Source organism: Phaenicophaeus curvirostris, chromosome 6 (genome assembly GCF_032191515.1).
Source record: "Phaenicophaeus curvirostris isolate KB17595 chromosome 6, BPBGC_Pcur_1.0, whole genome shotgun sequence".
Lineage (NCBI taxonomy): Eukaryota > Metazoa > Chordata > Aves > Cuculiformes > Cuculidae > Phaenicophaeus > Phaenicophaeus curvirostris.
Window position 1 is genome coordinate 3,781,470 of NC_091397.1, and position 288,358 is coordinate 4,069,827.

The following is a 288,358-nucleotide window of genomic DNA, read 5'->3' on the forward strand; positions in this document are numbered from 1 at the left end:
GAGGAGGCTCAGGGGAGACCTCATTGCTCTCTACAACTACCTGAAAGGAGGTTGTAGAGAGGAGGGAGCTGGCCTCTTCTCCCAAGTGACAGGGGACAAGACAAGAGGGAATGGCCTCAAGCTCCACCAGGGGAGATTTAGGCTGGACATTAGGAAAAAATTCTTTACAGAAAGGGTCATTGGGCACTGGAACAGGCTGCCCAGGGAGGTGGTTGAGTCACCTTCCCTGGAGGTGTTTAAGGCACGGGTGGACGAGGTGCTGAGGGACATGGTTTAGTGTTTGATAGGAATGGTTGGACTCGATGATCCCGTGGGTCTCTTCCAACCTACTTATTCTATGATTCTATGATTCTATGATTCTGTGAAATAAACCCTAAAAGACCATACGGGGCTCCAGCTCGCTGCAGTTTTCCAGGTGGGTGACCAGAGGACATGGATCCAAAATCCCAGGAGGATGCAGGATGCTGGATCCTTTCCTCAACTACAAGCCTGGTCCTGCGGGGTGCGGGGGTGCTGGGCTCCCCCAGGAGGGACCTGGGGGTTCGGGAAAGGAGGTGCGAGGCTCTCCGGGGCGGGTCTTGGGTAGGTGGGGGCGGGCTGAGCTCCGGCTTTTGGCAGCTTCACAACAGGCAGAGGGAGCGGGGAGGACCCGGCGGCTGCTGCAGAGGATGCTAAGTTTGTGCTGGCTGCTGCTCCCGCTGGTGAGTGCCCAGGGGTGATGCCTTTGGGTTCTGGAGGGGTTTGGGGCGAGGAGGTCGGGGGTGGGATGGGGCACGGCACATCTGGTTCCTGAGCCTGTTAGCCGCAGCTGGATGCTGCTGCCTCGCAGGGTGCAGAGTGGGGCTCTTCGCAGAGTAACTTTTCTCAGAAGAGGGAGCAGGTAGAAAGAAAGAAAAATAAGGAAATAATTTAATTTTTTTTTAAAAAAAAGAGAGGAATGGGGATGTGGGAGAATGATGAAAAATATATTCCCAAATTAAAGGTTTGACCCAGCTCTTTTCTTTGAAATTTTCTGGCTCTAAGATGCTATTAATACATGTCTTTTCTTTTTCGTTTGCTAGAACTGTAGTTTCCTAAGGGCAGAGAATAATCCCTATGTCAGAGTAGCTGTAGAATGGTTTTAGAGGGACAGAAGAGGAGGGCTTACTGTCTCAGTTGTCCTGAGAAAGGTAACTTTGCTGAGAAGAAGGATAACTAAAAAGGAATAGTTCATTCTCAAGAATTTGATACATTTACTCCTTTGAAAGGGCACTGATGTTTGTACTTATAATATCACAAAGCAGGTGCATGAGCTACTTATGTCTGCTATGCACTGGAGGCAGCAGGTGAGATTATAACATTAAACATCAGGGAAGATGTATTAGCACGGAGACACAATTCGAGCACATTTATCCCTCCCTAAGCTTCATGCTCTGCTGCTGGCATTGCCTAGGCTGGTTAGCAAAGGCTACTCTAAGTACAAGTACAGTCGTATCTCCTCTTTCTCCTCAGCCTCAGATAAATACTTGGAAACCTTCCTAGGAGTATGATTCCCAGGGACTTATTCGTTCCAACTTTAGCCATTTTGCAGTTAAATTTTTAGTGTAGGCTGCGATTCAGACTCCTGCTGCAGTCAAGGGGGAAACAGTCATCTTGCTGGGAGATGTTTCATCTTGTCCTGAGGAAGACAGATGGGGTGAATGTTCCTCTAGGGCTCGTTTTCTTCCACTCATAATAGTGAGAGCCTAGATGGTTAAAGATGAGTCTTAACCCTTCAGGTTTAAAAGGTTAAAGATGGGATGTAGATTTTCAAATCTTCACATTGCATCCTTTGGAACTCATTTTTCCCTCTGCATTGACACAGATTTATTGACAATTGATAAGATATAGGTCCTTGATGGGTAAACCTTGTCACATGTAGTTATTATCAAGTGTAATGCCCTTCTTTCAGAGAAAACTAGTCAGTGTACAGTGTTACACTGCTACAGGTAGAGTAACTTTGGCATCTGGACTAGCCTTTTTATACATAATAGATGCACAACTTATTCTTGCAGCTGTCAGCAGAGTGAAGCTAACATGAAGTGATGTATAATGCACATCTGTGGGCTGCCACACATCATTTTAATGTTTTAGCATATTGCATCAGACTGTGCCCATAACAAAAGAAATTCTACAGTCTGTATGATCTATTAGATCTATTGCTCATATGTGAACTCTAACTATGGGTCTGTTAAAAGTCAGCATTCTAAATATCAATGGTTTTCATGTCTCAAACTAGGTCTTGTAAGTCAGAAAGCCAAGGAAAGCCAGAAACCCACAGGATGTATTGAGTAAGCAGTCCTTCCATATTTCAAAAAATCATCTCAGAGCAAAAAAATAATCCTAGTGTGGATTCTGCAAAGAAATGACAAATAAACTGGAAAGGTACTCCTGAAAACTTCCTCTGTGGAACTGTGTACTTTTACCTCCTATCAGCTCCACAGGGAGCTGTATTTTGCAGGATATACTTTGTGCCTTGCAGAATAGAGTCCTTGACATTAAAAATTACCATTTGCTTGTAGGTGACAAGGAACAGAGAATGCTGAAATGCATAAAAATTACTTTTCCTGTCTTAAAAGCATTCAGAGTCTCAGGAAACAGAGGTGGGGAACAGAAAAGACTGCATTCATTGTCCTTCCTGCTGAGCTAAACTTCTTTCTTCTTCAGGCACATAACAGCTTTTCATATTTCTGGGAAAGGGGTTCAGTTTGATCTAATGAATGGAGGTGAGAATGGAAATGTAGATAGGTTATCATTTGCTTTAACACAGCATTTCGTATAGTAACAGGCTTATGGATCCAGATCCATGGCAAGATGCTAAGCTTCCAACACAATGGAACTGAATGCCTAAATTTCTATTATAGCTACTCTTGGCTAATTTGTATTGGAAATGTACATTGCATCTCAAATACTGTGTTTAGTTCTGGGTCCCTCACTACAAGAAGGATGTTGAGGCTCTGGAGCGAGTCCAGAGAAGAGCAACAAAGCTGGTGAAGGGGCTGGAGAACAAGTCTTACGAGGAGCGTCTGATTGAACTGGAGTTGTTTAGCCTAGAGAAGAGGAGGCTGAGGGGAGACCTTATTGCTCTCTACAACTACCTGAAAGGAGGTTGTGGAGAGGAGGGAGCTGGCCTTTTCTCCCAAGTGACAGGGGACAGGACAAGAGGGAATGGCCTCAAGCTGCACCAGGGAAGGTTCAGGCTGGACATCAGAAAAAAATTTTTCACAGAAAGGGTCATTGGGCACTGGAACAGGCTGCACAGGGAGGTAGTAGGGTTGCCATCCCTGGAGGTGTTTAAAAGATGAGTAGATGAGGTGCTCAGGGACATGGTTTAGTGGCTGGTAGAAATGATTGGATTGATGATCCAGTGGGTCTTTTCCAACCTAGTGATTTTGTGAGTCTATGATTCTTCTTTTAGGGATCTGGTCCCTGCAGACCTTAAATTCCCCTCCATAGCCAACCAGAGGTGTGGAAAAATCAGTCTGTTTAGGCGTTTCATTAGCATGGAGGGGGTTTAATGGAGGGAGACAGCCTCCTGTACAGTGAGTCACTGTCCTCAATTAGGTGTGTGAGAGAGGTAGGAGGAATCCTTCCTTCAAACTGCTTGTCTGCCTTCATTGATCATTAAGGGAGGCTTGATGGGGGAATTTAGATTAATCATCTAAAATTATCTATCTAAAATAAGGAATCTTGTCTAAATCTGCTCATTTAGCCTTCTTCAAAACTACTGGGAAGAGGTGGAAACATTCCAAGAACAGTGGTTATGGTTTTGGTTGAGTGAACTTGCAGATGGACTTTGAGATGTAGGTTTCAGTTCTTTGGGATTAGGTGACATGAATCCCACTGTCACGCAATCACGCTACACATGAAGAAAGGGATAAATTGCTCTTTAATTTTGAGGAATACTTGCAAGATTCAAACAATGAGGATCTTCTGTTATTACTTTTCTGTTATTCTGTGTTAGTGATAATTAACTGCTCTACAAATTTAGTGTAGAGCTAATAAATATGTCTTGGTTTTTCTCAAGATAATAGTAATTACATAGGGTTTATAAATAAAATAAAGAAGTATGGCTGTATGTTCACATACAGAATACCTATGAGTAAATATATATCTTGATATGCATGGACATGTATATTCAGCAAGTACTGTTCTGTGTCAGCCTGTGCAGTTAAATTTAGTCAGGTAAACACAATCCAATACACAGAGGAGCATTCAAGCATTACACCAATGTCTTAAAACCAATCTTGAAAATACATTCTTCTAAATGACTATGAGGCAATCCGTGTCTCAGCTTCTCTTGTTCCATAGGTAATCAGGTTAGAAAGAGAAAACAAGCACTGAAAATATCCTCTAGGCAGTCATTTTTAGCCAAAAAGACTCCTGAAATAATTGATTTAACTGGCTGACGAGAAAAATTGGAAATAGGTCTTTATCTTTGAGGCTGAAAGATTCTGCGATCAAGACCGTGCCAGAGATTGCTTGCTGAGGGTAGGACTTTCTATGATAACTGAACACATTGCTGGTGACAGGAGTCATGTCCCTCCTGTGGTTTTCACATGTTTTATGGTCGGTCATAATCAAGATTGGTAAACATGACTAAGATATGGTAGCGATAAAATGGATACTCATCTCTATATACAAGCACATTCGAGAGTCAGACATTTCGCTGCACAAAAAAAAATCAATCTTTGGGGTTTTTTAAAGGTTTCTTGCAGTTTTCTGACAGGACGTGATACAACATATAAGGTATTATAAATATCCCAGAATTGCTAATGAGGCACAGTGGATAGGAAGATCCTTACTGTGGTGATTGTGAATGTAGTTGTACTAAAATGGATAAGAGCTTATTGAGCTCATGGTTGGTCCCAGCTCCCTTCAAAGGACATGTGAAAATTGATCCTGCCTTCAGTGACCCGTGCTTCCCAGTCTCAAAGCTTTCTAATTAGCACTTGGCTTTTTGAGAGAGGAGCTAAGCAGATGGAAAGAGACAAACCTTTCAGAGGATTTTGATGACATAGGTTAAACAGCCTAAGAAATTATGAAGAAGTCTGATGATTTCTTTGTGTTCTTAAGTTATTTGACCTGTGTTCAACATTTTTCATGACTCTAATTCCATCCTGTAAGCCTTTCCTGTTCATCAAAATTTCAGTTCACAAAAAAAAAAAAAAGCATGTATTTCAGAGCATAGCCTGGTTCTCCAGACTGTATTTGGCATCACTGTCCAACTTCCACGACTGACTGAATACTTCATTCCAGTTAAAAATAGGCAGGGGATGCAGGATTTTTAATGTCTTTGCAATGTTCTTCTGTACCCTAAAATACCAGGTGAGTTTTTATCCTCCAAGCGGGGAGTCAGCGTGTGATGAGAATGGCAGGCAACTCTGGTTTTGTATAAGGGAGAGCTAAAATATTCAGCCGTCACAGTCATAACAGAAAAAGCAAATGGGAAGCTCAGGAAGGGAGAACAGGGAGTACAGAGATGATTTCAGCAAAGATCTGAGATGAGATCTGAGACATGAATGCAAGCTGTAGAGACCGAGGCAAAAAGAACAGTGATGAATATTCTTAGTAAATGATTTATGCACTTGACGCAAAACCTGTTCATGAGGTTTTAGGATTGCACACCATTGGAAACTAAACCGGATCACTGGAAAGACCCTTCAAGTTCTTGAAACCTTGCCATCTTGCCAATTAATTCAGACACTTCTTCTATTTTTTATTAATTTTCACAAAGACTAAGTGTTACCAATTTATTTCTGGCTCTTTGATCCCTTTGAATTGCTTTTTCAAATGTGACTAATATATTCTTTGTCCAGCTTTGAAGCACTTCCCTTGTTTTCAGAGAGCATAGAGAATGTCCCTATTTTTCCTCAAGTGTGGTAATGGACTTCTTAATGAGTGAAGATCTGTCTTTTATGTGACATGTAAGTTACAGCTTTTCTACCACCACAACAGCCTAGGGGCACCATCTCTGAATGAGTTCTTAGGGAAGACTGCTTTTAACTGAGTTGTATAAAGTATGGCATGAGGTTGTTGCTAGAAAAACTCTTCCTGGTGTTTGCTAAGTCTGGTGTTACCAAACACAGAGATGAAAGCCTAAAATGCAATTAACTTTTTTTTTTTTCCTCATAAGAATTATGCAAATAAATAAATTATCATGTAACACAGTAAATACAAAATAACATTATATCTTTACTATCAGTGAGTATATCACAAGTTTCAATGCAATAACCTTACAGAAGTCCAGAAAATGAAGTCCAAAAATAAGTGCAAGCCCAAAATCTGGATCTCTAAACTCTGTCAGGTATTTAGCATGCCCATGCCTGTCATAGGTAATTTTTTAATGTTCACTATGTGATTGCTTTCTTCCAGGCAAGATTGTTTCTGTGGCTAGGACACCCCTGTGAATTTTGACTAGTCACTGACGTTCTTTGTGTTGCAACGCTCATCAACGCAAAGTTCCATTCCTTAAATGCTATCTACAACTCTGCATGAAACCTCTAAGTTTTCTGTATAATCCTTGAGGTGAAGATATTCCACTGTGATTTTCAGTAATGTTCATGCCAGATTACTGCCTGGCTGCTAGGGAAAGTTGATTCAAGAAGCAGCATTTTCAATCAGCCTCTTATAATTACCATAGCAGGGATGACTATGTGGGATTGGACATCTCTGCCTCAGAAATCTCAGCTTTGCTTTCATTCATAAATTATTATTCTTGAAGGTGAACAAAGCTACTCTTTTCCTACAAGAACTCAGTCACTAAAGCAAATGCATCCCAAATCGCAGTATTACATCCCTTCAACAAATGTAGAGCCCTTGGTTTCTAGAGAGCCCCATCACCTAACCATTGTAGGCAGATTAGAACAACAACAACGTGCACTTTTGTCTCAAGGCACTTTGAGATTAATAGCAAAGAATAAGTAAGCTGTATCCAACAAATCACAATGTATTCCCCAGAAGGCTTTTCTTTGACTGTAAAATGGTTTAATGTCTTTCTTTTTCTTAAAGCCTGAGGAAAATCCACAAACTGAAGCACCATCACTGTTCTCAATTTCTTGTACACATGTAATTTTTAATTTTTTTTACTTTTTTTAGTTTTTTCATCAGTGACATTACTTTCAGTAACGCTATAAGATTGAGTTAGCATTACCAACCTCAGTTTTGCTTCTTGTCAGATAATCTCTAGGTTACATCTCCGATCGCACGTGATGTTGCTTTTCAAACAATGAAATGTCAATAAAATTTAACCCATGCTTCAACAAAAACTCTGGGCTTTGATGGCTATAGCCATCTCCACAGCAAATCTAGTATCTGAAAATCAAAAAAATGCTGACTAAATGCTTAGCTATCAGAGGCAGTGGGACTGACTATGACAACATCATTGGTAAGTATCATCAGCAGTTGGTCAAGATTGCTAGAAGAAATGCTCAAAATCATGTTTTCTGGTGATTAATTAGTGCTTTCAGAGTCTGGACTATACATGCTAGGGATCTGGTTTGTCATGCCAATTCCTCTCTCACGTGTAAAACCAATGCACAACTTCCTTATGGGCAGGGTATGTGCTAGCCCAGCCATTGTAATTGAATAGCACTCCACTAATTTCAATACAGCTGTACTGAATTACAGTCACTGAGGGTCTGGTTCAACAGATGTAGGCTTACCAAAGGAGAGAGAAAAGGAGAAGAGACCTGCTTGGAGCAGCAAGCAGTTTGGCACACATATGCAGTGTTCAACGTATCATTTGAGAGAGCTCAGCTGCTTAGTCCCTGACTTATGTTCCACCTGCATCTGCTGCATGTGTTGCTTGCTTTGTCCCTTGAAGAAAGTTAACAGTTCCTCCTCTGAAACTTTTCGTAGTTAATATATATCTGTTCTCACTATTAGCAGCACCTCTGGCATGAGGAGGGAGTTAAGTTAATCCACATCTCCCAAGCACTTTTTTCTCAAAGGCATTTCAATTCTCCTTTCACGTTTTTTATTTCATTTTGGGTTATGATGAGCCATTGTTTTCAAGCATGTTCCCAGAGGACTCTATAGATGGTAACTTGTATGGCATCATGTCAAGTTGTCACTACTTTTAAGCATCAAGGCTAAGAATATTCCACATGCAAAGTTTCTAAGCAATAACCACGTCCAAAAATTCCAGAAAGTAGAGAAATTATTTCTTTCTTGTCCAACTGAATCCATCTTTATAAACTGAAATATTGAGAGATTTATGTAGCAATCATTTTTTTACTACTATTCAAAGAATTCATTATGTAGACCAAATGAAAAGTGAAATGCATTTTAAAAGATAAATAAATGAGAAGAGATCCTATTAATACCTGAAAAACTGCATTTCATAATTGTGATACTATAGTTGAATAGCAAGAAACACTATTTTAAAAGCCACTCACACTGACTTATAAAATGTATTTTGAATTACCCACTGGAGCAATATAAATAATGAAAAAAGTCGTGTCTTAATTCTCTTTTCCAACACTGTTCTTAATCCTTTTTCTGTTCTAATATTAGGTTGTATGAAGCATCTCTAGGGCTTCATAATTAAAAGCAGCCTGTCTACACTACTTTAAAACTCAAATGTAGGCAGAGTTTTTTAAGGTTTTTAAAGACAAAGTTATGTTCTATTTTTTTTCCCCTTAGGCTGATATTATTGCTAAGATGTAATAGTCTACATGACTTCCAGTAGAGTTTCTGTGGAGGCTAAAAGAAGTCCTAGTTGCACTTCTGAGGGCAAATAAATCAACTTCCTGAGACTGAGAAGGCAATATAGCTGTGATGTTTTCATCTCAACCATGTTTTCAATATCATTAGAGGTTTAGAATGACCTACAGTCTACCTCAGAAATGTCTCAGAAAGTCTTCAATCCATCATTTCAAATAAAATCACTGCCCCCTGAGCCCTTGGCTTTGCCTTGAAGAGTATAACTTAAAAGGAGAAATCCCACAGCTGTATTCCATGTAGGACTCCCTATGTCTTGAAGATCCCAATATCCCAAAGCAGATTTTGGTGCAGTATTGTCTCACATAAGGCTAATTCTTCCAATAAAGAAGACTTGTTTCTTGGGAGCTCCCAAGAATCAAAAGAATATTTTGCCAATAGATAGTTCTGAACACCCAAAATAATAACTAAAGAAAAGAAAACCCCAAATGTATATTTAAATTTTTTTTAATTGTTTGTTTTATAGGGAAGAAATAGGTGGATGGTCAGACTACATGTATGTTTGTGGGATTCAGTGTGAATATCTCCATAGCTGGTAGATTAATTCTGTTTTGGCCAGTTGGCAAAGAGGTTTATGTTTAGTAAAAATCATGGGCGTAAAGGAGAGGTGGTATAAATGTCAAGATTGCAGAGGTGATGCTACATGAGCTTTATTATCATACACTGAAGAATGCACATGAATATGCATATCCAGACATGTACACAAGTCGATAAAGCATCACAACTGCCTGCTGCAGTTTACATGCCCTATTTGCAGAAAGATCTTCAGCTGGAGTTTTCACATTCTTAGACCTCAAAGTATCAGCCACAGAGTACAAATTGGAAAGAAACTTACTCCTCTCATTCCAGTAATCAAAGAACTTTTTGGTTTGTTTTTTCTTTCTCTCACTGAGGCTGTGGGAATCCATCCAGAATGCAAGATATTCCAGCAGGTGGTCAAAGAAGAGGCACTCTGCTTAGAAAATAATGAAACTGTTTCACCTCATCTTAAAGGTAACAGTCCAGATTTCAAGCTTTGGTATGAATATCCTTTGTTTATAATTTCAGGGGCAGAATGTCAAGATACCTTTTGTTCTGCTGAGTCAAGATTCAATTCCTGTATTATTTGGTATCTTAACTGTTTGAAGTGCTTCTTCTATGGGCTAGATACTGCCTAATTTCATTATAGACATCTTTAAAAACTCAATGTCTGAGTCATAACTAGTCTTCTTAAATTCCCTTAAAGTAAATGGTGGAAGATGGGTGTCCCTAGTACATGTTTCATTGCCTCTGGTTTAGATAACTTTAGGATAGGATTAATCATTCTCTGGAGTAGGATTTCTCTTTACTTACTACAGATTAAGTCTAAGATGATTAGTTAAGACCCTGACAAGTTTAGATGTTTAATTAGGGCAGGAAAACCCGACCTGGAATTTTTTATATTGCAGAAGCATTTGGTGCATTCTTTACTTATATCTAAATCTCCAAAGAAACTTCTACAGAAGACACTGAATAGCATTGGTGAAATTATGTGATGTGGGGAATCATTCCAATCTGGTGAAAATGTACTGTGTGAAAAATGAAAGAAAAAATAATTCAAACTTCTTCAAAATATTTCTGTACTTTTGGAGGTTTATTATTTCTTTCTTAATTTGAAAAGCTTTATCATGGTGGTGTTTTGAGAGCTGTTACATGGTCAAATATGAATTTTGAAAATTAAAATAAACATTTCAGAGAGACTGTAAAATAGTTTTTAAATGCTGTGTAGGGGGTTCTCTTTGTTGGTGTTTTGGCCTCATGGAGACTTTTTTTAGTTGATTCAAAGTGAAATTTCAAAATGTTCAAAATCTTTCAACAGTTCAGTTCTATTTTTTCTGGCCAACTTTGCTTAGAAGGGTATGAATCTGACTCAGTGAGATTTTTCAGTAACATGAATATTAGAAGTTCATTTTCTACAGAGGAGTTATGAAACAAAGAGGCTTCATGCACTTGGAATGAACAGAAATATTGCAACCACCTGGAAGTTGGTATTTAGCAGCTTTACAAAATGTAAAGACTAACCCCCAGGTTATTTCTTTATCTTCATATTTATTTTCTGCAGACTTTCCAATCACTCTAATGCCTTCTTGCACTTGCCTACTCCATTTTAGTGGTATTTTGCTCCCCCTCTCCTCCTTAATCAAGTTCAGAATACCTCCTGGATGCATTTTGCTCTGGAAACACTGAGTAGCTCAATCAAAAAAGTTCTAGCAGTTTTGATAATGAATTATTACATACAATATGGTGTATTTTAAAACCAGACAAGGATTGGTAAAAGTCTCTATCTTGTGTTCCAGTTTTCAGGAACTAACAAACTGAAGGATCCCAATTTATACAGACTTACTTCTCAGTGTTCATAGAGAATCTGTGCTGGAATTAGTCTTTGTTGTGCTTTTCGATCTAAAGTAGTTCCACATTATTGTTGTAAAGATCAGTGTTTAATGTGTGTCATTAGTAGAGTCCAGGATGCAATTCTCACATCTTGGAGAAAAAAGTGCGCTTGTAGCCCAGAAGGCCAACTGTATCCTGGGCTGCATTGAAAGAAGCACGACTGGGAGGGTGAGGGAGGGGACGCTGCCTCTCTATTCCTTTCTTATGAGACCTCATTTGGAGTAGTCTGTCCAGTTCTGGAATCCTCAACATAAGAAGGATATGGAGCTGTTGAAACGGATCCAGAGAGGGGCTACAAAGGTGATCAGAGGGCTGGAGCAGTTGGGCTTGTTCAGCCTGGAGAAGAGAAGGCTCCAAGGAGACCTTATAGTGACCTTCCAGTACCTGAAAAGGGGCTACAAGAAAGCTTGGGAAGGACTTTTTACAAAGGCTTGTAGTGACAGGACTAAGGGCAATGGCTACAAACTAGAGAGGGGCAGATTTAGACTAGACATAAGGAGGAATTTGTTCATCATGAGGGTGATGAGGCACTGGAACAGGTTGCCCAGAGAATCTGTGGCTGCCCCATCCCTGGAGGTGTCCAAGGCCAGGTTGGATGGGGCTTGGGCAGCCTGATCTAGTGGGAGGTGTCCCTGCCCATGGCTGGGGGATTGGAACTGTATGATCTTTAAGGTCCCTTCCAATCTGAACTATTCTATGATTCTATGTGTAAAACAGGTCAGTTGAATCCAGCTCTAAAAATGCTTATTTTTCTCCATTTTCTAAAAAAACATGTAAGAGCTCTGGGTTACTGAAAAAGACTTAAATATCTGTGTTGTCAGCATTGCTTGATACCCTTTCTACTGCCATTGTCTTTGTAGAGTCTCAGGTGACTTGGACAATCCCTAGTGTCTTGAAAACCTTGGCATATAAAATGCTGTTTCTACCTCTACACTCAGTGATGTCACTTTGATGTCAGCTGTAAAAGTTGATGGAGCCACATCTAATATCTAAAACATACAGGATCCACTTCTACATAAGATCACCTAATTCTCGTTTTTAACCCCACATTGCCAAATACTATGGGCTTCTACACCCAGCTCCTCAAAGGTACTATAGTCCCTTTAAGAGGGAACATTTATGTCCCTACATCTAAGTGAGTGGGCCACTGCATGTCTAAGTGGGACTTATATTGCCTGACTTTATTAATTAGAAAATCAGCAGCCTAGTTTTGGCTGTAATCATCAGAGAGAACTAGGTATTTGTAGTGAGTGATTCATCCTGTCCTCAGTAAGAAGCGCCAATATGTAGGATGAATCACACGCTGGAAGTCACTTTCTCTTTTTATTGATTACAGAGGGAACATAGCTAAGATTAACTCACATATTTTGGATAATTAAAATTAGAGATAATGAATCGGGGCTTCTATTTTCCCATCTGGTAAATTGGGGATACCGGGGATTTCATCCTTCCTGTGAGGTTAATGCTATAGGAGATTCTCAGGACTATCCTTTCAGAAGCCAGGCAGTAACTTTGCTCAGCTACAGGCAAGTCATATTGCTTCCAAAATTCAGCTCTTGACCAATTGAGATTTGTCTTGTCATCAGTCACAGAGGAAACAGAAAAGAATCGGTGGAAGAAAACAATACCTCTCCAATGAAACTCATGCACTACTTTATATCACCTTTAAACTATCTAGATACAGTTTCAGTTACAGCATGGTGACTTTTTTATTCATTCAGGCGCCTTTATGTGCTGATAATTTTTCTTGCTGCACCCACACCTACTTGCTAACAAATGCTGTATGACTACAGCTTGAGTCTCAATGTAATGCGTTGTGACTGACTATAACATCTAAAAATCCTTTTTATCAGACTCATAGCTAGGACCATGCCTTGTGTCATCAGCTAGCAATCTCTGGTTTAGAGAATCTTGTGAATCCAAGCCAGTCAGATCTGCTCCTGATGATGGTTATTTTATATGATGCTGGAAGATGTTCTAATCTGGGACGAACCGAATTCCTGTTCAAGTCCCTTGTGATAATGCCATTGACTGACTTAAACTAGGGCTTCCCAATATTCCCTATTGTCTTAAACCCTTTTTTCCTTTAAGCCAGGTGAAGCTGGTAGATTTAAGCATGGAATTAAGAGAGTGAAGCTGAATTTTTGAGGCTGTTATTTTTCATTTAGACTCTGAAACCAGCGAGGAGGAATCTCAAGTGCTAATAATGATTCAATATTTTGATTTTGGTGACTTTCATTTTGACAATAGAAAGTGCCGCATTTGTTTTGATCTTCATATTGTATCTTGAATTTCAGGTACATTCTCTTATGAGTTAAGGTGGGGGAAGGTCAAGCTGGAATACCAAATGCATATGCGAGCATTCAGGAACAACAGAAAATTATACAATCCTTCATTTTCAGAGCTGCATGTCTTGTTGTGGCTCTTCTTGCATATGAATTAGTGGGAAAACCTCAGACAATCTCAGCTCTTTGATGTTCTCTCTGTGTGTGTTTATTTAGAGACACTTTTTTTTCAGGATGCACCAGAGATTGGGATGGTCTAACTTGCTGGCCTAGAGCCACTTTTGGAGAAGTGGTTAAAGTTCCCTGTCCAAGATTCTTTGAAGAAATCACCAATATCCATGGCAAGACTTGTTTCCTATTTCTTATCCCTACATATACTTTTAAAATAAAATATAATATTTAAAGATTCAATAACTTGGATATTTTCCTGATACACAATGCTACCTTATGTCAGTCAACATACAGTAATTATCCAGATACACATCTTGTCTTATTGTCAATATTTGGCATCTTTTATTTTATGTTACAGTCTTTGATGGTCTAAAAAATATGGATAATTGCACTATGTTACTGGTGTTATAAAGGAATATAAGTATGTCATAGAATCACTGATTTACAAAGTGTTGATAGAAAGGACCTCTTAAGGTCATCTATTCTAATCCTCCAGTCAGAGTACAACTAAGGTCAAAAATTGTATCTCACTTCAAAGCTGGATCAGCTGGCTCAGGGTTTTGTCCATAAGCACAAATTATGTTTTAAATGCAAGACAGAATGCATAGTTTGATTTCCTCTGTGTAAAGAATGAATTTGCAGCATTAATTTCTTATATGAAATGTAGAAATTCCACTGCATTTTGAGGTTATTTGAGATTCAAAGTCTCAACATTTTAACTGGTAGATGTCTAGAATATTGTGACTTTATAGGCAATCTTGCTGAACATGACTAGACCTCTAAGTACCTAACTTAAGAATTAAAGTAGGTATAAAACATTGTTGATTCTTGTCAGAACTTAAAGAACATCTTCCCCCCCAATTAATTTTCTGATATGTTTTGCTGTTAAAGGCTTCCTTCAGAGAAACTGCACACAGGAGGCATATTGGTCAGAACCATTCCCACCATACACCGTTGCCTGTGGATTTGATGAAGGTTCCAGTAAAGGGCCTGAGGATCAGGTGAGTTTTTTATTTCCTGCTTGTGGACCTCTGCAGAGCACCCTCTTCTGAGTATGTCGGAATGCTCCCACACATCTGAGACTTGTTGCAACCCTGTAATTACCGATCTTCAATGCTAAGCTCAAACCTTTTAGGTAAATTTAGAGCCTGTTTAGCAAATTAGATTTAATAAAAAGCAAGGGAGTAGCAGGCAGCACTTTCCATCTAGTTGTTTGGGTTTGGTGTTAATGAATAGACTCACGATTAGTTCACTTATTTTGACTGAAAATAAAGACTTTGGTTCTCTGGCAGAGGTGACTTGAATCCTCATCTTGTACCCATCTCCCAGGGAAGAAATCCTACTCGCTTATTTGCAAGAATATTTTTGGGGAAAATTCTTCTGGATCCCTGTTGCTGTTTTTTTCCTGATTTAACCTGAGTCAGAGGAAAAGAAATATAACATTATAGCATGTTTGTCAATGCACATCTTTTGGAGAGAACTCTAGGATGTTTATTTTGCTTTAGGCTTTCAGTGGGGTAGGAAGTGAACCTTTATTTTTCTTATATGATGATCATCGTTGGTACTCAATTAGGCTCTAGCAGCACTTCTTCTTCATCCACATCTTCAAATGTTTTAAATTACCATGTTTCTAATCATCATGCTTGGCCCTAGGATAGGAATGCCTCACACTTCAGCGGTAGTGTAGGTGCCCCAGTGGTGAAGGTTGTTGATTAACAAAGATGTGCTTGTTGACTCTGCCTTTGAGTTCTGACCTGTGCAAAATGGGACAGTCCTAGCAAGAGAGAATAGGGTTGTCTCCATCTCCTCATCTCCAATCAGTATCGGACAAAGTTCAAACATCTTGCACAAATGCAAGATGGATTGCATCGCTGCCTCCTCCTCCTATAGTGATATTTTTGATAGAAGCAATGAGCTCCTTCCAATTTATAAAAGAAAAGTCTAACTCAGCTCATTTAAAGTGTGCAGTCATGACTCAACTGTAGAAAAATGTCATTTGTCACAGACCAAAACAAGACACAGAAAGATGAAGAGGGTTATCATCACTGTCACTCTGGGTATTCTCTAGAGTAAACCATTTGGTTGTCCAGGTATGAAAGTTCAAGCACAGAAGTATTAGTTCAGGTATTTGTATCTTTAGGAAGCATAGACACAATTGGCTCCATGAACGTAGAAACTCCAGCACAGCTGTAACAGGCAGGATAGATATCTGGAACTTAATTTCCCACCTCTAAATTAAGAATAATTGTACTTTACACTACGGGGAAGTGAGAATGACAAAAGTGGGCAAGCTAGAATGATCAATGCTTAAAAAAGGTCTGGAAAAATGCCTAAAACCATGCAAAGAGTTCAAAAGGAATATAAAACTCATGTATAGCATGTATTCTGGGGCACAGCTCTCCAGCTGCCATGGCATGGCTCTCACCTACAGTGCTAAACTATTACTCTCCAGGGTGGTTTTCAAAAAACAGTCCCTGGCTTGTGCTAAGCCAGGCATAGTTTGTAGCTGGCCTGAGCTGAAATCAAGCAAAAGACTATATTACATTTTAACATCATAGAAGATTTCAGGTTAAAGCGCTGTGTGCACATGTATGCACTGTGGCTGTGTTTCATTTATTATCCCATTCAAACCCACAAACTCTGTAAAAACAAAGATAAGATCAGTAAGTTCTACTGCATTATAAACATAGGGAAGTAAGAAAGATAAGTCCCACTTATATTCCAAGAGAGCCACTTGTTTTTTTGGTTTGTATCTGTAATGAGGACTTATGATGTTTTCTGCATAGAGGGTTGGTGTTTTCCTACCCTACAAAACCGGATAAATGCATTTAAATACTTCTTTATTCAGCTGAATATCCTATTTTCTAATTTTCACCTCTGTTTTGAAAATATGGTATAAAATATTAGGGCTATTTTAGAAACACCAGAATGATTCCTAGGTTGTCAGAGTGGCATGATTTATTTATGGGTATTCTTAAAATTGCTAATTGGTTGTCTCAAACTAGAATTGTTGCCTTTTGGATAAACAGAGTTTGGATCAATTAGAGAACAGTGTCCATTGCATTTGCAAGGAAGAAATTTTCCTGGTTTCGGAGTATTTAGTTTCTTGGGATTTTAAATTATTAGGTGATCTTGTAGTTAATCAGAATAAAATTTGCATAGCTAAAGCAATATAAAAATCCTTCATTTTTGTTAGGATTTATATTTGAATGCAAAAGAAATAAAGAAAGGAGCTATAAAAAGTTTACAGTATTACAGTTGATAGCAACGGAATGAACTTTGTCCAAAGAATTAAAGACTCTGACTTTATTCTCCTAGCTTTAACTTTCTTATCTCCTCAATATGATGTAGCTGTTTCATAGTGTTTCAGTTTCCTCATCTGTAAAATGCAAGTTTATTCTCCTGTTAGCTAAGGCTGTTTCTGAAAATCAATACTTATCAGATCTGGCACAGGTCTAAAGTGACAAAATCACAAATCACCCAACAGCACGTTTCAGTGCCCTAGAGTCTTTATTATGTGCCTATAGAAGAAAATGTAATTACTTAACAACATAACAAAGTTAACATTTTCTTATTGAACACACTCAAAGGAGTCCCTGTTGCAGATGAGCCTGTGAGCTGTGAAACCTGTGTCACATGTAAGATTTCAAAAGAAAATATGTGTGTTAGCGATGGAGGAAAAAACCTGAAGCAAATCTCAAGCATGCAAAGCAGTGCATAGGTGATAGGAGTAAGTAAGGGAAAATGTAGCTTAGTGAAATAAGCACACCATTATGCATGCTGCATAACCACCAGCTTTGGTCTGTGTTCTCTTTTTCTCATAGAAATCATATTATTCTGCATTTTGGCGTGTCTACACTGCTGGCTATGCAGCATCAGTGACTTCACTCATTACAGCTCTAATTGTCTTTGCTGCTTTCAGGTAAAAAAGTGGTCTCTTTTTCATGATGTCTTCAGAAAGCTTCATCCTAATTCCTCTCAAACCCCTGCCTTTTTGTTTTGTGGGGATTTTTTAATATTATTTTCATACCCTTCGCAGACATAACATTGTTGATGGCAATTGGTCCTTCTCTATGTTGTAGCATTTCCCTGAAGATGTTAACACAGTAACACTGGCTGGGCAGATCATTAGTCTCTTTAATGACAGCATACAGTAGAAATACTCCAATCTGTTATCGCTATTAACATAACTATTCCTTCAGTGCATAGCAGGACATAACTCTGCAGAAACTGAGTGGTTTAGGCCCTTGAACCATCAGTAATTTTAAACTGTCCGTTCCCTCTGTGGAGGACAATAGCTTCCATAATTGAGAGCTATAGAAAGTGATGAAAAGAAATTTAAATATCATGTTTCCTGATGCTGGATATTAGGAAACAAATTCTGGTTTTGATTGGTTCCAATGCACTCGGACAAAAATCTTAACCTTGCCCTGCAGATAGAAGTGCAGAGCATGTAAGTGGCTTACAAATTGGAGTGAATTGGCAAACTCAGAGATCATGTCATTTATAGAGACATCCAGGACCAAGAGGCTAATATGTTGAATCTATGAAGGAGATTCCTTTAACTCAAGTTAAAACTGTGGACAGAGCAATCTAGGGAAACAGAATCACAGAATCACTTAGGATGGAAAAGACCTTTAAGATCATCAAGTCCAGCTGCTCTTCCAACCTGGTTATTCTGTGATTCTATGATTCTATAACACTGCCACTAAACCATGTCTTTAAGTGCCATGTCTACATATCTTTCCAATACCTCCAAGGCTGGTGGTCTCACCACTTCCTTGGGCAGTCTGTTTTGATGCTTGATAACCCTTTCTGTGAATAATTTTTTCCTAATATGCAATCTAAACCTCCCCTAACACAACATGAGGACATTCCTCTTGTCCTATCACTTGTTACTTGGGAGAAGAGACGAACACCCACCTCATGATAACATCCTTTCAGGTGGTTATAGAGAGTGATAAGGTCTCCTTTCAGCATCCTTTTCTGCAGACTAAACAGCCCCTGTTCCCTCAGTTGCTCCTCATAAGACTGATGCAGTCTAGACTAAGACAGCTACTTTTCTAGCAGCCATCCCACAACATTCAGCTGGCACCTGTTCAATATTCTCTTCACATCTGGCCAGAAAGCATCTGAAAAGCTTGATCAGAGCTTGTTCAAAAACCCCCATACTATTTAGAATAACTAAAAGGCCTTATTGTGATACAGCCCAAGAGTCCCAGAGTTACTCTCTGCCTCTGGCACTTCTGGCTTCTCCTTTAAGTGTGTGGTGATTCAAGGACAATTATACTAGCACTTCTATTAGCTAGAACAGATAATAACTGATCTGCTCCCTTATGGCTAGTGTTCTGTCAAATAGTGCTAGATCATTTATTAACTTTGGAAGGTGACTGCAGTCATCCTGTATTTGTGTTTGAGTATGGATGACACCATGAGAAATTTTTCTTGATCAATTTCTATTTTCTCTTTCCGATTTAGAAAATTCCACTGTACACGGAATTACATTCATATGCACCTGTTCGTCTCCTTTATCTTGAGAGCAATTGCTGTTTTCACCAAAGATGCTGTTTTGTTTGCAGATGAAACTATGGACCACTGCCTAATGTCAACGGTACTAAACTACCCCTTTCTCTTATCTTTGGTTTAACACTTAATTCTTTACCTGAAGAGAATATGGAGATTTCTTAATCCTGTTTCTCTTTGGTTTGCTGGAACTGAAATCTTAAGCCAAACAAGACTACACAAACCCAAAGACCAAGTGCTATGGCTACATTCAGCTTTAATATCATAGAATCATAGAATAGTTGGGGTTGGAAGGGACCTCAAAGACTAATTCCAACCCCCTGCCATGAGCAGGTAATATACAAGGTGCAGGTCTATCAACCCTCAGGAAGCTGTAAAAATTTCTATCAGTAAAGAATTTAATCTGTAAGAGAGAGACAATGTTTCCTTTTTTAAAAAAACAAACAAAATGATGTGAAGCCAAATGAAATGATAAAATCTCAAACCTACTGAAATATTTCATCATTTTGATGTGGTAATATTAGATCGTGCCTATACTTGTAGAGAAACCAAAAACCACAGAGAGTAGACCTAACAGTTTTTTTCTTCTTCTGCATTTCCAGGTTGCTTGTAAGGCTGCTGTGGCATTTTTCCAGTTCAGTATTTTAGCCAATTTCTTCTGGCTTCTTATAGAAGGGATATACCTGCAAACACTGCTTTTGCTTACATTTGTTTCAGACAAGCAGTATGTGTGGTGGTTCATATTTACTGGCTGGGGTTAGTACTCTTTTTCTTTTAGTGCTATTCAGTATTTCCTTTTACTTTCAGAAATAACTAAAATATTATGAGATAAAACGTGCCTATTGAAGGTGCCATCTTTCCAAAGAAAGTTGCCCATTCATCCAGCATTACTACATCAAACCCATAACATTATACTGTCTTCTTATCTTGTCAGATTCTTATACTGTTCAAAATATCAAAGGAGAGGATAGGATGGATTCCTAGAAACAGTATGATATGCCTACTTAGAAAACTGCAGTACTTGTTTTTATGATTGGAATTAATTGCTTGCAACTACAATAATCTAAAAGTTAGACCTTTAATCCCTACCATCACTCCATATTTCTTCTGCAGTCAGTAAAGTGAGATATGTGTGCCCTGGTGGTTATTAATCTAGTCCTCAAGCAGATTAGTAATGTGGCTGGATAACATCCTGGAAAAACGTTACTTTCCTCCACTGACTAAAGAAGTTTTTTGACTAACTTTATATTGACAATTCAAAACAATAATATTGTGTTCCATGCAAATATTCCCAGGAGCTCCCACTGCTGTGATGTTTGCTTGGGTCCTCACAAGAATCCATCAACAAAATACTGGGTAAGTCGGAGCTTGGGTAAGGAAATCAAAGAAGTCCTATTTTGTATTGTGTTTTAATTTGCTAACAGGGAAAAATATAGAAGTTAAGAACACATCAGAAAAAAAAAAATTGTTCCCAAGTTGTGCCTCTAACCTTTAAACTTCATACAGAAGTAAGAAAATAATTTTTAGTCTTCCAATTTTGATGGAGTAATAAAACCTGCAGATGTTATAAGTATTGAAATTTCAAGTTTCCTAATGCCTAGTCCTTGAAATAATTGTATTTCAAGAAGAACACTGTTTTTGTTTACTATCAGCCATACATGACTGACTCTTACCTTTTTGAACAAGAACTTAAACATATTGTTAAGTAATGATAAACATTTTCTTCCTTCACTTCCATTCAGTTCTTCGATTCTTCTATAATTTTTATCTTTTAATATGGGACCCAAGTAGATAATTGTTTACTAGGAACTGCCCTAAAGGTCTTCAGGTCATTTCACCTGGATAATAGTTATTATTTCACACTTACCTTGTTAGGACTCAGATTAATGATGTAGAAACAGTGAATTGTATGATCTACCACATTTGGCGCAACCTATTTTCCTTTCTTTTTCTTTCAGTTAGAGTATCATGATATAACCTATTATGTATGGTGCTTGACTGGAGGAAGCTAAAACTGGACTAGTTTTGATTTTAAATACATGCACAGCTTCAAAACAAGGACCAAAAGCCCACTCTCCTCCCTCCTTTCAGGGTACCTTTACTAGGGAGCTGGTTTTTTTTTCTGACTGCTTTCCTTATGATGCCAGAGGCCCTTAGATTCGTGGATGCGCTGTAGTTTAGTCTCTCATCTCTGCCCCGTAAACCAGTGATTTTTTCAACAGAAGAGCAGAAAATAAACCTGTAAAAATAAATGTGCATTTCTTGACTTCGCTTTGGTTTTTCAACCCTTACCTCTTACTGAATAAACTTCTTCTAGATTGAGCTGCACAGGAACATTTAGGGAGGTACCAGTACTAGCAGAGGACTTAAAATGCTGATTTAAAATTTGGTGTTCCTCACTCTCCTGTTCTAAAACAGAATTACTTTCATGTGCTGTGAAAAGCTCACATAGAATAGATAACATGACTGGTTTTGTTTGCTGTTTCAGATGTTGGGATGATGATGAAAATGGAATGGTGTTATGGATCATCAAAGGCCCCATTGTGCTAACTGTATTAGTATGTTTTTTCATTTTGTCTTGAGTATCTTTCAGAATCATAGAATAGTTTGGGTTGGAAGGGACCTTAAAGATCATCTAATTCCAAGTCCCTTGCTATGGGCAGGGATATCCCATTAGATCAGGATGGCCAAGACCCCATCCAACCTGGCCTTGAAAACCTCCAGCGATGTGAAAGTTAAGTTAGAGTCTCCTTTCAGTAAGGTGGAAGGAAAGCAATAGTAGATGTTACAATACTGAATTTCAAAAACCTGGAAATTACTGCACAACATGTGGTATTATTGTTGTAGGTTTTGTTTGTTTTGTTGGGTTTTTCCCTCCCAAAATACCCTAAATCACAACATAAATGCTAAAATCTATATTTTATAGAGTCATGCTAGGACATAATGGAATCACCTTGGCACCTCCATTTCACATACCACAATCCTGTCTATGTCACTGTAAGTGATTTCTGCAAAAAAAGCAATACATATTGGCAAGAATTTTAGAATATGAAGCTAGTTTAATTTGTGAAATACATATATGTAATTTTAGCTAGTTTATGTTTAAAATTAGTTCTTAGGATGTGAAGATAAGATAAAAAAATCTGCCTTATGCACACATTTATTCCACCTAAACTCAGGGAGGAGACAGTGTGCCATTTAAAGCTCTATCTGTTATACTCACTGTTTCTAGTCAATTTGTATCAACTGAAGATATGTCTTGATTTGTAGTGATTTTACAGATTTTCTCTTGTTTTTTTTCAGATTAACTTTATTATATTTATTAATGTAATAAGAATTCTAGTTCATAAATTGAAATCTCAAGAAGGAGGAGGGAGCCATTCAAGCCACTTTGTGTAAGTATTTCTGGGTCACTTGATATTGACTCTGTCTAGCTGCTTTAAGAGACATTTTATGGGCAGGACCATAAAATGTTCTACTCCTTACTAATAGAAAGAGAAATCCCCGGAAGAAGTAACAATGTAAACTTCCCTTTTCATCCCAAATATCACATCTCTATTTTTCTTCACAGGGAGGAGGGTAAGGTGGGCATATTGGGCACAATGAGAGAAGTAAAATATAAAGTATTACAACTCCAACAGGATCCAGCTTGAAAGTATAAACTCTAAATGTTAGATAATGCATCCATCTTGCTTCTATTTTTTTTTCCACACCAATAATCACATACAGAATGATGCAGATAATTTCCTTTAAATTCTTAGCAGTAATATGATGGTGATGTTCTGGTAACTGAACCTTGTCCTTCCTGTTTATGATCCCCTTCACAATCAATGGGGATCTCATCAATACAGTCAGGGGACTCTAGCGAGCTATTTGACTTATCTTAAGATATGTATGTATGGCTGTGAGCTATCACACGGGACCTAGTGTAAGCCTCCGCCCTTCTGGAGTGAGCTGAAGGTCAAATAAATAGCCTAGGGCACCATCAAAATTTATTCCAACATACAATTGCTATCTCTAATTCCGTATTTCTAATAGTGCATTGTTCTTTTAACTCTTGTTTTGCCAGGAGACTCGCTAAATCGACATTACTCTTGATCCCCCTCTTTGGAGTGCACTACATTGTATTTGCATTTTTCCCAGAAAGCACTGGTCTGGAAGCTCGCCTTTATATTGAGTTGGGATTGGGTTCTTTCCAGGTAAGCTGGACAAAATGTTTATCAGTTGTGAGAACTTTGAGCTGAAACACTGCACTCTCAGGAGTTCCTTTTTTAAGTTAGTTATTAAAGCAGGTGTTAATAATGTGTCTAAGTTCAACACATCCATTCCTTCTTACTCCTTTGCAAGCTCTTTCTCGTTGTTGTCTTATTATTTGAAACCACACACTAGTTTTAAGTTTTGACTCAGATCTCATATTAATCACAAAAAAACCCACATCTGCTTTTATTTAGCAGTGACTAAGTAACATGAAGACTAACCTATGGATTAAGGTGAACCGATTGAAACTATTTCCATGTATAATAAAGATGATGATAAGAGGTCTGAAAAAAATAAGGAGAACGTATAACAATCTGTTCTGCCTTTATCCTTTAGCAGTAATGAATATATCATGTTAATACTTCATCGTTGCCTATGTTTTGCTACACTACTGCTCAGAACAATATCTAGGATGTGAGATTGGTTATGGTAGACACTACAAATTGGTTATGGTAGACACTGTTGTAATCAGATGAGGTCTTTTTCCTTGCTCGTTGCCCTGTACCCCACAAGAGCTTGCCCACATTGGTATGTATTAAAATTATCCCTCTTCCATGCCTGCCTCTTAACCATGGCCAGACTATGTTTGGGAAAATACTTGCTGGCCCAAGCCAAAGCTGTGTCTTGAACCATGCTGACTTTTTGACTGCATAGGGAAGCAAAGGCCAATATTCAAGGCTGGCACTTGTTCAGTTTATTAACACAGATGTTGTCTGGCACTGTCCAGTGTTTGCCTGTGTTAGCACAGTCTGTGAAATGGCTTGGCCCCTGCCTGAATAACACTCCCCAAAATGATGCTTGACTGTAATTCTGGGTAAATATGAACCTAAGACATTTTCCAATAGGTTGTTTGAACACAGTCACTGTCTTGTGAATGAAAGAAGACAACTTAGCAGTAAAGATGTAAAACAAGAACACATTCTCACCCAGTTTATCCACTACAGTAAATATAGATTAGAACAAGACAGAGATCCCTACTACTCACTTGTTTGTAGCATACAGTAAAAGTAAATTAGTCCTTATTCTCTCCATACAAGGACAATAATACACATTTGCCCAGGGAGGTGGTTGATTCACCTTCCCTGGAGGTGTTTAAGGCATGGGTGGACGAGGTGCTAAGGGGGATGGTTTAGTGTTTGATAGGAATGGTTGGACTCGATGATCAGGTGGGTCTCTTCCAACCTGGTTATTCTATGATTCTATGATTCTAGTTTCAGATAATCTCTAAGCAGATGACAGATCTTGGATTGCTGTACAATCTATGACGTTCTGCTTTCCTTGAGCTTTTTTTTTTTTTGATTCTGTATCATGTCACCAGTCCATTGAGGGATTTAGTTCTGATATGAAAACCCTCAGTTTTCATAACAGTGTCTCATCACTGAAATTCCAATGGAACGATGCAATATGTATTTTTTTGCTGTCTTACACAAATTTTACATAAAACTTGATGTCTTTCTCTAATTCTATGCCTTAAATCCTGACAGCTGACTTTTTTCTCCCTACCCTCCCTGTCCTAGGGTTTTGTTGTTGCTCTTCTATATTGCTTCTCAAATGCAGAGGTGAGTAGCAAGTACATGAGATTGTCAAAACCGTCTAAACTCATGGGCATATTTTGTTTTTCTTTTTCTTTTTTTTCCATTTCCAGAACAGATCTGTGCTTTGATCTGCTCCTGAAGGCATGAAATACCCGTATCTTTTTTTGTCCCTTGGTACTTTTGTTGACTTTATTTATATTCATACAATTCTGACAGAAAGGCAAAAATAAGCTTTGAAGCAATGACCCTTCACAAATGGTTGATGACTTTGCTGTCAGGGGACTTTTTTTCTACTTATTGTCTGATAGTTACCATGATGATTTCTCAATAGAAAGCTTGTAACACTCCTTACTTTCTTCAGGTTTATTTTTTCCTAGTGAGTTTCTTCCCGCTTTCTTTGCTTTTCCCTTTAACTTTCTCACTCCTTTTCCCTTTCCCTTTCTCTCTTCCAGGGCATGCTGTGCATTGTCAGTAGTTTTTTTCAAGCCTTTTCTTTCTTTTCTTTTTTTTAACATTGTTAGAATTTGTATAAATTTCCTGTAGTATGCTTTAGAGAGCCTATAATCTTAAAAAAAATGACTATATTTACTTGTGCATTCCCCAAAAGAGCAGAATGAAACAAAAGCTGTGAGAAAATGTGCAATACATCTTATCATCAGCAACGTATACAGGTTAGATGAGAGTAATGACCCACTAATGGTACTTCAGCCTCCCAACCAGCTCAGACTAGGCACTTTTCATAGAGGTGCGTAAATGTAGGTGAAAGTAATCCCACCCAAGGATGAATTATGCCTAAAATACATTTGCTACTTAGGGAAACAAGTTATAATGGCCATTCTAGTGTTGTTATGAGAAAGAGCCTTCAGGACTAACTGTAAATACAGAATGTTCTGCTTTCCACCCACTCTATGCATAGACTCCTAGCCAACAACATTTAAATAACTTGCATATTGTATCTTCCGACACACAAATCTACTAGGTGCCAAAAAAAGGGACAGGTTTAGAGAGATCTCTGGCTCCTGGATTAGGTGGTATGGGTTGGCTTGCATCCGTGCTGCTTAGGGATAACTGCTTCTGGAGAAGATTGACCACTCATTACAAATTGACAGTGGATCCTTCCTACATCTGTTGTGGTTCCCTGCAGTCATAAAAAATAATGAATATTTCTGTCTGTGTATTTCTTCAATTTCAAGAATCTACAACGATGTGAGAGGCTGTGCAGCTACCAAGCAGGGTAGTATCTGTATGAGATGAAACTGAGGGCTGGTGTTGTTTGTTATGTGTTTTTGCGATAAGGTATGCAGGAGCGTTGAAGGCCCTTGAGCTGACTGGCATAGTACTGGGATCCTGGATTGGTGGAGAAATCTTCCTTTTGATTACTAGAGTCTTGACAGCTCCAGAGGGCATGTTCTCTCATATTTGAAGTTGCACAGAGGAGCTGGCATGTCTGTGTAGTTAACAGAGAGAATAAAGGCAGAAAATAGGCCACCTCAATGATAAATATTGCCAGTAACTTTCAGGGAGCTCTGATGTTACTACCTAAGATGTGCTTCTGCACAGCCTATCCGCCTTTCTGTACGTTGCTGTAGAGCCTGTACCTAGTAGAGGAATAGATAACAGAATTACTACATTAATTCCTAAGTTCGAAGTATTTAAATCATACATCCCCTGTAAGAATTAACAGTTTAACTTAATAGTTTATTTCTGCATTTATTTAGGAATGTGTTTGTGCTAATGGTGCTACAACTAAGACACTGTCATAAACATTTAGCACTAATGACAGTCATGGTAGACGGCAGCTATGTGGTTAGAAGCATTTGACATATCTTCTTGGTTTAGGATGGCATTCGTAAATTACTTTGTGGACATTCAGGAGAGCCACCCACCTTTCAGGAGAAGCAGATGGAAATGAAGCACATTGTAAACAGAGGTAACAGGGCACAATGAGCAATTAATCCACAGGAGCAGACATGTGAACAGCGGCATGGATGGAGTGTTCACTGCACCTACTTGTATTCCCTTTGCTACAGCTTTGAGAGTGAACTGGTTTATGTAGGGCAACAGAATCTGGATTCCCAGTGTACTCTCACACCAGTTCCAGTAGGGTCAATAGCAAGCCACGGATCTCTCACATAACTACTTCTTAGCTGTGTGTCAGATGGTAATGAAATCAGTTTTGCCTATTCAGATGCCTGAGACCTCTCTCAAATGTAATATGTATTCAAGTCGATTCAGTATCTTTCAGAGTCAGTAGGGATCTTTTGAGGGATTCGATCTAGATAAACTGAAAGTCTGGAGAAGGACCCTTAATGTACATAACAAGTCACAGCCAGAAGGCACAGAAAATTCAGTGTGAGATAAAATGGAAATTACACAAAACTAGAAATATTTATGTAGCAGACCTACAACAAGTCAATTGCAGTCCCAGTCATCCTCTGAATTTTGGAAATTAAGACTATTTCTTTTCAAAAATTAATCAAGACAGCGATTAAATTTTTCTAAAAATATGTTACGGCTTAATCCTTATTGACTGAGGTGCCTTTGTGCATCTGGGCTAAGTAGTCAAGCAGATATTTTGGCATATTTGACCTTCAATGCCCACTATGTCTTAATTTTCTAATTCCTTGGTTTTTAATTCCTTTTCTGTAGGTTCAAAGTGAACTGAAGAAGCAGCTCTGCAAATGGCAGTATCAAGAATACCTGAACTTCACACACAAGCACGGGACTTTGTCCAGAGAAAACAGTCCAGTCAACTACGTCACCCAGTTATCGTTGCTTGAAAAAATCAGTCCAAAGAGGAAAACATCTGTGTACCAGAATGGTGTAACTTCTGTCTAAGCTCTTCTAACAGGATGAGTTGCTGTGACACTGTAACATACTACCTAAGAGATCAGCTTGGATCCTTTATGGCTTTCCGTAGTGTCAAGAGCCTCCTGTGAATTCCTTTTCCTGAATGTGAGCTGCTTTTCTCACCTGATACAGATCAGTATCGCAATGCTGGTTCTCCCTCTCCTCAAGAATATAAAATACACTTATTTTGCTGTGAAAAGCCAGACCTTGAACTAGTATGAATCAATAGATTAGCACCTAAAAAAAGCCTTGAACTACATTTATTCCTCTCAGGCCCAGCATGTTTGTCATGTCTTTGTTAGTCTTTTCTGACATTTCCAGTTTTCAAGAGTTCTATTCCTAATCTTCCTATGAAACAATTATTTTGTGGCAGTGGTTTGCCATAATGTTTAGTAATGTTTTACAAGTTGACACACAGAAACATGCTAAGCACCTACCTACAGAGCAGCAACCTCCTTTAAAAAGAATCTTGAGATGTCTCAAGAGTGACACAAGAAAAAAAACAAGGTATATTATCTGCTTGGATTTTTTTAATTCCATTCCTGTTGAACAGAGATTAAATTAGGCCAGACGACCCCAAGCACTTTCTTGTCCATGGGAAAACATGGAGTAGCTGAACCTTAGGCAGATTATGAGTGTATGAAGATAAAACATAGAGCTAACTCAATGAAGTATGCCAGCAGGGCTACTTTGAGCTCAGAATAACTTACCCACCTAATCACAGTACCCAGATGCCAGTGTGTCTGAACAGTTACACTGAACAGATCTTCTTCTCCGATAACCTTGAAAGTCAGCTGGATCCATCAATGAAATACACAATTAAACAGTATCTTTATTCTTTTGGCAGGGGACCTCTTTTTGACGACTAATCTCCTTTGATTTCTATGATTACTTCAGTCCTGCCCATCATATCTCAACTCATTATCACTCCATTCAATGATGTTTCTGGAGTTAGAATTATCAACACTGCACTGTGGTCTAGTAAAGCAAAGTATGGTTTAGTAAAACAGAGACAACCAATGTTGTGCTTGCATCAGTTCTTTGGGTGGCCTTTTTACTTTAGGACTGAACTGGACTCTACCTCAAACTTTCCAAAAGAAAGGGCACACAAAGTACACTAGACACATCTATAGTTCCTCTCAGGATAGGAGCATTCCCAAAAGAGCCTGCAACCAGACTTGAAAGCACTGCTAGAGACTATGGCCAGTCAAGTACATATTTGGCTTTCTGCAATCTGCAGTTTAGCTTTTAAAAGTAGTGCTCTGGTCCCTCATTTTCTGTACTTTTGGTTATTTATTTAGGCCAGGAGACATTTGACTTCATGGAAACCTCTTAATTGATTTTAAGATTTTCTTCTCTCATTTCACACTACAGTAGAGATTAATTGTCCAGACTTCTATAAAAATAATTCAGATCAGTCCTTTGTTAACTAACCATTTAGTCTATCTATCCCAATGAAAGAGACATCCTCTATAAGTCATCATCTTGCTTATTCTGACTTCCTTGTCAGCTTTCCTTGTAAAAGTAATCCTTGCTCCTGTGTTGTTTGTTGACTAGCATAGTGATGTGAACACATTTGTGTGAAGTATAAAATTCAAGTGATAAATAGAGCTGTTCTGAGTTTGTAAATTTTAATTATCTTATGTCAGTTTTCATGTTTCATTTGAGACTTTTTTTAAAAAAGAACAGTCTTATAATTGTGTTTAATATGGAATAGTTTTGAAGACAATGAATATTTACAATTTTGACCTTTTCATCCAAAAAAGATTTACATTACATGATTCTGCAGCCTGAGTTATCACCCCACTCCCCTTCCAAGACACTGTTGCTAAGACACGGGTCTGTGGTACCCTGCTTCTAGTAATTTTTGAGAGAAGGCCATTAGTTCAGGTATCTAACTGTTTCTGAAAGATTTCTTGAGGAAATAACTGTATTAAACATTACTGGTTCTCTATATAAAAAAATTGGCCCATATCTCTTCATCTGTCTTTTGGAAGGAAATAAGTTGAAGGGAATCGTTCTGCTTTTGGCTCACCTGCCAATGTTTCTTCCAAAAAAACTGCCATGAGGACTTATGCTCAGGGATGTGCTTCAGTAATGGACAGGTTTGTTTGGACTGTACGATCTCAAAGGTCTTTTCCAACCATACTATTCTATGACTGTATGTTATGGTCACGTATTCTCCCAGTAAAATCTCCTCTTTAATACTCTCCCACATAACTTCATGTTTTTTTTTCAGCTCATCTATCACCCTTCTTGTGTCACACAGCAACTCCCTTTTCCCAGCTGGGCTTCCAAGATGGTCTGCATTTGACTTTAAGACCACCCATTTTACTATGTCTTCTTTCTTTATTACTGGGAAGATTCTTTACTGGAAGAAGGGTCTAGGAAAATGACAAATGATGGCAAGGAAAGGTGGTCAGTCCCAGTACACCAGGAAGGATCAGTTCATTAATCATTTTGTGTTCAGTTTCCTCAGAATAATTGAACAGCTCTACCAACCCCACCATTCCTGCCAGAACCAGCAACCTAGTTTGTACCCATATATCAACACCGTGCAAATTCAGCTTACATTATCTCCCCTGCTACGTCTTTTTACCCCAAGCTTTTTTGCGTCACCCTCACAACTCATCTAATAGAGATCCAATTCAATGAGTCAAATGTTGTCAAACAACCTCAGCAGTACCCCAGCCAAGCAATCTGCCTGTACTTTGTCTAGAAATTCCCTGCATCACTCTATGCTTTTGGTGTTACCATGTCGTTAATATCTTGGATCAGAATGTGTAAGGCATACGCTGGAATTGAGGACTATATGAGGATATTCTGCATATATACAAAACCATTATTTGCATAATTTATATGTATATGAAAGGCACAATTGGACCAACCTGGTGATGAGGTTAATAAACCTGGGGAGTGTAAAGCTTTCTGGGATAAAAGATTTGTTTGGGCAGTGAAAAGGTTGCTGATCACTTCTGATGGCCCATCTGAGAACGTGTTGGTGTATGTAGGAGTAGGGGACACTTCAAGGATATGTTGTTTCACAGCACAGCTGCGAAGGTAGCAAGAGAGATTGTCACAAATATTGTCTTGAAATGCTGTGCAGTCTGTGTGGAGGCACTGCCATCTTGTGGAGCATGGGCATGTGTACATGTCTTCTTATTCCCTCAGTCCTTCTTTATGAGTTAAACTCCACCTTGCATTTAAAGCATACTACAGAAGTATCGTATCTTGATTTCTTTGTATTCAGGCTACTTATGTGGTTGCATCACAAAGCACATTATGACTTCCTTCTCATCTACTAAACTGCTGTGCAAAAATGACTCATCTCCAGCAAACTCAGCCTCAAGTTGAGTTGAGTGGGTAAAATTGATTAGATCCACTTGCAAGATTAAAAACAAACTTAAGAGGAGCCTAACCCAACAATGGGTGAGAGACTAAAAGGAAACAAAAAGATGTGGCCAACTTTTTTTGAAATCTAGTGGTTAATGATTGCTCAAGAACTGGAATAGGCTACATAAACTGCCAAATACAGTTTGAGGGCTCTGCCCCACCAGGTAGACATTGCCAGAAATAGTCCTAGGGACATAATCTGTAAGTCTCGATGACATTAAAAGTGCTTTTTTTTTATTATCTGAGTAAGATTTTTTTTCCATTTCTGAAAACACAGCTGGATTCAAGGCAGTACTATCCTTGATATGTTGACAGACCTGGAAAATGAAGTTTTCCTTGTGTCTGCTTCTTGGAGTGAAAGTGCTATAGTGCGGCATTGTTTCTTTAAGATTGTGAACACTTACCACAGGACTTCTATAGCAGACTGAAATACTTTTGGATGTGCTTTTAGTTTCTCTGCTTCTTGACTATAAAAGGAGCTTAAAATATCTCTTAGATTAGATGTAGCGTTCAGACATAAGGCCTTTTCCAGATTTCCTGTTCCGCGTTGCTAATCTCCCTGTTTAGTGAGATAGTGACTCAAGCAACCTTTCTGCATGTGGTGGAAAGGGTAGACACGCCCTGTGCCACATCATCCAGCACTCAAAGACGGGGCTGAGTCTGCCTCAGATCACCTATTAAATCCATGTAAATGGCGTATCATAGCGTCTCTACAATGGTTTGAAGCGTAGCAAAGATGGAAATCCATACCTCTGTTCTGCCCCCTTCAACTCCTAACCTGCCCATGGGACCAGGATCCCATTTCAGACCAGTCTCTGTCTCAGCAATGATGCAGAATTCTGATCTCTCTGTCTTGCCACGGCCCTGCTCCACCAAGGGCTTCATTGATCTGGAATTTATCCACAGGCTTATAGGTTGGCCTGGCCTTGGACCTGCCTTGCCACCTTGAACTTGCCTGATGAGATGGACTTTCTGTTGAAGTCAGCCTCCATCTCCAGGCCTTCCTTCCTTCTTCACTGCTGCTGTTACTGGCCCTACTGCCCACGCAATGTTCCTTGTCTCCCAGCTCCCCCATGGCTGGACCTAGCTGCTCCCTGATGCATCTCTAAATTCAGTTTCAATAGATATATGCCCACTTCCCTGCCAAAGGATGAGACCTCAAAAGTCTGACTTTGGCTAAACACTGACAGAGAACAGCAATTGAAACAAGTAGCCTTTGTGGAGGATTCATAGATCCATGAGGGCCAGACAGAGATTTACAGTAGCTGAAGCAGAGGAAAAAGACGGGATAAAACTCAGAAATTGGTCATCTAGTCCCCGACTTCAGCACAGTGAATGTCCCTAGTCTTCTAAAAATGAACCTGATAAAACACTGGAGGCTGACTAGAGGAAATGGCCTCAAGTTGCACCAGAGGAGGTTTAGATTGGATATTAGGAAAATTTCTTCATGGAAAGGGTTGTCAAGCATTGGAACAGGCTGCTCAGGGAAGTGATGGAGTCACCATCTCTGGAGACATTTAAAAATGCATGTAGACATGGTGCTTAGGGTCATGGTTTAGAGGTGAGCTTGGCAATGTTAGGTTAATGGTTTGACTTGATCATCAAGGCCCTTTCCAATTTATTCTGGGATTATGAGATGCTGATGCAGTGTGCTAAACACATTCCTCACATAACTCCACTAAATGATAAATGTGTACATGGCCCACTAATGGCATTTCATGACTGGTAAAACCAGGACTGGCTTTGCCCAGCAGAATTCAGGAACTTCTTCCTATGAGGATGTGAGATAATCCTTTTAGCTCCAAAAAATTCCATCCTGCTGCTTCAGGAAGAAACATGCTACCCTGTAACTTCACAGACAAAAATTTCTCTTTGGTGCATTTTTATATCAGAACGGACTTATACAAAATGACAATACATTTATTGTGTCATCTACAGCAGTATACATGTTAAAAACAATTTCTCAAAACACAAAAAAGGTTAGAAAGCAGCAATTGATATCTGTGTTTTCACCTCATAACAAAGCTAAATAACCCCAGATCCCATTACCAATTAAACCAGATTTGACCAAAAAAGGTCAATATTAGACCCAACAGGCCATTAAGTTTGTACCTTGACACAGTCAAAAGCCAAAATACAGCTTTCCATCCAATACTTCTCAGAGCTATAGCATGTTGCATTGCCACTAAATTGACAAGAAGAAGGAAAAGAGAATGAACACACCAAGTATTTGTTTTCACAGATTGTACTAGTACACAAAGCCCTCTTGAGACTTGTCTGCAAACACATAATCATTTGGAAAAGACATATCCAGAAACCTAAGTTATTTAAGACACTGAAGGGTGCCTTATCACACAGTGTTGTATCACACAGCAATTCTTTACATGGATGAATTCCCCAAAAGAAAGCCAATGGGCAATTGCAATTTTAATCATAAGAATGTGAAAAAACACAAGATTTAAATCATTTTTTCAAGCTCTGCTGGTGTGTTTTCATACAGAAAGTACAATGTGTATTTAGCTGAACTTATCTCTTTAGTACAGGTATGCATGATGGTTAACATCAGAGTGTCATTAACTATTACTACGTACTTTGTATCTTCTTACTCTTAAATGCAATTCTGAACTGGTTGCATGTGCCTCACTGCTAAGAGCAGAGGGTAAAATCTGAACTTGCTTGCACTGCATGTTTACTTTATACCATTTTATGGACACAGAGGCACTGGTTGTATGGACACAATCTGACAGAGAGAATTAGACTTCCTGAAATCTACTTGTGGCAAGATTCACTAAGTCTTTATCACGCATGTACCTACCCTATATTCAATTGGTAATACCCAACAAAAGCAACTTCAAGCTTTTCAACACCATTTTTTCTTAATCTGCATGAAAGAGAACAGTGACTGTCCAAAGTTTCCAGGGAAAAGTCACCTACATGTGGACTTCCACAGTGCCAACGTTTGTTTCTGATCTGGTCAGCTAGACTTCCTGGTGAAAAGAAACAGATACTAGCAAAACGTGAATCATCTTACCCTTGAGGAGACATCAAAAATATATTTGATGCTTGCACTCACATTGCTCAATTCTCTTGTGCGACTACAAAGGCAAAGCAGAGAAACTAGATCAAAGGAAGATACCTTCACTGTTCATGGCTAAAGTTAAGTGATGTGGGTATCTCCTTAGCTGTCTTCTTAGTGACATAGAATCTTTTCCAGGACTTCGCCTATGAACCTATTTCCAGCCTAACGCTGAAAGCGTCTTATGTTGAAAGGGGCACATGTTTAATATAGCCCTTGATATTTACCTCTTTGAGAAAGAAAACCAGGTAAAGTCAGGCAATTGGTTGTATCTTTGCATTATGCACATTTCTACAGTTGAAGACTCAGGAGTCCAACAGACACTGCCTGCATAGATCAAAGTCTAGCTATCTCAGTTTGGAGCAGAATCCCTTCCAGTGAGTTTATTTCAGAGTCCTAGATATCCACATGGAGCTTATAATTATGAGATAGCAACTTTATGAGACACAAACTTGTCTGGCAGCTGGAGACCAAGCTTCCCATATATCTTGCTGCAGCTGTTCTTATTACCTTGTCTTGCATCCCTTTAGACTTTCCATGCTGCCGTAGCTCTGTTGACGTCATAATTATTGCTCTGCAGTGCTATATAGCAGATAATTTTAAGCATCCTACACTCCTCTGGCAGCCTTACCATAATAAGAAAATCTCAAAACAAAAAAAGAAGTCTTACTATCAGGAAATCCAACTAAGGAGGAAAAGATTAATTTGTTGAACTTTCTAGGTACATCCACTGAATGGGGAAAGAATGAGAAATAACTTTGGCATTCAGATCCTGTACTTTGTCATGCAGGAAGGCTTCATAGGGCTTCATGGCAGCTGTAAAATCACACCTTGCATGTTTCCGTAGCTGTTGAGGAGATAGGGAGGTAATTACAGTAGCTTCATCCAGGCTGCAGCACCTGTTCTACCTGTATCTTCTCAAACTGATTATTTATTGTGAAAAGGTGACAGAGACCTGGTTACATTTTTTTTTTTAAATACTGCTTTTTCATCTTGGTCTGTCCATAATACTGGGAAATACCTAATAGATAATGCTTGTGGTTTTAGGTGGCTAACTGTGGTCATGCTTTCCCCACCATCTCCTCTCATTATTTGTTTTTGTGGATTTTGGATGGAAGGCATTGAGAAATTCATAGAAAAGTGGATGATGCTATGTGCAGGATAAGGAAAAAAAACAGACAGCCATCTAGGTTATCCTGAGAAAACAGCTTGTAGTAACTCATACTCAGCTGTATTTTTCAATCTTTCTTTGATCGATGGGAACCTTCAAGGAATTACAGTAAGACAAAAGCCCTCCATCAACTTTACAAGAACATAGTCATAGAATCATAGAATGGTTTGGGTTTGAAGGGACATTAATGATCATTGAATTCCACCCACTCTGTGATGGCCAGGGACACCTCCCTCTAGATCAGGCTGCCCAAGGCTCTATCCAGCTTTGCCTTGAACACTTCCAGGCACGAGGGATCCACAACTTCCCTGGGAAGCCTGTTCCAGTGCCTCATCAACCTCATTGTGAAGACATTCCTCCTTGTGTCTAGTCTAAATCTGCCTCTTTCCAATTTATAACCATTCCCCCTAGTCCTATCACTACATACCTTTGTAAAAAGTCCCTCCCCAGCTTTCTCATAGGCCCTCTTCAAGTACTGGAAGTTTATATATCGTAATAATCATATTCCATGGACACTACGGAAACAATCTATGGGTTCTGAAGTTTCCACAGACCATAGGTTAAAGATCTCTGCCATAATAAATTTTCTCAGAAACAGTACTGAAAAACAATTTCAAACAACAAGGCAAATAAAGCCCATTAAATGAATGTAGTTTGCATTTGTTTTATTGCCATAATTTACTAAAGTCACTCTGGACAGAACCTTTTTTCTTTACCCACTGAAAAGTTCATGTCTAATTTCTAGTAGGGCTGAGCTGGAAAGATAATGTAAAGTTAGGTCTCTGCATGATCCACAGTCCAGATTTGGAACTGCGCAGTCGTGGTCGGGATTTAGTATCAGTGGTAGACACTTGAGCACTGAAATCTCACAAGCTGACATGTTTAATATAATTTTGTGCACTTGAATGCTGATTTCCTGCAGAGTCAGGACTGAATGAGTGCTCTCCCTTTGATTTGAAGAAACCAGGAAAGAAGACATAGATAGTTCCTGCCTTTAAATCTGATTGAATGTAAGCTGCTCAAAACCTGAATCTTGTTCATAGATTTTCCAGAACTGGGAATTTTTCTCTTAGTCTTTATAGTTACTTTTTTGTTCAAGATGCTTGGCTTGCTGCTTCTAGTTAATTTTCCTGCTGTTCTCAGTGGATTTGCATATGTCTGTATTTGCTTCTTTTCATTGTTTTTGCTGTCCAAATTCAAATTGGAGCTGAAATAAATACAGCTTAATAGCATGATTATTTTTAGTCATGTCTTTCAGCTGCATGATCAAAGACAAACTGCAGATTTTAGCTGAAATAAAGCTGTTCATGTTTCAGGAAGGGAGAAAGCAACTGTAGGCTAGATTAGTATGACCATGATCATAGAAGTTTTTTCATAAATCCCATGGACAAAAGAAATCAGTAACTAAAAGTATGCAAAGCCAAAATGGTAAAGAACAAAACATATTTAGCAGAGTTAGAGCTGTTGGTCTCTGATCGTCAGGTGTTTCACAGCAGCAGAGTGCCATAAAGATATTTAATCTCAAGCAAACTCAGTAATTGTCACTATTTTCACTCTCCCATCATCTCACTTTAACACCTGGTTTTGAAATTCAAGTATTTGAATGAGGCAGAGGAACTTGGGCTTTTCTTCTACCAGGTGCTCAGGTACATGGTTTAGCGGCAGATAAGAATGGTTGGACTCAATGATCTACGAGGTCTTTACCAACCTAGTCATTCTATGATTCCCTATGATATAAAATCTCCCTCAACTAAGCTTTTAAGCTTCATTACCTGGGCTCTTTGTTCCAGATATAATAAACGTAGGAAAAGGTAAAAGGAGATAAAGTCACCATGCAGCAATGAAAGAAGCCTTGTCCTTTGTAATATAGGTTGCCATTTTCATTTTGGCATGTTAACTGTCCTATTGTACCAGCACTCCATATCAAAAAGTCAATAATTATACAGTGGTTAGATACAGTAAATAGTCACAAAAGCTGGAGCACAGAAACCTTTTTGTACATTTACAAAAGCAAAGTAAGAAAATTAGACAAGAAATACATTATGGACATGGTAGAAAAAATGGCTCAAGGAGCACTGCACACTTGTTTTTCTTTGAATTACATATTGTTTTTAATAACATAGTCTTTCTATCTCCAAAATATATTTCACAGTGAAAAATAAAACAAAGCACTGTTACACTCAATTGATATTTACACATGCCTAGAAGCAAACCACCCGTTGGTTTCTTCCATCCTGAAGCAAATAGAAATGACAGCCCCTGTGAATGGTGGCCATACATGTCCAGCATCTCCAGCTTACATTCAACGCAAAGATTTCTTGAGAGCTAATTTGTGCGATGGTATAAGTCTGGTTTAGATAACTATATACACCTGAAGTATGATCTTTCTAGTAACAATGAGAAAGTTCAAGTGACTAAGGAAAGTCACATTTGCAAGTGCATCAACACTGTCAAAAAAAAAAAATCCTAATAGAAGGGTGTTGCATGTATAATATATTGTATATTAAATATGTTGAGAGATACCATTTGTTCTAGTAAATTCAGTGCTGGTGAAAGATACTGAAGACTTCAATTTGTCCACTGAACAAGAAACAGAGGGACTGCAACAGCAGAAATTTCCCCCCACTGCCCTACCAACTTGACTTGCTCCCAAGCATTGGCTTTAGGAATTTAAGGGGCAAGTACAAACTTCCATCACTTGTCAGTCCTTGGCCTCTCCTACTGACACCACTAAAAATAATAGTCATATTAATGTGTTAAGGCCAAATCCCAACCCAAAATGAAGTGGTTTTATTCTAACAATAGCTACAGTTTACTATGCTGATTTTAATCTAGCTGAGGACTTGGTCTCCAGTCTGCATGACTGGAGGGTGATTTTGGTGATGTGGACATCTGCCCACGAGGCACTGGACTGAGATCCACTGACTCAAATTGCAGAGCACTCTAGGACAGCCAGGGAAACAAAAGAATCTGAAAGAAAGCTCAGAAAAAGCCTTAACCATTACAACAAAAATTAAACAGAGAAGAAAAATAAAGATCCAAACACTAACTCGCTCCAGACTGAAACATGGCAAAAAGTCTCCAGCTAGAGGCAGTTATTCAACACCTATTTCTCAAAAGTTCTAATTTATTAATGTTTGAAAACTGGCTACTAGCCATACGTGCAAAATATACTTTTTGATTTTTTTAAATAATACTCTTATAGTATCATCAATACAATACCTTGTGAAAGCCTGTACTACATAATATACAAAACTAAATGTTATCTGTTCATCTAATATTAGATAGTCTCATTTAAAAAAAATTGTAAGTATGTATTTACCCAATAGATCTTTCTCCATCTCCCATATCTTACTGGACACAGTTCCTTGTGAAACTTTCTAAAATAACTTTTCGCAGCATCTTATGAGAGAGGAAGCTCCAGTCTATCGGTTAAAAATACTTCAGTGACTGTTGTAGAGAGTCTGGTATACGGGGACAAATTCTGCTCTCGGAGCAGCAAACCATTGCTGAAGACTTGGAAAAAAGGTGTCTGGATCATTTAACTCCTATTTAAGATGCTGGAGTATAATATAAGTGACTCAAACCTTTTTGTCAGTCCTCTGTGTAAGGGTAGATTTCACCTGAGAGGCATGTAAGCATCTCATAAGAACATGATCCTGTACAAATATGATGTTGATCTCAACATTCCTGTTTCATATTATTTTTACATTCATTTATACTGCTACAGCTGAGAGCAGATTGTGTCACTTAAAGCACTATGTAAGTGTTAGGTATTATAATTCATTTTTTTACACAACTTTCTGAGATCTTTTTTTCTCCTTTTAAAAATAAGGAAACTTGTATTATTTTTAAAAGCCTATGCTTAAAATGACATTAAAAATTTTTTTTTTTTTACCTACCCTAACAAAACCCAGTGAAATTAAAAGCTCAAACTCAGCAGATGCTAGTCTTTCACTTTTCTTTTTTAGTACATGATCATGTCAACTAACAGAAAAGAACAAGTCTGAATTCTGAATTTCTTGGTTACCATTAGTTCCAAGTTTAACCTTCACATTTAAAATATCATTTTCATTTTTTAATATATGCATACACATACACACACATATATATTTATATATATGTATATCAGTTCATAAATCCAAAATGAAGTAAGTGTAGGATGGTCCTCAAAGCCTTTATGCACTGTATAAAGACTTTTAAGAATTGACATCATCATCATTTAATTGAAGTAGACATGTAGCAGTCATGGCTTTAGCTACAAGGCAAAGGTCAAAAGAACATTTTAGTTTCTCTCAAAGAAAAGCAATAAGACCATTGGTGGTTAAACGAACAGAATATCCAAAGAGAAGAAAACCACCAGGTGTGGAAAGTCATCCAAAGTCTTTATCTCTTCTTCCATACCATCTTATTGTTCAGTTTAGTTGTTTACCAAATGCAGATGGTGTTTACCTTCCAAGATGAACATGCCAGATCCCTTTTGTGCCTCTTGCTCTGGCAGGGAAGAGTCAACACACAGAAGTCAACTCGGTTGCAAAGGCACCATATTCTGTGTGACAGTACTTCTCAACGCCATGCCATGTTTGGACACGGATGCAGAGGGTTCAAAGTTATCTGGAGGCAAAGGCCATCCTGGAACTGACTTTTGCTCTTAAGGTGAGAGGGAGGGGACAGTTATTTTATTGTTCAAAGAATCCATCCAATCAATCAATCAATCAATCAATCAATCTATCAATCAGTCAGTCAATTCCAAAATATAGATACTGAAATATCTCAACTGCATGCCCTTTTAGAAAATTTGCAGCTTAGCTAGAACATAAACATTCTCAGAAGTGCCCCCTGATGCAGAAAAAGGTGATCCCATCTCTCTTGCTGGAGCCCCACTTACTGATGGCAGCAATACAGCTTCATATTGGCACAGTAGTTTTGTTAAATCCAATGGGTACATCTGACTAAATCCAGTCATGGATTTTCTGAAGTTCTTCCTGATTCAGCTGGTTTGATTAATCTGAGCATGTTAGCATCATCCTGACTCAAAAGAGATACGCTGCAGAAATTCACGTGCCAAAAGACAGGGACAGACTAAGATATGTTTGACCAAGGGAAAAAAAAAGAAAGACAAATATGAACGAAAATGAAAACTAATTTGAAAAAAACAATGATCATGTCCATTCACAGATTAGTATCAGTTTGGCAACCAAGGATCACAGCTGCACAGCAATCACTTGTTACTTTTGACTGACAATAGATTACTTGCAGATGCTCTGAAATGGAAATCATTGAGCGGGGGGGCTTCGCTTGTTGTTTATCTGTTAAACATTTTTCCATTAATGGCCTTGAGTACAGTTGGGTATTTACAAGTGACTGTTAAAAATATATATATACACATTTCCTTTGCTTTTTCACGGAAAGGAAAGGAAAGGAAAGGAAAGGAAAGGAAAGGAAAGGAAAGGAAAGGAAAGGAAAGGAAAGGAAAGGAAAGGAAAGGAAAGGAAAGGAAAGGAAAGGAAAGGAAAGGAAAGGAAAGGAAAGGAAAGGAAAGGAAAGGAAAGGAAAGGAAAGGAAAGGAAAGGAAAGGAAAGGAAAGGAAAGGAAAGGAAAGGAAAGGAAAGGAAAGGAAAGGAAAGGAAAGGAAAGGAAAGGAAAGGAAAGGAAAGGAAAGGAAAGGAAAGGAAAGGAACATCACCACAAAAACTATCATTTATTGTTTCTTCTTCTTCTTAAAGGGATGGGTTTTGGTTTGCTTGTAGGTTGATTTGCTTTCCTTAGCTGCTCATGTCGCTAGATTCTCCGCATTTATGCTGGACATCCGAATCTGAGAGCTGCTCTTGCTCAGAATGGAGAGTTGTGTCCCCCCGTTCACTCCGCTGCTCGCTAGAGAAGGATGACGATGTTTGAAATCCACAGCAAAATACCGGTTGACTTTCCAGCTCCTCCATTTTCTCTTTATTTCTGATTGCACCTTTAGGGAGAAACTTCAAAAGGTCATTTTTTATGTACTTAGCCGCTCGTGGACATGCTGACAAATTATCAAGTTTAGAAAAAAACCTCCACAATTTGATAGAACAATTCTTGAAACTATTACTGAACTCCTCACTTCAGCAAAACCTGAAGTGACTTCTCAGTTTCTGAGAGAGGTCCAAGCATGTAGTGGGAACAACAGCCCAAGTCTCTGTCTCTGAATTTAGATAATTCAGGATCTGACCAGAGGTTCATAGAAGACCTATTCAACACTAACTCCAACGTGGTTCTTGAGATAGCTTCTGGGAAAGAATATCCTGTTTTCATCAATGGCCAATACCAAATAGTTTACAAGGAGCCAAAGACACCAGCAACTAAAACGTACTAGACAGTAATGAAATAGCCTGTCTGCAAAGGCAGCTTATCTGTCACCTGCCATTAATGGATGCATGTCTACCAAAAACTTTGCCTCCTATCGCCTACCTGATTGCCTTCTGCGATAAAATGACTCGGCTACTGGATGAGGGAAAGGCAGTGGATGTGGTCTTCCTGGACTTCAGTAAAGCCTTTGACACAGTTTCTCACAGCATTCTGCTTAGGAAACTGTCAGCCTCTGGCCTGGACAGGCGCACACTCTCCTGGGTGGAAAACTGGTTGGATGGATGGCCCAGAGAGTGGTGGGAAATGGTGTGAAATCCAGCTGGAGGCCAGTGACAAGTGGGGTTCCCCAGGGCTCAGTGCTGGGTCCAGCCCTGTTCAATGTCTTTATCAATGACCTGGATGAAGGCATCGAGTGCACCCTTAGCAAGTTTGCAGATGACACTAAGCTGGGTCGAAGTGTCGATCTGCTGGAGGGTAGGGAGGCTCTGCAAAGGGATCTGAACAGGCTGGACCTCTGGGCTGAGTCCAATGGCATGAGGTTTAACAAGGCCAAATGCCGGGTCCTGCACTTGGGGCACAACAACCCTGTGCAGTGCTACAGACTAGGAGAAGTCTGTCTAGAAAGCTGCCTGGAGGAGAGGGACCTGGGTGTGTTGGTTGACAGTGACTGAACATGAGCCAGCAGTGGCCCAGGTGGCCAAGAAGGTCAATGGCATCTTGGCTTGGATCAGAAACGGCATGACCAGCAGGTCCAGGGAGGTTCTTCTCCCTCTGTACTCGCACTGGTGAGACCGCTCCTCGAATCCTGTGTTCAGTTCTGGGCCCCTCACCACAAGAAGGATGTTGAGGCTCTGAAGCGAGTCCAGAGAAGAGCAACAAAGCTGGTGAAAGGGCTGGAGAACAGGCCTTATAAGGAACAGCTGAGAGAGCTGGAGTTGTTTAGCCTGGAGAAGAGGAGGCTGAGTGGAGACCTCATTGCTCTCTACAACTACCTGAAAGGACGTTGTGGAGAGGAGGGTGCTGGGCTCTTCTCCCAAGGGACAGGGGACAGGACAAGAGGGAATGGCCTCAAGCTCCGCCAGGGGAGGTTTAGGCTGGACATTAGTAAAAAAAATTTCACAGAAAGGGTCATTGGGCACTGGAACAGGCTGCCCAGGGAGGTGGTTGAGTCACCTTCCCTGGAGGTGTTTAAGGCACGGGTGGACGAGGTGCTAAGGGACATGGTTTAGTGTTTGATAGGAACGGTTGGATTCCATGATCCGGTGGGTCTCTTTCAACCTGGTTATTCTATGATTCTATGATTCTAGTTTCAGATAATCTCTAAGCAGATGACAGATCTTGGATTGCTGTACAATCTATGACGTTCTGCTTTCCTTGAGCTTTTTTTGTGGGCACACACAGTGAATCACCAACAGTAAAACAATCCATAGTCAGAAGCCCAATTAGAAAATAAGCAAATTTACAGTGTTTCTCCTTTTCATTCATAACTGATTACTTGTCAATCTTGGTGGGTGTATGCAGATGTGAGTACATTTTTGCTTGAGACAGTAAGGATTTAAAATAAAATACTGTCTTAGACCAACGTTTACTCGGTCTGTTACGAATTCCTGACCATAGTTTGTAGCATATTTCTGAATAAAAAGCATAAAACCAAGGAAATATATAAAGATATTTCCAAGTAGTCTTTTCCAGTCTCCAATAAGCTGCTATGTCAAAGATGCTCTTCTTGTCTTTAACAGTGGCTGCTAGAATTTCCTAGACTAATACACTTGTCAAGGTGGATCAGCATACACCAAAATACTAAATATGATTCAACAGTACAAACACTAACTACAGGGAGGAAAAATCCAACCGGTAAACTTACATTCTCCTACTAGTACCTCTAAATTTTTATTTGTTGAAGTATTGATAGATATATATTAGCTCGAGTATGCAGGTACATTAGCTCTGTAAAAGAAAATAGTGCTTGCATCTGAAATTGTGTAATATACCAAAGGTGAATCCTTTCTTACTCTAACAAATTTAGTGGGGACACAAGACATTCTGAAAGGTAAAATCCTGCCAGAATAACATGGTCATCTTCTCAATAAAATAATATTTTCTGTTGAAATGGGCAGCACGTTGGATATTGGACTTCAGCGAACCTTTTGATGCTGTTTCCCACAACCTTCTCCCAGGCAAACTGGCAAGATGTAGATTGTGTGGGTGGTTTGCCAGTCAAGTAGAAATTAGGAAATTGGACAAAAGGCCACATTCAGAGGGTGCTGAACAGTGTTTTTTGCTCCATCTGGCAGCCTGTCATTAGTGGAAGCCTCAAGGGGTCGATACTGGACCTCACACTGTTCAACAGCTTCATAAATAATCTGTATGATGGCATTCAAAGCACCCTCACCAAGTTTGCTGATGACACCAATCTGGGTGCTGAGGTAGACATGTCACAAGGGAGAGACACATTACAGAGAGGACTGAACAGGTTGGAAGAGTGGGCTAACAACAACTGTAGGAAGTTTAACAAAGATAAATGCAAAGTTCTGCACCTAGGATAACATATCTAGGGAGCCCAGTACAGTCCCTGCCTCTGTTAGGGAGCATTAGTCTAATCCATCATCATCTCTGGCAAGACCAAAGTTTTGGTTTAATAAAAACATCACATATCCTCTTTCTTTTGCTGAGACATTGTGAAATTCAGTCTAAGGTATTAGGAAATATGGTAAATGATGAGTTACACTGAAGGATTAGAACAGCAGCTACTCCTAGAAGTACATGGATGGGGGTGGTGGTTGACGAAGGTTAAATATTAAAATTCTTACCTCCCCATTCAAGAAACAGTAGAGAACAGCAACAACAAAACCCTAGGTAAATGGGAGAGAAAAAACCAAAAAAAGCAGTTCAGATCCTTCAGTGAATACTAGAAAATATCTGGAGTTAAAATACATAAACAAACAATCCTAGTATAGAAAACATTTACATAAATGAATATACACAGTCTGAGAACTGTGCATGCAAAGTACTTATAATGAATAGAGATTTTTGTTTAACAAAAGCAGAATTCACTGTATAATCACCTGAAAAGATCCCAGTCCCAATTCAAACACTAGTCTCTCCCGCTTACTGACATTTTCAGGAGAAAAAGCAAACACCGTGTAGTGAATTCCAAACAAGGGGATAAGCAGTAGTGTGGAGCGAGCCAGTCTCCTGTTATAATAGAGTGAAAGAACTTTAATGCAGCCTTGTAATAAACAACTTGTGCTTTAATTAAAGAAGAAAACACAGAAAATATTTTGTTGCCTGCCTTTTGGGAAATACATACACTGTACAATTATACAAACAAATATACAAGATTCCCCTTTGTGCCCAAACAGTGATTTCACACACACTGTAGTTTGCTCCCATTTCTTCATACTGCTACAATAATTGCATATTAGTAATTCTTAATACTCTGTATTGTTATTTTAATTTGCATCATTATAAGTAGGAATCTTTTTCACCATGCCAAATGTGTGGAGGGTAATCTTGCTAAGGGATTCAGACTGCTACCATAACACAATAATAAACCTCTCACCCAACTGCTAAATTCCAGTGGAGTGCTTAAAATCACTTTGTGTGTGTGTGTGTGTGAATTTATTTCTTCATAGCAAAACCTCCCAAACAGTCATACAAATAAAGCTAAACCTCTCCCTGTATGTTCTTATGATGGATATTTTTCAAGGTCTTTATTTTGGACTCTTTTATACAATTAGACACCTAAGTGTAATTCCATTGTGTAGCTCATTTCCGTTATACCAGAATAAAGAAGTTTTAGAGAAAAATAAAACTCAGTAGGTATAAACAAAAGGGCTGGAAACGAATGTGTGTTCCTGCAAGCATTTGACTAGGTACAGATGAAATTTCCCAAAAGCCTGGGTCTAGCAAGACTTATGCATGATTTAGTCACTGTCACTTGCTGATGGAGAAGTGAAAAAGACCCAAGAGAAAGGAATGTTGAACTGAAAATAAGGCAAGAACTTTATTATAAACAAAGTGTCCTAAAGTTACCTCCTGGACATTTTCAAAGCAGAAAAAATATTGATATCCTTCTAGAAAGCTAAGGAGGTAGATGGAGGATAAAGGAAGCCAAAAAGTTTTAAAGATTTTTAGAAGAGCTGCATGCTTTTTAAAATTCAAAAGTTCACTCTGTTTATATCTACAGTATATGGCAGTCGTGTTTGAATTATCTTATGCATGCTCAAAAATATACCAAAAATGATGTGCTTGGCTTACTGAAAGTGAAGACTTAGATAATACCACTCAAAGGATTCTGTGAACATAGGCCGTTATATCCAATACTAAACTGGAAATGGAACATCAGTTCATTGCTGGTGCCCCTCAGTCATAATTTGTGCAGCAATTATGATAAACACATTGCAATCCTTGCATTAAATTTGTACTAAAGCCACATGATTTATTAGTCTGATGCATACCAAATGTCAAGTATTGGTGAAAGACCCCATAAAGCAGAGAGCATGGTACTTGTAAACTATCAAGCATTGACCAGAAGCTTTTTAACAAGAGAGGTAAAACTCTGGAACAGGTTGATGAAGAGCATACAGTCTCCAGCTTTGGTGACCTCTAGAAAAATTAAGCAGCCTAGTATAATGGACTAAAAGACCTTTCCAGGTCCCTTGTAGTCCTTTTTGTCTATGAACATCCAATTAGATTAATGAAAAGGAATAGAAATGTTGTGAAAAAGCCTATAGAATAATATTATCACCATTAAAAACAAAACAAAACAGAACAAAGGAATGTAAAGAACATAATTGTTTTAAACCAGCTATGGAATTAAAAAAAAAATTAAACTAATATAATAAACTGGACAAAGAAGTATCACTTTTCAAAACTCATTACCCTCTATATCCTGACTTAATGACAACAATAACAAAATGATAAATGTTATTTTGATTTAAAGGTCAGAACACAATTGCCTATTCAAATACTGTTTCTCACCAAAATCATAGATTAATTTTGATTTTGGGAAGATGAGGAGGAAGACTTTTCTGTTGTCAGTTTTCTGGAATTAATTATATCTAATTAAACATACGTCAACTTATCTGAGATGCTGTCTTCGATACTGTCATAAAAGTCAAGCAGAAAATACATGAAATGTAAGAATTAACACATTCTGAAGTTAATAGATTATTAAGATCTGTGAAAAGGAAAATAAGATTTTAATTATAAGAAAAAGGAGAGATGCTAGTGACTGTGTGGAGTATGAAGAACTGTGGTTTTTTCAAGAGCATTAGGAAGAAACAAAGCTTATAGTAACACCTATGAGACAGTTAAGTTTACTTGCAATGGTGAAATGAAGATGGTAAAGGATATAGTGAAATTCTCAGGAGTGTAACAGCCAAACATATTCATCCTCTTTTCTTTCCACATTCTTCCAGACAAGCATGAGATTCTGGGCACAGACCCAAAAGTTTTGAGGACTATGATCACTCAGTTGGGCTTAAACTGGCTGTTCAGAAAAGAGATGTTCTCCAAAGGGTCTAGCAAAAGCCTTGTTAACATTCCAACAGGTAGAGGAATAGCTCTTAATTACTTCAAGAAAAATCGAGTTGTATTTAAATTTTTGATGAGGCTGTTATCCTACTTTTTGAAGCTGTTACTTCCTTTAAAAAGTTTAAACATAAGATTTTCTGGAACAGCATGGCTATGGATGTGGCCTTTCCACAAAGCATTACTATAAAACTTCGTACATATTGATGATCTCTATTTTTCCTCAGTCCTCTATTGAACTACAGAAAGACATCCATATAGCAAATGAAATACAAAGCTGCAAGGTTGTCTAGCTTCTTTGACCAGTATTTGAAGGAACCTTATTTTTCCATTGTACATCCACATTTATTAAGGAGACTGCTGAAGCGTCTGTGGATATTACATAGGACATGACTGGGAATGAACTAGAAATGAAAATGAACATTATATTGCATTCCCTAATAGGATTTCCAGTGATTTCTACTGAATATTCCAATAAATCAGGTGAAAAAGAAAAAAAATATGCATATATTGAGCAACTATTCTATAGGAGACAAGGACCAATGGGTACTAAATGGTCTAAGTAGGTTCTTCCAGCATCTGTGAATGGAATATAATAAAGATACATGTCTAGATTCTGAACCTGCAGGCACAACTGTAAGAACTGCTGAGCTAAACATGTTATGATGCCACTTGGAACGAATGAAGGTGACTGTCAGGAAACATGGGTCCTCTACAACAGGGGACCTGAAGCTTCAGAAGCAATCATGTATGGAAATTTATACTTCCTATTCATTTTGCTGCTCTAAGAGAGAGGTGAAAATCATAGCTTAGAGCTTACTCTTCTACCAGTTCCAATTACCGCCACTGCACTGAAGATGTGTCTTGTGCCATTTCTGTGAGGACTGTAGCTGCTTCTGTTGGACTAATTGCAAAGTTGTGTAGCTCAGAAAAGCCACTGTAACTTACATAAGATTTGACAGATGACACTGTGTGCTATTAACCTAAGGATAAAATAAATATAACTTTTCCTCTAGCAAAGAGTTTGTTGCCTTGGTCTTAGAGGTTCTCTTCATCCAACTTTTTTTGAGAAAAATATCACAGACTGTCGAAAGAACCAAAAGAGCTTTAGAAGAAAGGATATGGAGTATTAAGCCTGCTTCTTCAAAGGAAGAGAATCATTCAGTTTAAATGCTGAGTGTTCAGCGAAGTGAATTTGAACAAATAGAAACTTTTGCATTGAAGACATGAGGGTCTGTGGTAGTTATGTAGAACAACATTAATCTCTCCAAGGTCTGGACATACCTAAAGTAGATATTTGTACTGAAATTTTTAACATAATGTCTCTAAAGGCAATGCAGTGAAAAATATTCTTTCAAGGTATAGTTCTTGCCTGCTATAGATGCCTCTTTAAGAGATGACTTCTATTACAAACCCCATAGGTATGCACTGAATGCATCTATTGATGCATACTTGCACTAGCTTAAAGTAATGAGGCATCTGCAATGTTCACATCTATTTTTCTTTAAATTAACACCACTCCTATCTTCCCTTTATTGTCAATGAACTGTAACAGGCATTTATGGGCAAGGACAAATCATCTGTCCCTAAGGAAGGCCTTACTACATCCTAAGTCTCTCTGTTGACTACAAAGGGAATCTGGGATGAGTTTGTCATATGCTGCACTGTAGGCTTGTAAAGTTTAGGTTAGAGGAATCCCATCTGTTTGGCTGCAACCCAATGATTAACATGTACAAAAAAGAATCACGACAGTTTTTCAAATAGAGGGATAAAGAGCAAACCATAAAGATACAGTATGTCATTAGCAATTAAATGGTTAGTATAGCTAATGTTCAATAAACACAAGTATCTATTTTATTACACGATGCTAAACCTAGTTACCATGTGACTGTCAGGAACCTCAGTAATCCCCCTGACAGATCCACGTCTTAACCAAAAGGTTGTATGAGACCTGTAGGATCACTTTTAAAGACCTCAGGTAACTCCTAAACACAGTGATTGATTACAGCTTTTTAATTTTCATGTGCATAAACCACATCTTCACACTAAGGACTTGAAAAGAGATGGAATCTTACTAAGACTTTCATATTTTAGCACCAAAAAGTAAAGTTTAATTATGCTTATTAGGGTTTACAGAGTTATCCTGGGCTGCTGTTTAGGCTGATCTCTTCTTGCCACTAACTAGATAGATGATTTTACCTTAGAGAGTTGTCAGCCTGACATCTTTCTGAAACACTGCACTTCTTTAATGTGAAATTCGTCTCTCTGCGAATTCCCCGCATGGAGTCTAACAGCATCCAGTTGTAGACTAAGTGGAGCTTTGTATTTCAAACTATCTCCTCCTAAATGTAGATTTTACTTTTACCTAACTGTTCTAAGACTTCAAGATTCTCTCAGTTTAGAGTATGGACCAGCTGACTGTTCTTCTCTTCTCTAATTTTCTATCTGCTTTTGCATAATGTCTGTCTGTTGACTGAATGTTTTGAGCACAGTCATTGGTATTAAATACCTTGAGGGGAGGTAAAACCACAGAAAAAAAATATTTTCATGTTATACATGGTTTTTTTCAAGTTAACAAACATAAAATATGCAGCTATAAGTTATAAAACTTTTATTCCTTAGTGGTGTCAAAGATAGCTAGTAGATATTCTTCAGCAAATTGTTGGACTGTTGAATCTGTGTGGCAGGACATCTCTGAGAGTGCTGGATTTGCACTCAAAAGACTGCTGGGGAATTCACGGGGAAGTTCATCAGCAAACATGCTGCATAACAGATTTCTGGTCTCACGTAAACAAATCCTGCAAGCTTATTGTACAAATAACAGAGTGAGGAGCAGTGTAAGAAAGTGGTTATTTCATGTGTCTAAATTAAATGGTACTTATTCACTTTTCTAGACACTTTATTCTCCATAGGTAAATATTTGGGAAAGACTTCTGACTAGATGCATAATATTGGATAGACTTTAACCTTTCCTCACCCCTGTATACAAACACAACTTCACTCAGTTCAATGGACATAAGTTGTTTTACACCACCTGACCACTCAATCCCACCCTGCACCTGTTGTTCTAACAAACTTCCAGCTGAAACATTTAATCTCAGTATGACCAGTGCTCACCTCTTTACTATATAATAAAGAGTAACTTTTAACATTTTCTGCATGGACACTACTCAACCCCATAAATAATATCAGTGATAAGCACATCTGTTTTGTTTTTTTTTTAAAAAATAACCTTAAAATCTTTGATCATGGTGCATCAGCAAAAGCACAGAACAACAACAAAAAAATCTACATGCAACAAGAATTAAATGAATGCTTGCTCTCTGGTTACTATTCCTTTGGTAATTATCCATTCATTTACTTGCAACATGCGTCATACATACACAGTAATGTCACAGGATTGCGTACACTTACAGGGTAATGGTTGATAGTTCTGACATCTTGCAAGAGTGCTGGTTAGCCCTCTTAGGCTTACAGTAGCATTTCTGAACGCAGCTGCTAAATATGACAAGATTAGCATTTTTTTCAGCATATTCTGAACAGGCCAAGGTAGGTCACTTTCAACACATTTCATGAGACACATCACAAAAACGGAAAGCGGACATGACAGTATGAAATTATAGCACAAACCAGCTGCTTGACCGAAGCAAAGATAAACAAAAAAAAAATAAAACACTGGCTGTCGTAGGCATTTGTGATGTGTTGATTCACAAACAAAGCAAAGATTGAACAACCTGGAGGCAGGCGGGCAGCGTTATGCATCCAAAATACACATGACCTTTGCAGGCTGGTACTTTACAGAGGGTAACAGAGCAATATATTAAATGAAAGTTGACTGCACACTAGTGGAGAAAATTAAATCGTAACATAAATTTGTAGGATGGAGATTAATCTGAGATGAATTTGAATCAGGTGTTCCTCATTTCCATGTGTAACACAGGGTAGTGTGCATCCCTTCTTTTTAGGGAAGAGATAGCAAAGCACTTCTTTGCCCAGCTTCCTTGATGCATGGGGAGGGGAGTTCAGTATGAGAACTGCACCCTGGCTAGTTGTTGAGAGGTATTGCTTATCTTTTGTCACACACACTAAGAAAGGTGTGGTTGTAAAAGCACTAGGCACATATCCTATGTACCTGGACCATGGTTTCTACATGCTGTATTCTAGAAAGTGCTCATTTGGAGAACGGGATGTTTACATTTACAACTGGGTAGAGAGAGGCCAATTCAAACCAGCTGTCCAGAAGCATAATCTGAAACAACATGTGAAGGCATTTTGAGGGATCTGGGAGACAGGGATTTTGTATCTTCAACATAAGGCTGAAAAACATGAGAACTAAAGACAGTAATCTCTTGTCGACTTTTGAGGAGAAATTTTTTGTTTTGCTTTCATCACATGGTTGTTTTGGTGGGATCCACCTTAGGGAAGGTTGGATATTTATGGTATAGAAGTCTAAGAAAACTAGACATCCTTGGTCCCTTGAAAATCAACAAAGAGAATAAGTAGTCAAGTGAAAAATACGTACTTATTGGTCAGGGTATGTCTGACCTATTTGAGGTAGCCACTTTTAGATGGAATGAACAGCATAACAACCACCACTGACCACCCTGACCAAATCTCTGTGGACTATGAAGAATATGGTTATTTTTTTAAAGCAATTGCCTACAAGGCAAAAGTCTAACTTCACATAAATCGAACTCCATGTCTGTTGCTCTGCTAATATGCACAGTCTATGATTTATGTTCACCTAGCCATAGATGGAAGATGCAGTTAATACTCTGTAAAACAGAATAAATTGAGAACAGATTAAATTTCTCCCTGCTGTCAACTCCTTTAAGCCAAGTCCATTATCTAGAGGTTTATTTTGTTTTGTTTTGTTTCCTTTTAGGTAATCAAAATCTGATAGTTGTGTTGTTATTAAAGATCCTAGGATAAGAGCTGAAAAGAATGCAGTATTGCGGCATGTACACGACCAGCAAATAGAAATAGTAATCATGTTTTAACTTGCAAAATTAATAATTGGATTATGGTAAGGAAGTAAATATGAATGTCTGTTCCTTTTACTATTTCAGCTTTATGATAAATTTTTGCACTGCCAACGCTCTTTAACGTGGCCGAGTTTTGCATTAATTGGCAGCTAAGACTGATCAAAAACAAGGAGGGAAGTTTTAGAGACAGTTCATTTTTACTGTGGCTGAGACTTTCAGAAGTGATTATGGATTATAGCAGCCTTCTAGTTCTTAGAGAGGGCCTAAAGGAAAGCTGGGGAGGGGCTCTTTATCAGGCAGTACAGGGACAGGACAAGGGGTGGGTTTTTAAGCTGGAAGAGGGGAGATTTAGATTAGGTATTAGGAAGAATTTTTTTACTGTTAGTGTGGTGAGGCACTGGAAAAGGTTGCCCTGGGAAGTTGTGGATCCCCCATCCCTGGAGGTGTTCAAGAGCACATTGTATGAGGCTGTAGGCAACCTGATGAGTAGGAGGTGTCCCTGCCTATGGAAGGGGGGTTGGCACTGAATGATCTTTACAGTCCCTTCCAACCCAAACCATTCTGTGATTCTATTCTATGATTCTATGATTTTGAGCATTTCACTCATTTTTTTTTATCATCCAATCTGAGATGTGTTTTATCAGACAGGTTTCTACCACAAGAGGGCTGCTCAGCTTGTGTTGAAAGGGCATTGTGCTTATCAAGGCATCTTATCCTGCATCACGTGAAAATGAAACCTCTAAAAATCAATAACCACTTTGAAAACTTAGTCATGTGATGTTATGAGGAACTGTTTTTTCAATTACATGCTTAATGTTGCCATGGTAATCTGGAAAAAAAATCCCCATCCCTGTCTCCTTTATTGTTTATGCCCTGTTTTAGTTGGCAGGTATTGATTTTCACTACAGTTTTTTCTAGCAAGCTGAACTAACATGACAGCACTTGATATTTACTGGAATTATTAAAAAAGACAGATTCCATTTTGAAAATAGTATCTAAGACTTAAATACTGCTCCCCATCCAATGAGGGGACATTTACACATAACAATGTAAAGGATAATTTTGCTACCACTTCACAGCAAAATATTGTAGTGCTTTTAACATTTTTTTCCTGCCATCCTATCTAATTTAGGTAGAATTATATCTCTGATGTCACATATTGTAAAGTGACTCAAAATCACAGAATTAATAGTTTTCTTCCCTTTTATGTTTCCTACAAGTTTTTTAAACTTAGTTTCATTATTTATCTGTTTGTTTATTTATATATTTATCATAAAAATAGAAGCATTTTTGGAAGGAAAGGGAGAAAGAGAGAAGAAACAGAAGAGAAACCAGAAACAAATGGGAAGGAGGAAAGAATAGCTAAATAAGAGAAAAATAACATAAATAAATATAAAATCAACATGAATTAGGGCAAGATCCTCAGATGTCTGTAGGCACACACAAAATGGAATTGGTCACATCTAGCTATATGTATCTAAGACAAATGTAAATTGAACTACCACCTTTAACTCAGTCAATCATGGAAAGAAACAAGCACTTTCAGAGGCTGAGGTGACCTGTGTAACAGAGGTGTCTAAGACATACGGGATGCTTTGTCTTACGGAGGTGCCCTGGTCTCTCAGTTTGACCATAGACGATGACTAGACTGCTTAGATTAAATACGAGACTTTAGACAGCTAAAGGCAAACAAGCTGAGTCTCACCGCATGTGTCCTGTGCATGGACTGCAGCTGCATCTGGGAGGAAGAGGGAGGGTGCTAGGGTGGAAGGGGAAAGAAAAAGTTAAACATTCCCAGGATTAAATGAGTGATATATCACGTGGCTGAAGACCATCTTGTTAGATGGAACACCTTGACATCTGGCAAGTTAATGCAAATGAGAGAGTACACAAATCTGAGCCAAGGTAGCTACAGCTAAATCCTGAATACTTTGTGGTTTTCTTAGAGGTGCTTAAGGGAAATAAAACAAACGTGTTGTTTCAGGGGAATGAAGTTGTGCTCTCTTACCAAGGCCTTATTGATCCAAAATGAAAAAGATTAGGGTTCTGGGTTTAGGTCACTAACAGCACATAGAAATGACAGGGCTTGTGGATTATCTGAATATGCTGAAGGGGAATCCTTTGGGAAGCACGATAAAGGTAAACTTTCAGTCATAAAAATTAAAACTGTGCCTCATTAAGAATCTTTGTGCACCCTGCTCAAGTAACTCTATGTAACCTCACTACAAATAGCACTGGTAACCATGTAGAAGTTGGATAATTTAATGTAGAAACAAATCAATAAAATAAAGGACTGAAAATATAGTAAAAAATTAACCAAAGTGAAAGTAGAAAGATTGTATGAGAGAGAAAGAGGAAAAAAATTAAAAATTGTGTTATACCATCTAATATTTATGCTACATGCCTACTTACCTACAGTTGATATTATTATAGATTGGGGGACTTATTTTCCTTGCTAATCAGTAGTGAAGGATTTCCTGAAGCTAGATTTGTTTCCTGGACAAAACACCAACTACATTTACAAATCCCCTGGCCTTATAGATAAGATGCAAACAGTTTGGAAAACTGAGCTTGTTCTGTGAGCAGAAAACAGACTGATTGTACAATTCCATCCTGCTACAGTGACCGTGGGCCCTGATCCACAGTGTGCAAGTAGACGCACCCATCCCCCTCATCCAGACACAGAACAAGCATGAATGCTTCCCAGCAATGCTTTTACTTAGTTCCATTTCCTCTGATTTTCAAAGTTAACTGTACAGGTGCAGACCTTTTACCTTGCTGTCCCATGTTAGCCTTGCAGTCAGTGTTGAGAAACTGACCATAAGGTGAGATTTATCTGACTTATTTAAACACCCTGTATAGAATAAAGTGCATCAAGGATTTTTATTCTCAGGACTGGGTAGATCTCTACTGACTGTGGAAGGAGCCAAGCATGATTATCTTATCGAATCAGGTGAATCCCATGCGGTCTTGCTCAAAGTATAGCTATTGTCTTCTCTATTAAAGAAAAGGCAATTTTGTTTCCCTATTCTTCAACAGAAAACAATTCAAAAATCTTATTCTAGTTGCCTCTTGCCAAAGTCTTAGTCTTGTTACCTGTAGCTCTATTTTTCACTGCACACACCACCAAGCAAAAAAACCCTTTTCCCTGGCTCTTTAAGGGGTCTGAGGTATTCCAGGATCATCTTCTGACACCTGTGAATCATCTGAATACAAACTGGAAAAAGAGACAAAGCATGAGGCGAGTGCACCCTTGTGCAGAACCCATTAAATTTAGTTGACTTTAATAGCTGGTAATATTCTTTCATCTGACTTTTCTTGGTCTCTGCCTCATTTAGGGTTCCTGAATTGGTTCAATATGTGAGGAATGAGCTTTTTTTCTCGTCTTCGTTCTGAGTAGATGTGTCTTGCCCAGCTAAGGGGATTGCTTTTTTAAATTTTTTTTTAGTAGTAGTGATTTGGAGAAACATAAATATTTGCACTTCTAGTGTCTCTGTACTTGTAAAGTCAACTAATTTCAAGCTGCAAACTAGGATGTAGGTAAGAAACCTCCCAAAGGTCTTTATGGATTTCAAAGCTCCTACACTATAGAGAACTTTCAATGTCCCCTATACACTTGACATCGGCACACTTCTAATTCCAGTAAAGTTAGATTTTATATGTTGTAACTGAAAATTAGTGTGGTAATTACAACAATAATTTGACACAGAAACAGTATGTCTATGAGGAAACCACTATCATACCTCCAGAGGCTGAAGTTGAATTGTTTCTTGTAAATCAGAGCTGTGGCTGAAAATTAATCTTTAACAAATCTGAATCTGAATGAGAAATTTTTGCCAGTAATTCTGGCCTTCACACAGAAGTAAGGTAACAAAAAATAATGGTCAAAGAGAGCCAAAAAATCATCTCTACACTGTTCATTCTTGGCTCTTCTACCTTCTAACATACAAAGATGAAGAAAACCATCAGAGAATAATGAAGAGACAAAACTTAACGTTTAGCTGTGCTTTAGAGAAGAAAGCTGGTAATAGAAAGCAGAGTACTTCCATAAGAAACAGTCTTCAAATGAACCATAACTTCTAGATTACATATCTAGATCCTTCCTCTGTATTAACTCTGGACATCCTTTCTTAAGGCTATGGGCAACCTGATCTAGTGGAAGGTGTCCCTGCTCATGGCAAGGAGGTGGAACTGGATGATCTTTAAGGTCCTTTCCAACCCAAAGTATTCTATGCTTCTACAAATCTATCATTATTCTTACTACTTCCAAAGCATAGACTAATGTCATGCATTTTGGAATAATTCTGATGAAGGTGCAGCAATGTAACTGTAGTGTATAAGACAATAGTACATTTAGTGAGAAAAATGTACCACACCAAATGAGATTCTTAAATGTTTTTGAATACAGGTTTACTATTTGGAATGAAAATTATGTCCAAATCCAGACATAAAAATCTAAGAATGTGATTAGCTCAATGTCCTCAAAGCAAACAAACGAGTACTTATTGTCACAATCTGACACAAGAAGTGGATTTTTGAGCATTAGAAACAGGTCTTAGGACTGTCAGCCAGCAGAGCTCAGCATCAGTTTAGCTACATTGGGTTTAAACAATCTTCATTGAGACTTAATTCAATATTAAGCCATGGTAACCTGGTTGCCTTTGAGAGTGTACTTGTACTATCCAAGCAAGGAAGAATTTGTTCCTGGGTAATTAACCAATTACCCAGTTTGCAACACACAGTTCCTTCTATGCATATGGCTAGTTATGATAGTCTCATGAGAAGTGCACCTGCCCAGATTAAAAAACCTGCACTGTGACAGCACCATCTTTGTTGCTCCTTCCATACCTGCAGCTCTAAGTACATGCTTAAAATACATCTTAATAATTCTTCAGATGTAAAACTAAAACCACTTGAAGCATGTTAGTTGCTGATGTGCGACACAAGAAATCAATGGCAAGTAGAAGCAGAGACACTGAGGGGAAATTAAACTCTTTTCGTTCTGATGTGACAGGGGCAAAAACAAGAATGGAAGCAAAAAGTAAATGGACGACCATGGATGCTGGTGTGCATCAAGCTTTGATGTAAGTTGAAAGCACGTCCGAGATCAGAGATGTCAGAATTATTCCCCATTGTCTGCAGTCTTGCAACAACTGCTGCATGACCAGTTGCTTCAACTTCACGTTTATTTTACACTAAACAATCAATTAAAAAAAGCAAAAGTGCAAGCTAATTTGAGGAAATTTAAAATTCCAGACCTATCCTTTTCAATTTAACAATGCATTCAAAACAACAGACTTAGCTATGAGCAATGCTAGAAGAGATGGGAAAACAAGCAAGAATGGTCTAATTTGGATACTCCCACATTAACTCTTAATCTGAATTTTCTGAAAAATTATCTGAATCTCCAAAACCATTATCTTTCCCAGTAAGCAAGCTACTCTGATAAAGGATGCAACACTGCACTGAATTCCATGGTTAATTAGTAAGGATGTGTGGACACTAGATGTCCTCAGTCCTGCTGATCTCTATGACAAGAGTAGTTTATCAATGCTGATCAAAATTAAGTTACTCACTTTGATAGAATGTAGTGACTTCAGAAACACTTTGGAGGCCTGAACCCCATTTTCGTTAGGAAGGCTACCAAATGTTTGCTAATAAGGAAACTTGAATGTGTAGCAAAAGTAATAATATTACAGGGAATTTAGATAAGTGTAGTCACTTCCACAGTAAAGGAAAAAGGTTTATATTGTGCACATTGCTAAAGTATTTGTGGACATTTAAAAAGCAATGCTGGTATAACGTTACATATATATTGCATTTTACACAGTACAAGTATAGACAAGGATCTGTATTTACACAAGTTTGCAAGCACAGATGCAAACACTGGCTTGAGCCTTCAGGTGTTGTAAGTGCTGCTTCATATCAGACATAGCAATCAGGCCACTATGTTTTAAGTACTGGCTTTGAAAGACATTAAGGTCTGAAATATCCAGATAGACGCTACTAACTTTTCCATGGGAATTCATAAAACACTATTTAGCTGGTTTTTGTGCTTAAGATTCCACAGAAACAGGGCTGTAGGGTTAACAGAACTGCTGAGAGTGCATCAAGCTTTGTATTACTGTTTCTTCTTAAATAATTGAAAGGAACATTTTGATCAAGAGGACCACACTGCTGAGTATAACATGGCAGTATTCTCTCCCTCACTAACCTGCATACATCCTTGATCTTTCTTGAGAAGGATCATCTACTAGTGGCTTTTCTTTTAATGCACACACTTTTCCTCTTTATAACTTGTAACAGACTGGGAAAAAAAATCTGTGCTTTGGTAGTTTAGGACACAATCTTTTTCTCTAAGGCTGCCACGGTGCTTGGAGTCAAGTGGAAATTTCAAGTCACCATTAGAGAATTGTTAAGCATGAAACTTAGGCAGATTTCAAAGAAATCATCTAGTTTATCAGCCGCATAAATCAGTCTTGTACCCCTTCCTCTTTTCTATATCCATTGAAACCATAGATTTGCCCATAAAAAATACCTTACAGCAATGTGCACAAATAATGTTTAAACACAAAATTATCCTATTTTTAATTACTACTTCAAAATAGAAAGAAACAGGAACCAATCTCCATCATACAGATATCATCTGCGCAGGCAAAGGCTCAGTGGACTTCCACTAACCACCTTCTAAGGATTTCAAAATAACAGAAGCAGAGAACATTTTAGCACGTCATTAATCACACTTGATCTTGTAACCACAAGAAACAAGTTTTGTGATGAATCATTTGAAAATCAGAGCCTGTCAAATCTACAGTAAAGTGCTTGTATATCATTGGAAATCAATAGAAATTCCTTGGAAAATATTGGTTTTTCTCTTCTGGAATATCCCTTTGGCCAGTGGCCCAAGAAATAACAAAACCACTTTCAAGGTGGACATGGTTTTGGGTCTGATCTCATCATCATTGTAAGAATGTAAAAGACGCATACTAGATGAAATGCAGCATTCAGTTTAGGAAGCTAGATTTGACAACCACAGATGTATATTCATGTTCCCCTACCAGGCACAGGCACCGTGGGTAATTTTTAGTAGTCCCCTTTGTGCATCATACCCTCAGCTGTTCAACAGGGATAACAAGTCACAGGAACACTACAAACACAGTAAATATTCTGTGCTGTTTGATTTTATACTTGTTGAGATCACAGCAAATGTATAGATATATAATCAAAGCAGACTAGGGTTTTCAATAACTTTATCTGAAAATAAATAAATTCCTGTGTAATTATATTCTTACTAACTATGGTACATAGCCTACATTAAATTACATTCCTAAGGAGTATGCAATTTTTTTTCCAATCCCTACCTGAAAACATTTGGCACAAATTACCATCCCTGCTTCCCACACAAAACCCCAAATTAGAAACAAAAAAGCCCCTAAAACCAACACCCACAATAATAATTTGTCTTGGGAAATGTAAATGAAAAGTATAGTAGTTGTGAATGAAAATATTTTCATTAGAACATTAAATAAATCCATCAAGAATTATTTTCAATCAAAGCAGCAAACTCCTAATTTCCAACTACTTTTGACAAATGAGAACTAGATCCTTGCTGATCATGCACTGACACTAAATGGTCATTGTCTATGTCTTCCATTGTATTTTCTTGTGATAGAAAAGAATTTACCCAGGGACATGGGTTCCTTTCATTGCTGGGTTAGTGGGCATTCCAGCATTCAACTGATAGTACCTGGGGTTAAAAAATTAAAGTGCCATGCTAAAGAACCATAAATGAAAGAACCATTCATTAAACATCTGCCATTTGCTTCTCAAAAATGAGACTTTTGGCACAAAGACGCTGTTGATAATTATTAATGCTGGCATTTTGAGCACTTGCAGCAAGACAAAGCGGTAGCAGAATGAATCACTGAGTGCCCAATGACTTTGTAGGTGAACTGTAGAGGAGTGTTGCTTACCAAAACATTTGTGTTACAGCATTGCTTCTCCTGCCCTAACCCTCAAGGTTGCACCATATTTAAAATCATACCTACCTATGATATATGCCATGTTTCTCCTTTCTTTCCAGCAAGATGCTGAGGAATGACGTAGACCTGAATTAGCTAGATATTATGTGGGGTTTATTTTCTTTTCATTGAGTTCAACGTGTGATACAAAATTTATGAAGAATCTGTTAAAGCAAAAGCAGAAACAAGCTTCCCCCTCCCAAATTATACTATTAATGATAAACTGGAAATAAAAATAAAATTAAAAAAGAAGCTTTGTCAGTTATGTGTGTTTGATTTTTGAACATGAATGAATAATCGAAGACTTGATGGAAATGTGTGGGCCTTTTTAATCTTAAAGGTTAGTCCACCATGCATCTACATCATGCACACCTACTTAATTACTGTAGTAGTTTATAGTAGTGATACTGTTAGATGATCTTCTGTCTGTAATGACTCTTTCAGCAACACAACAATGCTCATGTAAATAACAGCATGAGTTTAGTTCTGTGTATGCATTTCTATTGGAATATGGGGTTTTTTTGGAGGGTGAATACACTCGATCACAACACCTTGATCAAAACTAGGTTGCCTCAAAGCAAATACTGACATACCATGTTACATACTATCAGTTGGGTTTCTCATGGGAAAAACAATAAGGCCTTCTCATATCCATTTGCCATCTGTTTGCTAAAATTCCATACAAGGGTCTGGTGTGTGAAAATCCATCCAAATAATGGTGTGACACACTGTGTGCTGAATCAGCCATATTAAGGTTAGCATATGGTGGAACAGCACCCTAAATAATCAACTGCCACTTTGAAATATTTACAAACTGTGTAATTAGCGATTGCTAAAAACCAGGCAGTGCTTTCAGTTTGGAAGCATGTTATGTAAAATCTAACTGGATTGAATATACAGGTATAAATACAAGACATTTTAATTTGTACTATAAATTTGAGTATGTCGTGTCCATGACCCTGGCACATTGCAATTGTTTATGCAATTCTTTCACCAGATAGAGCGAAAAAACTTGTCTGAACTACGCAGATAATTGCCTTAATTACTTTAAGACTGTAATTTATATTACTTTATGCTTCCTCAACACTTGAGAATCTCAGAACTTCTCACTTAGTTAACTATCTATTGCATTTACATTACTGGACTTGCTTTGGTTTGATGCTTAATTTTGTGGAATTATTCAGGACTGATACAGGTTAACTGAAACCAAACACAGCTAAAGAAACAAAGTTATGACTTTCTATGCCTTTGACAGTTGACTTGTCATATCAAAAAGTAAAGATTATGATGGCTACTGGGAGGAAGTTTAAAAACTGCCTAAAGCTGTCAAAAAATCAAACAAAAAGGAATAATATAATTAAAATCATTATTAAAGAAAGTGGCTTTAATTTCCTTTATAATTCCCACCTCAGCTGCTTAGATAATTTTGATGAACTTAAGTTTCCAATCACTTCAGCTATAAGGAGGAGTTTCTATCTAAAACATCAGTAAAAGAAGGATGGAGTTATTGTTCTCTCAGAATCTGACATGTTTTGAGCCGTTGAGTCTGAAATAGGTTCAGCAGCATGCAGGCAGCTTTGAGTAAATAAAAATCGATCAGGCAGGAGACTGGTAATGAATGACTGAATATACAAGTCAATAAAATGGAAGTTTACAATCATTAAAGCATTTATCTGCTGCAGAAAGTTCTTAGGAATTAGCTACAAGAGTCCAAGTTCCTGTGTGCCTAAAGGCAAGGGCTATTGCATATGACGATCATCAGGCTATTTAGAGAGAAAAATTGTATTTTTTAATGGGAATAAAGAATTTGTTATCATGCTGTAAATTACACAAATTATTGTTCGACTTTTTAAAAGCAAGTCTTACAATCTCTAGTGTTTGCACTAATTAAGCATTAGTTCCCCAGTAGTGCACTCTTCTGCTGTGTTCCTGTCATAGCTTGCAGTGGGGATTTTTAATAATGAGTGCACAGTGGTAATGATATATAATTAATCTTTGAATTCAAGCACATCCCTGAGGTTTTTAGGGCCAAACACAGGCTTCGATGATTTGTAGAACCATATAATAGTGTCTATGAAATAGAACTGGATGTAGATTTTCCTAAAATAAAATAACAATTGTAAGGGCCTGAAAATAAACACATAACATAGATACAAGAAATTAGTAAATCCTACACAAAATCAAGAAAAAATTTTGGGGGGACCTTTTCTTTCTTTTTTGGTGATGGAAGACTTAGCTTAAAGGCTTATTCCAAAGAGTGGAAGGTAGATATTAGAGCAAATCTCAATTACTGATGGAGATATTGTGTGATACTACCTTCAGAAACAGGATGAACATCCTTCCTCAACCACAGCTGACCTGTCTCATGTACTAAAGGCAAAGTACTTAAATATGATGTGTAATAAGGATCTGAATGGAGAATTTGGTCTGATGGAATGACATTTAATAGTTTGAAGCAGGGAAATATGACATGGAAAATGTTTAATACGGACCACAGACTAAATGTCACAGAGGTCTCAATATGGTGACATAACCATGGTATGATCTGTTGTTTTTCTTCATTATAACAGTTCTCTTTTTACAGGATCTGTGTGCACAGTATTGAATATGCTTGGTGTAAATCTGCATAGACTTATTCATTTCATTTCTTTTTACAATCTCTGTGTGACTTCTGTTGTTGAATCTGTTTGGATAAACAACACTCCACTTCATAACACATACATAAATGCAAGATCAATTTATACACAACCATTTATAAAGTTGCAAAAAAATATGAAAAATAATGGCAGCGAATGAAACAGAAAATATGATGTATTTTTCTTGGTTTTGGTGGGTAACTATACACATAGGAAAAAAATCAGTGAAACTCAGTCACCATATTGATAAAAAATGAGAAGGATGTTTTATAATCTATTTAAATCACTGGAGTCTATGGCATGCTTTGCTTCATATGTGAGAGATATGCACCAGACACCAAACATGCACATAGCAGGTCATAGTCACACCAGGTCTGCAGATCTTGGGTGCTAGTTACAATCTAATTTTCAGTAGACAATTTCCCATCATCACTTAGATGGAAAGTCTTCATGCAAGCTGTGGGACAAACCATGCATAAAGTTAACCTATTCACTACACTTTCCTGAATTTTAATTCTGAGATAATTCCACCTGCAGAATGAATTTAAAGCATTGTTTTTGTTTAGAGAAAGTTTCAAGGACACTGCTTTCAGTAAGTGGATGTCTGACTAGAGACATGAAAAAGTGATGCATAAATTATTAGCATTTCAGGTAAATGTAAACAAGACAAAGAAGAGAAGAAAAGCAGGCAGCTGCAGAACATATTTTTCCCCGAAAATTATCATTTAGTGAGATGACATCATTATACTATGAGTGTGGTTGCTTAGGGTGAAACTAATCACTGGATATTCTTTTTTTAAAGAACTAAAAATAAGGTTTTCCTACTTTATCCTGATATCTTTTTTAATCCAGTGCTAAATCTAATTATCTTACCTATGTTTATGAGTGCTTGAAATAACTGCAGCTCAGAAAAATATGTGAAGCAAATGTGCATGGTGTTTAGACTGAAAAGCCAAGAAAACACCAAATGTTATGCTGCATATAATACTTTCTCAAAATGGTTCTATAGTTGTTATATAGTAAATGACTGCATGCATTTAACATGGGAATGACAACTATCTCAAATGGTCAATCTCTGCTCTCTAACGAAGTGGAAACTAGCAAAAAAAATGATGCTGACTATAAAAAAATTGGAATCACAAGAAAATATTCAAAACTTCTAAGTTGTTTTGCAAGGAGGTGTTCAAGGCCAGGTTGGAGGGGGCTTTGGGCAGCCTGATCTAGTGGGACACATCCCTGCTCATTGCAGGGGGCTTGGAACTTGATGATCTTTAAGGTCCCTTGCAACCCAAGCTATTCGATGATTCTATAATTTTTAAGCAATTCTAACTGAGGGGGCAGAACTTGTTTAACTTAGGTTGAATTCATTCAAAGTTATCAGAAATATGAACACAGACAACTTTACGAGATCTTTCCTACATTAAGATTCAGTCTTAAGTTGATGAAAACTTCACCATATCTAACTGCTTTCAATGAAACTGGATCATGTTCTTGGAACTTATGAAGCACAGCAGACTGTCCCATGCATATAATAATATTTATGCTTGGTCAGTATGTTAATTTCCAGACATTGACCTGTAAATAAGTTTTAGAGGTTTTCAATCTTGTATTTATGCTTTTATTATTTAAAGAAAAATGAATGCTGGCATAAAATGAACTTTAGTGGCTTTTGGATTAAAAGAAAAGTCAAAATCAACCAAAGCACTTCAATAGGTCCTGTGACTATTTTTGAAAATGAGATTAATTCAGCTGAAGTACCTTTTTCACTTTGTCTTTTTTCCTATGTGTATATTAGAAATTTAAATTGATTTCTGCTTTATTTGTACTTACAAGTAAATGCTGGATTCATTGCCTCCAATATCAGGTGACTGGAGTTTCTGCACAAGTATCACAATTATGCCAATAAAAAGCACAAAGTTTATCTAGGCAAAAAAAAAAAGAAAGTAAAAAATAATTATAATGATATATTACCTAAAAGGAGAAGCACCCAGCCTGATGAAAATAGCTACAAGTAGATAGTTACCTCTGAGCTGTTTGTCTGAATTCCCACAAGAGTAATTGAAGACCTGGCCATGCTGTCAGTGGAGTATGGAGAACAGCTTAGCATGCCCAGAACTAGACACCTAAGTATGATAAGCCAACAGCTCTTTGTGTGCTGCTAACAATACTGTTTAGGGGCTCAATTTAATTTTGCTGCTGAAGAAGCCCAATACCATTTTAAAATTCCTGTATTCTTTTGGGGCACCTCTGGAGCCTGAACAGGGTACTTTAGAACTTCTCAGTCATCCATACACAGGTATGTAGCATCATCTGAGTCAAATCCAAGACCACTATCAACTAAACAGAGCTTTAAATACCTTGCTGATAATTGAACAACTTCCACAATGTCTACAATACTATTATAAATATAAAGGTAATATTAGACAGATAAATATTGATGTGAAAGGAATTCCATTAAAAAGACATAGTCTATGTTCCTAGTCACTGGCATCTAGTATTGTTTTATATGCCTTGGGCTGTCCCACTTGGCCTTCAGCTGCCACACCAAATGGCACAGGATTCCCATAAAACCTATGTCATATCTGCCAGCCCCAGGCAAATCTTCCATATCCTCTAGGGTATTAGTTTTGGCATTCAGTATCTATGTTTAAGCAAGGGAATAACTCCTTGTCTACATTGTATTTGCTTGCAGACAGAACACCAACTCTTAATTTGTACTAAACCTTTGTGATAACAATGGAATTACTTGGCAGTTGTGAATGGAGGACATTCAGACAAGCTGCCCAGTAGTCCCACAGCAATGTTTGTAAAGCCATTTGCAGCTACTTGTATCAGTTTGACCTCAGACTTGTTGAGGAAGAACCTCCTTCAACTGCTACTTACCATGATTGATCCAACTACCGGACCCTTGATCACCCACCACAAGGCAGTGTTGTCATTCATGTCCCAGCAGCTGCAGTTGTTAACAAAATAATGGGGTGGGAAAAGAGAAGGAAAGATAAAGACGTAACAAGGGAGTGAATAAACTTACAAAAGTTTTTAAGGAGGCAGAGAGTGGGAGATAGATCTTGAAGATCAATTATTTTATTTCGGTTCAAAGGAATTAGTTTTTTAGCCTGTTCCTGCTGTACCTTTCTTTCACAGCATTACCTGACTTATTTGACAGCAAAATAAGTATTTTTGTGGCCATTTTAGTCATACCTCTTACCTAACAGTTTAGCCTCTATGAATGTTTCTGTGTGTGCAGAAAGTACAACTGTAAAATTGTCCCTTTAAGCTAACAACTCTGTACAAGGAAAAGAAAGACAGGGACACCTGAAATTGTGAGAGATGGCTATTCCAAAATTTGATGTACTTTTTCACAGTAAAAAGATATGGATGCTAGTTCCTTACACTAATTTGAGAATTCTTATACATATCTAGTACACAAGGACATACTGGAGACTGGAGGTAGTAACAAAATGATTTTCCAGTCATTGAGTGGCAAGTCCTACCAAGGAACAAGGATTCATCTAAGAAGGTTCAAGTATTGAACAAGAGTTGGGGTCAGCTCCTTTTATTATGGTGTTGGGAGTGAGTGAGTATAAACAAAATAGCATTTTGACATCAGCATTTATAATCTTCCTCCAGATTCAGCAAAGGATTGTACAGAAATTTATTCTAAATAGATGCGTTTGGACATTCATTTGTAGAGAAAGCTAACTAAAGCATCCATAAACATTTGGGAATTTAAATTTAACATATATTTTTAAGGCTAGAAAGTCACTAATAATGAAAAAAATCTTATTTCCCCTGCCATACTACCCCTGCTACACTATTTTAAGCCATTAAGAATTTGATTATCTGTTAAATATGTCTTTTCCCTATGTCTGCTTTCTTTCCCTTGTACATCCCTTGGGAAAATATAAAATCACAAAAAAATGTCTATTTTGTACCTGCAGTTCTTAGAAGGAGGGTTTCCCTCCCACTGGGACAACAATCAAAAGTCCCAGCATTGGTTGTCATGGTTCTTTTATTTGTCAGATGCCCAGGAATGATTTGAAAGAGGATACAGGAATAAAACATCTCTGATCTTAGGAGAGCTTGATGCAAATTCTTTGTCACATAAATGGCTGCCTGGTAATATCTGGAGTAAAAGTGAAAATCTGTACTTTAAACAAAACTTTAAACATGTGTAAATGTGAAGATGCAGAGCTAAAATTCCATCATCAAAGTGCATGTCAGAGAAATCCCAAGTAGCTGAGTGATGCCTGGCTTAGAAATTATTTTGACTTACATATGCAATATTATACTCTATTCCCATAAATAAGACTAAGGATTTGTATCATAGAGCTGGTGAGAAGAGAGAAAATTTAGAGCTGGGCTGTCAAATTTGCACAAATTTACATCTTTTTCTTTCTGTCTGTGAATCCCCCGAATTCTATGGGACCTATGGCTTAGATTTTCAAATGCAAAGTAACATTTCTGAGTTACCCCAGTATGGATATTCAACTTAAAATATTCGAAAGAGGACAAATTTTTACAGGGAAGTCCTTCTCACCCACAGTCTGGAAATCAGGCTTTTATTCAGTTATCAACAATTGTATGCCACAAAACAAAAACATCTAAAATCAGCAATTATCTATCTGGAAGGGACCTTAAAGATCATCCAGCTCCAGCCCCCCTGTGGCAGGGCAACTTCCACTGAATCAGGTTGCTCAAAGCCTCATCCAGCCTGGCCTTCAAAACCTCCAGGGATGGGGCACCCATGACTTCTCTGGACAACCTGTTCCAGTGCTTCGCCACCCTCACAGCAAAAAATATCTTCGTAGTATCTAACCTAAATCTTTCACCTTGAAATCGTTCCCCTCAAAATCGACCTGTTCTAGTTCCAGTCATCTATGTTGAAGGCATCTACAGCCCAGTTAATTATCCTAAATTCCAATTGGGACAAATAGACACTTGGAGGTTGTTGATGGATTATTTTTTTTTTTGTATTAATGTATTTAAAATGGGTACTCTGGGGCAATAGATCATCCCCTACAAATGCGTATTCTTAGACCTATTCCTCTCCTTTTATAGGATGTATCCCCAACAAGATCAGTTGCCATTGTCTACCTTGGAGATACCAAAAATGAGTTAGATCAAGCTCACACAAAAGTTTTTTCAAGGACTTGTTTTGATCCAGCCCCTGTGACATCTATTGGATGGATGTGGTTGAAGAAACATAATCTTCTCACCAGACGAACATGACCAGAAAGAAAAATACGCAATACACAACAGAACACTCCGTGATAACAGCCAACAAGCTACATAAACAGGCTCCCTAAGTTCATTCAAATGCATTGCTACAGTGGAGGTCAGACATGCAGGAGTGTTTTTCAGGATGGATTAAGGAAGGGAGCCAGTGACATGGGGGAGGGATTGATTTCCATTTGAAGAGGTCTGATCTCTGTTACATCTCTGGTGTACATATGGTATAGCTCAATTTAATTCATATAGCTCAATTTAACTCATATAGCTTCATATAGCTCAATTTAATTAATTAATGGCACAGCTCTGGATAAACAGACAGTTGCATTTGTGCCCACAAACCTGTCACTTACAGTGATGTGAGTCAGGAGCTGAAGTCAAGGGAACTCTGCCAGTTTTATAAGGAGAAAGCTGGGGGAGAGGGAGACTCAGAGTCTGCATTCTAGTCCATGCCTTTGCAACTGTGGTTTCCCCAGTTCAGTAATTTCTGCAATGTTTTCAGGCTCATGTTGGCTTCTCCACCACCCCCAGAACAATGCTTGCTGATTTTTAAAAAGTAACCGCTGAGACACTCAGCTAGAATCTGTCTAAATGTGTTGCATGCTAAATAGCTTCTCTAATTAAAAGGAAGGAAAGAGGTTTTGGTTTTCTTTTTTCTTCTGTGAGACATTCCTCCTACCCACAAAAATGCAAAAATTGTTTGGACTCCTAAGAGAAATTCATACATTTAAGACCAGATTTGTAATCATAATAATGACATAACAGGGGTTTCTAGATTGTTTTGCATGGAAATAAACAATTTAATTGGTCTTAATTTTGAAATAGAACTTTGGATCAAAGCAGTGGCTACCCCAGTGGAGAAAGGACTTTATGTGCTTTCCAAAAAGAGCATGAAAGAACAAGGATGAAGAAAACCCAACAGAATAGTGAGTCTTGTGTGAAGTTTGTATCCAGGTATCCCTAGTATAATGCAAAATTAAAACAGAAGCCCAAGTCTCTTGGAAATAGGACTTGGGTACATAATGATGTCTTTCACCCACAACAATGTCTTCAAAGGACCATGGGTGGATTTTCCAACGAATAGAATAGAATAGAATAGAATAGAATAGAATAGAATAGAATAGAATAGAACAGAACAGAACTATTTCAGTTGGAAGGGACACGCAACAGTCATTTATTCCAACTTGAGTCTCCTTTGTTCCCAGCATTATCCCTAACATTTCACCAATGTCAATCATAGCTATTACTAAAAAGCACTGATAAATTCATATTTTCAAGGTGTACATTCCAGCCCATTCCCACCAGCTTTGTCTGCTGCTCTATCAGACCAATCGATCTACTGACTTCCAAGATGGGCAGGGCGATGTCTAGGAGCAATCTTTCCTTCTGGTCCTTCAGAAAAATTTACAGGATCTCTGCATTTATTTTTTCCTTCAGAGAGACCATTTGGGTTAGATCTACCCTCTTGAATTCTTTCTGAAGCTATTCCATTTCCTTATTTTATTTTTTCACACAGAAGACGGTATACGGATTTCTGCCCCACCTCTACTCATCTCCCCTATAGACTTATGGAAAAAAACTCTCCAAGGGGAAGCTAAACTCCTAATTGCCTCTGTAAATCAAATCTTAGCAATTTCTTTTTGCAGATTTCATTCATCACATCACCGATATCAGCAATAATTTCCATAGATGAGCTCATCACATTCATCTTCCTTCATAATGAGTTCGAGAGAAGACAATCACAGGTGTGATTCATCTGGCAGCTCTTTTAAAATGAGATAAACCATATCCTGGACTCCACTAAGTTAACTGAGCAGTGAATGGAGGGTCACTGTGTCAGCGGGAGGTTTACAAGGTACATGCTCACATCTTCTTCCATTAATTCATGAGTGCAACAGGGACATAAAGACTAAACTATGGCTATTTATGCAGCTGAATAGGAAAGCACTCTAGGTTGAACAGAGGATCTAAACAACTTGCATAAACAAATCAATGTTAGAAGTGAAAGGAGAAATTAGTCATGTCCTCTGATCACTACATATCAGTTTCATCCTTGCCATAGTGCTGAATACACGTGAAATGATTTCCCACACAGTGATACCTACCCAGTATCATCAAAGTGAAGTCTCAGCACTGCCCAGACAGTGACACATATCGTTGGGGTACCTGCAGAAGATACGATGGTGATATCATTAGCAGTTTAGACACATTTAGTACCCAACAATGAACACTTTTTGCAACTTCTTATTATAATAAACACTTATTATTTCATAATAGCACTCGTGCATGAAAAATTACAATTAATTATATTGATTTAGAGCTCTAGAAGCATCTGTTTCAGTCGGCAGATTGGTTAATCTGGGATTGCAGAAGCGAAATCGGTAACATGAAAGAATGATGCTCTTACAGGTCATTACGGCTCAAAGTTGTTTTACTGCACCATGTTGTGTGAATATTAAAACATAGTCTGTACGAAATAAAAGCAATGACATCAGCTTCCATGCCTAGAGCTACTCTAATTATGCAGTAATTGGAGAATGGCAGATGTTGAGCTGTAATTTCATTATTGTATTTTTGTATACATACGTGTTTTTCTTGCACATGATCTGCGTATATTGCGTTTTCTCTGTTATTGTGTAAATAACTTTTTGCTTTAGTTATTCAATCACAAGAAATCAGAGGAGCATAGTATTCCATTACTTGCAGGAATATTTCTTTTTTTAAATGAAAAAAACACCTCCCAAAACTTAACTCTTAAAAGATTCATTAGGAGAAAGAATTTATTTCCTTTTTCAGCCTTTATTTTTACCATTTAAAAGAAAAAATGCATGTGAAATACAAATTAATTCAAAACAGTAAGTAACCACTGAGGATTTATTTTCCTTTCTGAAAATCCTAAACGTGCATTTTTTCTTAGCAGGAATATTTGTAACTTTCAGCAAGTTCTACATTTTATGGCAAATAAAATCTTTGACTGGGAAACTGCCTAGGTCTATTTGGGCACCATTTTATCACTGTGGAGATAAAGTGCTAAAAAGCAACCAAAACAAAGACCATGATAACCGCAGCTTGGAGTGGTGAACGAGCCTGTCATAAGTTGACAGGAACAATTAAGTTTCATAAATTTCGCAAGGCTGTGTGGCATTAATTAGTCATTCAATCGAATCCACTTAAGTGAGTCTCTGTCAAAGCTCATTTTCCTGCTATCAGAATTAAAAATATTCCTGTTAGAACTAGATGACTGATAAAGCCCTCCTTTACAAAAGCACACAGAGAAATATTTTAAAGAAAAATGTTAAAAAATAAGTAAAATGACAGGGTTTGGGGAGAAGTAATCATGTATATTTAATTTAAATTGTAGTCTGCTTTTCTCACATGAGAATACCTAGAAAACATAAAGAAATGCACAATAATAAAAAATAATCTTTAAATATCAGTCCGGAATCTCATTTTCTTTGGTTGGAACACAGGAAAAAAACAAGTTTATGAACTTTGGAAGAAGGCGCAGGCAGCTCAGGAGGACTACAAGGATGTTGTGAGGCTATCTAAGGAGAAAATAAGAAGGGCCAAAGCCCAAGTACAACTTAATCTGTCTACTGCCATAAAAGACAATACAAAGTGCTTCTACAAATATATTAGCAGCAAAAGGAGAGCTAAGGAGAATCTCCATCCTTTATTAGATGTTTGCAGAAGACACCAGCTTACTTGGGATTGTTGATATGCTCGAGGGTAGGGTGCCTCTATAAAGGGCTCTGGACAGGCTGGAATGATGGGCCAAGTGCAGTGTTATGGGGTTCAAACTAAGTGCTAGGTCCTGCACTTGGGTTACAAGAACCCTTTGCTGCCTTCTGGAAAAGTACCTGGGGATATTGGTTGATGGCCAGATGAATATGAGCCAGCAGTGTGCCCCTGTGGCCAAGAAGACCAACAGCATCCTGGCTTGTATCAGAAACAATGCAGCCAGCAAGACTGGAGAAGTGATCATCCCCCTGTACTTGTCTCTGGTGAGACTACAGCTTGAATCCTATGTTCGATTATGGGCTCCTCACTACAAAAAGACATTGGTTGCTGGAGCATGTCCAGAGAAGGGCAATGAAGCTGGTGAAGAGTCTGGAACACGAGTCTTAGGAGGATTGGCTGAGGGAACTGGAGTTTCTTAGTCTGGAGAAAAGGAGGCTGGAGGGAGGCCTTATTGCTCTTTACAAACTGGCAGTGCCAGGTTTAGGATTGAACTTGATGGTTAAGAGTTGAACCACTCAGGGGGGTGGTTGAGTCACCTTCCCTGGAGGTGTTTAGGAGACGGGTGGATAAGGTGCTCAGGGACATGGTTTAGTGATTGATGGGAATGTTTGGACTCAATTATCCAGTGGGTCCTTTCCAACCTGGTGATTCTATGATTCTATTTTAAAGGTCTTTTCCAACAACCAATTTGTTTTCCAATTTAAACCATTATGATTCTATGATTCGACACATGTATCATTAAAATACAATTCAAAAAGCACATTTCAGCTCAGCTTGGAGTTTTGAACCATCTGCTTTATGAATATACATATACTCACACTACTTTTCTTTACATCAAAAGATATATATATGTCTTCATCACATTCTTTTCAGCTTTTGGGTAACATTAGAAAACAGACAAGCCTCAAAGGCAGAGAAAAGAGCTATTCTTGCTGACAATATTTTAGCAGGCATAAGGAGAGAGCTCACGAAGACAACAATCTATCCAGAGAACTTAGCAGGACATTGTATATTTAACTGGAAAAAAATATGTGAACCAACACAGCCGTACAAATCTCATTAATCAAATGAGGACACTGCTGTGCTCAGCACATTTTAAGAAACAGATAAACACCCAGATGCTACAAAATGCTGAGCTCTTGCTTCTTGCTGCTTTAGTGCAACTCCCTCTGAGCTGAGGGGCTGGTTTTGCCCTATGGGTCTTGCATTCAGAATCTGGAAGGGCTTCCATTCTTGTAGAGTGCCAGTTGCCCCTCTCAGGTCAGGGGAACTACTATTATGCATGAGTTGAGAAAATATTGTATTATAAAAACAAAACAAACCCATCCATATATGGAGATTGACCTAGAGTTATGACTGGACATTACTGAAACAGCTTTGAAAATGAAGTGATAAATATAATCTGCACAGCTAGATCTTAGATATGGCATTCAAATCAATACTAAACATTTTGAGGTTGCAGATTGAATCAGTTTGGGTAGTTATTTCATTACAATGACTTCTTTTTTAAAAAAGAAATATTCAGTTAATATACAACTTAAATAAAGGAACCTAAACTTTGATTTATGTTTAGATTTAAAAGATTTACACATTGGCCTATTTTTATAATTGTCACATTTTCATGTACATGACCCCCAAGTTCTCTTTGAAAATAATTTCATATCTCAGCTATAATGTGATTCTACATCTGTGAATAAGACAAAAGGAACTCTGAACATCCTTTTTCAACAGTTTCATTTCCAATAACTTCTTCCAATAGCCATCCTTTTCCATAAGCCTTTATATGCCATATGTTATTTCTGATCACTTGCTCTCTTCTTTCTTCTCTATAACTTTTTTCTTATTGTAAGGAGTCTTTGCCAAGAGATGGGAATTTTTGCATATACACAGCTACTTCAGGAGGGAAAAAACAAAACCAGGTGTGGATTAATTGAAAGTTGAGGTTACAGGAGGATGAGTTTTTTTCAGTGGAGATTTGTTTAAGGAATAAGGCTTTTATGCAGACTTTACACATAAAGATTATTTCCCCTTTGTTTCAGAAGATGTTTGTTTAAATATTGAAACTGAACTTAAACTTCTTAGGGTACATTTAAAATGGTTATATTCTTCCACATTTACCATCTGATTTCAGCACAAAAATGTCAGCAAAGAACTGTTTGAATTAACATGTTGCAGGAATCAATTTATCTCCAGAAGGCCAGCATGAAAAATAATTACACTTGTTACTGTTGTACAACTGGCCTTTCTGAAATAGATCTTGTTTCTTCCCATTCCAGTTTCCCACTCAAGTACAACGATCGTGTGTGGATACCCTATGGATATGTCTTCAATTTAGCTATTGACTGGAAGAAAGGCACAAATGAAATCTTAGAAAATGGACTAAATATAATATTACAGATTTGATTAAGCTGAAGAACTTGGCACCAAGACCATATCTTGTAGAAGGCAATTTTCAGTTTCAACCTACATTTCTGAAAGATATGCAGCATCCTTCAGATCCCAGTTCAAGTCTATACAGACAGAAAAGCAAAACACTGTTCGGTCTGCAGTGGTACTTTTGTCCAAAGATAAAACTATGCTTTGAAACTGTATGTGGAATTATTAGATGGTTCATAGAGTTGTCTTGCACCATGAAGCACATTTTAGACAAGAAAAGTCACATACCCCAACCGATAATAGTATACCAGTAGAAATATCTCCTCTCTGGGAAAAAGGTTTCTACCAATAAGGTGAAAAGGTACAATCCCTCAATGAACAGCCAGAAGTAGTTGGACATGACACAGTAGTGAAAAAACACCATCACAGCTTTGCATTCCACCTGCAGAGAATCAAGAAAAATAAATTTATTTCCATGCTGCATCTGTCAAAGAGATAGAGAAAATGCTTTCAAGCTCTCCAAATCTCTTAGTGAAAAGGAACACAGCTGGGACTAGTATTATATATTTTCAATCATAAATTTTTAAAAGCATGAGAAGAATGTGTGGTGCCACTTAAAAAGGAAAGCTCAAAAGGGCAGGTAGCTAATTTTACCAGTGGGAGGTGGTCAATGAGTGCCTGCAGACAGCTTGAGAATGCCTTGTATTAGTGGGAGTTCACATTGTCAATGGACACTAATTGCTAGATTTAAGCCCCCTTCCAAGAATTAAGTACAGAGAAGAAAAGACTCCAGTTGTGTATTGAGAACCCCAAGGAAAGATGTGAAACGGAAGGACAATTGCAGAAAATCCTGAAAGAGGGATCAGAAAGGCTGCACCCTCCTGTGTGCAGCTGAGAATTTTATTTCCTTGCTATTTGCAAGTGTTGTCACTCAGAGATAGAAAATGAAAGTAAACATAAGTGTAAATAAAACAGAGTGATTTGCTGTAAAAACAATAGAAGCTTTCTTTCATTTACTGGTGGAAAAACAGTGGACAAAAGAAAAAAAATATAAAGAGGTGGAGTTGTTTAGCCTGGAGAAAAGGAGGCTGAGGGGAGACCTCATCACTCTACAACTACGTGAGAGGAGGTTGTAGTGAGGCAGGTGCAGCTCTCTCTTCCAAACCATAAGTGATAGCATGAGAGGAAACATTCTCAAGTTGCACCAGGGGAGGTTTAAACTGGATATAAGGAAAAATTTCTTTACTGAAATGGTTATCAAGCATTGGAACAGGCTGCCCAGGGCAGTGGTTGAGTCATCATCCCTGGAGGTATTTAAAAGATGTGTAGATTTGGCTCTTAGGGACATGGTTTAGTAGTGGACTTGGCAGTGTTGGGTTTGCAGTTGGACTAAATGATCTTAAAGGTCTTTTCCAACCTAAATGATTCTATGATCCATTGATAAAAGCCTCAGGTGCAAACCAACCTCTACCCTGAAAGTAAGACATCCTGTCTTTCCAGCGTTACATCCCATTGAGGTATCATTAGTTCTACAAAAACAGTACTCTTCAACACATTAGAGCAGAATCAGTGTATAAACCCAAAGTTCCTGCCTGAAGCAGTGGGAGACTGACAATTTTGACTAGTTTCCACTTGAACTCCATCCTCTGGAACAAATCTAATATGTTTTAACCATCAGAACTTGAGATTCTTAATGGAAACTTTAATAGGGTTGCAGGTCTTGTCATGAGATGGCCGATTTTAACGTGCCTTATGCTTCAAGGATTTCAAAACAGACAGCTGCCACTATTAGAAGAGTGGTGTGAACAAACTACAGACCTAACATAACTTTATCATGGAGAAGAATTGAAAGCAAAAACTAGTTTCAATGATAAAGAAAAGGCTGACTCAGAAACTACACAGCTGCACTTTCTTCATGCAAGTGACTCATAGGGAATTTAGATCATAACTGGATGGATAAAGACAATCTCAGTCTGGGAATTCATTATAATTCCATCATAATTACAAGAAATAAATTGATTTATCACATCATATCCTAGCTTAAATATGAGAGGAATTAGGATTTACATGTAACAGCCAAACGCATCTGTGAAACAGACCGCTTTCCATGAAACCACACATTTCAGAGACAAACATATAACTAATAGTAATGATTGTTTGAGAGCATGGCTGTCAGGGTTATTTTCTGTCTGTCTGGTCACCCTCTCTACACAACTGCCTGGCATCCAGAATAAAAAAGTCCCTGGAGAAAAAAACAGACCTTTGGATGAAGGAAATTACTTATGTCTGCTCTCATACCCCCTATCACTATGCATATTTATTAAAGGAAGAAACAACTTCAATAGAATCAGAACCCAAAAGCTATAGATTTGTCCTGAAAGACAAACTTGGACATGGATGGCATCATGAGACAACAACACCCATAGTTTTTCTCTGAACCATGTGGTAAATTTGCCACCAATTACCTTCTCTCCCAGCAGATTCTCAGCCTATACTACTGAATAGACTGCTGTTTGCCTCATGGTATTTGAAAAAAATAAAGAGAAAGGCTTTGGTTTTACTTACTGTTGAGATAAAACAGTGGTTTCCATCCTGTTCAGCATAAAGAACACCATCTTTAATGAATACAGATATAGCACGTAGGATGAATGAAACAAAGAGGTTCATGTGGATAAAATTTCGAGTGCAGTGAAGCTTCCTAGAGAGGAAAGAGCAAGGGAAAGGAAAAGAAGAAAAAGAGAAAACAGACTTTTATTTTGTGGAAGTAGCGCACACTGACCTGTGGTCAGAGCTTCTAGCACCTTGGTGATAAGAACAGCAACATCTGAAAGTCAGGTGTGTGGATAATACTGGCTCTAAATTTGATCAAAAGGAGAACTTGGGGATTTTCCTGTAAAAACATGCAAGGGAGAATAAAATAGTCCCAGTCCCATGCAGCTTCTGCAGTTACAGAAAACAGATCCAGAGCTTCTGCAGTTGAATCTACAGCCTACCAAAATACGACTACTGGGGCGTGCCCAAGCTGGGCGAACAACTCTCTTAAAGAGTTGTCTCCCTCTTATTCTACATTTGATGAGATAAAAAAATAAACATTGTTCTGGGCCGATCAACTCCAGCTTCTTTCCTCCAGTGACTGAAAAGCTCACTGCTCATGTCCTGACTCACCTGAAACGGCAGAGGATAACCATGGCAGTGGTGAGGGAAACAAGAGAAGTGCTGTATCCCACTGTGTACAGAGCCTTCACAGACAGATAGTAGTAATCCTTGGAAGGCAAACAACACATGGTTAAATGGTTCATCTACGGTCACATCTTCTTTCTGTCAATGTGCAGGGGAAACCATAGACAGGATTTGTTTCTTGAACAGCCTGGTTGTTTTCTCCTTTTGGTCCCCCTGAGATATCACTGTGCATTAGAGCACTGCTCTGTATTTGACATACCCTTGGGTCTGCATATCATGAAGCTTATTTGTCAGTGAGCTAGCAAAGGCTGTCTACATTTCTTTAATCACTGTGCATATATATGTTGAAAAAAGGTGGCTGACTAAGGGATTATTAAATCAACAGGGGAAGAAGTGGGGTCTAACCCATGCTTCTAGAAGTTATAAGCTCTATCAATAGTAAACATTCCTATTTTGGAAAGATTCAATACCAATCTAGGAAGGATTTAAAACTTGCTTGTCACATTTTTATGCCTATAAATATCTGATTGTTTTATTCTAATCACCATCAAACCAGAACACACCCAGAAGACAAAATGCAACCTGCTGCTCCACCCCCCTTCATTTGTTTTTACTTAAAAGATTAATCCCCACCTGGTTATCGGATTCTGTTTCATTTTCATCAAAGCCACAGGCATCATAATAATGAGGAAAAGGTTCAGACCAGCCATCTTCAGTGCAATTTCTGCTGATGTCCCCTATGTCAAGTACAGTTGGGAATATGACATTGCTGAAGCAAACCCCAGGACATAACCCCCCTCCTCTTGATACGTGACAAAAGAAAACCCCACAGTATCACTGGAGGTACTATTAGTTTGGCTATCTGTAGACGACTTCAATGGCATCTTTAAAGTTTAATGACATCTTTAATGACCTAATCCTACACTAGGTGCCCATGGATGTCTACTATTACAGCTGGTCACCAGAGAGCAAAAAAGATTTAATCAGCATAGTCAGTGCCTCCAAGCCACAAAGTTCTCATTCCTAAGTGGATATTTAATCCAGAGGTCAGCTAAGTGTCTATTTCTCTCCTTTTACTCTGAGAGGCTTCTGAGGAATGCAACTTTCATGCAGACATCTACTTCAGATAGCTACAGGTTAAGTCCAGTGCTTAAATATAGGTATACGCTTAGCGCTATTTAAAGTGGTCTATATCTGAATCATATGCATAGGGCTTGTATAAATCCAAAAGGCTAACATGATTTTTTGGAGCAGCTGCTGGAAGCCAGGCATGACACTGTAAGACATCTAAAATAGCCGCTGCATGTCTTTGGTGATGCGGTAGGATCAGAGTCAGATAACATCCCAGCCATTTATCTATAAGCCTAGGCTCTGATCTGAGAGGGGCTTTGTGAGAAGGTTCTGTAGAAAAAAAAAGGAAAGGTAGAGTGGGAATCCCTTCTCTGTCTCCGTCCCTGTCTCTGTCTCTGTCTTCATGGCCATAGGTTCATTTATATCTCCACGTGCTCAGCAAGGCTTCAGTTGACAATTTCAAACCTGTTTGAGAGCTTGTCACATTCCTTTGTGTATTATTTGCTCCAATCCCAGTTTATAGCCTTATTCTAAAGCAAGAGTCTACAAGGAGGCTTAAAACTGGTTTAGAGAAAGTCTCATTCCCTTTTTCTCTTATTTTAACCTAACTGTTTGGCTAATCTTGTATCAGGACTAGCTCCAAGTGACTTTCACTAACACAGTCAAAAGCTTAAAACTCTACTGAGAAATAAGAAATAGGGGTAGAGGAAGTGTCTCTTGACACCCACTTTGTTACTGAGGCTGCCTAACGTGGATGGCCCCTGTGGTGCTCTTTTTAAGCACCATTACTCTTGCCAGAGCTTAGTGACCTGGTTGAAAAATTAAAGCTGAGCTGCTAGCTGCATTTATTCCTCACCAGTTTCCATTTATTGAACTATTGCAGGTTTCAGACATTGAACTGTACCTTGACCAAAATAAATGGAAATTTCCAAGGTACTTTTTTTATTGAGGTTGTGCTGCTTCGCATTCTTCAAGCAGTTTAGTCAAATAACTCATAACACTAACAGTGACCTTGTTATTAGAGAATCTGTTTGCCATCCATGCAGCAGAATATATCTATGTAATCACAGTGCTCACTTAAGATCACTGCATTACTTGCCAAATTTTAGTAAATTACTCTTGCACATTCATTCCTAGTTTTCTAAGGAAAAATAACCACTGAATCATGGTGTTGACTTTCCTTAACACCATCAAGTAATTATTGTTAAGCAAGTAGATATAAATTATAACAACATACTTGCTGGATTGCAATGCTTAATGGTGGAGGAATAAATTTTCATAATACTGCTAAAAGTAACACATTGGAAAATGTGTCACCGTAATTAGAACTGATTGGAAAATAATACCTAATTGTCAAGGGAAAAAGCTTGGAGCTTCCTTTTTAACACAGTTAAAATAAAAAGAGAAATATTCAGTGATTCTGCTTCTTACCTAGGGGAGACTGGGCTGTGCTTTCCAGCAGGTCATAATCACCTATAAAAGTGGAAATTTGGTATGAAATTGTTTTGATTTTGTTTTCTGTTAGGACCCAAATTGGTCTCTGTAGGTATCAGTCCATAGTATCAAGTTGATTTTAATTTGTTTGGATCAGTCCCAAAGGCAATAAATATTTGATTCAGTCTTTTCAGGAAGTAAATACAGGTTTACTTCTGGGTTTAAATCAAAGCTGAACCTATAAAATTGAAAAAATGCTACAACAAGCAGTGAGCTCGTAGTTAAAACCACATGCAACCAAACTAGGACTAATTTATCATAAAAATACACAAGTCAGATATTATATCTTTAAAAGTTTACATTTATAGTCTGTAGATATTTAAGTATGATCAGTTTCCACAGATAGCATTGCTATCCATCAATGACAAAAAGCAATAATTATTTGCTTTACAGCAAGATAGTTTAATTTTGTAGTTTTAGGTTAGGTCACACTGATTTCTGGAAACTTATCAGATTTTTACTTTCACTTTTTATCCGAGTGTTACAATGAGGTACATATCTTCATTATCACAACAGTTGATGCACGAACAACTTTTCAATAATCTGATATTATCATGTCATCTGCATTCTGAGAACAGAGGAACATAGGAGGTAGTGGACACAACTTGTTCTTACCTGCATGGGTTTGCCCCAAGTTATCTACTTCCCAACCTGAAAACAGAAGGATAATAATCATTAATTTGGTCTTCATAATAGTTTGTTTCCCATAAGAAGAATGGATGAAGCAGAGGCTAGAGAAGAACTGAGAGAAAATTTAAATCTTTATTTTTCAAGATCAGTACTGTGTATTTATTACAGTAAAGTGGGTTTCAGAAGATGGTACATTGTATCCTATTGTTGTCTCTGGTTATCATAGAGTTTCATCGAACTCCAGGAAGGATATGAAAAAGAAATTAGAGAGCTTTCTATGCCTTTTTTTAAATTTTTTTTTCTTTTTTAATAAAAGAGAAGGTTCTGAAATAATAAAGACTCACACATTTCCAAAGTACTGTGTTGAAATCCGTGCTGCTTTGTATAATTTCAAATCTTAAAATGAAAAATCAGAAAATTGTGGATTTTGGCTCAAGCTCAGTGTTCAGGATGAATAAAGAGGAGCTGTCTTAAGCCACCAAGTGGTGCTGCTGCATCACGCACAGGCACAGAAGAGCCTGATAAAGCTGTCTGCAACTAGACTATCAACTAGAGAAAAAACGTTTCCAACATTTTGTTGACTGCTACAGCAGGTTAAATGTTTAGATCAGCTTAGTTCTGTATCCTCTGATGTAACCACAGGGCTTCAGGTTGTTCTTTAACCCTGACCATATGGTCAAATCATAACATGGAATTTAAAAAGCCATTCACCAATTTGTGAGTATTGTTTGGAGTAAAATGCAAACAAAGATTGATTTTGATCCTAGGGGAAAGGAGAAAGTATCTAAGGAAATAAAATAATAAAAGAAGTCTTTTCAGTACAGCATAAATTGTATTCCATATTTCATATTTTTTTTTCAAATTCCTTACCATGTAATAATTTTAAATTCATTGATTTTTCTCTCTCCTCTAAAAAAAAAAATCAGATCTAATTTTTTCTCTTCTGAGATGGAAAACCGAGGATTTAATGTGAATATGGTGATGGGAGTCTAGAAAACTAAGCTGAAGCATCAGATAGGCTTCAAGTGCCTTTGAATGGATATATTCTACATCAAAACCTACACATTCAACCCACCAGTTACTTTGAATAGTTGACACTGAGAACCATGATGAGAACATCCTTGGTTTCCTGGCTTCTCTGTGCAACTCCAGCTGCTTTCATGACTTCACATATGAGACTTCTTGGTTGTTTATGAATATTAGGTAGGTAATAATTCTGAAGAGAAGTCACCAAAGCTTTTTCCAAAAGTTATCCCAGCAAAGATCATTCAACCTGCTGCATGAGACTAAACTACCAGATTCTGCAGAAGCGCTATGGCTGTGCTCCAGATTCTTGGCAGAATATTTGGGATGCCTCTGCAGAATATTTTGCATAGATCTTTTTCCCTCCTGAGCCTACCAAACCCTAGGTTTATGAAAAGTGATACAGCTCAGATATAAACCTAGGTTGCTAAATTCTGAATTCAGAATACCAACTTTAGGATATAGAATCATAGGATCATAGAATCGTTTGAGTTGGAAGGGACCGTAAAGATCCTCCAGTTCCAACCCCCCTGCCATAGGCAGGGAAACCTCCCACTGGATCATGTTGCTCAAAGCTTCATCCAGCTTTGTCTTGAACACCTCCAGGGATGGGGTAGCCATGACTTTGATGGGCAAACTGTGCCAGTGCCTCACCATCCCCATAAGAAAAAAAATTCTTCCTAATATCTCATTTAAATCTGCCCTCTTTCAGCTTATAACCATCCTATCCCTGCATTCCCTGACAAAGAGCCCCTCCCCAGCTTTCCTATAGTCCCTCTTTAATAATTTGAAGGCTGCTATAAGGTCTCCCTGAAGCCTTCCCTTCTCCAGGCTGAACAAATCAGCTTTCTCAGCTCCAGACCTCTGTGACTCTCCTCTGCACACACTTTAAAACTTCCATGTCCTTCTTCCTGTGAGAATTTTTACACCTGTACTTATTAGGCAGAAGAACAAAAAGCAAACTGCTGTACCTTGATCTCTCTCTTTCGTATTGTCTTTCATAGCCTGCTGCCACTCAAATCAGTGGCTCATAATGAAATTGGTTCCTAACATGGTGGCACCTAACTCAGTAGCCTGTGTCTGACAATGACCTTACAGGATAAGACAAAGCTGCAAAAAAACCTCCATAACTCTTTGACTCATAAAAATCCAGTTTCAGTTGTACATTGAGGCTTAAATCCTGAATTATGATGCAACAAACTTTCCAGAATTTATGTTGGAGAAAGACTAGGCCAATATTAAGAAGCTCGAAGCCTACTGATCCTGGTATCCTGGCATGTTACACTGACTGATGAGAAAAATTTAAATTTAAATTTAAATTAAAAAAAATTAAAATTTAAATATTTTAAATTTAGTTATTTTATTCCTATAATCTAAAAAGGAAGAAACAAAAATTACCACTATAAATATGATGTTAACACTGATGTTAAAATATCAGATTTTAGTTCACTTGGAATATCGTGACACCAGTAATAACAGTTAAAACATTTTATAAATGTACACTTATAAAATGAAGAGACTTTCTGCAGTACTGATTTTTTTATACCCAAATTATTATTGCATTTTAACTGTGTTTGGACATCACGAAGTGATTCACATTTTCAACAATGTTAACTTTCTAATTGCTGTAGGAGAAAACTTGTGTTTTATTAACATATCTTTCTACATCTGAGTCCTTCCTAATGTACTGAAGAAAACTCCAGTACAACCTTTCACTATAGAGGCTTTTAGGTTTGATCCATCAACCTAATTTTCACTAATAAGTTAAGCTACCAGAAAGTCAATTAGATTTACACTGAACATTATGCTCTGAATAACAATTAAAAGTCAATGTTCATCTAATGAGTGTTGGGATAACATACGCACATATACAATTATGTGCATATATATATAATAAAAAGCACAGAATGAAGGAACATACAGCCACCATCTGGCTTTAAATTCCTACGTGCTGCTGCTGCCCTTCTCTCTCAGACCATATGTTTATGTATCCTGCATTAGAATATGGATGTTTACACGACAGATAACTGTGCCAATAGCTACGTTTGCTCATATGTATGAGTGCGAAGATGGAGTTCATTCAGATTATTTCTGGCTTAACATTTAAGATATCTACACACATAGGGATAAGGCCTGAGCTTGCGTTTGAGGTGGGGTTGTAGGAGGTCCAGACATAGAGCAGACCCTCTCGTTTTTTCAGACAATTACCCTGAAAATGTTTTTCAGGGGTTTGGCTTTTTTTTTCTTCACATAACTGTCTTTCTTCTGAGACAACTCAGCAAAGTTACTCCGGTGTCAGTGATGTAACAGGCAAAACTGTTATCTTGCTGTGCTTTCACAAGAGTTCTTTTATTGTCTTGCTGTTGGGACATGAACAATGAGAAATTGGTGCATCAGAGTTCAATGATCATAGAATCATAGAATCACCAGGTTGGAAGAGACCCACCAGATCATCGAGTCCAACCATTCCTTTCAAACACTAAATCACGCCCCTTATCACCTCGTCCACCCGTGCTTTAAACACCTCCAGGGAAGGTGACTCAACCACCTCCCTGGGCAGCCTCTGCCAGTGCCCAATGACCCTTTCCATGAAAATTTTTTTCCTAATGTCCAGCCTAAACTTCCCCTGGTGGAGCTTGAGGCCATTCCCTCTCGTCCTGTCCCCCGTCACTTGGGAGAAGAGCCCAGCACCCTTCTCTCTACAACCTCCTTTCAGGTAGTTGTAGAAAGCAATGAGGTCTCCCCTCAGCCTCCTCTTCTCCAGGCTAAACAACCCCAGCTCTCTCAGCCGCTCCTCGTAAGACCTGCTCTCCATCCCCCTCACCAGCTTTGTTGCTCTTCTCAATGATGATGCAGAGAAAGCTCATCAAGGTGATTAAGCAACACGCTAGATGAACTACATTACTCTCCCAGAAATGAAGAATAAATAAAATATGCTCCTTATCTGCGTTTAGACTGGAAACACTTTTTTCAGGATTTTAATTCAAGGATTGCATTCATGACTTACATTGACACCTATGCTCCTCACATGCAGTTAAAAGACAGCACACTTTGAACTACAGAAAGATGGATCCAAGAGCAGCTATTTAAACAGTGTCTTAGAACACCATTTTTTAGATCAATAATTGCTCACATTAGTCAATAAACTCCTGAGGAAGCTAATGTTATCCTTGACAAACGACGGCTTATCCAGAATATTGACAGACAGTGCTATTCCCTATTTCACAAGACTGAGTAGGTAAGTGCCACTCCTTGGGAAGTAAAGGAAATCTTCCATTAGTGCTTTAACTGTCATTTTTAATTAGATGTTATTGCAGTACTATTTAGAGACCCCGGAGAAGATCCATCAGAATGCTGAATTGTGAGTTTCAAAGACCAAATGGAGAAAGCAAATATAGAAAATATTGCTTATTCCTAATTTTTACATGAAGAGGTGAGAGAGAAGAAAATAATAATCAAAGGACTTGCCAACAGCTTCCCATAGAGTTAGTGGCAGACACCCAGCTTTTTCTTGCACATTTATCAGACTTTCTTCTGTGGTTTTCATTTGCTGAGTCCCAGAAAACATGAATACTTCCTCACTATCCTCCAACGGATGAGAAATATGATGCAAGCAATTGTTGCTTCTGTTTCAAAGTGAACAGAACTGATAAAGCTAAAGCCAAGGAACAGCCTGTGTGTGATGAGACTCAGAGCTCAGTGCAGTCTTTCAGATGGCCTCCTTCTTGCCAAATTTGTGCTGGCTGCTTTCAGTGTCAGCTGGCACGGCAACTGCTTTATCTCCCATAGATTTGGTTATCCGAGCACAACTTGCATTTAACCCTTCTGTTCCAGTGTTTGTCCCTTATTCGTGGTGGTGAGTGGGAATAAAAGGCTTCCAAAACTATTCTGCCCTGAAATGGCTTTCCATACTTTTATTTTATTCCTGTGGTTCCTATCTTATTATTATGGGTTGGAGGACTGATCCACATGGGTAACCCTCCAGAAGGATTTCTGCTGATTTTGACAGCATTGAGATCAGTGTGCAATGCTTGCACTGGTCTGATTATGTGTTGATTCTGTCCCTTTAGAAACTGCAGAGACCGGGGCATAGAGAGGCTATGAAAACATCTACTATCCCTTGTTATCATCTTGTTTGGCCATGAGCTGGCTAGGCAGGAATCTGATTTTCCCGTTTTGTAAAGCACTGGTTAGAAGCTTAACATCTAATTTATAAATATGAAATAAATCAGTCAGCTCTCACAACCAACACCACAGAATCCACCACACTCTGCATTTTCACTCCCTTCCCTACTGCTGCACGCTGCTCTTAGGCACCAGCAATCTGTTCAGCCGGCTGGCAAAGCCACAGTCGGGAACAGCAGTCTACTTAGCAGCTTTTCTGGGGCTTTCTGAGCTCCCCCCACAGCTACCACTTGCACATTCTACCTGCTTCCTCTAATGCCTTCTCCCCAGTCCTGTATCAGGTCACACATGGACACCATCCAATAATCCTGGTCCCTTCATTGCAGCCCTTTTTTTTTTTTTTTTTATTGAACGGGAAGGAATTGATCCAGAATCAGCTGCTAGGTCTTTACAATATTATCAACAGAATCTGTAGAAAGTGACAACCAGGCAAGACTACAAAGTATGTGGCCTCACAGGTTCTCATATCTTTCCCTATGCTAAGTCCCTTGACTCCTTCCAGAGTTTTTGTCTCTCTAGCCTTATGCCTCACAGACAATGCTTTAAACTACAGATTGAAGGTCATTAGTCACTCAGCATCTGCTGTATATTGCTGTTTGACTGGCCAGAGGGATTTGTGAGTGTAATGCTCACACAGACACAATACAAGATTAAGTGGTATTGTTCACTCTATTTAGAAAACAGGAAAACTGGGGGAGAAGAAAATTAAGGGTAAGATTAGGAAGCTTGGTTCATATTTGAATGTGCAAGTAAAAACTGGTGCCTAAGGACATTTTGGGTGCTGGAAGATGTCCAGAGAACAACAAAGCTGATGAAGGGTCTAGAGCATAAGTCTTATGAGGAGCAGCTGAGGGAACTATGACTGCTTAAGCCTGGAGAAAAGGAGGCTTAAGGAGGGACCTTACCACTCTTTACAGCTACCTAAAAGGTTGTAATGAGGGATGTGCTGATCCCTTCTCCCAAGTAAGAAGTGATAGTACAAGAGGAAATGTATTCACATTGCACCAGGGAAGATTTAGCTGGATACTAGGAAGAATGTCTTCACTGGAAGGGTTGTCAAGAATTGGAACAGGGTGCTCAGGGAAGTGGTTCAGTCACTATTCCTGGAGGTATTTAAAAGACATGCAGATGTGGCCTGTAAGGACATGGTTTAGTGGTGGACTTGGCAGTGTTAGGTTAAGAGCTTGACTCAATGACTTTAAAGTTCTTTTCCAACCTAAGTGATTCTATCATATGATGTATGAGGAATAGAACCTATGAGGTAAATTAATTCTATCCAATTTACCCACATGAAAATAAGTTCATCTGGTCTTTACGTCTCCTCCCATAAATGGCAAAGAGACAGCCTGGAGGATGATTTGTTTTAGACACCTACTACAGAATGAGAGGAGCTGGCCTTGCAACTTCATTACCCAGTGATTTTTGCAAAACATTGCAGTTAAGGCAGTGACAGAACTGATATACAACTTCTTTCTTCTATACTAATTTCAGGGTGCATATATTCATTACGTATATTACATCACACCTCAAAATCATGGGAGAATACTGTTGAAGTCCTATAGAGAGAAGTTAAAGGCTGGCTGAGGCAGGACTGACCTACAGTTATGATCAATAAAATGAAAGGGATATTATGAATTTCTTCTTTTCTTCCTCTTATCAAAGGCTATGAAACTAGCAGTGAACTGAGGTCACCATAGCAACCACTAGACATCATCTAAACATTATGTGTATCCTTCCTATGAGGCTGGCTATCAGAGGAGCATCCATCAGAGTATAAGAGAAATGCAAACAAAACAGAAGAGTGTCCTAGTTCTAAAAAGGGCAGGGGTCATATTTCAAAGAAAAATGAAACATTTTCCAGTGGAGATTATCAGTTACGCAAATAGTTGCAGCAAAGAAAGCATATTAAATTACTTGCTTAAAGGCAAGAATAAATGTGTGCCCACCACAACTAAGATCTCGCAGTCAACTGAAACTCCTTTCTTGGTTGTTTGAGTGAAGAGGAGAAACAAGAATGGAGCAAAGACTGCTAGTAAAGGTTGAAGCATCTTCCCATGTTGCACCTATGCTGATCATAGAATCATAGAATCATAGAATCACCAGGTTGGAAGAGACCCACAGGATCATCGAGTCCAACCATTCCTATCAAACACTAATGTACTAATGATGTACTATCTTTTTCTGTGCAAGTGTCCTCCAAACTGCTCAGCAGCTCTCAGCATATTCCACTCTTGCATGCTTCCCAGATGAGAATGATTTTTTATTTTCCAAGGCCAAATTAGCTTTTGGATCATATTAGCAAAGGTCTTGATCTGCACTACAGCTTTCCCCGGCCACTGCAGAATGTCATCTTGCAAAGGACCAAGGACTTGATTTTTAGCTGAAATACTCTTGGTCACATTATATGTTTAAATATCAGAGGCACAGAGACTAATGGCCCCATAATTTGGTGGGAAAGGCCATAAAATGCCCTTTCCCTGTGAAAAGCATTTTTGAGGCCTTAACTGCTTCATTAGAAATTTAGATACAGTTACTATTCTTTGATGGCAACATTTTCCTCACATTTCCCTCTGCATTGCAGATAGACTTCGTGATGCTGTGACCAAGGAGGCATGTTAATTATAGTTGTTCTCCTTGCTTTGGAAGAAGCTGAAGTAATCCCCCCATGGCTTTACTGCCTGTGGAAAACCTAGGGATAAAAACCAATGGGAAAGGACTTGTTATCTAGTAAGCACTGTTATCTTGGTTATTGGCAAGGCTTATTATTTTTAACTTCAACATTTGGCAGGTCTCTTTTACTCATTCTTATGTCACAATTCTTTCTAGAACTTGCTGAACACTAAGCAACAATAACACATATGCAATCTGCAGACAGCTATGAAAGCTGTCCAAAGCTTTAGCTGAGATATAGATATATATATACACACACATACATATATATACACACACACATACGTATATATAAACCCAGATACCTTTGTGTTGAACTTGCTTCTAAATACTACATAGGATCTTATACACACTGAAGGATGAAACTAAGATATGTAGAGAATCTTGATAGCTTCAAAGACTGATTAAGCTCTGATAGCTCATTATTATTCCCATGTTGAAAATGCTAACGGAGTAGGGCATGTCTGTTTTGCAGAGAATACTCTCTGATTCCAGTGTTTTTCTTCCCTTGGTGTTCATGCAGGATGTTAGGATACACACACACCAGGGCTGAGATTTACTTGAATAGAAATCTAGACCTTTGCATTGATCTTTTGCCTTGTCTATTTGACAGGCAAACACAATTCCCAATTTCAGCCTGCTGCAATGCTGACCTTAATTTGACCAGTAGCAAAGAAAAATCTGTATTTTCTACTTCAGTAGAAATTAAGTTCACAATCTTCCAGGTTTTTGTTTGGTTTTTTTTCGTTTAGAAGGCCCCAATCTTTAATAGTCACCTTTTATTTCTGTCTATGTCAAAATCTATCAATACATAAACCAAACCAATTGAAACTAAAATCTGTAAATCAAAGCATTTAATGACTTTACCAGGACTGTTTTCCCAAAAATGACACAGAAGGGCTTTCCACATATGAACATGTAGCATCACTTTCCCTCTCATCAACGCATCTCTTGTCATCTTATTCTGTTTGATTTGAGATAACATCATAAACTCAGACAGGAGAGAACAGCCACAGATGGCTTTCCAAATCCAATTAACCCTGCGTTCATAAATCCCATTGTCCATGCATGATCTCTGCAGCACAGAATATATCGGGATTGGTGTTCTTACAACAAAGTACTTGAGTGTCTCCCACTGTTTTTAATGGCATCAGTAATAGACTGTTTTCAATTTCTTGCTCTCAAGGACAATAAAGCCTGTTGGCTGAGTGCTGAAGTCATCTAACTTCCAGAGTAGCAAGCCAAAAAATTTGGTTCAAAAATGTCAGAGTAGTATATAGTTCCATCTTAAACTCTATAATACCTGGATACATTCTTTATTCTACTGGATTTTAGTTAAGATTCCTTAATCCTGGGATCAACATAGGATGTGTTTTATGGTTTATTTTTTTGTAAAGATTATCTGCATTTTCTTTATCTAACACAGTAAATCATGCTTTGTAATAATGTTCGTTTGGGTGTAGCAGGTAGTATCCTAGACTGAGCACTAGATAAACATTCTGAATTGCTGGAAAACTCAGCAAGAGCTAATCACACTTATTATTTCGATTTGTGAATGAAAACATTTTCTAAATGTGGAACATATGGCAATGCTCACAATGTGCCTATTCGTGTTAGTTTTTACTGCAAATCAAAGAACTAAAAATATACTCCTTTCTGATCTGGCTATTGGGTTTCTTTCAATGGTCTGTTTTATTAATATCGCTTTATAGGCTCTAGAAGATCTCAGCTGTGCAGGGCAAAGAAAGAAAAGCATGGATTTGGCTTATGTAGTTTTCTACTGCCAGGCAATATCACCTTTGTCTGGAGGAAAAGTGAAAAAGTGAAAAAGAACAAAACAGAGAAAATTTTCCAGTTGAGAGTGCAGATCACAGTGTTGGGGCCCTCTCTAGGTCTTGCTATGTCATACTGAAATGCAGAAGCACAGCGTGACACAGTTTTCCTTTTTCTTCCCATGCAAAGATATGTTAGAATGCTTTAAATAAACTCAGTTTGAGAGTGGCTGTCTCTAGAGTTGGCACTGGGAAGCCACAATATACCTCAGAAATATTATGATAGTTAAAGCTCCAGATGAAAAAAAAAAAGTTAATTGGTGGATGTAAATCAAAGAAATCAATATTGTAAAGTTAAAAAAAAATAAAGAAGATTAATATCTAGGAATCCTCTAGAAGGAAAGTTATAGTAAAGTCTTAACCTACTAGATTAGAAAAGACTCCAGAGCTAATATGTTTTTTGAATGTGGAGTGATTTTGAGAACAATTTTTTTATTCACAGTCTGCAACTGAAAGGAAATGAAAAATTCTAGTGATTTTGGAGGAATGGAAACATGAAATGAAATTTTACAAGGAAGGGTCACCAACCACACAGCATGAGATTTAACATTAGGCTTTCTGAATGACACTGACAGCAGTTCAGATGTTACTTCTCAGTCCAATTAGAGAGAAGGTTAGAGCAGAGTATATTTTCAAATTAAAACCAGCAACAGCTTTAATTTTCAGCTAAATCCTTAGACAATTTTTTAACAAAGCACCTCTCTAAATGGCAATTTATTTTGCTGCCTCTTTTTTTCTTTCCCCATCTTACTGCATACAGAAAACAGCCACCCAAGCCGAGGCAGCCAAATTCCATTCTGATATTCCATGAACGAAAATAACAATCCCCTCCAGTTACTTCATTCACCTCAATATAAGCATTTGGGATAGGTTAAAGTACTCATTGTATTCCATTTACTGAATCAGAAATCATAGAATAGTAGAATCATGAAATTATTAAGGTTGGAAAAGACCTCTAAGATCATCCAGTCCAACCATTAACACAACAACACTGTGCCTACTAAATCTTGAACACCTTGAGGGATGGTGACTTCACCACTTCCCTGGGCAGTCTGTTCCAATGCTCCATCACTCTTTCAGTGAAGAAATTTTTCCTAATATCCAGTCTAAACCTCCCCTGGTGCAACTTGAGGCCATCTCCTCCTATCACTTGTTTCTTGGGAAAAGAGTCCAACACCCACCATACTACAACCTCCTTTCAGTTAGTTGAAGAGGACAATAAGGTCTCTCCTCAGCCTCCTTCAGACTAAACAGTGACAGTTCCCTCAGCTACTCCTCATAAGACTTGTTCTCCAGACCCTTCAGCAGCTCTGTTGCCCTTCTCCTGACACACTCCAGTACCTCAACATCCTTTGGCTACTGAGTGGTCCAAAACTGAACAAAGTATTCAAGGTGTGGCCTCACAAGCACTTCCCTACTCCTGCTGACCTCACAAATCCATGTGACCAGTCTGAACTTTGACATATAACTTTTAGATATCCAAAGCCAAGTGACATTTTAAGGTCAGTTGATAGCCTTGCTGAGAAGATGGCTTGACAAATATTATCCTGAATCCCAGGTGTACAAAATGGGCCAGTTGTTTTTATTCTGGCAAGAAGTGGAAGATTTATATTCCAAGCATTTCAAATTAGAAACTGTGTAACAAACCATTTTTTCATTATGAATTTAAAAACAAGGTATTGATGAAAGGATATCACTTGAATTCCTTCCTTTTCCAGGATTAACCTGCCTCCTCTGATAAGTTATGCAGATGGCATATTAGTTCTCTGTTGTTCCTTTGATAGGAATGGTTGGACTCGATGATCCAGTGGGTCTCTTCCAACCTGGTTATTCTATGATTCTATGATTCTATATCTCCCACCCCTTCATTAAGATTAACACATCATATTGTTTTCCTGTTGTCATGCAAACAGCTGTACTTACAGCTTCAGTGCTTCATAACACGAAATTTTTAAAATTATAATATAAATTTATTGCTATTGTTTGTAAAATCATTTATAAGAACATAAATAAATTTCTGTGTTAAGAATGAACATGCTATTAATAAATATTAATGTCAGTGCCTAGCTTAGTTAAATATTCTAGAAACACAGCAGTAGCCAGAAGACACTATAAGAATCTATAAAATGTGATTAGCCACATCTTAGAAACATTCTAATGTTAGAAATCTTAGAAACGTTACCTAATAATGCTTTATTTAAGGAACTGTCATAAGATTTGACTTCTTTCATTAAACCCTCATAGAAAAAAATATACTCAGATAATTAAAATCAGCAGCAATGATAGTGAAAACTTGTGCTGATTCACCCAGAAGAGTGATTATGGATGTAGATATTTCCACCTTGGGGTCACTAGTGCAAATCCAGCCAGATCTGTAGAGATTTCAAACTACTCCAGATTAAATGTTTATTTGTTTATCTAATGAATTATGAATCTTGGTTTTGTTCCTAGTGAACAGATGTCCAAAACCCCCTCAAACCCAGCACTACAAGAGGTAACAGCTGTCACTTTTATTACTGATGCTGTAAGGAGATAAAGAAAGCAAGACATATGTTTACAGTGGAGAGACTGCTCCTCCTTTAGGGTCATACTTATACCCCGCTACAGGTCAAATGTGAATTACAGTGTGTGAACAGGTCTGCAAAACCTGGGAAAATAAAAATATTATTTCATCCCTTTATTTTACATAGTTCTAGTTATGATGGAGCTTTTAATTTTCATATAACTATTTTGGGTTTTATTTCTATAAAAGTTATATTATTTTTTAGTTTAAAAAATCAAATAAATCTTTCCTATTAACAGGTCATAAGTTAGTTAAGCTCTGGGATAGATCATGTTGAGCTAACTTTGCCTTTGAGAAGGGAGATGGGTCAGATGACCTTGATGATGTCAACATTGGAGGCAGCCTGGGCTGCAGTGATCATGCATTGGCAGTGTTCACCTCCCTGAGGGACATGGGTCAGGCAAAGAATAAAGTCAGGACTCTGAATTTTAGGAAAGCAAAATTTCAGCTGGTAAAGGAGTTAGTCAATATCCCCTGGGAAACTGCCCTCAAGGGCAGGAGAGCACAACAGAGTTGGCAGGTCTTTAATGATGTTTTCTGTACAGCACAAGAGCTCTTGATCCCGAGCTGTAAAAAATCAGTAGAGGAAGCCAAGAGACTGGCATGGGTCAGTCAAGACCTGCTGGTCAAACTAAGCAGCAAGAAGGAAATGCACAGTAAGTGGAATATGGGGCAGGTATCCTGGGAAGTTTATATGGAAACTGCCCGGCTGTGTTGGAATGGGGTCAGGAAGGTCATGGCACAGCTGGAGCTGAACTTGGAGAGGGACAGAAAGAATAATAAGAAGGGCTTTTACAGGTATGTTAACCAGAAAAGGAAAGTCAAAGAAAATGTGACTCCCTGATGAGCAAGACTGGCAAACTTAGATGAGGACAAGGCTGAGGTACCTAACAACTTTTTTGCATCAATCTTCACTGTCAACCTCTCTTCCCATACTTCTTGAGTGGACAGACTGCAGGGCAAAGGGATCAAGTCTATCCTCAGCAAGTTTGCAGATTACACCAAACTGAGTGGTGCAGTTGACACACCTGAGAGACAGGATGCCATCCATCTGTCCTGAGAGACCAGAGGAACTGTCCAGAGGGACCTGGGCAAGCTCAAGAAGTCATCCCATATGAAATTCTTGAGGTTCAACAAGGCCAAGCACAAGACACTGCAAATGGGTTGGGGCAACCCCCAGTATTGATACAGGCTGGGAATGAAGAGATTGAGAACAACCCTGCTGAGAAGGACTTGGGTATACTGGTGGATGAAAAGCTGGACATGAGTTGACAATGTGCCCTTGGATCCCAGAAGAACAATCATATCCTGGGCTGAAAAAAAAGAAGCATGGCCAGCAGGTTGAGGGAGGTCATTCTGTCCCTCTATCCTGTTCTGGTGAGACCCTGCTTGGAGTATTACACCCAGCTCTGAAGCCCTCAGCAGAGGAAAGACATGGACCTGTTGGAGTGGGTCTAGAGGGAGGCCACAAAAAACCTTATCATGGCCTTTAAATACTTTAAAGGGTCTTATAAGAAAGATATGGGTAGATTTGAGAAGAGGAGGCTGAGGGGAGACCTTATTGCTCCCTATAACTACCTGAAAGGAGATTGTAGAGATGAGGAAGCTGGCCTCTTCTCCCAAGTGACAGGGGACAGGACAAGAGGGAATGGCCTCAAGCTCCGCCAGGGGCGTTTCAGGCTGGACATCAGAGAAAGGTTTTTCACAGAAAGGGTCAGCGGGCACTGGAATAAGCTTCCCAGGGAAGCTGTTGAGTCACCATCCCTGGAGGAATTTAAGAGATGGGTGAATGAGGTGCTCAGGGACATGGTTTAGTGGTTGATAGGAATCATTGGACTCAATGATCTGGGGGGTCTTTTCCAACCTAGTGATTCTGTGATTCTGTGATTTTTTTCAGCAGGGCCTGTTGTGATAGGACAAGGGGTAATGGTTTTCAATTAAAAGAGGGTATATTTAAACTAAATATAATGAAGAATTTTTTTACAATGAGGGTGTTGAAATGTTGGAATGGGTTGCCCAGAGAGGTGGTAGATGCTCCATCCCTGGGAACATTCAAGGTCAGATTCTGTCTAGTTGAAGATGCCCTTGTTCATTGCAGAGTGGGCAGACTTGATGACCTTTGAAGTTTACTTCCAACACAAACTGCTTTATGGTTCTTTGATTTCTCAAGAGGTCTTCCAGCCTTAATTACTTCAGAAATGGAAAAGAAATTTAGTCAGTAATGAAAATGTGAAAAGGTAACGTGTTTGCATGGGATATAAATAGATATAAATAGAAACATCAGAGACAGCCCTTGAGATGAGGAATACTATAAAAGCCCATGGCAGAGCTGTGTGGATAGATTGGCACTGGAGATTTCCTGTGCTGTAGGTGTACACAGCGCCACTCTCCACAGTATTAAACTAGCAATATCTCTGAGCCTTGCATGTAAAGCGGGCAGGGAAAAGTGTTATGTTATGTTACTATGTGTTAGCACAGTGTAGCCTGAGGGTATGCAGGAGGTATAGATTACAAACCACTGAAAGGGAAGCATCATAATGGAAATTTGGACAGGCACAGTCTTGAGCATCAGGCCTCCTGCAGTTATATCAAAAGATAATATATCAGCCATCTGCTGATGCGCAATGAACAACTTTTAAGTATTTTGCCTGCAGGCTTCAAGCATGACTGATAACTGGATAGTAAAAAGCTTCTGGTTGAGCGCATATCCTGCATTAAGATGACCAGAATTATTTTGACAATCAGACTAAAAGTCAAGTAGTCAACAAAATTTGATTACAAAGTCATGGAGAATTGGGGAAAAAACCCCCAAAAACACCAAAACCAACCACAAACCAAAACAGAGCCAACCAAAGAAAGCTGAAAGAGAGAATAGTATTTCCTTATCCTAGACACAAGGATGCTGGATGCTCACATGTTGGTTTTCTATTATCACTAAACATGGAAGGCTCAATAAGTGCCATTCTACCTGCTGAGTCAATACTGAACTGATTTTATCTAATTATACTGGCTATAATTAAAGCACATTGAATTACAGTAGTAATTATATTTTTATACCTGATAGTTTAAAGAGGGACTTATCTTCCCCTGTTCAAAAATCAGATGCCTGGTTCAACTGAATTGCCTTTAGTACTTTCTGGGTAAAGAGAAGTATCTCTGAGGTATGATTCATCTCATGTCTATTGGAGTAACACAAATTGCCTTCTGTGGGTCTCTCCACTGACTACAGGTGGAGTCTAGAGGACTCATAGAGGAAACAATTGACTTTCTTATGGGTAAATTTAGATGAGGTAATGATCACCCATAAATTCCTTTCTGTTTCACAAGAGCTCTGGCATCTGCTTCAGCATCAGAATGAGTTCAGACGGATGTATTTAAAGGTGAAGATTTCAGTCTTCCTGGAACTGTGTATGAAATACTTGCTGTCTCCCACAAATTGTGCTCTGTATGTGGCAATGCAGAGCAGGTGGATTTGGGACTCAAGACTGTAAATGAATAATTAATTGGTAAAATAATCTTTGGGAAAACGATCCTGGGGTACAAAGATGAATTTATTCCTCAGTGGACAGTGCTAATTAAGTTATCTACAGGATCCTAGATGGGTGCTGGTAGTAAATGGGCAAAACTGTATTTATTACCAAGGAAAATCTTGTTTTTAGGTAACATTATGGGAGGAGAAACTCTCTCTCAATTATTCAGTTGGCAAGTTAATTTCATAGAATCACACACACCACACAAAAAAGGGAATTTCAAGAGAACATCTAATCAATCTATACATCTTCTGATGAAGAAGAGTTATTTCGTCCGGTCCATACACTCTTATTTTTACCTAGCAAATTTTCATTGATTTTAAATTTAAAAAAAAAAATTGAGAAAGGAAAATGAGTTTTTGGTATCATGAAAACAGTAGCTTGTACAGAGATTCTTCTCATTGAAATGCGCTACGTAATATAAATAAGTAGATCTACTTGGACTTTTGGTCCAAGCTTAAAGTAGTGGCAGAAACAGAGAAAAGATAAAATGCACTAGACTAGCTAATCATCTGCAGTTTTGTTTATAAGGCAAGGAAAGACTATGATAGGCAGCAATGCATCCTGGAAAGAGAAACTGCCCAAATCTGCAATATTTCTTTTGCTTGCTTGGTTGCTGGTGACAGCTGCAAGTGGCAGGATGACATTGTCTCATTTCTACAGACCACAAAAAGTCATGATAGAGCTTCTGCATCTCTTTGTGAATCCTTAATTCCCTCTGACTCTTCCCTGGACTCACAATATGGGAGCTCTTCACACTGGTCATCTTGTGACTATGTACTCCTTAGACATGAGAAGAAGCCACTCTTGAGTTTTATTTATTTTCTAAAGTAGGTTTGAATTATGATGATTAATTATCCAAGACACAAACACAGTTTCAGGTCTCATTGATATCATGGGAGAATCATGGGCAGAACATTCTCTTTATTAATTAAAGCTCATGATATTTTCAAGTTGTATACTCTTTGAAGGCTTTTTTCATACATTCCCTCCCAACTCCGCATGGATACATTCACACCTACACACAAACATCCCGTTTGTCTATAGTATTTTTTTAAACTGAAACCCAGCTCTAGACCACTGTTGTGTTTTTGATTTCCCTTACTGACTATCTAAGTGAGGTTTTACACTCATGCTGGTCATGACCAGGCAGATACAAAGAAAAAAGAGGAAATACTTTACCATCTTCAGAGATGATAAATCTGAACAGCGCAGGACACTTGACAAAGACTATTTCACCCACACTTGCAGGTTTCCAGCATGTAATATTATCCCACATTCCTGGGCAACCTGTAGGAGAGAAGTAGGGATAAAATGCATTAGTGGTGGAAATCCCTTCACTCTGTTACGATGTTTTATAGTTGGTTCTTTCTTTATCCATATAAATGTGCTTGTTTAGAATAATAAACAGTATTACATTCTAATAAACTTTCCCTGGAATAAAATAACTGTCATTCATAGGAATAGTGTTAAATATGTTGCTGCATGGCACGATAATGGCCAGACTGTACCATTGCAGAAGATGACATTTTTTAGTCCTGGTTAAATCTCTCCAATATATATAAGAGACAATTTTTCCCATAAGCACAAAATCTGCTGCCATTTAGCTATATTTCAGTAGTGCCGGGTTAAGCATTTTATTTATGGATCATGTCTTTGATTTAATGTCTATACTTTTGTCTCTAATACTTGTCAAAGGTTGAGTAATGACACATTTTGAAATTTGACACATGGAGATGACTAGAAATTTAAAACCAGATTCTGCTTCATCCTATAGCCAGTTTTGTGGATATGTGTGGGAAGTTTACCTCTTTCTTGTTTATTTCCTTAAAAGAGTTGTTAATGGAAATTTCCTCCCTTAGTAAAGAGCTGTTGCAATATCATTCACTAACTTTAGTGCAGCCTTTGCACTAGAAAATACGAAGTCACAATGACAATGGGATGATTTTGAGCTCTAATGATTTTTTGCATGAGCTAAAGACAGAACCAGGCCTTTAAGAGCTGTTCAGAGATTAGGTTTTAGGTAACAAGCTTTGAAGTAAAGATCTGAGCAGTAAAGAACTAACCTCCTATAACATGCAAGCAAAAAGAGGAGCTGATGAGGTTGTGGATGGGAGTTGTCTTCTCTTAGGATGTAGGAAAAATTCAGGTCCTATGTGCTAATTTAAATATACTAAAGGAGCCCAGCTCCTGCTTCATTCTGATCATTCTGTCAGAGACATGAAAAACTACGGCTGGCTTTAAAGAAGCATAAGCCCTCCTGTGATTCTGTAAACTGCCATATTACTAGTTCACAAACCTAGAAGAATTATGCAGTGTGTGGAAAGACTCAGAGCAATCTCTCTCAAATTTCCTACTGTTTTAAAAAAAATCTTACTGAAGGAATCTCAAATGGCAATCACTTTTTACCTCAGCAGGAAAAGAAAAAAAAACCTTAAATCTAAATATCTCCACTACTCAGTTGCACTTGATGTTGAGATTAAGTACATAATCTTATCAACTGTTAAAAGCCACAAGCTCCATGATTTTGTAAGTGGTTTTCTGTTAATACACTCTCTCTTAGACTAAGTGCCAGAAAAAATAAGGTCTTCAGTCAAAGCAGATAATACTTCAAAGTGTCATATTTTCAGACTGGCACAGGTACAATTTAATGAGGTACGAATGATCAAATTGTAAAAACGGTGTGAGCTATATCAACTTTGGTGATAGCAGCACATTTCCATCAGTGGAGAAGGTGTGCTCACAGGACTGGAATAGGTGTATTATTTCCATGAGCTTCAGTGGTGGGGAATCACAGCCTGTGTTTTCTCACAAAAAAATATAAGCCAAATACTACCATGTGTGAAGGATAGGGCAGTTCTGAGTGATAGTGTTGGAAGAATTAGGTTAGTGTCAAACAACACTATTATGATATAACAATGATGGCATAGCCAAAGCAGTTGATAATCATTCTTTCAGATTAAAGGGTGCAGCAACAGATTATATCATATAAATTAATAACCATAAAAATCCAGATCCTATTAGATAAAACGTCCCTCATCTTTCCCAGACCCATCAAAACACAATATTACTGCAAAAAAAAATGCTCATTAAATCATTGCAGGAACTAGAAAAAAGGAATCCTTTACATTTTCCCTTCCTCCTCTCTTATCCCACTCTTATCCCACTCCTACCACATGTTGTTTCCTTTGCAAGATGAGGATCATGTTGTGTGAATATTTTGATTCATTAGAACATCTCCTAAAGGCTCAAAGACTGACATTTGAAAAGTTTTGTGATACAGTTAGAGCACTAAAGATGGAAATCAAGATCAGATTGAGTGCTATTCGATTTTTGTTGTCTTTGGTAGCTAATGCCTGTCCATGCAGTAGGAACTGTATTTACCGTGTAAATCTGAAGACATGTAGTAATAGGTTTATGGTTCACTGATATATGACACTCTGTACAAAAGGAAAGGATATGTAAATACTCATGGTAATGAGACATTCGCTTACAAGAAGTGGTAGAGACAATCAAAATGGCTAATGAGATCTCCTGAGAACCACCTGCTAGCATTGCATGCTTAAATTAAATGGGGTTTGACATGAATATGGAGAACTTCCTTATTTCTTGTTATTGCTTCAAGATCAGTTGTCTTCCAGACACTGGGATGGCAAGACACTTGCAAAGGAACGTAGAGAAATGCAAGGAAATCCTTGCACTGCAGAAAAGAAAGTGTTGACAAGGAATAAATATTTCATAGCACAGTGTATTAAATCCAGTTATATCAGGTGTCTGTTTTTGTGGCAATATCATGCAGGGTGAAAAAATTGACCCATATACAAAGACGCTACAAGTACACTGTTCTCAAAAGCACAAATGTGCTGACATTGGAAGAGAAGGATAGAGAAACAGAGAGTCAAGTAATTTGCCTTGGTTACTAAAATAGGTGAGTGATGGAGACTGAAAAGAATTAACTATCAATGAGAATATCGCCTGTTCCTGTCTGGAAAGTATATTTGAAACAAAGAATCTAGAAAAGCGAAGAAAAGAATGACAAAAAATTAAATGGAATAAAGGCCAGCGTGCACAATCCCCGTACATTTGTAAATAATGATACAGCCAGCAACTCCTGCTGGGTGAAATCTGGCCACGGAAATCAAAGTGACTTGAGTGTGAAACTGCACAGTAGGGTTCTCCTCTGGCACTGACGGCATGTCTCCATCGCTATGTGATGCAGGGATAACCAAGCTAGATCTGAAAGAGGTAGCTCAGACACTGCAAGTAGAAACATGAAGCTTCAAGTGGGTGAATTTTCCAGGTTCTCAGCATGTTAGAAATAAATGATAACAACAGATAGTTTTAAAGAATAAGATTTCATGTGGGCAAGAGAGAAAAGTGGTGGTCTTGCTAATGGATAATCTTGAAAACAAGGTGCCTTGCAGAAAGCACAAATTCTGCCTTCCCTTCCTATATCTGCTACCGTGCACTGCAACCTTCAGACATGAAAGTCATGTTTAATAAACTTTGTAGGATTTATCCTGGCTAACATAAGGTGCACAGCTAGACATCTTGTCTAGGGTAAGTACATACGCCCTTTACGTGGTATGGGCAAAAGAATGCTTCATCTCATTCAGCTAGTCACCTCCTCTTTAATGGGATGAATGATCCTTTGTGAAGCCCAACCCCTCATCACCAAATTCAGTCATTCAACTGGAAGATTAGTTGGGGTTCTTTTAAGTATAGATGGCTAAGACTTACCCTTTGGCCCTTATTTAAGCTAAACAAATTTTCCTCTGTAGTTCATGGAATGTGACTTTCCAGATAGGGAGGATCCCAATTTAAGGTGGCAGTGGTGGTGAACTACCTTGTAAGTGTATTTCTGTCTCTCCACTGACTGCGCCCAGCAGAAAGAGGCTAAGAACTAGCTTAGCCTAGAGAGATGCCTATTAAATTCCCCATAGAGTTTATATGGCTTTTTGCAGTAGCCATGAACCAATTCTGCCCTCCGGGCAGTGGGCTGACCAGTGGCCATGCAGTGTCCCTTAGCCACTTTCCCATCCTGAAGGAAGGGGTCCAGCTGAGGGTTGGGACATGTTATGCAGGCTGTGAACAGTGCCAGAACAGCTGTACAGCTCCTGAGCAATTCAAACCAGAGGCAAACCACAATGTTTGCGTATGTAAAAACACACGATCAATCTCTACATCTCTGTCTCAAGCTTCTTCTTTTAAAAGTAAGACAAAACTCACATTTAGACTGAAAGCTCCCTGTGGCTGCATCCTCCTTGTAGTGTTCTTGTGAGATGTACTTCCAAAAACAGAGTCCTGATTTCAGCTGAAGTACAATATTTATTTTATATGAATTTCACATGAAGCCCCTGACACCTAAGTCTAAATTCAGTGCTGTTGAAGCTTGTGGGGGCCAGGGGGGTGTGCTGCACATACCTAAGGATGGATCTGACTTGGCAGCCATGGAAAAGGAACAGCTTTTTCAGAGAAAAGTCAAATTTCATAACAAGGAGGAAACCATAGATATTTATCATTGCAGAATCTTCTGATGCAATTTTAAAATTATACCTAGCACTAAAACCATCCCAGTCATCATACCTCTGTAGAAGTTAACACAAGTCTTGTTCCTGTCCTTTGTTTCAAATTAAGGCTCTCAGAGCAAACATTTTCTCCCTAATCTGCTACTCCTAGGCGCTGAAAGGCTCTCTCGCCTGATGTGTCTGGGCAAGCACCAAGAAAGAAAGATTAAAAAAAAAAAACAAAGTAAGCCATGCTGGCAGAATAGCAGTGATAAAGAGGTCTTCTGAAATTGCTTACATTCCCTATCTTCTTTTTCTTTTCTGGCCAGGGCTGTCTGGAGAGTCCCAGTTTTGACAGTAGCTAGATATAAAGTCAGACTTTATGCAGCCTACAGCTGAAGTCCACTGAGTTCAAGGAATAGATCTCACTTTAAATTAACTGAGACTGGAGCCTGACATCTTCCACCAACACAGAGTCACTATGTCACCAGGACTATGTACAAATTGTTCTTTTCCTATAGATTTGTGCCCTGTTTTCTCATGGTGCCCTAATGCAATGCCCTCATTTACACTCTTTATATTTTAATCCTTTTTAATGTATTCACAACATCCCTCCATGTCCTTATACTGTCCTTAGGGCAATATGCCTCCTTCTCATCTCTGCAAACTTTTTGGCAAGAGAAGCCACAAAACCAAAGATGTGCCTGCTGGATAGCAAGACCCTGAGTATAAATTCAGTGCTCATTTATTCACTCTTCTTAACAAATTGAGTAAGTCCTATCTGTCCCCTTCTCTGTAAAAATAAATTATTTTGACATCTTTCTTGTGCTCAGCACATAATTTTCACAAAACAAATAGGAATTTGCAGCTTGGAGACTAGTACATCTAGATCAAAGGTTGCTGATTTTATTCAGTAGATTCAAAATTATTGGGTAAAGGAGGGCAGTGAAAGAAAAGAATGAGAGGGCAATGGGATTTATGAATTCATACACAGACAAACAGGAGTAGACAAGAATTTGCATAAAATTTAATTCCTTGGTAAATCACAAAAAAAATGTAAATACATAAATCTTACACTTCTGTTATTTTTTATGTATGGAAATAAAGGCTTGAGATTAAAATCCACCTTTTTGTCTTACAGCATTTAGTTTGATTTTCAGTTCCTCTCCTCATTTATTAGTTTAAAATATCACCTTCAAGGTCATATTGCCTTCGGGAGAGTAATATCAAAGGAAACATAATGTTACAAGCCAGCATATTAGACTGAATTATATGACACACAATAACTTTTAAAGGGCATACTGCATATAAAGCCTTTCAGAGAGAGGGGAATATGAGTGAGGTGTTCTCTGTTCTTTCATAAATCTAGGCAAATACCAAAACAAATAAAGGCTTAAGCAAGGCCTGGGTATGGAGCCTAGATTTTCAAAGGTAATTGACATTTCAAAGTAAAGGCATCTTACAGGAGCTCCTGTTGCAGAAATGATCATTATGTGTTTCAAGTTACGCAGCAAATTTATACCACTGTCAGATTCAACAGCCTCTTTTGAAAGTCCAGGATGTAAGAGAGTAGAAAAGAAAAATACCAATAGAAATTCCAAAGTTGTAGATGAGGAACTCAGGACTCCAGAAGAAAATACAAATAAGTACACAAGGCACTATTTGACCATGATCTGTCTCACAGGTGAAAAGAGAATGAAGATCCTCTCACTTGTGCAAAAATTCATCCATTAAAACTACTCTTCCCAAGAATGTGGAAGGTTCTTGTATACATCTGAGGTGAAACACATATGGCTCATATGGAAATACCAAATTACTATTTTTTTAACTTGAACATTTTATACATGGCGAAAACCACCTCTTAGATGACAGCAGCTGTTATCTATAATTAGAGAAGTATGAGCAGTTTTTATAGTTGTTTAAGTCTTTATAGTCATAGGATAGTTATTCTAAGCTCACACTTGTTCTTGCATTATTACCTGCCAAGAAAACCTCATCCAAGAATATCCTCAGAATCCTTTAAATGCTGCCAACCAATTGGCCTTAGGTGAGCTTTAAGAGGGTTTTAAAGGGAAGCTTCAATTTGGCAAAATCTTTGGAACATTTCTTTGTCTAATTATACAGATGAGTTAAAAGCCAATAATCTGGGAAATGGAGAGGTGTTTCTTCTTTTAAAAAAATCTTTAAATAAAATAAAAAAGTTTGTTTATTCATCTATGAGAAAGTCACTGCTTTGCTGCTCTGGAAGCAGAGATGGTGTGAAATTACTCAAAAAATTTGGGAGATATTATTCCAACACTGCTGGAGGACAGAATGATACTTACAAGCTGCCAGAACCTGAGCCAGGGGCAAGCTCACCAGCTGTGGATAATCTGGCATCACTTGGAAGACGGGTTATGTGAGAACATGTGGTACTGCTGGAGGCAGCCTTGCCTGGAAGCAGCTGGTGCCCTTTACTTCTTTTATTGCTGGTGGCAGTGGAAAAGACTGACATTGTCCTACCCCATGACCGTGCCATTCTGACTCACTTCCCTCTCTCTTTAGGATAAAAAGACAACATGCACTTTTCTTTATCCACTCTATCTTCTGTTAATTCTCCAAGATGAGGGAAAGAGGAAAAAGGAGGCTATTCCACCAGTGGCTAGAAGGCTTTTTAATCCTTAAATGACTAGGCTTAAAGTAATTTCTGGGAAGATTGTAGTAAAAATGTCAGCTGAAGTCTATAGAATTAAGAAAGAGTTTCAGAAGATAACAATGAGGTAAGAACCAGGAACATGTGTTCCTCTTCCACAAATCCTCACATTCTTCTGTTATATCCTACCCGAATCGATCCTGCTCTTCACAGGCACAATCTGCCCATAAAAAAGACAACAGGGTGCAACTCTAATCAGCTGTGTCCTACCTTTGTGAAGAGTTTCAATTAACACTATAAACTAAACATACAGCTGGTTGTGGTGATGGAGGAACAGGATAGAAGTATATAGTATACATTTATAAGCATAACATATAAAAATATTATATACAATGTGGTTTTTTGCCTACAAATGTTAATGTGCATCACAATGAACTCTGGCTTTCAACTAAGGCTGTAGGTAAGGAATCTTTCCAGGCTGTACAGCCAAGCAGTTCATTGCCATTTTGCTGCCCATGAAGGGTAGTGATATTTGGCCCATTATAAGACTTATGGGCCTGTGAAGAAGTTATTTGTAAAGATCACCAGGATAACTAGTTGTTATGGATACAGAAAATGTAGACATTTTTCTAGTTTGTCTTTTTGGTGTTTTGGAGTCTGTATTCCTTTGAAAATGGAGAGAGGATTTATCTACATTTGGTAGCACATCGCTTGAACATCTAGTCTTCCCAGTAATAAATTCAGGACTTCAAATCTGTTCAGTCACAGAAGAAAAAAATGCCAATGTATTCCTTTGATTTGTTAGTTTCTAACTAATCTCACAACAGCTTTGAAGTGGGACTAAACTGGGGCAAAAGTCTCAAACCAGCCTCCGGGTATGGGGTTATGCTTCAGTCTTTAAAAGTCCCAATGTAGGAGAACAGGATTTTCAATGGAACTTATTCCAGCAAAGCCTGAGATCAACAGTTACCAAGTCACTAACATTTGTCAGGAATTTGGATTTGTATCTTAAAGGATAAAGAGACCAAAAAACTCCACTGACATTAAACAGCTGAAAATAGCAGCTGACCTCAAGTTTACATGACTGATAATTTCAGAGCTTATATTCAAATCTGTTACACGTGTATTAATTTCCCTCAGAGGAATTTACAAATTACTGTTACTTAGGTTTATGGTAGCTCTGAGGGCGAGAAGATTCTCCTCCCTTTTTACAGCTGGAAAAACAAAAATAGAACAAAACAAAATAAGTGGTGACATTGAAAGCTAAACACTCTCCAGAGCAAGAGTTGTAACAAAGCTCAGAAGAAAGCTGCCCTTTTGTATTCAGACTCCTGTCCTCTTCACTTTCTTGTTTTTCTATTGATTATAAATAGAGTTATCTCAGTGGAAAAAGCATGTTTGTAGTAAGAGATAATTCATTAAAAATCTTGGGCCAAATTCATTCCTGATGTAACCGCAGTGACGCCAATGTGGATACTCTTGAGAGGCATTTATTCCTTGTTTACTCCTTCAAATCTTCTGAGAATGAGAAAAGACTGAATTAAATAACTTAATTTCTACCAATGTGCAAATTCTATAATCTCTCCTGGAAACTGTTCTAGTGGTGAGTCAAGCAATCCCTTGTTTGAGCCCATAGGACTTTATAATCTAGTGGAGGAAAAATATGGAATAAATAAATTATAAAAAGCTGTTTCATACTCCATTAAGAGGCATGTTAACACATTGCATTTCATACTTCTGAACAGGAAGACAGAAGTCACATTTTGTTTAAGTTACTTCTGAAGTAACTGAAAAAGAAATCTTGGAGCAAAGGTGTGATGCAATAACAAAGTCAGAGTTTAATAAAGTTTAAAAAAGCCTGTCTCCTGTTTCATACTGAACTTCTTTGACTCTGCATGCACTGTATTCAGAGAGTATAAAAAAACACCAAACACAGAAAAATAAATGCAAACCAGCCTTACAAGGGTTTGTGTACACCTGGGAAATTTCTGTCAGTATGAAAGAGACTAAAAGAAACTGTTCAGTAAGTTCCTAGCTACTAGTTGTGTTCCTGTCAACAGCAGATATAGAAAGACGTACACCTTGATCTGGGTAGGTTACAATCTGAAGTCAGTGAAAAGGAAATGTGAGTGATAGTAATAAATGAAACTGGAGGTAGAGTGCATGATGAAGAAGAACAAAGGAGATGTTAGTGAAGCATGGAGAACTATAATGACCACTGCCCTGGTAATGAACAGTGAATGCTTTCATCCTATTTGGTTTGGTTTGTTAAAGATCTAGTAGGAAGAGGAATTTTTCTGTTGTGATGCTCACAAATACATGTGGACAGGTAATTATACTCCCATTTGAATGAATAAATAATTAAGAAAAATTGCATATATTTAATCAATAGTGTTTTACTCTTGGTATTTATTGGAATGTGAAATATTTGTGGGAAAAGAGAAAATAAGACTAAAAGGACCTACGGAGGTCAAGAAGATTATTAATCACTTCCTGGAAAAAATTAAACATAACTAATATTTAAAGGAAAGATTGGGAGATTTCATTGCCTTTGACATTCTTATTATCTGGAAAAAGGATGAGGAAAGTACATTACAAGGCACATTTCTGCATACTTGAGTTATAGAGTAAAGATCCAGAAACTTCTTTATTTTTCAATCATTTGATTTTTTTTTTTTAATTACAGGGACCGTGATAGCATCAGTGTCATATAAAGATGATGATAGATTTCTTCATTATATTCTGAAAGTGAACAGATGTTTTATTCCTTAAGAGACAGAAAGTTACCCTTTGCTGTAAAACCCAGTTAGATATAGAAGTTATTTATAGGTATGTATACAGGTACAGTGTAAAGGAATATATTTACATATATCCTCAGACAGATTACTCAATTCATAGACTAACTGTAGAAGAAAAATTAGAAAGTGCACAAAAAATTCTCCATTTGTAACCCAAGTGAGAAATCTTGTTCCTGTGTACAGGAATGATCATCTGTTGTAATTATACCATTCAAAATTCCTTTATCAGTTCTCAGTCCAGGAAAAAAAAATGGGAAACAGGTCAGTTATTCAGGTATATCCTGTAGGAAGACAATTCTACCAACTAGGAGTACAGTATTTAAAACTGCTCTAGCTTATTCATTTCTGATACCAAGGTGTCCTGTTTATACTACTTTGCAAGTTAGCAGAGAAGTAGTAGAATTATATTAATCATTTGGCTGCAAGACCAAAAACCTGGAGCAGATTCAAGTACTTCACTGTCTTGGGAACAAAGATGAGGCATGTTCTCAAAATCTATACAACACTCTTCAGATCATTATTTCAGTTTGGCTTTGGTCTTGTCGTAGGGTTTGGGTCTACTCTTGTTACACACTCTAATAATTCTTTTTCTCATCTAAAGCATTTCATTGTGCATTGACCTCTATTTTTATTTTCCAAACAAGTCCTGGTTAATCTCTCAATTATGGGTTATTTTAATGTTGCCTTTTGTTTTGATTGTGATTTCTAGCTGTGGTGCTTCACTGTGCTTGCTTTGATTTGTTTTTTTCTGTAAAGAAAACAAACCAAACAGTCCTAGCAACCGTGTGAGCACAAAATATATGGTTTGATTGTGAAAAGTGCAAGCTGCAATGGAAAGGCATACAGGATATCTAAAATGGCTTTTAGGGTAATCAGAAAGGCAAGGAAAAAGGTCAATAAGAACAGCACCTCCAGGTGCCTATCCATAAGACTCAACTATGTGGTCTTGAAGGGTGAAAATTGCAACATCTAGCTTCAGATGTGTTTCTTACCTGCCCAAGCTAGTTAGGTAAAAAGAACAGGCATAAAGTAAAATAGCCTGTGTAAATTATGGAGAAAGAGGAAATCCAGGACTGAGAAGATAAATAGGCAGCTAAACTCTTTGAGATTGTGAATACATCTCGAGTGGGACCCAGCTAGCATATTAAGACAACTTAATTTACATGTCTGAATATGCAAACTGCATGTAAATCTCAGTATCTATCGACTGTACAAGGAGCCTTGGGAGACTAGCCAGCTAATTTAGCCAATAATTTGGATGTCTAACATCCAGTGATGCAATTGTTCCCCAAGGAGGACATTTTCCCCTAAATACAGAGCCCAATACAGTTCTCTTTACTGAAACATGAATTTAAAACATCTGTTGAATTCAGTGGGAGTTGACATTGCAGATCAACAGCAGCAGAATTTCATCTGGAGAAGAACAAGAGCTGTTCCTGGTGCTCACTTCAGAACCCTCTCACTGCCGTCTCGGTAGTTCTTGTGCTTATTTTAGTAAAAGCTGTCTTTAGAATAAGAATTATCAAAATCCTGAAAGTGTCATTTCTTAGTGATCTTTTCAGAAAACCAACTACTGGCAGTTGTATATATATTACTAGCTGGGAAAATATATTATTAGCCAAGAGGTCAGTCTGGATATTTCTGTATAGCTTGAGGCTCAAAACAATCCATGTAAAAGCAAAAGTGCTCTAAACTACATGCTTACATTATGGTGCAAGAGGTAGGTGTGTACTTTGATTCATCTGTAAATCTTTTATAAGACATGATGTATTTATCGAGCTGTCAGAATCATGTCTTCATAATCCAAAAATGAGAAAATGAAGAAAGAACTTTTATTTTAACAAAGATCTATCTGAAGTCTGGATGGCAAGCTTTCTAAATTCTATTCCTTTCCAGACATCTTGCAGGAATAATGAACATATTTGAAAAAATAAGCAAAACCAAAAGCTGGCCTAAAATTGGGCTCTAAGATTTAATGTTCCTGTAGTTATGAAATGAGGAAAAAACAGATCATACATCAATAGGAGAGAAAATATACTACCTTACTTCTGAAGTATCCAAAATTAACAACTTATCTTTAAATATATTTAAGATATAGTATGTCTGGATCAACTACTTTTTTTTTTTTTTTTACAAAAAAACCCAAAACATTCTGTTTTCAGCCAGCTAACATGAGATTAACTTCACCTTTAGACTTCAGCGTGACATTGCTAAAGTATTTCTGCACCACAGAATAACCTATTTCTGTGGTGGAATTCATAGTAGGAAATTAAATCTCAAGCTGGGACACAAAACAACAGCACAGACCAAGTTCATTTTTTTTCTAGTATACCATGTGAAATCCTTCTTTCTAGAATGATATATCTAAATACATAAACCTTTATGACTCCTAAAACAAAACACACAAGAAGAGTTCTTCTTTTCTTCATTTCTTTTACAAAAAGCTGGAAAACTGCATGAAACTGAACAGTCTTTCTAATCTTCCTTCCCTGTTCCTTCTATTTCATGGGATGAATTTAGGGAAGGAATTGCACATTTTCTTCTCTTCCCTTTTGCCAGGAGCAAATTACTATGTATGTTCTGAGTCAGCAGTGCTGGCTAGCAGCTCATGGGCAAAGCCAAGGATCTCCCTTGCCACCTGCCCCCATTCTGCCTTGACCAGAATCTAAAAAAAATACATTGAATATTGGTCATGCATTTTCTGCTGCCTTGCTTGTTCAGTGGTGAAAGAGGTTACGAAGTTCAGCAGATGTTGCAGGGTTGTCTCCACTTTCTACATCTCTTTAGCATCCCATAGAGGAAATAAAAATCTGATCCACTGTAACTTCCAGTTAAAGAAAGGACATAGCTCAAGTATTCAATGTAGTAGAAACAGGAAGAACTTGGTGAAAAAAGACAGGATTTAAATATGGTGTGATTAAGCATGAAAGTTACCTTGCGCTTCGACTTTTGAAGATAACAAAAACTTAATTATCCCATTTTTACTGTTGTGAGAGAAGCATGTACAGATATTTTTCTGCTGCTTAGCAGATGGAATACTTAATAACTTGTTAAAGTTCTGTAACTTTCTTATCTGATGATTTAACATGTTTCAGTTTTATTTTGCTGAGGAAAAATCAATATGCACGATCTGTCAGGAGTCCAACTTATTACACTTACTCAATTGCATGTATTATTGAGTAGGCAGTTTCTTGTAATGAAGTTCTTGGCTTAAGTTTGTAAGATATATTAAGAAGTAGTAGATGTAGCTTAAAATAAGGAGAAATGAGATATTAAATTGTACCATTGGGCAATTTTAGATTTCAGTCATTGGCCATCTATGTCAGAACAACAGTATTTGGTGAAGTCTCATCAGAAAAAAAACATTTTATGATAAACAACAGGCTAAGAAGACTTTCTTGAGTCTTGATCTAAATAACACTTGATTCATAACTAGAGCTTTCTAAGTTATTCTACAATAAACACAGATACCAAAAGGAGTGATTCTAAATGTATGTGATGTGTTATGTCAGAATGTTCCTCCAGAAGCCCATACACTTGTGAAAAGCAGATGATTCTTAGGAGTTTACAGAAAATCTTCCAACTGAAGTTATCAACAGAAAGCCAGTGGAATCAGTTCTATCCCCTTCCTTTTTCTATCACATTTACTCTTCTCCCACTAGCGGTGAAGGACATGCACTTATCCCCATTAACAAAGCAAGCAGTAACTTGCAAATATGCTGACCAGAGTGGAATTCAACTGACCAGTTGCCAGCATCGACATTTGAATAGACCTCAAAATTTTTGTAGTAATAGAAATAGGCAATCCTTCTATCTGAAAGCAGACGTTTCAAATAGGTCTGATGAGTCATTCCCTCAAAAAGACAACTTTTGTCCATTGATTGTGAAGGCAGCTTTGGAACAATACCTGAGATAAAAATACATATCGTATAGAAATCTCAGATTCCATGGGAAAAACTCCATGCTGTCTCTCTGTGACAAAAAAAACCAACCTGATACTGTTCTCATCTTCATACCAAGGTGCAAAAGAATAAGTAAGGAAGTTCAAATACCACCTTCACAGCAGGATCACGAAAGTCCCATTTTATCCCAGAAAATAAGGTCCAATGAATTCACTTCCTGTTAGATCGACTTGTAATGAAAGACTAAATGAAGGATTGAATATGTATAAGGCAGAAATGGAAGGACATTGCATGATGCTTGATGACTGTCATTGTCATCTTATGCAAATAATGGACTAAATGACCACAATCTCCATGTACAGGTAAAAGACAGAGTCTGATCATGTATTTCTGCAGCAAGTCACAGGCTGGAGCATTGTTTTCAGCTCATGCTTCTCTCAGAAAAGCTTTGTACGATCTAGAAGGTTGCAGCCCTCTTGGCTGATGAAAAACCAGTGACACACTGCTCTAGCATCTCTATTGCCTTTTGTGCTTCTTCCCAACACAAAGCCAAAAGAAAGAAAAAAGATCTAGAAGTCTAGATGCCCTGGTGTCCAGACGGATATCTGTGACAAGTCATGTCTCTTAGGGGTCTATGCTGGGACCAGTGCTGCTTCTTCATCAATGATCCAAACAGTGAGATCAAGTGCACCCTCAGCAAGTCTGCAGATAACACCAAGTTGAGCAGTACAGTTGTCACACCAGAAAGATGGGATGGCATCCAGAGGGACCTGTATGAGGTCCTGAGGAAGGATCTGAGCTGAGGAAGTGGGTTTGTACAAATCTCATGAGTTTCAACAAGACCAAGTGCAAGGTCCTACATCTGAGTCGAGGCAATCCGCGGTTTCAGCACAGGACAGGGGATGATGTGATTGAAAGCAGCCCCGTGAAGGAAGGACTTGGTGGTGCTGATTGATGAGAAGCTTGACATAAACCGACAATGTGTACTTACTGCCCAGAAGGCTAACGTATCCTGGGCTGCATCAAAAGAACCATGGCCAGCAGGTCAAGGGATGTGATTCTCCCCCTGTACTCCTCTCTTGTAAGACCCCAGCTGGAGTATTGTGTCCAATTCTGGAATCTCCAGCATAAGAAGGATATGGAACTTTTGGAAAGGGTCCAGAGGAGGGCTACAAAGATGATCTGAGGGCTGGAGCACCTCTGCTCTGAGGACAGGCTGGGAGAGTTCTGGTTGTTCAGCCTGGAGAAGGCTCCAGGAAGACCTTATAGTGGCCTTCCAGTGCCTGAAGTTGACCTACAAGAAAGCTGGGGAAGGACTTTGTAAAGTGCGTGTAGTGATGGGTTGAGGGAGAATGGCTTTGTATTGGAAGGGGAAAGATTTAGACTAGACATTAGGAATTAAGTTCTTCACAATGAGGGTAGTGAGGCATTGGAACAGGTTGCCCAGGGAAGTTGTGCATGTCCCCTCTCTGGAAGTGTTCAAGACCAACTTAGATGGGGCCTTGAGCACCCTGGTCTAGTGGGAGCCCTGTGTGACTCCCTCAGCCCTGTGTGGGAGTCTCAGACACCCAAAGCATTTCAAATGGTACTGGATGTCTGTCTCTATACAATAAAGCCTTTCCTCCCTGTCTCACTTTCCATTATAGTCCATGAAGACAATTACTCAAAGGAATTCCACTGATAAAATGGAGATGACTGGAGGTAATCATAGAATAGAATCATAGAATAGAATCATAGAATAACCAGGTTAGAAGATACCCACCGGATCATCAAGTCCAACCATTCCTATCAAACACTAAACCATGCCCCTTAGCACCTTGTCCACCCATCCCTTAAACCCCTCCAGGGAAGGTGACTCAACCCCCTCCCTGGGCAGCCTGTTCCAGTGCCCAATGACCCTTTCTGTGAAAAATTTTTTCCTAATGTCCAGCCTAAATGATCTGGACTAGGTCTTACGGTTTTCATCACTCATTAATGGGGAGCCTGGGTAGCTAACTTAGAGTGAACATGAAATTTTTAGGTAGCTGTATCAGGTATTTCCACTGTAAGGTTTTAATTTATTTTCACAAACATAGGGTTTTAGTGCAACCTGAGACGCTTCCGGGGAACAAGTTGCCAGGCCAGCCAGACACAGACTTTCTGTATGTCAGAGTGACTTGATACTCTAAAGAATCTAGAGAATTCTGCTGTTTATTTGCACTTGAGTCTGGTCCTAAAAATCTCTGAAGCAATTCCCTAACTCTCTTGCTTCAGGAACTTATTGAACACTAGAAAACAATTTACATGCAAAGCCTAGGATGCATTCAGGATTTCTCTGAAATGTAGTCACTGCCAGTGCAGAGAAATTCAAAATCAATCAGTGCTGTCTCAATCCATGTTCCACCACTAGAAATAAAGATCCTAGAAACCAGTCAACTGTGCCATTGATTTCGGCAAGGATGAAATACATATTCTCACTGCTGTGTTTTTCTCAGAGAGACTAACAATCTAGAGAAGCAATAAATACTCACTTTTGTTAGAAATTAGAGCAGCCAGCCACAGAATATGCCATGGGAGCAAGTCTTACGAGGAGCGGCTGAGAGAGCTGGGGTTGTTTAGCCTGGAGAAGAGGAGGCTGAGGGGAGACCTCATTGCTCTCTATACAACTACTTGAAGGGAGGTTGTGGAGAGGAGGATGCTGGCCTCTTCTCCCAAGTGACAGGGGACAGGACAAGAGGCAATGGCCTCAAGCTCCACCAGGGGAGGTTCATGCTCAACATAAGGAAAAGATTCTTCATTGAAAGGGTCATTAGGCAATGGAACGGTCTGCCCAGGGAGGTGGTTGACTCGCCTTCCCTGGAGGTGTTTAAGGTGCAGGTGGATGAGGTACTGAGGGGCATGGTTTAGAGATTGGTGGGAATGGTTGGACTCCATGATCCTGTGGGTCTCTTCCAACCTGGTGATTCTATGATTCTACGATAATTACACCTTAAAAGAATAGCCAATTGTCTGACATGTTACTCACTTATTTTTACAGGAATATCACATGGCTTTACAACCTTCATGATAATACCATTTGCATGCAAGGAAACACTTTAATTCAGCATTAAAATGTATCTGCTTCTGTAGAAGATTGCAACAGCTGTCTGATGGGATATAGCACAGCACACAGTTTAAGAGGAGCAGCAAAGATCTGATTAAAATCTTACTAAAATCATAGACAGCCACTCAGTTATAATTCAGACGATATTAATAAACTTTTTGAGATTTTTTTCTGCCACAGTACTATAGATATTAAAAAGCTAAATGATTGTAAATTGCCACAGCTTCTGTGACTCTGATACCACCCGATCATAGCTGCACAGGAAAGCCCAGCTCTCTTTTATTGCATAATTTTTACTGCTATTCATTGCTCATTTTTTAACTGCAGTGACTTAATATATCAGGCTTGCAATTACACAGAATGCTCACACTTGCAGCTTGGGGCAAGATGCATTGAAACAGCCTCCATGCCCCATGGGTAAATGCATCTACTACACTTTGTATTTAAAAATGATCATTTAAACAACAACAAAAAAAAGTGAAACTTAAACAAATTCCAAAGCAATGTATGGGGAGAACCCTCAAGGATGGCCTCTGCATACCCTATAAAGCTGTCCCTTCTTAGTCTAGATCAGCTTCTCATTGCACATGGCACATACCATGTAGCAGCAGGTAAGATTGAGGTTTTTGATATTATTTAACTCCAAACAAGGAAAAGAGTGCTAGTGGGATTTAATGAGCTAGCTGTCACCATGGAAATAAAGAGCTCATATTGGAACTATGCAAATAATTGATATATTGTTTTGATGATTAAACAGAAAAAAAACACCCAAACAACAAACTCTTACTCCCCATTCTGTTCACTTAAGTTATTTCCTTCTTTTTATCTGATAGGAAATATAAAGAGTTAGACAGGCTGACTGTAATTTTTCTTTTTACCTTTTCATTTTTAACATTTCTTTAATTTTTAACTCTGATTACATTTAATCAGCTATACTTCTGAAACAATGTTCTGTCATGAAATGTCAATACATTTTTATTTTCCATACTTGTTAATGGTTATTATATTTTGGCCTAAATTATTTAAAATTTTAACCTGAACTTGTATTTTTTTCACTGACTAGATTGCTTGCAGAAAAATACTTTTATCCAGTCCTGCTCTAAAAAAAAAAATCTTATCTGAGTCAGTATCTTACCCAGTTGCCTGGACAACTTCCATTCCTCCTTTTATTTTCTTTTAACTTATGTTCCTTTGTTATTAAAGAAGGACTTTCCAGCAATTCTGGAAATTACAAAAGTAATAGCTCTGAAAGAACCACTTAGGAATTATTACAATGAATATACTATAGGATGGGAATAGTATCACATACACATGCTTTGCAGTTACTGGTGTTTTCAGAGTTGTAGGCGTTAAATTCCAATACTTTTCCTTCCTTTCATTTCCCTTCTGAATGGCACTACAGCAAATGCTGAGGAGATGACTAAACTCAGATTTATCAGCACGAGCTTGCAAAAGAGGCAGTCCTCATTTAAACCATCAAAATGCTGCCGAATGTGCCGACAGAACATGCAAGGAGTTAATAGGAATTTCTGCTTCATTACAGCAATTTTTGCATCTTTTCTCTGAGTCATCTTAACTGACCGTTCCCAGGCTGGTGATCACCTCACCTAAGTTTTAACTATCAATATAGCTTATCTTGCTCTCCAGCTCCTCTTTTGAGTCAGTAGAGGGAAAAAGGGCATTCCAGAGAACAATTTATCCCACGAATGTCAAGAACTGACAACAGCTTGAACGGAATAGCTCTAAGGAAGGGCCCAGAGCTCTTCAGTGGCTACTTAGACAATTGATGTGTTAGTTTCTGAAATCAAGAGAGACAAATCACACCCTTAGAGGCAAAACAGTAAATAAGAACTAGTAGGATCTGGGGTTAAGACTCTTAAGACTGATACTAAACTAATGATACCTATCATAACTGTTGTAGAAAATCCATGGTAGAATAATGCTCTGGTGCTGCATGATGTACCTGTGGCCACACACACTCCATGACTCCAGATTTCCTTGACAGTGAGACACATAGGATTACCAAAGACTGTATAATCTCTGATGAAGAATGATACAGAGGTACCTGGTCTAATGGCAACTCAGCTACAAGTAGAAGCTGTAGGATCACACAATATTGCCCTGCAGCAAATTATTTCTGCTCCCAGGACCATGATCCCAGCTGAGGCTTACAATGCCAAATGAATAGTCCTGCTCAACTAGCATTAATATGTACATTAATATGTACATCTTCTTGACGGTCTACAGAAGGTTCTGAACAGGCTGGATCAATGGGCTGTAACCAATGGTACGAGGTTCAACAAGGCTTAGTGCCGAGTCGTGCACTTGGGACATAACAAACTTGTGCAGCACTATAGGCGTGTTGAAGAGTGGCAAGAGTTTGGAAAAGGGTCTGGGGTGCTGGAATATGAGCGGAATATGAGCCAGCAGTGTGCCCAATGGCATCTTGGCATGTATCAGAAACAGAGTAGCCTCCAGAAAGAGGGAAATGCCTGGCTATGCTGCTGACTTTCAACATTTTTCAGAGGAGGACACAGGAGGAGTGGGATAAGCTACCCAGAACTACAAGTTAAAGATTAATTTGATAGTGAGTCATGAACCACTGTTATAAACACCAATGAGTCCTCATCACTTCAATTTCTATACAAATTCTTGCACTGTGTTCACTATTAGCATACCTAGGCTCATTCCCGTTCAGTGCATTTTAGGCACTACAAGCATTAAATTAATAGCCCAAATCTGTTGATCACTCAAGGAACTCCTCCAACATTGAGCAGACAAGTCCAGAGTACAAACTTCCAACAGTGGAAAGCAAGACAGGTAATGTTGGGAAAAATCAGTCGTGCCGATCTACAGCTGGAGAAATGTTCTACACTTCATCATCAGGGTTCTTTCCATTATGGGATTTCTTTGAGCAGCATATTTCCTAGCTGTGACCCTGTGCCTCCATGTTCAGTATCAGATACAACTGGCCAGTAGATCTCAGCTCAAGTCAGACTAATGTGTAAAGCCCTTGCAGTTACACCTAGGTGAGATACAAGCCCATCAGGAAGCAGAAGACAGCTGGGAGATTCTCTCTGTCAGTGCACGCATGTGGCAAATGTGAATGTGCATGCTACTGAACACCTGCCTGTCTTGTGAGGTCACCACTCAAGGAAGTATTAACTACAAAACCCACTCACACAAGTCTAAATAGATCCACTGCAGTTAAATACATGGATGACATGAAGAAGATGACTACATATGAAAATATCTCACAGTAAAAATAAAAGTTTAGACTTTTTTTCAGATAACCAGACCTGTGGCATGACCTAGTCAGTATAACAAAGCCAGGTGCTAAATGTAGAATTTGTTTGAAAATCTAGATATCTGTAGCATGAATGCTTATAGCTGAGAAAATTACCCTTACTTCCATATATCTGTAGAGAAAAAAAAAAAAGACATCATCTAATCTACTTTGAGGCTTAAATTAATTATGTCTCAAGCTCTGCCTATCCAGAGCTACAAAATGAGCATGTTCCTAGTTAGATGCATTTGCAAGCATCAACATTTAATTAGATGAAACCCATGCTAAGTGTTCATGACCCAGGAAACTGTCATTAAGTGCCTAAGTAACTCCTGTGCCATTTTTTCCTAGCCCCAGGGTTGGGAACAGGTCAGCAGAGTCTGAATAGGAAAAAATAAAAGTGAAAGAAGGGTGCATATGGAAGAGGAGTGAGCTTTATCAATTCTTATCTGACAGAAAGTCCCTTGAGGACTGCTGACAGCTAGAAGAGGGTATAGCAGGACCTGGGGCAGCTCTACACTAAAACAGGAATGAAAACTGAAACAAGAAAGAGTGGAAACACAGATGTAAGAAATAACCTGGTCCCCTGCCTGGAAAAGTTGAGCATGAAGTCATCACTCCCCTCCCTCCTTTCTTTTCTGCATTTGGTTTTTATTATTTCCCTTTATCACTTTAATTCCCTATCCAGAACAAAGGAGTTAAATTCCAGGTCCTGATGAGATTTAATTTAATTCAAATTCTCCTTATTTTTCAAGCTGTGGGTGATGCTGAATCAGGATGGACACATAGGGTCGGTACATGCCCCTTATTTCTTTTCATATAAAGGCTCCTAAAGAATTTAAAGCATTTAAGAGGAAGGAGGCAACATAAAACTCACGGAAAAAAACCAAACAGAAAATCTCAAGGCAATCATTACCTCTGAAGCATTATAGGTATTAAACAGCAGCAGAAGGAGACAAAACATTGCAGTAAAGAATAAAAAAATAATGAGCATAACATCTGGGCATGAGAGGTAGAAGAGGACAGAAAGAGGGAAACATCAGAGCCCTGAAAAATCAGAGCTGGATGCTTTCCATAATTTAGTGGCAGCCTTGCTCTTCAAGACCGTGGTTGCTATTGCAGCATCAACATTGTGCTTGTGTTGGACCTCACGCAGAGGAGCTCTGGGCTACCATTTATTTTATGTCTGTGTTCACAGACGCTGAACACAGCAAGGGGGCCACGCGAAGGCAGGAGAGTTGAATTATTGCAAAATGTAGGAAGGAACCCATAAGATGTTCTTCCTCTTTTGATTTCAAAATGCATTACTTTCCATGCACCACTTTTATACAGGAGAAACATCAATGCAGAAGAGAAGGTCTCTAAAGAGAGGCAGAAAACCTAATATGAATATAATCTTTACTATTTTTTGCACCATGTGGGCACTTTGCAGTAGGATTCATGATCTGTAGCATTATTGTTCCAGATACTGTAGAAATATAGAACATAAAGACTTTTCATGTCCCAGATTCAATTTTTATGTGTGGTCACTTAACTTTGTGTCACCTGCAACCGAAGAATGTGGAAATACCTTATTTACAGAGGTTACTGTAGTTCAGCTTATTTAGTGGATCTTTTTTTATGGTGTGGTGACTTAAACATGTGTGCCCATCTCCACAGATTCTCTAAAAACTCACAATCTCATTTTATGTCCTGCAGCCCCTCTGACGAGGAACAAATCCTCAGAAAATTTATATATTGAATTGTTCTATGCAAATACGCATGCAGAAGTAGTCAAAGAGGGGAAAAGGCAGTTTTGTACTTCCCCTTGCTCTGAATAAACACAAATTTACTCACCAGCCAGGAGGGATTTCTTCCTTCTTTCAGGCGTTTCTGACAAGCAAGGCAGTTATTTCCTATGTTTCTGTTTCCCTCAAAGAAACAAGCTAATAACATATTTCTCTACTACCTGCCATCATTAGTAAGTTTTACTGCTGCAGGTGAGTAACAAAAAATGAAGGTTGAGCAATTTTCATTTATCCCAAGTGAAAAATGGGTTGTCTGCAGCCAGTGAAAATCCAGGTATCAATATATTGTACATATGACTGCCTAGTTTATGGGCAGTTACAACCTCTTCAGGAAGCTTCATAACTAAACTTCTCCAAACAACGCTTGATAACCTGGTGTGTGGAGAGATACAGTCCCAGAGGTGAAATGAAATATACTTAAAAACATGTCTACAGTAATTAAAAAAAAGGTAGAGAGGGCAACCAACGGGATTAATGGAATGAAATGGCTTTCAAAGAAAAAAATATACCACAACACTTGCCTGGAAATAGATGGTTTTGAGGGGATGTGGCTTCTTTACCCAAAGCCACATAAGCTGTGAAACTGGTGCCACAGGATGTGGTGAACAACTAAAAGATGCACAATGAGCCTGGGAAAATCTTCTTTATAGTCATTCAATCCAAAATTACTGGGAGAACAGAATAAAGAGCAGCTGGGTTCTGCTGCTGAGCTAGTGCTTGAGAGGATTCAGTGGCTTCCTGCCTAAGTGGGTGACACATTTTAGTCACATTGAGATGCAAAAACCTTTTGGATGGCTCTTGACCTCCTCTATCTCTGAACTGTGCTCTCTGAATTTGGAACAGGCTGGGGGAGGAGTTTGGCCTGAAAAGTCCCCCAGCTACCAGGGTTGTTTTGATTTGAATGATAAAGAACAAACCTAGTGAAATGATCTCTTCTGACCTGGGAAAACCTATGGATTCTTGAGACCAAATAATACTCATTGCATAATCATAAGAAGTAGAGCTCATTATCAGCTTCTGACATCATTCTGGGGAAAGGGGAGCAGAAATATTTATTTTCCCTTGTGTCCTTGTTTATGCCACTTCTGCACTGGGGAATAACTAGGAACTGCTTCTGTAATACACATAGAGGATCTCAAAAAACTACATAGCTGGGGCTGAAATGAACGGCCTGAAGTACATGCTTTTCTCAATTTCACTGAACCACACAGTTCGTTTGCCCAAAGCTGGGAAGCAGAATAAGAAATGTGCTTCTGTATTAGATGAATAGCAGGATTCTGATGGAATTACTCCTAGCAGCTAAAATGCAATAATATTTTGCTTCAGAGGATCCTCTCATAACAGGGAGATCTGCAACCTGCCCTCCTTTGCTCCTGGGCTAAAATACAAGGTGAGAAGTGGAAAGAAATCTCCCATTTTTTATCGTACACACAATGTGTTTTATCTACTTTTCTCTGCAGTTTTACCAATTCTAGTCACAGCAGAAGCAGTTTGGACAGGACTCAGAAAACAGACCCTGATTTCCAATTAGTCTCTTTGTCATTCTTTGCCCTTCTCTCTTTGGTGCTGGCCATAAGCAGCTCCCGCTGCAGACAGTGGGAAATGAGACAGGATATTAAACTATTAATTTCTTCTTTGCCAGCTACCTCAATTTCTTATCGCAGCAATAGAACAAGTATTCTTTATCAAGACCACAGTCATCACAATGTTAATCCCTGTAAAGATCATGTGAGAAAGAAACACAAATTATTACTGAACTGATGAGGGGGAACGAGCTGTTACAGAACAGACTAGTGATGCGCTTAGTCTTATATCCAATTCCCAATCAGTGTTGCCACCTGAACCAGCAGAAGACATAAACCCTCACAAGGCCATTCCAAGCACACTGTTTCTTTTTTCTTTCCTTTTTTGTTCTTTTTTTTCAGATTAGCTTTTTAGTTACATGTCACTTTACCACCTAAAGAACAGAAACAAATTCCTGACCTCTGTTGATAACAAGCAGTTGTTCTTATATATCCCCATTGATTGATTTTTTTTTGACCTTAGAATGGTTGTCTAAGCTCATTCAGCTGCAGTGGCTGCAACTCTTACAGTAGGATGTTTGCATTGACATTGCTGGAAATCCCTGCAGATGCGACAGGAAAGGTTTAGAAACCATCAGTTCAATGTACATTGAAACTCACCTGGAGAAGAGTCATTGAGAGAATTCAGGGCAGCTGCCCTTCGTATCTTCTCCAGACAAGTCTCTTGCTCCTTTTTAATGATGCAGTTGGAATGGGTTGCAGTGACCTGAAAGGTAGGAAAAAAAGTGGAGGAAGAGTAATTACAACTCCAAATAGCTAGTGAGTTTATGATGGGGTGTCAGCAAGTTTCGAGGTCTCATTTGATTAAAAAAAAAACCCCACATTCTTAGATGATGACAGAGAAACTGCAACAAACTTACTTTCTTTTTTCACCCTCAGAAGGCTGAAGGCCAAACTATGGAATTATGTTGCTAATAAATTATTTGGGGTTTTTATGTTCTTGTCCCTGTCAAATTGTAACATCTAATGTAATGTGTTTGCTGTATTTTCTTGTATTCCTTCTACATGTAAGGCTGAAGCAAAGCTACCTTTGCTTCATTTAAAGTGGAATCAGAAATCAATTAAGGCTCAGTTCGATCCTCCAAAACTTCCTTATGAGTCTAGCACAATTCATTAACCTTACTTAATACTCAAAACCAAATTAAAAGCTTTCTCTGTCTTTCACCCTGTCCATTCCTTAATGTTTCCTTCTTCCTTTATTTCCAGTGAATACAAGGCAACTTTCTTGCCAAAAAAGAATGCAATACCAGTTAAACTGAGATTACTTGATCCAAATATTTTCTTTCTTTTTTTTTATTTTTTTCCCTGTCTTTAAGGCTCCTAGGCAGCCCACGACAAGGAAAAGAAGTGTATTAAAAAGAAAGAAAGAAAAAAAAAAGATAAATGGATCTATAACAGGAAGAGAATGCAGGTAATCCCAAAGCACCAACAAAGTAAAAATGAGACACATTCCCAGAAATCAATACAAGATTTCATTCCTCTGGCAGTGTCCAGGGAATATCAATTCAAGGGAAATACAATCTCAGGTTTTATTAGATCATTTTATAGGGGCACTGCTAAGTTTCAAAATATACTCAGTGGAAAGCACCGTGCAAATCTGTTCACTGGCTGAAGATGGAATAGGACACCCTGGTTCTCTGCAAGCAGTTTTGCTTTTTTGTATTTCTTGTCCCATTTCCTTAATTCTTGATGATGGAGAATTACAGGGGAAATAGTGCTTTACAAAAGCACTCTGTTTTCCCTTAACTGCTTAGTAGGAAAAAGCAAATGGAGAAAGCATTCAATACCTTATTTTGAAGCCTTATCTGCACAGTTCAACTTTACTTCCCTCACACTCTAGCAGAGGGAATGAAGTGAACGGTTTGGGTCACTAACGCACTTAACTGTCACCACACATCAGATACACACTTACAGTAAATCCCCAAGCACGTGTAATCCTAGTTTGGTGGTGGTTGTGTTGTGCTTTCATGTGTGCTTGGAGGCAGAGAGCCATCTGAACACTTTTGACATTGTAAAAGGTACGAGCCACACATTCAAAGACAGAGAGGGTTTCCTAATGAACCTCTACTTTTTAGCTGTACTTGCCATTTGTACACGATAATGCTGAAGTTTCACATCAGCAATTTTCCCCACGGGATATAGCAGGCATAACCATATTAGATTTGTTTATCTTCAAAAAAAAAACCACTGTTCTGGCCTGGAAAATATATATTGTTATCAGTCTCTGGGATCTCCCAAGATCATAAGGGATTTTGCTACATCAACCCTTAAGCCTCACCAAAGATTGGGAAAATTGCATTGGCTGACATTCAAGTTCTTAAAATATCTTTTAAAAAGATAAAATAGAAAGAGCAAGTAAATCGGGCTTTTGGTGCCAGTACTGGTTCAGTCTCCCCAGCTGCCCAGGTCTGAAAGTGATGCCCAGGGCTTGTTTCAATATATATTTATGGCAGTTCCTATACTGTTCAGTATGTGTAGATTCAAAAAGTTATCATTTAATAATAATCATAATTAATTACATAAGTATGTTATGAATAAATGAAAAGTTTTATACACTTATTTTTAATATACAGCTAGATACTGTGGATGTTAAATGATATAAGACTTGAAAACATGTGTGTATGCATGCATGCATGTATACCAAGTCCATCAGACTGTACTAAATCCTAAGAAACCCATCATGCCCAACTTCTGATATCCAATGGAGTAACCCTAGACCTTTGAGAAGAAGGTTTAGATTCAATCTATAGAAAAAGGATGAAAAAGGGTGATTTATCCTTACTATTTCTGTTGCCTTCTTTAGTAAGAGGTAAATCAAAGGCAAGACTTGATTGATTTTAAGGAAAGTCTAAGGTTAAAAGCTCAGGTTTTATTGTTTTCCTTTCAGACAGGCACACCTAGTAAGATGTTTCTGACTGAATTGACAAAAATTAGTCAATTTTTTCTGAGTAAGTCTGGATCAGGAGGTATTTGAAATGCAGACTGCTGGGCACAGACAGCACTAAAACGATGAGCTTCACTCAACCCTGCAGTCTTAAGCTTTCACTCGTGGCAGGATATTTTGATGTGACTTCCTTTAACCATCTCTGTGGCATCAGCAGACTTAAAAAAAAAAAAAAATACTGGGGAATATGGAAACAGAGAAAGAAAACGATGAAGAGGAAGAAATGGTAACCTCAGCACCAGAAGAGAGAATAGAGCTGCCTGTCATCTCCATTACCTAGTAATGACTTATCTGAGAAAAAAAAACAACCCAGGTTTGGATTATTTACAGAAGGTTTCTCTGTTGAATGCAGATATGCATTAACATTACCATGTTTTCCTGAAAAGTTCCACACATTTCGTGCTTCTCTATTAACTACATGCTGGTAGAGCCTTTAATCCGTCGAGCTGGTCTTCAACAACTGAATGGCAGAGCACAATCTAAATAGAAGCATAAACTTGAACTTCATTGCCTCCTGATTTAATTTCTTTTGCCTCAAGGCCATTTGCAATTTCCTGAGTTCAGTAGAGACTGTCTGGTTTCAGTTTCCCAGAAGATATCAGTGATATGCGTGATTAAAGAATGTTTTAACATATATTAGAAAAATCAAGAAATCAAAAGCGTAGCGCGTGAAATCATTTCTTTTTATAAAGTTTTTTTGCTTTCAATGTAGTGAAGGAATTAGACTAACACTAACATACAGCTATATCTGCAGTGAACAGGTCAGAATTTTAAGCACAGATGTCTAGACCATTTGATGTGCCTTAGGCTACATCATCTGACCTCCAGTTACTGCTGGCTGTGTGAATCTTTACCTTTGCTCTTTGTCAGGGTATTTTGGACACTGTAGGTCATCTCCAATTGTAAAAGTAATTTGTATTTCAGCACTTGAAGAATTTCCTCATTTATATCAAGTGGGTGAGGAAAAACAGGACATTCTCTATGAATGGAACATTATTCCTGGGCCATATTCATGGTCACTGATAAAGACTTATGCATTGGAGAGGAGGTTGGGTGGCTGGAAGGATTTGGAATTTTTTAACATGTCATATCTGGACACTGAAAGAGGTCTCGGTGTTATCCAAATTAATCATGCTATGGGGCAACAGTGCAGAATGACCTACCTGAGCAAATCTAACTGTCTTTGACTATATACAGTCATTAAAAAATGCTGTTCTGCACATTTTACTCTCTGCAATAATACTCACAATTGCTTTAAAATATGATTTCACTGCACAAAACTAACTACACAAAACTAACTCAGTGGATCTACAGCACTGAGAAAAGCCACCAGTATCCTTGACAAATTCCAGGAATAGAAAAGATGCTTTGAAACGATAGTTAAGATGTGACTGTGACAGTGAACTGTACAATTCATTTGGCATTTTCCTTTCTGCAAAAACCTGATCAAATATAGCAATTCAGTACTATCAGCTATTCTTTCCTCTTCTGCATTTCAGTATTATGTCTGTAAAGGTTTGATTCTTACTTTGCACAGCAAATAGGAATATTTCCACCCCGTTAAGGATATGTGATATCAAATACCATGAAAATAAGGAGAGAAAAGAAATACAGGTAAGAATAATCAGAGAAGAAACAACAAAAACATCTTCATTAAATCCGTTATGGGAAGTGTTTTACATCAACATAGAGATAAAATAGAGTCTGATTCACATTTTGTCTAAGTGTTTCACCTTTTTTCTTAAGTGTTGCCTCTAAAATAATGCAAGAGAGAAGTTTAATCCACAAGGTATATAAGATCACTCACTTCTCGCTGAATTAGACTTTTTACTAATTCTATTATGATTTTCATGTTTAAAAAGTTAGCTTAAAAAAATATGCATTATTATGTAAGCATTGCAGAAAGGAGTTTACTTTGTCACACAATCAACATTGCTAGATTTAAACCCTGTTCTCATCAAGCAATGATTCAACTGGTCAACCTGGGGACAAGAATTACAAAACATTGTATTGAAAGTAGAGGTATTTAGGCTGGAGCATTGATTATCTGGATTTTTTTCTGAACTGGTTTACATCATTGCTAGTACCCACAACACTGGCTTGGCAAAGAAACAAATTGTTGTCTCCAGGAAGGCCTTATGTTGTTGCTTGATTGTGTTTTTGTCTGCCTGTGTAAATGGCACCCAAACTACCGTAATTTCAAAACACTCTAGACTAAGTAAAAGGCTAAAGTGATTAGAAACTTATTCTAACCAAAGCACAATTGTACAATCTGCAGCATAGTTTTGACACCATGCTTTAGTCAAATTGTGCAGAGAAAAGACACCAACAGAGCACCCAGCCAAATAAAGGCATTTATCCCTTTCAAACTGGCTTATATGAATTTAAGATATACTTGCTTTTGAACACTGATGGCTCCTGGAGAGATGCACGTCTCACTGCAGATCAGAAAATAACAGCAGCATAATCAACCATTCCCTTCACTCAGTGGATACTTTCTGAAGTGGTAATTCTGGACAAAAGATGTGTTATGCAACATGGGGTAAACCTATTTTTGAGTTTGCCTTAACTGGCTTTTTATCTTTGAGATCAACTGAAAAATCTGTCTTTGAGCATGGTGAGTGAGGCTTTCTCAGTATAGCTGATGACTTCATAGGAACTGACGTCTTGAGTTAAACCAAAGTATACCTTTACCCTATCCCTAATAGAAAGCAATGCTAAGCAATGTTTCTTGATGTCTTATACCGGCAAGATGCAACCACTCATTGGAAAGGTGTTTAAAAATCCTTCCAGCCATTATGTGCTTGAGGTGAAACTAAAGATTCAATAAGATAATAAAGATTCAAATATAATATTGAATAATTCAATAATAAAATATTTTTATTCAAAAATAATAATTTTTGATCATGTGGATGCCTCATCCCCGTAGGTGTTCAAGCCCAGGATGGATGAAACTTTGAGCAAGCCAGTCTAGTGGAAGGTGTCCCTGCCCATGGCAGGTGGGTTAGAACTAGATGATCTTTAAAGTCCCTTCAAAACCAACCCATTCTATGAATTTATAAAATGGCTTTCTCCCATTGTTCCTCAGACTTTCTTCTCAAAGGTAAAACTCCTAGCAGCACAAATCCCACTCATATATGACAGATGTCTTCCTCCTTCATTTCTTGGAGGTGCATCCAGGCCTGAAAACTAGTGGTCGGAACGTCAGGTGTCTATATTTTGTGCAGTTTCTGCACAACAGTTCAGATCGATCAATAAGCAGAAATGACTGGACAGGAAGTTGGAGGATATGACCTACCTTTGTTAACATACTGTGTCTGCCTGAGAAATGAGGAGTTATATTTACAGAAATCTGAGATAGGGTGTTCAGATTCAGCTGATCACCTGCAATGAAAGAACTGGAAGAGGAACTCTTCAATTTTTGATCACTCTGGGACACACTGTTCATCTGATCTGGGAAACTGCTGATCCAAAGAGATAAGCTTGTAGGTGACAAAGATCTTGCTTGTCCAGCTCACAGATTGTCTCTGTTAAAGCAGTCCCCTGTCCTGGCAAAATACTAGTTTACTCTGAAGCCTAAAAGTTTCCACCTAAACTCTGAATAGATTATGTTTCTTCCATCTGATACCTAAGAAAGTCCCTGACCGTTGTCCTTAGTGTTGCCCCATAACTAGTTGCCTGTTCTGAGACCAATAGCAACAGACTGAGAGACTTGTTCCACTCTCCTATTACCCCCAGAGGACTTCTGGGAAAGGCACACCTCTCTTTCACTTTTTAGGCAACAGTTGTAGTACAGGAATATTCCCTGTTTAAACTAGTGTCGGAAGGCTGTACCAGGTGTCAGAACAAATCAAAACTACTAGGATATAGAATACAGCCTAAAGCTCTCTTAATCTTCTTTTCCTGGCCTACGGAATTTTTGTTTAGAACTTCAGTTACTCACACACCTTTGACTTCACCCAGACATCCTCACCTCTGGTGGTTGCAAGACCATGATAAAACTCTACGACACGTCTTTCAGACTGAAGCACGGAATCACAGGATAATTCATGTTGGAAGGGACCTCTAGAAGTCTCCAGTTCAACCTCCCACTCAAAGAAGAGTCAGCAAATGGATCAGGTCATGTTTCTTAGGGCTTTTTTCATCTGTGTTCTGGAAACCTTCAAGAGCGAAAACTGCAAAACACCTTTGTGCAACTTATTCCAATGTTCAATAATCCTCAGGGTTAAAAAGACCTCTCTACATCCGGTATGAACCCCCGTTGTTTCAACTCATGCCCATTGTCCATTGTTCTCCTGCCATGCACCATGATATTTAGCCCAGTTTTTTCTTCTTGATGATCTTCTCACAGGTACTGTAAGGCTGCTATTCATTTGTCCTAAAAGCCTCTCTCCTACCAGCTAAACAAGTCCGTTTTCCTCATCCTCTCCCCATGGACCATCTTGTTGGCCTTCCTCTGAACTTGCTGTGGTTGGCTGATATCTTTAGTATATAGAAGAGCCTAAAACTGGGTCTAATATTCTAGAAGTGGTCCAGCAAGCGCTGCATAGAGTGGGATAATAATTTCTTTGGATCTACTGGCTATGGTCTTGTTAATGCAGCCCAGAACACTGTTGGCCTTAATGTGCTTTCCTCAGGACCGATGCAAAGTGTGCAGATTCAAGGCTATCAAATATCCTTGAATGGTTTATCACATTGAAAAAAAGTGTTGATGAGTTTCACTGAATGAAAGCTGAGGGACTCTGTGCTAACATACAACTTCTCTCACTGCAGGGACATTGGGAAACAAAGAAGCTTTTAGGTGTTCTGCATTTGTGTTTTTGTCATGCTGCCAGATGCCACATTCATTTGCAAGGCAAGTTCTTGTTATTACTCGTTATTATTTGCCCATTTATACTTCATTACATTTAAACAAAACCCTGAAGAGAAAAGATCTTAGACAGGAAATTTGTTTTGTACAGTCTCCTAGCAAGCTTCATAGAACCCCCATTTGAGTCACACTTGGAACAGAAGCGTGTGATGAACAGCTACAGGAGCCTGCTGAAACACTCTCTCCTCACACACAGATATGCCCTACCCAAGGGAGAAAACTTTAATTAATCTACTAATTAAATTAAAGCTATTTGCCCTCAACTATCACATACATTCCTCCCTTTCACTCCTCCCCACAGGCGGCTCCAGTAAGTGCTGTCGTGCTACAGCTCTCACTCTAATATTCCCCAAAGAGCCTTTGGGACTGGGGAGAATGCTGAAGAACTGAAGCAAAGAGCTCATTACACCAGTGGTAATGGGAAGTGCTCAAGCTCATTCTCAGTTTTTCTCCTTCTCCTTTCAGTGCTAGGAGACTTGGTTTAGATGTTATGCCAAAGTGAAGGGGGAGGAAAGAAAACACAGCAGAAAAAACCCACTCAACTCCCACAAAGAATCAAATCTTTGCACAAAAGACTGTGACTAGAGTAGGTTTCTCAACAAACTCTTCTTTCTCCTTCCCGTCTCTGGAGGGTTCTGCCACTAATTCAGTGCAAAAACCCAAGGAGGGGAATAAAGTACATATTCATGAAGGAAAGGAAGAAGCAGACTGAATGGTGTGTCAGAGCACCAACACAGTGAGATGAGCCAGCAGGGAGCTGAGCAGAGGAGGTCAGGAAGGAGGACAGTCAATGCGAGAAACCTTCCTAATGATGATCAGTGAGGCCCTACACAGAAAAAACACCACCACCATCATCAATGAACTAGTAGAGATAGAGAAAAGTCCTCTTAAAAGACATCTATAACCAGCTTTGTTTGTCCTTGGACACTGCTTGTGAGGAAAGTACAACAGTGGCTGTAAGGAGATTGCTGGCAGAGGCACAGTGCATGACCTACCTTGTTCCTCTGATGTCCCAACTTCCAGCTGTGAAGAGTGTGATGTAGCTGTGCTTTCCCATGTGTTGGCCACATTCACAGCCCTTTAACATTGGTACGAACACAAAATACAGTATGAAATCTTGCACTGATGGTTTGAGGGACTGAGGTGTCATTTAAGTAATCCAGTTCAATGGTAAGGAAAGTTCCTACTCTGCTTAAAGGTGTCAGTGTGAAATATCTCACTATTTTGGAATAAAAAAAATTAAAAAGTAATGCAATCTACTTGGGCAAGGGCGGGGGGAGTCCAGATATGTGAATATATTCCTGACGAATGACCAAAGATATTGAAACAACTGTTTTCCAGATAATAGAAGATTCCAAAGTTTGCCTGTATAAAGCTCTTAACCACTGTAATCCTTCAGTCTGGGTTTATGCTACAGGGAATGATACTAACGTTTCTTTTATTTGGTGAAGCAATAAAGTAGGGTTCCTATTCTGACTGTCTGCCTGCCTGATGATGGGTACCTTATCTTTGTATTTAGAACTGCATCGATGCTGAGAAGCATCAGCAGACACTCCCCTCACAGACAGTTAAAGATTTGGATACTTAGTGTTTGTAAATATTTATGACCTAAGTTATCCGGGTGAAAAACATGGTACATAGAGAGACTTGCATGGTCAGAGTTTGTTTCTTGCTAGTAACAAAAATGAAAGCCTAAGGTGACTTGTGAAGTTATAGATATTGAAGTCAGGAACACCACTCTCACCCTGCTTCCTGGGAACCGTTAAATGTGCATTGCTGTTCCACCTTAAGCACCCCAAATTTTATAGGCCAGCAGAACTATTGCACTGTTATTTGGCACATGGTTTAATCATAGCTGATCACAAGTATTTAAATACCTGGCAAGAGCCTTTAACAGCAACATGAAATGTAATTCTCAGTATATATAATTTCTGGTGATATGTAGTTATCATGACAGTGAACATCTAAGTTCTGTGTGCACAAATCATTATCAAAGGCTTGATCAGTTCTAACAACACTAGAAGACAGTATTTGGTATGTTTATGATTCACAGCACTTTAGCCACACGCATCATTTCTGTCTTGGGCATTTGTAGGCTTAAAAATTATACCTCTTCAGAGATGCCCTAGACATCACTGGATGTGAATGAAGCTACATTACTTGAGGTTTATTATTTATCTCATTAAAATAAAGGAGTAAACTCCTTAACTAATGTATATTGACAAATAATGACTTACAACGTTATATGGTTTAAGGGGAGACAACACACAGTGGCAGAGATAGTCTTCTTCTAAGAACTGATCTCTCTCTTAAAGGGTGACTTCATCCCAAGTAAACCGGCAGGACTTGGATGCATTTCAGATCCTGACAGATAAGCCACAGGTCTCACTTTCAGAGTCTTGTCATGACCCAGATTCTGCTCCAGCATTATCTGCTCTACTATTATACCAAAATTGGCTCAGATAAGGAAAATCTTACCGAACAAATAGATTCAGGATGCCTTTTATTACACCCACAGTACATTTCCTGTTGTTCTCAGCCTCAGAAAAATGCAGCAGGCATCTAAGTTTTTAAGCCAGTCACCTCATCTGGCAGGTACAAGGGCATTCTTGATGCAGAGCTTGGTGGCACAGGGGCTCTCCAAGGGTAGCAGATGCTTCAGCTGTGCTGTTTGCAGCTGACTGCAATGCGCAGACATTTTGGGCTCAGAATCTTTTGCATATTTAAACAGGAGAAAATTTTTCAGTGTCAAAATAAAAAAAAAAGGAAGAAGAAAAAAAAAAAGGTTTTAAAGCCCAAACATGTGTGTTTACTACTCAATACTAAAGATAATAAGTGCTGTCTGACATGTTCAAGCCTCTCTTCCCAAATTTAATTTGCTAAATGGGTGGAAGTGTCAATAAATTGGCATCCTGGAGAAAGAGGTAAGGGTTCTGCTGGATATTTATGCATGCCCTACTTAACGGAGTCCATGTATGTTGACTAAAAGAATCTAATATTCTGTATTTGAGACTGAAACTACTGGAGCCTACTTCATTTCTGACAACAACTGCTGATACCTGGTTCTGAAATCTTCAGACAGTCTAGTTTCCCACACATCTTGAGGTGTCTTGAGGGAGTGTGCATCCCAGAAGTACAAGCTAAATTTTGCCTCCCTAGTTAACAATGGTAGCTTCCAAGCCATGCAATACATGCAACACAACCTCAGAAAAGAGGCTTTGTGCAGAGTTCATGCCTGTGTCTTTCCCTCAGCCGCTGGTCTTAGTAAGCAAAAAGCCTCAAAAGCTTAGGTTCAGATGAATTTCCACACATAAATGGCTGCACAGGGCACAAAGTGGCAAGAATTTCTCAGCTATTAACCTTAACAGCTTCATTTTCAGCTCCCTACTCATAGTGTTTCCTTACAAGAAGTTAATGTGTCCTCTGCTAATGTAGTTCCAGTTACAGAAAGAAAATTTGGTTCCAACAGATATGGTATTTTTACTTTTCAGGAAGTTCAGGCCCTTATTGCCCATCCTATATCCATATATGTCCTATATCCATATATCCAATAAAGACATGCAAAGCATTTCCTCTAAGGAAAATGACCTGAATTCTCATAACTCCACTTGTTTCTGAATTGTAGTGTGACTTACACAACAAAAAGGAGCATAGCTCCAAAGCCCTTTAAATAGTAACATTAAATTGCAGCAATCTTTTAATTTTATTCAGATTGCAGTTAATAGAAAGAAGGTTTCATTTTCTGTGGAGAAAGATATGGTCAGAAATGAGGGAAGCTCTTTTGCACTGCTTTGGTTTTCTTGCTGTCATAAGGCAACATTAACTTATGTAAATATTCTATGTCTAATGCACACTAAAGAGAAAGAAACTCCTCTACCATGAGAGTAAATTGCATAATGAGAGTAAATACTTAATGTAAACTGGGACTTGAAAGCAAAATTGGTGGAACCTGGTTTATAATGTTCTCATGGATTATTCTGAGTGTCTCCAGTACATGTTAACTGTCATTTACTTCATCTTGAAGATTACTGTGTTCACAATTTCTACATTACACCCATGACAACAGATATAAATATGTCATATTTTCACTTATGAAAAAAACTGAATAAAACCCACTGTCCCAAAATGCAGGGAGTCAGCAATGAAAACAGAATTTTCTCTAGACTAACGTTATTCATATACATCCCTGCCATTTGAATTTCGTATTTTTGTTAAACGCAGGATTTCATTATTCCATAACTTTGATGGCGTTATTTCACAATGGCTTCTGCCAGCTTCTGCAGCTGTTTGGTGTTTCTTTTTTTCCCAAAGCCATGAACATAGTTGGAAGACTGCCGCTACGCATTGCTCAACATCCAAAACCCTCCTTTGTAAGCAGTGCCATGTAGTGGAAGCTGATCTCAGTACAAGATTACCAGCCCCTTAAATATTAATCGTCATCCAAAAAGGTGTTATTTTGAATTTCATTAACAGAGATACAGGAAAAATCCATGGACACGAAAGGGAAAAGATATTGAATTTCCATCTTTGTGTCCTATAATTAAATATCTGCAGAGCTGATGTTGTAACCAGTAGGTTACAGTATGAATCATAGAATCATAGAATAGTTTGGGTTAGAAGGGACCTTAAAGATCATTTAATTCCAACCCAGCTGCAATGGGCAGGGACACGTCCCACCAGAACAGGCTGCCCAACGTTCCATGCAACCTGGCCTTGAACACCTCCAGGGATGGGGTAGACACAACTTCCCCAGGAAGCATGTTCCAGTGCCTCCCCACTATCATAGTGAAGAAATTCTTCCTTATGTGTATTCTAAATCTGCCCCTCTGCAGTTTATAGCCATTGCCCCTAGTCCTGTCACTACAAGCCTTTGTAAACAGTCCCCCCCCAAAAAATGAAAACCAAAGTAAAATAAGCTTTTTCATTTCTAGTTCCCGTCTATTCCTTTAATCCACAGAACAATCCCTAAAAGATTAAAATATAGCTAGTAAACAGTTAGATAAACAGAACAAATAAGCTCCAGTGAAGTGGAGAAGGAATAAGTATGTCAATGCAAACATGAAGGTATTCATCAGATGAAGATTTACATGGGACCTTACAACAGTGTTAGAAAATCAGCAGGCAGCGTGCTGTGCTGTGACCATCCCCATCTGAGCTCTTCCAGAGCACCTAGGGTTGACTCCCAGCTGCCACACTTTTTACCATCAGTATATGTACGTGGATAGAATAAATTAGATATCAGATCATGTACAAAGAAATATGAGAGAAAAGACAGAAATGAAGGATATTTGATTGTTGATTGAGTGCAATGAGCTGACAAAATAATGTCCTGTTTCACTCAGGTAAGACTGATGGGTTTGTTTATGGCTTGAGCTGCAAAAGAGAAACATAACAGATCCCAATATTTTTTAGTTCAGGTTAGTTGAAAGCATAGACCTCAGAATCTCTGAAAACCGGGTGTCTCACAGTGCTCATTAACCCTTAACAGCTCTCCAGGCAGCTCACCAGCACAGGCTTCACCTCAGTGCAGCACTGAGATTAACAAAATTTATCATAACTCATACAGCTGTCTTTGGCACTATCACTCTAATACTTCATCATATCTCAGCATTAAGTGGATTTATCTCTTCCACATCTTTTAGAGGCAGGGCAGGGAAACTGCCATTGTTTGACACAGAGAGCTAGGAAATAAGAATCTGCAACATGGCTCAAATCAAGCATCTGTACAGAGCAGTGAGAACATTTGATTCAAGCTCTCATGCCTTAGGTTGCTGCTTTAATTGCCAGTGACCTTGAATTGGCAGATACTTGAATTAGCTGCTAGATTAAAAACAAGGAAAAAAAGATGATGAGTTTTGTGAACAGTACAAGGCTTTAGCCAGTGATCACATGGATGACCTCCTGTCTGGATACTCTGCTGTCTAATGGGGCTTGACGTTTTGTTGATGTTTATTTTTCTGTAAGGAATCAACAAAATCTCTGTCTGCCTAAATGTTTGTATAAAACCGTTAGAAAATTATTTTGTCTGAGAATTTTGTCTGATTTAGTTGAAAACACCCATAGTATTCAAGATTTAAGGATACATAGATTACTTGGAGGAATGGAAAAATTAATACATATGCATTGATGTGATCACATTTGTCTGCTTTCCGTCAGGAATCAAGAATCCTTTTGTAGCTTACAGTCTGTTCAAACTGATATTGCCTGCCTGTACACAATTCCTAGCTCTCCTACAGCTACTCTGCAAATGGAAGGTGCAAGGGAACGCCTGCAACTACAGTCAGTTACAGGATGAACAGTAACTTCATCGCTTTTAATGTCAAAACTTTTAGACTGAAAAGATGCAATGAGATTCAACAGTTATTTTAAATTAGCTTGCAGTTTGTCCATGTAGTGTTTCTGTATTACTTCAGACATAATAGACAATACATGATGGCCAAAAAGGTTCAGATTTTCCATATCTGTATTGCTTGAAAAGGTATTAAAATCAACTATAGCCTGTAATTGCAGAAGAGTATAGTTACTATTGCAATGCAAAAATGGCATGTATTTTGTTATGTTTTTTAAGTAATGGAGTAAATTATCATAACGCTGGCTAACAGAGATATAGGAACTAACAACAGCTTGGCCAGAGGGCAGCAAGAAAATATAACATTTTAATACTTGTAATGAAATAAACACAAATTTATACCCTTGAGCTTGAGCTTATCTCTAATATCATCTAATATGCGTTTTGCATTATCAGTCATTTGGCAAGCCCTCAGCAAACAAGGAAGACAAAATAAAGGTCTAAAACAGTTTTAAACCAAAATAAAGGTCTGAAAGTTTTAAGCCAAAATGTCTAACATGCTCAGATGTGGCTATCAGGCAAGAATAATTAAAATTAAAAAACCATCAAAACTCTGTACACTCCCTTCTCAAATCTTCAAACACCACTAGCTCAAATTGCCAATAAACAGGTTTAGGACTCTTCAAATAAGCAAATTGGCAGCCTGTATTTAGCCTAAATAACCCCTGAATAACCCACTTTGGTTACAGATGCTGAGTCAGAGTGCAATTGTAGTACTGTAAGTATTTGAAAAGAGTGCACAGAAATTCAAGTGTTTTCTTTTTCAATCCCTCTTAGAGAATTAATAGGAATTTTGCCTTCCAAAGGAAGCCTACTGAGCAATGTTTGACAGAAAAGGGCACTGCATAAATGTGTTATCAGGAAGGGCAGGAACAGTAAAAGTCTTTATCACTTTGGGTCCTCAATAGAATTTTTCAGCATAAATATACATGATATACAACTACATGATCTTTAAAGTCCTTTCCAATGCAAACCATTCTATGATTCTGTGATTCTATATTGGAATGGCAAGCACAGTCACTGAACGTGCACAAAGACTGAGAAACCAATAAACCCACCAACCGAAAGAAATTAAATCTGGCTGAAAGACGTTCATAGAGACTATTTTCACACAGGAAATATGTTGACTAAGTTTATGGTCTGAACTGAATTAGGAGCAAAAGAAAAAACAAAAACTGTCATTTATTCCTTTATATAACGTGAGAGGAGAGTTACAAAGTGTTCCCTTTCCATACTGTGTCCTCTTTGAAGACAATATTTATTTAGAAAGTTTATTCTGTATAAAAAAAAAGGAAAAGGGGGTTGAAATTGAGGTCAAACACTTTAAACTTTATTAGAAAGAATAATTCTATAAAAGTACTACAAAATATTTTTTAAATACCATTATGTGGGGAAAATATTTTTCCTGTTCTCCCTAAAATAGATCTCATTTCATTTTTTAAAGATTCTAAAGTATTTAATGGCATGTATCTTTTTCTTTCCTTAGCACAGACACAATGATCCACTGACATCTGCCCTCATCCATATAGGAACACACATTCAATACCCCATTTAAAAAAACATATTCCAAGAAAGGCAGTAAACCAAATTTTTCATATTCTTACAAACTACTCTACAAAGATAAGTCTCAAGATGTTGATACGGCAAGACAATTAACTAGGCAACAGTGACTTACTGTCATGTATTCATCATTCACATGACATTCATAGCATGTAACATACTGTTCAATAAAAACAAGGTTTCTGAAAACTGAAGAAACCAAAGCTTAGTTTAAGCTAAGTTTTAATGACCCTGTGTAAAGGAGAGCACTAAGATGGGTTATACCAATATCTACAGGTGTCTATCTCTTGACACTGACTCTAGAACTATAATTAGCATATTTTAATACAGGTAAGTACCTATTAATACTGTTAAATATCTTAATTTAGACATCCAGTAATTAGGTGGCTAATTATTGGCCTAAGTACATTTCCTGACACCAATTAGGTACGCAGCCCTGTCATGCACAGAGAACAAAGGCAGATCCTATTCATGAGGAAGGTGATGTTCTCTGTTTTGGGCACAACGAACATTATGTGACATGGAATAAATATACTAGAAAGGTCACCGTATTTTAGTATGCAAGGGACCCCTATCTCCAAAATCTTCACTTCCAAGTGATTTCCACAAGGACAAAAAAAAATCTGAGAGTACAATTCTCAGGAACACTAGTACAAGTTAGACTGGAGCAAACTATTCATCCTTTGCCCAGAGATACAAAGATAGTTTTATTGAGTTGAGTTCTGTGCCCTTGGGGACTGCAATGATAGCAATGCTTAGGCTTTCTGTTTGGCAGTGTTTTTCTAGTCAGTCTTGTAGATTTTGATTAAATAGTCATGTTTCTATCGCTTTGAAAAAGAAGCCCTGGAATTAGCTTTAAGCACTGTACCCTCTGCCTTGCACCTACTTCCTAACCCTGTGGCTATTCCATAGGCAACTTCTGGACAGTTATCTGGAGGACCTTATGTTGTGTAACCCTGGGGCAAAGCACTGATCCTGTATGCTCCCTCAGGCAGGCTTACAGCACATCTACTTGATCCTCAGGAAGGCTCCAACTCTTGCTGTAGAACAAATATTCACTCTAAGAAGCAGTAGATTTTATTTAACAGATTGGGAAGAAACAATTAATTACAAGGCATGGTGAAAGGGGCAGGAGGGCATAAAAAAGACCAAACCCCTAACAGTGCAGTGTTGCAAGTGTGGGTTTCTTCACATTCTTTTCATCTCTTACTGCTCTTTTTCTTCCTTTTCCTCTTTCGTTTAATGTAGTTTTGGTTCTGCATCGCAGCTATCACTTCAAGCTGATTCCACAGTAAATCTTCTTAGGCTGCTGACTCAGCAAACCCAAGGAAGAGCAGGCCTGCAGCACACTTGCAAGAGACTTGAATAATATCCCTCCAGGTGCTGGATATTAATAGCTTAGCAATATAAAAAATCACTGATTCTGATTTTTTTAATTTTTTTTACAGGCTCCTTTTCTAACAGATCTTTTCTTTTTATTTCACAGTTCGTTATTTGACTGCTCATCCAACTCTTCTCCAAGCTCATGAATATCATACCAGCAGGGAAAACAATCATATCAATGTCCCTAAATCTGTGTTGTCATCATATTATTTGCCTGTCACGGAAATTATTACTATTACCAAAGGGCAGAAAATGAGCACATTAATGTAGGGCAACTTCTTTGTAACCTGCTGCCATGCATTTTTAAGACCTAGATATTTTGCCTGCCTAAAAAGCAAAGTTATATGTAGATACCTGTGTCTGTGCATAGCATTCTGAACCATGTGTAGGCAAAATAAGCCTATTTCTAGATTTTCTTTTTTTTTTTTGGTTGCCATTCATGTTTTAGGAAAATAAGCTTAATAAGCTTAAAAACATTTTAACCAAGGGTATCTTACTTCAGATTCTTCAATAACTGTAACTGACACCTGATATGCCCAGGATGAGATTACAAGTGCCAGTGTAGTAGACAGAGCACCAACACAACATCAAGGTCTCTCAACAGTTTCAGGCATCTTAGACAGGAGTGTCAACATGCTGGGCTTTCTTAGAAAAACCCAGTGACATAAAGGTATATCAGGTGGAGATATCACCTGAGATATCTATCAAGCTGTCACCCTCTGTAACCACCTATCCCACCTAGCTGACAGGCTGAGCACCATCTGGAACTTATGACCCTAATTGTTATGCCTCTGAAAGGTGCTTGAAGTTGGTTGTTATCAAGGGCACTGTCATTGTTTTGCAACATTGAATTTAACAGATGTTTTTTTCTGGTACAGCTAACCAGAAATTCTAAACCTTCTCTTTGAAACTACCTTACCCAAGATGACACATCCCAGGACTTCTTTTTTTTTCTTTCTTTTTTAAACAAAGCCTAGGCTTTTAAGAGGTTGTTGTATTTTACTGATTGCCCTTAGCACCATCTATTTATACTATAAAGGAAAAGCTATAGCTGCAATAATGTCTTAACTAGCTGAGATTTTTCTCTCTTTTGGAGAACATTCCCAGCAGTTCCCTAGATATATTTGTAAGTATTTGTATTTGCATCATATAAGGAACAGGGAAGTACCGTGTAACTGTACATTGTTTTGGAGACAGTTGCATTCCTCCAGATAACTTGACCTCTCTAACAGGGTTATGAGAAGTTGCAAATCATAAAGCAGAAAGACTCATTCATTAAGCTCTGCATGGAAAAAAATAGATTACTTAAAGAGCAGGGACCAACACGATCATCTATGTTTGTGCTCGAGGAACTTCACATTTGGGAATGTGCAGAAATATGTATGCTCTAACAGACACAGTAGGTCTGGAGAAAAAAAAGTGGAGCAGTATGTCTGAGTACACTCTCTCTCATCTTTAAAAAAAAATGACAGATACTGAAATGTAGATGATCCTATTTGAATGTAGCCTGGCACTGGAGGTGACATCTACAGATGAATAATGGAAGGTACAGGAAGGTTTTTGCTCTCTAGACTATACACACTGTCAAAATATTGAGAAATATTACCCCTTCAGTAAACAGGGTCTGAGCAAACATCTCGTTTCTCTCCTCACCTTTTAGTGATTTCCTTAAACATTATCAGATTGAGGTTTCGTTCTCTGATCTGTGAGATGCTACCTGCACATCCAAATCTTTATTTGCCCATCTGACCCTCACACGATGATTGCACTTCAGTGTTGGTAAACGAGGCATCATTTGCACTTTCCTTTGTCATCTCTTTTGTGTTTTTTTTCAAAGTTGGTGAACATACGTTTGCCATCTAATGAAACGCTATGATGAAAAACTTATCATTTGCAACATTTATGCTTGGCAATATTGAAAATGTATCCACAAGAAATTCCAAGGATTAGCTGAAGAAATACATCTGATTGAATTATAACAGACAGTTAGAACACCTGCATTGCAGTTACATTTAAAATTCAGTTCATATACTAAGCCAACTTTGTGAGTCATGAATTTCATTGTTTCTCAAGCACATTTGGAACCAGACAAAGGAACCACAGTTTAGGATCCTATCTCCTCAATAATTTTATTATTACTGTTGTTAATATTACCAATAAACTACAAGCCCACTGCTATCACAGATGAATGGAATGAGAAATCAATCAAAATGGAAATGAAAATGAATTCAGAAGCAAAAACCAGGTAGGATGAAGAAAACTGACTTGCAAATGAAAAGAGAAGTTCAGATGAAACAAAGAAAAGAATGAGAGTCACTAAAAATAAGCAGGCAAGCTAACAAAAAAGAGAATTTAAACCAGTTAAATAGCAATGTAAGCATTTAAAATTAGGAAAGCATTTAGTTTCAAAAAAAAAAAGTTCAAGATTTCTTCTGAAATACCTAGCAGATATCATGCTTCTAGATCCTGCCTCCAGTCCCAAGTGATTAATAATTAGGTGACGCACTTTTGTGATGAGTGAATACAGAATAGCCTGTTAAACATGTGAAAAACCTATTCCCCAGGTCTCTGACAATTAGATTTTATTTAATGTGTTACGTTCTAAATATTTATTAGGATATTATTTTCTTGTTGTCTAGTCTGAGTCTATACTTGAGGCCACCTAGAATTTTCCATTAGTACACTTTTGTACTCTTTTTTGCTTTCCCTTGTCCTGTTTGTAATTGCAGACATTAGTTCAGGCACTTTGTTTTCCTCTGGGTAAATTGGGTCTATCTCTTGGTGGAGCCAAAAACTGCAAACCGTGTAGGTGCACAGATTCAGGAGCTAATGCAGCCACACTGACTGTAAGGGATGGAGACCTGTACCACAAAACAGGGATCAATCCCACCTGCTGAAAACAGGAGCTCTCCTTGAGAGTAATTGGAGATTTCTTGAACAGTACTAGTTGTATCTAGAGGAAAGAAAGGTAGATTTTTTTCCAGGAATCTTTTGGAGGCTAGGATGACATTCAAATTTACCCTACATTTTTAAAAAGTCACATCCAGTCTGGTGGTAGAAAACCTGAAAATATGCATGACAAGAAAGTATTAATTTAAAGACACCAGCACAGCATGTTAGAGGCGTTTGAAGATAAAATGAGTGTCTCAATGGAGATAGAATGTGTTACCACAAGTATTATGACAGATTCCCAGCACAGGAAGAACCATGAATAATGTCATGTCATCCCTGAACTCCGGTCTGTGAAAAGAAACCTGGGAATATAATCAAGAATCACTATTATACGCAAATTATGGTACAATATCTGTCATAGGCATAAGTTTCTTCACTGACCAAAGAAGTGCATGAGCATATACACACATCCATGCGTGTAAAAAATGTTAATTTAATTCCTGCAAGAGACTTTAATAAAACCTTTCATTTATAAATAAGCCCTCAAACACTGCAGAAACTGCATATGTGAAAGCATATTTGTTCTTATTAGCTCTGGTTTGCTTCATAGTATTTCATTAGAGAGCTGTTCTTTCCAAAACTGAAGCTGATCACTAATTATCTAGCTCAGTGATCACAGTTATGTCCTGAAATGTTAGGAATTGGAAACTTGCTGTCCTTCTGCATTTGCCAGGAAGGTCAGCCATCTGAAAGCTCAAGAGATATGTTCAGTCACATTTATTTCCCTTAATTAAAAATTCTTCACCTCTAAATAAGAAAACACCTTTGGTCTCAAGCTGCATGCCAAAAATCTTGAAACATTGCAGGTCACTGATCATTTTAAAAAAAATGCCTTTTGCCTTTCTATTCCTGTGACCATCAAATTAATTTTGTTCTGGTCTGAAAAATCTACTCGCAAACCCAGGAGTTCAGCAGCTCCACTAATCTACTTCCCAGCTTCACCCAGTGTAGGATGTGTCTCACCGACACCTAGAGATGAGAAAACATTCAGGCTGTCCTAGGCTTAGTTGCAAGATGGGAGCTCCTAACAGACTGAGACGTGACAGTTGTCTCAAACTCTAGGTCTCAAACCAGAAGCAACAAGGTGAGTTTACATTAATCTAATGTATGTCCAAAAAAAATGCATCTGAATTTGAGCTAACCTCCTTTCAGAGACAGAAGACAGAAATCTCATACTAACATAAGCATCTAAAACAAGTTCTAAAATGTGGGAATTTTTTCCCATCCCCAACTTAGAAGAAGTCTGGCATAACTCTTTTTGAGCTACTATATAAAAATTAAACATACTTTGTAAATAGATAATACTTTCTACCCAATTGGTAAAGCTAGACAACAGTCAGAAAGCACTAGAAAGAAATTCAAAGACCAGATGTTGTATAGGAAGGAACTATATTGCTTGCATGAACAGACATATACTACCAGTTCTATTCATATTCTACAAAATTCAGCTGAAAAATGCTAAATTTCAGATATGCAAGTAATTAAGTTGGTCTCTAAATAAGAACTAGGAGGAAAAAAACGTGCCTTATTGCTTGTCAAAATAAAGACAAGCCTTGTATGCCGACTGATATGCATTGTAAAAGAGGTCACAATTGAGAAACTCTGTAAAAATTGCTGAAAGGTACTCTGATCACATGGCTACCATATTAAATAAGCCTTATTTAAAAATAAAAACAAAATACATGTCAAGAATGATTTAAAATACCTGGCTATTAAATCATAGAATCTTATCATAGAATCATTTAGGCTGGAGAAGACGTTTAAGATCATCAAGTGAAACCATAATTCCAACTCCACCGTGACTGCTGAAGTGCAGTAAAATAAGAATATCTGTATATTAAGCAACTGGAAAACATTTTCATGGAAGTTACAGAAGACTATTAATAAGAATGAGACAGAGGATTTAAATACTAGTGCTATTTGTAACAGTATCTCTCTGTGCAGTACTTCTTGAGAAGTAACAAAGAACAGTCTAGCAAACACCTGAGTTGGAATGCAATATGAGTTTATTATAAGGGTTATATTCTGTTCCTTGCAGTTACAAAGTGAAATAGTATTCTTTATTCAGTGGTCTTATGGCTGTTACATGAGGCTAAATACATCCACAATGTGTAGGGTGACAATGGGCTTGGTAATCTTAAATCAATGGATTTGAAATTGGAATCCTACTTTTTTATTATTATTTTATTTTATTTTTAATCTTGGAAACAAACAGTGAACAAATCCCTTTAAGGAATAGGCTTGCCCTTCTACAGAGTGAGCAGTGATCATAGTTCTATTTCACCCACAAAGAATCATAGAATCATAGAATAACGAGGTTGGAAGAGACCCACCGGATCATCGAGTCCAACCATTCCTATCAAGAAAGGACCTTGCAAAAGTCATAACATTATCTGTTGGGCCACACAGAAAAATACAGAATGAGTGTCAGTAACAGATCCTTCACCTTTAGCAAGTGCTGGCCTTGGGAATATGTATTTGTATCAGTACAATGTAAATAAAAACATCTTTCCTTACCATGGGAAGCAGTATGAGAGGGAAGAAGTAGATCTTCCAGTCGATGGCCATCTTCTCTCTTATTTTTGAACTTTCGTTAAGTCTTGTTTATTAATGCTATTTCTAGGGCTCGCTGAAGCACACGCTTCCTGCAGATCTTTTTGTTAAGGTCTTCACATCAAGGCTCAGATCTCTGCAGTGACAGAGGAAAACTATTATAAATATTGAAAACATGAAAATGAAAAAAAAATGGACATCAAACAGAGAACTCAACACCTGAACAATGAGTTGTACGTATTAGAGATCAACCATGATTCTCTGGATTGCAACTATTATAGATGGTCTTGGATACTTGATTTATAGATAAAAGTCATGTCTGCGTGATCAGTAACTTGTATCATACAAACCACTGAAACAGGTTCTGTAGCTGCAAAATTTATATTGTACCCAAAGGAAATTAATCCATGGCATAAACCAGGATTGACTTATATGCATTGCTTGGCTCCTCCCAAGGAGCTAGGTCAGGACATAAATAAAATTGTGTACCTGACATTATTTTTTTCCTAGCACCTCCTCCTACTGTAACCCAGTGTTTAAAATATCCCACTTGCTCCAAATGATGATGATTCCTTAATCAGTTTTTCATTTAAGGGAGCCTCTTTGTCTCAATCTCTGATTTGATGCAATCCTCACTACTATTTAAAACACATTTCTGCCTCAGATCTTGATACCTTATTTACGAAGAAGACTTATTTGATGCCCTACCTATAATCAGGATGCAGAGCTTGGTGAAGACCATGCTGAAGTAGTTTAGTTACAACCTCTCTGCTTAGGAAGCTATGAGTGCTTAGCCCCACGAGTACGAGCTGTGTCACAGTAGATTTTCTTGGAGCCACAGGACTTCCTCTGATCTGTTTTATTTCCAAGTGTAAATGCTGAGACCCCTTTTAAAATCTTCTTTTCTGATGTTGCTTTCCTACGTGTCACCATTAATCACCACTGTGGGCATAAACACAACTGACATGCATCTTCACAACCAGAGAAATGTTTGAACAGATAAGTAAATGTTTGAAAGAAGAAAATAAAGGGATGGTAGATAGAACAAATAAGAGATACAAGACATACAGTTAGATAAAGGATAAAGCAAGGGTATATTCAAAAAACATTTAAAATATCAGAGGGAATGTGAAGAAGTATAACAAAGGGGAAAAGACTGAAAAGAAAACAGACCAAAAAAAGAAAGTGAATAAAAGGATGACAAAGGTGAAAGAACTTTTATGATCAGACCATACCCAATTTTCATACTGCCTGCAACATACTGCCAAGACATCAGCATTTAGAAAGGAGAGAGTCTTTCAAATAAAAAAAATAAAAAGGAAAATTAAGCTCTAAATTTTTGTCCTGTCTTTCCAGACCCTGACTAAATGGAGAACAATGATTCATAATATTCTTTCTAAGCTGATCTGCTTTCTTCCATCCTCAGTCAATCAGTCACTCTTGCTCTGCTCTGGTACTGAATTTAATTACTTAACTGTATTTCTGATTGTTTATCAAATAATGAGGGACTGATAAGATCTCAGCTGAGGAGGACAGCAAACATCCGCGGTGACATTCAGCAGTGAGGAACTGGAAAAAGAAAGTCACTCCATTAACAGAATCAACAGAGAACCAGACAGACATATTAACAATATAGAATTTGAAATTATTTCTTCATCACTTGCACTCCTGTGAGCAGGCCAGTCCTGAAAGGTCAGAGAGTTTGCGAAGACTGAATTCTACCTTTCTATTCTGCCACTGTTATGCATCAGAAATGTGGTTTAAATACAATGGAAGGGTGTGAAATACCTGTCTAAATGGATGGACAGATACCCTGTGGAAAAGTGGTAAACCTTCAGAATACACTTTTTCCAATATTTTACAACCCAGTTTTACTTTAACCTGGTATTCACTAGATTTGAAAAGTGGAGAGAGGATGGTTTCTGATTTATCTTGGTTTCAAAGGAACTTCTAAAGGAATGACAAGAACATCTGAAAACCATTTCATTGCCTTTCTTTCATATTTTGCAGAGAAAGTAAAAGAATAGACTTAATTTTTGCCTTCAAGGTAGTCATGGAAACCAGCTTAAAAAACTGGACTGAGGTCTTCCCATCATCCACAGAGACTCAAGTGTTTATTAGGTAATAACAGCTACCAGTTCTATGAACTTATGACCCAGACCTGCAGCAGAACCTGTATATATTTTTTAGCAGCTCCTAGCACGCATGTTATACATAGGCACGGAATCCCCTTATTACAAAAATAAGCAAAGGTATCTCACAGACAGGTACTATCAGCTATGTCTTATTAGAAAAATAACTTTATGGAATACAGGCAATGTTTATAAAACATTTCCATTTCCATTCAGTACCGTAAAAAGAAAGAAATATATGAATATAGTATTGGGAAGGGAAAATTGAATTATCATATCATTTTCTGATGTCACTGGTAGTCAAATTCTGTAATTTCATTTGTAAATTAGAGATATGGGTGCTTCATGTTGTTATTTTATTTGCATCCACTGCTGTAATTAAAATCAATGAAGTCATAATAGCCAATAGCATAGGGATTGCACCTTCCAGTTACACATATACAGTTTCCAAATATAAAAATCTGTATTTGAAAATCAGTTAATTGTTGCTAAAATGGAATGAGCTTCAGGGAATTATTTCAAGCATGGCCGAAATACAGGAAGGAAAAAAATACAATTACTTGTTTTGGTCAACTAATGACTTGAGAAAGTCATTTGTCATCTATGAAGGTGAATTCATTTCTCTGCTGTAGAGACTTTCAGTCTCTACAGAGCCACAGCAGATTCTTTGTGTTACTCAGTAATAAATCATAGGTTCTTCAAGGGCAGGTTAGAAAAGCTCTGGCAAAACGTGTTGTTTCAAGTCCCCGTTTGTTCCCACTATCTAAAAAGAGACAGTGGAGTGCTTAGTTCACATATGAACTATGCTACAGATGTCAAAAGACTGGTGAGCAAAATTGCACCATGAGAAGCCCGTAAATGACAAGTACACAATATGATGTCTGTAACATACAGTGAGTCCTTTCCAAGTAGGACGTGCCTACTTCCAGGGAGGGATGAAAGAATCACTGCTTAAAAGAATCAAACCTCATCATATCAAGTAATGGGTGGAATTGTTGTACAGCCCCTCAGACAAAGTGTACCCATGGAATGAATGAAAGAGGATTTTTAGTGACTTTTTAAGGCAGTTAAGAGCTGTTATTGAAATCTCACCCAAAAGACAGAAACAACCTGATCTGCTTGTCATGGTCCTCTGGGATGCGTGCCAGTGGTTTGAGAGAAAAGCAATAAATTTCAAAGCTGACCCACAATGCCTTAGACTAGAGGTAATCAAATGTGAGTTCATTACTTAAATAATCTTAATTGAGTGTTTAGTCAGTGCTGCCCACTTCATTCTTCTCCTATACTATGACTGAGATACTACAGTGTGGAAATCAAAAAGCTTTCGAAAATATGCAGGATCAATTGAGCTTCTCTTGATCGAATACTCTACAATGCAGCAAAGTCAGTCGCCACATGCACAGCTATCCCAGTACTTCCTCATGACTCAAAGAGGATTCCCTAGGCGTGATAGACATCGATGGAGAATGATGGAATGCAAAAGAAAGAAGACACGGAGAATACTCCAGTCATTCTGGCTCACAGACCACTCCAAGTTCTCTCCAGGGAAGAGAACTCCACAGCTGTTTATGGCACAAAGTTTGTTAGATGTGCATCTTTGGCTTATATATGAACAAGTAATTACATTATTGATACTCTGACTTCTATAGACTCTCAATAAGATGTTTGAAATCCAGTGCATTTCGTTATTTCCCTCCAAAAACTTCCCAAATGTAGTACACCAGCTCCCTAATTTATATTGGAAGGCACGGTGAACCTTCCTCATGTCAACTGAGGCTCTTGATAGCACGAAATAAGCAGAGTTGGGGAAGCAATCCATCAGTCACCTAGGACATGTCACCTAATTTTAGGAACCTAGAATACACATAAGCACATATGGTCTCATTGTGAAGTTCCTTTTTGTACCATCAACAGAAAAATGTAGAAATACAAAGAAAGCAATTTGTCTGACCTATTTTAGTATTCTACATTAAACTTTCTACTTCTTTTCCATGAATGTAAAGGAATTATTAACATCTAGCTCATATTGTGGATATCTAACATTGTGGATATCTAACTTTGGACAGAATATCCCACCCCTGGTCTTCTCTGAAGTATACGAATCAACAGTAAGAAACCCAAAATAGCAAAATTTGACGTGCTAAAAAGGCTTGTGAAGGAATTAGACTGTTTACGGTGTCAGTAAGTTGATGTTGAACTATTTAAGATAACAGAAAATCTAAATGAAAATTTAACTGGATACCACAGAGTAAGAGCTCTAAACACAGTAAGTAGTCTGTAAAGAACGAACCCATTAAGGCAAACAAAAAGAACAACATCATGACCTTTCTAATATGTTTGACATACACTTATCATTTCTCGGATTTTAAATATTTTGGGTTGTTGTCCTTTACTTGATTAATCTTTCTAAATTCGCTGACATTAAAATATTTGCATGGATCACAGCAGCTGAGAATCTTGCTCTATCTTTCTTTTAAAACTAGGAAGACATTTATTCACTTTTCTGCCCTTCTGTCCCTAGTGTCCTTGCTTCCACTCACTATATCTGTTGTCAATGACAAAACGGGATTTGAAGGGTGATAAATCAGGAAGTCTAAGAAGTGGATCTTTAGAAAGGATTTACTACTACAAGGGACAGGAAAGAATTTACTGCTACACCTAGACGTGAATGTCTTGAGGGCCTCAGGCAGAAATGCCATGATTTGCCTAGAAGAGCTGGCAACAAGAAATCTGGATTTTGTCACAGGATTGTCCACAAGGACACATGCAATCTGTAGGACATCCAGAAGTTGTTCTAACAAGGGGACTGGTGTGGGTATTGTGTGCTGCAAAGTGCCCGTTAATGACAGACAATGTAGTCCCTTCTAATATTCAGTATTTCCATTGTTCAGGCAAATGGTCGCATTTGACTTCAGGAAAGAAAATTTTTAAAAAACAGCTGATACAATGCTAGCAGTAATTTTGCATAGATATAATTGAAAGTAATACAGTCAACCTGCTGCCTGGCTTAGGCATTTCAATATTAAAGAATAAGCAAGCTTGTCAGCAATTCTCAATAATAGTCCTTTTTCAATCTGGGGGAATAGTTTTTTTGATTATTTTCTTTCCCTTGCACAGTGTGCAGAAAAGACCTATGAATTTTACTAAAACTCTCTTTTTAACAATGAAGATAAAGACGTGATTACAAAAGTAGAAAATGATAAATTGTAGATGCTGTGGCTCCTGTATGCAAATGAGAATTCAGGTGTTCACATATTTCTTCATGAAGTAGGATTATCATTTCATTGACTATCTTGAGGACTTGTGTAGGAAAGAAATCAGAGCAATGTGGTTTGCAAGAAAAATAAATTATAAGTGTGATTCACAGAACTGGGGGTTGGCAAGTAGCTTCTCACAGCAGGGTCAGTTAGAGCACGTGTCTTAGATTGTTCAAACCCATTTCTAGTCAAGTCTTGATGATCTCCTGATTTTGAGACTTCAACTTCCTTGTGCAACCTGTTCTAGTACTTGACCATTCGAACAATAAAAATAATGTTTTCTTATATTAAAATTGAATTTCCTGTATATCTATCTGTGCTTATTGCCTCTTATCCTTTTGCTGGTCACTACTGAGAACAGCCTGGTTCCTTCTCCTTTATACCTTCCAATCAGACTATAGAATCATAGAACCATGGAATAGTTTGGGTTGGAAGGGACCTTAAAGACCATCTAGTTCCAACCCCCCTGCCATGGGCAGGAACATATTCCAATAGATCAGACTGCCCAAGGCCCCATCCATCTTGCTCCAGCCCTCAGATCATCCTTGTAGCCCTCCTCCAGACTCGTTCCAACAGCTCCGTATCCTTCTTATGTTGAGGATTTCAGAACTGGACACAGTACTCTAGATGAGGTTTCACAAGAGAAGAATAGAGGGACAGAATCACCTCCTTTGACCTGGTGGCCATGCTTCTTTTGATGCAGCCAGGATACGGTTGGCCTTCTGGGCTGCAAGCACACACTGCCGGCTCACGTCGAGCTTCTCAGCAACCAACACCCCCAAGTCCTTGTCTGCAGGGCAGCTCTCCATCACATCATCTCCCATCATGGACGGGGGATGCCCCCATTCAAGTTTAGGACCTTGCACTTGGCCTTGTAGAACCTCATGAGATTCTCACAGGCCCACTTCTCCAGCCTGTCCAGGTCCCTCTGGATGACATCCCATCCTTCCGGTGTGACAACTACACCACTCAGCTTGGTGTCACCTGCAAATTTGCTGAAGGTGCATTCGATCTTGCCGTCAATATCATTGATGAAGATATTAAAAAACACTGGTCCCAGATATTTCTACACATTGATAAAAGCCTCCTGAATTTTCTCTTCTCTAGGCTAGACAGCCCCAGCCCTCTCATTCTCTCCTCATAATTCCCTAATCATCTTTGTAGCTCTTTGCAGGACTCACTGCACCACGTTCAAGTCCCTCTCGTACTCAGCAGCCCAGCGTTGGACTCAGCACTCCAGATGTGTCTCACCAGAGCTGAGAGGAAGCATCACCTCCCTTGACATGTTGCCAATGCTCTTCCTCATGCAGCTGACAATGCCTTTGGCCTTCTTTACCCAAAGCCATATTGCTGGCTCAGGATCTATTACATGTCCACTAGGAGCCTTAAGACCTTCTCTGCAAAACTGCTTTTCCAGCCAGCTGATCCACAGCCTGTCCTTATGCATAGGATTATTGCTCTCCGGGTGCAGGATTTTTCATTTCTCTTTCTTCAGTTTGATGAAGTTCCTCTCTGCCAATTTTTCCAGCCTTTCTATTTCCTCCTGAATGGACCATGATCAGCCACTAGGTCTATTGACCACTCCTCCCAAATATATATAATCTCCAAACTTTTAAGAGGTGCACTCTGCCCCATCATCATAGTCATTAATGAAAACATTAAACAGCAATGGTGACACCCAATTGTTAGATCTCTATAGTTAACCCAGTCTACCCAGGCTCTCTTTACAGTCAATTGAGAAGAGGTAGGTATCCCCAGGGAGCAATTTCTATACTGTAATGATCACTTAGAGAGAAAATTAGAAAGCCAAAAGCCCAGCTTGAACTCAGTCATCTGGCCACTGTTGTAAGAGACAACAAAAACGTTTTTACAAGTACAACCACAAAAAGAGAACCAAGGAGAATCTCCATTCTTTACTGGATATGGAGGGGAATGTTTCTACTGAAGAATGGGAAGGGAAAGGGTGAGGTGCTTAATGCCTTCTTCATCTCAGTCTTTAATAGTCAGAAAGAAAAGTTAGATTGGGCTGACAGTTGGACTCGATGATCTTAGAGGTCTTTTCCAGCCTTAATGATTCTACGGTTCTATACCTAATCTCAGACAAAGTGAGTTACTGCTTTTTTTTTTTTTTTCATTCTTTCTTTCTTTCTTTCTGCTTACTCAGGCTGATGAGGGCAACCAAAGAAAATTCCATCTCCAGAGTTTAAGACACCAAAGTACTAATGGTAAGCAAAACAGAGCACTGACTTCCAGCTATGTCATGGCCTTTTCTTACTTTCAGTACTATTTTTATACCTTTTATTAACACAACCTAAAAACTTCCTTGTATGTTTTACTTCAGCTGTCCCCAATTATAATTTTGGTGAAGTGTTTTTTTTTCTTTTCCTTTGAGTCGTTTCAATTAAATTGAAATTCCCTGAAGCAGTAAGAGTATTATAATTTGTCTTTACAAAGTACACTCCTTATCATTTCTGCATAACCTGACAGCTCTTGTATTTCCTAGTACTTTAGCTTTATAGAATCTTCTTAACATTTCCAAAAAAACTCTCAGAACTATTCTAGAACAGATTTTAATGTGTCACTCAGCCAGTTCAAGAAAAATATCCCAATTTATGCTTTCTGAAGATCTGATTCATTTCCTCATCATCTGCAAATTTTTCTAACATACTGTTCACTTTCAGATCTTATATGAGATTATGCTAGCATAGCTCCTCGTGGCACTCACTCTTACTTTTGAGAAAGAATTTTATACTCCTGCTGCTTTGTTTTCTCCTTGTTTAGGGGTCAAAAACACAGTAAAATTTTTATCAGCTTACAAATTCATCATGTCACAGCTGATAAACAGTAAGTATATATGTCCTTCTTGGTTCAAATTAAATTCAAGGCAGTACAATTTAGTTTTGGTTTAGTTTCATTATGCTGCATTCACCACAGGCAAAGATCACACAAAAGAAGTTACATTAGGGCAATGTATGGTAGAAGCCTGTTAAATTAATATAAATCAGTCGTGTTTGAGCCACTCAGCTCTTCTAATCTCAGCTGATACCTACTTTCCCTCAAAGTAGAATCCTTATTTGGTGAGGGCATCATAAAAATCTTTTATGAAAATCTAAATCCTCTCTATCCCATTCATTTATAGGTATGATCATAAAGCCCAGCCTTTCTTGGGCTTTTAAAGTTTATATCCTGCCAGGATATAGTGTATAAATCTAACAAGCACTTGATTTTTTAAACAAATTCCAATTAAAATGCCTGGTTTTTATAAGTAATACAATTTTCATCATATTAAGGATTGTTCTGGATATCTGAGTATTTCAACATTATAATGACTTTGGAAGTCTGTTTTTTGGAACTCTTGCTGCAGGCTTTCTGAAAATTCAGATGAACATGAGCAGATCATTCACCTAAGGTCAAGATTTTCTAGCTTATCTCTGCAACTACAACAGCCATAGGCTTACGAAAGCAGAGACTAGGGAATACAATTCATAGCTCCCTGTGTATAGGGTTGCTATTATTGGCAGATTTCCCATATAACATCACACATAAAATTCATCCAGCAATTCTTTCCTTAATTAGCATTATTTTCCCTAATGTATTATCGGTCAGATTTATTGTGCCCTTACATTGTTGATGTCCCCAGAGACCTGGTGAAATGGCAAGAGCACTTTAACTAAAGACCATGGATACTCAGTTGCAGGGAAATATTTATAAACTACTGCACATTTAAGAAGCATCAGTAGGCAAAGTAAAAAATTATGTGAGAAGTTTTCATCTTCACAGGCAGGTCAATTACCCTTTTAAAGCATTGATGATGTATGTGGCACTTCATAGCTAATATGCAACTAATATGAGATCATAAATGTAACTATGTGCTGCTCTATTCCAGCAGAGCTTTAAGTGCTGCTTGGCAAGGTCCTTCAGAATCATTACTCCACAACCAGTAAAATGTGTTCTCTATCTGACATATCAAAGTTTTGCAAGAGCTACTTGATTAATTTGCTTTCCTTGACTGGTAGTCTGCATTTCCTGCCTTGGTTACAGGTGAAACTAATTTTTTTCAGTACTACGTATGAGCTTATAAGGCCTCTTACCTATCCATCAACATTGCCATTGCTCTCTGCTTTGAACTGATCTGGCTGGATATAAGTCTGCTTAACCGCATCACTCTGGAGCAGACATCTATCACAGCCAGAGGAAGAGCAGAAAAACACAGCTTTTGGCCAGAGCCTATAATTCCTGTTGTGTCTGGATTATCCCATGTGCAGTACTTGTACAGCACCTTCAAATCAACTCCTTAGCTCTAAATATTATATTAACTGGATTGTGATGCCACTCTTGACACACTTAGTTAGATCTGCTGATGTGCTGAACTGATTATCTTGAGACAAAGCCGTCATTATGAAGATATTGTTGCTCCCCAGACTCAAACCAGTGTCTGTGCAAGGTGTTGCATGGTCTCAGCTGCAAGGAAATACCAGGGGTATCTTTAACAAGGCATTGTACTGCTTAGTACAGGCAGACTCCAGAGGACTGGCCCTGTAGCTAATGAAGGACCCATGGGAAAGACAGAGTCTATGAACTCCAGCAAAAGCACACCAAACACATATTGTCTTTGGGATACAAATCAACAAGCCTACCATCTGAAAGCAAAACTGAAGTAATAAAATAAAGAATGAAAGGGATTTATCTGTTGCTTTGAAAGGTAAAAAAGGTTAGCGACTGCCTGTTGCCCAAGGAATAAATAAGTGACAGCATACAGAAAACAGTCAGATATAACCTTGTCATCGACTGAAGGATACTTGGAAGTGTGGAAAAATTCCCTATGAGTTTGGAGAGAATGATCAAATTATCTTTCTTTGCCTTTTATATACAATTTCTTGTCATTTTCCAAAACAAATGGCAGAGCCATTCTGAGTATATCAGCTTGTACTTCATCGAGCATTTTTACTTGGCAGCCTGTGGTGATGTCTCAGATGAATATCCATTGGCCTCCTCTGCACTTGTAAGCAACAACATAGAAAGCTTTCATGGGCTAAAGTTCAGTCCATCTCGATGAAAAAGAGAACAGATATAATATGATCCCTGACTCCTCGCTGAGTAGAGATTATCATGATCCCCTACTACTGTGATTTCTCAAACATACCCCAGGCCTTGGATTAGAACCCTGTCTCTTCTGTCCTTAGGGAGATGAAAATTCTTCCTTTTTTTATAGTTTTGTTACTACACTGAAAGATAAGTCACTGCATAAGCACTAGCAAGTTGCAGAATTCCTTTCTTTTGTCTATTTCCTATTGTCCTACTTTTCTATTGCACCTCAAACAGCCTAAGTTCACCCAGCTGCGTCGCATTTTGTGGTTAATGAACTCATTACATTTGGACAATATTAGGCACTTCCACAGCACGTGGTCTTGCAACACCAGGGATGGAATTCATGTCACATAAATCTGGCTGTCTAAAAGTGAAACATCTATATCCAAGTTAGTTTCCCTCATCTAACACCACAGTGAACAAAAGATGAGCCATTCATCTCAGCAGCTCATGGGTTTGCCTTGCTCTGAGACAATGTGCTACTCATCTGTGCACACAGAAAGCTAATAAAGCAGAAAACCAGTCTGATTAGCTCAGAAGAGTCTGTGTTGTATAGGGACAGCCTGGAGCATAGCAGAAATATTTTTAAAGGAGGAAGAAAAGCAATTGAAATTAAAGTCAGTGTTGGGATAAGAAGATGTTATGCAGGGAATTAGAAGAAAGCTTCAGAAAGAGGCCTTGGAAGTACCTTCCAGAAAGAGGAGGATAATCAAACTGGGTTAGAATTCTGAGAGGGCTCTATAGAGTGTGAATATTCTGTCAGCTGTTTTCTCTGAAATATAGATTATTGCAGTGCTAATAGATATAGGTATCCAGTCACGTGGGCTCTGACTCAGAGCTGCCTCCCATGCAGCAAAAAAGGCATGTAAAGCATGGAGTGAACTTGTGTCTCAGGAGAAAACTGCAATGAGAAAACTGCAATGCTTTCTCAGCCTTTCCTGTTCCCACTGACCTAGAGCAGTAAAGGCTGTGGACCTTTTTCTGGGTTATAGGTGGTGAGAGTGACTGTAGTTCAGACACATGAACAGAAAGGGGGGGTTCAGGCCTGGGTCAAAAAGTTGACTCACACAAAAGGTAATCCAAGTCTCCTTCCTTTGGTCCACTAGAGAAAAGGTGGTATTTTTTCTCTTTTTCTTTATTTCAGCAGGAAATAAAGGCCTTTGCACTCTATCTCGTAAAGCAAAGATACTTCAGATGACACAATGATGATAATGTTGCAGGCGATCCCAACCTTTGCAGCCCATTCTCTTAGCTTGTCTCTAGATAATTAGCCTTTGGAAAAAGCTGTAAATCTGAACAACATGAGTAGCATTGCAAAATTATTCCACACTATAAAACTGATTTCCCAAGCCATGGTTCAGATGGTCTTTCAGGGTCTTGGGTAAGAGTTACTTCATTGAAATGTGAACCTCTGGAACTGAGCTAATTTCCACAGATTCTTTGTTTAGTCACTGAGACATATCCAGCACAGCCAACAGAGTTCAGAACACAAGTTAGGTCATTCTAAATTATGTATCTCAAAGCATCAGATGAATTGTGCCCTATTTCTCTGTATCATCTGTCAGGAAGGAGGGAGGAGGAAGGGAACAAGGAAAAGGAAGAGAAAGATTTGAGACAGACATGCAGCATCAAAAATTTCAGCCCAAATACTAGAAGTCTGCCAAAGCTACAATCAGCCCATTAGCATCAACTTATATGGAGAAGCAAATTAAAGCCAAATAACATAAAATATCCAGAAGCAGAAGTTTTTTCTTGTTGCCCCAACCTCTTCCCTTCACTTTCCTCACATTAGATCAAGCCTAAATTCTGTTCAGGTCTTCATTTGCACCCACCTTGAGTTTAATACGTAACTTAATCTCAGCAGAAACGGCACCGAAGAAACAGCATCTTGAGAAGCAGGTGGAACAGACATGCAAAGCAAAGATTATTTAGATTAATTGCTCAAAACACAAACTAAGTAAAATCTATGGCCTTAAAGTGCTGGCATGGTTCTACCATGCTGATCATCACCACATACCTTTTAAGCACTTTGGGGATGAAACTTGGACCCCTTGGAAACTCATTAGGTCAAAGGATTTTACCAAACATGTCACAAATTCCCTGTCGTATAATACAGCAGTTCTCCACTGTTCCTCTATATTCCTATTTCCTTGTATGCTCTGAGTCAAGGATTTCTTTCAATCTCTTAAAATAGCTGCAATAACATTGCTGTAGGCAGGTCACAGCTTGGCAAGTTAGTTTCTCACAGAAACACAGTACCTGCCCATGCCAGTCAATATTTGACAAAAACTTTTAAAAAAGAAAAGCAACCTAAGAAAGAGAAAGCTTTATTGATCTCCAGCACTGGGAAATCCACTTCAGCAACCTCCAAAGGATGTAATTTATTAAGATGAGAAATAAAGATGTCCCAAAGCACTCGTTTCTGCGGGCTGCATTATTAATGACTCTTATGCCTGCAGATGGCAGAGAGCTACATACAAGTAGCCTTCTTGGGCTTTCTTTTCCCCAGTAAGGTAGGAGTTAAGATAGGTTAGGACAACAAAGAGAAGGATGGTGGTGATATATGACAGTGAGCTAGCGAAATGTAGGCCAGCGTTTAATGGTTCATAGGTGCACTGTCTGATATTCTGATAATCTCTGAAGTATCCATGCTTTTAAACATGAAAGCCATCCTAGGAACAGTGCAGCAGTAGTGCGGAATAACTCTGGATTACCTTTACATTTATTTTCTCCCTCAGCCCAATCTGATTAATTGGCATCTCTGGGTCTTTTGTTGTGTCCCCTTGGAGAGTATTCGGAAGCAAAGAACAGCATTTCATTTCGGGCACCAGGCAAAAAAAAAAGTGTGCACAAATATGCACACAAAATCTCCACACACAGTAGAAAGGTGAGTTCATATTTCACAGTATTTCTTTCCTCATAACCCAGAGTTCACTCCCGTCCCTAGAGTATGTTGCCAGCTGGAGTAAATGAAGCATGGGATGAGTTTGTATGTAGTTCTGCAATGTGCAGCTCAATGGGAGACCAGCGTAGGGACACATAAGGGAAAGGAAAAGAATGATCCTTTCTCGGCAAATAAAACAAAATGTCTGGTAACCTGAAGCTGGCACAGTGTGAGGCTATTTTAGGAAATCAGAACAAACTTTGTGATGGAGTCTGGATAGGATGGTACAAAGTCACAGTGCAATGAACTGGAGGACTTTGCAGGGCACAGGTTGGCTGTCATTAGACATGCCCAAAGAAACAGATATTTTATTTGAGGACTGCCTAATTCGGAAACAACCATGAAATAAGAATGCTCTGTGAGGCAGAGAATTATTTTTCCAATGTAATTTCACACATTTTGGGTATCTGCATGCCTCCCCCTAGGTGAAACCAAAATTTTGTGACAAGGATTTTGTTCTGGCTCACAATCTGTAAAGGAGTGATTCTATTCGATGTTATCTTCAAAACAATAATGAAAAAAGTATTATTTTTTTTTAAATAATACAGGACTACATTAATATAACTCTTCCAAAAAAAGCCCAAACTAAACCATGACATGAGGACCTACAGGTCATAAATATGTAGGTAAATAAACACTAAGCACAGTAATATGTTATTCAGTGTCAGTCATCCACCTCGAATCCAAAAGGCCACCATTCTCCTTGTCTTCTAATGCAGCTCAGCATCTCTCGAAAATGAAAATTAATGTAGTTTTTCTTTTTAACTCTGTCTTTTTAATCCGTTCTCCAAAGCAAACAAATCCCCTTCAATTTGCTCACATACATAAAGGAAATCTTAGCCTTTTAAGGTTATTTAGGTTAGAAATATACACTGGTTTTGAAAGTATATTTTATATTTGTGCTAGGGTTACTTCTCCTATTTTGCAAATCAAAGGAGCCATAAAGCAAATGAAAGGCTCACATTTTGGAAGACATAAGAAGCAACTTCTGCTCTGAGGGACTTGCTTGATAAATGAGGCAATCCAGCACTTCATGTCTAGATAGCTTCCGTATTACAGATACACATAGGATTAATTTAGCTCTGAGTACCAGCTGTATCTCCTCTGATCACCAATATGGGGAATAGCATAAAATTCTCTTCATTATTCTTTCACAATGTTTTCCTTTTCAAATGCTTTCCAGCGAGTTAATAGAAGTTGTTCCTGTTAGCTTAAAGGTAGTTGAGATTTCTTCAAGAAATCACATCAATTTTCTCCTTCTACTGACCCCCTGTAGAAAAAAGATGCCCACCATTGTGTTTAAATCCCATAGGAATTCTTCAAATAGCTGCCAGCTTTTGAGACCTGCATTAGGCTGTGGGCATCTCTCTCTCCAGCTGCAGCAATGCTGGATAGAACATTACTCCCAGTCAGCACCGAGATGCCAATCCATGCCTCACTGCCTCTGCTCTGCCTGCTGAGCCAATCGAATGAGAATTGCCTAACCTAATTTACTCCAAATAAAATGGGTTAGGTTGAATAATAAGGCTTTGCTAACCAAGGTCAGTGTGATACAGTGAGGTTAGGGAGTGCTCTTGCGAGCAGGTCAGCTGGTAGATTCAAGACGTGGTGACAAGGTGGTGGAGCTGGCTGGCGGTGGTGGTGTCTTCAAACAGCTACTGGACTTCACAGAAATTGCATAGACTTCACGCTATACAACTCAAAACCTCAAGGTCTTCCTATGACACATCTGCCTTTTTTTTCCCTTTTGCTTGTACATACTATTGACACTCTTGAGCCTCATAATTTTAACTCATAGATTCATTCTGTCATTCTTGACAGAGCAAGTAAAAACAGGTCTTAGTAATGCATATATTCTAATTTTTGTGACAAGAAATATTTTCCAGTAAGAAAATATGCTGTAAATTCTGTCATTTTAACAGTGTATCCTTTTCATCCACCTTAACCAGTACATTGTTGGTTAATTTTTTAAACTTTTATTGTGGTTCTTTTTTCACCCCCTTCACTTCCCCCTTCCTCAATACAGAGCCAACATATGATTTTGCAACCCATGTAGTATTTCTCTGATTAAACCTGGGAAATCTTTTAATTCCTAATTCAGTATTCTGCTCTGTTACATTCACCTGGAAGCCTGGGTGGCTAATATTAAAAAAAAAAAATCATTTTCATTTTCTTAGATACTACTGAGCAGTTTAATGTAAAATACACATGCAGTGCACAGTTTGCGATCCTAGATTGTATCATCCATGTGCTTCAGAGCTGAGTCAATCTTGATCAGCTTTTTGATGAAAGGATAAAGATTCAAGTCCAGGCTGGAACCACTTAATAATGGCGAGTTACTGAAAAAAGTGGTTGCATAAGAACATGGAATAGTACACTAGAGAGAAGGAAATTTGGTTCCAAACCTCTGATGTGAAATGTGGATATTAGCTCAAGTAGTCTAAAGCAGGACTGTGAGTTTAATTAACCTTGCTGCTTAGTTACAAAGGCTTTCCATTTAAATTAATGTTTCAAGTCAAAGTGTTAAAAAAGCAAACAACCTATATTTTAATAATAATAGGTAATACTTCCCTTTGTCGTTTATATTTTTACCTTTTATCCTAATAGAAAGGTTGAAGATAACTGATTCAGAACATGCAGTTTGGAAACTCTTTTTGATAATGGGGAAGGTATTTAGGAAAACCTTTAAGTGGACATATATTTTAATTAATATTTTAAATATCTTTTGCTATATTAGACTACATTATGTGATGGCTTCTGGTTTACTTTACAACAATTCATAATTTAGTCATGATTTATCGTGTCAGAATTAAGCAGAAATTAGAAATAAATTTGTAAATGCACATATTTCCAGTTTCATGACATCACATTTTATTTATCATTACATGATACCTTGAACAAAGGTATTAGTGGACTGACTGTACTACTCCTGCTCACCTGGGCTTAAGTTCTCCCCAGTTAATTATTAGAATTTAAATTATGTACAGAGATATATTAAACTTTTCCTACAGTTAATAAAAAAGACCCAGGCACTTCCATTGCATTAATAATATTTTGACTCCAGTCACTCTTTGCAGATGCCTAGCTCTCTTCTTTGGTTAAAGAGGAAGCCTATTCCGACTGCACTCCTAACTCAGACATGATAATAGAGTTTGCTTTTTAGTATCATCTTTAGGGTTTCACTTGTTAGGACTTTCTTCTGTCATACCTTATGAGTCCCTTATTTTTTTTTCCTTGTTATACTTCTGTCTCACTAGCATCTTGTGATCTCTAAAAGCTCTCCCAGCTTCCAAACTGCACATTTTTGTGCCAGTTTCATCAGTCAGCCTCGATTTCTTGGAAATAAAAAATAACTCCTCTGATTGTGTGCAAGGTCTTTAATTGTTAGGAAGCAGTGTAAGCATTCCTCCTACAGGGTTTCTTCAGCAAACAGTAAACTAAATAATTAATCTTATCGCTAGAAAATCCCATTTGGCATCTAGTTTATTTTTTTTCCCCAAATCATGTTCCATAATTTGATTATAAAATCTGTTGTGTATAGTGGCAAATATGGAGATTGCTGACTTATGGCAAGATTTGTTTCTTCAACACATTTTTCTGGTATTTTTTGCTACTCTTTCCTGTTACAAGCCTAATTTTGAGAATTGATGAATACCTTCCCATTGGAGTCGGGCAGGCTTTAAGGTTTGTCTGCCTTACACAGCCCACAGCACTTGCACTGCAGGATAACCTCCTGGTTTGGTATGATTTACAAGACACATTAAGGATCCTGCAAGATCTGTTCCTTTAGTTCCCATGGTGTCCATGGATTTAAAAAGCCAACAGTATTAAGGCAGATAGATCCCTATTATAAACAAGAATTTGTATGTGCTTGTGTGAGCTTGAGCTACAAAAGCAGAAGGGAATAAAAGGAAAACAACCAAGAAAAAAACCAAACCCAAAACCCTTTCTGCAAGGAAGTGCAAGTTGTACACTTCGACATCTGAACATATCTAAAACACTAAAACCAGACTCTATAATATATACTCTAAAATTGTCCTTGTTGTTATTGTCACTAAGGAAACAACTCCCTAGGAATCTGCAAGTTGACTATTCAGACTCTCTGATGTGCAGCCAACTCTCTCTTCCAAATGCTTCCCAACTCTCTGAAGAATAAGGTCTGCCCACCAGGGGAAATCTCTCTTGTTCTGTCTCAGCTGAGCCCTTACTTCACCTGGAGACTGAATTCTCATGCTCCAGAAAAGCCATAGTCCAGATTTGCAGCAACATGAGATATCAAAGCATAAAGTCAAGGCTAAGCCAATGGATTTTTGCCTTAAGATATTCCCCTCTGCAGTCCAAGAGCACTGCCAAGAGACTTAGAATAGCACAGGAGCAAGGGAATGTGGGAGGCACAAGATAGAATTTTTTTCTCTGTTCATTTGTGGTGTTGTTTTTAGCCATACTTAAACTCCCCCATCCCCTACAATAATAATTTAGATGTATGCTTTTTTTGTGTCAAGGTCGACAAGGTACGTATAGGTTGTTTAACCTCTTCAGTCCTTCAAACAGAGTAGTTATCTGCAAGCTGCTTACTGGAAATTATGTGTGAAATTTTATAATTTCTGAACTGTGCCCAGGTATTGTAAAGAAGAATTTTGGTTGACCTGTCTGCAAACCCATGCAAATAATTCAGTGACCAAATTGCAGAGGACCTAGTTTTTCCCTGGTGGTCTTTATTTTCTCAGCCTTGGCATAGTCAATGTATTCTACATTCTACAGAGTCCTTTGTTTCCCAAAGAGCTTGATAAACAGCATATTCTGTTGAAATACACTCAAATGGGTGTGTATGCATGCAGATATCCCATCTCCAGTTCTGCTGCAGACTAAGAAGCAAATAGTGGCTAAATTCATTGAAGAAAGACATGGCTGATAACAAACAGTAACTAAGGAACAGGATTGTTTTTTTTAAACACTGGGGACTCAGTCAAGACTTAGATGCAATGGCCCAAATGGAATGTGTGAAAAAACTCCACTAATAAAAAAATCATTTTAGAGTATTTGAGATCTGAAAATTTCTTGTAAATAAGTGACAGGTGTCCATGTCAGACCCTACTTCCTAAGGTTCCTTGGCAATGTCGCACGGGCTTATGTACTGTTATGGTTATTCAAAACCCAGAATATCTCCCTGTAGCAAGTTCACTTCTGGTTTGTCTCTAGCTCTTTGCAGTCTTTAGTCTTCTGTTTTCCTCCCCTTGTGTAAAAGCATAATCCATCTCTCTGTAACTCAGGATCTTTCTGTGGCCTCTGGACCAAAATGCTTAAAAGGTCTAAAAGCAAAGCTGTTCTGTCCAAGTAAACAGCTGGACCACAGTGAATCCATCTGTCAATGGCAGCAATTCAATAACCACTGAGCAATATTCTACCAAGGCAAAAAGCTATCTGTCCAGCCAGTCAGGAATCTTTGCTTTTATGTTAAATTCGTCACTTACCTTGGTATGAGATGGGTTTTGTCAGCTACTAATTTGTGAATACAAGAGTGCATAATAAAGTGGAGTAGCCAACCACCACCAATGGTGATAACAGGGACAAGGAAAATAAATGACCTCAATATTAGAGCTACATTGCTAAATACATCAAGTCTGGGACCCCTCCTTTGCCTTGAGGTTGAGTAACATGTCATCACTTTTATTCATTTTGCAAAACTGCTTTGCCACAAATCAGAATGGCCCCATCCAAACATCCTACCAGAACAGACTCTGGTCATGATTTTCCCCAAGCATTGTTTGTAATTGTGGTGTTGGCTTTTATTTGTTAAATATATTATTTATTAAATGTTGCACAGAGAGCAACTCATCTGGAAATCAAAGTCTCCCAGGTTACTGCAGATTATTTCTGTTTTCTTCCCATTACAGCAGTGAAAATTATTATCTGTTTTCCTAGCCATTTGCAGTCTAATTGGTATTCATGCCAGTGCTGAGTCAAGCAAATGCACCATTGCTGAACAGATCTTACTGAAAGCAGTTTCTTCCACATCAAGGGAGTTTTATTATATTTTTAAAAGTCAGCAGAAATTTCTACCATTGTATATCATAAAAATAAAAGGACACATTGCAAAACCTAAGCAACTGATAACTATTTGATGATGTGTTTCTCTGACCACATAAGAACTCTGAGGCTGTGAGTTTTCCACAGATCATTCCTTATTAACTACCTATTTAGGATAATGACAGTGACACTTCAAGAAATTGTTTGTTGGAAGAAGAGCAATAATTCACTTTTGAATGCTATAAAGCTGTGAAGGAAATGCATTGTGGTGGTTTTTTAGTTTAAATCTATTAACCCCACTGTCTCACAATTGACATGGAAGGCCTTTGTTTTGTAAATCTCTGTGGAGAGTTAAGAGAGGATTTTGATGGCAAGGGTATATGAAACCTCAAAGAAATTGTACTCAACTGTTAGCTTTTCTTCAAATATTCTGTGTATCTTTATGCACATCAAAGTGGATTTTCTTCCAGTAACTTTAGACACATACTTTGCAGATGTTTGTAAATAACCAAATTATCCGAGAATATCTTAATAGACAGTGTGGGGGAAAAAAGGACATTTTGGGGCACAAGTTGTCTGATTTATTTTAAACAACTGCTTCAGGAAAAAAGAACTGAATCCGGTATTCTTATGCTCCTTAGATATATTTCAGGTATAGTTATATTGTAGAAACTTATTTAGACTGTACGCTCTGCAGGAGTGTCATGTGCAGGGTGCTGTGCTTTTGCAATGGAAATTCATGACTATTGGAGAAACATGCTGAAGAAATCACCACATGAACAAACATTTTCAATATACAGGCTGATTCATTTAAATTATTTATTTTTAAAAGTTTGAAAGCACGTTAGTAGAATATTTGATGAGAGGAGTATTAAAAAATCAGGATCATCTCTCGTTGAATCAATGGTATTGTGGTGAGGCCAAGTTGCACAAGCAGGGAGAACATACTTGACAAATATTTCAGTGTCACTGATGTTAATAACAATGGTTCCTTCCCTTAGTTTACTGCAAGACACAGTATAAGAGCTTTTCCAAAACTGCTCACAGGAAGCTAAGAGGGGAACACTCAAAGCAACAGTTGGAGCAATGTGTAAGTCACACTGTACTTCACTTGTTTTGTATTATTCATGCATCACTAAAGACAAGAGTCTACTGATACAGACAATCAAGACTAAGGTGTGGAATCATATGGAACATTTTGTAAAACCAGCCGTGAAAAAAATAAAGCTACCATCCATGGATCTTATCATAACATTGACTGAAGTCATGGCACTGGGTACCGAACAGGCATGGCTCATTGGGGACTGGAAAGAGACTATCTCTTTGTTGAAGGCTAAGGTCAATTTTAGATGATGTCACTACTACCAGTTCAATTTAGAATATGTTAAGTTTTTTTTCTTTCTTCATGTTCCCTTACATCAGTCATTTTTCTTAGCCTTCTTGATCTTGGAGGAGAAAAAAATGCTGCAAAGGTTAATGCAATGTTTAGAAGTGCTGAAAGTCAAGGCAGGAGGACAACCAGTCAGCATTCTGATCCAAGTTACTCCACCAGCCAAGGAAGCTAAGTCTTAAGATGCATTTTCAGGAGAGATGCAGATTATTGCGTGTTGAAGGCAGTTGCAGAGATACAATAAAGCAAGACAGGTCCAGCCAACTGTCTTTATCTTTGTCATTCCTGATACAAATGACCATTGTTTTCTGTAGTACAGGCTTATGAACTCTGGTCTGATATTTACCTATTGCAGTCTAGGTGTAAATACTGAAGCACTAAAGCTGATGATTTTTCAGAGTCACACAGAAGCAGCAGCAGCTGACAAAGGTGATGAATTTTGGACATGGCAAAGACACAGCATAGAATCAGAGAATTGTTTAGGTTGGAAAAGACCTTTAAGATCATCAGAGTCCAATCCTTAGCCTAGTACTGCCAAGGCCACCACTAAACCATGTCCCTTAGTACCACATCTAGATGTCTTTTAAACACTGTCGGGGATGGTGACTCCACCACATTCCTGGGCAGCCTGTTCCTTTATTTCACCTCTCTTTCAGTAAAGAATTTTTTCCTAATATACAATCTAAATCACCCCTGGTGCAATTTGCGGCCATTTCCTTTCATCCTCTCCCTTGCTACTTGGGAGAAGAGACCAACACCCACCTCGCTACAACCTCCTTTCAGGTAATTGTAGATAGCTATAAGATCTCTCCTTAGCCTCCTTTTCTCCAGGCTAAACAGCCCCAGTTCCCTCAGCTGCTCCTCACTTGTGTTCCGGACCTTTCACTGGCTTCGTTGTCCTTCTTTGCACACACTGTAGCACCTCAGTGTCTTTCTTGTAGTGAGAGGCCAAGAACTGAATACAGGATTCGAGATGTGGCCTCACCAGTGTCAAGTACAGAGGGATGATCACTTCTCTAGTCCTGCTGGCCACACCATTTCTGATACAAGCCAGGATGCTATTGGTTTTCTTGGCCACTTGGGCACACTGCTGCCTCATATTCAGATGGCAATCAATTAACATCCTCAGGCCCTTTTCCACTGGACAGCTTTCCAGCTGCCCTTCCCTAAGGCAGTGGTGTTGCATGGGGTTGTAACCCAGCTGCAGGACCTGGCACTCAGTCTTGTTGAATCTCATACAACTGACCTCGATCCATCAACCCAGCATGTCCAGGTCCCTCTGTAGAGCCTTCCTTCTATCAAGTAGATGAACACCCCTGCCCAGCTTGGGGTCATCTGCAAAATTCCTGGGTGTGCACTTTATCCCCTCGTCCAGATAACTGAAAAAGTTATTAAACAGAACTGGACTCAACAATGAGCCCTGAGGAACATCAGGGGAAATGTAGGAAAATGCAGACATTGTAGAAAAATTTTGCAGGTTGGAACCAGCCCGTGAATCACAAACTGTAACATTTTGGGTTAAAGCTCTCAAAGCTGATTTATAAAATGCAAGTTTGAACATGCTGCTGAAGAAAGTGATATGGATTAGCTTGGACATGCAGTTAGAGATGCCTACATATTCTTACCCATGTGTTTAGATGAAATGTGTAGATTTCATTTAACTTTTTTAGATCATCGTTTGGCTTATCTCGCTCTTCCATAGCACTCACTGCCTGATATTCCAACAGAGTAAATGGAGGTAAAAAGGATGTCTTATTACTTCTTATAGAAACCTAGTCAGGGATCAAAATAATCTAAATTTGTACTCCAGTGCCTATTAGGGCACGATATACAAAACAACCATTTAGTCCCACACAGAAATGTGCAAACACAAAAACTTTGCATGTTTAGGGCAAGTACTTATAAGAGAACCAAAAGGGAAATTACATAAAATTATATATGATAGTCTGAAAATTCTGATAACTTTTTATTTAAATGACAGGATGTTGAAATTTTAATATTTCAGTATATAACGTGCAATATGGAATGGTCTGTCAGTTCATTAAGAAGAATATCAGGTAAGAGTTTCTCCGGTCAGCAAAGAAGTGAATGGCATTTAAGTGTTCAGGCGAGCTTCCTTTTCATGTCTTAAGAAAATAGTCATGTGCTATGAATTATCTGATGTGAGTACCGTGTTTGAGCTATCACATTGATGCTTTCGTATCAATACTTATTATGACATTTCATGCACCAAACTTTTTGTGGCTGGGAATAGATTTGACAGTGGGTCATATCCATTGTACAGCATAAGGCAGTAGCAATGTACATTAAATTCTTGCAAAATATGCATAATCTCTTTATTGAGGTTTGTCTCAGAAGCTGTTTGGGAATAGCAGAGCAACAACCCTTGTTGTTCTAATTAAGTAGAGACAGTAGGAAGGAAAGCAAGAGGCCAATTTAATGAACTATCAGAAATAAAAAAGAAAAATCGGGACAACAGAATGAAAAAAAAGACTCTTTGTTTAGAGGACCCTTTATTGTTTCTGCTAGGAAGATTTAAGGCTTATTTTGCCAGATCAGGAAACTACAGATAAAATGGATCTTGAAAAGTAAAAAATAAACCCAACTTTTTCTTTCTGGGACAGCTATATTAGAGTTTTTCCAAATTGATGCACAGTTCCCCAGAAAAGCTTGAAGAAGCTGGACCTATCAGAATAATAGTAAAGCTTGTTCATTTGCATAATTTTGCTTTAAATAGGTCATGATTTGCTTTAATCACCTTGGACCCAGCTCCATGTTCTCTGGATATAGAGAACATGCCAGGAAAAAAAGGAAGCAAAGTAATACAAACCTTCATCAATGTTAAGTGTGATGCTGACGTTCTACATTCCAAACAGGAGAGCTTAGAGAAACTGGGACAATCAGGTGGTAAAGTCAACAGAACTAGGGAACTTGGACAGAAAAGTCGTTTGGCATTAACAATCAAAACACTTTGCGGAACCTACATCTCAAGGAAGCTGGGAAGAGTCACAATTTAAAAAACCCAGGCTGAAGGTTATGCATCATGAACATTCAAAGTACTTAGAAGTAACAGAGGAGGGAAAGCTAGGCAACAGAGATATGTCTTGGACATCCAAAAATGTCAGGATACAGGGAAAATATTCAGTCAGATTGTCAAAACAAAAGTAAAGCAAGATCATAGGTATGACCCCGGCACAACTGCCATGGATTGACCTTTTCATCTGCTTGAGATTAGGACAATGATAATGTACAACAGATGAAGGAAGAACAGCTAAGGTAACAGGACAGAGCCAGCATGGACTAGTGAGCTGCTCAAGGCAACATACCAAAAGATGAAGCATAGGCTGTGAATACTTCAGCCATAAATTGTAAAGACAGAAAAACACCTTCTAGATTATTTAGTCACAGGATGACTAGGAGCTGGCTGTGGTAGTTGAATCTGGAGAAAGGTGAATGCAGTCTTAAGGTTCTCTCATGAAAAATAATTCTAAGAATGATTTGGAACAACATAGATACACCTGCAATGTAATAATTCTTTTGTGGTCCAGTGTCTTAAATGTGATATCCCAAGATAGCAATATCAAAGAGTGTTTCCACTAAGGCTAAGGACCTACAGAGCTCACTCTATAGGAGATTTGTATATTTATCTGTATTGACCAGGTGTTGGCCTGGGGCCAGAATCAGTAGCCTTAACACTGGTGTTTGGTGTCATCAATACTCCAGGGTATTTAACCTGCCTTCATACAGAAGGTAAAAGGCGCAGAGTAGATGAGCATCATACCTACAGATACTTTATAGATTTTAGATAGCCCATGGAATCTCAGATGACATTTAACACCTATTTTTAAGTGACTGATGTGTGTCCTTAATCTCCATTGACTGTAACAAGAGCTTAGATGCTCTTAGATTCAGATACTTAGATGCAGATACTTAGATGCAGATAGATACACTTCAAAATATATATCTCTTTTTAATAGATATTAAATATAGATATTAAAAATAGATATCTTTTTATTTTTAATCTGCACGCTGAATCCCATTTCTGGTCAATGTGATTGAAACTATCTTGGCAAAAGAGACCTGCGAGTCTTTCATACAGATGAAAGGCAATGAGTTGAATATCAGAGGTGAAAATCTGTCATAGATAACTTGATGGAGAAACCAAAAAGGCAGTGACATTCATCTCTTCTCCTCTTCTGAATAACATTCAGGCTTTGGTAGCCTCTGAATGCTTTATCCATGACCATCCAACGTCAGTACAAAGATCAAGTCAAGAGAACAAAGAGCTAGAGAATATAGAGCATTGTCCAGAGACTTGAATGCTGCAGAGAAACAGCTTCAACATGGCTAATAATGCCTTTTCATGCTGCTCTCTTCTCTGCAGTCACCAAGAACTATTCTCTAATGAAGTTTGTTCCAGCTGTTTTCCCACTGTACATAATCATCTCAACTAACTAACCCATTCACTAGCGCAAAAACACCACCCAAGCTGTCAGACTTCATGGAACTCAAATGAGTGATTGTGGATTGTGGAATCCAAGGCTCCAGTGACAGCTGTGACACATTCACAGCCTTAGTCGTGAAGAGCTTAAGCATCTGCAAGATTTCTGATGCTCTCTCATCTCTGCATCTTAAGTTAGAGAACAAAACTTCTGGAAGGGATCCAAAGATCCAGCTCTCTAAAACACAGGAAATGAGTAACTTTACTGACTTTAACTTGGGCCTTTATATAATGCACTTGTGCTGGCTTCTTTATATAATTTGTTTCTAGGCCAACTCTAAAAGAGAAAGTTCTGTTTTATGTCCAACATCCTAGAAATGCACTAAGCCCAAGCTCATACTGGCTTTTATAAACTTAATTCAAAAATGTGGCAGTAAGAACGCAAACAAAAATGTTACGGTTTAATAAAGTCATACCATTCCAGGAAAAGGAATTAATAGTTAAGGATGTCTTAGCTATTTTAAACACCCTTTCCAAATAAATATAATTTCTTCCTGCAGCAAAGAAGCATATCTCTTACTACAACAACTTTAATTTCAGTCTACATATCAATGTGTTCTGAGAGGTTCATGTTTGGCTTGGTTTTTTTTCATTGTTCAGATTTCAGTAAATATTTTTGAAGGGCATAGTTAAATAAGAAGGAGTTAGGTAAATCCATTTATCAACTGACTGGGGGATTTTGTTAGCTTAGGACAAAGGGTGGATGCATTGTAATAAGGAAGCATTGAGCTACTGATTTATGGCAAAAGGCTGGCTTTTAGGTCACCTAATTCTAAGCATGTCAAGTGCTCCAAGCTGGTCAAAATGTATTGCACAAGGTGCCAACCCTAAGCTAATGAGATCTGGTCAGCATTCGTCTCCATCTTCTTGAAATTAGAGCGTAGCTATTCACAAGGAGTTTATGTTAGATGAGGCTTGGAACATTGCACAGCTTCTGGCTGGCTCAGAGAACAGGCAGAAAAAGCTTGCATCTGCCTGCAGAAAATCATGTAGTTGTCCTAGATGTGTCCCTGTGTTGATATATTCCCACCTGTTCATAAAACTACATACCAGCTTCAGTTGGCAAATCCCTTTTACTAACTCGAACTGCTCTGAAGACAGAAAGTATTGATACACTGAGGAAGCCTCTGAGATTCTAAATAATCAATGATTAATTAGAAGGAAAAAAAAAAAAAAAAGAAGCAGTTGGACAGGATGTTCAGGATGTTGCCTGGGACATGTGGCATGAATTCTCTGTGCAAGGGATAGGTTGAGTCTGCCATTGGTTGAATAAAGGGAAGATGCAGGTGAGGAAGATGTGGAGGCCACCACACCAGGTTTAGGGCTTTTCAAAAAACTCTATCACAAATTTTTATTGCTATGAGCTAGCAAAAAATTACCAGTCTTTCCCCTAAGAAAAGATGGAGCAAGAGAGGACTTGCTCTTCAATGGGGATATATCTGAGATACCACTGAAGGATTCATCTCATTCATTCTGGGTGTGTTTCTCTGAACCAGCTGTTGCAAGAACCTCCAAAAAGTGATTTATCTGACCCACTTCAGCATGAGATGAACCACCCTCTCAGAGTATAGTACAATGAATTGGGTTGATTACCTTGGATGTGACCATCTAGTTTTCAGATGAATAAGTGAGAGTAGATGAATATCACCCAAGCTTACAAACACTTCTGAGTGAGAAAACCTTCCTCCACATAATGAATGATAGTTTTGCCAGGGGGTGATCTGAGGCCAAGTTTCACCTTAAAAATGAGGAAATTCATAACTCCTGTGGACCTAATGATACATCTACTCCTTGCAAAAGAACTTGATTCTGTCATTTTTCCTTTCAATGAGGCATTTTTCCTTAAGAATCTCCACCCAATCAGATAGAAGAATACACTGTCCCTCACGGGAAAAGAAAGTAGCAAAACTTGCCTCATTCTGGGGAACTAAAGAATAAAAAATAAAAAATCTTGGCTATTAACCCACCATGCAGATTAAAAGGGCTTTTCCTGCCCTAACCCTCAGCTCCATTTAGCAGGCCCAACAAATCATAGATAACGAACTATAATTATCCTTCCATTTGCAGCTCCAGAGCAATTGTGACCCAGTCGTCTCTAATGGAGTTCAAAAGCCACTGTGATTGAGGCTTTTTGTGAAATGCCTCAACATTGGGCAGGCAAACCTGCAAACATACCTGAGAGAAGTTGAGTGTTCTATGTTCAGTAAAAAGCTCTTAGACTTCAATATACCCAGTATGTTATAAATGAAAGTATTATTATTGCTATTGCCATAATTATATTAAGAAGAGTTAGACCATATAGATATTTGTCCCCTTTTCCGTCAGTGTTACAGTGAATTATGATTTACACTAACAGAAAATAGAATTATTGAGTTAATTTTTGGGGTTCTTTTTTTTGGTTTGATTTGGGTTCTTTACACAGTGCTATTAAGCAGAGGTTATCACACATTTTGAAACTTTTTTTTTTTTTGAGGAATCAGTTAAATAAATAGTTCAGAGCAGTTTCAGAACATAGTCCAAATGTAAAACGTGACACCTAAATGAACAGGAATGAGACTGTCTCTAGGGCAGATAAACTCTAATGTCAAATGTAAATCAGCTCATTTCATGGGACTTAGGAGAATTTGGATTCAACAGCAGCGTGGAATCATAGCAGCAAAAAAGAGTCCCTGCAACTGCATCCCTATATATTTCTACAGGAAGCTCTCCAAGGGAATATTCCTCTGCACAACAGCCATGTCATCTTTAAATTCTCTGTGTGACGATGCTTGTACCTTTTCTTCAGGAGATGGAATGATTTAGTGTCTCCTAAGAAGTTCTACTCAGAAATTATTCATCTGGTTATACTACAGTCAGCCTATCAGCTTGCATGGAGATACAATCAATGAACTGCAGTGAATTACATAAACAAGTCTTGAAAAAATCTGGCTTGTTTTACATGAGTTCCTAGTATGTCCTGTGGAGATAAAAGTTCAAGCCTAAGAAGATAGATCAATAAATTGAGAGAGGAAAAGTTGGTCAGAGAATACATCACAAGCAAAGCATTGGGATCAGGATTGAATATTCTACCGTGAAGCATTCTGCAAAAGTCTATCTTTTTTCCCATACATTTTTACCCACTCAATTTTAAACCATATAACATTTTAACAGCCACCACAGACACATGGATTCTAGTACTTGTTAGTGCTGTGGAAAACTATCAAATTCCTTTCTGTATGCAAAATGTTTCTCAAGAACTGAACAAGTTCAGCACCAAGGGAACAGGGAAAGTATCAAAGGTTGCTCTATATATGCAGTAGCAGGAGTGCTCTGAAACAGAGTAGTGTTACAGCTATCCTTGATACACTTTTGACAAAGATGACTTTAAAGTTCTGTATAGGAAAAAAAAAAAAAAGAAGGTCCTCACTGGTGCATTTACATCCCTTTCAGTGGAGTTGTACCATTTCTGCAATGGTGTGTAGAAAAGTCACTCCAAAATCCTGTTGACATCAGTGTGTATGAAATGCCGCCCCTGCTGCCTTCATAGATTATATGGGATGGCAAGATGTGAAAGGAGAACAGGGAATAAAAACAAAGGAACACGAGACAACACAAAAATACAGTTTGCTGACTTAAAGGTAGAGGCTGCACTCTCTGGGCAAAGTAGTGGAGTGAAATAAAATTCAGTATCTCCACTGACTTCTATAACGTGATATCACTTTACCTTTCCTGAGAACTGCGATGAATAAATAACCCCTCTGGTAAATCAGGACTAGCTGTAACACCTGATAATTCTGCAGGTCTTTCCGCCAGATATGAGTTACAGAATGATCCTATCCTGAGTTTAATTTCTCTCACTGCTTCCCAACTCAAATATTCTGGTTTCATTAAAAGATAATCTGAGCTAATTTAGGAATTAGACTGTTGGTACTAAGTGTGCTCAGAAGGAAGGAAAGGAAAACAAAATCTGGTGCATTGAAATGAATCAGCTTGGGGACATGGGTCTCAACTTAGCAAAGGCGTAGGCGCATATGGAACTCAACCCCAGAAAAAAATATTTCCAGGATGCTGGCTCAGTCAGCCAAATGAAAAGAGATGTAAGATGAACAAAGGTCTGAACGTGATCAACATTACAGCCTACAGTCTCAGAAATCTCTGTTTTTCTCTCCTTGGTAGCATCCCGCAACAAAGCTTCTGCCTTCATGTTTTTGAGCTTTACCTATATACCAACAACAGCAGATCCAGAGACCCACATGCGGCTGTGGCATCGCCATGCAAACAGCAGACATCTTAAATCTACAGGGAACTAGGAGCCCTCCTGTTTTCCTGCAGGGACCCCGACAAATGATGAAATGCTAAAGCTAAAGAGACATCACAGAGCTAGTTCCCTGTTTAAAGACAGATATGTGTATTTATCAAAAGCATAAAGCCCCCCATGACCTTCAAGTCTATTCAGTGCCAATGGATACCCTTCCAATCACTGCCCACATGCTTTCGACTGGAGAAAATAAAACAGCAGAAGCTTTCCCCTCTGCGATGTCCAAGGTAGATTGCTAGTACAATAACAGATCAATTGTAGCTGTCCTGAATGAATGACAAAGCAGCAACCGTAGCCTTCAGCAAACAGAAACAGGGGAAAAAAAAGGTAAAAGACTATAACCCAGAACTGTAACCGAGATACAGAGACATTAACCTTAATCCAACTCCTGTTATTGCACTGAATAGCAATCCTTAATTATTCATCATATCAGAACAGCGTTGCCTTACCCGTCCTTTAAGACAACTTCTTTCAAGACAGCTCCAGTGTATTTTGCATTAGCCAAGTACGGATGCTTGTACAATGTGTTCTTTCCCTGTAGCTGTACCAACACCACTTTAAGGAGTTTGCCTTCGTGCTATCATCGACAAGTAACCTTAGGTAATCACACATTCTCTTTGATTAGCATGTGCTAGCCATGGAAACATTTCCCCACTGTACCTGTCCAGAATTTCACAGGCTGAATGGGGAAGTGAGGTGGCTGTGTACCCAAATAACATCAAATGAAAATCCATTTGTTTTTGTCAACTCCAACAGATTTTAAAAGAGAAAAAAAGCAACTCAAGAGCTACTTCAGTGACATTGTGTATTGCCATATCAGTCCAACACTTGCACTCTAATTAACATACGCAAGACAGATGGTAATCCATAATATCCTAAGAAAGAATCAGGTCACTTTGCTGCCTTATTCATTTGGCTAATATTTTTTATTATTATTACAATTACCTCCAGCCCTAGTCTAATATATTCTTCAGCCTAAAAACCTGATTCTGTTTACCAGCAGATTAGATGTAGAAGAAAGCCACTGACTTCCAAGGAGTTCTTCCAGACCTGCTTCTATGTAAGTGGGATGGTCGTCTAATCATAAACACAGATGTGTCACTAAACAAATCTCTCTCTATTTTAACATTCATTTTCCACTCCTGAATTGCATGCTGCATTATCTCTTTCTCCCTGTCTGTAAACTCTTCAGATTCCAATACATACCTGAACTATTCATGTTAAATTTACAGCATAGCATTAAGGAGTCTGTCCTGCATGCTGTCCCTCTGACTTAAGATGTGCTTTGCATATAGATTGTGTTCTTAAAACCAGCTGTTCAAATACTGATAAGGAGAAGTGACAGAGTCATGCAAGCAGAGGTCAAAGGCACATTAACAGCAATTTTTACTACAGTAAAAATAGAGAGGTCCTGGTGCACTGCTTGAAGGGTGAATCAGAGTTTCTGCGGCAGGTGAAGATGCAGAACTGCAAAGGGAACCTTGGGCTCGGAAACGCCGACAGCAGCACCAAGACTATTAGCAATCAGGCTTTATTTACCAGCCATGTTGTGTTAAAAACAGACGTGATTCCCATACCGACTACATTAACCTGTCACCATCCGCAAAGGGAGAAGTATTTGTTTGAAAAGAACCAAATCCCTCTCGCAGGCGCATCCTTAGAGCCTGCAGTTCTGAGGCTGAAAGCAGAAAGCCTGCATGCAATTTCAACCCCCCCGCCCCCAAAAGAAGTATTCCCAGGACCTGGGGAAGAGATGGAAGAGCCGGTAAATCAATGTCAGCGGTTCGTTTTTGCCGTTCCAACCCTGAACCGGAGCGATGCTCCCCCGGTCGGAGGAAAGGACTTACCATTGCCGCAAGGATCCGTCCCGGTGCTGGAGATGCTGCATCCCGGGGTGGGGACCGGTGGGGTGGGATCCAGCCGAGAGGGGGAACACTGACCCCTTTTCCTAGCAAAACCTGTCCGGCTCGGGCTGCCGGGGGTGGGAATGAGCGGCCGGAGTCGGGCTCCCCCCACCTCGTTCGCACCGGGCGGAGGAGGGGTCGGTGCCTCCGGAGGGAATCCAAATTCCTCCTCCCTCGCCTGCCGGTCATGTCCAAGCTGCTTTTGCTCAGGGGATGGGCCAGCTCCTGGCCGTGAAGGAATTTGCCATCGCTAAATACATATTTTTTTTAAAAAATCCCCCCTTCCCCCAAAAAATCCAAAAAAAATCCCCCCAAAAACCAAGAAAGAAGGCAGGAGATTTGCAAACTTTCTTTTTTTTTTCTCTCTCTTTCTCTCTTTTTTGGCTTTTTTTTTTTTTTTAATTTTTAGTGGGGGTTATTCGTGCTGGGGGAGTAGGAGATGGGGTGTGGGAGGAGAAGGGTATTCAGACTGGATGAGATGCTCTGCCTGTGGTGTGCTCGTCTCTGTATTTCTCTGTGTGTGTGTGTGATTCTCATACCCAGACAATGCTCTGCAAAGCGCGCTGGTCCTGCGGAGAAATGCAAACACCTCCTCCCCCAAGTGCCTCAGGAGAGGAAAAGGGATATGGAACCAATAGTTTTTCCTTGGCTAGTCTCATTAATATGGAGGAGGAGAAGAAAACCAATAGGGACGAGTGGGAGGAGGGGTTTATTCAAATCAAGTTTCTTAAATCAAGCACTTTTTCCCCCCCCCCTTTTCCTTTCCTCCTGTTACCTCCCTCAAATCCTTCTCTCTGTCATCTAAGCACCTTTTCTCCTGTCTGAGAGATTTTATTTCTTTTTTTGAATTAGTGTTGGCAAAACAGTGATGGGAAGGACGATATCTGGAAGTGGGGAGTGGGTGAAAGGAGGGGTGAAAGGAGACAATTTCTCCCTGAGCTGCAGAAAAATTGATTGCGAAGAAAAGCGTTAAAGTAGACGGAGTTGGAACCCATGAGAAGTGGAGCAGGAATTTCATGTAGAAGCAGAATTTTGTAGATGGTATTTGCAGACAGGGAGGTGGCCGACATCCAGGATGATCTGATCTTATTGAAAGAATCTCTTCCCCTCCCATAACAGATACACACACACAAACAGAAAGGGAAGTGACTGCACAGGAACAATAGCATCTGTGCTGTCCTGTGTTGCCTCAGAGCATTACAACAACATGATCCCTGCAACATCAGTGTAGGAGCAGTACCTGTTGCTGGAAGACCAGTGGAATGGAACTGTGGAAAGGGTTGACAAGGTTGCTGAGAAGAGAAAGGATGTCCAGCTGGTTCCTTTGACTTGTATTTGGCAAAGCACACAGGGGCACTTATCCTCTGCAAGGACTTCTGCATCCAGTTTTGATCCCCACTATACAAAAAATATGTGGACAGGCTGGAGAGGGTCCAGAGAAGGGCCACTAAGAAGATCAGAGGACTAGGACACCTATCATTCAAAATAAGGCTGAGAGAACAGGATTTATTCAGTCTTGAGAAAAGAAGTCTTAGGAGAGACCTTATTACCATGTAGCAGTACATAAAGGATGGCTAGTAAAAGAATAGAGACTCCCTTTTAATGAGGAGTCACATGGAAAAAACATGGGGTAATGGGTATAAGTTGCTCCTGGGGAGATTCTGATTGGATTCCAGGAGAAAATTTTTCAGCATGAAAACTGTTAAATATTGGAATAATCACCCCAAGGAATTGGTGGATTCCTCTACACTGGACACTTGTAAGACTCAGATTAACAGAGCTCTGGGTCACCTCATTTAAAATATATATTACCTAAAAGGTTGGGTTTTATGGTCCCTGAGGTCCCTTCCAACTTGGCATTCTGTGATTCTGTAAGAGTACAAAAACATCCAGTCACTGCTACCTTCTTCAGAATGGCACCCAATGAAAAAGACTTCTGACCTGGAAAATGATCACTAAAGGAGTCTGAACATCCATAGCAGGCCTAGAGAAGCCCTCTGCCAGAGCATCCCATGGAGACACTTGGTACCATGCTGCTTTCACTACTGCCAGCTATGTTGCTCTCAGGTCCCACAAGCACATGTCAAGAACTTGAGATGGTGAATTCCCAAGTCCTTATACAAATTCTCTGAGATCTGTGCTGTAAGAGCAGCTGCCTGCTGATAAGATTCTTCTAATAACCCCGAAATTTCACAACACCTGGGACATCAATACTGTTGCTTTTCCCATTGTGGAAACCTTTTCCTCTGTTTATCTTTTACCACCTCCTCTTCATTTTCTGCATCTCCCATTTTCCATTTCCCTTAGCATCTAAGCTAATTTCAAATCCTACTTGCCTTTAGCTTACTCCCAGATTAAATAAAGGAGAGAGAAGGCAATTTGGTTAGAGAAGAAACTAAATCCATTACCTGTCCAGTGTGAAAATCCCTGACTCAATTACTTACTTGCATGTGATAGTCCCTGCAGCTCATCAGTCCAGGTGCAGGAGCCTGAGTGGACACAGCTTTAAAATAGAAGCACCAGACCAGACAGTTCTGCTGCTAGTCCTGTGGCACAGTAACAGCCCCATGTCTGGATAGATGCTTTCTCTTGAGAAAAACATGCACAGACACCTTGTGAATGCATATTCAGCTCTGGTTTTATTCCAGCACCATGGAGCAGTCCAAAGAATCAACTAGACTTTTCAAAACTTTCCTTTGCACGTTTTTCTTGAGTTATGTCATCTTCTCTAGCTACTTCTCACAGGTTTCAGTAACCTCACTAAATAAAAAGGGGGAAAATGGGGAAAAAAAACCCAGAGATGTAGATGTTTACATTGTACAGCTGAGCTAATCAGTCTGTGCACTTTATATAGATATTAATAAGAGGCACTGTTAGAATGTCATCTGTTGCACCTACTTTATATGTCTACATAGTAGGAAACACCTGACTAGATTTTCACAAAGTATACAGAGAGCCATGACTGACTAGATCAGATTTAGATTTGTTAGTCAGGTACATTTAACTAACTATTTGTTAGTCAGATGTATCTCATCAAGCTTTATTTTTCTGCATCCTAAAGGGTAAGATGCAGGACATGTTTGTTCTTCCCATGAAAAACCATCTGTGTTTGTTCTGCAGATTTAAACAACCTCTTCTACCCTCCCCCTCTACCCCCTCCACCCCCCACACCAAAAAACCCCTCCATCTGCGTCCCCTCAAATCTTCCAGAATTTATGGTAGTCCTACCTCAAAAACCTGAAGCCCCACCATGAAGTGTTGTCTTGGGTTGCTAAGTATGGAAGAAGGCTTGCAGCAGTTATATTATTATGTGCTGCTCCAACATAATTTCCCTGCCTTTCCCAGGAGAGGGACAATGGGCCAAGGGAATCACCTAGTAACCTAAACCTGGCAGCAGTTGGACTGCCTTAGATGATCTCAGCTGATATTCATATCAGGTTTCCAATTGAACTAGTCAGAAGAGTCGAAGAACTTTGTACTCCAAAGAAGGTAATTTTCTTTAGGACTAAACAGTTAAGCCATTTTCAAGTAAACAATGCTTTATTGTCATCCTCATAAGCAGTCTATTAAATAGATCTTGATTATTTCAGTGTGTGCAAAGCATAATAGACATTATCTTGGCTAATGAGAGAGACTGACGGGGCAGGAGGCTTCCGGAGAGACAAGTGTGAGTTGCTGTGAAATGACCTAGACACCATCTATCTGTCATCATACAAAGGGGCAAGACATTGGCAGGCTGGCTGCAAGAGTGTTTACCAAGACGTTAAAGGTACCTTGTTGGGAGCTCCTTGTCCCCTTCTTTTATTTTGACACCTCAAATACGATTTATTTGACCAAACAGCTAGCTCTGAACTGGCCAGCTACCTCTCCCTTCATATTAAGGTCAGAACTTCTCAGTGCAGTCACTGGAATATATGGCATGCTCCATCTCAGCCCAAGGAGATAATGAAGCCATCTTACAGGAATTGTGTCCTAAACATGCCTGTTTCTCTCCAGTGATGTTAAACACACTGGGGACAGTAGTCAAGCTCGTCAACACCCACAAAGTAGACCTCTAAGGTTTTATGAGATGAATGCCTCTTTTATTATCAGCTTTGACAAGCCTGAAACATTGAGATGCACCCGTTTGGCTTGTTCCCCTCTGTCAGGACAAGTACTACTCCCAGACAGTGCCACAACCTCCCACCCACACTGGGATCCTACCTGCCAGACATTATTGGCCTGCAGATCCTCTGATGTGACAGTCAGCCGTGCTGAAGATCAAAAATAGACCCAGAGGAAAGGAGACCTCTCTTGTGCCGCAGCTGAGACGTGAGGTTGAGAAATGCCTCATGCTAGATGGGACCCTCTGGTCTGCCTATTCCACGTTCACTTCCTACCAACCAGTATATTTCTAACAACCAGAAAGAGGCATCTCATGGTTCCTGAGGACAAGATCTGATGAAGTAGAGAGTGGGAGAAAACAGCTGTTTATGCAGACAAGTCATTTGTTTCCTTTCAAGCTATGTAAATGAGTTCTACTGTTTCAAGACATTTCTACTAGCAGAACTGTGTCCACAGCCAGGGAGTGTACAGTATCCTAAATACTCCATATGCTATGATTGACTGAGTTATACTTGGTGCGTAGGCAAAGTTCTACATCACCATGCTAAAAGGCATTAACTCAGAGTGTGAACTTGAAGAGCAGTAGGTATCCTGCTGTGTACCTACTCTTACCTTTCAGAAAATAAAGTGTAGCTTAGCCCACAGAGATGTGTCACGCAGGATGCTGGAAGATAGAAAGGCAGCCATCAGTGAGAAGATATGGTGCTGTACATTCACCTCCAGCTGACTGTATAGGAGGCTGTTGACCTAGCCATCCTAAAAGGCTGTTTAATACAATCAAACCCTTGATTCCTCTATACAGGCTTCCTTTGCCTCACCTACCTCTGCAATGAGGTCTACTGGAGAACAACTGCCCCTTCCCTCACAAACTCCCCTCTCTTCCCTCATACATGTTCTGCTGTAGAAGATGTAGTTGACTACTTGGAAAAATGAGGGGAGAAAGGACACACATTAAGCTTGGTTCGCAATGCATGCAGGTAAAGCTAACCTGCCTCTGACTCAGGCTTTTGCAAATGCAGGAATCACTCTTCAAAAGCTGGATATGACAGGGAGACATGCTCTGCTATCTGGTTTCCAGGCTAGCTTGTTTATCCAGATGGTGGTACCTTGATACCTTACCTTGGTTAGTCTTCACAGACTACCATATACAAAGTATATCATGTCTTGATGTAAAATATTATATGATCTGGTGGATACTAGAAGCTTCCAATGGTTCGAAGCAAATCCATGGAGGAAAAGTCCATAAAGGCGATTAAATGCCATAATACCACTTCTGGCTCAGAAAGTCTCTGAAACACTTTTCAGTAGATACTGGGAGATAATTTAGGTTGCTTATACATTAATGCTTGCCTTTTGTTTTTAATTTTTCTAGGGACTTGCAAGGTTGCGTGCTGATTTCTGGTCTAACTCAGTGCAGACATTCTTACATTTCCTGTTGTCATACTCTGTCACCCAATCCGTCAGCCAAAATTGATAATTTTTTATGTCTGGTTGCTAGACTGTACACTGAGCTCACACAGATACACTGGCACCATTTTCTTTATCTGAGGGCAGGAGGAAAAGGTATGCAATGCTTCAAAGAGCCCAGGGCACAAAAAGGTATATTGCTTCTTACAGAAAACAAAGCAGACGATGACAACCTGAAATACAACAAGAGTGTAGAAATAGTCTGTTGTCCAAACAGCATTTTAAGCCCAGGCTTTGGCTCTGGATTTTGTCGCGATGAGCCTGTGAACCTGTTGTTGTCATATCCAAAGTCATACTCAAGTTTCACACGGAAGACAACAGCTGATATTACTACTGCTCGGTTGAGACGAGAGCCAGTCTACAGATTTATCTTCATTTTATTTGTTACTGGAAGTCTGGCATTCAGATCATTTGCATCCAAGAAAAAATAATCATAGATTAATTGAGTTTTCTGCCTTCTAGGAAGGCAGGGAAGAAGATGCACTGGGTATTGTTAACTCTGTTCAGAAATGGAAAGCAGCAATAAAGTGCTGAGAAGCTCCAAAGGACAGCCTCTGAGCTGTGACTTACGTCCCACTAAAGCACAGAACAGAGCAAATAAAGCAGGCAGGGCTGTACAATGAGAAGTTCCATGTAGAGACAAAGAATGGATCACTATGGATATCAAAGTTCTTGTTAGGGTCATAGTCCTGAGAACACTTACTCACATCCTTCACTTTGCTATCATGAACCTTCTCACTTATTTAATGAGTTTACTCAGAGCTGTGTAGAATCCATAAGTGTCAGAAGGAGGTTCAGAAGAGAAAATCACAGTTTTCAGTGAAATATTCTTGTCTTCCTCTAGGCTTGTTTTATTTATTGGGGGCAATGGCAGTTGTAAGAGCAATGGTATGATCAGAGGGTGGCATTTAGGTGTCATTAGAAATCAATGATTTGGTGAGGGCTTTTTTCAATTTCCAAAACAGAGATAAGAAAAAAAATGTAACTATATATATATATTATTTCTCAAAACAGGAATTCAAAACCATTTCTTACTGAACGAGTTACGATTCTGACTACCTGTAAAAATAATAGGAAAAAGCAACATTAATGTAGAAAGTCATACACATCTGTACCTTTTCTTGTAATCCAGAAATCAGTAGCTAGGACTCTGCAGAAAGATTAATGGATAACTCTTTCTGAATTTCCTCCTGAAATAGAAAGAAGTCCAATATACAGAATGGTTTTAAGAATAATATTTTAATAAGGATTTATGATTGTTTCAAAAGAAATAATGCAACCATAAGTAAAAACAGGTGTAAGGAATATTCCTTTTCAGTATTTATCTTAGAATAAGGGGTACTGTAGTGGGATAAAGAGCCTGAGGCAAAAATATTAAAAGAAATACGTGTCCTCTGAAGGCAGAAAGTTGTCTGTAGTTCCTGCTTGCCAACAAGTATGGAAAAAACCCTCCACAAGCAAATAAACCTTCATGAAGGGTTGTAGGAATGTGATTGATGAGCAGTCCTCCTTTCAGGAATTCTTATTCTATCTAAAGAGTGTGGATGCCTATCAGAATTTATTAAATCTTTTCTTAAAACCAAAGCCACATGGGAAAATTTTCACTTTGATCTTCAAACCTGGCTGAAGGTGAGTCCACATGAGAATTTTTCTGCTGCAGATCAGTGGCTTGAAGATTTGTGGCCTAAGCTCTGATCCAGACAGCTTCTCCTTAATTAAAGTACAGTAATAACACTAATGAAGCATATTTGAGGAAGAAGACACTTATCTACACAGCTTCAATCTCCAGTTGTCATAGAACTTCCACCTTCCTTCATCTTTCAGAGAGAGCCTTCTTTCACAGCAGCGGAAAGATGCAGTATATCCTCTTTAGACAGTTCTTGCTAGAGTTATTAATGACCAACTTGTGGCTAAATTCAAAGGTCATTCTTCCCATCTGAACTATCTTGATTTATAAGCTGTTTCTGTCACTTTGGATAATTCTGCCTTCCTTTGTCTCTAGGCATAGACATATGGCTGTCATAACCCTGCTGTCAAATGGTTTTCATATAATCATAGAAATGTAGAACAGTTTAGGTTGGAAAAGACATTTAAAGGTCATCTAGTCCAAACCCTCTGCAATGACCAGGGACATATTTAACTCAATCAGGTTGCCCAAAGCTCCATCCATTCTGTTCTTGAATGTTTCCAGGAATGGGGCATCTGCCACCTCTATGGACAACCTGTTCCAGTGTTTCACCACCCTCATTGTGTTCTTCTTTAGGTCTAGTTTAAATCTACCCTCTTTTAATTTAAAGCCACTAGCCTTTGTCCTATTGCAAAAGGTCCTGCTAAAAATTTTCCTCCATCTTTCTTATAAACCCCCTTGAAGTACTGAAAGGCCACAATAAGGCCTCCCCAGAGCCATTTCTTCTCCAGGCTGAACAACTCCAGTTCTTTCAGTCTGACTTTGTAGGAAAGCTGTTCTATTCCTTACTTTTTCTGGCCTCCTCTGGACCCACTCCAACAGGTCCATGTCTCTTACGTGCCGAGGCTTCCAGAGCTGAAAGCACTAGTGCAGGTGGGGTCTTACCAGGGCACAGTAGAGGGGCAGAATCACCTCCCTCAACCTGCTGACCATGTTTCTTTTGATGCATCCCAGGATCTGGTTGACCTTCTGGGCTGCAAGCACACATTGCTGGCTCATGTCCAGCTTTTCATCCAGCAGTATGTCCAAGACTTTTTTGATAGGGCTGCTCTTAGTCTCTTCATCCCCCAGCCTGCGTTGATACCAAGGGTTGCCCTAACCCATATGCAGGACCGTGCACTTGTTCTTGTTGAACCTCATGATGTTCACACAGACCCACTTCTCCAGCTTGTCCAGATCCCTCTGGATGGTATCCCGTTCCTTCAGGAAGTCAGTCACACTACTCAGCTTCCTGTCATCTGTGAACTTGCTGAGGGTGCACTCAATTCTGCTGTCTGTGTCATTGATGAAGATGTTAAAGAGGTCTGGTCCCGTTGTGAACTCCTGAGGGACACTACTTGTCGCTGACCTCTATCGGGACATTAGGCTGTTGACCAGTGTCCCCTGGATGCAACTATTCAACTGATTTCTCATCCACTGAACAGTCCACCCATCAAATCTATACCTCTCCAGTTTAGAGATAAGGATGTAATGGGGGATGATGTCAAATGTCTTGAGTTAAGTTCCTTACTGCACTTGTCTTAGTGAGGTGAAGATAATCCAATTATGGTTATTGTCTTTGATTCTGACACTTAAAATTACTTAAGTTTAATATCCAATACTCTCTTCTTGCATGAAATAATAACTTTGTAGAGAGATTCCTCTCTACTGCTGAAGGAGGACAACTAGAAAACTTTTCAAGTAAAGGAAACAATCAGCAAATGTCTTTTCTGTCAGAGGAGGAGAAGATGAAAGCAAATAACGCTCCACTGTGGGATGCAGTATGTGTATAATTAGTCTTAGTATCAAATCTGTGTTAGTTAAGCCATAATGAAAAGGGTTTAATGGAAGGAGCTTACTACTACATCTGCAAATGCCACTTAAGCAGTTTCCTCATCTGGGACTGATGCCTGCTGGCTGTTTTACCTGATGCAATTCTTTTTGTGAAATAAGGAGATAATCTTTTATCTAGAGAATAAAAATTGTTTGTTTATATTTCTTTCAGAACTTCTTCTCCACCTCAATTTCCTACTCCGTTTATTACGTATATTTTATTATCCTAATATGCTGTCTTGGATCCTAGCTGCTATATAGTTTTTATTATGTGAAATAGTACCTTCTAATATGAATCATTAGCAGTGAATAAAGATGTGACTTTAACCATTACAAAATATCTCCTATTTGCACTCACATCAAAGGAATAGCTGTGACTGTTACTAGTAGTAGTTTATCATCATTTAGTAAACCAGACTCTGTAATAATGAATATGCTTTGTCACTGGAACATAACTGGTAATTACATTCAGATATGTTTCTTTTTTCCTCTTTTTTTCCTGTAAATGTAATTTTTTCCCCCTATTTAAATCACCTTCCTCTACTTTTGGATGAAAGCCAGTTGTTGTAAATGAAATATGACAAAGCTAAAAATCATTTTTTTCTTTTGACTTCTAGTTGATATCTCTTCTGCAATTCTTATGCTTCATGACACTCTGCAATCTAGTGTACATTCTAGTGAAATCTGATCTCCTGCAGGACTCTAGCCTCCCTGACAATCCACTTCCCCTCTTTGAGTATGAAAATACTACATGTAAAATCAAAGATAGGTTAATACAAAATTTCTGTCTTCATCTCCTGTAACATGAACATATGAAAATATTAAATTAAAAGAAATATTCACAACAACAGCATACTTGCTCCATGGCTTCTGTCGAACCTGGTAGAGAAAAGAAAAAGAAAAACTTGTGACTGGAAGCAAAATCCAGCCAAAAGCATTGCAGATATAAAAAATGATTTCTTAAATGTGTAGGAAAGGTAATCACTGGAATAATGTATCAGAGGAAGGAGAAAGTTCTTAATCTCTAGTGGATTCATCTAATCAAACATTAATGTACCTGCAATGTAAATGCCTGTAGCTGAACTAATCTTTGTTTTCCTTTCTTGTAAAAAGAAATCTAGTTCATACAGTCACCAGAAATCCGTGCATGAGTCACCTTAACCTAAGGGAGGCATGTAAAATAAATGAGAATAATCACCTCCTAAGAGTGTTGTTTCTCTCCACCAGCTTTAAAGGAACCTTGGATCAGAAGAAGACACCTATGTTGTCAACATCTAAAGATGAGTGAGCTGAATCCTGCTCAAGATGTCTTCTAGACAAGTCTATTTGCCACTTTAAGGACATACTTTATCCAAACATAAATCATTTACTTCAATAATTGAATGAAATTTAGAGCCTTATGATGGCCAGATGAATGAAAGGTTGAGGAACTCAACCCTGATAAAAGGTAATATTTTGTAAGATGAGCTTTCAGTAGCAGAAAACATCTTTTTAAAAATTTATAGAGATCAAGGGTAGAATTCAGAATGGAAGGAACTGGAAAATAAGAAAAACGCTAAGATTATCCAGAAGAATAATAATTGCAGTGAAATAAACTTTGTATGTTAAAGCTTGAAGGCTTAATCTGTCCCTAATTATTTAAGGCCAGGGCAAAAATAACAGAAAACATGTACCCTATGCATTAGATTCTAACATTTTCATCTAAGATACCTTGTCTTGGGCAAAATGAAGACTGAATTAGACAGGAAAAGGAACTGATGGAATCAGGAGATCCATATATTCTCAAAGGTTTCTAGAAAAGGAAACCTGTTCATCTTATTTTCTGACACAAATAATATTTTTATCTGGATTTCTATACTATGCTTGGATTTATCACTTCACTTTTTGAAGTTCTTATGATTTCTTTAAATGGATTATGGGTTCCTTGAATTTGTCAGAGTTTTGGTTTTTTTCACAGTAACAAGGATTGTTATTAGATTAACACATAGAAATACACGTTGCAAAAACAAAAGAGAGAGTGAGTAACTTAATTACTAAAATCAAAGTCATGCAGAAAAAAAGGCCTCATACTTCACACCCTAGCATGGCAGAAACGAGACATGATAGCGTCACGCCAGGGAAAAGCTTCCAACAATAATTATTTAGAATCCTTTTATATTATTATTTTTACTGTCTAACTTCATTTTTATTAATTATTTATGCTTGTTTTACATAATCTTGCAATAAACAGTGTGCAAAGTCAGTAATTTAATATACCTACTCTTGTATTTTTGTCACAGCAATATTATCTTAGAATTTAGCTTAAGTCTACACATATTCTACATTTGAACTGAAGAGTTCTCTACATGCTGCTTGTTTTAAATACCAGCATTTTTTCTGCCTTCTATTCAATCAAAGCACAGTCTGATCCTAGCAGGTTGCTACAACATAAGGTAGTTACAATGCATCCTCATGATAAAAACCTTGTGGTTTACAAGGGATTCTTTGCTTTGTAATAGCAAGATTAGCAAGAATCAAATACTACGCACGTCCAGGGCAAAATAATATGTTTTCTTAAATCAACATCTTATTTAATTTGCTAAATGCCTGCCTAACAGCCTAATTCCTTTTTTACTCATTTTAGTCTAAAACATTGTCTAATTGTTGCAGCACTCTCTCTTCAATCAGCTCTGATTTATGCACTTCACCCAATTGTAGCTGTTTGCATGTCTCTTCTATTATTCTTTCTTCTGGCTTCTGTCCACCTATGCTGCTGCTTTAAAGATGCTGGTTTCATAGAATCATAGAATGGTTTAGGTTGGAAGGGACATAAGGATCATCCAGTTCCCAACCCACTGCCATGTGCAGGGACACCTCCCAGTAGACAAGGTTGCTCAAGACCCCATCCAATCTGCCTTTGAACGCTTCCAGGGATGGAGCATCCATGACTTCTCTGGGCAACCTGTTCCAGTGCTTCACCATTCTCACACTAAAAAATTTCTTCCTAATCTAAATCTACCCTCTTTCAGCTTTCTACCTAACTTTTCTGTCTAATCTACATCTATCTACATCTTTCAGTTCTTTCTGTCATCTTTTCATTCTTCCTTGGACTTTTCTAATAAAAATGGCTCAGCTAGATATTTATCTGATTCAGTTATATTATTTCAGAATCTTTTGCATCCACCTGCAGTGCCATATCTGACTGCTCACAACCTTCAGGAGCAAATTTACCACCATCCTTACAAGAGTTGGTGAATGAAAGGTTTTAGAAATACTGATTAAAGGGTTTCTTAAAATAGTTTGTCTCCACTGAAAGTAAAAAAATAAGGTATGTTTGTTTCACTAAGTGAAGATATTTACGGTATAAATGTTTACACATATAAGTGTGGAGAGACTATCACTACAGTCTCTTCTTCCATATGTACATATACTCAGTACATCTAAGGTCAATATTTTCTGTTACAATACACATTGCTCATGATGCTTTTAAGTGCATTTAACAGCCAGAGATTAAAATACATCCCTCAGATGTCTCCAATGATATTCTTGGCTTCTCACCAAGAACATGCACAATTAATACTATTAGATTAACATACAGTATAAATTTATGTATGACAAAATTGCTATAGAACTATTTAACCTTCTGAAACTATTTCTCCATGTATTTTTTAAGCACAAAATAAACATCCTGAAAATACATTAAGAATTAAACCAAGGTTATTCCTTATTTTTCTGAAGAGATGGCTGTGCTTAATGTTTTAAAGTCCTGAGCTGACGTTGTGACAGTGGCAGAGTTACTGTATTGCCTATTTCTCCTTCTCTTCCTCATTTTCTCACTTTAAAAAACAGCAGTCATGGCACTGACCTCCCCTGGAAAACACCAACGAAACAGCTATGAAATACAAAGTATTTTTCCTCCATCCTGTAGAAACACATGATCACACACACATGCAAGTTACAACTGCATAACCCCTGTTATTCTGTTTTCTGAGGGACTTGGCATTGGAGCTTCAGTGCAGGGTAACCCACATTCCATTAAAACTTTTCCATCAGCACAGAGAGGCCAAAAGCAAAGTTGGTTCTCTATGTATTTGGGACTATCATAGATAATTTTGAAGCATCTATTTTACTGATAAATATTTCAATGAACCACAGAGACAATAACGTTGTAGCATTATGCAGTTTTCTCCGATAAGCATGAAAACACACTCCAGCTGCAGTGCCTCTGAACACTAAATGTTCCCTTTATTCATTTCTAGTTCTTTTTTATGAGCAATAAAGCACATCATCCTATCAATTCTGCTCGTTTACACTGAGGACCGTAATTAAATGCTCTGAAGGAACATGGATTGGAAATCTAGAAAAAAAAAACCCAACAAAATATCCTCACTAGGGATAAAGACTTTATAAGCTGTAGATCTGTAATTTTTGTGGACGTATCTTTCATTTTTTTTCTAAGGAGCTTCCCAAATCATGCCAGGCATGCAGAGTGGCTCAACGCAATCACCTCATATTGCACAGAAGTGTTTCCAAGTAAAATTGCCAGTGATTGGTCTCATTTGAAGTACTCTATAGCATCATAGGGAATCATAGGCAAAAATTTGCAATATGAATCAGAATTAGCACTATTGGGGAACCAAACAGCCTTGGGATTCCTGAATAACAAACGAAGTGTTGGTGAAATAATAATTATCCTCTGTGCTTGCAACATGGTTCATCACAGAGCCCTGCAATGCCCTCAAGCAGAGGTTTGTATTCTGTGTCACTGAAAAGCTGTGTCTCTGAAGATAATCATGGTACCTGCTAACAACGTATCACCCCCTAGATAATTTGGTGTTGTAGAAGGGATAGACATTCACAGTGATGCTCAGACAGCTTAATCCTCTCTTCCTTTTGTACTTAGATTCTTTCCAAACATAAAAGAACTTTCCCTGCACAAGTGAATATAAATGTTGACATGGCAGAGAAAAAAAAAAAAAAAGAAGGAAAAGGGAGCATTTTATAGTTTTGAGGCTGCTGACAAGTAGACAACAATTTTAAAGACATTTAGGTGCCTAGCAGTTCCTACAGGGAACTACCTAAGTAGTCTTGTCTGGGAACCTAGAAGTAGTGTTTCCTTTGCACACTTTTCAACCCAAAAGAGTCCAGAAAACCAAAGTAAGCTGTTTGTCAATTTTCTTGTTTCCTTCAGTATAAATCTAAACCAGTGGTTTTCAGTATATTCTGATCTATTAACTAGGTTGTCTTTTCTCTTCCCTCCAGTGCTACATAGAAAATTTATGCCTACAAACATCTCATCTGTGCTAGTTATCACAAGTCATCAGGGAAAATGGGAAAATGTCATTCTAGAGTAACCCAAAATTATTACTTTCCAGACCACTGAAAAGACTGACTAGACAAGAAAGAAATAGCGCAATGACACCAGCCCCATCTTCAGCCCAGGAAGGTCACAGGTGCCAATGAAGTGGAGATGTACATAACCCTATTCAAGAATAAAGTCACATTTTAGATAGAACTTGGTAACTACGTATTCATGACTATGGGAGAGGACAGTACAGAGAGTAGAAGTTGTAATTTAATAAGTAGAAAATATGGAAGAGATGAAAACTAAGACCATAAAATGATGGTGTCTGACCCTGAGCCAGCCTCTTTGAAGCCATCTCAGGTCCATGTGAGCTGGAGGATTGTGGTTAGATCTGCTCAACACAGAGACATGTGTGAAATTCGCTGCAGCTTGTCTGTGAAAAAGGTACCTTTGGTTCTTGTGATGCTGTTGGGACTTGTAGCTTTAGAAGTTTGTACAGTACCTTGCACAATGTTGCTTTGCTCTTATTTTCTTTTCCTTAATCTTATCTAGTTGATGACAACCAAGGGAAAAGAGGGGAGTAAAGGACAGGAAAGGAGGGAGGAAGACTGTCTGTTTTTTGTTCTTTTTCTTCAGGTAACAGAAAGACTACATTTACCAAAAGATTTGTTATAGAGTCACCTCACTTAGTTTTCTGGGGTCAGGCATGGTTTACAACCCTAAACTGAGGTTAGCAATCTCAGCAATCCCAGAGTGGCCACTGACAGAGCTGCTGAGGAAAGGAGTCTGTACTAGGCTTGTAGTGCTCAGCATGGAGCCAGCTTTGATACTCAAAATGCATATGTTTGGGCTTCATGCTGTGTAAATGCCAATAATATCCTCTTTGACAGAGGTGACCCTGAAAGCAATGTCACGAAATTCATGCTGCCTCTATGCTAACAAATCCACTAGGCTCAAGTGACTCTCTACAATGTAATGTTTATATTCAGGGTGTCCAAGGAAAAATTAAGTTGCAATCCCAGATAAATCATGTTCCGGCTGTGACAAAGGAGTAGCACAATCTGAACATTAGCTAATTTAAGGGAGGTATGTGGGGAGAAAACCCCACAACCCAAGCCATTGAGGTGATCTGACATAAAGTGTGACAAAGCTTTTGAGCATGGCAGGCTTCTTTTCCCTGGGAAACAAACTACTTGTCGTGCAAGATTTGCTCAGTAGTATAACTTAGGGACACAACTTTATCTCTTCATCTTGTCTTCCTCACTAAAAGTGTGACTTTGAATCTTATTTTGTTACAGCATCTTCTCTCTGAGGTCTGGTCAAGACTTCCAGTATGTCTAGAACACCTCTGATCTAAAAGAAAGGTCAATCAAATAGGCTTAAATTCTTTAATTTAGCATGCAAATTAACTTCATCTCACTCTGGCAGGTATCTTTTCAAGGAATAGGTGTTTATTTCCTAACTAAGGTGTTGCAGGTATGGCCTGAGAATCTTCCTTTCTTCCCAGTACAGTTTTTACACAATCACTCATTACATCCAGCCTTAATTTGCTAGGCAATAATTACTCATCTACAAATAATCCCATCATAAGGCAGGCAGTGATGAGACTGTGTGTCAAAGACATACATGTGCACCTGCATCAGCTTCAAAAGAAAATAAAAAACATCCAGTTGTATTCCATGAGCCTTGTAATGTGCCCTGTGCCATGAGAATCTCTTTTATCTCAGGCAGTGGGTGGCTGGAGAAGCAATCACAGAATCATAGAATGGTTTGGCCTGGAAGGGACCTCTAAAGGTCTGTAGTACATGACCTCCTGCAATGACCAGTGAACGAGTCCAGAGAAGAGCAACAAAGCTGGTGAGGGGGCTGGAGAGCAGGTCTTACGAGGAGCGGCTGAGAGAGCTGGGGGTGTTTAGCCTGGAGAAGAGGAGGCGGAGGGGAGACCTCATTGCTCTCTACAATTGCCTGAAAGGAGGTTGTAGAGAGGAGGGAGCTGGCCTCTTCTCCCAAGTGACAGGGGACAGGACAAGAGGGAATGGCCTCAAGCTCCGCCAGGGGAGGTTTAGGCTGAACATTAGGAAAAAATTTTTCACAGAAAGGGTCATTAGGCACTGGAACAGGCTGCCCAGGGAGGTGGTTGATTCACCTTCCCTGGAGGTGTTTAAAGGACGGGTGGACGAGGTGCTGAGGGGCATGGTTTAGTGTTTGATAGGAACGGTTGGACTCGATGATCCGGTGGTTCTCTTCCAACCTGGTTATTCTATGATTCTATGACCAGGGACATATTCAACTGGATCAGGTTACTCAGGGCCCTGTCTAACCTGACCTTGATTGTTGGAGAGATGAGGGATCTCCTACACCTGTAGGCAACCTATACCAGTGTTTCTCCATCTTCACCATGAAAGAATTTCTTCCTTAGAATCAGGGAATTATCCCTGTTGTTGCTCTGGAACAGCAAACAGTTATCACATACAGCAAATCAAAGCCTGACTGCCCCTGCATGCATTGGATTTGTTACAGAGTGTTTTGTTTGTCTAGTTTCTGGCAGGTTTATAGCTGGGCTTGTTATCTCTGCCTCACTGCATCCCTGAGCTGCATATCATGTGCTTGTGAAGAGCAACATGGGGAAGAGCAGAGCAATGATGGCACAGAACTGCTGCCTGGAATCCGCAAATCCCCGAAAGGTTTGGTTTTGTTTTCCTTTTTTCACACCACTCATGCAGTAGCAGCATTTACTTGCCTTGTGTAGTGGTTTAGTGATGTAAGGATGAACTCTGCAGGGAATCAAAGGCATCATTCCTGTTAAAGCCAAATAAGAAGGTTTTTCTAAATATAATAAACGGTAATATTAAAGTATTGAAACTGCCAATCCAAACTGACAATAGACAGTCTTGGATATATGTTAAAGGAAATTTAAGATGTGAAAAGTATTTCAATTCACAAGTCAACAAATATAGGAACTTTAGCATGGAGGGTAGAAGGTAACTATAGGATTCCTGTCCAGCCCACAAATGATAAAAGTAAGTAGGAACCCATACAGAGCACAGGCAACCTTTTCAGTCTCAAACAAAGCAATTGTTCACAGAGGGAGCTCAGGACTGTAAAAAGAAATGCAGAATCTTCACTTGTAAATAGAATAGTTTTCAGAGGGCCAAATCTTCTTTTAATCACCACTAAAGGTATCACAGCAGTTCTGAGTCTATTTTTTCTTGCAGATGATGAGATTAATTGACAACTGCAGTATCCTGATAAGGCCTAGATGCAAGATGAAATGCAGACCCAGAGACAGAAAAAGCAAGATAGCTCTAATGACCAGCATTAACAGGGATGATGACCTTTATTAAATCTGTGGTTTCATGGAAAGAAAAAAAAATGTATCTATATGTGGTTTATTTTGCAAAAAATAATCTAATGACAGCAAATAAGGCACTTAAATCCAGGAGGACCAGTGCAATGATTCTTAGTGATTAGGAGAGTTACATGCCTGATAATAAAGAATGAAAAACACCATAGGAGGTGTGTTTTGACAAGCAGTTATTTCAAATAGATTTCACAGGGAGAGGAGGTAACATTCGCTGTAATCCTCTTTGTCTATACAAAAAAAGATTGGAAGCAGTTATGGGATGTATGGAGAGAAAAATAATGTGTTATTTTTGCTGCCTATGCTGTTTCTGTGGAATTCATCCAGAAAAACTGTGTCCTTATGCACTGCTGCTGAAAAAAACCACAAAACCCTACTAAAAATGTTTGACTTTGACACTATTTACGAGTAAACCAGACACTTGCTGCTGAGTAGGTCATACCAGGTTCATTTTATAGTCAGTGAGAAAGAATAGGCATGCTTTAGGTGCAAGATATATAGCATATTTCAGATATTTATTTTAGGATAAGATAAATCCTGTCCTATTTTCCATTCACTGTTTTCACTGGTTCGCCAGCAACTGCCAAGAGTCAAGAGGGAATAACTCCAGTGGAATTATTATTTTTATTGCAAAAAATTATATTCAATTACATAAATCACAGACTGAAAGAGAGAAAAAAAGTTTTGTTTCTGTTAAAAATGACTTGGAGATGACTGATAATAGTCCAATATGACAATTCCATGTTGTAAGGAAATAAGGCTTTCTGATAAGCTTTTTAACCTAATAGTAAAAGGCGTAGGAGGAGTGTCTGGAAATTAAAGTCAGATTACTTCACAGTAGAAATAAGGCATGGTTTTGGTACTTAAAACAGTAAACAACTCTAAGTCAAGCCATAAAGTCTTGCTTTCTGATATCTTCAAATCAAAATCACTGTCTTTCTGGAGGAGATACTTTAGCCAGACACAAATCATTGAGCATAGAGAGAGCATGGGTTGAATTTCACAGAAATATAGAATGATTTAGGTGGGAAACAACCCTTAAGGTCATCAGTTCCAACCTTTCACGTAACATTGTCAAGAACATCACTAAACCATGTCTCTATGCACCATGTCTACAGGTCTTTTAAATGCCTTCAGGGACAGTGGATCAACCACTGCCCCTGGGCAGCCTGTTCCAATGCTTTGTAGCCCCTTCAGTAAAGAATTTTTCCTAATATCCAATCTAAACCTCCCCATGCGCATCTTATCAGTAGCTAGCTGGGAGAAAAGGCCAACACCCGCTTTGCTACAACCTCCTTTCAGGTAGTTGTAGAAACTGATAAGGTCTCCTCAGCCTCCTTTTCTTAAGAGTAAACAGCCCCAGTTCCCTCAGCTGCGTCTCATAAGGCTTGTTCTCTAGACCCTTCACCAGCTTCATTACTCCAATGCAGTCCCATGAAACAATATGATCCTTTTCAACTTTTCCTGTGATGTTATTAATAAAGACACAGCATACCTGGCCTGTCAATCATGTATGAATGCTAGCAGTATTAAGGTGGGCTTTGGTATGCAGAGGATCATATTTGATCATGAAAAATTGTATTGTATTATGATTTTTCATCTTAAACTGTGAGTTTAAGCACTTCTATGAAAACCCTATATTGCCGTACCCCATATATAAAAGGATGCACAATCTAATAGAAAAGTAACACACTTATCATGATCTACTACAACCACTGTAGTCAACGTTAAAAAGCAAAGTATTTTTTTTCCTTTCTAATTAGTTTCTAACTTTGTCAAATATTGTCACCTGAAATCAAGATAACTGCTTCTTTTCCTTCTTTCTTTTCCTTCCTTCTTTCTTTCCTTCATTCCTTCTTTCCTTCTTATTTTTTCCTATTGCTCTCTTTCTTTCTTAACATATGTAACAGGAGTTGGTGCACTCAGAGAAAATATTTTTTCCTGATTCACAAGAAGTTGTCCTAAATAGTTGGTTTGGTTTTAGTTTTATATTTTAGCTTGCTCTCCTTTTTTAATATATGTATGTTAAGCTGTAGTACATAATGATACTCAGAAGTAATTAAAACCAAAAAAAAGACTTTATGGTGTAGGTTAAGGAGAACTTGGTTTGTTTCAGAAGGTTCCTACTCTATGGGATTCAGTGACCCAAACAGTTTGACAGGATGATACATGAGATGAACTTAAAAGATCATGTATTTGCCAGATATGGTGATTACCACAAATTCTGGTAAAACTTTAGGCTGCTGGTCTGATTAGGATCCAAGTATTCAAAGGACATTCAGCTGGTGCAGGCTGGCCCTACACAGAACAGCCATGTCCTTTTCTCTGCAAACTGCACAGAATCTCCCCAGATCTGCTTGCCCTTTGAGGCAAGGTCTTATACCTAAATTTGTGGCTTTTACCTTCCAGACTTGCAAGCAATGTAATAAAATCAAAGCAGACAGATTCATCATTGCCTTATTCAAATAATCCATGGATTACTGATTAAGAAATCTTCCCTGGACTGGTGGATCCATGTCATCTCCATCCAAGAGAGCAAAGAACTGAATCCTTCCTTGCTAGTGGGAGTAGTATGACCATATGGCTACTATATTAAAAGAAGGAAGATAGAGAAACTCTGCTTAATTTGACTTTTTCCCTTAAAAATTTGTAGATCTGGATCTGGAGAAGAGGCTCATATTCATATCTTCCCTGAGCTTCAGGAAAGCACCTTAGTTGCCGCACATACGTCAGCACTGCCAATTTATTCACAGAGACTGTATAAAGAGATTTACAAAGTAGTTTAGACTAATTAAATCATCCTGTTTGGGTCATGCACCTTCTTCTTCGATGCATCTCGACATCTCAGCTAAACATCTACTGCCTGTAGCCTGGCTTATGCCTCCTGTCACTACCTAGTGTTACTTAATCTCATATAACCTGCTACATCAGAATTTTGATCATTGGCTTATGAATTATTCATAGAAAAGGACCTTGGCTGTGATCTAAACATAGGATTATAATTATGTTATAAATCATTAATTAGGAAAGCAACCTCATGTTCGACAAGACCGTTTTTGCCATCCTGTCAAATACATTGACCTTGTTAGAGGTGTGTGCTTGTTTCATCCCATTAACCACCAAATAACTACAACATCAGTATTCAAAAAAGTTGTCTGCCTTTTGCCTACAGGAATAGTTTACATTCTCTTACACCAATGATGGCTGAGTCCCTCCTAAAAACATTATGAAAACAAACCAGATTTGGCTATCTCTGCCTCGTCCCTATTTCCGTGACACTGCTGTTTCAGGTTTCTTAGGTCACTCGTACCTATAATGTAGATCATTCAGAGTAGTAACATCTGGTGGTCTAACAGGAAACTATTTTAGTGAATTTTGAATTATTGTTCTTTAAATCATATATTCATTGTCTGAAATACTCTTCTGAACAAAATAAACTTATATTTTATGTGGCTAATATTAGTCTATCTGTGGAATGTAACTGCAAGGACAGAGACCATATGATACAAACAGAGAAACACAAGACAAAACCCTGTTTGTAGATAGTTCAATTTCTAAGCAAACTATTAGTCTTAGTATTCGGCAGCATAAGTCATGATGTCCATGTGACTAGATTTACAATGTATTTGCAGGTTTCTAGGAAAAGAACATAGACAGCAAGATAATGAGATTCTCTGGGTTCTTATGGCAACTTCTTTCCAAGCACAAGATCACAGGGGCAGATTACTGCAAAGCTTTGTGAATCTTCATCACTTCTGGGTGACAGTCTCCACATGTGGATTTTGGAGATAAGATCACTCTTTTTCTCCAAAGAGACTTTTGATTCCCTTTGCTGAACAGATTGACTGATCTTTTGACCTAATAGTCATTCTGCAGTTCTACAGTATTAATTTGTAATTATGACCACATAATAAGAGCTTCTGCTCACATTTGTTCTCCTATTCCTCCTCTCCCTTTCTTCCTCTGTTTTCCCTGATTCACAAAAAAACCCACCAAACAAACAAAGAACCCAATGAAACATATTGGTCATACATTCATGGAAAAATTTTAATTTTTCATAAATTTTGCTTTCATGAAAAATTCAGATTATGGCTATCAACTTTATTTCCTTCTAAAATGAGAACTTATGCCAAAATATTTTCTGGTTTTTAAACTTCTCTTCTTCACAAAAATGTGAGTTTTCAACCAGAGAATGTTACAAACCTCATTCAGAAAAGAGTTTTTAGCCAGTCTATGTTGGGCACAAAATTTTTTGGAGCACAGCATTGCAGAGTAGGATAGCAAATGATCTTGTCATGCAGAAAATTGTTTGATTTAAGAAATCTTTGAATATTTAAGCCCACTCACACAGAGGAGGAACTTGCTGTATTCTAGGTGATGCTGTTGTATACCTTAAGTGGAACCGGATCTTTCTGGGCACGCCTTGAATGTAGGGACCCAATAACACTGTAGATGTCAGGTCAAGGTCTTGCTTTTGCCTATAAATGAGCTGGCAGCTTTCTTCTTCTGTGCAGTTGAATAGTCACTACTGTCAAATCAATGAGTGCTGAGACTGAGCTGATGGCTGATCTTTAAGCAGCAATAGATCCCAAGTCTTGGCGGGCAGGGACTCTTGCATACATTTGTAATAGCCTTTCTACCCCTGGAAGCAAAACATCTGACAAGGAGACAGAATAAAATTAGAAAGAAAATAGTCCAAAGACATACACTGAAATAGATGAGTTATGAGAAATGTCTAAAAAGAAATGTCTTCTTTTGTGTTCTTCGTACCTCCTTTGTTCTATTAGTGCCAATAATTTGACAGCTCAGTACTTAGCGGTGGTCAGTACTCTAGACACCTCTGTGCTCTGTAAATAACATTTATATTGCCAGATTTGTCACATGCACAAAAAGTTTTATTGTCATTATCCTGATTCCCTTGGGTGTCATCTCTATCTTCTGGCAAGTTCTCATTTTTATTGCTTTCCCTGGAAGAACTTCTCCTTTTTTTCTCTCTTCAAATTGAAAAACTCTGCTGGAGGAAAATAAGATTTTCAGAAGGTCTGAGTAATACACAGGGACCTCAGTCACACCCATTTTGCTTTTAGTTTTCCAGTCTTCCTTAATTTTGGTTTTTAAGTTGTCCATAATTTTAGTTTTTACTCACCTTCTCTTTAATCCCCTCCAACTGGGCTCACAACCAGAGAATCAATCAGAACAATTTATACTGAAAGTTTAATGCATGTCATTCAGTTCTCAGAGTTTTGCTTCTAATGCAAGTTTCTAATACTTTTTGAGCCATCCTAGGTTACATGGGACATCCATGTGGGCCTGGCAGATGCTAGGCAGCACCTACAGGAGGCTAGTGCCTTCTAGATCATCAGTTGGAGACCATTATATCCCTTAGGTAACCAAGAAGGTATCAAGGGGAGAAATAGTTGATTAGATAATTGTATTTATTTAGTGTCTCCTCCTTGGCCCTCACCTACTAGAGAGTAAAAATATAGGTTTCCTATGAATCCTGCAAAAGCATCTTTATTGCACAAGTATTTTAGATGTTTAAGACAAAGGCAGCTGCCTCCTATCCTGTCACTGGTGCCTTATGAAAAACCATCCAGCCCCTAGAAAACTGCCTTAAATTATTTTCTCACGTAACAGAAGGTGACAGTTTCTAAAGGGTTATTCGTGCAAGTTATTTAGATATAAGTCAACGCAAACTTGAATAAGCAACTGCGATAAGATGAAGTGCAGGACAAGTAGCTAGCTTCAAAAGGTAAATTTTAATCAGTAGCCTGTAGTTCAAGGAGAACACTCTGACTGTGAAACCGCATCTGTGCTGAGAGCTGCAACTCCCAGGAGTTGCTAATAAAAATTAACTTCTTACTCAACTTTGCCTTCAAAGACTACCTAGCCATGCTTTTCACTTCTTTCACTACTATTAATGGTGTAACTTAAGAAGAAGAAAAATTAAAAAAAAACCAAATATGATCCTTCTTTAAATAATTGTAGGAAAAGAGAATGACAGTCTTGTCATTTTGGCAAAATCCAGATTCTCAAGCAAAAAGTGAATTTACCTATTGTGGTTGTTTTACTGCTTATCTGGGAAAGCTTTGTGTAAACTGCTAGGAATGTCATCATTCTGGTGATCCTGCATCAGTCAGGATGGATCACTCCATCATCCTGGATCAATTATGCATCCTGACCATCCCGACTTCCCGCAGTCCCTTAAGACTCTCTTTTTTTTCCTGTGAGCATCCCTGGGCGCCAATCCAAAAAGAAAATCGAGGGGCATAATGGGATAGTTTTGTGCTGGCATGTAGTGGAGGTACTTTGACATAAATCTCCAAATCACATCTCCATCTTCTGTCACTTTCAGGCTGCCGGATCGACTCTTAAAGACCCATAGGAACAAAATTAATACAGATAAATCCACTACACTGTGTGCATTGATTCTCAAGCAAAATACTGCTTAGGCTCTACTTTCTATACAGAGGAATTGTTTTAATTAATTGCTTAATTTAATCTTCTTGTGAGATTATCCTAAGGTATTCAGTAAAATACATAGTTTATGTATCTTAAAATGCGGTTCGCAGAGTCGTTTCATGAAATACACTGAATGTCTCATTTGTATGAGAAGGGCGTAATTCAGTGTGATAGGGGTGATTTAATAATACTTAGTAATGACTTAGAAATACAAAGAAGTAATTCCTGCCTTCCTCTATTTTTTTTTTTTTGAGAAAAAAAATAGTGTTAGGAAGGAAAATGAAGCTGGTTAAAATTATAGATTTGACTATTCCCCCCCTGAAAATCTATTTTAAAATGCATTCCATTATTTGGATGGAAAGGTCTTTTCACTGGAAAAATAACATTACCAGCTCTTCCAACATATTAATCACTTTTGCCATTGTTAAAATTTCAGCTCGTTTCCCTTGTCCTGTGAGAATGGAATAAAATAACAACTTAATCAAGGAAAAATAATTTTTTTCCCCTCTGGCAAGAAAGGAATCTTATTCTAGCCATGTGGGGACCAATTAAAGACATGGCCAGGAATGGTAATGAATTAGCCTATGTGGGTAAGATTTACCATGTCAAAGACCATGGCAGAAAGTAATTTCCCTGTGTGGAAGTGCCCACTGGCATTAGAGATGTTCTCATGTTGAGGGTACGGGACACCCACACAAGCCTAGGAAACGTGGAAGGATGTATAGGAAGTTTATGCCATTCTGTTGCACACTTTGAAGCTAGCAGAGCACCAGCGAGCAATTTTGTTTAGGAATCAGGATCCTACCCTGTATCTCTGTTGATTGTAAAGGGAGCAGTAAATGGTATTCACCTCAGAGTCTACAATGTCAGTCCCTGTTTTAACTGAGCTGGATCTTACTTATTCTCTCCTTACAGCTGTATATCACACCAGTTTGAGATAACAGACCAGATTCCTTTTTAGCTTGGGCTTTTTCAATCTGTAGCATTGACACTATGGAGCCTAAACTGAAGAATGCCAGTTCAGTTCTTCACAGCAGGTAGCATTGGTCTGGCGTAAAAAGAATGTTCTGTGCTCCTATGCTTTTATCTCCCCGCATCTCAGGCAAGAATTGTTACTTTCTCCCTGGTCTCCCAAGACAGAAAGGAGGTGATTTCAGCCCAAGCTGCGCATTAGGTCTTTATTTAGGTACACAACAGCCATTCAGGGCCATATGCCAGGTGGGAGAAGACAGAACATGCCAGAAAAGGTTTTAGTCTTCACTGACAATTGTATCTATGACTCTTGCTGATTTCAGGCAAATATATGGACTACGGAAGGTGGACTAAACAACCTGCCACGTTATCAGACAAAGCCACTTCTCACCATAAGCCGCTTCCTGTCAAGCACAGGTTCAGCTGCTCAGTAGGGGCTAAACAGACAAGTAAAATTATCTTCTGTTGTGCTATGTGCCAGGTCAATCCATTTTACATGCTTCACTGCAGTGACCTGAAAGAAACATATCATTTGGTGCACACAGTTTTTCTTCCATCTGGCTTGTTTTAATACTGGGAGGTAGAAAAGGAGAATGGATGGAAAAGGTGGAGTGAATACATGCAGCCCTAAATGTTTTCAATAGAGTATTAATTGAATTCTTGCAGACACTGTTTGCCTCACTTGTGGCTGCTCATAACAATTAGGTTGATAGATTCAGAGAGGAACAAAAAAAATATCTCTTCTCAGAGAGAAAGTAATGCACTGTGTTGGGGATTTGGGAGTCTACTAAACTCCTGAACCTGGTAAATAGGACATGTACAAGTCCTGGAATCAGATGGGATGTATCCAACAGGGATCTGGCTGACAAAATACTGCCACTCTCCATCTTCTTTGAAAGTGTTTAGCAATTAAAAGAGGTCACTAATGTTGAAAAATAAAGAAAAGCTATGTTAATCCTTTTTAAAAAAACACAGGAAGGAGGGTACAAAGGACTACACGACTATTACTTCAGTACCTGGGATGAAGCATGCCCCCATACAAAACATTTTCAAGGCACATGAAGGAGGAACTTGGTTGGATTCTGCATGGATTCATCCTCTGTTAGACCAAGGGAAAAGGGGTTTTGAAGGCAAATAAAATTTAACCATTTGACTGACAGGAATGACATCCTGGTCCCTAGGACAGGTATTGGGGAACCTGAGTTCCTTGCAAAGGTTGTTTCTTTTGACATTGGAGGGAACCAATACAACTATCCTCCTAACTTATGTACTTCCGAAGTCATGATGAAACCAGACCATACACTTAACTCAAACAGAAATAAAAAAAAAAAAAAAAGAAAGGATTTAGGATTTATATGATTTAGATCTCTATCCATCTTGAAATATATTATATCAAGGTATTTTCTTGGCAGCTATAAAAAGGTAGGCATCTCTTCTCTGAACTGATTCTGTGTTGTTTTACATGGATCCTAGCAGCAGGTAGGCAGAGATCCAAGATGAGATTCGTACTTTAAATGGCCTGTCCACTCCACAGTCATCACATGATTTCCATTTTAGATCTGCTTATTATTTTTTTACCATGACGCCTTTTGTTCGTAGGAGCAGGGAAGCAGGGGAAGGAGAAATGCTAGCACTGTCCCCTATAGCTGAGTCAGATAAATGTTTACTATTGTCCTTAGTTGAAAATTTTAAATTCTTAACTTAATTTGTATGTGAATCTGAGTATTTGTTCACTGATTTTTTTTTTAAGACTGCAAAACAGTGACCTCTTTCCGTTTCCACGAGTTTCAGAGTCTCAGAAACAGTGTTGTAAATTATGCAAATATACAGAATAATTATTTGTTAAATATTATTGGTACAGAAGTAAGCACAGTTTTGGATTATGGGTATCTCTCTGAATGAACAGCAGCAGCAGACATAAAACTTCATTTGATTAGCTATTCACTTGTGATGAAAAAAACATGAAGAATTTGCATGGAATTTTCATCCAGACCCATTTCTCTAAACCTAGGAGATGTTACCAGCATCAAGCAGCCTTGTTGCTTGGAAATATCCGAATCTGCTGCTTTAATGAGGTCTGTGTTGAACTCAATTTACCCCTTTGCTCCTGGGAAATGCTTATTCCTGTGTTTCCTTTCTTAAAACACGCACAGACTACAAAACCCACATCTTTTGTGGTCAAAGGAGACAGAGTCTGCCCACCTGATCTGTGCTTTTCTACATGGACAATCCTACCACTGACTGGACCTATTTCTGTTTCTCAGCATTCTTGACTTCATTTTCCTTGACTTATTTGTATTACAGCATTTATGCGCTTTGTGCTTTAACTATGCCTTGCCTTCATTGTGCCAGACTTCCTAAAGCAGCACAGGGGCTGGGGGTGACAGGTCAGATTCCCAAAGGTCCTTTTCCCACTCTGGCAAGCTCATGGGGTTGTCTTGGTGATAACACGGATGGAAAGATTGGAGCTGAGAAAATGACACATCCCATTTTCTGAGGGGTGTCTGAGATGTGGTCTCTGGTCACAGACCCACAGAAGATTTGGGTTGATGATGCTATCCTTAACAGCTGAGATGTGGCTATGAGCAGAGTGCACATTCCTGTTTTCTAGAAGTTCAAAGTAAAATGGGGTCTTTTCAGTCCTGACATGACTGATTTTGCCATCAGGCCAGTGGAGTAACAGTAAACACAGTCAGGTGTGACACTGTGGCAAGAAAACATAGTAACTTCTCTAAAAGCAATCACTGGTGATCCTCTGGCTGTACCTTAAAGCAGTCATTTCACTAGAGGATTTAAAGCTTGTTAAACTGCATTTTGCTTTTACAACAACACAGATGATACAAGAACACTCTATGTGCAATTTCATCTTGAGCAAATCTCCGGGAAGGCTGCATCTCAGTAGCAGTTCATTTAAATTCCCAATACCATGAATGGGTAATTGCTTTTGCTCGCTGATATATCACTTTTTTCTCCAGCCATGCTGTCTGATGAACAGGAAAGTACCCTAACAAACTTTCTGGTGCCCCTGAGAGAGGTCTGACAAATCACAGTTGAAAGACTGGGTCAAAAGTAGGCTTTCCTCCAGTGACATCAAAGGTGAGGTCCACCAGCCATCACAGATCTGAGAGGATTTCATCAACCTGCACTACCAATTCCGTGTGCTATATAGAATCATAGAATCACCAGGCTGGAAAAGACCCATCAGATCATTGAGTCCAACCATTCCTATCAAATACTAAACCATGTCCCTCAGTATCTTGTCCACCTGTCCCTTAAACACCTCCAGGGAAGGTGACTCAAGCACCTCCCTGGGCAGCCTGTTATATAGAGCTGATCACTCAGATCTGCTGTAATAGGGGCACTTCAGTTAAGCATTTGAAGTCTGAATACTGTCAGTACTTTCCTTTTAGCTCTCACATGTAAACATGTTGGTATGGGATGCCTGACAGAAGGAAATTTGCTCACCTAGGTCTCAAAGATTGACTTGTGAGTTCTGGAAGGGAAGTGATGGCTCCACCATGGCTTGATCCAACTGCATGTCAGTGCTGCACCTCACAGCCTTGTGGGGTTTCACTGTAAAATGTGACCTGCACAGGGGAGTCACAGTTTTCCATTGAAGGAATGCTTACTTACTTCCGAATATCTTGCAATGATAACTATTTGCAGTAATGACCCCCACCAAAGGCACCACTAAAATAAGTAATAATGCCTCTAAAGTAATATACACTGCGGATCCTTTTACTTCGCTTCTTGATTCTATAGAGACATTGTGACACATTTTAATGCCTTTCAATGACAATCAGGAGGGGTGGATGTTGTTTATTTTCCTTTTCAATCATTGCTAAGTTTTTCTCTTTATTCATCTTGACAGCAACTGGGCTTTACGAAAAAAGGATTAAAATGTAGGGGTTTCATTCAAATTTAGTCTTTTATCTTCAAGGGTATATATTTTATATTAGATATAAGGTGTCCAGCCAAAATAACACATTGGATGTGACAGATTCTTTTCACTGACCACAGAGGGAACTGAGGCAGGTAGTCTGGATGTTTTAATATAGCTACATTTAGGTGAAATGAATTTCACACTGCTTTCTAAGACTTACAATAAATATCATGATAGCTGGGAACACTCTGGTTCCTTCATACATGGAAAGTATTATTTTCTCCTTCATTGTCATTCTGGTGAAACCTTAGAATGACATTTTCTCCTTTCTTGGCTAATGAATGTTAGGCATGAACTTAAAAACTTACTGCCCCCTGACTATACCAGAAAATAAATTATTTTTGAACAATTTTGTATCAATAGTGGATTATAATATAGGTTTTTTGCTCATTTGAACAAGAAGCTAAAAATCTAATTTTCAAGTTAATATTTTAAGATTCAAGAAGTTTTCTCCATGATCTACCAAATTCATGATTTGTAGTAGCAAGAATATTTAAGAAAAGGGCTGTGCTCTCAAGGTGACTTTGGAGTAATTTCTTTTGAATAATATGGGACAGGAGATTCTCTAATTCTCTGAAAAGCAGACCAGAGCTGCTGCAGTCATGTATCTGCTCCTGCTGCTTATTTTTCAACTGAAATAACAACCTTTTGTTTGAGAATCCCATTAGTTACTGTGGAGATAATTATAAGTCTGGGGGAAAAAATGGCAGTTCTAGGTGAGGATATGAAAAGAAGAAGAGAGAAATTCCTGGAATCACACAGAAGCTGTGTGCAGATTTCTTAGTAATTAAAAAAGAAGAAAAAAATGAAATAAATAAATAATAATAATAATAATAAAGAAATAAACAGAAGACTCTGGGCTAAAAAGCTGGCTCTGGGCATCTGTGTGAAAGCAAAAGAGACAAGATCTATTATAAAGGAAAGAAAAGGATTTACCTTACTATTCATAAGCACCTGTAAAGTAGGCATTTCTGCCTGAGCTAGTCCCCCAGGGCTCCTTCAGGAGATCTAATCAATTCAGTCAATGGACAATAAGCTTCAATTCCTCTTATCCTCAACCAGATATCTAATGTAGGTGATATGAGCCATGCTGCACAACTACTTAATTTTATTCAGTGATGGCCAGGGAAGCCTTGGGGACAGAAGCTCACATCCACGTCTGCATAGTAGACATCTGATTAGAGGTGCAGGAAATCCCATCCGAGGAAAGGACAGCAGAGCAAGTGAATTCAACACTTCATATACAAGAATTATCCACTGCCCCCTCTCCTTATGACTCATGGTTCCTTGCCATGTATTTGTGGTGGCTGAAATGGAGACATTGGTTGTGAAGTAGGGAAGTATTTCTCCTGCATCAGCTGCTAAGTTACCAGTGAAAAAAACAGGTGGCATTATGTAGCAGCCATGAAACAGGCACTTCTTCACAGGGCTCTATGCTTACAGGAACACCTAAGAAGCACAGTAGCACTAAACCCTCATGTAATCCAGTTCCTGCATTAATTAGGTGGAAACAGAGCAGCACAGTCAAAGGTCGCAGATGGGCCACCATCATGACCAGCCACCAGGGAAATGAGTTGAGGAGAGCTCAGCCTAAACCCGCAAACAATAATACACCTTGATGTGCAAAAACAAATCCATTTGGAGATGGAGTGGAACAACTCTTATCTCCTCTAAGCTGACTAGAAATAGACTGAAGACTTGCATATACGTGTCTTATCAAGAACAGATGAAAACGTATTTTATCTTTCATTGTGTCTGCATAACAAAAACTGAGGCTCTGGCCAACAAAAATACTCTGGAATTCACATCTGGGGTATAGTATATATGTAGAAACATATTTTCAGATATAGCTTGGATGAATTGAAAAATACGCCAGCACAGCCACCTGAGGATTTAAGAATGACCAGGAAAATGTGCTGTCATGCAATTATCTAATTTTGAATCTTGCTCCTACACATAAATGTTAGTCCAATATACTAATCTTTTTTTTGTTGTTTCTTTCTGGGCCATTGGACTATCAGGTGCTAAATTCCTGAGCAGTCCTCAGCTCTAGGAAAGGAAAGGAGAAAGGCAAGGGCAAGGCGGTCATTCCATCCCAGGAGAGGTTTATCTCCTTCCTTCCTTCCTTCCTTCCTTCCCCTCTCTATCAAAAAAGTGACATTTTCTCCTTGACTCAAGCTTTGTGATACATCCTTCTTGGATTTATTTTCACATTTTATCAGCTTCTCTTCTGGAAATTTCTCTTTCTTGTAAAAACAAAATTAAGAAGAATTATTGGGGCAGATTAAACCCAGATTAGCAAATGGTTTTTCACATTCCTGACTCTGGCAGCCTAGATGCCCTTTTGCAGGTTAAGTGGGAGCTGAGAAGTATAAGAAGAATTTATAGATAAAAGTGTTCCAAGAAAAAAGGTCAAGACCTATTTGGACAGTTGAAATTGTGCTGCTTTTGTCAGCTACAGTTTTTCTTGCACTTTTGTATGAAATACTTAATTCTGAGCATTACAGTATCCATGTACCTGAATAGATGGCATAAAACTATGATAGTTGTAGGGAATATGTTCTGCATTTTACCAGCCATTGGGAGTTTAAGTGAAAGAATATATTTGATTTAAAAAAAAAAGAAAGCCAAGGCAAAAAGAGACTATATACCACTACAGTAAGAAAAAGAAATCAGTGCAGACTCAATTCTCAAATATAGTAGATTGATGTGATTCCAGTAAAATAAATGGTGTTGGGCCAAATTACACTAGTTGTGGATCTGGACCCAAATGGGTAAGTATGTGATAACACTACAAAATCAAAGACATATGAAAACACTGCTAAACTGGAGTAAGTATTCCCACCTCCCTCCAGAAAAAAAGAAGAAAGAGAAAAAACAGGTCATGTCCCTGCTATTTTTCCACAGCTTCCAAAATAATCATGGTTTACTGCTAAAGGAGAATTTTCTATTTTAGTACTACATACTGCTGTATTTGCACGCACATTCATGCACTCAGCACTACTTTTATCCATATTTTTCTTTTCTTTCCATTATCACAAATTAAATTGTAGCCTTGATGACTCTGGATAATACATACTGAAAATACCGGCCTTGAGATATTACTCTAAATCCTCAAATGTATTTGTATAAATAAAACGCTGGGGTTTTGTTCTTTTGTCATTTGATAAATCAAAAATTAGTATATATTTTTTCCTGTGTGCTCTTCTGAAGCAGGAAATAATTTTCTTTTTCCTTAGCTGTACTACAATCAAAGTTCGTAGGCATCCATTCAGTAGTTTAGCTTAATCATACTTATGCAATTACTGTCAGAGTATGACATTTTCCTTTCACCTTTACTACTCCCTAGAGATTAAGCTATCAACCCTTCAAGATCATTACAGTTGTTTACATGCAGATAGCAAAAAGAGTCTCAAAGAGCTAGAAATCTTTATATCTGCCTGTAGAACAAACCAAACTCTTTGTACCATGGGGATTTTTTATTTTGTAGCATGGAAGATGTTTCCGTGCTTGAGAAATAGACTAACTGGGGGAATACAAATGTGTCCCAGGATACTGGGAAAGATATTTAATTTTATGTAGCTGTGGTAGTAATCCACATGTTGAATTTAAGGCCAGGAGGTACCACTACAATCATTTATTATGAAAAATATAAACACCAAAGTTTCACTTCATATTTCTCTCATACAGCTCACAGTGAGCCTAATTTTCCACTGATCTATTTCTTCAAGTCATTGTTTATTTCTCACAAATGAAAAATAAATGGGTTTAAAGAAGCGAGGTAGAATGATAGTAGCTTAGGATGGAGCATGACTAGGATGGTGGGAGTTGTGGATGGAAACTATCCATGAACTATAGAAGCCAAATTAACTAGATTAAACTCAATGCTCCTGTTTTAGAGGGTAAACTCACACCAACTCCACACTGCCATCAGCCATTGACTTAAAGGAAAGCTTAGATTATTGCGAAGATCACAAACCAGCCCTATTTAGCCAGAAAAAATGAAAATGTGATTTTTTTTTTCATATCAAACAAGAAATTATGTAGCAGAGAGGCACAGCTACAGGGAAGCCACCTCTGTGGAACAGGGGTATGTTAGCGTTTGCCGTTTGTCCAGATCCGGAATAAAGTCCTAAATTTCTGATTTTGAACAGAATTACATTCCCCTTATATTTTTGAACTTACCAACCCAGTTGAGTATTGGAACAGATTGGAAGTTCCTTAAGAGTAAATTAAGAACACTGAGAGCTTTTGGAACATCAACAGAGAAAGCAGGGTAAAAGCTGTTTGAATCCCAAGCAATGTCAAGACATATGCATGCATGTGAGAGAAAAACCTCACTTTCCACTCTTAAAATACAGGCCAGCCACAGTATTTGGATGTCATCACCACTGCATGAACACATTGAGGTATCTGAGATGAAGTACTTTGTGTGCTGTAACTTTACACAATTTTTCTTCCTGCTCCCCTACCATCAGCTTAAGATAGCAGAGAAATCTGTAAATTGTGTTTTTAACTCTCTTCCTCTTAAAATCAGCTGGACAAATTGGGAAGGTAAAGGTATAATCCAAATGGAAAAAAAAGCTTTATCCTTTTCATTTATTCTTCTGGAAGCTTCTGTGTTACCTTATGGAAATGCTCTAGTGTAGAACTCTACACTTGCAATTAAGATACTAAATTAAGTCCAAAAAAACCCCAAATCCAGCAGTTTATCTCTGCCACATAGCCACTTCCAGGTAAAGGTTCCCTGATGCTGTTACAACACTGAGAAGCATCATTTCACCAATATGCCAGGATGCATACCAGCAGCAGTAAAGAAGTTATTGTGCCTCTGTACTTGGCGCTGATGAGGCTGCACCTCAAGTACTGTGCTCAGTTTTGGGCTCCTCACTACAAAAAAGATGTTGAGGTGCTGGGGTGGTCAACAAACTGGTGAAGTGTGGGGAGCACTAATGTTACGTGGAATAGCTGAGTGTAATGGGATTGTTTAGCCTGGAGTAGAGGAGGCTGAGGGGGGACCTTATCACTGTTTACAGCTGCCTGAAAGGAGGATGTAGTGAAGTGGGTACGGATCTCTTATCCCAAGTACCAAGTGATAGGAGGAAATGGCCTCAAGTTGCGCCGGGGAAGTTTAGTCTGGATATTAGAAAAAAATGCCTTTACTGAAAGAGTGGTCGAATATTGGCACAGGCTGCCCAGGGAAGTGGTAGAGTCTCCATCCTTGGAGGTGTTTAAAAACCATGTAGATGTAGCACTTTGGGACATGGTGTTGGGCTGGCAGTAGGACTGGATGATCTTAGAGGTCTTTACTAGCCTTATCCATTCTTTCATCCTGTGTTTAACTGCTAAAAAGATGGCAACCGTCTGGATATCAGATAATACTTTAAACTCTTCCTTCCCTATTAAACTGACGTGCTTAGATTGACATGGTTGTTGCACTGAGAGAAAACTGCAAAAGTGACAAGTAACTGAGGAGGAAAAGGGAGCAGCAGATGAGTCTGGCAGATTTTCATTCTTCATTTTTGGTTTTGGGCCAATTAAACAGTACCTTCTGCAGGTGTTTCTGCCCCTGGGGAGGATGGGTAGAGCAGTTGCTCTAAGACTGACCAGTGCCAAGGCTGTGTGGGGTTCTGAAATGTCAAGTTTTGAAAACAGCAGCTGTTTTTGCAAAGATTGCATAGCTGAAAGGAGTTGGCAGAAACTTAAAAAATCTGTCTTGTTTCTCAGTTCTCCCTTCACTTGGCATTTAGAAAACAGTTCTTGCTCAGGTGAAGCATTGTTATAGGCAGAAATGCACTCTCTGGCAAGTCCCTGGGCTTCCACGTGTGTATTTGCTTATAAAGATCTGCTTAGAAGTAGAACCATGTAATATTAACCGAATTATACACCTCTTCTCTCTTATTTGCTATAATAAAATATGCTCTCAGTTTCATTTTGACCTCACCGATACCATTAACTTGCAAAATGCAAGACCCAAAAGAAATCTTCAACATTTTTTAATTTCTTAAGGAAAGGAAACTTTTGCAATCCTGCTATATGTCTGCTAGTCCCCACTATTCGTTAAATATATTAAACAGTTTCAACCATCGTAAGACAAGAGGTATATATTTCAAGGATATTAAATCTGCTAAGATTAGGAAGAAAGCGGAGATGGACTACAGCTGATGTTGCAACTATAAGAACAGGATGTTCAGGATCACAACCATAATATTTGACACCAGAGAATGTGCAGAGTGGAAGGTAAAGCAGATTTTGTGAAACCTCCGGCTAATGAAGATCTTTATTCTTTAATTTCTAAATCCTTTCGGCAACGAGCACAGTCTAGTGAACGTTTATATGGTTAACCTTAGTGCTGTTATTCATGCTGTATAAATATGAAAAGTATTATTTGTTTAATTACTCTACTTCCTCCAGTTGTTAAAACCACATCAAGATTTTTCATTTCTCAGTATAGTATATTCTGCATTTCATTAGACTAATAGTTACTTAATGCTTGCAATATTCACGTTCAGGTCTTGATCTTCAGCTGGGGTAAAATGACTCCAACAGAGGCATAGAAATCATTATTACCTGAGGCTCTCTCCCTCTATTTATTACTATATAATCTTCTGTTTCTTTGCAAGGTAGGATAAGTATTCTGTTATCATTATAGAACATTTGAAACCCATCCAAAAAGCTGTCAAGCTTGTTTTCAAAGACATTTGGAATAAAAATCATTAAGAAAGCCATTTCCAGAAATTTCATGAGATCTGTTTCTTCTCTGAATTTATATTATAGTTTGAAAGGTAGTAGTATGGTCATGTAAGTAAAAATTACTGTAAATTTAATGAACTACATTGCTTAATATAATAGAAAAGCTATCTGTTAAACAAAGGATTTTTTCATTTGAAGATAAGATCATAGTACATTTTTAAGTGCTTTTTCCAGTGACACAAATGCAGCAAATATTTCACTTACTGAATCAAGAAATTAAATAATAAAGGCATTGTTTTCTACCCATGATTCAGTAAACTACAACAACCTCTGTGTAGCCTTAGGCATATGTATAACTAGACTCTGGGCATATGCTCAATAGATTTTTTGAAGTAGAGCTACATATTCTGTTCTGTGCAGTTTTCAACCTCTCATAGCAGCTGAACTTCAAGCGCAACACTGTTCTCACTTAGAAACCCAACTATATAATTAATGTCTTGTAGGCTTTCATTAGGAAAACCTTTATATATCAATGGTGGATAGGATTTCAAGATTTGATGTTTCACATGCAGAGGTTAATGGACAAAAATAATTCTTTCCAAGCTCAAATGAATAGCTGTGCTGACTAGGATGCATAATAAATAAGTGGGGCAGCAATTTTCTCACTCTCTGATTAGAATAGTTTCACCATGACAAAGAACAGGGAGATAGACAGATAACAGTGCTTTATTAGTATTTACCATGAGCAATCATGATAAATTTTGATAGGAATGGTTGGACTCGATGATCTGGTGGGTCTCTTCCAACCTGGTTATTCTATGATTCTGTGATTCTATGAAATGTATGTGACTCTTCAGATTCTTGGCACAGATAATACTTGTTATCTTTGATTGCAAGGACTATAATTTTTGGGTTGCATTTCTCCGCTTGCTGAGCAATACCTTGTAAAGTTTGAAAGTATACACTGCAAACATTAAAATGGCATGAAGAGCAATGACATTTCTGGCAGAAGCAGTTCATTTAAGGGTCTTTATTAAAGGTAGGAATCAAGACCTGACTGTCTTATAAACTTCTAGGAGTGTCATGCATTGAGTCTTTTGAAGTCATGATCACAAGAGCTCTTGCAATACACAAGACATGAAAGTATGGGCTTAATTTTTAGGCTGTTATTTGTTAAAACCGTAAGCTAAAGCATTCTGAACAAATGTACTCATTTCCTGTTTAATTACTGCTCCTTTGACTTCTCCCTCTGTACAAAAATGGGTTAAAGAATTTGTCCCGAGGACCAAGAACTGTTTTAGAAAGAGATCAAAAAGCACAGGCAAAATGATCATGAGCAATGTGTTCAATGGACTCAGTCCAATTCCCAAAGGACTGTAACACTACATTAGGCAAAATATTTGAACAACATACAAAGCACTGAGCAGTAACAGACATAACATGAATTTCCTTTGATCTTTCCTAAGGTCAAATATGAAATGATACATACAAAAATATGGGAAACCTCTCCTTAATTTTGCCAATAACTTGTAAGTCATAGGTTGTAGCTCCATCTATCATAGTAAGCCTTGTCCTGTTTATTTCCTGAGGACTCATTCGTAATAGATTTTCTCAAAATAATTTGCAATGATTTTTTTTAAAATGCAGCTAACAGGAAACAGATGGTATTTAAGTAATTCCTCCTCTGAAGTAAACAAGACAAACAACATAGAATGAAATTGCAGAGTAGTTGGTGTTGGAAGGGACTTGTAAAGGTCATCTAGTGCCCTTGCAAGAAGTAAGGGACAGGTTTCTTAGAACCCAGTCCAATCCAACCTTGACTGTTTATAGGGACAGAGCGTCTACCACCTCTCTGGACAACTTGTTCTTCTGTTTTACCACCCTCACTGTAAGCAATTTCTTCCTTATATCTAGGCTGAATGTTCCCTTTCTTAGTTTAAAAATGTGACCCCTTGGCGTATTGCAAGAGTTGCTGCCAAAAAATTTGTTCCCATCTTTCCTGATAAAACCCTTTTAAGTACCGAAAGGCTGCAATAAGGTCTCCGCACAGCCTTCTCTTCTCCAGGATGAACAACCCCAACTCTCTGAACCTTTCCTCATAGGAGAGGTGTTCCAACCCTCTGACCATTTTTGTGGCCCTCCTCTGGACTCACTCAAACAGAAGATATGAATGAATTGCAGTCATCTCCTCAACGCCAGCAGAATCAAAATCCTCAGTCACAGATTATCTTCACAAACTGTCCAGGTTGTACAGCCTGATTCTTTTATTCAGTGAAAACTGATAATGTAAATATCAAGCAACTTTATTCAAGTTACAAAGAGAGTAAAATTACTTTCCTAAGAGCTCATAGAGTAGAATCAATATCTGAATTAATTTGATCAGGCACAATCTAATTTTATGCAACAAATGGCTCTTACTCCCCAAGCATCAGAGATAAAGTAGGCTATCCACACTGCATATTTGTGGGTACGCTGTCCTTAACCAGGCTGTAAATTATCCTTTTTACATCCTTAAGTAAAATTGCAGAAGTCCTTGCTATAAAAATATGCAGGCAGGCACAGATACGATGGGCATATTAAGCAGAGTTGACCTCTTGTGCCTAGTTCCTGAAAATGAACAGCTAGACTGCTAGCAATTATTTCTAATTACAGTTGGTATAGAGGGTTTTTCATAATGCACTTTTGTACGATGTGCAACCTTGAAATGAGGCTGAAACATTTGTTCTTCTTTTTCCATTAAGTGCATTTTAAAAAATAATAATTAGATGATCATTGAAGAGGAAAGATAACACTATGACATGGTCACTTAGTAAATGCATAAGACTTATTATCTGCCTCTCAAGAGGCCTGATCCTGTCCCAATGATTTAATATTAACCATCACATAATTCATTTCATTATCAGAGCTGAAAGAAGATGGAGAAGGAAAATATCATAAATCCATTTTCCAGATAAGGGAAGTGCTGCAAAATGTTCTTTGCATATCTTGTTCAGTCTGAAGAAGAGGAGGCTGAGGGGACATTTTATCATTCTTTACGACTACCTGAAAGGAGGTTGTAGTGAGGTGAGTGTTAGTCCCTTCTCCCAAGTAACAAGAGACAGGAAATGGCTTCAAGTTGTGCTAGGGGAAGTTTAGATTGAATAGTAGGAAAATTTTCTTCATTGAAAGAGTGGTGAAGTGTTGGAACAAGCTGCCCAAGGAAGTTATTGAGTCACCATCCCCAGAGGAATTCAACAAACTTGTGGCACTTTGGGACATGGTTTAGCAGGCATGGTGGTGTTGGGCTGCTGTTTGGACTGGGTGACCTGAGAGGTCTTTTCCAACCTCAATGGTTCTATGATTCTATTCTATGATTCTGTAGTTCAGCATTAAAGCATAGAAACTTGTCAGTCTATAAACTTCTAGCCCAAAGGAGAGCTGTTGGACCCCAATAACTTTGAATTTGTCAAGAAAATTTTCTCTATCAGCTTCAGTTGTAGTATTTATTGATTATTTTTCCGTCTTAGAATTTTGCCTTGTCCACATTGTGGTGATTAACTTTAAAGTAAAGAGATCAAGACCTCTTAATTAGAAAAAAAAGGGATAAACTTTCTTCAGTGCTTGGAGCATAAATATTAGACTGGTCTTGTCAAGCAGATCCTACTATAAGACCTTGCCAGATGCTTATAATTTTGTTAATTCATTAATCATTCCAACCAGAATTTTGTTGGACTGTTTTCTCAAGCTGTTGGTAAACAACTGCTTCTAAGAAAAGCTTGGGATTAAACTTCTGCCTTTTCTTAAACACTATTGATAGACCTGAAAACGAAAAATCAACCCTTATTTACTCTTTACTGGTTAAAAACTTCTTGAGTTCCTGTCTCCTCACATAATCCTTATGTTACCACAGGTATCATGAAGTCCTTAGTATTTACTAAATTATGTTTACCTGACCCACTGAATTCATTGTGTTAAGAAGTGAGATTGTTTTGAATACTCTGCTAATGGTATTTACTGGGAACAGTAAATATCAAGATTTTAATGGCACGCTCTGTATCTCTTAGTTTTTAGAAATTAGTTCAAGTGTCCATTATGATTAGCCAAAAGAAAAGAACAGAGAAATACAGAAATTAAAATGTTACTTGTCTATAAGTTTTCTCATCTCAGAATTATGAATACTTTCCAAATAATAAAACTCATTAAATTCCCTCTAAAAATATGAGCTTCAGCACACTCGTCTTTGCCAGTTACATAATTTGAAGGCTCTAATTCTGTGGAGGGCTGGTTGTGCTTTTTTTCTCTTCAAAATCAAAAGAAATCGGTGTCCCTTCTCACCTTTAGTGATCAAAATATTCTCTTGAGCCATTATGTTAATTAGTCTCATAGATAGCACTGTAATGAAATAGAACACTTTATACTTGCAGAAAGCCTTGAGATCTGAAGATCAAGGCACCTATATTATCATCTCCATTTTACAGATGGGAAAGAAAAGTGACTGATTCAAAATAAACCAGGAAGAAACCCAGAAGCAGATCTTTCAAGTCTCATTTCATTGCTTTAGGCATAGCTGAGGAAGTTTGTTTCAAAGCATGATTCCTTAATGAGGAGAAGATATGCTCTCTACTGTAGTTTTTAAGTGGTCATTTTAAGTATTTTACAGCAAACTATGGTGTAAAAAAAATATGAGCCCAGCCATTAGGACTTAGAGGGTATTTAAAATTAATTTGATTATTCATATGAGTACAAAACTATAACATGCAAGACTGAGATGAAGGAGAATAGCTTGAAGAAATATTGGAAAAAGTGGGCCACTGAACATGATAATTTCAGTTAATAGGTTATTTAGGTGGTTAAAGAACTATTATAGCTGTACGACAGCATGATGTTTGCTTTACTATTCATTTTCAAACCAATGAACGTTAGGTTATGTTGAGTCTGATCTTTAGCTTTTGTCCGCTACAGGTCTGACACTGTATGTAGGCTGAATCTAGATAGTTTCCCAAGTTTTATTGTCAAAAAACAATGAACAAGACACAATCAGAAGTATTCTTTTATACATATTAACTTATTTTATTCAACTCTGAGATTGCACTTAAGGTCCAAAGAAAAAAATATTTCAAATGGAAAATTTTGTAGCACAGGAGAAAGTGGGTGCTTCATGTCTTGCCTCAACATCAGATATGTTGCCCTTGAAACACAGAATACGTTTGATTAAAAACTTTTTTTTCCCCTGACATTCCTTGAGTTTAAACAGGCTGTAGGGTAGTAATGATGCACTCTTCCTGGGTATTAGCTCATGTGGGACAATGCATCTACCTGACTTGTCAAGGCTGATCTTGCAAGAGGGAGCAAACACTGAAGTCACTGTGACTTTGCCAAAGGGAGTAGTTCAACTCAAACAACTTTATCTGGTAAAACAGATAGATCAAGTGGTGGTCTAATGCACCAATCAACTGAGTGGCACTTGGGGTGAGACAGAAGACTCACAGCCTGATGATGCTTTGGTTAAGAACAGAAACATCCCCAAAAGCATGTGCTGAGCTCTCTGCCCTGAGGAAGTGCTGAACCACCAAGTCCCATACCCAACAGTTCAGTGGGAGATACATTAGGCATATGCACTGAGAGGACTTCATGCTTCATTCCAAGCTTAATTATTTTCACATAAGTAGCTTAACAGATACATTTATTTATTCTGGGAACAGGCATTTTCCTGCCTTAGGGTCCTCATCAGCATGGGCTTAAAGCAATATTCACTCTACTTTCTCCTCTGAGACAGCCCTCTTCTTATTTTCCCCTTACTCTTTTTCCCTGGTTCCAGTCAATTTTATTTGATTTTTTTGCTCACTTATAAAAAAATCTCTTTTAAGGCTCTTTTCTGCTTAGTGCTCTCTGCATGGTAACTGATAAGAAACTTTTCCTTTTATAGTCTCCAGTCATACACTCAGGTGACTCCTGGATTAGCCACCTTAGGTGGCCAAAGTGTCCTTTTAATTATCTGTTGCTAAGTTACTAAGGGTGAAATCTAGCTATTGTAAGATGGACTCCAAAAAGGTATATTTAATTTGGAGCTGATTTTGTCACTCTTTTAATTGATAAATGGAAATATGTAAGATATCTAAAACTCTAGTGGTGTCTATCTTGGATACTTAGCTTTGCATGACCTGAATCATCCTGTGCTGGTGATTATTTTAGTGTAAGATGATCCTATTATACTAACTTGAATGTTTAACTTTTATACAAATTTATAATAATCCCAGTATTATGACTCAGAGTTGAGGGACATCTCCAGCAGATGAGCCCATGTCCTATTTTAAGTCTTTCAATGCAATGATTTTGATTGTAGTTTCTAGAACAAATATTGGGACAACTAAAACAGATCCAAGCACAGACAGAACTGAAACACACACCTCATATATGCATACTTGAATGTTTAGTTAAATAGTTGTTTTAATCTTTGCTTGAATCCCATTCCACCTCTTGCACCTGCAGGGAGAGTCAAGCCAGCAGATCCAAGCATAACAAACTCTACAGCTCTCAAGGATGACTATTCTTTTTTTTTTTTTTTTTTTGTGTAGAGCCACTTTGTTATTTCAGTGACATGAAGAAAAGCAATACTTGTGCCTCCCAAACAAGCCTATGTGAGTATTGTCAGTTTTCATTGCTAAGGGACATTCATCTATTGTGGAGGTGGCTATGTATGGTGACTGGGGTAAACAAAACAACCCAAACAAACACAAAAGCAGTCCCTTCCTTGCAGCAAACAGGCGACATGGACAGAATTGCAATCAAACAGAGCAGCTGTAATAGAGATTTTACCACAGAAAGCCCAGTAAAGCCATGAGGGGTTGTGAGTGTGTGGTTGTGGGGGGGGAGGTGGAGCAGAGTTAATCCTATTATAAATTAGCTTGTGCTTCCTGCTTTGAATGCTTGGGCTAGTCTCTTTGTTTCTAGAAAACATGATTTGGGAAGCTTAGCTTGCACAAACAACTGAGTCAACAAGTCCTGTGGTTGCAGGAAAGAAATAAAGACAGCTCTGTCTTTTATCGATTCATGGCTGTTTATTCAAGGTTTAAAGGTACGGTCAAAGAGTCACGGAATCAAAGAATGAGTTGGAAGGGACCCACATGTATCTTCAAGTCCACATCCTATCTCTGCATAGAACAACCCCAAAATTTACACCAAGCGTATGAAAGCATTGCTCAAATGCTTCTTGAATGTAAACCACCAGAATCTGAATTCCTCTGTGAAAAGGTAAACCTTAAATTGATTAGTTGATTAAGTTGTTCCTCTTTAGCACCTGCCAGTGAATCATGGTTTGGTAGGTTAGCTATATATAAAACATGCATCGGAATTGTTGATTCAGTCTAATAATTCTTGATGCTCATAGATCTCATTCATACATATAATCTGGTTAAAAGGTTCACTCCACTTGTGGCAAAAAAGCAAATAAATCCTAAGAATAAGGGAGGAGATTTCATCACATGTAGGACTGGCTAGAGTAAAATCACAGTTAAAGCAGAAATTCTCCATTCTATTTGTGCTAATTATTATATTTGCCTTTTTTTTAAGTATATTTACTTCAACTGGCCAACACATGTAGCTGACTTTAAAGAATACATCTACCTGTTGAAAATCTTAGAGTACTCAATAGATAACAATGAAATTCTGAAACACTCAAATCAAAAACCTTGCCTACATCCTTGTAGCTATACAAACATTGTACGTGCTCTTAGGTGATAAAGATGTAGTTTATGGCTTAACCTACATTCAGCAAACAAAAATACCTAGCCATGAGCAAGTGTGTAATCCTGATTTAGAGAACAGACAATTTTAGTTTGCAAAGCAAGTACAAATGTACTCAAAGATGAGCATGGTGCTAACTGCCAGGAAACCTAAAACTGGAGGGCAAGATATGAGATATGAGCACTCTATTAATCATAGTGTACATTTGTTTGCCTATAGATCATCTGGCATAAACCCCCTACAAGAGAGGATAATGACCTCTGGTTATCACTTGACCATTTGATGCCCCAAAGATGGCAGGGGGTGCTTGAGTGTCTTTTCATAGTAGGCACTAGTCTTCCAGGGATAAATGACTGGATATTTATATTGCTTAGCTAATTTACTACATTTCTGTCCAGTTTTAAGGAGACTTAAAGGCATCTTTTAGGCACGGCCTGCAGGATGATTTGAAGGTTGATCATTAGATATTGATGAATGGATTAATAGAGGAGAAATGGTGATCAGCCTTATTTTTGACTGCTCTCCTGCATTGCCTCCTCTTTTTGAGCTCTGCCTAACCAAAACTGGATTTTGTGTGTGATAGCTTTCCCTTTTCAGGTAGTTACTAGCAAAATTGTTGCTTACTTTCTTCATGCCTTTTATCAGTGGAAAAAACCCGTCAGACAGGACTTTTTGAAGTAATCAAGGGACAAAGACTTGGTCACCTCCTTGTCTCTGTATGAAGGTGGATATGTTTCCATCCTATGGCTGAAAGCACACACAACACACACTCTCTGTGTAACTGGGCAGGGAGTGACACTTAGGTGATGTGATTTTTTTTTATAGAAAATCCAAACAAAATTATAATAGCTAAAAGCTGAGTTCATTATACATATCTGACAATTTTATTATATCCTTACAGACTTGTAAATTTTTTGGGAAATAGAAAGTTCTTTGTTCTTCGGCATAGACTTAATAGGACAGTTTTACATTAGGTGAATATTAAGTAATTGTTAAATGAGATGTTCAGGCATGATAAGTAAATAAAAGCTTAATCTACTTGCTACATAATTATCTTCAAATTATACATACAGCAATATGTAATTAAAACTATTCTTACAGTATAAAAAAAGGAATTCAAACATGAAGGCAGCAGTTAGCCTTGGAAAAAAATTATTCACTGTTAACCTATTTAAATATTTCTACAGACTTCAATTAATTCTAAGAGAATGTTTAAATATCAGACTAGGAAAAGACATATTTCTGACTCTTGACCTAAGATGTTTTGAGGAAAACTCCCTCAGACAAGATATTATAGTCTTACATGAATCACTTAATTAAGTGAACTGTAGATGTCTACACTCATCCCACTGTCTTGGGATACAATCTATACACAACAGAAAGGGAAAGATGCCTCCTGAAGCAGTTCAGTTTAGCTATGATCACAGCAGGTCCTTATCACACACTCCAGGGTACAAAATGCAAACAATGAATGTCAACAGCTCTTTTCAACATCCAGTATTGGCTGGAGGATGTGTAGGACTAACTGACCATCTACCAACCACAGATATTTAAGGAAGTCACACTTAAAAGCACTGTCTGCATATATCTGAGTATCTGAGATGAAGATGTTGATTCTGGACAGGTTTGTTATATTTTTAAATTGTATTCTAGAGGCATGATCAAGTTCAGAAAGGAATTTTCAGATCACAAGCTCTATGTCTGAAAGGAAAAACATTTAAAATATGCACCAGATCATGCTGGCAAGGGTTCTAGTTTTGGTTTATATTTTTCCTGAAAAAAATGTGTTATATCTAAGAATATCTGTTATCCTTTTCCATTATGTTGTAGATGTGATTAATGAGTTTTATTGACTTATGCTTCAGGATTTCATGCCCCAGTTCTGTACTGGAATTTTTTAATAATTAGAAATTATTGTGAAGTATCTCAAAGGAAATAGTGAATGTGACTATTTTTTATCTACAGTCTATAAAACTGGCACCAAAACTATTGAGTTTTCACAAAGTTTGAAATATATCAGGTTCAGCTGATTATTTGTGTAGCAAGGAGATTGGATATACAGAGAATAACAAAGAATGGTTGAAGTTGCCAGGGACTTCTCATGAACCTCCGTCTTTGTGGAACTGCAGTGGATTCACTCTAGTATGTTCATGGATTTCTTGCACTGGGTAGACCAGCATGGGACGCTTCCCTCCAGATATGTCTCACTGGGTCTGAGTAGAGACCTCAACCCACAGCTGATGTTATTCATAATGCATTCCAGGGTGCTTTTAATTTTCTTTACTCTAAGGACACACTGCTGGTTCACAGTCACCTTAGTATCCACTAGGACACCTAGGGTTTTCTCTGCAAAGCTACTTTTGAGCCCATCTGTCCTCAGTCAGTCCCAGTGCATTGGGTTATTTCTTCCCAGGTGCAGGATTAGCATTTCCCATTATTGACCCTCATGAAATTCCTCTCTGTCCAATTTCCTTTTCTCTTTGTATAGTAGTACTACCATTTGATAAACCACTCCCCCTTAATTTTTAAGAATTTCAAACTTGCAGAGAGTACACTCTGCCCCATCATTTATGTAATTAATAAAACTACTAAAAGGTGTAGTAACTCCAGTATTAACACCTGGAGTACAGCATTGTTTACTTGCCTTCTATGATCTACATGCTGCTAATCACAATCCTATGAATTCAGCAGTTCAGCCAGTTTCCAATTTACCGCACTATGTATTCATCTTACATGTTCATCATACAATCAAACACCATGCAACCTTGTTTCCTGATTTTCTTGTAGATCTGCTTAGCTGCCCCAACAGTTAAGTATCGGGAAAATGTGTTAATCGAGACTTTTCAGGGCTAAAGATTCACAGTTCACCCAGGGCTAGAAAAACAGTCTCCTTTTGAGTATTTAAAGTACCATAGCTAGCTGTGACTTACTCTTGAGTCAGTCTGCCCATCACAGTAGTGCAGCTGATGCTAGGATTCATCTAATTTAATTTTAGCTGCCAAAAAGTTAGCTGTCTATTCTAAGCCAGTCATTAAGGCTGACTCTGTTGTCAACACACAGAGACAAGTAGCCCCAGAGGGCAATTCATCCAACCTCTCTCTTTGCATCAACTCCAGAGAGAACATAATGAATGGCTTAGATTAGATACCTAATTATTAGATGGTGAAGGTTAGGGAAGATGAATCCTATCAGAAAAAATGTGTTGTAGGAAACATTATGCCAGCTCTGTGACAGCTAAGAAGTCCTCTGTGCAGTGACACTTGGCTATGTTCCAGCTCATTTTCTTTTCCAGACAGTCAATGGAAGAAGCAGAAGAAGGGAACAACTTGTCTTCTGTAATATATTCCAGGGGAAGTGTTTTTCTTCTGCTTGTCCCTATGTTGAATTTAGAAGAAGGAGGTACATTTGGAGTGGGATGGAAGGCATAAGCTGGTGTTGATATGCTGAAGTTTATTTGCTCCTCCCTATACTGTTATTTTCTTGCATTGTACGTTCTGCTGGTTTTTTGGAGGTAGACAGCTTACTCCTACTCTAAAACTAACAAGGCATTTGTGGTCTTGAAATGGCACACAGAGGATATCCATAGAGTGAAGTAAATGCAAGTACAATTTCTGTACAAACAGCACAAGTTGACTGACTCAGGTTTCCAGTGTAAATAAAGGCTAAATCTTCTGTATGTTCCTGTTCTGTTAACACACAAGTAATCAGGGTATTGAGCCATTGAGATGGTTATCTGAAATATGCTTTGTGCCATGATTACTATGTGAGCAGGTTTTTTTCCGTCAGCTTTGGTTTCACTTTCCATAATAAAGACTTTTTTTTGTTGTTGTTTCCAAATCCAAAATCACCCTTTGTGATGTTGAAAGTGAAAATAGGAATCGTGAAAGTGAAATAGGGATTCGATTCCTTTTGCAATGTAGTATCTTAATCTCAGTGTGATGTTTATTTGCTTTTTTTTCCTTCATTGTTACAAAGATAATAAAAAAAGACATTCCTATTGCAGCTACTATTGTGAGGCATTTAAGCAAAATTTAGCTAAGGGATGAAAAATCAGAATAAACTAGGGGAAGAAACACTTGATGTGCTAGCATACCCTGAAGGTATGTTAGGTTTTGTCACCAACTGTCCATCAATCTTGTCTTCTGTTGCCCAGAGTAAGACCAGCTTTCACACAGATAATGAGGAATGTCTGGAAAAAAAAACAACCAAAATTACATTTTAGGTTCATCTATCAGACTCAAAAGCCACTGAACCAGAGATAAAGATCAAGCCACAAAGAAAGACATCAAAAAAGCTGTCCTTGAAGTTTCCTTGTTTTCTTCCAAATCTGTTCTCTTGAGAGACTTAATTGAACTGAAGGACTTTCCTGAAGTATTGGTGGTCATGCTCCATAATACTGATGCTACACAATTCCTATAATTCCTTCTAGCCCTCTTTTCTCTGATCGCAAGTATCTTACATGATTTTTGCTACCACTGTGTGGGTACATAGGCAACCAGGCATTGTTTAATTTGTACTAAAAAGCTACTAATAGGTAAAAAAAAAAATAATGTATAGTGTACACATATAATAAGGGACTATGCACATCCTGAAGATTTTTAGTTTACATTATATATTTCTTATTTAACCCATGACTTTTGGTTTGTAAAGGATTTCAGAGTGTTAACTATATTGCTTTCACTCAAAGGTGTCAGCTTTTGTCCAGCTGTTAACTAAGTAAAACTTACATATTCACTAATGTACTTTAGAGTAGGAATCTTCAGGTGTTTCCAAATTACATTTGTAAGTATAAAGCAGTAACTAAGGCTTCCTTCATAAGGAAAGGAGGGATAGAAAGAGAAGGATTAATTCACTTATGCGTGGAATTCCTCTTACCACTGGAGATGTCTTTTGCCAAAGACCTTTGTGCAGATCTGGCAAGTGTGGCTGAGAGTTTCTGAAAGACACAGACTCTTTAAGATGGCACCTGGAACCTAGAAAGGATACCTACAATGCCTAAAATAACTCTGGTTCAGTATTCAGAAGATTTATACCTACAATGGTGGTTCATGAAAGGAAGATTTTTGGAGACCCTATGAAACCTTGTTAAGTCTTCACAGAGTTCTTTGTGCTAAGCCTTGTCAGATGGGAAGCAATTAGGAAGAATTTTTTTTTTTTCTGATGAGGGTAGTGAGGCATTGGAACAGATTGTCCTGAGAAGTTGTAGGTGCCCCATCCCTGGAAGTGTTCAAGACTAGTTTGGATGAGGCTATGAACAACCTGATCTTGTGGAAAGTATCCCTGCCCATGACAAGGGGGATCAACAGGATGATCTTTAGGGTGCTTTCCAGCCCAAATCATTCTATGACTCTATGGGTGTATTAGGTGTATATAGCTCCATAGCTGGTAAGAAAATATGTTTGCATACTATATAAAGTTATGGCATTTGAAGCTTTTAATGCAGTGAGAAAATAAGTGTTGCATTTCTAGGAAGGTGACTACTGGAAGGGCGGAGAGAGATGGACAGGAATTGGGCACAAATTTTTTGTTTGCATTTCAGAAAAGTGGAAAACTGGCAGGGACAAGGTCTCAGAATTTCACTTCTTGGAGGTTCTTCGTAAGAGCGGACCATGTGGGCTATGGGTTCAACAGGCTGCCAAGGTTCAGCAGCTTCTTCTTCTGAAGATGAGTCAGCTTCAGTGGTTTCCTCTAAAAGCATGTATCTCAGAGACATGCTTATCTCCGGATTATCTCTTTCAGAAACCCTCAGTTTGATAGAGCCATCTTTTACTGGCTCCCCCTGAATACTCATACTCTTCAGCAAATGGGTGACTTGTCCAGTAATTTTGTTATTTGATTTCCTGCTCGTTGTAGTAATGCATTTTTTGCAGAACTCATTCCCAAATCATGTGTAGTACTTCTGAGTGATTACTTGGGTGGTCTTTTTGAAACCCCTTTTCTGCACATTTACCATATGGCCTGCAAACAGATTAAGATTCATGTCATAATGTTTATCTAGACTGCAATATTTCTTTAGTGGTATCACATGCCAAACATTTATAACTATGTTTAATGTATTAATATCTTTGAAAGACAAAATTATCTTTCACAATTAGCAAACGTTATTTCCCCAGAGGTATTTTTATTTAGTGTACAATTCATGTTTAGATGAGAAAAACATATCTACTAAGCCTTTTCCATTGAAGAAAGATAAATACATACCCAAAGATGTACAAAGAGAAAGAAGCCTCTTAAATTTCGGTCTACATGACTTTACCTTGAAGAATACTTAAATGTTATCTAGGCATTTCCCAGTGATTGTTTGGTGTATCAGTCATAGTATGATTGGTGATTGCAGCAGACCTATTATTTCAGTCCCTCGAAATTTTAGAAAGTGGGTGTCAGGCACAGAACCTTCATTTTTCAAATGACTTTTAAATTAGTTTAAATCAGACAGTCGAGGAAAGAGAGAAAACAAGTATATTTATGGTAAGCTTCAGTAAATGGACTTAAAAACCCAATAGGCCTTAAATTCAATGGAAAACATACCATCATCAGTCTGATCTTAGATTGTTTTACAAAAACATAAGTGGTCAAAGCACAAACAAGAAATCAACAGTGATTTAAAAATGTCTGGCAATATTTATATATATTTTTGTCCTGCACTCCATTATGACTGCATGTAAAGACTCATTTTTTAACTCTCAGAGAGAAGATAGTACCATTTTGCGCTTACTGCTAGTTAGTTTCATGAGTCAGAATCAAAGCATGAGACAGTTACATGTAAGTAACTGTCCTGGGAAGTTGTTGCTGCTTCCTCCCTGGAAGCGTCCACAGCCAGGTTGGATGGGGTCTTGAGCAGCCTGATCTAGCGGGGTGTCCCTGCCCATGGCAGGGGGGTTGGAACTGGATGATCTTTAAGGTACCTTCCAACCCAAACCATCTGATGATTCTATGATTCTATGAGTCTAAGTTTAAGTGCCAGTTTAAGTGCTGTGCACTGTACCTGCCTGACATCTGACTGCTGCTGCAGAATTTTGTGTTTATCATCACCTAAATCCTATATCATGTATATACAGGCAGCAGGTAATTGCCTTGTATATCCCAAGGTATTTCAATTGACCCATTGTACCTATGTTTTGAATTGCCAGTGACAAGTGGGGTTGCCAGTGACAAGTGGGGTTCCCCAGGGCTGCCAGTGACAAGTGGGGTTCCCCAGGGCTCGGTGCTGGGTCCAGCCCTGTTCAATGTCTTCATCAATGATCTGGATGAAGGCATCGAGTGCACCCTTAGCAAGTTTGCGGACGACACTAAGCTGGGTGGAAGTGTCGATCTGCTGGAGGGTAGAGAAGCTCTGCAAAGGGATCTGAACAGGCTGGACCGCTGGGCAGAGTCCAATGGCATGAGGTTTAACAAGGCCAAATGCCGGGTCCTGCACTTGGGGCACAACAACCCTGTGCAGTGCTACAGACTAGGAGAAGTCTGTCTAGAAAGCTGCCTGGAGGAGAGGGACCTGGGTGTGTTGGTCGACAACCGACTGAATATGAGCCAGCAGTGTGCCCAGGTGGCCAAGAAGGCCAATGGCATCTTGGCTTGGATCAGAAACGGTGTGACCAGCAGGTCCAGGGAGGTTATCCTCCCTCTATACTCGACACTGGTGAGACCGCTCCTTGAATCCTGTGTTCAGTTCTGGGCCCCTCACCATAAGAAGGATGTTGAGGCTCTGGAACGAGTCCAGAGAAGGGCAACAAAGCTGGTGAAGGGGCTGGAGAACAGGCCTTATGAGGAACGGCTGAGAGAGCTGGGGGTGTTTAGCCTGGAGAAGAGGAGGCTGAGGGGAGACCTCATTGCTCTCTACAACTACCTGAAAGGAGGTTGTGGAGAGGAGGGATCTGGGCTCTTCTCCCAAGTGACATGGGACAGGACAAGAGGGAATGGCCTCAAGCTCCGCCAGGGGAGGTTTAGGCTGGACATTAGGAAAAAATTCTTTACAGAAAGGGTCATTGGGCACTGGCAGAGGCTGCGCAGGGAGGTGGTTGAGTCACCTTCCCTGGAGGTGTTTAAGGCACGGGTGGACGAGGTGCTGAGGGATATGGTTTAGTGTTTGATAGGAATGGTTGGACTCGATGATCCGGTGGGTCTCTTCCAACCTGGTTATTCTGTGATTCTGTGATTCTGTGGTAAGTGCATCCCACCTAGTTAGTCCATTATACATGGATAACAGAGCTTAAAAAGCTATACTACAGTGGAAATATATTGAATATCTCCGGTTGATGCTATGTGCATGCACAGTGTTAAAACATTCATTCTTCACTTTCTTTATCAGTACACTAAATGTGACTATCAATCACCTTAAAAAATCTCTTAAGTTTTCAATTAATCTGATCAGGAGATGAAAAAATGAAGTCTCTATCAAGTTTATCATTTCTCCTAAGCAACCTTTTACCAATGATCGTTAGCAAGGGGCAAAAGGATCATATCCTCTGCAGATATCAGTTCTTCACCTACTACCTTCTTCATGATAAAGTTTTCAATTCTGCTTTATCCTTTTTGTGTAAGTTACAGTTAGATTTATGTAAATCATACATTCCTTTTACATGTTTGAATTGCTTACCTCACCTTATTGCCATTGTTGAATGAAAATCTTGGAAATAGATGACACAGTAAATAAATACGACTTGAGGGCAGAAGCATGGAACAGTTAGGCTGCTGATTTCTCTGAATAATACTGACACTTAGCTTGCAGTCTGCCCTTCAGAAAAAGAATGAGCCTTGAAAACTTGAAAAAAGCCTCTCCTGAAGTGGCAGGCTTTGTAGTAATTTGTCACATTAATAACATGAATAATGGTTGTGTCCTGAAAAAAATATTCTGTTCCTCAAGAGCCTAAATTTTCATTCAACTTCAGTTTAAAATAAGACAAATTCAAGTAATTATATGTGATGATGTAAGGAATTGTGTGTACAGTTACAAGGAGTCTTTGAGTCTTCTCTGAATGTGTCTGTTCTCCAGAATGTGTCATTCTCCATCATCAACTTTGCTAGAGCAGGGAGGGATACACTTCAAGGTGCTTTGGTTTTTTATGTACAAGACAGGGAAATAAAGAAGTATGAAAGGGAAAGAGCATTATTTTCCACAAACGTGAAGTATTTGAGGCTGATAGTAGAGGTTTTTTATTTGTGATGGAGAAATTTTGGCGTGAGTGGCTCAGAGTTAGGTGCCTGATTTTGGCCAAGACTATTCTCATCCTTTGTGAGGAATTTGTGAGACATATGACCTCACAGCTGGCTGGAGCACACAGCCACAACTTCATCAGTGAGTGGAAGAAGCACCATTGTGATATTTTTCAGAAATAAACTGATTGTGTGCATTTACAAGAAGAATACCCCAAAGCTGAAGAGGATCGATACTGACAAATGCAAACAATGGTACTGGGAACATTACACGGTATCTATAAGCTCAGGGAAGAACAGCAAACAAGCAAACGTGTCCAAGAAGGTGGATTGAAGCTGATGGTGCCCCGGTCAACTAAGTCTCTGGTTCAACTCACAGTTTAAAGAAGATTGATTTAAAGATGTTTAGTTCGAGGACACTGATATCCAAGTATGCTCTTTTTCCCTAAGGTTTTTCTCCTAATGAATCTCTTAACTATTCAATTGCACTGGGGAAACTAAGGTATGGAGACGTATGAGTAATGTGTGTGAGTTCTGCTGAGGATCTCCATCTCTTTTTTGAGTTTGTAAACCTTCCTGCATGTCCCACAGAGACCAGAGTATACCCTGACATCAAATTCCTCAGAAAGCTTTGTCAGTCTAGCACCTTCCCACATTTTTACTTTCTTTACAGTTTCTCGCTGCTCCTGGAGGCAGGGATACACCTGACTGCTAAAGAGACCAAACTGAAGGGACAAGAAAATGCCACAGAAACCGTTTGTAATTATGCAAGAATCAAATTTTGGGAAGCCACCACGAAGAGTGTTAAGTTGTAGGAGTCATTACATTAAAGAGCCAGCATAGCAGCAAACAACATCAATCAAACAATAGGTAGGTTGATTTCTCAAATTAGGAGGTAAATTCTAATTTTTTCATTTTTACATACATTAGCCTTTGTCCCCAAATGTAATTAATCCCTAACCTACCTTACATCTCTTTGTCTGGATCATAATCAGTCTTGGGCTTGCTGTCCAGCCAAAGGACAGAAGTATATACCCTTTTATTCTAGCTCCTCTGTAATAAACATGCATGTTCCTAGCTCTTCTTTCACAGCACGTTGAGCAGCTAACTGGGCAGCTAGTAAGTTTACAGTGAGACATTTAGAAAGTGATTTTGTTGATCATTTTTCTACATCTACAATGAGATGAAAATAACCATACCATAGAAATAACTGCTTATGTTGATCAGTCCTTTACTGTCTGTTAAAGAAACCGTTAAACATATCTCTGAGATTGCAACATCTGCATTCAGTCAGGTGAATCCTTGTCTTGATGTGATCCCACAGAAAGTATGGATAAGCTGAATCTTCAGCAATAAACAGTGGTGCAGACATCTAAAGCAGGCTCTAAGCAGACATATGGTAGAAAGGTGGCATTGTTCAGAATACCAGATACAGTATTTAGCCTTGTGAAGATGTGAAGACTGACAGTGTTCTCAGTACACTGCCAAAATAAGATCAATCTTTTAGAGGCTAAAAAAATTGCTATAGATAGCTGTGTTTTCGCGTTTGATGTCATACATTTCACTGGTCTTTCTTGCACATCCGTTGAGCACAGTTGCTAGCTTTAAGAACACAGAAGTTTAGTTGGCTGTTGGATGGGCAATCCTGTCAGTGAGATGCTTCTTTTAGTTAGAGAGCATCTTCACTACCTTACTTATGTCACATACAAAGAGATAAGCCTTTTCTCTCTAAGAAACTTAGGAAACGTGGGTGTGCCATAGAATCATAGAATAACAAGGTTGGAAGAGACCCACCGGATCATCGAATCCAACCATTCCTATCAAACACTAAACCATGTCCCTCAGCACCTCGTCCACCCGTGCCTTAAACACCTCCAGGGAAGGTGACTCAACCACCTCCCTGGGCAGCCTGTTCCAGTGCCCAATGACCCTTTCTGTGAAAAACTTTTCCTAATGTCTAGCCTAAACCTCTCCTGGTGGAGCTTGAGGCCATTCCCTCTTGTCCTGTCCCCTGTTACTTGGGAGAAGAGGCCAGCACCCTCCTCTCCACAACCTCCTTTCAGGTAGTTGTAGAGAGCAATGAGGTCTCCCCTCAGCCTCCTCTTCTCCAGGCTAAACAACCCCAGCTCGCTCAGCTGTTCCTCATAAGGCCTTTTCTCCAGCCGCTTCACCAGCTTCATGCTCATTCCTGGATCTCACTGAACATCTAACCAACACTAATCAGTGTTAGTTACCTCTGATAAGTACAATAATTAATAACTCAAAAATAATATTTAAAGCGTATATATCAGCATCACCATCACCCTAAAAATTGGCACAACAATATGACTCTGTGAAAAGTATTGATCTTTGCTCTTTTCAAAGGTAGCTTTGAAACTAAATATACAGTTTTACAGCTGGTGGGCTTTTTATATTTTTTTTTCTTTTAAAAATCTATTTAATTATTAATTTATAATAAAAATTTCTAATTTTGTTGGTGCTTTTTTTCTTTCAGTTTGAACAGCTCTTTGTCATGAATAAGCAATAAAGCAGCAAACTACTGAGCACTGCACTAGAAGAGAAAATTTGAGAGCATCATTAGAGCTGGTAGAACTTATTCCATGTTTGTACACACAAAGGAAAGAAATTGGTCAGTTCTACTACCTTACCCTACTATGCTGTTACCTGTACAGATGTAGAGACAGGGTCTTGGTCTGCAGAAGAGATAAAACTATGGCCACCTTTGGTCTGGGAAAACGGGATGAACAAAAGGCAGTAATATATCCACCAGCTATCAAGCAGGGTTTAAGCAGAAAAACTATTGATCTATAGGCTGATGTTTTTTCCATATGTCTTTCTGTAGGATTCAGACATGACCAGCAATGAAATCTAACAGGGAAGCAATTTATTAATTTTTACTCATTTGTTAACTATAGACTTTTTTTATAGTCACTGGAAATTTTTTTACCTCTAGAGCTGATTTTCTTGACATCTCAAAATTTACTTGTCTTAGAATAAGAGAAACTGCCCTTCCTCCATTTCCTTCCCTGAGTTTACAGTAAGCTCAACAATTGCCATTTACATTTTAAGTTCCTAAATTCAGGATAAATGGATTTCATCCTACAAGTCTTACAATCAGGACACTTATCTCAAGAGTTGTGACAACTTCCAGACAGCTTCTAAGTGAAAGAAGAACATAGTAGGTGTTTTAACACAGCATTGAATTTTCAGTTAACAAAGTAATTGACTTTCATCTGCCAGGCTGTCAAGAAGTCATTAGTGCCTAGAAAGCCACTGACAGATTCAGCCCAATATCAACAGGTACCTTGTAGAGGCAGAAGTGCGAATAACAACAGTGAGAAGGGCCAGGTTATACAGCTGACTTGGAGGCTTTTCCTTCCAAAGTATTTATGATTAACACAGTTCAACTCTCTGTTTATTTGACTCATCAGCCTACTGATCACGTATCAAGGGAAAAATAGAAACGATGGTGATGTCACCAGTGACCTGAAGCTGCCCACATTGACTGGTAATACGTAAGCACTGCCTACTACCATGATAAATCCTTTGGGAGAAGCAGAGGACAGCTCTCCATTCAGTAGGTGCCTGAAATCTTAATTGTGTTTTAATTAGAGCATCACCTCGAAAAAAAGAGTTAATTTCTTTCAGGAATATCTCCTCTCTGGGACTGTCTTTACAAGGATTTTTCACAGAAAAGCCTGTCCCAGAATCAGTTTCAGTCTTATCCCCCCATCTGACAAACAAGCAAGGATCTAAGCTCTACTGCCAACCACTTGTGCCAGCAAGTAAAAGAAGTTTCTAATAGATCTTAAAACACTTTTGGACCAATCTACTGCCTTCAAGTGCATGCAGATTTGGTTATTTCTTGCCTTGTCACACAGCAATTAAGGGAATGGAAAGTCGAACAAAGAAAGGGGGCTCAAACTGATTCCTTTACTAGTTATTCAAGCACAAACACAAACAATAGAAACAATGTCAGTGATTGCCTCTTCTAGTCGTGGAAGCAAAGGTTGGAAAAAAGAAGGTCTAGTGCTCTTTTAGTGTATGGGGCAGAGCTTCTAAGACTCACCAAGGAAGATCAACACAGGGACTAGCAGTGTAGCACCATCATACTTCAGAAAATAAAAAAGGTAACTTTCAAAACAACATTCTAGATTATTAGAGTAAAAACTGTCATTTTCAGGCTCTGGTCCTTAAATTACATTCTCACAGCTGAGAGTAGAAGTATTCTTTTTGTATTTCTTTAGGAGGATGTGGCACACAGAGCATTTTGATGTAGCACTACTGTGTAAATCCCATTACCTTCCTGCTGAACACATGAATAGTCTTGAAAAAAACAGAAGGAAAAGACGTCTTTATGTTTGCATTTTCCTATAAACTATATTGATAGAGGAAAAGTCTTCAGTTACTGCTCCTGCGTGAGATGCTTTTTGGATCAGTAAAGATTCTCCTTAAATGAATTTCACACAAAAAATGTAAGGAAATACATAATAGCAAAAAAGCAATAACTTAAAAACTCCTTCCTGACAACTGCTTTTTGGGGTGAGTGTTATTATGGTGATAGCACAGTCTCTTACCTGGCAAGTTATTCAGAACAATAACTGTCTCACAATCAGCTAAAACATTCAGTTGCAGCCTATAGGCACTTGAGAAACTCTGTTCTTTCTCTACTGTTCCCATGTTTGCTGGCTTTCCAGTTGGCAGCTGCAACCTATAAATAGCTGGAAGGATGATTAGTCTGAACCATGAAAGTAAATGATTCACAAATGAAATAATTACACTGCATCTGTGCAGACCTTTGCAACTGAACTCATAACACTAGTCACTGTGCTTGTTGAGCACAGAAGGGGAAGAACTGAAGATAAGATCAAGACCTGTATTACACCACTTTTCCTAGTACATTGAAAGAGTCATTCACATTCCATGGTCAATGTTCTTAAAGACCTGATCTGAAGCCCACTATCATCTAAAAAGCTCAGGACTTATTTCAAGATTCTTCTACCAGCATGTCTTTTTCATGTGTCTTTGTAGAAATTCAGCTACAGGCAGCAAAAGCACAATTTGATTTCACTAAGTGGAGAATCCAATCTCTTCACGCATTCCTCATACAGCGTCCTGTCTTTCACATAAAATTTTTGTTGGCCTTGTTTAGATAGCTGAGTCAGAAAAAATCATTGTTAGCTTTGCACACTGACTCTTGTCGTATTGATTTATCTCCTGTGTTTTGTAAAACATGCTCCTTTTCACTGGTTCCCAGGATTACTTCACAGCAGGAAGAAATGCCCTATTATATAAGCTTCTCTGTGTTATTGTGGAATGCCTCTACTTGGCACTGTCTTTTCAACCTCTTTTCTCTCTGCTTTCTGAAGTTCCATAACAAGTTTTAATTTCAATTACAGACACAAAAAGTTCTCTTATAGAAAAAAAAAGGAAAAAAGGAAAAAAAAAAGGACAATTTTACAAGATCAAGATCACCTTGCTTGAAAAGCTAATAAGAACTAGGTGTGCTCTGAAGTGTATTAATTTGTCTGCCTTATAAATAAAGACAGAGAAGCTCTGGTGTTTTGAGATGAGGTGGTCTTCATCAAACTCAGAATCTTTCAGAATTGCCATCAGATGTTATTAAATACCTATATGTACTATTAAATTTCACTACTACTACGCATGGTCTCACCGCAGTGAGTTTTTAGAGTTTTTCTAGCGCATCAAAATTCAAGACAAAGTCACAATTCAGTCACAGCAGAAGTATCAGGTTGCAATGTGTGAAAATCTGTATCACTATGCTGCTTTCCTTCTCCCATCTATCACTGGTCACTGGTACTGCAAACAAGCTGTGGTTCTATGAAGGGCTGAGCATCCATGTGTATCAATCCTTTGGACAGACGTTGACAGAACTCTCAATTTTTAAAATATGTGCCAGAGGAATAAAAAGAGAATGACAAACTCACAAACTCCTTTAGCATTATTTGCTGTCTCATTCCTGTGTTCAGTTCTGGGCCCCTCACCACAAGAAGGATGTTGAGGCTCTGGAGAGAGTCCAGAGAAGAGCAACAAAGCTGGTGAAAGGGCTGGAGAACAGGCCTTATGAGGAGCGGCTGAGAGAGCTGGGGTTGTTTAGCCTGGAGAAGAGGAGGCTGAGGGGTGACCTCATTGCTCTCTACAACTACCTGAAAGGACGTTGTAGAGAGGAGGGTGCTGGCTTCTTCTCCCAAGTGACAGGGGACAGGACAAGAGGGAATGGCCTCAAGCTCCGACAGGGGAGGTTTAGGCTAGACGTTAGGAAAAAATTCTTTACAGAAAGGGTCATTGGGCACTGGAACAGGCTGCCCAGGGAGGTGGTTGAGTCACCTTCCCTGGAGGTGTTTAAGGCACGGGTGGACGAGGTGCTGAGGGATATGGTTTAGTGTTTGGTAGGAACGGTTGGACTCGGTGATCCGGTGGGTCTCTTCCAACCTGGTTATTCTGTGATTCTGTGATTCTGTGATTCTTCTTCAAAGATGCTGGGGAACAGAGGGATGTACCACAGGGAAAGTGGCGATGCCAACGTAGTATAGGAAATATGCATATCATGAAACAAGCTGTTAATATTCTCTTTATCATGTAGTACTTTGCAACGTGCAGTGTGGACTCTGTCCATAGTAAGGAACCTCCTATCAGGAAAACATGACAGTAGCACATGCGGAATCATTCTGCAATACGGTATCTGCCTCTATTGACTGGTAATCTCCAAGCGGAAAAGAAAAGTGGTCCATCCACTTTCCCATTATCAGGGTGTAACAACAGTGGGGGAGCCCTACAAAGGGAAGTCACCAGGAGCTGAGGGTGACAGAATGTTGGACAAGGGATTGCCCTCACCAAAATGGGCACTCACTCCCTCATTGTCTGAGCAAGAAGAGCAAAGCAGGTCCAATGACAGCAGCTGTCACCATCCAAGAACCTAGATAAGCAGGGAAATCTGTAGTGATGTGGCAGAGCAAAGATAAAGGCAGGGAGATGTGAGCAAGGCAAGGTTAGGATCAGCAGGGTACAAGGCTAGGTACAAGCTTACTAATCCCAGGTAAGGACACAGTACAAGGACCTGACCTTAAATGCAGATCCTACACATCCCCGGGGAAATTTCTTATAAACATATATATTATTTTCTGGTAACTCCATGACTGCCTCTTTCCAAAAGGCAAATCTTTCCTTCCTGAAGAAAGTGCCTTAAGAGAAAGAAAATTGAATTCTGAAGCATATCAGGCTGGATTTATTAGTGGTCTGTCACAGTGTGCTAAAAGCTAATCCTAAATTGGTCTTCCCTTCTGACTAAATCTATTAGAGAAACCCATCAGACCTGTATCATGCACATTCAGCACAGTGAGAACTGCAGATACGCAGATACATAGGATTACAGAGCTGCAGAACTGTCAGCTGTGGTCATGCAGCTGGAAGAAATTATAAGCACCCATGGCATTACTTTTCACTCGGTGTCTATATGGGCTTGAAGACAGACCCTAGTGCCCTGATCTTATTCTGGAAAAAATGCAAACATCAGTGAAAAAAAGCTCAAACAACATGTTGCTCTGGTATGACACTTAGGAAGCTTCAGACTATGAAAAACTGAGCAAACAAAGGAACAAACAAACAGAGAGTAAAGTGGAGTAAAAAAATCAAAACTAGAAAACTGACTGCCCGCTGGAGCAGAGCAGAAGCTGTCAAAAAGAAGCAGTGTTGATTAACAATATATATTAAAACTTAACAGTGAGATCAGTGAAGCACTACACAATACGTAGAATACAGGCAGCTGTATTTGCAAGAAATTATTGCAGAACTGAAACATATCTAATAAATTGCTACAGAGGAAGCAATGCAGCTAACTAATTAGAAGGAAAACAAACAAAGGAAATTGGAGCTGACGAAGCATCTCTGGGTGTGTGGGACATGAGCTAATGACACCAAAACATGACAGAGGGGCACATTGAAGAATAGGTAAATGAATAATTACTTGAACTAGTAGAAAGGCAGCCTAAGTAAGACAATGCTACTAAAGCTAAAAACTTTCATGTTTGCCTGTAAAACAGGTAATGCCACAAAAAACTAGCAGATTGTAGAGCCCAGCTCAGTACCAAAGAGCAACTGTCACAAACATCAGGAGAAAAGAAGAAAATAAGTTAATAATGGAAGGCTGTTGCTACATTCTTGGAACTAGATGATCTTTAAGGTCCCTTCCAATTTAAGATCAACAAAGTTTGCATCAAGATATGTCCTCCCTTGAGTCAAACTGGTTTCTATTTACAGCTTCCAGCAGAGAGAGGCATTTGGAGATCCTCTGGTCAAAGATATTGTGTAACCTTCAATTTGGAATGGTATGGAATAAATTTAAGGCAGAGGAAGAGTCTAGAACATCGCAGAAAAGATCTCATCACAGAAAATCACAGGAAAAATGAAAGAAATTAAATAAGAAGGAAACTAACGTTTTGTTTGTGTTTTTGTTTTTATATATAATTTTCTGATGTTCTCTACTTGCTACACACAAAGCATAAGGCCCAAGGGACAAAAGAATCAACTAGATGCAATGCCTCATAGTTGAGGCAAAACTTTGGTTCTCTGAGAAAACGCATGTCTTTCAATGCTAATGGACATGCTATTAGCTTAATAGAACTTGAGAGAAAAATGGAATACAAACTTGTTAATTTGTCATTGAGATACTTTCCTTTATGATCTCATTTTTCCATGCTCTGAGTCATCACCTAAATCATATTTGCTTACACGTGCACATTTTGGACAATTCATCACTAGTTAAAGCCTAATTCCCAATTTCCAAGAGTACGTGCATTCTAAATAACCATGGAACTCTCTCCTGACAAATTGCTGACATACAAAAGCAACATGTAAGTTTAATCTTTAATTTACTGCCTGAGACTACATTGCATATTTACAGAAAACTCACATGAGTGGTCACATTATGCCACATGTTAAGTCATTGGCAGCATCAGTCTCAGCTCAAGACTCAACAATGACAGCGGTAACTGTGAGAAGTAAAGCCCATCCAAGCACCACATTAACCAAGAAGGCACAAACCTCATGAGAAATTTCTTGAGCTAAACTGAAAGTAAACAGATGTTAATAATTCATTGTTCTTTCGTGAGCTGCTTTCAAGAACTGGCTGAAAAATGTAGAACAAATATCAGCACAATACAGCAGCTCACATTTTATCTCACTGAAAAGAATTACATCCAGCAGTAAATGTCAATGTGAAGTCTTGCCTGTTGCAGTGCCTATGACAAGCTCATGCAAATTTTCAGGCTAATGGTCTTCAACTAGCAAGCAAGGCTGTTAAGTTTTCCAAGCAATTCTGCATCCTTGATTTTCACTGACAAAAAATTGGTGAAAATTGAAGCATGGAAGAAATAGCAACCTCTTTGGGCATTCACTTATTGAAAAATGCAGTATTATTTCAGAGTTTGGAAAGCAGATCAAGTGATTTTTATACTTTCTTCCATTAGAACACACAGCAATCAACAGGCAGTGTTCTGATTAAAATTTTCAAGTGTAACCATCTTCACTTCCTGAAAAAAAATCTGCCAGGCGTATTTTGACTCCCATTTGTCTTGTAAAATGAGTGTGCAGTCTGCTGCACCAAGGTATGCAAACTTCAGCATTATAAAGTCCAATACCTATGTAAGATGTCAGTGTGTAATGCCAAGAGCTCAATCTACCTTCTGGGCCTACAGGTTCATTTTGTGGGGCCTAAGAGCCATTATTTACCAGGAGATACGCATTGTAGAAAACACACAAAAATGCTAAAATAGAAAGTGTAGAATTTATGGCATGTTCAGACAATCAAAGAATAATTGAGGTTGGCAGGGTCCCCTGATAATCATCTAGTCCAACCACCCTGCTCAAGTAGGGTTAGCTACAGCAGTTGTCCCAGGACTGTGCCCAATATGGTTTTTAACATCTCCAAGCATGGGGAGTCCACAACCTCCCTGGGAAACCTGTTACAATCTTAGACCACCCTCATAGTAAGAAAGTTTTTCTTACATTTAAAAGACATTTCCAGTATTTCTGTTTGTGCCCAGTGCATCTTGTCCTATGACTGGACACCACTGAGAAGAGTTTGGTTCCATCTTCTTCTCTTCCTCCCATCAGGAGTGAATACACATTCAAACCAATAGGTAATTGCAGAATAAATACTATAACGTATTGCACCAACACATCTCCTTCAAGGGGTTGATTGATTGACTAAAGAGGCCTGCAAACAGACACTGCCAGCATGAGGATTTGAATGTGTAGAGTAATACTTCATATAGAAACATAATATTTTATTTATATGCACATAACCAGTATAAATGTTAGCAAAACCTGGGTTTTATGTAGCCTCTCATCATGGCTTTGTTGGTTGTTATTTTCTTTTTCTGCTAATGAACAGAACAAATGGCAAGGCTTACCAGAAAAACACACAGAATCTTTCGAGCTTAATTGGCTTCTACATTTGGGTCAGCAAATGTTCCTGCTACAGAGCCAGTGAGAGATTCTTCCAACCTATTCATGTTTCTCACCAGCGCAACAGCAGCTAAAAAGATAGGCAACCATGGCTACCGTCGTGGGATCAGCAAACTTCTTTTCACAGCTGTAAATATTTGTAGTGGAGCCAATTAGAGGCAGCACGCTTTTGCCAGCATTGCCTAGGAAACATCTATACCTCCTCCAAAGAATCCCCCATCTCTCCTTATCCTGCTGGCATTTATTGAACAGTCGTGTCAGCTCCGGTGGCTAATGTTGCCTCCTACACACACGGCGTTTGAAGTTCTATTTGCACTAGGTGCAAAAACTGGCTCTGACAAGGAACAAAGCTGCCTCTGAAGACACTGGGAACCTAGACTCTTGCTCCTTAGCGCTCTGGTGGGCCTATAAAACCGGTAGGATGACAGCTGTGAAATATCCCAGAGAGTGAGCTTCATTTTAAACCAATAGAAATAGTTCAGGAACCTTTTATATATCTATTTGTATGCAAAATCCCTGTTCCAAGCAAAAACCTTTCAGGGGAATTCGGGAACTGATATATCTACTCACAGGGCAATTCCATAAGCAAGGGAGCCACATGTGTAGAAGTCATAGATAAAATGCTGTTTTCTTTCCCTTCAAGTGTAAAAACATATATATCCTCATAAATCTGTGAAACATTTGGAGAACAATTCCCTTACATTCTTCTGCGCAAGGTACCTTAAAATACAAGGCACCTAATTGCAATGTGCCGAAGTCACAGATTTTTCAAAATACAGGGTTCTGTGTATTTAATCAGTTTTTTTGCAGTATTTGTCAAATCTAAACATCCTCAACTTGCCTTTTCAGTCATTGATGTTCAAGACAAAATCTAGTTCACATTAAGAAATGGTAACAGCGAAGCACATGGAGTAGGTCAGATAGCAATCTCAAAAACGATTATGCAGTTATATGCCATGTGGATGACAGGCTATTTGAAAAACTTCCTACTAGCTACACAGTATTATCTCCTCTCTGATATTTAGAAGGTTTTCAGCTCATTCCTAAGATCTATAACATAGTCTTTCATGGCAAACTAGTTTAATATGGAGTATGGCTACAAACACGAGCATATAGGTTCAATAGTTATCTCTATGCTTCATTCCAGTTCTCAGTATTTTCTCTGTTGTGCTAATTTAAACAAAACTTATAAGCTGCCAGGTGGTCAGAGAAACAGCCTTGCAGTTCCACGGAGGAACCATATTACATTGGATGGATGATGAGAATTTGTGGATGCATTATAAGAATTTGTGTGCTAATCTTGCTCAACAAAATAGCAATCAAACCCATTGTGAATATGGTGGAAAAGCTGTGATGACTTTCCCCTGCTAATGTAAACATTAATTCAAGGCATTTTCTACTGGCCTCATCAACCATGCAGTCAAAAATATTGCAGCTGCTTAGCAGGCACTGAAGCGGGTAACACACGTAAGGCATGAAAGAAAGTCAGCAGGAAAAAACCCAACTTGTTAAAACAGCACTGAAGCCTTTTCTACTTTGAAGTGAAGAGAGACAAATGGAGGGAGGATGTCAAATAGATCTATTTCTTCTGCAAGCATTTTGAAAGCCGGTTAGTGTCTCTTCCTGCCCTTTCTACTAACACGCTGATTGAAATTTCAGATTTCCAACAGAAGCAGCTAGCAGCAACCACAATTGCAACAGAAATGCTAAACTATGAATGTCAGAGGGTGAAGGATCTGGAGTCATGGGCATCCTGCTAATATATACAAGCGTTTTTAGTTTTATAGAGCATGATGCAGTTGTTTACCATCGGATGGGATAATAAGATCATTACTCAGGCACTCTAGGATGCAAACATCATTGACTTCCATGAACAGAAAGGTGACAGCTCACACTGTGATAACTACTGTGGTACCTTATTTCACAAGCTGCTATATAAATCCTCAGGAGAATAACGGTCAACAGGTTTGCTTAAAAGACTAAACAAGAAATCTGGGATGCCGATGAATCAAGACTAGGTTAATATAATTTTTTAGCTAGGCAGATTCAGACAGAACTGCAAGAAATATACCTCTAGACTTAGCAACCTAAATAAATTCTCAATGGTCTTTGTAGTCTTCTGCACATATATGGCTGTCCAGGCAATATGGGAACTGACATTCACTCAGTTCATTATCACAGAAGAGGAAGTGTGTTGGAACAAGGTAGACCATAAGCTACCATTGCAAAAACTGAAAGAAAAATACATTTCATCCTACTGGTCCACTTGAATGCACCATGATAAATTTTTGCTCGGCTGGAGAGGCTGTGTTAATAATTTGGAAGTTCAGTATCCCAGAGAGATAAATCTTTGCATAAATGTGACAAAAGTTGAAAGAAATCTAAATTTTCACTTAATGATACTCTCAGACATACAGAGTCATTGAAACTAGGAGACCAAGCACAGCACCACTGTTCAATGAATACAGGATTTTTCCTTTATTTCTTTTAAAGGCATTTATTTTTTAATCCACAATTCCTGTCATCCCATCTTCAACACCTCTAACTCATAACAGAAAATGCCTGCCCGGTACTGCTCTGTAGGTTGTGCTGGTAATACTTGGATGTCACAGGTTCCGTATCGTCCAATTTTGTCTTATTGTAGAAAAATACCTATCTGCCTTTTACAAACTCAGACTTTTGAGAAAATGGAGACCCAGTCTGTGGATCACAGTGGGATACAGCTGGACCTGGGGAAAATGCTCTATAAAATACGAATTTAATCATAGCGTGAATGAGCTACTGAGATGTTATTGCTGTAGAACTGCATTGCTGGGAATGTGAAGATCTGGCAAGCAGTGTAAAGAGGGCTAAAAAAAAGAAAGAGAATAGACAAATTTTAGAACAACTATAATCTGCATAGAATTTTTAAAATCTTGATATTATGTGATGTTCAAGCTAGCTCCTACCACCTACAGGGGATTTGGGCAAGTTGCATGGGTCACACTAAGCCAATACAAAATATTGCTGGCTCTCTTTCTAGACCAAGCTCAGTACCAGCCTCTTCTAAATGTCATTCAGCCAATTTTATTTCTATTGCTTATAAAATGGGCTTCATTTCATGCTTGAGTCTTCTTAACTGTCATGCTTGTGTAATAATGCAAGGTCTAATGCTTCCTATGTGGTCTTCTAGTTTTGTGCTTTATGAAGAACCAGGGCTGGAAGGGGTGAGGGAGAATGAGAGATCAGCAGGCAGTCAGAATTACTCTGTGACAACTCCACTGCTAAGCACAGCATACAGTGTCTCTGAATCGTGCCTTTTCTTTACAAGCACAGCTTGAAAAGCACAGCACAGCTTGTACTTTAGACCAAACCATTTTCCATAGTGCTCCCCCTCAGCTATCCCAGCTTCGCATCTTCCTGCAGCTAGGTGCAATGACAGGTGCCACCATTTTAGTAATTGGATGTTTTACCAAATGAACCTTCTCCTTCACCTACAGTAACTGTGTGCTTTTGCCCAGACCACAAACACGCCATTGAACTATACTGTCAGCAGCAGTAAACACTTCTCTTCTTCCCTCCCTCTCCTTCATTACTACTCCTTTCGACCTCTTCACCTTGACCCTACCAATTGTAAGCAGAGCATTCCCATTCATTTTTTCCTTTTGTGGTGAACCTGCCATCCCTGCCTGCACATCACAGTAAGGCATGCATTTCAAGAGGAGAATCCAGGTCCTATCAGCTAAGGACACCAACTATTCTAGGTAATTTTATGTAAACTGCACCTCTTACTTCATCTCTTTCCTGTGCATTATGGAAAGAAGAGTGATAAAGCATGGTAAGTACTGTGACAGCAGTGCCCTTTGCAAAAGTACATCCTACCTACCTCTGTGACAGGTTGATGTGTCCTTAAACTGGGAGTCTGTGGCACAACAAATTCCCCCCAAGCCTATTCTCATGTCTTTCAAAGCTAAGCCATCCATTTCCAAACCTTTAAGTCCCCTCATCCTGAAGAGCTCCTCTGCTCTTTACTTGCATAATTGTTTTAAAGTAATAGGATGGAATATCATAGATGCTTTTACAAACACTTTTTTCCTTTTAATTTTGAAACCTGTGTTTCATTTTTCAGTCTTATAAAAATTCCCAGCATTGGGTAAAATGATGTGACCCACTTCATACAACAGGACAGACTAGAAACTGTTAATGCCCCTCCCCCCTTGAGTCCTCAAAACCGTTGAATACCAGGAACAACCTTTGAATCTCTGCCTCAGAAGCTGATGAATGATCTAATCTCAGCCTTTTTGAGAAGCAGTCCATGTATTGAAACTTGAATGTACACCAGGTCTGCTCTTCATGGAACTCAGAGTCACCAGGATTAAGTCATCTCACTGTTTTGAAGGGAAATAAACAGATTGCACAAACATTTTTGTAACAAACTACTTCAGTTCTTGGTAAAGAACTACATTCAGTTCTTGGTAAAGAAGAGCTATAAGAATGCTTCACAGACCATCTTGCTGATTCCTGCTGCAGCTTTCTTTGCTTATTGCATGAGCCATTGTTCTTCCAGCAGCTGATCTTCCGTACAATCCCTTCATGTGACTAAGTCCATATAGGAACCCACCTGCTTTTTGTATCAAGAGTAAACAAAATGTTATATGCCTCATTTACTCACATGCATTCCTACTAGAAGTTTTTCTGTGGTATCTAGACCATTCACAAAGCTTGTGGATACAAGAGGGTACTTGATCTCATCCTAATTCAGCACAAGAAAGTACAGTCTGAAAGGAATCACCCTCTTTCAAAGTATTTTTCTACATCAATTATCCCCAAAGATATTTTCTGAAAGATTGTCTTCAAATAGTGGGATAATACCCCCTATTTCCACAGCAGATAGTCACCAAATTTTGACTTCCAAAGGCTTTATCTATCCTCACCAGTCACAGAATCATAGAATCATAGAATCATAGAATCATAGAATCATAGAATCATAGAATCATCATAGAATCATAGAATCATAGAAAGGTTTGGGTTTGAAGGGACCTGTAAATATCATCTAGTTGGACATCTCCAGCTAGATCAGGCTGCTCAGAGACCCATCCAGTCTGACCTTGAATGTTTCCAGGAATGGGGCAAAACCAAAGTGGATATAATATATATACATATAGAGAGACTACATTCTTAAAAGCAGGAGGATGATTCGCCCATGAATCTGCATTTCAAGTCCTCTGGTCACCAGGCACTGCTAGACATGGTTGCAGATATATAAAAGGCTTGTCTCCTTCATAGAATCCTCTTCTTATCTTGTTAGAAAGCCTTGAGGACAACATCGCAGGCAAGTAGGAGTCATTGCCAGTAAAATTATGCTGCAGATTTCTTCCAGTATTTTTCACTTTTCATCAGCTCCTTTTGAAACTATAATGTCTTTCATGGTTCATTGTTCAATCCAGCTGTACAGCACATTGAAATCAATAATAACAACTCTCAGCACTTTTAAAAATTTAACTGGTTCTCACTGTCATGTCTCATAGCCTTTTCAGATTACTAATTCATAGTAATCCTAGGCAGCAGTACAAATATTCTCACAGCAAAGCCAGTTGTTTTTGCTCCATGCTCAGTTTTCAGACCATGCATCCTTTCCCCTGCGAATTCAAGGCACTTAAAGTTTACTGACCCTGTTAGCACAACTCTGTTGGGAGCCACACTTTAAAACAGAAAATATCTAACTGCATATATCGATTCAACAGCCCACTGCTGCTCTGAGAAACTGAATTGCCTTTGGGAAAAAGTTAACCTTGTCATTGCATACTGACAAAGCAAAAATCTCACAGGTTAAACTTCGCACAGGTTCTGTCAACCTCCTGGAACAGGGAAAGTTAGAGATTGTCAGTTTGGAAAGTGTAAGGAAAATACACCAACGAGGAAGAGGAGGAGCTGAATGACACTCAAGCAAGAGTTGAGTGAGAGTAGTCCAGAATGAGAACAGAGAATAATGACCATGAGGATAGATGAAAAAAAAAACAGGAAAGATTTTATAAAATGAGTTATAGATAAGAGGAGAACTGGAATAAGCATTGTGAAGAGGGTCATTTAGACTCTAGGCAAAAAACCCATGAACTCTTACGTAAAGTACTGCATGTCAGTGGAGACTGGACTTTTCATAGAGTGATTAATAACAACTTTCTGAGATGATTCTTGCTAGATACAAGCCTCTAAAAAGAGCAAGCGTTGCACACAAGACCACCAGATTTTATTCTGTATATGTTGCTTTTTGGTGGCTAAGGCTGCCAGCTCAAGAGGAGGTTCGTGAGATGACGGTTTTCCCTTCACTTTAGAGATGAGGGAAGAAATTGTGGAAAATTCCTAGGAGGTGCAGAAATGGCCAAAGTTAGAATTTACATTACTGCCCACCTTGCTCTCACTCCCCCAGTTCTGCCTCATTCTTTCTCTCATGCAGTATCCCACATATAAACAGGCTTGCCCAAAACACTCAGTCACTGTTTCTACAGAAATAATCTACACTCAACCAAGGCTGGTCTGGAAGAATGGAATTTCTACTGTACTGGTTATAACAATGATCCACTGGTTCAATGAGACAAAGGAAGAAAAGCGAAGAAGGAAAGCATCATTTATAAAAACTGTTTTCTGAAAAATAAAATAAGACAAACCAAAAGAAAATAAAGTAAAATAAAATAAATTAGAATAATTTGAGTCACTCTGGAACCCAAAAATGCTAATGTCAAATGGAAAGTGCATGTTCAGAGCCAGCTTTGACTTCTAGGGCTGCATTTCTGCCTTTGAAGTACCTTTGGGCTGATAATGAAACTGCTCTCAGCAGGTAAAAGTTAAAAAAAAGAGTTTCTCAAAGAAATGAAAAAGCTTTCTACTATCAGGCTGGTAAGCAGAGCTGGTGGCAAACTGCATGTAATGCAGAATGAAAGTCTAATATGTTTTCTTTGTGAGATGCTCCTTGCTGGTACTTCAAAGACAAGAGATGACATAACTTCTTCCCAAGATCATATATATCTCTCCAGCAATGGCTCCTCTTGTGAAGGCACATCAGAACCTATACCCTGAAAAACGCTGCAGAATCAGAGGGAGCAGCTTCTATCAAACAACCTGCACCTAACCTGAGTAACTTCGAGACATCTGTGGCAGACACATGAGGTGATCGCTGCCAGGATAACAAGCTACATCTGATAAGGCATTTGTTCCCACTAAAAGCAATTTAATGTTCATTGAGGATCAGTTCACTGTGTGGGTTAGGCAGTATGGTGGGACAGAAACTGGATAAGGATTCGTGGGGGAATGGGGACGGTTTTCTGCAACTTTGGGAAGTTGCACCACTATATCTCAGCTGTGCACCTGAGTATTTTGGTCTGTTTATTTTGGTCGAAACCAGACTAAATTTTGCTTTTGACTTTTACCCTGAGGGTGACCTTGTTGGCCTCTGGATTGCTTCACAGGTAAACAAACACACTTCTTTTGACAGTGCAGGCTGAAACAAGCCCAGACCTGAATGTGTAGCTTGTAGATGGAGGGCATGACAGGGGCATTAGTGAAGAACTCTCTCCAAAGCCTCAGGAAAAAACAGAAAGTGAGACTAAGATACTGAAAGCAGTAAGGCTTAGAAGCTTTGCTTTTGTGGTGTTTTACATTTCAGTTTATATATTTATTTTCAGATCAAGCAGCCAGGTTATAAAAAAAGAACATATAGTAGATGATTATGAGTAATATGGGGAGAAGAAAATAAGCCATTAAAACACAAGGAAGGGCAATCACTTGCTAGTAATTATCATGGCAAGGTTGCACATCCATTTCAGAGTACACAGTGACTTAAAACAGGAAGCATTCTGATTTTTCGACTGTGCTGTCCTGACATAGGAAAGGAGCATTTTTTCTTCCATGGGAGCTGACGCAGTGAAGATGGTGCTCCCACACAGACAGAATGAAGGACTTGTAGAACAGCAGACGTCGCATCTCAGGGAAGAATATGAAGCACAGACACATCCCAGCACCTGCAGCCATCTGTAACTTATTGTGCAGACTCACTCCCACCTATCCTTCTTTTCTCGCTGCTGCAATGATGCTTTCTTCAGGTGTCAGTCTACACAGGGTTAGATCTAACTACAACAAAACCTGGGCAACCATTCATTGACCTTTTTCCTGCCTTGGCTTGTAAGAGGAAAGAAGTGAAAGAACAAAGCAAAATATGGAAACATCTGCAGGAAGAATGTCTGACACGGCAGAAGAAAACCACAGTTCCAACAATTTGCTTTACGAAGCAGAGTTTCACTTAAAAAGATCTTTCCAGAAGAAACCACTATTTCTTTGACACCTTTTTGAAGAATAGGATGTTCACACCTGAATATCCCTCCATAGACCTCTTCATTGATTTGAATGTTAGTTAGCATACATTTAACTGTGTCTCATTTTTTTAATCCATACAACGTGATATTGAGGAAACAGTTTTCTTTAATGATAGGTACACTTTGGAAAGTGCCTGCACTGTAAATTATTCTATTTATTAGCTGTCCTCTGTAGCACAGTAAAGTTAAAATGTAAATAAATAAATAGACAAGCCTTTGTGGTTTCTTCTGCTAATTATCACTGGATATGCTTACACTAGAACCTTTATCACAAGGTGGATGGTATTACAGAACTGTCATGCAGGCTTCCAGCTACAAATATGAAACACTGATTGTGGGGACTAGCTGGTAAGCATTTCAGCTTCTGAAAATATATCCAGTGGAAGGTGAAAGAGCTAAAAAATGACACTAGAAGAAAACATATTGAGTGAAGTAAAAGAGCTAGACTCAATCTTGACAGAGTACAACACATTAATATTTATGAATAAACTGTACCCTTTTGTTAATACTAGCAGGTACAGTTTCTCTTTCTTTAATTGCCATCTCAGTGCTGGATGAGTAGTGTCGGACATTTGAACAAAATATCTCGCCCTGTTAATTGGAGCACCCTGCTGTGGGGATCCAGACATCTCTACTTAATTCTGTGCAACAGACTCTTGAAAGATGACAACTGCCATATTTCTGTTAAGGACATCAGATAGCAGGGGAAGAGATGAAAGCTGAGAATGAGAAAAGAATACATAATTTTAAGTATAGCATCCATTACGTACTTTACAGTTTTGCCTTTGGCCTAATGAATTCAGACCTGAACTCAATATTCAAAATGACATGAACAAGTGTATGTTTTTTTCTTTAAATAACTAACTGTATTAAGACTAATGATTAGTGGTTATGACAGTATACAGCAGGAAATAATCCATCTCAGTCTGTGCCAATATTTCTTAATCTTCATAGAATCTATTAAAAATATTTGTCTTTAGCAAAGCTTAACCCATTTAGAGTGGACCAAGAAATCTAATCTAACCAGCTGTGTAACATGATTTTGGTACTTCTGCTGCAGACTTTGATGTCTTAATGGCAATATTCAGCATTTCAGAAGCAAACTTTTCTTCAGTGTGAGAGTTTCCTTGTTTCCATGGTTTGCTGTTTACTTCACCTAAGGAAATTTGATCCATGAGTGCGACACAAGGAAAAAAGCAGGCACTGCTTAAAAGCATTAAAAGAAATGAAGTGACAGTTATATACAGCAATAGCTAGATATGACAAAGATACAAAACATGTTCTATTGTGTGCTTGGATGGAAGAGATTTTGCCCATGGACCACAGTTTCATTCCCTGCAGGGCAGAAAGTGAAAATGTCACTGTAAATTATAATTGAAGTGACAGCTGTAGTTAAGCCATAAGTTGTGCATTAGTAGATGTGAAAAAATACACATATCAAATACCAATAGACATATCAGGTTTTCAAATGATACAAACCAAATACCAACATAGTAATAGGCAACATATGTTGCACAGCTTCCACATGTAAATGCAGCATACATGAATTTGGATTTTTATGTGAATATGCAACAGCAAAGAACTACATATTTAAGCTGTCCAAGAACTGAAGAGAGATTTTCTTCATTTCTCTAACTCATTGTCATTCTCCTGAGCAACTGGTGAGTCTGTACCTGATGAGGAAAATACAGAGTGGTCACTGAAGTCTCTGACTTGAAGATTTGATAGTAGATTCCCAAGAAAAGCCAGAATGCTCTCAGTGAGTGAAGTTTAAAGTTGTTTGAGTCACAATAATGTTCTCTAAAAACCTTACTAGGACAAATGCCTGTTGAAGCTTCAGAAATATAATCACCTGGCACATGAGCTGTTATGCCTTGCACCTTCACCTTTGCTGAAATTTGAAGTAATCAACATGACTTGATTCTCAAAGGCATTGTAACAAGCAGATAAACTTTTAAGTCTAAGGCAAATTATCAGGAATTGCTTTTATATTTGGAATGTCTTATTTTTCTATAAAGTCAAAGCTCCATAACATTTCTTAGCCCTATATGTGAAAATGTGTAAAAATTCTGAAGAGGACAGAGAGATACTTAGTCAACAGTTGTGATGCACAGAATATTTTACTATGCCTGTACTCCCTTAAGGACTGGTTTCTGGCCAAGTGGAACAGCACAGCTCAGCTCCACATTGTTAAACTCATTTTCCACCTCTGGAACTAGGTGGCCATACATGCAGCCTGCCTGTTGAGAATAGACTTGCATGAGCCAGCACCAAATTTTCAGGAGAAGAGCTAGTCAGCGTAGATAAAATCATGCCAGGGATCATGCTAAAAATTCAATAGTGTGGATTAGTGCCCACATTGCCTGTTTTCTGTCTCTGATTAGTTTCGATAATGCACATGTAGCCCTGGAGCAGAAATAACAAATAGAAAAACATTTTCTTTTCCATGGTTATTTCCGCATCTGGTGATAAGATAGTCAAACTGCTGGGTGTTGTGACCACCTTCCACCAACAGCCTGGCCCCTGTTTAAGATTGTTGTCTGAATGTTTTTTCAAAACAAGGCATTGCCACCTATGTCGTTACTAGAGTGTGGGAAAACTGCTCATACACCTTGTAGATTATCCTATCTGATTTTCATGGCATAATTGCCTTTGCAATTAAAGTAAAATACACCTGTACTGTTTAGAGAACTTTATGTTTTATAAGATCTTCATGTTTTGTGAAGGGGGAAGCAATTGAGGCAGTAATGTGAATATGCATGCAGACTTCTGCATCAGGCTGGTAACCTAGCAACAACAGCAACCCAACCTTGAAAAGATTTCTATCGAACATGCTGGTTAATACAGCAAGTCAGACACCGGGGAAAAGTGTGTGGCTGGTGTCAGCTATGTTTTTCTGTAAATTGGTTCTGATAACATCTTTTATAGCCTAAGTTCATGAAGCAGGAAAATAGCCTCCCACAAAGGTAGAAAGAGGTTTATTAATTATCACTACACTGCTGCTTTGCTGGCATAAAGACATGGAGGAGGACTTTTTTGCTGACAGCTCTTTGCCCTTGGAGTAGTATTTCTATTGCTAGAAACTTCAGACTTCAGAGACAAACTCCCCAAAACTTTTGGCAGGGAATTTCTTGTGGCAGAACATTGGTTCCTAAGAATAAAGTGCACGACACTGAAGAAAAGTAGCCCCTTTCTTTTTTGTACTCCTCCAGATTAAAATGCATGGGGAAAAGCCATTAGACTAAATAAGTGCCAGAACGAGAAGGTTAACTTGTGTGCATGAGGTAAATGATCTCTTTTGGTGTTTTTTTACTTTCCATGGTGTCTTTCTAAACTCATTGGATAGTTATGGACTGGATAGGTGTCCAGGTGGTCAGATCAGCAAGCTGAAATTGAAGCTGTCAGTAGCTTGAAGTCTAACTGGCAACTGGTTACAAGCAGTGTTCCTCCAGGGTGACCCGTGTCCCACTGGAGTCAAATTCTATCTAGACAGCCAGCAATGCAGTTGAAGCTCTAGAAATGTCCTGATTTTAACATATCCTGACTCTAAGGAGGCTTTAGCTCTCAAGATTGAAAATAATAAGATAAGAAGATCCCATTTCTCTGAAAAGAGAGCAGAAGGATTAGGCCCAAGAGGTTTAGCATGAGTACTTTGACCATCAGAGTCTTAGAGAGTGTCTGGTGTATTGCAATCCAACAAAAGGAGCTTCCTGTCAAAGAACATTTTGTGAGTAGACACTAGAAACTGAAGCAAGCAAGCAAAACAGATGTTTTTAACTGATTTTGTTTCAATTGGTTAAACTGTAAGGAAGGGATTGAACAAATATGCTAGCCCTTTCTCACCAGTTCAGTCTGCCTTTGGGGAAAAGTTGTGCAGAGAGTAGCCTCCTGGTCCTCCTAGTGATCACACTAGATGAAGTAACAGGTTCTTAAACAGTTTGTTTGACAGCAGACACATGTAGTAATGGCAATGCAAACAGCAGATGTTATTCTTGATTCAGAAAAGCATAGCTGCATCTCATGAAGTCCAATGGTTCTTCCAGCTCAGAGTTGCCACACAGTGGAAACAGACAAGTACTTGTCCTGTCTTCCTTCCCTGTTCTGCAGAACCTGTTTCACCAGTAAAGTTCCACTAGCGATCACATAATTTAACAGACCCGGAAACCTGTCTGTGGTTGTTTGTTTCTACTTGTTTTCCCCTTGGGTAATTTATCCATTCTTGACATAATACCATGGCTTTAGCATTACCTACAGCTGTTTAAATGATGAAACCTCTCAAGGAAAAATGGGATTGTATCATCACTGCAAACAAACCCTTATTTCATATAAACCACCTCTGTGTTAGGCTCGTTTAGTCCAAGACTCACCACAAACCAGTTATCACAGGAAAAATCAGGCAATTGTGCGCATGAATATTTGCTACCTTGCATTCAGAAAGAAGATTGAGATCTACATAGACATCTGCCCAAGAGATGGACAACAGCAGTTCCATGCAATTACTACCACAACTTAAGAAAAAACAAGACCCAGATGCAGACATCTGTTAACAATAAAAGCTGACAAGATACATTTGTGTATTGCACAAAATATAATCAAGATTCAATCTGTTACATTTTATTCTCAGTCTTGCTGAGAATTCAAAGTGCATTTTCATGTACATGATCATTTTACTTAAAAAGCATCTGCCTTTCAGCCATTTGTACTCAAATGGACGTGTTTTACACAAGATAGATTCTGCTAGTGTTTCTATTGTCAACCATTGAGGATGTGAAAAGGTCAGCTGAATAAACTGACATTTTGAAATATTGACAACTACTCATTAGATCATGGGCTACTTCTTCTCAACACTAGAAAATGGAGGACCAAAGTAAATCCCTTTTTTTGTTGATAGAAAATGAGTTTTTGAATGATGTAGTGCCAAAAAAAAAAAATATTTGCTTTTAGGAGTTTTAGTCTGAGGATTTAGTTAGTCTAAAGACAGTGTGAAAATCCCTTGGTAACACTAAATGATCAGAATGCATATTAAGAGTGTGAGAAAGGAAAAAATAAGTGAAAATATATTTTCTAGGCCAGGTAAACAAACAATGTGCAGCTAAAATTAAAAGAAAAATCAAGATACTATTCTGTGCATTCAATATGCCTTATGATAATAAACAATAAATTTAATAAACCTTAGGAATAATGAAGGAATGATAAAAATCTAAAAGCTAAGCAAACCAGGTAAATAGGATCATCACCCAAGTCTATAATTTCTTAGAATGCTTACAAATTTTGTAGGTAACATTCTACTTCGACTCCAGGAGACAAAGGAATGAGTCCAATACCTAAATCTGTCCTGTGATCTCATGAGTTTAACTTGACAATCAGGAACAGTGAGTATAGCATTAGATGCCATAAACTCTAGCACATGCGCGTGTTTTTCTATATGTGCATAAAGAGAACAATTAACATGTCACGTGTGAAAATACCTGATTTTTTTTCATCTTCTCCCACTGAATTTGGCAGTGATAAAATGGATGGGGCATGGGGAGCTGTACACCACTGTAAATTATGTCAAATATGCAGTGGATGGGGTCACTGTTGAATATTCCTGAACCAGACATGCAGAAAAGTGCAGAAAAGTGCAGACATGCAGAAAAGTGCCTCCCTGAACAAGTCAGTTTGCTATGCTTACCACATGTCAACTGGCTACAGTAAATAAACTGAAAGGATCGTTCTAAAACCACGAGTTCCCCATGGCAAAGCAGTTAAAAGCAGGGGCTACAAAATCTGAATGATACAAACCAATAAATATTGTCCTGATGGTGCTGCTAAAAGGTATCTCCATAACTAAAAAGCTGATGGTGCATCAGTACTATAAGGAAGGAAAACCCATGCCCAGGAATTTTTCTTCAATATCGCATTTAGCCTGAGCATTCTGCTGAGAAACCTAATGCACATGGATGTTGCTGATATTTCATTCATCACTGAACTTGCGTGATGTCTTTTCAGTGTTTTTTCATTCAAAAATACCAGTAGAAATAAGTGAAATAGTGCTGTTTGTCCAAACTTTGAACTCGGAGACCTCCTTGACTCTTGCTTTCCAATCACTTCAACTCGACCTTTCATGTGATACTTTATCTTCAAACAGACCATGGGCTCTACATCTACAGCATCTACCTCCTCTAGATTATTCTCAAACTGAACTTCTCTTTTCATCTCTCAGAGACAGAAATATAACCATAGTCAGTAAGGTTAATTGCTTTTAATGGTTACCACAGCATCAAAGAAAGGTTTTCTCCCTCCTCTCTGCTTTAGTAAGTCCCCCTGAAAAAAAAAACCAACAAACCTCTGTACATGTATGGAACAAAGGCAAAACCTCCCTGTTCTCTGTGTTTCTGTACAATTTGTACCCATGTTCACAATGTTGATGTAAGCAACAGAAAAAGAAAGACCCTAATAAGAAGCATTTATTGTAAATGAAAGGAAGTAACCTCAGGACTTCAAAGTTTATTTTTTAACAGAATGGATAATAGAAGCTCAATTTGGGGAGGCACAAGATGGAAAACCTCTTCTTACCCAGCTGCTCAAACAGGCAGAGATAAAGAGAAGGAGCAGAAGAGAAAAGAGAAGGAACAGAGAACAGATGATATTACAGCCCATACATGTAGCAAGAGACTTAGTCAAGGAGAGAAATAAAAGTTTTCATCAGAGATTAATATCTTTATTGTCAGAAAACAAGACGTTTTCACACTGATTAAGAACAAAGACAACTCCATGTACTCGATAAGATAATAAGCTATGGGTAAACTCAGAATTTACTTGGCTGAAATTACAAAAGTTGAGACAAAACTCCAAAATGGCACTTTGAATGAGGAAGTGCATACTGTCTGGTGATTCCAGAGAGTACAGATGGCCTCCAGGGTAGATCATGAACATCAAGAAACATATTCAGGAGTTCAGCATAAAGACTGAAATGCTGGCAATAAAAAGCTCTTGGAGCGTAATGTTCACTATACTCCAAAAATTCTAAGTATTTAAAACATTAAACTAGCATTTTTTTTGTGGCCAGGATGTTCATATATAAAGGATCAAACTCCAAAGAATAATAACTATGAATGTTACTTCCTTTTAAATTTCCCTTTTCCCAGCATGATTTCTTCAAAATTTCCCTGGGCTTGTGTCTGACTCCCAGCTGCTTCCTAAGAAGCCTTCTTTTAAAATTATCTTTGACATTCAAGCAGTTTCTGTGTTTCAAAGAGTTTTCTTTTTCTCTACTTCTCATTAAAAGTTGTGACCCAAAAAAAACCTATTATTTTTATATATCATATAGATAATTCATGAAGAAAAGGATTAAAGTTGAACGTGGCTGGGACCACAATAAAATATTTTACTGAAAAGTACAGATTTGCATTAATTAAATAACTAGGGAATTCACAAAAAGAATTTCTAGGAAAGGAAATTCTTGTTCCAAACAGTAGCAGGAATATAGGCAAGAACATTCTCTCATCATTCAGAAGATCATCAGGAGTTCTGTTATTAAAGATGAGGTTTAAAGTGATTATTTTTTAAAGTGAATTTTGATTCAGACAGTCTCTCTATCCCAAAATATCTCAACCAGGAGTTGAGCAATTCTAAGAAAACACAAATCAAAATAGCACAGAGTCCTCAGAAACAGTTTAACTGTTATAGTTACCTAAAGACTCTTTAATAATCATAGAAACAGAGAATCATAGAATCATAGAACGGTTTGGGCAGTAAGTGGCTTTGGGTAGGATGGGGCTTCCACAACTTCCCTAGGTAACCTGTGCCAGTGTCTCACCACTCTCATCGTAAAAATTGTCTTCCTAATTTTTAATTAATATCTCTTTGAGTTTAAAATTCTTCTCTGTCATTCTATCCCTGCAATCTCTAATAAAGTGCCCCTCCACAAATTTCCTGTAAATACAGGAAGGGTGTTATAATCTCTCAAGACCCTTCTTCAAGGTGTGTAGATCAAGAAAATATAAACAATAAGAGAGAAAGGATGGAAGAAGCATTGCAAGAATAGTGGGAAAAAAATGAACAGAGAAATTTAGAGAAAACAGGTGAAGAAGATGACCAAAATAAAAGGATTGGAGGAAATGGAGGCATTTGATGGATACATAGTGTACTAATTCAGGAGCTGACATATAGAAGTCTTAAATACTAATATCTTCCTTTGCTACCACTACCTAGGATATTATATATTACCATAGTTTTACAGAACCAATTATTCAGTGAAGGCGAGAATATTCAATCATCAGCAATATGTGTACATATTTATGGAAAACACAGGGAAAGAATGTAATAGTTATAATTACTAGGCTGAGTAGAAAAATAGTGAATTTAGTAGGAGTCATAAATGACGGAGTTACAACAGGTATTCCAAATAGTTTAAAATTGATGGGTAAAGTCTTCAAAAGCTAATAATATAAAAAAAAAAGTTAGAACACCAATGATCATTTCATAGGATTGTAAGGAACAAATAGTAGTTGTTTCAGAACAGACAGAAGACATTTTTGGCAGAATTTTTTACTTTTAATTAAGGCAAAAGTAATAGAAATTAGTAACATAAAGAACTACTCTTGCCTCAATTAGAAAATATATTTATTTATAGAAGATAAATTTGTTACATCTTTTGGACGCAAAGAAAGTGAATTTATATGGATGCCATTTCCTTTGGTGTTGAGTTCAGGATGTAAATATTTGCTTTCCACAAAGATCCTTGAGTTTCCATACTCATTAAGGGTACTTCCTCAGATTAGCATATAAAACAAGCAGTAGTGATCACTGTGAATGCTGATGACTGTCTCAGCTATGAAACTCTGGCCACATTCTTTACCCTCAGAGACAAAGGAAAACAGACAAATCAGGAAATGAACATAAGCATTCATTCAGGTGACGATGTTGATTTTGTACTATACCCTGCCTGAAATTACTGTTTCTAAAAATGTAGAAATTGTTTTACCTCCAGGTATAATATCAGGCAGAAAACAAAAGAATAATTACCAGGAGTAATTCTGAAAATGTTAAATAGGGTTTATGTGCATTTAAGTGGGTTAAAAGCCATGTGATGTACTGGAGAAGCAGTGCAGGCAAGGGCTTCCATTTCCTAAACAGTCATAATACAAAAAAGTTGAAACACTCTCAGCTGAGGTAACCAAAATAAACAAGCTAGTGAAAGAATTTCCAAAATCTACAAAATCTTATTTTTCATATGTTGCCTTCTCAATTCTTATCTTATTGTGACCCCAGATTTCTCCTAACTGGCCCTCTGATTCAATTTTCTGATTAAACATTCAGTTCATCCTATCTCTGGTCTTTCCCTTTGTATAATTTGTTCAGAAGCTGAGGTGTAAAGTGTCATTTTGCACAGACTGGATGACAATAACTCACTGGATATCATTCCTTTAGAAAGCTCTAGTAACACTTACCTCATACAATTCCTGTATATTTCACAATTTAGGAGGATTTTGATTATTTTTTATTTGCTTGAATGCAATATTAGCAGCACAATATTAACATAATGGAATGTAAGTATACAGCTTATTTTTAAAAGAATCAAAAAGATATATGATCATTTTCAGAGGTGAAGAATTAGAAATTATAATTATTACGGGAAAAGACTCAGTCTATGGACACCCTCTGTTGTCCTATCGTGTTTTACTTTGGGTATTTGTCCATACAGATGTCACGTCTTCAAATTTGGAAGTGGGTTGTTTTTTTTCCCTGGTAGGAAAATGTAGGGAATAGAAGGGAAAGTACAAGACAATCATTTATATATTAACTTCCTTATAGCGTATTAATATAATACAAATTTACCTCCATCCTATTATGGGCTGGAGAGGAATGGAACTTCAACGATTGTACATGCAGATACTGTAGATGAAGCTTGAACCCAATTTTGAAGATATTTCCACAAGCAGATGACAAACATCATCTAAGAATGTGGAAGGGAGACTACAAACATGCAGAAGTGTGTGTTTGCCATTATTAGCAGTAGAATAGTCTAACCTGGGCAAGATAGGCAGTGTCTAAACCAAAGATTGACCACTTCTCTGTGCACAAACACAGTATTTAAGTACAAAAATTGACAGAGTATTAGTTGTGAAGTAAGCTCAGGGGTAAAACTGTGGGTTCATTGCAGTTATGAAAAACAGGGTGAACAAGGGAAGTATTAGGGCAGCTGAGATTATGTAGTATCTTGAGGAATTACTCTCAACAATATAGTGCATGTACCCATTAAGCAAAGAATGATAATAGAAATAGGGATGTTAATAGATGTGGGGTTTCTAGCACTGGAAAAAGAAAGCAGCATCACTCATGGTCTCTGACCACCTGAAGAGAAACTGGTCATTTCTTTCAAGATACATTGACTGTCATGGGAAATTATAGCAATTTTTACGTTTCTATTACTAAAATCCCCAGAATTACCAGTCAGCTGCAACTGCCTCAGAAGTTTACATCAAAGAAGGTATTTACCTACTTGTCCCTCCTCTTAGAAGAAAAGCAGGTCAAGAACATAATATTTCCTATGATAAAGTCACAGGCAATGAAAATAAGAACTGTCTTGTGCAGTGTTTGTTACATCAGTCTAACATTTTCTCAGTACTGCTGTAAAGGGATCCCATCAATGAATTCAGGATCTATCTTTTCTTTCTCTCACATCTGCCTAAAATATTGCTAAGGGATGAATTTAAGTCATGATCAGGGAAAAGAGTAAACACAGAACTCCCACATCAAGTCTTTCTAGTATGTGTTAATTATCATATTCATGTCAATTTTGTTTCAATTACATTTTGGGGAAAAAGAGAGAAGATGGGCATTGCAACATACTCAAACGGCACTGTGACACTTTTTTTTTTTCCAATGCTCAGGAGAAAGAGAACATTTTTGTAGATGAACTTTGCTTTAATAATGTTATCTTGTGTCTATTCATTTTCACAAGATCAGCAAGGTAGGCAGACAGACAAAACATGTTCAGCATAGGGAACTGGAAATTATTGGTTCAGACACCATACCTTTCACACATTGTTCATTTCCTAGCCACTCAAAGTACCTCTAAGCGTGATCTAGGTCACTTCTTTCACCAACACTGTGACTGGGAAGTTCACGCCAACATCCAGAAGCACAGTTTTTAACACTGGAATATCCCCTTGAAAAAACAAGAGACGCTGGATGTCGGTTTCATAACTGATCAGCAGCCCAAGGTCCTTGTGCCTTATTTGCATTTCTGTTCAGATCTTTAATGTTGGATTATTTTTTTTTTTCACTAGACTCTGCAAAAGTCTTGTTTAGGTTAAAGAGCAGGTAGCCTTTCTGCCCTGTGTTCTGTGTCCAAGATATATTTGGAATTAAGGTTTCCTACATGGCAATGACGATACCCAAGATCCTAACACCAGCTAGTCTGGCCTACTCTCAACACCAAGGTTTGCTAACTCAGTTATGCCACACAGAGGCAGCCTTTCTCCCAGTTTCAGAAGAAGGTACCAAAGTACAGAAGATGTGCAAGTCTTGAAAAACAAAGGCTATTTCCTCTCCTATAAAATGCAGCCTATACAAGCCTTTCCTTATTCAGAAACTCAGCTATAGTGGCTGCAACTTATTGGCATTATTTTTTTCTGGAAGAAAGGAAAGACACAGAGCATTGGAATGGTGTGTTGTACATTTAGTTAGATTTAGCCTCTTGTCTCCTTGTCATTTCAGAAAACGAGTAGCAGAAAAGATCATAGGACAAGAGAAACATGCGGAGATTCGCACTATCTGAGCTAAGTTTATAGCTTATGTTGAACACAAGCTTCTTTGTGTTTCTCTACCTATACTATACAGTGTTTATAATATATGAAAAGAAAACCTTGATGGCATAGCTTTCCAAAGATTAAGTTAATAATGATGGCAAATACTAGGAATTTTACTGGAAACACTTTCATCTTCTGCTTTTCAATTTTTTTTTTAAAAAAGAAACAAAAAAAAAACCCTAAACTCCCTAAACTTTCTGACATTGGCTTCCTTTGAAAATAGTTATCTAAATATTTGAAAACTTTTCATAGACTCATAGAATCACTAGAATCTAGACTGTAGATCACTAGATCACTAGACATTAGAGATCATTGACTCCAACCATACCTGTCTACTACTAAATCATGTCCCCAAACACCTCATCTACCTGCTTTTTAAACACCTCCAGGGATGGTGACCCAACTACCTCCCTGAGCAGCCTGTTCCAGTGCTTCATAACCCTTTCTGTGAAGAAATTGTTCCTAATGTCGAATCTAAACTTCCCCTGACACATCTTAAAGTCATTCCCTCTTGTCCTATCACCTGCCACTTGGGAGAAGAGACAAATACCCACCTCTCTGCAGCCTCCTTTTAGATAGTTGAGGAGAGCAATAAGGCCTCCTTTTCTCCAGGCTAAGCAACCCAAGTTCTCTCAGCCACTCCTCATAAGACTTGTTCTCCAGGCCCTTACCAGTTTTATTGCTCTTTTCTGGACACAGTCCAGGACCTCAATGTCATTCGTATAGTGAGGGGCTCAAAAGTGAACACAGTATTTGAGGCGTGGCCTCATCAGTGCAGTGTACAGGGAGAATCACTTTCTTGCTCCTGCTGGCCACTCAGTTTCTGATACAAGCCAAGATGCTGTTGGCCATCTTGGCCACCTCAAGACACTGCTGACTCAAATTTTTGTTCATTTCAGTACTTCTATTTACATTGGCTGCTGTTTCACTCCAGCTCAGGAAATGTAAGATAACACCTAGACTGTCAGTGTACTTTTCATACTGTCAGAATAGGTCAGAGGAGACTGTATCACACAATTTTGGTATTACACCTCAAGTACTGCATCTGCTATGGCAATCATCTGAGGAATTAGAAAGATAATTCTTTTACTCATACACAAATCCCCAGCAGACAGAATGCTCAGCAGTGCCTTTCAAAGTTTGCAAAATCGATACAGAATCATCCTATTGTAGCCTCAATGCATCAACAGAATAGGTCTTGGGCCATTTATTTGCTTTAAAGATCATGCTACCCACACAAGAGCAAACAGCAGGTTTACACTTCAGATAACATGATGCCTCTCATGGCAGCCCGACTAACACTACATATCTGCCTCCAAATGAAACCTTTCAAAGGTGTGTCATAAGCTCATTCATCTCCAGAGTGTTTCAGACCATGTGTAACACGCAGTGAGAATACTTTGCACAATAACGCAAGGATCAAGAGCAATCTGATTTACTGACCTGAAGAGGAGCAACGCATCAGCCATTCACACATACATTAACACGCACCATTACAGGTTCTTATGTCACTTATGAGAGTTAAGCATAATTGAACATTGTCAGCAAGGAAATTAAAATTATTGGAACCTAAAGACTTCCACTTTGATTAAGATTTGCCTTAAAATACTGATTATAAAATATTACAGTATTTTGAATAAAGGCACGAATTTCACCATTTTTATAATCTCTGGATAGGTAATAAAACTCAGATAACTGAGGAGCATGCCACACACAAAAATTGTGTGTCTAGGATTTTTTTTGGTCGCTGAAGTTATTTTTAAATGTTGTATGGAACAGAAAAGAGGAAGATCTAAATCTGCTTTTCATTTGGAAAATGAAGCCTTAAGGTTATTGAAAGTCTACTGAAAACACAGTGGTATATAAGCCAATTTCATTTATGTATTTCTATACATATATATAAGATACAATTATACATATTCATACATGCAGAAGAAATCATTCCTGTCTGGCTTCCTTGCAGTCCAAAAGTGGTAAAATTTAACGCCTTTCAGTCTAGTTGGAATAAACAATGATTCTGAACAAGTTGCCAAATGTGAACAAAGACAAGGACTCCTTCAAGCCCTATACTTATTTATTACCAGGTTGATGGACACGTCTCATACTCCCTGAAGCTCAGGTTCCCTCTTTCTCCAATGTCCTTGTCAAACACTTTTCCATGTATTAACAGCTCAACTTGATTTATTTACAGTAATATTAGAGTTATGAAATCATAGAATCATAGAATCATAGAAACATAGAATCATAGAATCATAGAATCATAGAATCACAGAATAGCTTTGGTTGGAAGAGACCTTAAAAATCATCTAGTTCCAACCCCCTTGCCATAGGCAGGGACACATCCCACTAGACCAGGCTGCCCAAGACCCCATCCAGCCTGGCTTTGAACACTTCCAGGTATGGAGCATCTAGAACTTCCCTGGGCAACCTGTGCCAGTGCCCCACCACTCTCATAGTGAAGAAATTCTTCCTTATGTCTAGCCTAATCTGCCCCTCTCCAGTTTATACCCATTGCCCCTAATCCTATCACTACAAGCCTTTGTGAACAGTCCACTCCCAGCTTTCTTATAGGCCCCCTTCAGGTATTGGAAGGTCGCTAAAACATCTCTCATAGTCTTCCTACGAAGCCAGAAGTCAAGGTGGGGAATAATGAGATTGTGTTAAAAATGACACCGAAACAATTAAAGTTAAAACTTCCAGGCTGGATACAGTTTCTTGGGAGTCTGATCAGGATTTCTGTGAATGAAGAATATACAAGCACCACATTCTCTTGAGATAATTGCTCTAGTGGCTCTAGAGAAGAGATATTGCCCTCCATGCCCTCCAACAGACTAAAGGTCAAGGCTGTTAGCTCAGGAACAGCATCTGAAGGATGTTATTCCTCTTGGGCAGCTATACTTATCAAAGAGGATGCAGGACATGCCTGGCAGGTACAGACTTTACCACCTTTTGATCTCATGCTGTCTTTGAAGATCCTGACTACCTTCAGCAGGAGCTTACTGAACACAACTTCACACAGTATGTCCCCGACGCCATAATATAGATTCACAAGAACCTGGCCTAGGGGATAAAGGGTCCTGCAGAATGTTGAAACTAATTTAAAGAAAAAGAAAGTAATAAATTAAGAACAAATTAAGAACTTATGGATAAGTTCACCTTGACTAAGAACACTGTGCCTGCATATCTGGACTGAAAACAAAGAAGGCTAACAAAAAACTCTCTTATTAAGTAAATACTCAGTAAGATTTTAATTATGGATGGAATCTAGAAAGAAAAACAGCCTCCTTCAGGACGATAGCTTCAAGGTTAACACACTTTCTTATGTTCAACAAAATCAGTGCCCCAGGTTGCGTTCACAACATTAATACAAGAAAAGACACATAGGGCTATCTGCATTGATCCTAATAAATGCCACAATGACTTGTGGAATCTACTGCAACATTTATGGGAGAAAAGAATGAGTTGACAAATAGATAATGGATGTTCAAAATGCACTGAAAAACAACTAGTCTCCATAATTCAAATCCCATAACTGGAGAGCAAAAAACTTGAAAACACTGATGAAAATATTTACAAGTAGATTTGCATCAAGGAAACTAACACTCTCTGAGGCTGATGGCCTGAAACTGAAGACTGTAATAACTGTAATAAACATACCCTCACCAAGAAAAAGGTACACATGGTCATTTGTTTGAAGAAAAGCTTATTTGTTGTTGTTGTTTTGGGAATAGCTACAGATGTAAATAATATTCTTTTCATTTCCTATTCCTCTTCCCCTTCCTTCTCTAATAAAGTACTGTTTACTAAGATAAATTAAGTCAGTTTTTTAAACTGGCAATTTAAACTAAATTGACATACAATTTGAATAATTACAGGCACTGAGAAGCATAAAAAACTTCACAGTTACCTGTTTAGCAGCAATTCTTGCTTATCAAGTGTCCCATTGCACAGAAGTTATGACAGTGAATACTCAGCCATATAGTTGCATTCTGGTTGAATGCAACCAAGAAACATAGAACTTTTGAGCTGCATACATTTCCACTCACTTTCTAATCACAGTTCTGCCAAAACTCAGTACCTCACAACTTTCCATTTATTTTCTTTATCAGATTGTCAAAATCAGAACACTCTATTTTTTTCCAAAGGAGATATTTTTGTCTTGCTTTGTCTGTAGCTTGAAACTAAAGTGGTAAATGCAGCTTGATCAGATTTCTGGCTGATCAAAGGAACCACTTTACTTGCAGATACCAGTAATACCACAAAAAGATTAACAGGACCATGGATAGGGCTTGAGTGAAATAAACTGCAAACACCAAGTAGCTGAAGACCAACAATCTGCTCAAGTATGACTTTCTTACAAAATCAATTACAGACACTATTTTCTGTAACTATCAGTTGCAGAGCAATTTGCCTCATTTCCATGGAAATATAAGTTTGAGTCTCAAATAGCCTGATATATTTATCAATGATACAAGTGATGATAAAGTTGAAAAATATCATTTAAGCCATTTAAGCACCTCTGGTAACAAACAAATGAGTTTGTAAGGCCATATCTGATCAACTATTACTTTCTTAAGGAGACAAGCCACAGCTCAGTGTTAGATTTTTCAGGCTGTTATGAGCTGTGAAGATGCTTTTACACTGGGTATGCCAAGGATTTCTACCTCTGTTCTCAGGGCTATTTTCAGACTGTAAAAAGCATATCTCATATTCATCAACTGTGCCACAGATGAGTACTCCAGAAAGGTGCTTAAACAGCTGAACTATTCTGAGCAAGCTTTCTCCCTCTTCTCAATAAAAAGGGGTGGATTAGGTGCCTGGACTATTTGATATATCATCACCTACAAGTGTTACTCAGACCTTATGGCTCCCAAGGGGCAAGCCACATGGTGAACAAACTGGACTTTATGATTTGCTCATGGGGGAGGACAATGGACTTTTGCTGTCAGATGCCACAATAGACATGAGGGCTACTAGCAGGCTTAGTAAGTGTATAAAGTGGGAGCTGTGTAATTTACTCTGTTTACTCAGAACTAACTCATGATCTCCAAGCAAGGTGCTCCCCTATCATTACAGCAATGTGCTTACTTGCCTGTGATACACTGAGAGCAAGAAATCAGCTGAGTTATTCTGAAATATTCACTTCAAAAATGGAAGAGCAAGGATACTTGCAGGTGCTTTCATCTTCAGTAAAAGCTTTAAGTAATTTTTTTCCCCCTCTGGACTGTTGACAGGTATTCGATTCAGTAGAAGAACAGACTAGTCCAGGCCTTTAAAGACAACATGAGAATTTCTGTGAAAAATGCATCATTTCTTCTGCTGTTTATAGCAGAAGTCAATCACACATTTACTTTCTGAAAAGCTAGAGAGTTTTTAACCCAGAACTTCTTTAATAACCATGATACTACACTGTTTTGTTTCTAATTTAATTGCCAGTATTTCCTTGATGTCTGTGCTCTCTCACATGTGTCTACCTTAACAAGTTCTGCAACCCAGTAGGAAGAAGCTAAGAAGCTTTGTAAAGCAAATTAATTAGTATTGAAGAACCAGTGACATTATGCACTTTTCAGGAAGTTTTCTTTTGAACTGTCCTAACCTCCCATCCACTGGAGTTTTAGACGCTCTTCAGAAATACATCTTCCAGTTAATTTGCACCCAAAAGGGATTCAGTTGATTTAGTCAGAGATAACAGCTTTCTGGTTTTGCCTTACATCTGTCTTCTCTATAGCAAGGTGATCCTACTTGAGCATTCTTCCTCTGATTATGCTTAATGAATTTCTCGAATGGTTGAGTATCAGCTAATACCTTTAATTAGCAAACAGGATGTTCAAGTTTCAGCTTTAACTTCCAACAGACTCTTGCATCCCGGTTGCCTGGGGCTGGTCCCAAGCAAGTTCCCTGGCAACTCTGACTCTCCAGAACCTGCTCATAAACACCTCTAGATGCAGCTCTTTTCCTTCCAGTTCCCACAAAAAGAACCTCCACAATTCTAATTTCAGGTAGCTATTGTCAACAGTATCACACCTGCAATGACAACCAGTTATTTTCCTCATTTTCCCTGTGTTCACCTACTCACCAGTGTGCATTTTCTCTCTGCTCTTCTTTTTATCATCACAGACACAGCAAGATCACAATCTATTCTTAAGGTTCACGGGTGTTATAATAATAGTAATAATAACAAACAGGTATTACTGGTGTATGAATCAAACAGTGCATGTTCTCCAGTGATATTTTGCATGCAAAAGGGAAAGCTTATTGGAGTATAAAAGAAATCCAGATTAAGAGTCTCAAAAGCAATTTAATACTTATGTGGGATCCAAAACCATAATATGTTAGACTTTGAAAAGGTTAAGTTCATCCTTTAACCATTAAAGCTTGCAGCAGACCCCACACTGTCCCTAGGAACGGATTGTCAATTTACAGTTCTAACAGATGATCATGAAGATAAGGAAATGATCCAGAAAAGTGGCATTGATTTTGAAGAGCAGAGAATTTTACCAGTCACTGCTTGTTGCTAAGCTGCAAAAAAAAAAAAAGCCTCCATCAGCTCTCAGCATGTCACTCACAAATATCAATGAGACACGGTACGTAGAGCGTTTGTGTAAAGCCAGGGGAATGATTTACACTGCATCCTTCCACTTAGAGCAATTTGGATGAGACCTTAAATACAAGGATTCTCTTCAGTTGGTTTCAAAAAATGATTTTGGTGATCTTTCTATTTAGATCATTTGTGTGCTTCATCTGTACACTGTGATCCATTTATACAAATGCAGTAAGTGTATTTTAAAGAAAGGCAAAACTGCATGACTTGAACAAGTCTGCAACATACACTGCAAGCAGGTGTTTTTCAGATCCTCCTCTTACAAATGACATTCCCTTTAGAGCATTAAATCGCAACTCACAACCTGGAATTTGTTAAGATGAGCTGAACAGTAAGATGCAGCCAGAATAAATAATTCTTAAGGCAAGCTTGTGTAAGGAAATAGAGTGAATGGTTTATTCTTTCCTCATTGCTCTAAATATTTTGCATCTGATACAAAAACCCAGCTTAAGTTTTCCCCCCATGCTCTGTATGTCCCAAGAAAATCTAATGCTAGACACATTCACCGCAAACATCAACAGAGAAAATTTCCCTGTGCTTTGAAATTTCCAATTGCTTTGTATCCAGGGGAGGGAAAGAGCTCTCTCCCTAGACCATAAAAAACATTTAACCCTTTCACAGAAGAATCACTGGATAATGCACAGTAGCAAAGGAGGTTTCAGAGTAAAAGGTGCCCCGCTTCTGTAGAGGCCATGTATTTGCACCCAGCTCTTCAGTCAGAGCCTGAGATCAACAAATAATCTACTTGATAAAGAATAAACATGAAGATCCACAGGTAACAGTTGATTCTTTCCAGACAGACCTCATGCAAATGCAGTACCATGCTAACACACACACACATATTCTGTTACTATATATACCCCTCACCTCTAGGTTTATGTGCAGCATTTTTTCACAGACAACAGAAACATTTGTAAAAAAAGTACAGAGTGGGAAAATGAAGCACAAAACTGTTAAGTCATTCATTCCTAAATCATGTCAGAGCTTGCACAGAGTATGAAATGACAAAGCATTGTTTTCAGGTGCCCTGACTTCCATCCAAGGGCCCTTTCCTTTCTACTCTCGTTCTGTGGTCTTGTTTTCCTACTTCATTTTCAACACTTGAAAGTCAGGTTCAGAGGAATAGTTAAGAACACCTAGCTCTCAGATCTTATAATAGTAGCTTCATGTCTAAATGCCTCTTTTAGCAAACAGGAATTTACAGCATCTGCCAAGAGACTTTTTTATAGAATCATAGAATGGTTTGGCTCAGATGGGACCTTATAGATCATCCAGTTCCAACCCTCCTGCCATGGGCAGGGACACCCTCCATTGCATCAGGTTGCTCAAAACCTCATCCAGCCTGGGCTTGAACACCTCCAGGGATGGGGCATCCACGACTTCTCTTGACAACCTGTTCCAATGCCTCACCACTCTTGCAGTAAAAAATTTCTTCCTAATATCTAACCTAAATCTCCCCTCTTTCAGTTTAAACCATTGTTTTAAAATAACCTGGAGGAAGAGTATGCAGATTCACAAAAATATAGGCACGATTTTATCTCTAGATAGTCTAGACTCCCACAATAGCAATAAATACACCTTCAGAGAGAAACAATAGCTAAAAAAAAAAAAACACCCAAATACAACACTTCATCTTATCAAAAATAAGAAAGTGTAAGTTCTGAAGGCAAACTTACAATAGCATGGAAGATAAAAGTTTTTTTCCTCATAAGAGGATGAAAACTACCCACTTAAAGAAAGAGGATGACAGGCCCACAGCAAATATCATGTATTACTAACAGAGCTTTAAAATCCTTTCTTCCTTTCCTCCTAAGCACCGCATACATCTGCCCAAGGCATTTTGCCATACATCTGAGTTACAAGCAAGTACTAATGGCAAAGTTTGTCAGAGAAGGCCATTAAATGGAGTCCAGAGAAAAAAAAGTCCCAATCCCATCACTTGCTTTTCTCTTCCAGCCACAGCTGGATGAACTTGTCTTTAGCTGCATTTCTGTGTTCTCTCCATGTTGCCTGTAAAACTCCAGTGCAGGGACAGAGCAGGAAGGAGGGTTGGTGGAGAAAGTCAAAGCTATCAGTCAAGATCATGAATAAAAGTTGCATGAATCAAGAGCAAAAGCTTTTGTTTTGTGCGAAACCAGGAACAGATGAGGGACTGAACTCTCGCCCCTTGTTTTTATTGCTGCTTGGAGAGCCAGAAATGTCCACACATCAACGGACTTAAAAGGAAAGATTTTAAGAACCAGATGTTGCGATATTTTTGGATGCAATCATGGATCAGGCCACAGTGCTTAACAGCTACTATCCAAAGCTAATTTTTGAGGGAACAGAATGCTCACCGTGCACATGTTCACCGGCTTTTTGCCAAGTCCTGTGCAGTGCAGAAAACAAGAGATTTTCTAAAATTGGTTTGGTTGGTTAGGTTTTCTTGGTTTAACTCCTCTTATTGAAGTTCACACAGAATTACATCCTTCCTGCAGAATTATACCGAAATGCCTGCAAAGGAAATAATTTAGCTATATAGGGGGCTGATTTCTCACTTTTGTTCAGTGATTGGTTTTATTTTTCACAGAGATTACTACCAGTTTATTTTCTCTTACTCACCCTGAGTTTTTCAAGATTTTTTCATGTTGGGATAACTTTTTTTGTGTTATTTTTGCTTTCCTTCTTTGAGATGAATGTGACATAAAGGATATAATCACAGCAAATTAACTCATGCGATACTTTAATAAGTTTCTTGGCAATCCAGAGGATATATTGCTATATGGAGGCAGAGACATTAGGAGTAGTTTTATATTTAATTTTTATTTCCTTTACATTCTATAATAAAATTTATCATCTCTTTGGAAATGGTCTCAAGTTGCACCAGTGGAGGTTTAGATTGGATATTATGAAGAATTTCTTTACTGAAAGAGTGGTGAAGCACTGGAAGAGGCTGCCCAGGAAAGTGGTGGAGTCACTGTCCTTGAAAGTCTTCATAAAATGTGTAGATATGGTGCTTCAGGACATGTTTTAGTAGACATTCTGGTATTGTATTGACGGTTGGACTTGATGATGTTAAAGCTCTTTTCCAGCTTTAATGATTCTATGATAATTTCACCTAGGGCCCCGGGGAGAAAGAAGATCAGGGAGCACACCCTGACTTTAGTAAGAAGAACTAGACATTTACATCTCTGAGTGTTATCTATTTAGCAGCTTGAGAGTCTGGAGGAAGAGAGTTAAAAAAGAGAGTGAAAGAACAGTTTGCCCACATATGGAACCAGTTCTCGACAGCCCAGGAAGTGCTGAACATCACTATGGAAAACCGTTATGTAGAAGTCCTGATCCCTTATCATATTTTGAACCACTCAGAAATGTGGTGTTTTCTGAATAAACTGCCTTATTTATCTAGCTACCTCTTAGTCAGTGCAACAGCAAACACCTACAAAGATCTAGTGTTCAACAGCACATCTATACAGACCTCATGCTATTGATTCTTGTTCTCCAGGATCTCATATTTCCAGAAGATAAAATTTTCAGCTTTAAGTTTCACTGTGCCCTTTTTGATTCCCCCCTGCTCCATATTCTAGTTCAGTAAAATTCCTTCAAATATCCATCCAGTAGATGAAGGCTTGATTTTCACGTGTTCTATCAGAGAGAAAACACTAACCTATCAGAACCTGTCAGAAACTGAGGAGCTGACTACAGCCTCCTGCCTGCAGATGATCAGGCTAAAAGGAAGTTAATGGCTTTAAAATGTCAATCGTTGATCTATTAGAAGCCCAACTGTTGAGCAGAAATTAATGAGCCAGGGTCTAATTTGAAATTGATAGAACTGTCAATAGCTGTGACCATGGTATTTTAGTTGTATCCTGTGCAAAACAAAAAAAAATATAGGCTGTAACAGTTTCTGTCATTTGAATGCAACTATTTATTCATCAAGTGACCTGTTAACTGATTTAAGAGCAGATTGTTTTGCAAGCAAATTTAAGATCATTAGAAAACCTACAAGGAGGAGAAACTCAACTGTTCAACTTCAGGCTCCTTGGTCCTTGCATTTAAAACTTAAACACATTTATGTAGTCAAGGGAATGAGGTAGCTATCTTCAAAGAAAAATACAAAACATTGCACCGGTCTAATTTGTATAACAAGACAGCAACCCTGACCTAACTCTACCTTGTAGTCAACAGCCATCAAAACCTTCCCACTGGTACTACCCTTGCCAGTTGTCACACTTGTGCTGTTTTTAAATTAGGACTAAATTAGACTGTCATTAAAATTTTCACTGAAACTGAAAAAAAAATATATAAAATTCAGTCCTTTCACCCTAGAAGTAGTTTTTTGATGATTCGGGGTTAAATGACCTAATGGATAAATTGGACTAGAAGTAGCAGAAGATAAATGTGTAAGTAGGGTTGGTGCACCTAGGAAGGCTTTCCTGTCTGGTTCTGATATATTGCACCAGCTACGCTATAGAGTCTGAATACAGAGCAGAATTACTGATGGATGAAGAGGACTTAAGAGGGCTCTAACACCCTTTGACACCTACCCATGCATCCTATGTTTCAGTGACAGCAGTATAGTACTTTGCTCATAAAAATTTAGGTCAAAGCTGCTATGAATCACACCTCTTTCTCTTCATTGAAAAGCACAAGTGCAAGAGATGTAAAAACATGAAACCCCATAAAAATCGCAAAGCTGCCCTAGGGGAGGCTAAGGATCAGATTGTAAAAACCTCAGTCAGCACAAAGAGGGCAAACAAAACACTTGCTCCTGAAATAGAGATTTTATATGCAGCTCTTGTGCCAATGGGCTCTTGTTCAAAAGCATGAGTGAATATCAGAACCTGCCCCAAACTGGGAAAATAGCAGTAAAGGATGAGAAATCTGTATCTACATGATAAATTAGCAACACAAAGGTTTCCCTCGCCCTGCATTTCCTCTGCTTTCAGATTTCAGATTGTCTTTGGCTAATAACATATGTATCTTTCCGATGCACCAGTGCTCCAAGGCAGCCTTCACAGACATGTCATATGGTTCTCAAACATGTTGTGACTGGAAAAATCTTTATTTTGGCAGGATGGACGCGGGAAGGGGAGAGGATGTTGCTGAAAAGGAAATCCAAAACATTCTCCTGTCAATATGCTAATTAACAATTGGCAAGAGTATGTTAAATACTACAGAACTTTAATTTTAACAAGATGCTCTTCATTAAGCAGCTGATAAAACATGATCAGCACCACAAGAGAAATTTCAGACGACCAAAGCAACACAGCTGTCTTCCACTACTCGCCAAGTCGATGCCAATATTCTGCCCCTGGAAATGATGCATTCCCCTTTCCTCGTTGTGTCAGATAGTGGGGAACATAATAAATGAGGTAAAAAGCAAGACCTACACAGATTTAGTGGGGAATTAGGTGCTTACAAAGATATTTTTGTGAAAAGAGGCAGAAAAAGATATGTATTTTTTATTGTACACACAGCTTTGTAAAATCTCATATATAAACCTGAATTCTTACCCCATTTTGGCTAATTAAAAAAAAAAAAAGAAAAGGAAAAAATCCCACCCCAAAACAGAAAACCTTCTAGCTTAAGTTCAATACAACTTATCATTCGGGTTTCAAGCTCTTTCAGCTTTTTTAAGGTCTATAAACAATACATGAAAAGTAACATAAAAAAAGATAACAAAGGATTTTTTTCAGTCCAGATATCATTAATTTTTTTTTAGTGTCTTTTTAGTTTGAAACATGAAGCTTCAGATTCAGAGCAAATAGTTCTGTGAAACAGGGTTACATTACAGCTTTTGCTTGCTCTACTGAGAGCTGAAGGTAATAATTGCCTAAGGCAGAAACATGTGGGGATCATGTACTTGTACCAAGAAAACCAACCCTGCATATCTACTAACTCACTTGGAACTGACAGCAGAAAGTTCTTAAAGGATTTTATAATTAAGAATTTCATAACAAGTCTACTGCAGTCAATGAAAAAAATATTACTACAGTATTCAATGAAATCACCTTGTATAGAAATCTAAAAGGCAAAATTCTTACCAAAGATGTATTTATCTAACCTAAGTTTGGCCTTGTGAAAGTTAGGACTCTTATCTAAGTTAGTCTTGCTGTGTTATGTGTAAGATGTTTTAAGATATGAGCCTCCATCTAAAAACACACCACTCACTTTATGTTACGGGGCATCTAGAGAGCTAGATTAAATCAGACATTTAATTTTCACATGATTGACAGAATTTGCCATGAATCTCATACTAACCTTTTCAGTGTCCCATGGATTTTATGGGAATCCCATTCACATTAGTATCACATCAACATAACTTGATAAACTACATCACCTAGAACCTTAAAAGTCTTGAAGAAAACTCCCTTCTTTCCTCCTGTTGTTCTTTTCTTTAGTCATTGCCTCTTTTTCAGTCTGTTTAAGGCCCTTCTTTAGCCTGCTCCCATGCAGAGCAGAGAAGAGATTAGACAGAGATTTGTATCTGTGCTGACTATGAACATCAGGATCTGATCTAGGTTTATTCATAGTCCAAAGGTAGCTTGTATCTAGATTTGAACAACCCAAGAGAGCTAACATCAAGTGCCCTTTCTCAAACCTTTCCAGAAAATTTTTGATAATGTCCAGTTTCCTCACAATTATTATTACAAGACCATTGGAAGGGATGTCAGGTAGGTACCATTCCAAGCTTTTCCTCTAAGTAAAATCAGCCCTGAGGTCAGAAAAAGTTGTTCAGGGTTTTATTCAATTGAGTCTTGAAATCCTCCAAGGATGGAGGCTGCACAGCCTCTCTGGACAGCTTTATTTTACTGCTATACTGTCCTTAAGGGTAAGAGGCTTCTCTCTGTATCCAGTTAGAATCATTCTTGCTTTAACTCATGTCCATTTTCTCTCATCCTCCAGCCAGTACCACTGCTCTTAAGATTTATCTCTGCATCCTCCTGTATTTCATTTATAATTCCTGGTGTCAAAGAACACAGATGCTCAAGCCAGAGCTGCACTGAAGCTATATCTGCACCAAGTGAAAAAATATATATAACAAGCCAGGACTTCTCAAACTCAATCATAAATCAGCAGCAAACTTTATTCTGAATCTCAGTTTCTAACTTCAAGTGAGGAAAGAAAGCCTGCAGTTAAGATTAAGGCTATCGAGGAGTGTGACTGAGATGTGTGAAGGTCACAGCCATGAAGAGTGATTATAGCAGGGAAAAAGCAAAATATAAGTTAGAAAACCAAATAATTATCAAGTTCTCCACTGAGCTTACACAGTACAATCCACTCTTACATTGCTAGCCTTAGTAGCCAAGATAGATAGATTAAAGCTAGCAGAGATATGGCTTCCATATAAAATGCAACACGTAGAAACTCTACCGTAAATCCAAGGGGATTAATCTCCTCTCCTGCCATAGAATTGTTGATGGGTGTTGGAAACTTTTCACACATCAGAGTTCTGCTTCCTAAACTGTACTTTATGATGGCCAATTTTTCTGTCTAAGCACCAGGTTACAAAGCCTATAGAGAAGAAAGGAAGATGTAGAGAGGAGGATGCTGGATTCTTCTCCCAAGTGACAGGTGATAGGACAAGAGGGAATGGACTCAAGCTGTGTCAGCGGAGGTTCAGACTGGATATTGGGAAAAAAATTATTATACCTTCCTGTTTTCCAGGAGCCTTGTGAAGTTTAATGATAGTGATTCCAATGAGACGTCCTGGCATCGGAGGCCTCTAGTGCTTCCCAAGCCTCTGGATAGAAGGTCTTGTTCTACAAATTCATCCAGAACCACTCAGAATTTCAACCAGGCAGATATGATGTAGATCTTTTTCCAGTGAAGGTTTCATTAGGAAGGTTTTAGAGAGCGCAGCTGGAGGAGAATGAGTAGAGAATAAACCTTAATTTATGAATTTTATCCCATATCACTGACTTCCTATTCAAGCTCAGCTTTTCATATCTTTTTCCATACCCAACTTCAGAACCTGCTAGAAATTCCATTTTCAGTTCTAAGCAAGTATGCCTTAAATCATCTATTGAGATATTTACAGATTTAGAATAAATGACAGGCTTTTAAAAAAGGAACAAGGATCTTTAAAAATTCTTGATTAGAGTGTGATGAGTATCAGCTTTATTGTCTTTGTTTTGTTGCTGCCTCATTCCACCATAAGCGAGTAACATCTATTATTAATACATCTCTTTGGAGACAGTGCCTGTGTGTCTGTGCCCTCCATTTGATTAGCCATCTGGAAAATGACAGTTTCCTTACAGCTTTAAAGCATTTCCCTTTAAGCTCAGGTATTGTTCACATGCAGAGAGCACATTTAACATGATGGATTCTATAGTAGAGGGCTTTTGTAACATGTGACAAAAAACCATATAGAATCACAGAGTAGTTTGGGTTGGAAGGGACCTTAAGGATCATTCAGTTGCAACCTCCCACACCACATGCAAGGACACCTCCCACTAGACCAGATTGCTCAAGGCACTAACCAACCTGCCCTAGGACACTTATAGGGGGTGGGCTTCCATAGTTTCCCTGAGCAACCTGTGCCAGTGTCTCATCACCCCCATCATGAAGAATTTTTTCCTCATGTCTAGTCTAAATCTTCCTCCCTCCGATTTAAAGTCATTCCCCCTCATCCTATTGCTACACATCCATGTAAAAAGTCCCTCCCAGGCTTTCTTGTAGGCCCCCTTCAAGTACTGGAAGGTCGCTATAAGGTCTCCTTGAAGCCTTCTTTTCTCCAGGCTGAACAAGCCCAGCTCTCTCAGCCTGTCCAAATAACAGAGGTTCTCCAGCCCTCTGATCACCCTTGTAGCCCTCCTTTGGACCCGTTCCAACAGTTTCATATCCTTCTTATGCTGAGGATTCCAGAACAGGACAGAATACCCCAGTTGGAGTCTCGCAAGAGTAGAGTAGAGGGGCAGAATCACCTTCCTTTACCTGCTGGCTACGCTTCTTTTGATTCAGCCCAGGATACGGTTGACCTTCTGGGATGCAAGCACTCGTTGCCAGCTTCTGTTGAGCTTTTCATCACTGAGCACACCCAAGTCCTTCTCCAAAGAGCCACTTTCAACCACAACACCCCCCATCCTGTATTGAAACTGTGGATTGCCCCAAGCCAGGTGTAGGACCTTGCACTTGGCCTTGTTGAGCCTCATGAGATTCACACAGGCCCACTTCTCCAGCTTGTCCAGGTCTCTCTGGATAATATTCCATCCTTCTGGTGTGACAACTGTACCACTCAGCTTGTTGTCATCTGCCAAACTTGCTGAAAGTGTCCTTGATCTCACTGTCTATATCTTTGATGAAGATATTAAACAGCACTGGTCCCAGTATGGACCCCTGAGGGACACCACTTGTCATCGATCTCCATTTGAACATGGAGATTTTGACCACTACTCCCTGAATGCAACCATTCAACCAATTCCTTATCCATCAAACAGTCCATCTATGAAGTTCTTATCTCTCCTATTCAGAAAGAGGGATGTTGTGAGGGACTGTGTCAAAGGCTCTACAGAAGTCTGGATAGATTACATCCACTGTTTTTCTTATGTCCACTGGTGTAGTTCCCCCATCATAGAAAGGCATAATGTTGGTCAGGCAGGACTTGCACCTGGTGAAGCCATGCTGGTTGTCTCTTATCACATATAATATGTACAGTGATAAAAAAAACCCAAGCAAGCAAAAACCACAACAGAAAAAACAAAACCCAAAACCCCTAAAAAAATATACCAACAAAGCCACAAAAAGGATGATTTTCAGTTACACTATAGTTGCTAACCCAAGAAGTTCCACTGTGATTTCATCAGGCTGCAAACTCAAATTAATCCATACCTTAAGCATAGAATTAAGATAAAATATGGGATAAAGGCATTGGAATTGGTCGTATGGAGATCTACATAAATAATCATTTCTAGGATGGAGGGGAGTGAGGTAGTAGGAGTTTGTTTCTGTTACATGCCAGTTAATACATGTATAGCTTCTCGTTAATGCTATGAGTTATTAAAGAGAATGTCTTAACTACAGATATTTTCTGAGATGGTAGCAGCTTTATCCAAAGTAGGAAAGATTCTTAAAACTCAGAAAGGAATGAAATTGTATGTTACAGCTTCATGTACGAAGCAGAGACAACCCACAGTGTTCTTTTTTTCTTCACGAGTGACAAGAACATGGAATTATTGGTGATTTGAGAAAAAGAAATTTAGAGAAGGTTGGTCTTTGAAAAAAAAAAAAATTTTGTGGGTTTGCACAAAAGTACAGGATAAGCTGAAAATTTACCAATGTAAAAGATTTCTAGAATTTTTCATTATATGAAGATATGAGCGAAGTATAGTTATTGAATTATTTTCTATTTAAAATGTAATTTATCTCATATATGATGTGTACACAACTTTACTTAAAACACATGATGTCTCAGAAATCAAGGCTCTGACAACGATCATCTTATTTTCCTTTTTTTTAAAAAATACATATTTGAGTACTTTTTATATACTATTAGATTTCTTCCCTGTTTCCTGTTATATATAGAGGTAACTACACTAAGAAAATTGAATTGAATTGGAAAGTAAAAGTGTTGAGCTTCTATTCACCTTATTGCTCCTATAGGACCAGCTTGTAGCAAAGCAACCACTGCAGATTCCCCATGAAACCAGCATAAAGGAAATAAAGGGAAAGAAAGACAGAAATAAGCATGGTATTTTCACGTTTGCCTGTATCAGAAGGACAATTTGATGATGAAGATTCTAACATAGGCTTCAGCTGAATGCCTGGATGTTGATAGGATATATCTAAAATATAGATAAGCCCAAACAGGAAAAAAGACACAGCAGATGGAGAATGAAATGAGTGACCATTTTGGCAAGATATTTTTGTTGTACTTCATAGGAGGAACATATTTTAGGAAGGAACAAAAATGTCCATGCACAGAATTTCAGGCACATGTAAGAGACTATGTGTGAGACTAAGATGAGATTAGAGGCAGACACAGCAAGGATCACATAATGTCTGCGTGGAGTGTACCTTATTGTAAAAATGCTGATGGAAATACTATGCAGTAGATCAGGAATTGTGAGCTCTCAGAAGTAAAAACTTGTTAACACAACTTTTTTTTTTTTTTTGACATTGTTTACAAAGATATGCAACTTGTTCTTTAAGGGAAAGATTTTGTTAGGAAAGGTTTCAGTATCAACATTTAGACCTGTTCTAAAATGTGGTAAATTATCATTTTTAGGAAGTACAGAACACCAACATAATGAGCACACTACATCAAGATCCATGAAGATGCCTTTGGTCTAGCATGGGTAGCATAACGCTGTCTTAGATACTCTGTGTAATAATGGGTTTTCCTGAGTTCACCTTGGTAACACACTCAACCTGGTTTGGTGTGTTTTGTCATGTCCATGAAGGTTTTAACTGTCTTTCATCACATCCCTGCTGTTTTCAGTGTAAAGACAGACAATTTGTAAAAGAGATCTGGTTAATGGCTATTCAGGATAAGAGGCAAAGGGAAAAGGCAGGAAAAGCAGTAAATTAAGCACACTGATACACATATTTTAATGAGTAGATAGCCAAGATGATAATAAAGACCAGAAAGATGAATTTGCTGATTGATGAGTCATGGAAGTTAAATATAACTGGCCATGAACTGTGTCTGACCACCACAACCCATCCAGTCTCCTTTTTAAACTGTGTTCCTAACTGTATTTCTGTGTGAGAGAAGATATCACTTTACATCTTAGAGACCACTTGAGTTGACTTCCCTTAGCAGTTGTGCATATTATGCACACACAGCAGCTCCTCAGTCTTACCGGAGTTATTAGTATAACCAGTAGACATGGGTTTGTAGGTATACAGCACCATGTAGATAGTAAGGACAACCAAGGAGCAAAAATGCTAGAGTGAAATCTCCCAGTGAATGGTGCAGTAGCTAAAGGTAAGCAATTTGATGCATCAGCTATTCTACGTGCAGAAAAGAAATAGCTGTTTCACATTTTTAAGGAACATTTTAGACTTAGAAAAAGTGGAGTCAAGTCTTGAAATGTGTTGCATTCACATGGGTTTATATCTCAACTCCTCTGAATCAGAGTTGAGCAATTTTTGTTGCTGTCTTGAAATGCTTAAATATGTACCTGCTGCTTTGGTTCTTAGGTATTAACTAAAACATTGTTAACTTGGGGTCTTAGATTCTCTCTCTGGAACCTACTCTCCTAAACCAAGATGAAGAACTCACACCTTTCATTCCCCATTAAAACTCCATTACATTTTTTGAGAGCTGTGCTGTCTCACTGTGTTTGCCGTAACCTTTTCTATGAAGCTCTAAAACTGGCTATAACTTTTAGACATTTCTCTAACAGAAAAAAATACTTTGTATTCCCTAATCATTTTGGAGGATCAGATCAGCTGCATTTCTGAAAGCAAAGTTGTCCTGTCTAAATGTATCCACACGTATTCTGTTTGAATTTATAATGAAAAATAGAGTAGTAACAGCTAGTTTCATGGTATTTTACTACAGAAATTTCATTTAAGCTCACTGAGATAAACAGAAAAGTATGAAGTAGCATCAGTAATACCAGTTAGCAGATGACAGCTAGGCAAGACACACTCTTGCTTGCTTGAAAAAAAGATGTTTATTCAAGATATATTCCAAAGGGAAAGAGAAGGAAAACAATATAAAGAGGAAAATTAAATAGAACATTTATTTAGCAGCCTAAATCAAGGTAGTAGTTTTAAGTTTAAAATGGACTAGGCAACTCAATTATTAGTCTATACAAAGCACACAAATAGATGCATTTTGAACTGCTATTGTAAGTCAGAATTTTTACATGATACTAGGAGTCTCCATATTATTTCTTTTTATTTCTGTTGGATTCACTTTATATTATGCTATTATGATATGGTAGAAAACTCACTCAGACACTTAATCTATTTTTATCAAGACAAATCTCCACCACCTGAGTAAAAGGAAGATGTGAAATGATAGCAGCCCTGAGAATTCAGGAAATCTATATTCCAGAAGAAATAACAATGGGCAATTCTAACCCCTCTAAGCCAGAAGGTGTTGAGGCCACAAGTTAGAGACTGTTCTTTAATTAGCAAACACTTGGTATTCCTGGCCTGTACAACCCTGAATCAGCAGTGATGTATAAGAGCATTCCTTTTCTATATTGTAATATATATTTTGAGCAACAAATGATGTTGTGTACACAGAAATTTCAGACTACATTGCCTGAAGCACAGGCAAAAAAACGCCACAAAACCAGAATAAAATTCTACAGATGGAGAAAAAGGGGCACCTTTCAGGTTAAAACTTAAGCTAAGTCTCTACCAAGCAAGACTCTTCATTGTTTACATGGTTTCAGCCAAATGAGTAGATCAAACAACTTCTGCCCTGGTTACTCTGGACTGGAGGGATTAATTTTGTCCATAATTGATTATTATGATTATTAAGTAATTATGGTGCCTTAGTAATAGCTATATGAATTTTACACAGCACTGTATGTGTGAAAAGGCATGTACTCACCTAGTAATTGAGTAGACACTCAACTTAGGCATGTGTAGATAGGATACTTATAATGTTACAGTCCACAGAGAAGGAAAGACATCTGCAGAGATGCTTATGAAGACCTTGAGGTCTTAGGTCTATGCTGGGAATTAATCTGAGTCGTAATTCTCCTCAGCCTTAAGTGTCCTGTGCAGATTTTCACCTCGTATCAATAAATGTAATGAGAAATCTCTGTTCATTTTAATTCTCCTGGCTAAATACTGCCTCAGAAGGAAGTTTTCACTTTCAGGAATAATCTTTTCAAACATGCAGATTATATATAGTATAAAGTGGAGCTTAGCAATGTTTAATAAAAAAGTCAAATTACTGGCCAGGTATCAGAGCTGTACTTGCTTTCACTGACATTGGTAAATGCTTTAAAATTCTTCCTGTCATTCAGCTGCAGCCTTCTCAGTGAAAAGCTGACAGCAGCCGTGGCCATACAGCAGCAGTGATCTCCCAACAGATCTTCAATTCAGCACTCAGCCAAAAGGTATGTATTTTCTATTATCCAGACTCCAGGATTCCATTCTAATTTATGCCATTGATGTTTTCAGCCCAGCCAAGTCATTGCTCCTTAATTCATGGGAGTCTCCACTTCTCAGGTTGTTTCTAGTTGCTAGGCTTAGTTTAGCAGCTGGGGTTGGGCAGTTTCTGCAGGCAAAACAGAGATGAGGTAAGGGCACGTACATTTTCTGTTCATTAGGAAGGGGTTACTGCTTTTACCTTCCAATCATTTTTTATTCCCTCTGCCCTTTCTGAACCTTCTCATAGTTTTGTCAAGGTCTGAATAGTAATCTTCCTCTCAAATCAAATGGATTGTTATGTATAACAACCTAACTGCCATCCCTGTTCAGCTGCTTTTGATAGACCATCCTATGGCTCAATGGTGAGGATTATAAGAAAGTTATTGTGTGCTAGCCTATAACACATAATTATCACAATGCAGTAAAGAAGCTGGACAGATACTGAGCCACACCACATAAACACCAGGCCTATGACACTTAAATCAGGAGCTGTTTACCATATTTCTGCTTTAAATAAATTGTGAAATTATTTACTAGATTGTGAGTGGAGAAAAGGAATGGTAGTTTCTAAAAATGCTTTATCTTTATTATTGAAACCAGCCCAATGTGACTCCATGATTCCCTTTCCAGCACATGTTATTCATCACTTAGGAAGACTTAGAAATTCTTATTTCCCCTCCTTGCTTTTTCTTTCTGCCTTGTACTTTCTTACCAGAAGGAAGTAAGAAAATATGGCAATGGGTCCTGTTCTGCTGTTGTTTTCCTCCCTGTCAACCTGGACATTTGGGGATGTTGTTCATACTCTCTAGAAGACTCAATCCATTCAGGACTTCATTTTTATAAACACGGAATTCACCAGCATAGAAGTAAGAGAGAGACACATGTGCCTAATCCTCTGAAACTAGTTTCTAAGTTGCTAAATGCTGTCTAAACCACATCATATTTTAATTGTTTATACTTTAATTTAAAATTTTAGCGCAGTAAATTTGTAAAAGGGACATATAGGACAGACACAGGGCACTGGAAAGACAAGAGGTATTCAGAAAGTTAAAGACTCACTCATTTCCTGAATTGTTCTTCAGTTTTTGCCTCTGTTATTTTCTTTACCTCTGTTATTTTAGCATTCAGGGCTCACTGAGGTCTTTTTTTTTTTTTTTTTTACTTTTAAGTAATCAGGTTTAGTTACTTCACTAGTGGAGATTGGACCCTAAAACTGCAAAATCACAAGGTTGTTCTTTCACAAATGATCACCCTAAGGTTTTCTTCACCCAGTTTAACTCATTTTCACTCACATAACAAATGTTCTAATGAGGTAGTTGAAGGAAAACCTTATGTAACAAATTATATAAGTGAACTATACGTTACTTTGGAAAAGTTAGGTTGCAGCGACCATCTGGGAAATAAAAGCACGAATCATCTGCTATACATACACGTGTGTGTATATATTTAAATACATGCCTGTGCACATCTGAGTCTTACATGAATCACATACAAAGTTCTACTAAAATGCAATGCCAGCTGAAATCTTTTTGCAAAGCTGTTATTACTGAATGAAATCTATACCCTTTAGTGAATGATGCATTTAAGCCATTATAGATATGCAAAGACAGCTTGTTTCCACTGTAGAGAATCTTTCAGCACTCAACAAAGCTTTAATTACTCATCTCTTATGCTACTTCAGCATATGACTCAGTGTAGGTGTCATCAGGACCAGTGAAATGGAAAATGGAAAATAAGTATTGCATCGATGAAGGAACAGATTTATGCCTATTCTTTATTGTGTGTGATAAGGACTAGCTATGCCATTCTGCTTTAGAGAGCAGGATACACCAAAAGGTAAAATTTTTTACTTCTATATCTACCAATATAAAATAAACGCATTTCCTAGGATTTCACAGCAAGTTGTCCTTTTCTCCCAAGTGAAAATGAAGTTTAAATGTGTGATAAGTGCAGAGAAGATGACACTAAAGTCAAGAAGCTTCTTTTGGAGTAAAATAGTCTGTTAGTCAGACTTCGGTTATGTTGTCCAAACCGTGGATTTGTTACCCACTGTGCAATAAGGCCATAACTACATCACCAAGGCAAACATTTTTTATTCAGATTTGTGCAAATTCTGGCTCCTTAGAGGTTTTCATTCTCAAATCAGGCACTAATCAAGCACCTTCTGTGCATGCTCCATGGGGGGGTCTTTAGGAGTGCCTGGTGGCTGGTACCCTAAAAATCACCTACTGAGTTCACCTATCAGTCAACTCCTTCCAGTCTTCTCCCAATTATTGGCAGCATCTCTAGATCACTGGCTTCGAACATCTTAATTTAATAAAATGTCCAGCTCCTCAGTCAAAATTCATGTTAATAAATTGAACTATTATCTAACCATATAGCTGAAAAAAACTTTAATCCCCTACCACTATAATTACAAAAGATAATCATTGACCAGGACCCATGTTGTACAGATCCTAAGAAATATTTTAAGATATTAAAAATATCATGGACTTTTACCAACAGTAACGCTCTCCTTCATGCAAGATCTCTGCTAGACTGCTAGACTGCCCATCAGAACATATTTAATATGGTCAAAGTGTGAGTACATACTTATATTTCTTTCAAATTAATAAAAAAATACCGTCTTATTATTGAGTATTTATAGCAACTATAACTGCTTAAAGGTACGGATGGTACTTGATTTGACCTCAAGTCTGTCAGGACATATAGTCCTGCCATTTTCCTTGTTCTGTTTTTGGAACAAATTTGAAGCGAATTTATATGAGTTGAGTTTTTTACTTTGAGAGGTTATGCCTGTTTTGATCTGCTATGAAGTTGCCTCTCATAAGACTTTTCATTAACAGAACCTCGATGTAAGACTGCAAATGACAGGTACCATTTTTACTATAAATGTTATATATATAGTACAATATTTAAAATAAGTAATTTAATATAAAATGGCTACATTAAAGGAGTAGAAAATTATTATTATTATTACGGTTGTTGTTGCTATACATTAAATATTGTAAATAATAAAATGCCTGGCTCTACTTGTAAAAGTATTTCCACTGAAAGGAAATAAGTACTTTCTCCTCAATGGAGACAAAAGTATTGATAAAAGACCTTAAAGGATGCCCTTCCTTCTGCAGTGCTTTTCAGGAAAATGTGAATATCTGTGTAAAGTTCTGGATTATCACTTCAGAGATTTCTAAAACTATAGTTTGTATCATTCTAAAGGCTTCACCTGAGGGCAAAATGAATGGGATCAAAAGATTTGTTTACAAGACTCTTTCCGAGGAAATCCATCAAATTTTCCTTGCACAGTAAATATCCATAATGCCCATTCCTAAATTATGGGAAATATTCCCCTTTATTTATTTTGTGTCTGGTATGGATTCTTATATACTGAAAAACACAGGGCAAATCAAGTATTAAACAGGCTGTTAGAAAAATTAATAGTGGCTGAATAAAAAAGAATGGCATTATTTGGTTAAACAGCATAAAAAACTGGAAACTGGAGATAGGAATAAACAGTTAATTCTCCTACTGGATGCAGTTGGTAATGCAATCCTTTTGAGTGTTATGCTATAACTTAGGATGATCAAAATATCTGTAACTGATTTAAGAAAGAAAAGGGTGAATGTTGACCTGAAATATTGCTGATGACAGTATTTGGAATAGTGAGGAAAAAGAATGACTGTGGGGAATCATAGAAGGATATTTTGATACTGATTGACTTTTGACCGAGTATGAGAAGACAAAAATATAGCACAAACAATAAACTGAAAATCTAATTCTGAGAATAATTAGGAAAATAATAGAGAATAAAACTGAAAGTATCATCATGGTGCAGTATAAATCCCTGGAACTCTCAGTGTTGGATTTGTATTGTCTACCTCCAAAATGTACAGGGAACGTGACCAGGTGCAGAGAAGGAAAAGATATTGGGAGGTACTGAAATGTGTTTGTGTAAGCAATGTTAGTGTAAGGTATGTTAGGATTCCTTAGTTCAGAAGATAAGACAAGTGTGGTAGAAATACATGAAGTCAAGAGAAGCTTATGGAGCTAGACTGAGGTATTAACTGAAGAGAGGAGGAAGTATCTTCAAAACAGATTTAAAAAGCTAACATAAACAAAGACAAAACCAAAATCACAGAAAAATCCCCAGACAACCAAAAAAACCCACAAAACCCAACTCAAAAGAAAACCCAAGACAATTCTTCATGCAAAATACAACTGTTCATGTAAGTCCTCACTAAAGTATATTTCAAGTTCTAAAAGTTTCAAGTGAAAATTATTTACAGTTGCCTTCCTTGGAAAATATAAAGCATGCAAAATTATGTATTTTATTTCAGTGCATAATTTTGTGAAATAGTTGAAGTTTTAATTAATGCATATTTTTAAATTGTCATTACCTTCAGTGTTGATAATGAAAACTTTAAACATAATCTTATCACTAGAGTTTTGTAAAATACTTTACATATATCATCTCATACTTAACATATATCATCTTATACTTAACTGTAACCTACTTAAAGGAAAAAAAGCCTAATACCCAGAATATCTTTTTCAAACATTGCTATCTGTTGCATTTTTGGCAAAATTCCCAGCAAGAAACAGAGGATTAGAAGTACCTGAATATAATGTCCAAAAATTGTTGCCTGGAGTTCTACCAAGTTTTCTCTCATTAGCAATAAAGTCAACTGCTTTAGCCAACAAGAAGAAAACCTAAAACTCAAGTGTTAGAAAGGTTCTGAAAAATTCTAGGCAACGGTAAATGAACGGTTGTTGCTATAGGTAGAGTATGCAGAAGTCTCCAAGCACCTGTTCTCCCCTTACGACCTATTGTCTATTCTAGGTGGCTCATCAGTATTGAAAGTAGAATTAAGTCTAATCTAATTTGTCACTGGTGATTCCAAGATTGAGCATCTTGCAGTGGAAACAGAAATGCATTCTGTTCCAGACAAAAAGAAAATGGTCAGTTCCTCATAAGCTATTTAGCAGTATTTTCTGTGCCCTACTTCATTAGAACGTGTGTGGTTTCTTCATTATTTATTATTTGCATGATACATCAAAAAAGATGTCCCTAGACATACTTTAACAGCTTGCCTTTTTAGAGGGAAAGCATCCAGGCAAAACCTTTTGAAGTTGTTTGAAAACTCATTGGGATATGTGTTACTGAAGTCCAATTTGGATAGAAACAAAAATGAACATTTTTAAATAGTACAGAAACAGAGGAGAGGAAGGGAAGAGATTATTATTATTCTGGTTTTGCCCCCAAAAGTAATTGGTATTATAATTGTTTTCACTTTGTTTTCCCGCTCTCTCACTCCCTGAAATGCTAATGACAGAAACATAATCACTGATGCATATGGCAGGGGATAAAGATTGACTTACTATTAGGCAAGAATCCAGCTTCCAGATAAGATTTTGCCAGTTATGTGTACTTTATATTAAACTCCCATTATCCCAAAATTTCCCCATTATCAAAACCTCAGATGAACAAATCCTTGGGCAGCATATTCCCAGACTTTGTTGTCTGGTGTTCAAAGACATCCCCATGCCATGTAGCAGGATGTCTTAGCACAGGTTCCAGCAGGCAGCAGGCCATGACACACTTTCACATGCAAGGAAAAAAGAAATTAGCAGCATCCGATGTGACTATCTGTATCCATGGACTATTGACAAAACTGTGTGATGTATTGACAGGATTTAGCAAGTTGTTTGACTTCAACATGTCATGATCATAGGATAATACTGAAAAAACCTTGATCTGTAATTATTTAGATCACGAACAGTCCTATCTTTTTATTTATAATTGTGGACATACCAAAATTGAAGTACAAGCCTTTCAGAGTTGCCATGACAACTGGCCACTTTTCTTTGATCAGTGATTATAGTTGTACCGTTTTGGCATCAGGCATGAACTTTGATTGCTATGGCAACATCACAGACATAACTTCTATTTTATTCATCTCATACTTTGTTCTCGAGGAGCCTCTTTGCTTGTCATTTGTGAGGAAGCTGAGAACTGTCTCAGCTACATCAGAGAGAAGCTGTTAGAAAAAACACAAAATGGGCTTTCCCAGTTCAAAGAATACTTCACATCAAAAAGTAATTCATTCTATTCACATTATACTTAGTAGCTGAGCTTCTTGGCTGACGTAAATGGAGGAGGTAGCTCCATTAAGGACAGTAAAGACTCTTGAATCCCAATCAGACACTGGCACAAAAATACATTTCCCTGGTTGGATATGAATTGCTAGAGGTGAAGAATCCCCTCCTGACACTTATTTATGGTCTAATTTGGCATTCAAATAGTAAAGGGCAATGTACAAGAAAGGATATGGATGACAGAGAAGATCAGAGAAAGTGAAAGAGAGTTAACAACGAAACAGAAAGCCAAACATGATTACTAGACTTGGCTTAAATTTTTGAAATTCATATAAATTTGGAGATGAAAAATTCATCTGAACTGTGAGAACAATGGAGAGGTTCAGGAAGACTATTATCTTTTATAGGTAATATAGAAGTGATCCATACAGAACAAGCAAAAAGATATATTTCTTCATATAACTTCTATTTAAACTCTGTTACTCTTCACCAAAGCATCCTATGGAGACCAAAAACTTTCACGTGCAGAAAACTCTGAAGACATTTAAGGTGTCCAGGTTTATTATGGATTATTAATATAAATATATCATTTTCTTTCAGGAAACCTCTAGACTACAAATCACTGGAGGCTGGAAGACTCCAGTCTTCCATGACAATTACTTACATGACTGACTTTCTTCTGATGTCTTCTATGAATAAGAACCAGTGGAAGTGGGATGCTGAACTAGGTGAACTTTGTGTTTGAACGTCCTTATGTTCTTATACTTGTAAGGCTGTGAATGAGGAAATACGTATGGTTTTATAGACTCATAGAATGTTTGGGGTTGGAAGGGACCTTTAAAGATCATCTGGTTTCAAACCCCTTGCTGTGGGCAGGGACATCTTTCACTTGATTGGGTTGCTCAGAGCCCCACTGAACCTGACCTTAAACATATCTAGGAATGGGACATCCACAGCTTCTCTTGGCAACTGCTCCAGTGTCACACCACCTTCACCATAAAAAATTTCTCGATTATGACAAATCTAAACCTACCTCCTTTTAGTTTAAAATTGCTTCTCCTTGTTCTATCTCAGTGGGCCTTGGTAAAAAGTCTCTAGCTTTCTTATAAGTCACCTTGATGTGTTGAAAAACTGCAATAAGGTCTTCCAAGAGCTTTCTCTTCTCCAAGCTGAACAACCTCAACTCTGTCAGCCTTTCTTTGTAGGAGACATGTTTCAGCCCTCTGATGATTTTCATGGCACTTCTCTGGACCTGCTCTAATAGTTCTATGACTTTCTTGTGCTGGGAACCCTATATTTGGATGTAGTACTCGGAATCCAAGTAAGCATCCAGAGTTGGTTGCTTAACTAAAAGCCCATTTATGCACTGTGAAGCATGGATGCCAATCTGTGTAACTCCTGGAGGTGTAATATCTCACAATCAGTTCTACTTCTTCTGACATCTATCTTGCAGCCTTAAGTAAATGCACTGACATATTGATTTTGCTAAAAATGAAATAACAAGAAATGATGACTTGGAATAATTATTATCCTTAAAAGACTATTCAGAAATTTTTAATCTGTTACAACAATTTCAGCTAACGTTGCTCAGTATGACTAAAGTCATCAGTGAAGAGCAGGAATTCTCATGAACTGCTGAAGAGATGAAATTACATAATATTTTAAAATGCTTATAATGTGACTCATCTGTATCTCAGTGTAGTTATTTCTAGACCTAAACTTACTTTTCCCTCATACAAGCATGCGAATCAAATTATAACTTTAAATAAATAAATAAATAAACAAACAAATAAATAAATAAAGAGATGGCAGCACTGTGCAGGTTACTATAAAGGATTATTCTTCTATCACACAAAGTCTGCCAGATACTTTTGGAGCGTAAGATCAACTTGCATATTTTAACATCCAAGATTTTAGTGTTTAGATGGCAACATTTATACACAACTTATAATTGTGTAACAGGATTTAATCTGTTCTGCCCAGCTCAATTTGGTACTCCTGAATTCAGCACCAGTCCTTGAAGTTACAGGGAGACGTGTTACACAGGAGATCATCAGTCCAACATGAAATGTGCTGGATTTCATATGTTCTAGGCTGAAATCTTGTTCAACAAGTGGTTGCACAACAAAAGTGCCAGCTCTGCATCTGTGCTGGGCACCGTACCATCAAGGTATTTTTATGCTACAGAATTTGGCCCCCCAACCTGCTCCTACACAAGACACATTGGCACTGAAAATACGATGGAGAGACACCTACTATCTACAAGCAGCTGTTCTACCTTTAATGTGCATCAGAACGTCTTCTCAAGCCCTATAGCAAGAGACACATTCTTTTTCTGAGACCTAGACCTCACTCATGTATGATCTTTACTAAGTACTGAGAAAGGAAGAAAACAAGTGCTTTTTGAAAAACATATTCATTAAGCATAAGAAGAGCATTCTTGGTAGGAAGCGTAGAAGGACAAAAGTAACCGTGTTCATGGATGTAAGCTTTATAAAAAGAAAAAGAAATTCAAAGCATTATGATTCTGTAGAGTTCCTAGAATTCAGCTTTTAATAAAGCAAGTACCTTTTGGGAGAAAGCTTGTAGAGATTCTGTTTTTTTCCTCCTCTGAATTTCAGATGAAACTGAAGCTGGTGATGCTGCAGTGTTCTACCCCATGGACATCATATGAAAGCTCTAAGTGTTTTCTGAACACTTGCTTTCCATCTAGTTTCAAACTCACACCTGAAGATATTGCTTTAAACCATATATAATGGCATATTTTTTCTCTTCCAAACACCTAAGATCACCAGTCCATAGTTACATTGCCACAGCCCTGGATTTGCTCTTAAATCAACTTACATTGTATCTACAGGCTATAAAAATTATCTCCTTCTGCAGTTTTTCCAGGTTGCCAAGAGGTCATCCCTAAGGTGTCATTTATAAGGTTGTTCAGAAGGTTATAGTAAGACAGTTTCCAAACTATTTTGTAGGTCTCACTGCGCTCAGTGTCCCTATGATTTTTCTTTTCAAAAACACCAGCACAGACTGGGAAATTTTCTTTGGTCTTTAAATTCTGTTTAGCCACGTAAGACTGCCTCAATCTAGGTTTTACTTTGTCATGACACTGCATTTAGTCAACTAGTCATCCATTCATATAAG

The 288,358-nt window shown here is 38.4% G+C and overlaps 2 protein-coding genes across 11 annotated transcripts; one reads left to right on the forward strand and one right to left on the reverse strand.

Moving 5' to 3' along the window:
- The first annotated feature begins 583 nt into the window (after positions 1 to 583).
- LOC138722354 (vasoactive intestinal polypeptide receptor-like) lies at positions 584 to 28,509 on the forward strand. 2 transcript variants are annotated; one of them, XM_069860418.1, is made up of 13 exons: positions 584 to 701; positions 9,636 to 9,735; positions 13,670 to 13,777; positions 14,499 to 14,608; positions 17,432 to 17,529; positions 19,086 to 19,218; positions 19,733 to 19,886; positions 20,426 to 20,486; positions 21,619 to 21,688; positions 22,434 to 22,525; positions 23,200 to 23,329; positions 24,905 to 24,946; positions 27,572 to 28,509. In XM_069860418.1, exons 1-13 carry the CDS (start codon positions 669 to 671, stop codon positions 27,758 to 27,760), a joined length of 1,320 nt encoding a protein of 439 aa, XP_069716519.1. In that variant the 5' UTR covers positions 584 to 668; the 3' UTR covers positions 27,761 to 28,509. The 2 variants fall into 2 exon arrangements, with proteins under 2 accessions (XP_069716519.1, XP_069716518.1); XM_069860417.1 differs by lacking the exons at positions 9,636 to 9,735; positions 13,670 to 13,777 and having other exon boundaries at positions 656 to 701.
- A 12,476-nt stretch (positions 28,510 to 40,985) lies between these two features.
- ADCYAP1R1 (ADCYAP receptor type I) lies at positions 40,986 to 175,173 on the reverse strand. Of its 9 annotated transcripts, none has more exons than XM_069859217.1 (18): positions 175,130 to 175,173; positions 143,611 to 143,782; positions 121,636 to 121,741; positions 97,641 to 97,748; positions 80,641 to 80,676; positions 79,963 to 80,004; positions 78,094 to 78,197; positions 77,446 to 77,543; positions 76,846 to 76,978; positions 74,569 to 74,722; positions 70,269 to 70,329; positions 65,815 to 65,884; positions 64,762 to 64,853; positions 53,980 to 54,033; positions 50,704 to 50,784; positions 44,820 to 44,949; positions 44,565 to 44,606; positions 40,986 to 41,387 (listed from the first exon to the last, which is right to left on the reverse strand). In XM_069859217.1, exons 2-18 carry the CDS (start codon positions 143,659 to 143,661, stop codon positions 41,178 to 41,180), a joined length of 1,572 nt encoding a protein of 523 aa, XP_069715318.1. In that variant the 5' UTR covers positions 143,662 to 143,782; positions 175,130 to 175,173; the 3' UTR covers positions 40,986 to 41,177. The 9 variants fall into 9 exon arrangements, with proteins under 9 accessions (XP_069715318.1, XP_069715316.1, XP_069715317.1 ...); XM_069859215.1 differs by having other exon boundaries at positions 50,704 to 50,787; XM_069859216.1 differs by lacking the exon at positions 175,130 to 175,173 and adding an exon at positions 173,732 to 173,879 and having other exon boundaries at positions 50,704 to 50,787.
- Positions 175,174 to 288,358: the final 113,185 nt, after the last annotated feature.

Excerpts from the sequence above, each read along its gene's own strand:
- ADCYAP1R1 (XM_069859215.1), bottom strand. The coding sequence starts at position 143,661 with ATGGCCATCGACTGGAAGATCTACTTCTTCCCTCTCATACTGCTTCCC. Across the intron at positions 97,749-121,635 it reads TCTCAATGACTCTTCTCCAG|GTTGCCCAGGAATGTGGGAT; the intron begins GTGAGTTTCAAT and ends TCTCTCCTACAG. Across the intron at positions 77,544-78,093 it reads AAACAGAATCCGATAACCAG|GATTACTACTATCTGTCTGT; the intron begins GTGGGGATTAAT and ends TTGCCTTCCAAG.
- LOC138722354 (XM_069860418.1), top strand. The coding sequence starts at position 669 with ATGCTAAGTTTGTGCTGGCTGCTGCTCCCGCTG. Across the intron at positions 702-9,635 it reads GCTGGCTGCTGCTCCCGCTG|GCTGTGGGAATCCATCCAGA; the intron begins GTGAGTGCCCAG and ends TCTCTCACTGAG. Across the intron at positions 20,487-21,618 it reads ATCCATCAACAAAATACTGG|ATGTTGGGATGATGATGAAA; the intron begins GTAAGTCGGAGC and ends TTGCTGTTTCAG.